This window comes from Xiphophorus maculatus, chromosome 3 (assembly GCF_002775205.1).
Source record: "Xiphophorus maculatus strain JP 163 A chromosome 3, X_maculatus-5.0-male, whole genome shotgun sequence".
NCBI lineage: Eukaryota > Metazoa > Chordata > Actinopteri > Cyprinodontiformes > Poeciliidae > Xiphophorus > Xiphophorus maculatus.
In genome coordinates, this window is record NC_036445.1 from 18,386,735 (window position 1) to 18,637,886 (window position 251,152).

The 251,152-nt window shown below is 38.7% G+C and overlaps 12 protein-coding genes and 1 long non-coding RNA gene across 21 annotated transcripts in view; 12 read left to right on the forward strand and 1 right to left on the reverse strand.

The window, feature by feature from the left end:
• LOC102234724 overlaps window positions 1-3,362 on the forward strand; it is a 9,442-nt gene extending 6,080 nt beyond the window's left edge. Inside the window, exon 6 of the mRNA XM_005810292.2 lies at window positions 1-3,362. This exon is cut by the window's left edge and continues 1,388 nt beyond it. The gene's annotated coding sequence lies outside the window, so the exon portion shown is untranslated.
• A 7,826-nt stretch (window positions 3,363-11,188) lies between these two features.
• Window positions 11,189-19,231, forward strand: prpf3 (pre-mRNA processing factor 3). 2 transcript variants are annotated; one of them, XM_023331571.1, is made up of 17 exons: window positions 11,189-11,365; window positions 11,742-11,895; window positions 12,715-12,845; window positions 13,025-13,192; window positions 13,283-13,360; window positions 13,500-13,735; window positions 13,832-13,950; window positions 15,253-15,440; window positions 15,560-15,726; window positions 15,861-15,943; window positions 16,148-16,291; window positions 16,421-16,520; window positions 16,618-16,731; window positions 16,807-16,925; window positions 18,082-18,159; window positions 18,252-18,307; window positions 18,418-19,231. In XM_023331571.1, exons 2-17 carry the CDS (start codon window positions 11,751-11,753, stop codon window positions 18,565-18,567), a joined length of 2,076 nt encoding a protein of 691 aa, XP_023187339.1. In that variant the 5' UTR covers window positions 11,189-11,365; window positions 11,742-11,750; the 3' UTR covers window positions 18,568-19,231. The 2 variants fall into 2 exon arrangements, with proteins under 2 accessions (XP_023187339.1, XP_023187340.1); XM_023331572.1 differs by having other exon boundaries at window positions 13,028-13,192.
• Window positions 19,232-19,754: 523 nt separating this feature from the next.
• Window positions 19,755-41,291, forward strand: rprd2 (regulation of nuclear pre-mRNA domain containing 2). 3 transcript variants are annotated; one of them, XM_023330520.1, is made up of 11 exons: window positions 19,755-19,954; window positions 27,645-27,774; window positions 27,912-28,093; window positions 30,474-30,556; window positions 30,654-30,780; window positions 32,861-33,036; window positions 33,783-34,068; window positions 34,299-34,301; window positions 34,419-34,550; window positions 35,646-35,813; window positions 35,903-41,291. In XM_023330520.1, exons 1-11 carry the CDS (start codon window positions 19,759-19,761, stop codon window positions 37,819-37,821), a joined length of 3,402 nt encoding a protein of 1,133 aa, XP_023186288.1. In that variant the 5' UTR covers window positions 19,755-19,758; the 3' UTR covers window positions 37,822-41,291. The 3 variants fall into 3 exon arrangements, with proteins under 3 accessions (XP_023186288.1, XP_023186286.1, XP_014328500.1); XM_023330518.1 differs by having other exon boundaries at window positions 33,783-34,080; window positions 34,299-34,550; XM_014473014.2 differs by having other exon boundaries at window positions 34,299-34,550.
• A 1,331-nt stretch (window positions 41,292-42,622) lies between these two features.
• Window positions 42,623-58,577, forward strand: tars2 (threonyl-tRNA synthetase 2, mitochondrial). The gene is made up of 18 exons (XM_014473015.2): window positions 42,623-42,811; window positions 45,574-45,755; window positions 45,831-45,945; window positions 46,752-46,873; window positions 47,681-47,789; window positions 48,940-49,004; window positions 49,089-49,167; window positions 49,684-49,830; window positions 49,920-50,018; window positions 51,572-51,741; window positions 52,838-53,000; window positions 53,447-53,584; window positions 54,938-55,015; window positions 56,032-56,132; window positions 56,596-56,697; window positions 57,848-57,920; window positions 58,056-58,170; window positions 58,319-58,577. Exons 1-18 carry the CDS (start codon window positions 42,740-42,742, stop codon window positions 58,459-58,461), a joined length of 2,073 nt encoding a protein of 690 aa, XP_014328501.1. The 5' UTR covers window positions 42,623-42,739; the 3' UTR covers window positions 58,462-58,577.
• Window positions 58,578-80,739: 22,162 nt separating this feature from the next.
• Window positions 80,740-126,786, forward strand: adamtsl4 (ADAMTS like 4). The gene is made up of 17 exons (XM_005810295.3): window positions 80,740-81,068; window positions 83,588-83,654; window positions 86,871-87,433; window positions 89,357-90,014; window positions 105,086-105,188; window positions 114,931-115,070; window positions 116,129-116,333; window positions 116,722-116,906; window positions 118,185-118,344; window positions 118,804-119,064; window positions 119,217-119,346; window positions 119,906-120,110; window positions 121,002-121,175; window positions 121,258-121,437; window positions 122,543-122,722; window positions 123,755-123,902; window positions 123,978-126,786. The coding sequence occupies exons 1-17, from the start codon at window positions 81,046-81,048 to the stop codon at window positions 124,106-124,108; spliced, it is 3,513 nt and encodes a 1,170-aa protein (XP_005810352.2). The 5' UTR covers window positions 80,740-81,045; the 3' UTR covers window positions 124,109-126,786.
• A 3,878-nt stretch (window positions 126,787-130,664) lies between these two features.
• On the forward strand, window positions 130,665-162,034 carry LOC106699975 (CUGBP Elav-like family member 3). Its single transcript, XM_023331121.1, has 15 exons — window positions 130,665-131,229; window positions 131,454-131,484; window positions 131,896-132,149; window positions 134,991-135,073; window positions 152,225-152,273; window positions 152,677-152,805; window positions 152,913-152,992; window positions 153,840-153,995; window positions 154,373-154,517; window positions 155,598-155,744; window positions 155,833-155,898; window positions 156,975-157,079; window positions 157,201-157,344; window positions 157,536-157,699; window positions 157,979-162,034. Exons 3-14 carry the CDS (start codon window positions 132,005-132,007, stop codon window positions 157,661-157,663), a joined length of 1,377 nt encoding a protein of 458 aa, XP_023186889.1. The 5' UTR covers window positions 130,665-131,229; window positions 131,454-131,484; window positions 131,896-132,004; the 3' UTR covers window positions 157,664-157,699; window positions 157,979-162,034.
• Window positions 162,035-163,942: 1,908 nt separating this feature from the next.
• On the reverse strand, window positions 163,943-165,575 carry LOC111608100. The gene is made up of 2 exons (XR_002752530.1): window positions 164,879-165,575; window positions 163,943-164,787 (listed from the first exon to the last, which is right to left on the reverse strand). It is a non-coding gene; the product is annotated as an uncharacterized LOC111608100 (long non-coding RNA).
• On the forward strand, window positions 164,781-183,845 carry cers2 (ceramide synthase 2). Of its 2 annotated transcripts, XM_023330728.1 has the most exons (12): window positions 164,781-164,870; window positions 165,609-165,702; window positions 173,512-173,728; window positions 174,971-175,088; window positions 175,171-175,289; window positions 177,271-177,328; window positions 177,555-177,605; window positions 178,354-178,446; window positions 179,717-179,845; window positions 180,495-180,601; window positions 180,837-180,990; window positions 182,267-183,845. In XM_023330728.1, the coding sequence occupies exons 3-12, from the start codon at window positions 173,556-173,558 to the stop codon at window positions 182,417-182,419; spliced, it is 1,155 nt and encodes a 384-aa protein (XP_023186496.1). In that variant the 5' UTR covers window positions 164,781-164,870; window positions 165,609-165,702; window positions 173,512-173,555; the 3' UTR covers window positions 182,420-183,845. The 2 variants fall into 2 exon arrangements, with proteins under 2 accessions (XP_023186496.1, XP_005810337.1); XM_005810280.3 differs by lacking the exon at window positions 165,609-165,702.
• A 1,124-nt stretch (window positions 183,846-184,969) lies between these two features.
• Window positions 184,970-204,360, forward strand: LOC102231883 (aryl hydrocarbon receptor nuclear translocator). 3 transcript variants are annotated; one of them, XM_023330974.1, is made up of 20 exons: window positions 184,970-185,257; window positions 185,836-185,926; window positions 186,018-186,056; window positions 187,652-187,702; window positions 190,616-190,829; window positions 192,498-192,711; window positions 192,789-192,891; window positions 192,978-193,043; window positions 193,154-193,239; window positions 193,335-193,411; window positions 194,420-194,554; window positions 194,628-194,702; window positions 196,112-196,263; window positions 196,491-196,607; window positions 197,592-197,685; window positions 199,064-199,245; window positions 200,602-200,788; window positions 201,588-201,765; window positions 202,447-202,586; window positions 202,683-204,360. In XM_023330974.1, exons 1-20 carry the CDS (start codon window positions 185,221-185,223, stop codon window positions 202,764-202,766), a joined length of 2,322 nt encoding a protein of 773 aa, XP_023186742.1. In that variant the 5' UTR covers window positions 184,970-185,220; the 3' UTR covers window positions 202,767-204,360. The 3 variants fall into 3 exon arrangements, with proteins under 3 accessions (XP_023186742.1, XP_023186743.1, XP_005810338.1); XM_023330975.1 differs by having other exon boundaries at window positions 201,591-201,765; XM_005810281.3 differs by lacking the exon at window positions 196,491-196,607.
• A 619-nt stretch (window positions 204,361-204,979) lies between these two features.
• On the forward strand, window positions 204,980-206,004 carry LOC111608094 (cortexin-2-like). Its single transcript, XM_023330643.1, has 2 exons — window positions 204,980-204,983; window positions 205,823-206,004. The coding sequence occupies exons 1-2, from the start codon at window positions 204,980-204,982 to the stop codon at window positions 206,002-206,004; spliced, it is 186 nt and encodes a 61-aa protein (XP_023186411.1).
• A 502-nt stretch (window positions 206,005-206,506) lies between these two features.
• On the forward strand, window positions 206,507-221,162 carry setdb1 (SET domain bifurcated 1). 2 transcript variants are annotated; one of them, XM_023331451.1, is made up of 25 exons: window positions 206,507-206,599; window positions 208,392-208,595; window positions 208,671-208,840; window positions 208,938-208,972; window positions 209,883-210,009; window positions 210,092-210,271; window positions 210,378-210,579; window positions 211,060-211,133; window positions 211,223-211,413; window positions 211,559-211,691; window positions 212,049-212,298; window positions 212,966-213,079; window positions 215,396-215,699; window positions 215,790-216,051; window positions 217,263-217,353; window positions 217,455-217,571; window positions 217,695-217,864; window positions 217,952-218,167; window positions 218,256-218,426; window positions 219,325-219,455; window positions 219,597-219,613; window positions 219,731-219,849; window positions 219,928-220,190; window positions 220,270-220,358; window positions 220,861-221,162. In XM_023331451.1, the coding sequence occupies exons 1-25, from the start codon at window positions 206,583-206,585 to the stop codon at window positions 220,976-220,978; spliced, it is 3,765 nt and encodes a 1,254-aa protein (XP_023187219.1). In that variant the 5' UTR covers window positions 206,507-206,582; the 3' UTR covers window positions 220,979-221,162. The 2 variants fall into 2 exon arrangements, with proteins under 2 accessions (XP_023187219.1, XP_023187220.1); XM_023331452.1 differs by having other exon boundaries at window positions 211,562-211,691.
• A 258-nt stretch (window positions 221,163-221,420) lies between these two features.
• On the forward strand, window positions 221,421-229,371 carry rec8 (REC8 meiotic recombination protein). Its single transcript, XM_023330225.1, has 17 exons — window positions 221,421-221,545; window positions 222,669-222,737; window positions 223,885-224,027; window positions 224,107-224,182; window positions 224,259-224,379; window positions 224,461-224,548; window positions 224,730-224,797; window positions 224,874-224,952; window positions 225,033-225,111; window positions 225,184-225,358; window positions 226,556-226,754; window positions 226,916-227,097; window positions 227,224-227,266; window positions 227,801-227,885; window positions 227,963-228,043; window positions 228,128-228,237; window positions 228,923-229,371. Exons 1-17 carry the CDS (start codon window positions 221,490-221,492, stop codon window positions 229,024-229,026), a joined length of 1,758 nt encoding a protein of 585 aa, XP_023185993.1. The 5' UTR covers window positions 221,421-221,489; the 3' UTR covers window positions 229,027-229,371.
• Window positions 229,372-229,506: 135 nt separating this feature from the next.
• On the forward strand, window positions 229,507-240,981 carry LOC111608028 (dual specificity protein kinase CLK2-like). Of its 2 annotated transcripts, none has more exons than XM_023330227.1 (11): window positions 229,507-230,023; window positions 231,977-232,064; window positions 232,142-232,208; window positions 232,299-232,415; window positions 232,488-232,654; window positions 234,345-234,439; window positions 236,610-236,739; window positions 236,813-236,895; window positions 237,467-237,546; window positions 237,625-237,715; window positions 240,013-240,981. In XM_023330227.1, the coding sequence occupies exons 1-11, from the start codon at window positions 229,958-229,960 to the stop codon at window positions 240,193-240,195; spliced, it is 1,167 nt and encodes a 388-aa protein (XP_023185995.1). In that variant the 5' UTR covers window positions 229,507-229,957; the 3' UTR covers window positions 240,196-240,981. The 2 variants fall into 2 exon arrangements, with proteins under 2 accessions (XP_023185995.1, XP_023185994.1); XM_023330226.1 differs by having other exon boundaries at window positions 229,508-230,023; window positions 231,974-232,064.
• Window positions 240,982-251,152: the final 10,171 nt, after the last annotated feature.

Consider the following 251,152-nt stretch of genomic DNA (forward strand, 5'->3'; position numbering starts at 1 on the left):
CAAAAGAAACACAAAGACATTCATAAAATGCTGGATGGACTGACCACTGTGGAAAGATGCTCAACATTATGTAATTTTAAGAAACACTTACTGAATGCTGAAACAAACAACTATTTATTGATATTTTAACAGTTGAATTGGTTTTATCAATACATTCTGGCACTACTGACCCTTTAAGAGCATTCAGAATTTTGATGTGGCCCAAAATCAAAATGAGTTAAACAACTCTGGTGTAAAGTGTTCCTGCTTGGAGTAACTATGTGGTATGGAAAAGGTTTAAGTGAATGGCAGTATACTTTTATGCCTATTTTAGTAGGAAAAACGCTTCCTTTGTTCAATTCCCACAGGAAGTTTCACACAGGAAGATCACTGGCGGCGGAGCGCCTCCCACCTCCATCGCCTCTATGAGTAATCATTGGATTTTGTGTGAATAACCAACAAATCCAAATGACTAAAGGCTCACAAAATAGCGTGTAGATACCCCGCTGTGGTGCTTTTGAGGCTGGACTTGTTTTACAACTGTAGAAGTCCAGGCCCAACTATCCCAAATTTATACTAGATCAAGATTTAATGAGAGTTATCCACCAATGGTAAGATAACCGTTAACAGAAGCTCACTTAAAAATATCCAAACTATCCCTTTGAACTTTTTTTTTTAAATACACAGTATGGAATATAATGTGTTTCAGATATATATTAAAAAGAACTATTGATAAAGTAATATTCTTAATTTTATATTAATCCAAACATGCACTAAAAGAGGTTATAATTAAAAAACTAGAATACACCTAAACATCAGGAATACAGGTGCAAAGATGGTCAATGGAGATTGGAACGAGTTTCAAGAGCAATTAAGAGAATAACTTCATAGCATGAAAGCAAACAATATATTCAGAGATAGCTGTTTTCGCACAACTTTATCTTAAACTTGAAACTTTACAAACTTTGGAGTCTGATGTCAGTATTTAAAATAAAACCCTAGAATGCTATGATTCCAATCAGAGCATTTAACAGAGTGAGCTAATATTTGTGTTATGACAGGAAGTCCTGTTTGATTTTACAACTAACTGTAGATAGGATAGGAGAAAAATAAGTGTGAAGTGAGTAAAGCCAAGTCCTGTGGCTTTTAAGGTGAAAAATACAGCACTGACTAATTAATATGCTGTATATGTGGTGTGTTGGAGTCAGTGAAGATGGTGGAAAACAAACATCTAACATCCCACGAATGTATTCCAAAATGTTTGAACTCTTCACATCCAGAGGAGCGACGCCGTAGCAACGACCCGTCTCGCTGTGAATCAGGCGCTGCCGCCCAGTGTCTGTCTGCAAACCGACCGGCGATCAGGGTCAAGAAAGACTTTTTTCTTTTTTTCTTTTTAATGACCAGCCTGAGAGAAGCAAACAGAAAAGACAGCAACCACTCAGACATAAGACTCTAGTTCCATTGTTAATTTATTCACATTTCAATCAGACACTGCAGCTATTTATTATTGTTTATATTTATTTATTGGGCAGCTGATTACCGCCTGCTGTGCATTCGCATAGTTTGGCCCAGTTTCCTTTTCGAGGGTTTTCGATACTTTTGACATTTCATGTGTTTTTTACTACTATCATGAGGAGAAAAAAGGAGGCAGATAAAATATTTTGACTGGACTAATGGACTACTGTGCCTTTTTGCCAATGTGTTTGAAAAAGATCTTGGTGCTTTCAGTGCATTTTGATTGTTTGCATTTCACAAAACCAATAACACATTCAATCAAGGAAAGCCAACATGTAGTCTGTACATTTTAAAAATGCACCAATGCATCAAAACCAACAACATAGTAGACAACTAAACCAACAGCGTCCAGATCCGATATCCTGATATCTGTTTGTCCTCACTGCCCACATCTCAAGCTGATATGGTGTGTGTATGTGTTCAGGTAATTTGGTGAGAAACCAGTAATGTAAAAACAAAAACAAGGGTTTACTTGATTTCTTTTATCTTCAAACACAAAAATATTTCTAGTAAGGTACGTAATTCTGTGACTATCCATCACCGTGACTGTAGGAGGCGCTGTCTTAGCCGTAGGCTAACAAAATTTTTCACAAATGGCAATGAACAAAAACATAGAAAATTAACACTTTTTTTATGTATTTGGATGAGGATTTTTAAGAAATTATGTAATATTTAATTTTATGTTAAAAACGCTCATCCCTGCCATTTATGGGCAATGGTGTCACAAAGATCCTTGCTATCACATTGATGTTTGGAAAAAAAAAAAAAAATTGCCATTGTTTTTTTTTATATATATATAAATACAAAAATGTTTCTGTCAAGGGTTCCACAAAAAAAAGACTTGTATTTCCCTTTTTTAGTTTGTATTTTATCTTGAAATCAGATAGCCACCTCTTTTTGTTGTATTTTATTACTAATTTGTGGTTGAAGAAATCTGGTTTTAAGGCTTCCACAGACCGAATATGCACACTGTCAGCAGTGGCTATAAATTTTGTTGTGTATGATTGAGCATAATCTTTATTTAACGCTCTTTTTGGGCTCTAATCAGCGATGGAGCTAATTGAACTGCTGGTGCTCTTAAAAGAAAAATATATATATATATATAAATTAGCTAGAAAATCTTTATTTGTACTACATGCTTCATAGGACCCCCTTATTTATTTTTAAATTAAAAAATAAGCTAACATTCATATAAATATTAAGCTATCTTTATCATTGTGATCGAATCAACTTGTATTAAAAAAAAGAAGCATATAAATATTGAAATTATTTGTAATTTTTTTTTGTAATTAATTCACTAATTTTGTACCGAGGGAGGTGACACCTCTTAAAACACCTACATGTAAACACAGAGCCCGCCTGGCAGACATCATGTTACTGCCCATGTTTTTGGAGCAACGAGCACACAAACCCTCCGTCACAGATCCAGACTCTGGATCAGAGCCTAAGGGCGGGGGGGTTGTCTTCCACCTCACTCTTGTTTACTGTTGAAGTATGATAGAGAAACCAATTGCACTTATTTGTTAACCTGCTTTTTTTTTTTTGGCTTTCTCGGATGTATGTTTTGGGGGTTTATTTTTACTGTTGCATCCACTGCTGATTAGTCAGGAATAACAATGTTTTGTTTATTTTAGCTGCCTTTCTCTCATTATACGCTGACTGTAAATGCGTCCCTTCCCCCATTCGGCTGCACTGCTCTGCCCTTGCCATCTCTGCTACATCCCCCTCAATCCTGTTAGTATCTTCCTCTCAAACGAAGCTATTTCTTTCTTTCACTTTCATCTTTTTTCTGATATTATCCTCCTGACTACTTTGTTTTCCAGCAATGACACAAGACAGAAATCTTTTAATAAACGACACATTTTTGAAAGTGAAGATGCATTCTGGATTTTTTTTTTTCCTCTGTTTTCTATGACAGAAAAAAGTTATATTTTCTTTCCATATTTGCTGCTTGGCTTTGTTCATTATGATGCCGTGATACGAGTCAGACTTGACGTGTTTTGAAAGGCAGCTCTCACTAAACAGATGTGACTCAGTGGGGTGCAGATTTAGAGACTGTATATTTTGAAGTGCATGTGAGCTTGAAGGGTGGGGGGTTGAAGGAAGGAGGGTGTATGGTGTGAGACTACTGACTCTAATCTGACTGAAAGTAGTAGGGGGCTGGCTGATCCTCCAACCAGCTGCTACTGCTGAGCCCAAACATTACTGCCGTGTATTTGTGTGCAAATTTAGGTTAGGAGATCCTAATTAGTAACAACCTCCTAGAAATAGAAGAAGAGTCTGGCATGGGGGGTGTCTCAAGTGCATCCAGGGGTATCATGAATGAAAGGGGCGGGAAAAAAGTAGATTCACTTGATCTGAATATTCAAAGGGTTGGGAGTCCAAAGTAGATCTGATATATTGCTTATAGTTATCAAAATCTACACAAGTTTTTTGTGTGAAAAATTAACTTTTCCACATATGACATTTATCAAGTATTCATGTAAAAATAGATTACATGAGGTCACACTTCTTATTAAATATATTCAATCTGATTAACCTGAAAGGAAGTTCAGCTGAGATAAAAGGGTTTGTTGATTTTTGCTAATTTTCATAATTTAGCTAAAGCCATAGTTCTCATAAAGGCTACTAAGGGAAAAAAAAAGTTTATCAAGTTAACAATAAAGGTAAAGCTGATAAGAAATTTCTTTAAAAATCAATGAAAATAGGAGATAGAAACTGATCAGACACTGAGAAAACCCTGAAATGATCTCTGAAGAAGCTGCAGAAACTTCTGGTTGGCACCGGAGCTGCTGGATGTGTTACTAAATCACTAAATAACACATCCAGTTTTGGCTTAAAGAAACTGCTATGGTCTGATAAATCCAACTTGAACTTTGGGACTCAACTCCCAAAAGATACGTTTATCACAAATCCAACACATCGGCAAAAGAACACTGTACCCAAAGTGAAATATGGTGGAAGCAGAATCATGGGCAAGGATTAATTTTTTTAAATGGAACGAGTGTTTCTGTAAAGGTGGGTGAAATCAGGATCCAAACACAGATCTGTTTTTAAGGTCTCAGCTATAAAGGGTGATTATTTTTCAGCTGCACAGCAAGGTAAATCATACACAACAATCTATTTAACATTTTATTCACCAAAAGAAATGAAATGTTACAAATGGTAAAATGAGAGTCTAGAACTAAATCTGACAGAATAAGTGTGACCTGACAGACTTGGAGAACTGCCACAAGCAGACAAATAAAAAGTAGCAACAAACATAAGAAAAAAAAAGTCACTAATATTTTTTTGGATCACTAACACCTTTGAGTTTAGCACACAATTGCTACACAGGCAATTTTGATGGGAAAAATAATTGCAATGAGAAATTTTCATCAGTAAATAGATTTACACAAATAATATAATTCGTGAAAAGTTTCTTATATGATATTGTGCTCCTAAAGGTTTTATACAACTTTATCAGCTACGCTTCTAAATGTGGACTAATTCAGAGAATCTATAATGACTGGAGAAATTTTGAACTTGACATTTTCAGAACGCCTTACATGTTCATTATTTTAATAATATTTAATTAAAATTCAGTAAAATATGAAGAAATATTTGGAAAATTATGATTTATCTCATAACGGCCATTAAAAAAAAAACAGTGAAACATTGTAATTTCCTCTTTATGCTGGAGTGTTGCGTGGTTGAATTTAATAGGGTGGGGTTTGGCTCTTTGGTCAAGCAGGATGAGACCAGCAGCAGTGCATACACGACATTCTTACACGTGAACATACAAGCACCACACATCACATTCAGCTCAGGCGTGCACTGCTTTCTGACACAGTGACTGGCTAATTTCACGATGGGCCTGTCTCTGACACACTGATTGTGCTGCGCTACAAAACCAGAGACGGCCCACCTCCTCTCCCTCTCTCTCAGCCCCCCCTTGTATCCATGCAGTTTTTAGCAGAGGAGCAGTTGCCCTGCTTCTCCCCAACACAGCAACACACCCCTTTTTCTTCTCTGAAGCATGGAAACCAGGGGCAAGAAGACAGGGATGTGCTGGGGGTCAGTCAAGGACATTGACATTGCTGCAGCTTAATTAAAACAATAATGGCTTTTTGTTGTGTTTTAAAAGCTTACATTGAAAACTAACTCACCTTGAGCAAGCTATGTTGTATTAATTTTTCCATTTTTTAAAAATTCCTTTGTATGAGTAAGCAACAAGACTAAACAGGAATTGGTAAAACACCATTAATGCTCTTAGTAGTTTTCACTTCTCTGAGTATCCAACAAGCATGTGTGGGATTATTTGAGCATGTGTGTTCGGGCATCAATAGGATTTCACATAATGAACTTACTGCATCTCTTATCCGCTGTTGTGGAGGTTTTATTTGTGGGTCTGCGTCCCGTTGTTGAGCTTAACAAGTTGAGGGTGTCTGCGGCCGCACTTGCTGCGACCGTGAGGATGTCTAATGACACAATAAGGTGCTTAATCATTTATCCCAAACTCCCCTCCCTTCATAATTCAGTCTCTGTGCTCTGATAAAACCCTCTGAGCTAAAGACACACAGTGATTTTGCAGTAAAACACACGGACACGCACACCCCCACAAGCACTTACTCACCCTAAGCCCACAGGGGAGTTTTAGTCCAGACTTGTCACAAAACAGCCTTGACGCAGATTTAAAATGCACAGTGGCAAACCCTGAAATGGAAATCAGAGCCACCTCGAAGTCATTTCTGCCCTTCCGGAGACCTCATCACTGACAGAGCTCACCGTGTTGAAGGGAACGCTTTCACCCACCATCTGTAACCCTCCATCACCATGACGCCACCTATTCGGTAAAGACGGAGACATCGGGGCCTCACTTTCAAGGACTCACGTGTTTCTCATGACATTGTGTGCAATATTTGGGACAAGGAAGAGCTAAAAGGCAACAACATCCTCATCAGTTTCTTAAGGACTGGATGTTTTAGTGCTCATGGTGACGCCATGTCGCATGACAGGGGAGCAGGTTGGACGTCAAAAAATGCACAAGGTGCATGTAAATAGTGTTAGGAATGATTTTAATAAAAGCTAGACTGCATCAGTGAGTGATTTGGGTGGAAACGCTCCAGCCAAGGTGTGGAGTTCAGACAGCAAAGTCCCCTGCGACTGAATCATCCGAGCTGATTTACAACCCCTGTCATTTGTAATGGAATAAAACTGGGTCAGTATGAAGGAATTACACTGGAAACCTTTATACAAGATGACGAACATTCTCAACAAAGTCACACACACATTGGAATACATATAAGAACAGATGAGTATTGTGGAACAACACAACAAGTTGTATGTTATAAACCCAGGTCATCAGATCTGACCTTTGAACTACAAGGTCTGCTCTTTTCCAAGGTTCTCTAAGATGTCCTTGATGGACGTTTTAGATCAGCTGAAACAATCTCTGATCCAAATGGTTCCTTGAGTCCCCAATGCATCAAGGTTGTTTTGACTCTAGAGTGTTACACTGTCAAACATTTGAAGGTGGTGCTGCCTTCAAAATGCGATTTAAGTCAACAAGAAAATTGTTTTGGTTTTAACTCAGAAATTAAAGTTCATGAAGTTGATTTAACAACCAGAGGCAAGTTGTCCACACATTGTTTTTTAAGTTCATTAATCTTGAATTGTGATCTTTAACTTAGTGCTGCAATTTAAACCAAATAATTATGTCACAGTATGCATTAAAAAAAAACTGCCCTCACCTCCAGCACACATTTCTCTATTATTTTTACTCACAATGTCAAGTTAAAGTAACAACTTGTTTTACTTACGAGTAATTTAAATTGTTGTTTCAAATTGCATAAACTGAAAATAAATGTTATTAAACATCACAATGACCTCTGCTCTAAAACATCTAGTGTGAACAGGACATTATCCTCAAGCTTTGCAAGCTGTTAGTTGCATTCAAATAAACATTTGCCTTAATAACACAGAAGAGTCCGATAAATGTAACACACTTCCATCTCACTCAAGGTGCAACATAGGATACAAAAACATGCCACTAAGCACGTTGGGAAATAGTTCCCACTCCTGTCTTTTTCTTCTTTCAGTTTTTTAAGTGCTAACCTAAAAACTCTGGCTTATTCAACTCTTTGAGATATGACAAAAATAATAAAAAGTTAACACAACTGTACGTTTATCTTTCACAAACTCACATATTCAGGTTCAAAATCTAAAACTCGCTAAATGTATTTGACTTGAAGAGTAGAAGATAGTAGACACAACTAAAAGCGGCTCAAATGTTTCACAGTGTATGCTTAGAAAGGTGTTGAATCTGTGAGTTAGTCTCAATGCTGTTAAATTAATACATGACCACGTAACCTTATGTTAAACTCTGAAACTGAGCTCACTGTTTTTTTTAACAGAATTATATTGGAGGGTGTTACATTTTTTGATATGAGTAGCCACATATTTCCCGAAACTTTGCTTGTGATCGACTGATCAGCACTTTGAAATGGTTCCTTCTCTGGACGCCGGAGAGAAAAATAAAGGTTTTCCCCACCCAAATTAGTTGTGATAAAACGTTTGCTTCGTGCAACATATTCTTTGCCACGTTTGCCTAATTTTCCTGAAGAAGACCCTGTAAAGTTTATGTATTTTTTCTCCACACCTCCAAAGCACTCACTGACTTTCTTCAAGTGTTTTGTTTACATTTGCATGCAGTATTGTTCCGAAATGATCCAAGTGAGCAATCACCAAGACATCTAATAAACAGAACTGTTCTAATAAAACCGTCCTATAAAAGCAGCCTACCGAGCCTGGGGAGAAAGAACTGCTGTTTGAGCTTGAGGCTGACAGAAGTGAGGGAACACCAGAGCAGAAACTGAAGTTGGTTCTGAGAAAACTAAGAGCCTGTCTGAGCCCTGAAAGTAAACATTTTATTCCCCTGTTCTATTGCGACGATGGCGATGTGAGAACAGGGATGTGGCCAGCTGGTTTGGAAACTTTGAATCTTTCCTTTGTCTTCTCCCTAACATTTTCCTTCAAATTTCTTTTGCAAGGCGTTAGAACTCAGAATATCAGTCTGCAAAAACCCTTTCTCAAGCTCCTCAGAGAGCAGTGCACTTCTGGTAACACTGAAACATTGAATCAGCTTATAAAATATTTCACTTTGTTCAGTTTTCTGTCCTTTTTCGGAAAGCATCCATTTACATGTAGTAGATGCCTCCTTTTGTGATATTTGTTTTGTTTTCTTACTGTAATTAATTGGTCGTGTAAAGAACAATTGTAACACTAGGTTAGGTAAATTTTATTTTTATTGTAAGTCTTTTAATTGTGATAATTATAAAGAGCCTCTACTCCTTAATGTGCATGTAGAAAATCATTCACAGGGGAGGAAGCTTAACAGATAATTACAATAAAATTATTTATCGTTTCATAATTAATGACACACAAAAAATGTGAAAATCGCTGCTGTGTTATCCAGCAATAAACATGGGATATATTTACGCCATCCTCATCACATAACTGCATGATGCTGCAGTTCAGTTGTCGCGCTGTGTTTGCCAGTTTGGAAAGGAGCCTGTGTGTTTTTGTTTTCCTGTTGCACAGAAATATCTGTGGTATTGTCATATTATGTGCTGAGGGGTCATTACATAATAGAGTTGGCAGGAGAGTCAGGGGCTTAAGGGGGTTCAGCACATGTGATGAGCCACAGAACGGCTCAGGTTGATCACCGGTGGCGGTGAGGGAGTCTGTTTGCCGTATTTACTGACTCACAAATCATTTGATTACAACTGATCACAATATTGCTTTGCAAATTATGTGGTTGTTTAAAGAGGTTGAAGGAAAATAGGTAGACAAAGAGCTACTGAAAAACGTTAGGATATGATTTTCTGAAAGGTTATTTTTTGTTACCCATTTCAGCCTCTAAAGAGAAGGTTCCTCCAAGTTATTGCAGTGTCCATTTTATGCACAATGCATGAAGGAACTATTTACAGCTTTTCATTTTTTTCACATTTTGGTATGTTACAGCTTTTTGTTTCTTCTGGTCTACCCAGCTCTAGGGTGCGTTTCTGCCCGTCTCTACATTGAAAGGCCGATTAGTGGAGAACAATAGCACTGACTGACCTTGTAGAAGTTTCCAGTATTTCCACAAGTGAATGGTGAAGCTCAGGGATCAACAGATTCTTGTTCCCCTCTCTTACCAACACCCTTCTCCCCTAAATACTCAGTTTTAACGAGCAACCAGATTAAAGGAGGGTCCTGATTGTTCCAAGCTTCTTGCATTTCCAATTAATGGAGACGCCACTGCTTTTTAAGACAGTGCTTCCAGATTTGTCTTGTATTCCTTCCCAGATTTGTGCTATATGGTGTTGGTGTCATTGCTTGGTGGTCTGATAATCACAGTTAAAATTGAGATCTTCTGTAGATAAGTGTGATCCATATGGAAGCATAGGTAAATTTAAAATATGCTATAGTCTGGTTGTTTATTTGTGGATGCATGGGCGAGGCAGGTAAGCAGATAAGCAGGTATGCGGTGAACTCGAGAGGGTGTTGCCCCAATGAAGGAGCATTTAGACAAGTGTGTAAGGATCATGGACTTTTACAGTGTAAATAGAAATTTGTCATCTTAACAACTAAAACAAGGCCAAACTTGAATATGGTGTGTGTCTCTGTGCAGTTTTGTCCGGACTGCCACACGCTGCACTAAGTGGATACGGCCTGTAGGAGGAGGGGATAGACGGGTGTAGCCTCAGGCTTACCACCACTGATTCATACTCACGCTACTACAAGTGCAGTGTGCTGACCCACATCACGCAAAGAAAGCCAAAAGGAAGGGGTGGGTACTCAGTGAAGGGAGATCATATGATAATCCCATGTTTTTCAAACCAGTTTTCTGGGTGCACCAGTCAGGCAATATTTAACCTGAGACTAACTGCACTTGCAATTATAGAAATATCTAGTTTTACCTAATAAAACTCAATCTAACTTATCATATAGAACACACAGCAACAAAAAAGCCTCCCAAAACAGACAAACCTTCAGTGTAATTTCAAAGCATTTAATTTAATTTATTTCACCTAACATTTGAGCTCACTCAAAATATACCAGTGAGACAAGGTGCAGACAGAGAGGACAAACTTAGTTTTAGTCTTTAATTTATGCATAAATCAATAAAAAAATAATAGGAGAGAGTTATACTCCAATTTAATTTCATTGCATACTTTTAACGATATGTTGCATATTAAAGTTGTATTTTAAAGGATAAACAACAATGTTAACCTTCATAATTAAGCAACTGGACATTTTTAAGTTTATTTCTATATGTTTTTATGTTTTTTGCAAACTACACGCTTAAAATGCGTGAGGAAAGTCGACAGTTTCTTGTACAGTGGACAAGCAGTGAAACCAACATCTTGGAGAGACATCTCAGCAGAAAGTGGCACAGAAGAACAAGTTTGGATGTACATGTTATGTTACATTGTCAGAATTATGATGAAGAAAGACAACCACTGATTCAAAATTTAACTTGAGTTGAACTAAAACTAAATTTAGTTTAATTAGAAATCACTCGAAAAGTAAAGGTTATCACATAATATTTCGCTATCTTAGACTATACTCTCCTTCAGTGACATTCTGCTCCACACTCCATACCAGTCGGTGGCGGTAATGCATCAATTTCATTGTTTCCCAACCGCCAAAAAACATCAAAGAAGAAGTTTGAATTTCCTGTTCCGGGTCCTCTAACAGAAACGTCGCGTGAACGGCGCGGCTAAACAGAAAGTTTTGGATGAAAACGTGAACATTTGAGCTTTTTCAGCATCTAAAACCTGCTCGTCTTGGCCGGAATTGTACAGCAAACGTGTACTCGGGGATTGACCTTCAAATTCAAGAGGTTTGAAAGCTTTATTAAGGAAAAGTACATCTATGTTGGTGGCCCATATACAGTAGTGAGCTAACGCCTATTAGCATGTTACTGGGGAGTTTCGGATGTGATTGATCTTAGCTAGTTTGTTGCTCCATGTTAGCAAAGCTAGCCATGTACTGAAACATAATATTTAACGAATAACTGAAAGACGTAGACTTTGCTCAACATGTGTGTTTTTAGGTCACTTGTGCGACTCTCAGAGTGCTTGAGCTTATGCAACGTCCTGTTTGGCACATTCAGATCCTAAGAGAAAATCTGTTAAATATAAGCTTGCCGCAAATTAAAAGCTGGTTATTGAGCTGAAGGCAGCTTTGAAACATTACCGAATTGTTATGTCTCGCAGTATTGGAGGATGTCTCTGCCAAAGCGAGAGGTGGAGGAGCTGCGACCCTGGGTGGAGCGCACCGTGAAGAAGGTGCTGGGTTTCTCAGAGCCCACTGTGGTCACCGCAGCTTTACACTGCGTTGGGAAGGGGCTGGATAAAAAGAAGACCACAGGTAACTAACAGTCAAACTTTTTTTTTTAAATTGAGCGATTTCTGCTCCCTTTCCAGTTTTTTTTTTTTTTTTTTTTTTTTTGCTATCTGCGGGATATTTAAAACAGCAGTGTGTAACTTTTATTAAAAGAAAATGTTTTTTTCTTATTACATATTTATTAAAACTGTAACTATGTTGTAACAATATGGTAAGAGACAGATAATCCTCCTCTGCCTTCTCCCTATCACCTGAACAAATACACTGCTTTGTCAGAAACAACCATTCAGAGCCAGGAGGAGGGTCTTAGTGCTGTCAGTCACTCTTGTGTACATGCTGCTCACAGCTTCCCTCTACTACACTACAGTTGGTTCACCACAACAAAAACTGACATGAAAGCTAAGGGTAGTTAGCATAGCCATCAGTGGCAGCAGATAAACTGGCAGCATACACAAGGTTGATTGACAGCACTAAGACATTCCTCCTGTCTCTGATTGGTTGTTTTTGACAGGGAGCGCTGTATTTCTTCGGACGGTAGCTCAGGGAGGCAGTGGGAGTGCTTGATTATTATTTTTTTTTAATTATTATTATTATTATCTGTCTCATACTGTCAGGACATGGTGGCAGTTTTAACAAATATGTAAAAAAAAACCAAAAGAATTAAAAGTTACATACTGTAGCTTTACATATAGCTTTAGGTCAAGCTGTCACTATCAGACCTAAACATGACATAAATAAAAGCAGTAGGTTCAAATAATTCCAGTGTTTGCGATAACATGTTACTGTGACTATTAAATCGCCCTTGAATTTGTGTTAATTATTTAAACACTTGTTTGCCCTTAGACCAGCTGCGTCCGATCCTCGATGACTCTGCAGGAGGTTTTGTGGAACGTCTGTTTGAAGCTCTCGAGGAAAGCCGCAACAGCCGTGGCGGCAAAGGAGCGAGTGAAAAACACCGCAAGAGAGAACTTAAGGTAACAAGAGACTGGTGCTCTGACCTTTCGACAAGGTCAGAGCAACTTATGACAGGTGCTCTGAGTCTGTATAAGAATTTATATAGACTCCATTAAAATTATACAGTATCACTTAGTGACAAAGTACAACAACTGAAAAAACTTGTGTGTTTGCTTGTGATTTGGCTGTTTGGACTAAGGAGGTTTTTGGAGAGGAGTCAGACACAGGAGCAGTGCAAGTTGCTCCAGATGCAGGAGATGGAACAACAGCCAAGAGGAAGCGAGTCCCACGCTTTCAGGAGGTGGAAGAGCCCGAGGTGATTCCAGGACCTCCATCTGAAAGCCCTGGTATGCTCACCAAAATGCAGGTAAAATAAATTATTGTGCATCTCACATGTACTGTATGTCTTTAGTTAGTCAAGTTTTAAGAACTGTCCTACTTTCTGCTTCTCAAACAGATCAAGCAGATGATGGAAGCAGCCACTAAGCAGATAGAAGAAAGGAAGAAACAGCTGAGCTTTACTTCGCCTGCAACAGTAAGTCTTTATTCAAACCCTCAGATACTAGACCAAAAACAAATAAACATTTGACATTTTTATAATATCCAGCCATTCATCACACTAAACTACTGGCCCATTTTCTGACATCGCTTGTTGTCTGTTCTCACAATCACAGGGTGATGGATCACGGCTTCTTGGTGCTGCTGCTGGTGGAGCCTCGTCTATTGCCCCCTCTCAGGCTGCCAGCTTTATGAACGATGCCATAGAGAAAGCCCGCAAAGCAGCTGAGCTTCAGGCCCGGATCCAGTCCCAGTTGGCTCAGAAGCCTGGTATCCTCAACACTTTTGTGAACACGGGGCCTCCAAACCTAGTCGCTCTTGCTAATCTGCACGCCATGGGAATTGCACCACCGTTAGTAACAACTTGGAAAAACAATTTTGCACAAGAAAATCTGGGGTTTAATGCGGTTATAGCTAAAAATGTCCTTTTATATGTGTGAAATTACAGGAAAGTTGATATTAAAGAAGTGAACAAACCAACGCCTCTGATCCTGGACGACAAGGGCAGAACTGTTGATGCGACAGGCAAAGAGATTGAACTCACACATCGTATGCCCACACTCAAAGGTATCGCATTTCTTTCAGGTTGTCGTCAACTTTAAAACAAAAAATATTTAAAATTCAAATGGATTATATATTTTTGGATTATTCTGAACAGTTGTTTTATTTCTCAAAAATAATGAATTAAATGTGAAATGTTTTTGCTACATGGTGGTTGAATAGGTCACACTACCTGTGGTTACTGTTCAGTAGAATGAAGAATAAAGAAATTCAGATAGATATTACCAGAAAAAATGGAAAGAGTTGGCTTCATTTCTAGGTTTGCCTTAGATATTATGTCAGAAAAAAAGTGCTGGGAGACACTGTAGATATTTGTTAGTCAGTATAGCCAGGGAAGAGCTGCTGTGTAATTTTATCTTTAAGAGCAGGTGTGATTAGGGGTGTAACAGTACCTGTGTTCATACTGATTAGCCACAGCTTTATTGGTTTGGTACAGATATGTACCAAATATACTGCACTGCATATACCTGAACAAATGCAGAATGTTTGTGTTATTCCCTGGAGTTCCTAAAAACAAGATCATGTAAACCTTTTTTTCTAATTCTCGAATGTCTGCAAAGACTTATTTAAGAAATTATAAACAACATTGACTGTGTTCAAATGGTTTTATTTTTGTCTTTCATTAATAGCAAAAACTCAGTCCAAAACTCCATTTGGTTCAATAGTGGCCACTTTGTGTTTTTGTCTTAGCTAAAGAGAACTGAAAATACTTTTTTATGTACCATTAACACTGCTAGTTGTCAAAAATATCAACATTAAAAAAAATATTTAACTTAAAAATGTCTTTTTCTAAGAAAACAACATTTAACTCTAATTGAAGGAAAACTTATGCAGTCTTTGAAGTTTGTTTCCTAAAGTTTTTGCTGTAATGGAATCAAGATGGTAAATATTTGGAAGTATAAAAATCCATTAAGCAGCAACATAAGTTTACTGTCCATATTTTGAACATTGTCTGAAATACAGCATCTCTCAAAAGTTTACACACCACTGTTACACAAAGAAATTAAATATTGATAAATTATTTAAAAACATACACAATGTTTACACAATGCAAGTAACCAGAAACAAATATCAAAGTAAGAAAATATACAATACAAATCTGAATTAAACCGCTTCAACTATTTTGCACTATGTGAACTAAATACTAGGTTAAACCTCCTTTTTGCCCTCTTAAGTTCACAATGGTAACTCTGAAATTAAATAAAATTCTTCTGTCCAGGGAAGTTTTTTTTTCTGATATTTTATTATTTATTCATCTTTCTCTCATAATTCCAACTAATTAAAATTGTTTTCTTTTTTTCTGTGCAGCCAACATACGAGCTGTAAAGAGGGAGCAGTTTCGCCAGCAGCTGAAGGAGAAGCCTGGGGACGACATAGAGTCCACGTCCTACTTTGACCAGCGGGTTCTCATAACTCCAGCCCAGCGGACTCGCAGGGGCTTCAAATTCCACGAACCGGGTCGCTTTGAGAAGATTGCTCAGAGAGTTAGAACCAAGGTAGAAGAAAGCTCTCCAAATGTAGATGCATATTCTGTTTAGTTAAATGGTTTGCAGCTTTCATGTTCTTTTGTGTGTGTGCGCTTGCTTGTGTGTGTGTGATTGTTTAACCCAATCAGGCTCAGCTGGAGAGGCTCCAGAATGAGATTGCCCAGGCTGCAAAGAAAACAGGAATCCAAGCTTCCACCAAATTGGCATTGATTGCTCCGAAAAAAGAGATTGGAGAAGGAGATGTGCCTAATATTGAGTGGTGGGATTCGTATATATTAAGCACCTACATGCCCATGTAAGGAAATGAATAAGGCTGTTCAGCCAAAGCTCAGTTATTTAATAATGCTGTATGACATTTGCAGAAAAAATAATAATGTTTAAAAGTGACTGACCTTTATCATGCTTTCTTTTTCTCTCTCTGTTGAAAAGAAATCCGGAATCAAAATTTGAAGAGTTTGACCTTTTTGGTGTGACAAACCTAGTAGAACATCCTGCCCAAATTAGTCCTCCAGGTAAGGTGTGGGTTAAATGCATTTTATAATTTCTTGATACTCTACTATAGTTCTCCATTAAACTGTTTCAAGTAATTTAAGATCAGGTTTCAGTCAATACTCGGTCACACTCCTCTTCTCATTGGACTTTATTCAGTTCAGCTCATTTCAGTTCAATTCCATCATTAGTAGTTTTTATATTTTATTTCTGTTTTTTTTTTCTAGTTGACACAGACAAGCCAGTAACTTTAGGTGTGTATCTAACAAAGAGAGAACAGAAGAAACTGAGAAGACAAACACGGAGGGAAGCACAAAAAGAAGTGCAGGAAAAGGTCCGTCTGGGTCTGATGCCTCCACCAGAACCAAAAGGTACACAAACACAAATATGGTCATAAATAGTTGCTGGGTTGGACCAAGCAGAACAATATTCTGCTAGAATTTTGTGGTTTTAACATGATACAATTTTACATTTGCTAATGTTTGTTTCTATTGATTTAGTACGTATCTCCAACCTGATGAGAGTCTTGGGGACGGAGGCTGTTCAGGATCCTACAAAAGTAGAAGCCCATGTGAGAGCGCAGATGGCCAAGAGACAAAAGTTTGTAGCATGGTTATTAATATCTTGGCATTTCTTTGACATTTAAAACTGAAGGACTTTCGTATAAATCAAGTTTTAATTTGTTGTCTAATTACAGAGCTCATGAAGAGGCCAATGCAGCTCGCAAGCTGACAGCAGAGCAGAGAAAAGAAAAGAAGGTGAAGAAGTTAAAAGAAGATCTAACTAATGGCGTTCACGCTACAGTATACAGGTAAGCAAACAGGACACGAGTCACTTGAGATATGCAGAAATACTTCTTATAATTATAAAAAATTTTCTCGTTTAGGATTCGTAACTTGCAAAATCCGGCAAAGAAATTTAAGGTGGAGGCCAATGCAAACCAGCTATACCTGACGGGCACCGTGGTTCTGCACAGAGACGTCAATATAGTTGTGGTGGAGGGAGGTAAGAAATGATACAGAATCAAAATGCTAGTAAGAGTTGGAAGGCTTTTATAAAACCAGTGCATTTAAAGTTTTGTTTTAATGGTTTATGGTCAATGTGGTTGGCCAAAATGAGTTGTTTCTGCCTGGGGATCAGGAAAATTGACGTTGAAGAAATTGGCATATTAGTGGCTGGCTCTTTACCCAACTCTTAATATGACACTTTTTAATTTATTTCCACATGCATAAAAAATTTTTTTTTTGTTTGTTTTTTGTTTCACATGTAACTGGTTTAAATTCATTATGACAATATTTTATTTTTTACCATATAGGTAAAATATATTCTTTCAAAATCAAGTTGAGATATTTCCTTTTATATATATATATATATATATATATATATATACAATTGTCCATAATAATTATGAATAGATTTTTATTTGAAATCTAGCAAATTCCTGGGGTCTCAATTGGATAAAAACAGAACAAGATTTTGTAATTACTCACCAAATTACAAAATTCTTTCTTTCAAAAAGCTTGCCATATTTAGCCAAGTGTAATAAATAAATTAAAAACGGATGTCGGGGCAGCAACATTTGCTTTTGAGTAACTGTCTCTGGTTAGATGTGGCTCATCCAATAGAATGCAAAAATGCATCGTTATTTAAAGATAAATACTGTGTGCCCAACATTTTCTATTGTAGAAAGATTTTAATTTGAGCTGTTTGCACAGAATGGGCAGAAACTAGATCTGCAAAGCTAGGAGAGATTGCACATCTAGATTCGTAGCTAGAATTGGAGTAAATGGTTCCATTGACACAGTGGGGCTGGACGAAAAAAGGTATTTAATATTTTTAAGTATTTATTTGTAAGAAATGTTGAAAACATTGAATATATTTACATTCAAGTTGAACTTTCACATAAAATGTGAATATTTAGAATTTGTGGTTTTAACATTATACAGTTTTACATTTGCTTTATGTTTACAGTTAAATGCTATTAGATTTACCCAAACAATGAGAGCGCAGCAAACTCTTTCTGTTTGAACTTATGCCGTTACTTTTTATACCATCTAATGCTTTTCTTATATAATTCTGTAAATAGTCTGCTGGCCTTTAAACTATTAGATTTTCATGTTTCACTTAAAATGTTGATTTTTTTTTTTTCTTAACATTTTAGGCCCTAAAGCCCAGAAAAAGTTTAAGAGGCTGATGATGCACAGAATCAAATGGGAGGAACACAACAGCAAAAGAGATGGTAAGACTGGTTTTAGGCTTGTTTTTTTATGTTCTACCTGTAATACCTTATTTTAATAGTTAACTTTTTCCATCCGGCCCTTTATTTATTAGATCCAGATGGCGATGACGATACAAGAAGAAACAACAAATGTTGGCTGATTTGGGAGGTCAGTGTTCTGCATCGTGCATCTTCATGTTCAATTATGCTCTTTTTTGTATTTTTATTTTTTATTTTTTTATTAGTCTCATGAAAGTATCTTTTCTCCTGGCTCCACAGGGAACGGCTAAGGAGCGGAGTTTTGGTGAGATGAAGTTCAAGCAGTGCCCCACTGAGAACATGGCTCGAGAGCACTTCAAGAAACACGGCACAGAACACTACTGGGACTTAGCGCTGAGCCAGAGTGTGTTGGAAGGCTCAGACGATTGAAGCAAACCTGCGTAGCGCTTTGATACTGTCAGTGACTCGAACCATCAGTAAGCCCGCAGATCCCTCACGGCCAGCCGCCCCCTTCTGCTGGCTCCTGGACAGACATCGGCTTTATTAAGAGACTTGAATATCGAAAAGGAGCAACAACAAACTGTGCGAGTGTGGTTATTTTTGTTGTTTTTTTAAGAGAGAGAGAGGGAGAGAATGGAACAGATCCAGATGTGTATAGAGAAGTGTGTGTGTATAGGTCTGCATCAGTGTTGATTTCTTTGATGGCTTAGGCTTTTCTGTCTAAATTGTATTTTTTGTAGACAGATTGCGTAGTTTGGTGTAATAACTCCATAGGCATAATGTGGTGAGATCCGTTTCTCACGACTGCTAATTTTGTGATGAAATCAAGTTGCCCATTGTAAAAATCTGTTTGATTGGAAACATTTGAGGGACCCCTCCATTAGAAACAATTTGCACAATTTTGTGCTAACGCTCAAAAAAACACACTAGATAAATATCTTTACCACATAAGGTTCACAAACTTTTTACTGAAAGGCGGGTGTCTAAATGCATTTATGCAATTTTTGCTTGAGGAATGCATTTTTGGCTCTGTTGTAGCTACACGTATCTCTAACAGTGCAGTATCTGCCTTAAATAAACAAAATACAAACACTTTTGTTTTTTTATTGTGTGTTTTTTTTAATTAAACATTGTTTTCTAACCAGAGCTCTCTATGCTAACTTTGCATTAACTAGTCCCATTTTAAAGTTTCCTCCCTACAGCTCTTCATCTTTACCCCAATTTGCTGCATCCTCCAACTATGGACAGTTCTAGATGGGGACTAGTCCTGAGGAGATGATAAATAAATGAGTTTCTTATTGTGATATGTGCAGAAACTTTATGGTTCATTGGATTAATTTAACATTTTACTTTAACAATTAAAAAGAAAGGTGTTGCAAATTCTACAATGTTTTTAGATGGTATCAGTTTTTATCAGTGGTCTGCAAGCTGTAGCCCTAGGAAAAGCAAGTGACTCTTAAGTTCTGTGCTCCACTTAATATATTACACAAAAATACTGCTTTTTTTTAAATTATTTTGAGCCCCCATGAAAAAAACACTGCCCCACCTTCCCTCTGTCCCCCTGGTAAATTTGGTCTAGCACCGCCACTGCCCCCATCATCAGCAGACAGATCGGGGAAGATGGCGGCCGGTTCAGGCGCTGCAAGCGGGCAGGGAGCACGCAGCTCCACTGGTTCTCTGGAAGCCTCACTGGACCGCCGCTTTCAAGGAGTTTCCAATACTATGGAGTCGATACAGAGCCTCTCGACGTGGTGCATTGAAAACAAGAAACACCACGGCCTCATTGTTCGCTACTGGATGAAGTGGCTCAAGAAATGTGAGTAGCTGCGCCGCTAGCTAGCATACCTCAAGCTAATTCAAAAGCTTGATTTTTGGCTTTTCTACGTATAGTCTGCAAAACTCGTCAATATATTTGGCTAATTTATGCAGTGCTTTGCGTTGTATCGCAAAAGTTGTTACTTTCTCAGTTTTTTTTACTTTTAAACGAGCGATTTATTTTCAGAAGTATTCGCAGGTGATGCTACTTAAAATTAGCTGCTAATGGTGGCATAGCTAACGTGTCGCTGATGGCAGTGTTTACTGATGGGCCTTTCTGGGAAACACGGGCTGGTTGTGCAAAACAAATTAAGTTGGGATGTGTTGATCTTGATTCACTCGTAGCTGGTTTCTTTAACTGGGTCACTTTTTGCACAGGTTCGGTTGCATCTTAATAGCTGGTCGTGTGGCGTGTTTTGATGAGATGTTTACTGTTTATTTTATGAGCACAATTGAATGAACTTGTTTTTCTGTAGTTTTTAGCATATTGACAAAGTCGCAGCTCGTTAGTCTGCAGGTGTAATGTGCAATGTATATTTAACTGTTGCACAGTGCATTAGTCGAGCAAGTGCGTCTGCCTTGTACTGCGATTGATTTGATGAATGCATGACTTAATAATGGCTGTGGAAGGTCCTCCTGTAGCAGTCTGTAATACAGCAAATCTGAAGCAGCCTCTGACTGAAGACAGTCTCATGAAGATGTTTAAGGTTGTTCATAATTTTCTTGATTTTATGAGCAAGTCCTTCTTTTGCATAACCACCTTCAGTTTTTCAGGACCTCACCAGCCGTCTTTATCAGGTTGTTGAGCCAGTTTAAGTCCGTCACAACAGAGTTCTAGTAGAGCTGCAGCATTTTGCTGCAAACACTGAAGGAGCTTCCTCAAGAAGTACAGTTTGCTCTGTCTCTACCTGTGCACAGCTTTCACTGTTGCTTCACTTCACTAAGGGTTCCTCCAGATACTAAAAAGTATAAAGCGGTCGGTACTTCAAGAGACATGTCTTGCATATTTTTAAAATTATTGATCCTTCAAATGTTCCAAGCAAACTAAACAAGAAAACTCAACAAACTGATAGGCTTTAATTTCACATTTAATTTTTGGTGCCTCATTTAATAAAAACATTCCAGCTGATCTGAAGTATTGATGCTAATTTTTAGCTTCTGCTAAATTTGGTGTTCATGGTTTTAGAATAACGTAACTCATTTATGTTTAAGTACATGAATATGCATTTAAAGCTGAAACCAGAAGTTTACATGTGTAAGAAAAAGATGCACATGTGCACAGGGTTTCACAGTGATCAGAAAATGATGAGATGGCAATATCAGTTGTTATGTTTATTTGTTTTTTCTGTTATCTGTACTTCTTGCACTCTGATCTTTAGCGTTTTCATCCATGCTATTTGTGTCTGGTGTGAGCATCTGCTACCGTGAGACTCTGTAACTTGTTAAATATTACATTAGCATAACATTTACAAGTTCAAAACATTTGTTGGAACATTTTAGCTTATAAATATTTCACTCCAAACAGTCCTTTGCATTATAAATAGGTATCGTGTAGCCTACAAAAGATAACATATTGTCTAGCCTCTCTTTTTCTTAGCGTTTCTAACAGTTTCTTTTCTCTCTATTCAATCTACATGTAAAACTCCGACTTTGACTTTTATTATTGTGGTTTTCAGAAGATAGAAATAATTTTGGTTGTTCTTACCTAAGTTGGTCAACTTTAGGAGTTGACTACTGTGAAGCAAAATAAACATATTTTCAGTTATAGCAATCTGTCTCTTTTTTGTACTTCTACATATCTAAATCCAAAAATGGCTGCAAATACATGTGCATGTTACTTTATTCTTATTTTATTTTCTCTAAAGTTTTGTATTTCTACTTTGTGTTCAGAGGCTGAGTGCTTGTAAACCAAAGTCAAATTTCTTGTATATGCTCATGATCTTGGCCAGAAAAAACAGATTCTGAGGCAAAGTGGGATTTAACAATAATATTTATTGATTAGATGTTTTTTTCCCCTGAATTACCTGGAACGAAATGCAGGAATGTTTGTGGTATTTAACCACAGACAATTTTGCTGCTGTAATTTCATTCTGACCCAGACCCAATTCAGTCTAGAATGTGTTTTCCTGTCATTTTTTTATTTTATATATTTTTTTTAATATCTTTTTTTAACCCTGGGTTCCCAAATTTTACTATTTTGATGCAGGTATTCTTTTTCGGTGTTGGGAGTCATTCTGTAAAACTGAAGAAATTGGTTTACTTCATGCTGGATTACATTTTTTTTGCTGGTAATAAATCGTAAACTCTTGAATATGAGTTTTAGTCTTAGTGGTGCTGATGTTGGTGAAAGCCGAATTAAGTGTACTGGGTTTCGCAGATCTTTTTCTTCATCATTACTGAGCTGAAGTTTTTCATTTAGATTTTTTTTCTAAAATAAATTTGGGACAGAAAAACCCAAGTTGCTGGAAGTCTGTTGATTCATTATTTAAATTCCCTCAGGAATAGTCTTGTATTTACTCCAAAAACTAGAGGTTGTTGGCAATGTCATTTGATTTATATTTTCTCCAAGTATCCCTGATTGTGGTTTGTGTACAAAACGCAGTCTGTCTTCAGGTGGTAAAGCAACTTTTGTTCTTTAAAGTCATATCCTGAACATTTATTGATGCTTTTGAGGCCAGTCTTCCAGGTCTTTTATGGACACAAACTCCTAAATTTAGAAATGCAGTCTGTTAAAGAACAGTATTGATGGAAAGATTAAGTTTATTACTGTAACTTGTTCCGCACAGAGTGCTTTGTAAAACTATAATACAAGTATAAAATTCACATAAATGATTTAATCGAAGCTAAAAAGAGAAGTTAAATAATACAGTGTGACTATAAGGACGGCTAAAACATTGACTAAGGCTTTTAAAAGAGAAAATATTTATTTCATCATATCCTTAAACCCATATCACAGTAGAGAATATTATGAGGCAAAAATATTTAGAAGAAATTCAGAAATTAATAATTATCTGATTAGTTATAACTAGTGACTATAAAACTTTGAGATGTTGCTTGAAGTTGCTGTTTTTTGCTCCTTTGTTGGCAGTTTATTTTGGATATGTTAAATATTCATGCATGTTTTTGTAAACTCAGCTTTAGATGGAAATGGTGTAAAGATTGATGCCAGAATCTGAGTAGTAATATGAATTGTTTAAAATCTTCTGAGTAAGATAACCAATTAAATACCTAAAAATTAAGCAGTATATTTTTTAATAAACACGTCATGTTCTGTTGGGGGAAGACACGGAGCACGTGGTGTTAACTATTCTTAATTTAAGCGTGTAAAAACAAGGGAGTGCAGCGATATGTTTAAGATTTTGTCATGGTATTTTGGAGGAAAAAAATGTATCCAAGCTCTTTTTAGGTGAAAGACCAGAGTAAAATCTCTGAGAGAGTCAACACATCGTTTTTATACTGAGGACAAAGAATCATAAACTCCAGAAACAGTCTGCAGAAAACGCCTCCAGGACAGCTGGAGTTGGGTTTTAGCTCAGACAGGTTCATTTGGTTCAGTCATTAGTATTCAGATAAAAACACATTAGATGACCATCAACATATTAGTCTGAAGACCCTATTATATTTTCTGTAAGACTGACTGGAGTTTTCCAGATAAAAATGTGTATTATGTAAATATGAAAAGGCTATTTATATTAGCTGTATTTTGGGGGATTTGTAGGATCACTGTTTTGAATCTGACTTTTTATTAGTTGATCCAAGTTCACAACAGGTTGGGTTTTTAAATCTTAAGTAAAGATGATACATGTTGATTCTAAATATTGGCAGTTTGTGTGGTGGAAACCTCAATTTGCCTCATTTCTTAAATGTTTTCCTTGAAAATATTGGCATTGTAATTTTTTAGGCACATTTTCTAAAAGCTTGGTTAAAGTGGGGGCCTTTGAAAGTACATCCCAGCTTATTTACAGTAATCTTCAATGGAGAAATCAGGAGTAGGAGTGTGGTATGATACTGGGTTAAAGAGAAATAAGACATGATTTCAGCAAAATGTGGGAAAACAAATAAACCCAATTTTTGTTCACATAGACCGACTAAAGCTTTAACAAACAGTTTTTCAGCATCTGTAATGATGTACAGTTATTCAGTTCAAAGTTGACTGGAGTGTATATATTGACATTGAATATTTTCAGCTAATTCTAAGATGCCAAAAAACATAGAAAGAAATTAAAAGTTTCATTCATTCATTTGTATCTGTTTTTGAGTAATCTGTTCATGTGAAATTATCAGGTTTATGTTTAATCAGTATTTTGAACCAGAGGTGATGAAACATTAAAAATAAAATAATTTCTTCATGTTGATTTGTTTTAGGATCCTTGTTGGTTAATTGTTTAGTGGTGATTTTTGTTCAGATTGTGTCTTTACAGCAGCTTCTTTTTTCTGTGGAAGGTCAAAATACCTGACTTGAGTACAGAGGAGACTTGTCTTCAGTGGTTTTCTAACAAAGTGTTTTCAGCCAGGTGTACAAGCCGACATTATCAGTACAATGAGGAAACACAGGAACTTTATTTTTAAACAGGAGTCACAATTATGGATCTAAAAAAAATAGCTAATCTTTAAATATTTGCCTTAATATCTGAGGCTCATGATAATGCTTAATCCTGTGTCAGGAGATGTAATCACAAGCTGGACTATTTTGTTTTTTTTTAATGCTCTGACTGTGTTCTTTCAGCAAATAATATTCTTCAGTTAACAATTAATCAGTTACTAAATTAGTTGACAATTATTTCAATAATCGATTCATCACGATTAATCTGATTAATTGTTTCAACCCTAATGGCAAGATTTTTATAAGCCTTTCCATTTAAAATGGCTGATAAAAACAGTTTAATTTTTAAACTATTAGAAATGGTTTTAAAAAGGCTAAGATCAATGTTTGTTTTCACAAAAGATTTACAGAATAATAAATATAAGTATAAGTAATCGACAGTAATTGGTGTTGATTAATTCAGTCCATATTCCAGTGTTGACATTTGTTTAAACTTAAAGCAGTTATAATGCTTAAAGGTTTCATAAATTGCATGATATACATATATATATGTATTTTTTTTTCAGTAAATTTTGTTTGCTGCAGAATGATGTGGTTCAGTTTTGACCCGTTTTTTGTGTTCTAGAGCAGTGGCCCCCAACCTTTTTAGTACCGCAGACCGGTCAAGACTTCGAAAATTGCTGCGGGTGGCGCGCAACAAGACTTTGCACATTTGCTATGGGGGACAGGTGGGGCGGACGCGCAAGACTGCGCTGCGGACCGGGGGGGTTGTGCGCTGAGACGGAAGTATTTAGTTATCTTTTCTGCTGCCCGGTACCAATCGGTCCGCGGCCCGGGGGTTGGGGACCACTGTTATAGAGCATAAAATTCAGTCTCGGCGTCTTTACCACAACAGTAAAAGCTCTTTAATGTAAAGATCTTTTCTGCTACAGCTTCATTCGGCTGCATCGGGTTCTTTAGATCTTTTCAATTTGCTTATAGCTACAGTTTTCGGGCCTGGACTTGCACATAAAAGATCTGGAGCATTATTTAAGATGATGTGGTCTTGTTGTACACATCCTAATTTGATGTTCAAGGGCTATTAGTATCTTTGCTGTACACATAACTGCATTAATTGACTTAATCCCCTTGATTAAGCTTTTAGAAAACGTTTAACCTGTCCATAGTTTGAAAGTTTAACATTAAATGATACAAATCTTCACAATAGATGATGCTAGGGCTGCAAAATATCAGCAAAACAAGTTATTGCTGCTCTGTTGCTGAATATTTTCATGCTGCTATTGATTACAGTTGTTCTATATTTTCTTTTTTTTTCCATTGAAAGTACATCCAACAAGCTAAAAGTCTTATTTTCTTGCAGTAATTATGTGCATGTCATTTAAAGTACAACTCATTTCCAGGTTTTGCATTCCTGCACTCTTTTACAATTGGAACATGTTACACAAATAGATATTGACATTGCAATTGACATTCGATTGTTTGTGCAGCTTTATGTAAATCTGTGAATATTCACGGAGGAATCTGACCCCTTTAATTATTTAGTCACAAACATTACATTTATGGAAAGAACCTCGTCAAAGTCCAAAAAGGAATACATTTTTAATTTAAAGCACTTAAATTTCAGAGCTTATGGCATTTAAATTGATGGATTTTCATCATTTCAAGATAAAAATGACTCGGAGCCTTAGAAAAATCCCTCCTGTGTTTCAGTGTAGCTGTGGATTTAAATAGATTTGCTTTTTACTTGAAATCAAACGATGTTCAGGGACTGAAGTCTAGTTTGACTCTGCAAACCCTCGCTTGTGAAATTATCATATTCTTACTGGGGATCCTTGGATTTACTTCTGTCATTTTGTTCATGTTTGGCTACACTCACACACAGTACAAATGTGACACATTCAAGTTGTGTGTTTTTTGTGTGTGTGCGTTTGTTTTTTCATTATCAACTTTATCATGGCAGTCAATTCTGAAGTTTCCATCCCAAAATCTGATGCATATCTGATCGTTTTCAAAGCATCTGCAGTCAGAACAGTTATGTCTCATTTGTGTCGTGAGACATGCATAATTCTGCACCAGAAGAAACCAGACATAGAAAATGGCTGAAGCAATCATCCAATTCCTTAATCCTTAGCTTTCTTTGTCTTATGATCTTGTTACAATAGTGTCAACTCCCTTTGATTAGTAGTAAAAAGAACCATGCAAAAAAAATAAAATAAATAAATTTGCAAATGTAGCCTTAGATTAACTAGTGATCTGATGAGTTGAGATCAAAGATGTCCACCATCTCTGCCAATTAGAAGATGAATGGACATTGTTATGAGTATCAGTCTTTGGTGGGTTACTGGATATTTTTATTTGGTGTTGGATTAATTTACTTTGCAGTTTAAAAAATGAAAACATGGTAAAGAAGAAAGTATAAATCCACTTGAGATGGTAAACTTGACCACCTCGAAAAATAATAGAACAGCATATCATGCACCTTTACTACGAGGACATTGGGTGAATCGTGCAAAAAATATGTGCGGTGTTGGGTAAAATAATTCTTTAAAATGTGTGCTCTGCGTTGCTGAATAACCAACAGAGTTTGCTTGTCTGAACTGTGTGTGTATTTATGTTGCAACAAATATGTTTCCTGCAATTTTTGTTGTCACAAAATCAGCAACCAAATATTTTATTGTGCAACTGGAATTGATTTAATGTAGTTTAAAAGCAAATAAATTTGTTACATTAAAGAAGATGATGATACCTCACTATATTTTTGTAATTTTTTTTTTTTTAGTCTTGGATATTTTCTAAAGCATGCATGTTGTATTTATTGAAAACTAGTTTAAAGTGTGAATGCCAAGAATGTTTTGCTTCTAAACGGCTATTCTCTTTTATTTTTAGTTATTTAACCTTTATTTTACAGGATAAAAACTCACTGAGATTAAAAATCTGTTTCAAAGGAGACCAAGAAGCAGCAACAAACACAACACAGAAAAATTCACCAGGCTGGCAAAATTTGTAATTAGTTGGGTAGTTGCATGGATGAGGATGCATCATAGAGCTAAACAAAATTAAATAATAACAAATATCAAGCATAGCTGGATAAAGCTGCAGCTATTTTTGTCCTTCTCTCTTTTAACCTCTCTATTCATTTCTTTTGTAGCCGACCACAGTCATCGCTTGAATCTTTTCTATCTTGCCAACGATGTGATCCAAAACTGCAAAAGAAAGAACGCCATTGTGTTTCGTTCGGCGTTCTCCGATGTACTTCCCAATGCTGCCCTCCTCGTCAAGTGAGTAGCTTCGTTGTGTTTACTCAGCGCTTTGTCTGAGCTAAACCTGCGTATTGTTTTAGTAGTTTGGTCTGTGACAAAGAAAATGCACCAACCCTGGTATTCATTGAGACAATGTGTGTGTTTTTCTCTGTTAGAGATGGAAAAGTCCGCAAATCGGTTGAAAGGATCTTTTCCATTTGGGAGGAGAGGAATGTGTATCCCGAGGAAGTGATTGCACAGTTCAAAGCCAGCCTACACAAAAAGGATAAAGAGCGAGAAAAGCAGAAGGAAAAAGAGAAAGAAAAGCAGAAAGAAAAGGAGACTCCATCAAATAATGGTCAGCTTTCATTTTAAATCTTTAGTGTTGATCAAATCCAGATGATCCTAAGAGGTGCTTGAAATGTTATAAACACTATTTGAATTCAGAAATCTGTATTTTCTTCATTTTTCTAGTGAAGCTTTACTTGTCGTCCTGATTAAAAATGTTTTTGAACATTTAAAAAAAATCTAAATCAGTGAATGAAACTGGTTTCATTTAGTGATGTTGCTTAGCACAATGATGAACAGCATAATTAATTTGTTGATCCGTATGGACTGAATCAGAATCTATTAGTTCAGATCTTTTATAAATGGTAAAAAGGCCCAAATGTAACATAAATTCAATCTTTATTAGAGCTAAACTCAGTTTCAAAGTTGTTGTATCAAAACAAAGAAAGTTTATACACATATAAACAATGGATGGATAAAGTTTGAGGGGGAAATTTTTTTTTGTGGACTACCTTTTATTTATTCATAAGCTATGTAGATTATATTTTTACTTGTAAGAATAATTTGCTTAAAAACAACATATGTACTTCAAGATTAGATTGTTTTCCCTGTAAAACATGGTCATGTCTCATGGCGAAGCTCTGCTGTGTGGTTCAGGCTGGTTTAGCAACAGCAAGGAAAGCATAAATTCTGAACTATAGACACAAATTGTAAGGAAAAATGGTCACACAGGTTTTTGTAAACTGATCATAGATGTAAAGTCACACACAAATGTATGCAGTGGAGACTATCTGAAATATTCAGAAGAAATGCAGCTTGGAAAGCTGATGCAATGCTACATAACGCAATGCAATGACTAGCGTTCACAAATCAGCCTATCGAGGCACGCCATTCATTTTCCTTTCTGCTGATTGGCTGTTCCTGTGGTTATTAGCTTCTACAGTAGCGATAGGATGGTGTTAGCTGCAAATATTAATGCATGCATGCATATTAAGGGTATATTTGGTGCTTAGACTATTAAAATGGACAGTGATTAACATTTTTAGTGAAAATCCCAAGAATTTGTGGATTTTAGCTATTCTTACGCTGGTGATCCGTATCCCCAGTGACTACTGGGAGCAGTGACGTGCGGTGAGTTTCATAGCTGGTGAGGAACTGACTTAATCAATGCATTATATTACACAGCTTATATTTACAATAGACCCCCTGTAAGTTATTGTTTACATCGGGAAATTTCGAGCATGCGGACAACGTTGGAGGGCAAAAAGACAATTTTTCGACATGCATAGCCGCACTGCCGCCTTAGAATAATTCCATTAACTCAATCAAACTTGGGCATGTAGATATTATTAATTTCATGCTGTGCTCCGCAGCAAAGGGAAAAACTGTTGAAGTACAACTCAAAGCCACTTCTTTCTAGCTCTCTGTATCAGCGCAGCTACACGCAGACTCGTTGCCATAGCAACTGACAACAACGCCACAAAAAAAATCACTCCAATATTTCCCACACAAAGAGCAGAACATTCATTCAGTCTGTTACAGTAACATGGTTTTAGGCTTAATGTTTATTTTGTGATTATTAATAAGTGATTGCTGTGATAAGAGGAGAAAACTGTAAATATATCGCTGCACTTGACTTTACTGTATGGCTAGCTCGCTGTTACTGTCTCTTACTCTGCAGTTGTGGAGCCACAATGTCTGGGTTCATGAGCGCCCCCTGTCATGAGGCAAGAGAACTGCCTGCCTCACCTCGAATCTGTTCTCTGCTGTTTCTGATCGCTCCTCAGCACACAAAACACGTTACACACAGTTGGTAGCAAAAAACACTGTACATTATACACATATGCTAAATTATGGAAAATCAGTTCATATATTAAATGTTTTTGACCATTTTATTGGCGATGTACAGACAGGAGGAACATGCTCTCATAGAGTGGCAGCCAGTGCAGTTAGCGAGAGGTTGCGCAATCCCAGGTGAGGCTCAGCTTCCGCGCATTTGAATAGGAAAATGCGAAAATGCTGCGATTTTGGAGAAAAATTAATCAGAGTTGAGCTAAATGAAAAATAGTTACTATATATTTAAAACCACAGGGTGAAAATAGCAATATAAATTATTTTATCATTATTTATTATTTTTCCATGATGACATACACGTCTGACCGCATGTCACTGACTGGGAGTTACTTGTGGATATGATATACAGTATAAAGTTTACAAAGACTTGCGTTAGTTTTTATTGCAAAGGGATGTTGAGGATAAGCTGGATCATTATACTCTGAAAATTCTTCTGTTTTTTTTTTCTTTTAAGTTTTTTTTCTTCCTGTCACCTCTTTGAATCACATTTATGCCGAAAAATAAACAGATAGAGGTTCACAAATGTCCCAGCACCACTCTTAATTAAAATGGTTTAAATTTTTTTTCTGTGTTTTAATGTTGTTTCTGTTCTTCAGCTCCCACCAGCACCAAAGCCGTCAGCACTAAAACTCCACCTAATAAAGCTGCGCTGAAGTCCAAGATTGTTGCAGAGTTTACAGTAAGCCTCCTTTCATTGTTGCTCTTTTGAAATAGTGCTACTAAAATTTGCCTAAAACAAAATTGACCTGCGTCTTTTAATCTTTGCTCTTTTCTAGCCCCACTTCCTTATCGAGCAGCTGTCGAGACACAAGCAGGCTGCTGCTGAAGAGCAGGTCAGAGAGAAGCAGCTAGAGACGCTCAGGGTGGATGTCCTCAACACCGAGGCCTTCAAAAGGCTTAAAGGTCAGGTGTTTCCCAGATAATTTTCCTAAAATCACAAACCTCCTTTTTCTAGCGTCATCCTCAGTCTGGAAAGTTGACATCAAAAGGCTTTGAAGACATTAGTATATTAACGACATGTGAAGATGATTTAAAAGTTTATCAATAGGGTTGATCTTATTGTATTTAACCGCCAAATATATTCCAATACGGATGAAATTAGTTTATTTTTTGTGACTCAACTAAAACTGAGGGAAAATCTTGCAGAAGAGACAGTATGCCACTCTTTTATAATTTTTGTATAATGGAAGACACAAGAAGGATATACTAATACAGCATAAGTTTGATACTCAGGTTTTCCCTCAGAAAACTTGCTACGCCTGGTGCTCAGGGCGTTAGGGCAGTCATTCAGCCGGCTGCCATGTTTTTTAGTTACATTTTTTTTTAAATTGACAGGTTATTTGAAAATATCACTTGTAGTTATGTGTTATTGGAAGACTGGAAGATTAAACCCTAAACACCAACTACAAAGTCTTAAAAAAGGCAATAATAAAAAAACTAAAATAAATAAACAATACTAAGCCTGGTGGCCCGCCAGGCTTATAATACACTGTGGGAAACCCTGGACACTATACAGTGAACCCTCGTTTTTCGTGGGGGTTACGTTCGAAAAAGAACCCGTGATAGGCGAAATCCGTGAAGTAACCTTTTTTTTTTTTTACAATTATTATACGACAAAATACTCCATAATACATTGAAACCAAAGAATAATACTTTTTTACAGGCCCAAGCATTTGTTTAACTAATAAAAGTACTGTATAAATGTTTTTTTTTGTTTGTTTGTTTTTTACAAATAACTACTGTACTGTAAAATAATAATTTTAATCATCAATACGAACTGAAGACTTCAAATTGCGGAGATCAGCACCGCGACTCGAGACATTGGATTAGAACGGGAGAAAATGAAAAATGATTATAAAAAAAAAAAGTACAGTAGGACAAATAGTGACTCACGTGTATTTCATTGCTCTTCTGACTGAACCGCTGCATCCTGACTCCGCTCTGTAGTGTTTTTTCTTCCAAAGCCCGCGGTGCAGGTGTGTTTTTTCAAGTGAGGAACATAGTTATCGGTAGTTGTTGTCACTCTTTTTTCTTCTGGGCAAAAAGATTCTTAAATTTGGCAAGCTGTTTTACATACGTGTATATATTAAACCGCAACATTATTGAAGAAGCTGAGAGACTGTTTAGCCAATCAGAATGCAGAACATAATGCACAATGCAAATCCGTGAAGCAGCGAGACCGTGAAAGGTGAGCCGCGATATAGCGAGGGTTCACTGTATTGGACAAAAATGAAGTGAAAGTACTCCAGTGAAAACTTTTGGGGTGGAAAAAGTGGTCTTCTAGTGGAGGGGTGTGTGCATTCTTGTAGTGAATTACAAACATGTTTAAGCAGTCAGTCAAATTGCAGTCAGCTCTCAGCCTATGACCTTGGAGTTTGATAATATTCAGAGGAGGAGCATAAACCGCGCACACACACGCATTTTTTAGAAAACCAGGTCTCATACGCTAGCAACTATCTTAATTGATAATATCAATACTTCTATATGCTAATAAGTGTCTGAATAATGATAAAAACAAAACTATCTGGGGCAGAGCGAGAGGTTATATCACCATGTTTTTCTAACATGATGATGTTAGAAAAATGTTAATGGATGTGCAGTGAGTGAAACGGAGAAGAACCTTGTCCAACAAAACACACATTCAGATAAACTGACAACAAGAGAAGTAGTGTTGTTTTTTCAAGTGAGCACCTTTATGTAGTAACTTAGAAAAACTATATATAAAAAACTATATAAGAAATACTGCCACCCATAGGGGGAGGTGACTTAAACTTAAACCCAGTGTTTCTGACTGTTTTGCAGGAAATTTGCAATAAACTCACAGTTTTGCATTAGTGCACAAATAATTTCCTTCATCCTTTCGTAAAACACTTCATTCCTCTTCAGCAGTTCACTCTTAACAAAAATACATCACTTCATTCCGTTTGAGATATTTAAAAATTCAAATAACTTTATTCTGTTTTTTCAATTTTTCCCTTTTTAGACAAAGCAGGAGGAAATAATTTTGCTAAGGACTTTGAAGATGGTAGTCTGAAATTGCAGGAGTTTGTCAGCTTCCTGGAAAAAGAGCTGAAAACTGGACCTCCCCTGCTTGAAGCATTGGGAAATGCAGATATCTTCTATGAGATGCAATACAAGGAGGTCAAGATTGTGGCAAATGTAAGTGTGTTGTGTGTTTAAAATACAATGATAAAGATGCTTGTATTTGCATTTTCAAGCTATTTTTAGAACTTTGACAGATACATTTACATGCTAACCTTAGGGAAAGTATGACACAATTGCATTCAAATAAGAGAAAGTGTTTTTTAACAGAATGAGAAAGCTTTTCCATAATATTCCAAATGTTTAAGCGAGTCTTTGTTCATGAATGATTAGCTTAAACAGCTTTAACACAGAGTTGCATGGAGCAAAATTAAGTTTAATACAAGTGGGATTGGAGAGTATGCCTGACATATGATGTAAGCATTTTATATCAGTTGATATTGATAATTATTTGCTAGTTTTTTTGCTTTAAATATCTTAAATTCTGCCAAACTGGCAACAAGACCTTTTCTGTTTCATCCACAGTTTTTCACACCACTACATTGTTTATTTTTACGCAGTTATGAAACACAGTGGCAAAACCTTAAACTGCTGCTGCGCAAGTTACTTAACAAGTTGTTGCTAGGTAACCATAAGTTACTCAAATAGCTGTTGCTAGGTAACCAGAGAGTGAGTGAGTGAGTGAGTTGGTTGATGCCACTCACCTTGCTTAGCTGGCCATGAGAGGTTTAATATGAAATATTTTAAATATTGAAAATTCTGTCAGATGTATTATCTATTGATATTGATCACCTGTCTCTCACAATATATATTGTTATTAATTTATTGTCCATTCATTTGTTGAATCCCCCTCTTCTCTTCAGGCGTATAATGCCTTTGCCAACCGAGTAAACAGCCTCAAAAAGAAACTGGATTCTCTCAAGGCATCACTCTCCGGCCCTGAGGACTCACCCATCCCCTCTCCCTCTGAAGACGCTCCTTCACCCACTGGCTCCGACTCACCCTTTCTGGACATGGAGAAGGCCAGGGCCAAGGTGGATCCGGAGCTGGACGGCAAGGCCATGGACGAAGGAGAGCTCCAAAATGACAACAGAGACATGGAAGACATGGACATGTCGGATGAGGAGGCATGCGCTGGTGCTGCGCAGGGTGAGCTGTGTCGTAGGTGCACTATTCTCAAATTATTGTGCAGAAGTCAAGGAGTCATATTTTTTTAAAGTGCTTCAGCTCAATAAGTATATGCTCCACAATAAATAAATAGAAAAAGTTGTTGAAAAGGAAGCCTGAAAAAATTGCATTTTTCAAAGCATAAAGTTCTTCTACAATGCAGCATTGTATTAAGTTGGGACACTTTTATTTATTTATTTTTCCTTTGCCAGATGGTAAGTCAGACCAGCCATCAGGCGCTGTTTCCAAGACAAAGTCGGACGCTGCGTCAAAACCTCCAAGCATGCCAACAAAACCACCTAAGCCCAGCCCTTCTGTTGTTACCACGGCAGCCCCAGTGACTCCGACATCTGCTAAAGCTACGACAACCCCAACCACGCCCCTGGGAGTGAACCTGGCCAAAGTGGACCTGGGGAAGATCAGCTCCATTCTCAGCTCGCTCACGTCTGCCATGAAGAACACAGGTGGGTTTGGAGTTGGTCATGGTCTCTATAATTAGAGAAAAACTAAATTCACGATTGATGACCGAGAAATGTTCTTCATATATTTTTTTTAATTTGCAGGTTTTTAGGAGTGATGGTTTTCCTGCTTTTAATTAGCTAGGCATACAAACTGACTGCCTGGACATGCAGAGCTGCAGGCCGGTTACAGGAACACTTCTCACCGTCTTCTTTATAATGCTGTAATGTGTTAAAATCTAATAGTTAGCTATTTTTAGCTAAAAATGTACAACAAAAATCCTAGTAGAGTTGTAGATGTACATTCACTGGCCACTTTATTAGGTTTGAAACGATTATACAGTGATTTTAATCCTGCAAATAATTCAGGAATTACAAGATTAGCAACATTTATGCTTTAAAGCGAAAGTCTAAAGTTTTACTTTTTGCTGTTTTGTGTTAAAGGAAAAACTTGTGATTTACGTACTAGAACAGTGGTAGTTTTATCATAAATAATGAATAATCAAATTTTACCTTTCTTGACCTTTGGTATTTGATCACAAATCAGAGCCAGTCTAATAAAAATTGGCATATTTTGCTCTTTGAATAATTATAATTTAGCATGTGGTTATTGTCACAGTTACTTAGCATGTTAAAATGTTCAGCTTTGGTCTCCCCTGCTACTATACTACCACCGCAGTTCACCAGGACATCAACAACCAGAAACAGTGAATGTTTTCATTCTAATGTTCATCCAGTTTACAGGATTTCTAATTTCGAGACAAATCTGTGATGTATTTTCAGGATTTCTGAAAAATAGCGTTTTATATATATATATATACATATATATATTCAGTCATTCATGTGGAGAGTAAATTAATTTTACTAACAACTCCCTTTTGTTTGAAAATGTCTGCCTTCTCTGAAGCCTTCTGTGAAGGATACTAGATGTGATTAGACAAGTTTGAAAATTTACCTTGAAAATGCTTGAAAAGTTCTTGAATTTTAGTGTGGGGAAAAGTGTATGAGCCCTCGGACCATTAAAAAAATGGATAACTGCCCGCTTTGGTTTATATTTACTGTGGTTTTGATTTGTCTGTTCTGTCCTTGCCGTTCTCCTAGCACCTACTCCGTCTCCTCGGCCGTCTCCTGGGACACCCACCACCCCCACCGCCCAATCAGCGGCCTCCAAAGGGACGCCGCCAAGTCCTGCTTTGGCCAGCATCCTGTCACGTGTTGACATCACCCCTGAAGGGATACTAAACGCTCTGTCTAAAACCAACACACCAGGTTGCACACACTTCTCTCTTTAATTACTGCTGAATATTACTACACAGTTTATGTCACTTCTATTTTTTATTTTAATCATCTCAAAACAGGTTTGTCATCTCTCCTTCAAAGTGTGACTAATACCTCCACCGCTCCCTCCAACCGAACCTCCCCAGACTCTTCCAGTGTCAAAACCCCGATAACCCCAACCACCCCGAAGACAAAACCCGCTCTGGGGAACAGTGTCAAACAAGACGAACCTGGAAGAGCCAGAGACTGGGAGAAGGAGCGCCAGCTCTCTCCTCCACCTCCTCCTCCACCCCCTCCTCGTACCTCAGCTCCTTCTTCCTCTCCCCCCAGCCTAGAATCGAAGATCAACAGTTTCCTGCAGGGTAATCCAGGCTTCAGCCTGGCGCTGGGCGACGCGAGTCCCGATGGCGTCGACGGCACCCCGGTGAGGGACGAGGCAGCTGGCACGCCGACGCAGGACGAGATCATGGACACACCTGGAGGCGTGCCAGAATCTTTGGGCTCCTCTGGAAGCCATAACCTCTCACCCACAGCCTACCGCAATGATCCCTGGGATGCTGCAGTCACCCCAACCGGAAGCAGCAACAACGGAGACTTTCTTGGCTCCTCCTCTTCAAGATTCGGTGCAGGAAAAAGGAGCGGCATGAAGTTAAACAACGAAGACATAATGAGGAAGCAGGTGTCGTCTTCTTCTGCTGGTGACTTGAAGGGTCGGAACAGTAGAGCCTTGGCAGGGCGGAGACTCTCTGCTGGCTCTCGGAAAGCGAGCACCGGTTCCGACGATGCGGGTCTGGGTGGAAAAAAGGACAGTGGGAAAGAGAGGCTAGCAGACGCAAAGGAAGGTCAGTACCATCGCATCGAGACACTGGTGTCACCCCACACCGAAGGAGCACCAATCCAAACTCTGGGGTATTCAAACCGACCATCAGCCGGAGAGCGCATCAAGACAGTTGAGAGCATCCGCTTGATTGGTCGAGGCTCTCGGCGAGGGGGAGGAGCCGGGAGTCGGCCAGGGGCTTCAATGTGGTACGAAGAGGAAGAATACTTGGAGGGTCAGCCTCCATCACCCCAAGTTTTACCCCCTCCTCTCAACATGGGTCAGGGAGGCGCTGAAGACATGAACCCCTCCATTCTACCTCCTCCTTTTCCTCCTCCTCCACCACACCACATCCCACATCTTCACCCTCCTCCATCTCTTCCTCTCCCTCCTCAGCCTCCGTTCCCAATGCCGTACCACCCTGAAAACATGCAGACTCCTCCTCCATCGATGCTCCAACCTCATCTTCATCCCTCCGCCTCCTTTTTCGCCTCTGTTCCCCCAATCCCTCGGCTGCCTCCACCTCCTTCCATGCACCGCCTCTCGCCTCCGCCGCCTCACCTTTCTTTGCCCCACTCCGTCATGGTGGGGGGGATCCTGGTCCCTGTGGACCACAGCTTGCCTCTTCCTCCATCACTAAGACCCAAAGGTGCAGAGCACAGCAGAATGGGGCCCAGAGGAAGGAAGGTGACCCCTCCACCACTCATGTCATCGTTGCTAGGCGACCCCCCTAAACTACCCCGTCCTGGCACAGTTAAAGAGCCTTTAATCCCTCGCCATACCCCCCCTCTCCACCGCCCAGGTGCGCCTGGCGTTCCTCCGCCTTTACTCGGCCGAGTGAAGGAGCCTTTGATTTTACCTCACCCCTCCCCAACATCCTCCACGCCCTCTCCCTCCACGCCTAATTCTCCTGCAGGAGACTCCTCTCTCTCCAAACCCCCACCCAGCCCTCCAGCTGCACCCCACAACCCAGGCTCCAACCCCGTCCCCCTCCTCAACTTACCCACGTCCAGACCCCCGATCCTCGCCACTCCCATGCAGCAGAGACCCCCGATGCGAGGCCGCAGCCTGTCTCAAGACCACCCCATGGGTGGGTTTCATGGAGGGAAGCGAGCCGGACCCCCATTCGGCGGCGGTCCCTTCCATGCGCAGAAGAGGCCTTACCTTCCCCCGCGCTACTGAAGCAGTCGACTATGACAAGCTGAATGAGAAGAGCAAGCCACACGTCTAACAGTGCAGAGTGTGTTAGCCCTGCTGGTATGAGCCCAGATATCTTTACTCTGTTACTTAGCTTGAAGGAAACTTACTTTAGGTTGTGTGTAAATAGCTGATCAAGTCTTGATGCTTCGGCTTTAGTGGCCACTCACTTTATCCTGTACTCAAAGGTTGTCAGTGACATAGTTCAGAGTGTTGTATAACCTGCTTTCTTCCATTTCTCCACACATTAGATGCTTTACCTTGAATGGCGTAACTACAAGAATAAAACAGATAGTTCAAGCAGAAATTAAACAATACTTTTCTTTCTCTGTGATTCTGGGGTTACTTCACCTGAGATGTCAGAAGAAAGACATAAGAGGAGCCTAAAATTAATAACTTGGCATTTTAAGATGTCTGTGCGTTACCTCACTTTGCTTTACACACAAAGATTACTTCTCATACCAGCCAACTTGGTTTGAAGCTTGGCATAAAGATGAGGATAAAATCTCTCTGAAGATGAAGAAAATTATTCCCAAATGTATAGAAGAAAATAAGCCATCTAGAGCATTTACTCTTATGCAGACTTGTTGCTTGGTTCTGTTATAACTCTTTATGCTGAGCTGAATGAGTACCCCGATATATCTGGCTTCATTTAAAAAGAACAAGTTCTCAGTATTTCAGTGAGATTTATCACATTTTCTAAAATGTTTAGACATGTTCCCCGGAAATTAAAGCAAACCGATTCCAAACTAATCTCCTCTTGGAAATACAAGAGTATACAGCATTCTCCACACTTAGCAGCACTTCTGATAAAGATGTGTAGAAATCTTAACTGTTATGTCACTGTAGCTGCGAAATTTAACTGAAATTTGAAGGAAAATTACCTGTATGTCAGCAAATATACTTATATTTTGCTTTTTAATCCATGACTTGAAGTTTCCTTGAGCTATAATTTTGATTTGACACTCTTCAAAATGGGGAACACAAGAGAACATCCTACGTAAGCTCTTACCTGCAGTCGGAAAAATAATTGTAACTTTTAAAATTGGAATGGTGAAAAGGACCCAAGCCAGCCTTGCCAGCATACCCAGTAAGGAGCATGGTAAGGGAGATGGCTTACTGTTTGGAAACGACAACAATAGTGTCATGGCGTCTCCATGGCAACTCATTTCAAGGCTTTCTACACATCTTAAGCAGCAGTACCAATAATTGTGGTGAGAGCTGTACACTGAGAATTTGAAACCGTTTTTTTCATTTGACGTGGCGTTTGTTGTCGCAGGTGAATTTAACGCTTGTTCTGATTTCCAGAGTACCTACTGTAAATATTCTTCTTCTCTTGCTAAACCTTTTTGCATCTATCTATTCCTCCCTACTGTACATTTCTAAACTTGTAAATATAAAGAGTGACTGAGTTGATTTACCTTTTTTTTTTTCTTCAAACTTATTTCTAAAAATGTCTCAAGTGATTGTTTTATTTCCCGTCTTCACTGTGATCAAGGCCTTTGGATAAGCTTTTAACCTTGATTTTTTTTTTTCTTGCAATGTTTTGCGTAACTTTCTTGCTCTCTCCTTTTGAAATCACTGCTCTGAAGAAGTGTTGGGATAATTTAGCATTTTCTTTCACAGACATAACGTGTGTTCTGTTCAAGTTTCATTTATGAACGCTGAATAGCAGAAAGGGATAGTTTTTACTTGAATAAAATCAAGAGTTTAAATTGAAAAGGGGGGTATTTTTAATTGGTTGCAACCTATTCCTTGAATTAAATCATTTTATCTTTTGGGCTGTATTTCCTCCCACTTTTCAGGAAGCACCGCTTTGCATAAACTGCATACAGATGGATGCAACATTTTGGGCAGCCCAGGAAAAGATATTTTAAAATAAATGCATCTTTTTGTAGCCTAATCCTATACTGTCAATTTAACCAAAAAAAAATCTAAATTTAATTTGAGTACATTTATTCAGTATAACATTTTTAACACTTTTAAACTATTTTCACAAGAGAATATGCAAACAATAAAGGGGCACACATACTTGTAACCATGCTGTCAATACCTTCTAATGGGACAGAGATTTATGCTAACATTTATCCTGCATGTTTTAATGTTTTCCCAGGTTTAACACACCAGAATCAAATGTTCATTATCAGGCCTCAGCAGAACTTTGTGGAGATAGTTGTGTTGGAGCAGAGACTCGTTTAAAACTGTCAGGACACCCACCATCCACCATCTTCTGATCTAAGCACATGGTTCTGTTAAAGTCCTGGTAGAGTTTAGTTAAATCCATGTTTGGCTATGACTGAAAAAGGCATCTCTAATGGTTGCTATGGTTATTTGGACCCCAAAATACTAGTTCCCTTACAGTGAGCTTTTGGTTACTTGTCTTTTATCTCTGGTACCATCCGGCTTGCCGTACAAGACAAATATGGATCCAAGTCCAGCAGCTAAAACAAATGAACCCCCTGCATCTTATTTATGCCCCAAAATACAGAAACATATGGTATTGAATTCATTTACACTCTGATTTAGTAAAAAGTGTAAAGAACAAATAAAGTGCTTCAGTTAGATTTAATTAAAAATAGTTCTTTGGTATACCAGCATTTTGGCAAAAGTGAGTTTATCCAGTAAAAGAACAACTATTTAAACATCTCAAAGAATGACTTTTTAAAAATTAAAGTCTGTTATTCTAAATGTTTCAGTATAAGATTATGCTACATCAGTTAAAGCTGAATTTGTTTTAAAGCTGCTTGCCCTTTCATTTTTTTTGCAACTCTCCAGGATATACATTTGCAATGAATTTTCTGGTTATCAGTATAAAAGTGGAGTTGTGTATGGGAAGGAAGAAATATTTGAAACAATCAGCATCTAAACCTTTTCATTTAATTTTCCTGCTTCAAGCTCCTGTGCTTTTTTTCCCCAGAGCATTTCTGCACCTCTCAGCTCAACTTCGAAAGCTAGTGGGAAAGGGGGGCAGCAATTGTTTCCAAGATGTGATCATTCTTTTGCCCACCTGAAAGGTGCAGATTGTTTTCCTCCAAGCCCCATAACTCCTTTGTCAAATCTGTTGTTTCCTCTGTTTGCAGATTAAGTTTAAATAATGCTTCACATTCTGCATGACGTTGGTGATAATCAAGTTTTAAAATGTATCTCAGTGTTATCATAGTTTTCACCATGCCCGTCTTGTCACCTCTGCAGTTAACGCTAACGATGAGGTTAGTTTGCGGAGATTACACTACATGGAGAGTTATTAGCGAGGTTAATTCTTAAACATCTGCAAGCAAACACCAAACATGTGGAACTTTTTTTTTTGTGTGTGTTTATAAATGTATTTTTCTTTCACAAGAAATATTAATTTGAAAAGTTGAGTTTGAAAATGACTGAATATGTACCGAAGCTGATGGTCTGTATATATTTGACACGTTTCACTGCTGTTCTCATCAATGATGCTATATCACTGGTCTTTGAGTGTCCAGTCCTTTCTCTTGTGATGAACATGCACACATTCTGCAGCAGCTGTTAACGAGAATACAAGTCTACCTCTCAAGGAAAACATGCACTTTTTATAGAAGATTATAGCCTTAAGATCTAGAAAATCTGTTCCTATTTTAAGTCCAATTGTAATGGTTTCACTTAATATGTCAGCACATTTTGCTGGACAAGCGTAGCAACCGTTTTATTTTCATAAGCTCCTATTACTTTTATCTCATCTGCCATGCAGTTTCCTGTTTACAAACATAAATATGATGATATCCAAAACTATTTTTACCTTTAGTTGCCCCAAAGTTTGCCAATTTACAGTCACAAACCTTGCATTACCTATTGCAATGTTTTATGACCCAGATGGAATTTTACTCATTTACAAAACACCATCAACCTAATGTTAAGCAGGAAAGAACTTTTTCATCTCCAAATCTATTGTTGGCAATTATCTATAGTTAAAACGTGTCATATTTTAATCTACCGTTTTTGGCATTTGTAAGCATTGATTTTTAATTATTTTGGATTTCCAGCTGGAAGCTCATGAAGATGCTGAACACATACATTACCCCTATTGAGTTAGACTATAGTAAATGACTTAGTTTGTCAGTGGATTAATGATGGGAATTGTTAGACACCGAAATAATGGCAAATATATGATATGCTGAAAGGTGTGATATTATCACGATCGACTCTGCTCTTATAATGCCCTAGCGCCTTCGTGTGGCAGATTGGTGGTACTCCATCTTGAAGCGTCGTCTTGATCAGTAAGGTTTTAATGAGATCAATCAAAATGTTAAATTAAAAGTACAGCATCTACAATCATTGAAATTAGTTTTTCAATTTAGAAGAGCATTGTATTTCAGTGCATCTGTAAATAAGGTCGTTGCTCGCACATTCTCGAACTTAAATATTAAATGTGATAATTTTTTGTAACTGAAGGATTAAAATGTGTTGCGAATGTCTGATGACTGAAGGAATGCTTACGTTAAGGGGAAAATGTTTGAAAAAATCTATCTGGCTGTTAACTAGATGAATAAATGTATTTAAAACCAGAGAAGGCACAAAAACTGCCCCTTTCCACCTTGTTTATCGCCCGTATACAGCAGAATGTCTACTGCGAAATCTTAAAGAGTTTCTGACGTAAATTGATTACTAATAACTTCAATTTGAACTACTAATTAGTCGTTTTTCAGTGTATCGCGCCCTGCATCCTCCCTTCCTTTTTCTCCGTCCAGTGCAAGCGCGCTCTGGCTTTTGGCCGCGAACGCGCACGCTGCTCCCGAATCTGCGTCACTGAACGTGACCTCAACGAACGTCACCGCCGCTCTGCCTACTTTCGTGTGTTTCCTGTGTTATGGCCGCTTGCATAGGGAGGAAGAGAGATGAGGCATGCTTGTAAATAAACTTTTGGGCAGGTGCGTTCAGGATGGCGGTGACGCAGCTGCTTATGCTGCTCGCGAGTAGGTCGACACTCCACTCACGAAGGAGGTACAGCAAGGTGCGGAAACTTGTAGCAATTGGAAGCTAACTGAGGCTAACGTTAGCATGCAGGGCAGTGTGTTTACTGTGTGTCGTCATGTCATGAGCTGAAACTGATGTCCATTCATTATGTGTGTAAACAAATTCTGTTTTATACATCTATTATCAACCTTTTATTATTGACTAAACGGTTTGCTTTAGCTGATAGTTATATTAAATTAAATGTCCTTTGGGGGAAAAGAGCAATTTAATAGGAATATTTTTGATGTAACCAAATTTCTCTTTGCTTTTTTATTAATATTACCCCTTGTTCAGCTACCCCAAAATTAAAACCATACCATGTGTCAATATTGTCATTAGTTACAAAATGTTTGCATAATACTTGGACTTTTCTGGGATTGTGAGTGTTCTCATTTAGCTACATTCCCCAACAGATAATGATAATATTTATAGCACAAGAACATACATTAAAGTTGTCAATGGAATGAAGTTATGCATTTATTGCAAAGAGAGTGTGCCTTTAATGTCCCACAACAACTAAATTCAAGTATTTTAGCTGGATTAATGCAAATGGTGATGCTGCTGAAATAGCCACCAGTACTTTTTCAAAAGTCAGTTCAAAAGAACCTTATTAGTCCCAAAGAAAGATCAAATGTTGTTTTAACTCATACTATTGAAATTTCTTAAAAGGGTAGTAGATGCTGATGGCAGGAAGGATCTCCTGTAGGAGTCAGTATTACTTTTTCACATATGAAAAAGCCTCTGGCTAAAGACAGTCTGTTGTTGTAAAGCAGTCTCATGAAGAGGATGCACTGGGTTGTCTGTAATCTTCTTCATTTTATAAAGAAATCTCATTTGTACATTATTCTTCAGATGTACTAGAGGAGTCTAGAACAGATTACAGATTTGCAGAAGATCTGCAGCATTTTGCTCCAAACACTGAAAAACATAAACTTCCTCAAGAAATAGAGCTTGCTCTGTCCTTTCTTGTAGATGCTTCTCTTTTGCATCTCTAGTTCAGTCTGTTGTCCAGCTGGACACTGAGGTAATTATATTCCTCGGCCACTTCTGCTATTTCCCCCATGATGGACATAGAGTTTACTCTAACCCTGTTTCTCTTGAAATCTACAATCATCTTTGTTCACATTAGAGATGAGTTGATTGTTTCCACACCATGACACAAAGTGGTCCACCAGATCTCTGTACTCCGCTTCTTGTCCATTTCTGATACATCTGACGACTGCAGAGTAATCTGAGTATTTCTGCAGATGACAGGACTCTGTTTCGTCCTGGAAGTCTGAAGTGTACAGAGTGAATCTAAATGGTGAGAGTACAGTTCCCTGTGGTGCGCCTGTGCTGCTGATCACTAGTCTAGACACATACTCCTTCAACATGATTGTTGAGGTCTCCACTTGTCTTCTGGAGTTTCTGACTAAGCAAATCAGACTGGATTGTGTTAAAAGCATTGGAGAAATCAAACATGTTTTTGCTTAAAACATGAGTGTTTTCTGGTTCACTGTTATTCACTCCAGTTTCTGAAATTGTTCTGGATATTCTCCTCCCCACATCTTTTTTAAATTTACATACCAGGATCTTGTAGCTTGCTTGAACAACATACCTTTTGAGTACAGAGTTTCTACACAGTCTGGATGACTGTGTAAATTGATTTATGGGTTTTTTTTCTAGCTTTAGAGCAATAGAGGAAAAATATTGTTTTTAAAAACATTTCTTACTTCCATCCATCTTATTATGTTCTGTCATTATTCCATGTGTTTCTTTGTTCCTTTCTTTCTTCCTTCCTGTTATTCAACAGTTTTTTTCCCCTCCAGTTATTTCTTTCTGTTGTTCATTTGTTCATTCCTTCTTCCTTTTACTATTCCCAATATTTCCTCCTTAATTCTGTCCTTTTCTGATTTCATTCCATCTTTTGGTTATTTCTGTCTTCCATTCTATTCCTCCTCCATTTGTTTCCTTGTGAATTATCTTCTATGTTTTTTCTTTCTGTCCGTCTCTCAATTCCATTCTTCTTCCCTTCCTTTTTAAACCATTCTTCCCTTTTGTTCCTTTTTTTTTTTTACCACTTTTACATCTGATGGATGTCCAATGTTTAAAACCCAACCTCTGCAGAAATATCTGCCGAATATTCAGAACATTCTTTAGTATATTTAAGAAAATGGATTAAAGTAATAAAAGTTCCAGAAATTCAATTCTAGAACCTTGAAATAAAAAATGTGTTGCATTCCTGTGATGGCCTTACGTTATTGGTTAGAAATAAAGTTTGAATTTCACATTTTTGCCACTAGAGGAAGCCTGAGGACCACCAGATATATGAGAACCACAGCTTTGAATCATCATCATGACTGCATGTTCATTTTATTTGGCAGGGAGTAACAAATGAAATAACATTATAACTTATTATTCTCCAAACCCTTGACCCTTATAAAATACTCAGCTAAGAGTTGAACAGTAATTTTAACATATCGTCACCTTCCTACTATATTGGTAAGCCCTTTTGGCAAAACAATTGCCACCTCTTTCGTTCCAAAATATGCTTTAAGCACAAAAGAGTCACTTTTGTCAAAAAAAAAAGTGACTTGCGCCATTACTTTAGGAAGGTGAAAATATGAGTTCCTGTTAGAAAAACATTGCTTTAGGATAAGATTTACAACTGAAGTGATGAAATGCTGTTAATTTTAATGACTGTTACTCATTCCCTGACTTTCTTCATGTTTCACGATGTGCCTTCTTACTCTTTTTAATATTTCCATTTTTTCTCTGCAGTTCCGGTTGTCTCCAGCCCTGTCTGAGCGCCTGCGAGTCTTTGAGTCTCTCAGGGAACAAAGAGACAAGAACAGGAGACAAAAAGTTAGAGAAAGCCCTCTCTCTGTCCGCCTAACTAATGGACAGACGGTGAAGGGAACAGCTGGAGTAACCACACCGCATTATGTTGCACAGAGTCTGAGGTAAATACACAAGAGAGGCAGAAATGTTTTCGAGGTGTTGCATGATTGCAGATGTAAATCCTTGTTTTATTTCAGGGTGAAAGGAGTCCTGGTGTGTAAAGTGAATGGGGAGCTGTGGGAGCTGGGACGACCTCTAGAGGCAGACTGTGAACTACAGCTTCTGGGGTTTGACTCGGCTGAAGGGAGACAGGTATGTACGACAGAGTATTAGGGACAGACAAAGAGTAGAGTCAATAGTACCACAATAAAGTCATTATACTGGTAGAACAAAGATGCAATATTCCCAAAAGAAAGTCATAAAAGTACTAGAAAAACTTCATTTTAATGAGAGCAAAGCTTTGATAAAACATGACCAGTTCAGTCCATGTGGCTCATTCTTTGAAACAGTCGTTTCAAAATCTTCCTACTGATAATAATTTGATGCTGATGCATTTAAAGATTAATATATTCTATTGGTAAAACTGATGCCAAAGTATAACTTCACAAGATAATTTTTTGTGTTGGACTGTAAAATTTCTACTTTATTCTCCTAAGATTACAACTTTACTCTCAATATCATGACTTTTTTCTGAAAATGTTATGAATTTATCCTTGTATTGTTATGACTTTTTTGCTTGTGTTATTACCAATTTATTCTTGTAACGCTGACTTTATTCTCATAATATTATAACTCTATTCTCATATTATTTCAACTTACTGTCATACTTCTTTATTCTCGAAGTACTCTCGAGGAAACATACCTGTTCCCTTGATTATCTGTGAGATCAATATTTAATCTACAGCTCATTAATTTTTCTTCACCTTTTTTACTGACTGGTTTGGTTTCCCAGAAGGTAAATTTTTTTCTGTGAACTTTGAACGCCTTACAAGTAAGGGAAAAAAATCAGATATTGCAGTAGATGTAAACTTTTTTTTAATGTAAACCTTAGGGACACCTTCTATTTTTTAAAACTCTCTGAGTCTTTGAGCCGAATAAACTCAGCAACTAATTTACAGGCAGCATGGAGGACAGGAGCGTGTGTCCTTGGCGGTGTGTTGGAGGGGGTGTTTGGTGCAGAGGTGTGCAGGGAAGGAGCGTCGGAGCTCGGACTTTTTTGCGACCATAACCCAAGCAGCAGGTGAGACTTGTCCTTCGTAAACATGAGCTTTTTTTCAGCTTCAGTCGCTGAGCTCGGCAAGTTGGAAGATATTTTTAGTTTCATTTTCTCTGAAGCACTTTATGCTGTGGTTTTTCTTATTTGTGCGTTATGTCTATTTTATCTGTATTTGCTGTAATGTTGAAAATGCCATTACACACTCGGCGTTCTTGTGTAGTCTTGAAAACTTTGGAAAGTTATGGAATCTGAATTGATCATTTTCCAAGTCTGCATAAATATAGGAAAAATAAAATGTATGGGGGGAACTTTATTTCTAAACTGTAATTCTATTATCTCTAAGGTAAAAAATATTATGGAAAACAGTTGATTTCTATGAAAAGGATAAACTTTTTGAGGGTTTTTTTTGTACGCCCATCAAACCTTGATCTTCTATTAAACCTAATGCTCATTTTAGTTTCTTAGGCACTACCCACTAAACTCATGGCCCCTAAAAGTCAGAAAAATGATAGTTTGCCGTTTTTTTGTTTTTGCATATGTGAAGTGAAGGTATTTCTGTTAGGAAACTTTCAGATGAAGGATATGTATTGAAGTCCTGTCTAGATTTTCTAGAGAATTCATGCAATCCTAATATATACAGATGCCAAAAAAGTGAAATTACCCTTTATTTTCCTTTAGTTTCATGTTTGTGTTTCATGATTTCTTTGAGAATAAAGATGGAGAAGCTGACCTAGATTAATATTTTAGTACTCAAGGTCATAAAGTATTGAAAAAATTGAGTCTGGGAAAGTATGGAAGCTTTAAGTTTTAATTTGTTCATTTCTTCCTCAGTTCTTTGTCGCTGAGTGATGTGGAGGCAAAATGTAAGGAGGCTGCAGCCCTCAAACTTCCTTTAATCGGACTGGACATGAACACCGCAGAGCTTCATGAACTGTTTCAGGTCAGTAATTATTGCTGTATGTCTCATAATGTTCTTATGCGGCACCTTATCATTTATGCTGCAATTAAATATGTTGTACATCAGGCACAAACAGTTAGGTCCTCCCTTGTTTTAATTTTTCCTCCTGCCATCTAACACTGTAAATCCTTTAAATAGCTGCACACAACCTGTATCTTAAAAAGTCCAAGACTTAATTAAAATTTTTAGACTCTGGAAAGTCCCAATTACTAATCGATTGTTTCATACCGGAACCTAAATTACATATAGATACATCTTAAATTCATAACTTTTTTCCATGTTTTGAGTTGAGAGATGCAGCACTCCAAGCTGCTCTGTAGGAACTCTTTTACTGATTAATAGTTTTTTGCAGGTAGGTACACAAATACGTTTGATGTTTCTGCCTTGTCAGGAGAATCTGCAGTGGAAATTGTTGGGTATCTGATGAATTGCTGGTTACAAATTAAAGGAGTAGAGAAAGCAGTAATAGTAGTTCATCCAGTGTTTGGTTTAAAGAAAATCTGTTGGAGTGCAATCACAGAAAAAGTTCAAATCACCAAGAGCCACTAAAGGCAACGGAAACTGACAAAATGGCTTGATGGAGAATTCACAGGCTTGATTAAATTGATACAAACGTGGTGTTTCAGTAAACATCAGGTTTCAGCTCAGATGCAAGTCTGTAAATTTCCCTCCATGCACTTCTTTCATCAGGAAATGGAGACTTTTTCCAGATTGTTTTGCACAGATTACAAGCTAAAGCAAGAACAGAAACGCTTGAGGTCAGACATGTTTTAGCATCCGCAACAATCCAATTTAATTAAATACTTTAAAACGACTTGTTTTGTTTAGTTTGGCTCTACAGTTACATGTTGCTGTGCTGATCAGCTAAAAGGAGGAATGCTTTTCATATTCCAGAAAACCGAATTTAATCAAGACTTAAGAACTCAGGAAAAAAAATGGAAGCCTGCAGTAATATTTCATTTCTTAAAGTATCCTTTTTTAATCATTCTCTGGTTATTGTCATGGTGATACTCAGGCTTGTAGCCTCATATTTAGTTCTAATAGTTTATTTCTGAGTTTAATAACTTTGACACTTGTTTTATTATGCGTCTGTGCTTTTTAATAGTGCAGTGTGTGTGTGTGTGTGTTATAGGACAGTAAACTGCGGATGCAGCTTGTTGAGGAGCAGATTAACGACCCCACGGTCACAGTCTACAGGCATGTGTTCATATTGACTTGCTTTCTATTTGTTTATTTTGTAACAACAAAATGTGACCTGCTGTTATCCTGTGTGTCATTCAGATGTGGGGACAGGTTAGCGGTGTGTGACGGGCCTCTCCTCCCACACACCGGTTTCCTCAAGGTCTTTAAGATGCTGCAGGTGCGTAGCTGTTTCTGTCTTCTGCTTGTTGATTTTTCTTTGCTCAGCTTCTCTGTAATTTCATGCATTTGCCTTTTTATAATTCTAGCATCGAGATGGATAACTAGTCTCTAGAAAGCCAAACACTTTTTTTGTTCTTTTATACCTTTGGTCTTTTCTTTATGCTTCAAACAAGATGATTGAGAATTTTTGATCCCACTATAATCAGATGATTCCATCATACTCTCATGTGGCTTTTTTCCTGAATAAATCAGAATTTTTTCCAAATTTTTCTGATCTGTGGCTCTGGTTCTGTGCTGGTCTGTCACTGGGCAGACGGGAATTCCACAACAGCATGAGGCTGGAAATATTGGTGACAGGATGTTGTGTTTGCCAGAGGCCGTATTCCTGTTCCAAGCGCTAACACAATGCTTTCCATCAGATAAATATCACATTCTTCCCTTTTTTTGCCAGCCTGTCACTTTCGTTTCCTCTGTTGCCATCTGTTTATTCGCTCATTATTTTCTCTCATCCCAGCTGTCCTCCATCACGGTGTCCAACCAGACAGACTCCAGTGGCTTAACGCGTCTGCTAGGTGTGGCGTTTCCAGGAGAGAAGGACAGGGAGGAGTGGGAGAGGGAGCAGGAAGAGGCGCGGAGGAGAGACCACCGGCGGATAGGAACAGTGAGATGAGAGATACATTATAGAAGTGAAACTAAGTGGTAAAATCAGGCTTCCTCTCATCGGTAAATAGATTTTATGTTTTTGTTCAGGACCAGGAGTTGTTCTTCTTCAACGACGTGAGCCCAGGCAGCTGCTTCTTCCTGCCTAAAGGAGCCCACATCTACAACACACTCACTGACTTTATTAAGGTGCTCTACGTTTTATAAACATTTAAACTACTTCTAGCCCCTTTATAGACTCATTATGTTAGGCAGATACAGTAGAGTCAAAAATGCAAAATTTTATGCTTCAGATAGTTGGAAAAAGACTAGTTCTTTATTGTAATTTATTTCAGGTGGAGTTAATTTTATGCCAAACATTTAGAGTCGACAGACAACAAATAAGTTTCATATATGGCGTTACTGGAGTAACAGTAAGTAAATAAAATCATCAAATCTGTGATGTTTTAAATAAATTATATTTTTAAACTAAACTAATATTTTGAACAACTTTTCAAATTAACATGAATGACTGGAATCAAATATGGTGAATATACCGAATCAACAGATTATCTTAATTTTTTATACAAAGCTTTTGGACTAAGGTAGACTATGTCAAATTTTTTAGATTGAGGTTTGTAATCCATTGTCAAGATAATTTATTTAAAAAATCCAGGACTTTGGTCTCAAATGTAATAATAGAATAGAATTCAACTTTATTGTCATTGCACTGTCACAAGTACAAGCAACGAGATGTAGTTTGCATCTAGTCTAGTTGCAAACTACATAATCTAATCTTTTAAAAAAATATTGATCCAAGTTGGTAGATTTTTAGTAAGTGGAGATAAAATATTATGAACTCTAAAATAATAGATGTCAGTCAAAATGTCAAAGGGACACAAATTGCTTTATTTAGTTTTGAGACTTCAGGCTTAAAATACATCACCTGGACAAATTTTAGCCATTTTGCATAAACACAAGTTAAGCAACAATAATTTAGCAAAAATACAAAAAAGTCAGAAATTTAAAGTTATTACATGACCATGTTAACTTGTTTTTTTGTCATTTGTGCAGATTTTACATTTAAACCATAATGGTCTTATAAAGGTCTTTAAAACCTTAATTTTAACCTTTTCACTTAAAGAAAACCCAGAAATGCAGAAGGTTTACTGTTTTCATAAAGTTAAATAAACTAAAGATGTCTTAAAAGAGTAGATCTCCATACATAAAAACGTTTTACACATACATAGATTTGTAACATCTGGCTCAATATTCTGGCATGTGTTATAAAACCAAAAACAAACTTTGTTATGGAACAGAGCACATTGTCTGAGGAAATGTTTGTCCATCTCTAAGACGGATTGAAGCGTTAATTTCTTTTCTAGACACATTAGAAATTAGATCTGAAGCTGCAGCAATACCTGGTCACTTTAGCTGAGCTGCATATTTGGACTGCTGATAAAAATGACCCTTTTAATGCGGTTTAGCTGAATCCAAATACAAAACACGCCTTGGTGTGATTGCAGTAAAGTTGGATGAGAATCAGTAGCTGAAGGTTTTTCATTCGTTCCTCTTGGTAATGACAGTTTCTTCTGCGAACTGAATTCTCCCATTAATGTGCTCAGTTTATGACCCTGAAGATTTATGAGTGTGTGTCCGTGGTCAGGATGTTAGTCTTGGTTTAATCATGACGCTATTGTGACAGTTTGACCCGCTCCTTTGCTCATTGTTGCACATATCCTTCTCTCTCCGACCCCTCACAGAGCGAGTACCGAAGGCGAGGCTTCACCGAGGTCGTGACCCCGACTCTTTACAGCACTGCTTTATGGGAGCGCTCGGGCCACTGGGAGCACTACAGCGAGAACATGTTCACCGTGACCTCGGAGGGCGCTCAGACCTTCGCTCTGAAGCCCATGAACTGTCCTGCACACTGGTAAAAGCAAAAACACACACATACATAACACACAGCACTCCTTCAGCGACAGACTGCGGCATCCTAAATGCAGGATGACTGTGGCTCTTTGGTAGAGTAGTCGTCTTGCGATCGGAAGGTTGTAGGTTCGATTCCAGCTTCCTCCTGCCACATGTTGATGTGCCTCTGGGCAAGGCACTTAACCCCAAATTGCCTACCGATCTACGTATCGGTGTATATGTGTGTTTGTGAGTGCGACTGAGTGAATATGACACTAGTAAAGCGCTTTGAGTGGTCAAAATGACTGGAAAAGCGCTAAATAAGTTCAGTCCATTAACCATTTACAAAGGAGCAGATCCTTCCTCCCAGCAGCTCTCGGACTTTATAACCATCACGGCTTATTGTGATGTTAACATCCATGCTGCTCTTTACTCATTTTTAAATACCATTTCCGCTGTTATTCCAAATCTGTTTTTGTGCACAGGTATACAATACACAATATTTTGATCATGATATTAGTGTTTCATATCCATTGATATTGATAATTATTGATTAGGTTTTTGCTTTAATTACCTGATTTACTTCCAAACTTGTGATGTTTCCTGTTTTACCCAGTTTTCTCTCAACACCGTAATTGTTTATTTACTAGCAGTTATGAGTGGCAAAACTTGAAACTGCTGCTTACTCAAGCGGGTTGTTGCTAAGTAACCAAAGAATGAGTGAGTTGCTAGGTAACCAAAGAGTGAGCGAGTTAGTTTATTCCACCAACCTTGCTTAGGTTGAGTTGCTTTCCTCTGCCTACATCTCCCAGAATGCTGTGCGTTTCTGGATTGGAGATCAGTGGAATTATTGAACATTCTATTAAACTATTATCTGTTTATCGATCACGAGTGTATTGCAATATATATTGTTATTGCTTTATTGTCCATTCCTAATATGTAGTATTATTTTCGTTGATGTTAATCTTGTTTTATATATTGCTTTTAACACTTTAAGAACTTTTTGTGTGAGCCTTTACATCAAGTTGCTGCTTTTGCACCTGAATTTCTGTTTATATCATACTTATTTTTGCATTTGGACGTTTCCATGGTAACCGACTCTGCTCTGTTGGGTTTAGTCTCATGTTTGAGCATCGGGTTCGCTCGTGGCGGGAGCTTCCTCTGCGCTGGGCCGACTTCGGGGCTCTGCATCGTAATGAGCTGTCTGGAGCTCTGGGAGGGCTGACTCGCGTCCGGAGGTTCTGCCAGGACGACGCACACATTTTTTGCACACCGGACCAGGTAGAACATGTTGGGTTTTTTTGTCCATTTAAGCCACATTATATCTCTGGAGGTGCTTCAATTAAATTTAAACTGTAAAGGAGACACATGTGGCATGGTAATTAGATGGGCTGTACAAGTAACTCCTGAGGCATTCCAGGAAGCCTCCGCCTGGATGAATGTGACCCTTTGTCCCGTTCAAACATAATACCTTCACATGTGTGGCGCTGCAGCTGTACAGTCATCCTGATCCGCTGCATCCAGACCTGGATCTCTCCCATCATATCCGCTCTCCAGGTCTCTGGTTGCGGCCCGGTAATTCAGAGATCACATGATAATCACTGGCCTCTGAAATGCTAATTCAATCTTAGATGCACTCTTCCTATCTGGTTCTGTTGATTGTTGCATACTTCCCTGTCCTCTTGTTGCCCCCTCCCTCACACCACCGTTTCGCTCTTTCTCTGCAGCTGGAACAGGAGATTGTGGCTTGTTTGGACTTTGTTCGGAGCGTCTATCAAGTGTTTGGGTTTTCCTTCCACTGCTTGCTGTCCACACGTCCCACTCCGTGCCTGGGGGAGCCTGAACAGTGGAACCACGCCGAACAGGCAAGCACACACTTTCCCTAAAGAAAACCCTGATAGGGTGTTTCCACCAAACTGGTTCAAGTGCTTCACCAGTTCTGAACTCTGAGCCACGTCCTAGTTTTATTTTTAATGTTTTACGCAGCTAGTTTTTAATTTCTTCTCAGGATTGCGGTTCAAGGTTTCAGTTCACCACACAGATCACATCATTAATCCCAGTTTTCATGCAAACAGATACCCTAATATCAACAACTTCACTTATTAATGGAATGTGATTCTAAAGGCGCTGGAAGAAGCTAAATGCAGTCCTTGGAGACGGATTTAATAGCAGTGTTTGATAACATGAAAGAGAATAGGCAGTGGGTTTAAAACCCTTGTTGGAAATGGATGTTTATAAATTCAGTGGACAACAGCAGGTGTAAGTTCAGCTTTGGTCACTGACCTCCTGAAACTCCTCAAATAAAGCAAAGGAAGATGGAAGAAGAACTCATGTTATACCTGTGCTAACTCTTACCACTGAATCTGTTCTAACAACTTTATGGTTCTGAATTAGGTAGCTCATAACAAAACCAACTTTAGAGTTTAAAGAAGACCTATTATAGATAATTCACATTTTGCATGTTTTTCTACTTCCATTTGGGTCTTTGCTGATTCTAAGACCGAGATGTTTTTGGCAATGCGCTAATATTTTTTGCTGTCTGGAATATAAGCAGTTTCAAAAATAATTGCTAAGAGACAAGCCATAGGCATTGCCCCGTTACCTAGCAACCCCAGCTTAACCCAGTCGACATCTAGAAGCCCAAACTGAGCTCTAGCATATTTGGTCAGCTGGTTTTACTGCTGCATGTTATGTACAATGGCTACTGGAAAATACAAGTGTTTGTTTTGTAACTGGCCATATATAAACCACTTTATGAATTCTTGTTGATTGTGCAGGAGGCTCCATTTCTGCTTTTTAAACATGTACAGTCATATAAACGGGCATCTGTTTGCAGCCATTTTCATGTGTAAGTGTAAAAGTTGAATTAGGGAGAATGGCCAGCAGCAGCTTATTTGGATTTAAAGTGACAAGAAGAACTAAAATTTAATGAGACATGTAATCAACATGTTTTATATTTCCCAAAGACCTATCTCAATCTGTTCAAGGAAGCATAAAACTTCCTGCTCAAGATATTTTGATTGGCTGTCGGGTCTCCATGAGCCCAACAGCAGCTGCTGTGTTTCTTTCTTCTGCTCCAACTCAACGTTGGTCCCAAAAAAGAGCAAGAGCTTTCATCCATGGAAAAACCAAGAACTAGTGCACAACCAGTTCATAGTTGTTCATTTGTTCATTGTAACTTAACATCAGTGTTGTCTCGTGTGTTTTTGTCTGAGCAGCAGCTGGAGAAGAGTCTGCAGCAGTTTGCCGAACGTTGGGAGCTGAACCCCGGAGACGGAGCTTTCTACGGACCAAAGGTCAGCAGGGAGGGGCGGTGAGAAAGGTGCAAACATTTACTGGCGGCAGCTACAACTATTGATCCACTGATCAGAATCTTTCTTAGCCAATGCAGATTTAAGAAGTATAACGGGTTGTGCAGTTTTGCAACTCAGAGGTGCATTGATGAAACATGGAAAAACTTTCCAGACTCAATTAGAGAAAAAAATATCTAAATGGAAGATACCACTTTGCAGAACTCATACACAGCACCTGAAATTAAGCACTTTATTCCTAGTTAGGGTTAATTTCAAGTTTACGGAGTTTAGAACCAACTTTTACTTAGAAACTAATGTTTTTATCTGTAAGTATACCCCTAAATCTTCAGGGTAAGAGCTTTGTGGGCTTTTAAACATATACATACAGTAGTTGTTCTTTTCTGTTAACTTTAATTGTCTGTGACAGATTTTAAAACACTTTTGCCTCAAGCCTTGTGTTACTGCTTTATTGTTATATTTTCACCATTTTCTGTTCAGTGTGGAGCTGACTTTCCCTTTACATCTCCACAGATTGGAGTTGTGCAGAGAAAATGTGAGATCTAAATGATCCACGTCACAGCAGTAAAATCTAAATTAAGATTTTTTCTTCATTGGCTTCTGAGTTTTACGTATAAATTTAGACATTGTTAAAATGTAATGTGCTCTGTTTTCTTTTGGGACTGTATTTATCTTTGTGCAACTGATGAACAAGTCGCAGGAGGATGTTGGTTTTAGGCAGACATGTCCAGGCTGAGAGCAGGAGAAAGGCCAGGTCATTTATGAGGTACATGCACACAGAGTCCTGTGCTTTTCTAACTCACATTCCTCACATCTGTGAAGCTGGGCCACGTTGGCCACAATTGGGTACTGCAGCTTCTCCCAGAAACCAGTTTGTAACCAGTTCAGTCCACAAAAATGTACTTGGGCTGCCGCTAGTGTCTAAGAGCCCTAGAATCAGATTTGTTGAAAAGCAGAAGTGAAGTCCGGACATTAAGAAACGGTGCTCTGTTTCATCTCAGATTGACATCCAGATTAAAGATGCAATTGGCCGACAACACCAGTGTGCCACAATCCAGCTCGACTTCCAGCTGCCCATCAGATTCAACCTTCAGTACGTCGGGTGAGTCGGTGCAGATCTGCTGCCTTTGGCCCTCGCTTTCTAAAACATTCCTACATCTGTGCTGGTTTAAACCTCCAGGGTTCTTCCATCTACTTGTCATTTTTCTAAACTCGCATTTTTGTGCGTAAAGTCTTGTAATGTCCAGGTTAAAATGGCAGAAGTTAAGAAAAGCCTAATTTAGTCGTGAATAATTGGGTGTTGATTAAATTTTTTGTCTCTAGAAAGGATACTGCTTCTGATCTCGCTTTGCTTCATGTTAATCAATCATCAATTATACTGCAGCACAGATATTTGTTGTGATTTATTTTATTTTTTGTGAGGAGAAAAAGGAGTAAAAACATAAAAGCTGATAGATTTGTTGTGGTTGCCTCAGCATATATTGACTCTTTAAAAAGAAAAATCATTAAATTGCCCTCCCCATTGATTTGCACTGTGACCTAATCATCGTTTAAACGTTTCTCAGACGAGACGGACAGCTGCACAGACCAGTGATGATCCACAGGGCTGTACTGGGGTCACTGGAGAGAATGATCGCTATACTGGCTGAAAACTTTGGAGGCAAATGGTGAGGTCATGATAACAAAACCACGGCATTTACAGCTACAACTCATTACATTAGCATATTCTAAATAAGTTGATAGTTAATGGTGTCTCTGTTTTATTTTGATGATAAGGACTGAAATCTACAGTTGTGACTTGGCCACAGCAGTTTTTTATTTTGGGGTTCCTTTACACCAGCGCTGTTTAATCGTCTTTAATCTAACTCTACTTTGTTTACCTAGACAAACCTCTAGTTTGTTTACCTAGTTTGGTTCGTTTGCATGTGAATGCACAACCGAACTCTGACGCGGACCAAAAAAGCAAACTCTGGTTCGCCTACAAACCCAGGTCTCAGTTTGGTGGAAATGAACTCTGGTGCAGTTTGAATGCCTATGTGAATGCCAGACACACTAGAGAGCTATTTAAAAGCCATAGCACAGGGCATTGTGGGTAAATGCAGCCAAAACAATTGTTCATGTCTAGCATTAGCGGCAGAAATGGCTCATGGTCTTTTGCCAAAGACAAATTGCACAGCAGCTAAAATGTGATGTTACTCTGGTTTTGTTTACATTTCATGAAGAAGGAAGTTGCGCTCACGTCTTCTTCAGAAGTTTTTGTTTTGTTTCCTTCAGTGGTTGTTGGTGCAGCGCCACCATAGGTCAGGGGGAGAACAGTTTTTTCAAAGGTTTGGTTCATTTGACACAGAGTGAAACTGAACCAGTTGAAAATGTAAGAAATGTTGCCATTTTGCTCCCTATCAAACAAAGTCTGCTGAACTATCAGCTATGAAAAACACCTAATCCTTTTCTAATTGGTTTTGTAATATTTTAATTTTCCAAGAAACTGAATTTTGGTTATTCTCATGTCGTAATCATTCAAATTAAAAAGTAATAAATAGTTTAAATATACCCTATGGGTACTTTGGATCTATCTAAGATACAAGTTTCATTTCTGGAATAAAATTGCTAAATTACCATTATGTTGCAAGTAAGCTAAGTTTGCTTCAGTGTGCTTCACTGAAAAATATTAACCAAAAAACATTTTAAAAAAAAGTGTCACAAAAAAGCTTTAAAATATGAGAAATGAAAGAAATATTAGAATGACAAGATGTAAAGAGGTAAAAGATGACCTTCTAATCTGAGATCTTCTCACGTTTCTCTTTGTGTCCAAACTAGGCCGCTGTGGTTGTCTCCGTCTCAGATCATGGTGATTCCTGTAGGGGGCAACAGTGAGTCATATTCTAGACAGGTCAGTCTTTGGTGGACAACTGCCAACAAAGTCCTCTTTGTCTAATCTTTTTTTATTTCAGTGTGATAAATCAGGAAATATGTGAAACTTTTAAGAGATAAAATCTTTAGAGGAAAACTTCTCGGTTGTCTAAAGGTGGTCGCGACGTTCCACGAAGCTGGCTTCATGGTGGATTTCAACAACGATCCAGGAGCGACCTTAAATAAGAAGATTCGCTCCGCTCAGCTGGCCCAGTACAACTACATATTTGGTAAAGATGAATAATGAAAGCAGCAACTTGGAGCTGCTTGTATAAATGTTTTTCCCCCCTGATGCTCCATCTCCTGCTTCTTCCTCCCTTATATCAATGTTAACATATTTCAGCGGCTTTATTTTTTTCCTCTCTCGTTTTTTTGCAGTGGTGGGTGATAAGGAGCGTGAGAGTGGAGCAGTAAACGTGAGGAGCAGAGGGGGTAAACAGTTGGGCAGCAGACAAACAGAGGAGGTCCTGAGGTCCCTCATACATCTACGAGACACCAGGAGCAACCAAGATGAGCTTTAACACCGGCTCATTTCCTGGATTAAATCATGGCTTCATTCTCTGTTTTGTTACTTTATTCTTTTTTTTTTTTTATGAATGTGAATGCTATCAGTTCTAATAAAAGTACATTAACATTACTTGTTTATGCTCTTAGCGCTGTCCTTTACTGGAATTTGATGATAAATCTGTGCCCAAAAAAGTACAGAGTGGAGTTTTAAGGCTATTTAAAGATTATCGGTCTAACATCTGCATCACTGGGCTGCGGATGCAATTTGTTCCCTAAAAGCCATTAAATATGCAAACGTTCCGCTTGTGTAAGTTTATCATGAGAGCAGAAAACCAGACATACCTTTAAAAGAGTTGGGAAGAGAGGAGGCAATTTGACTAAAATAGGAAAGGTGGACGTGGTGTCAGGCCCGCGTGTTTTTATGTGTGTTTGGTGGAAACGGATAAGTCAAGGTAAAGGTCAAAGGGATTGGACGCTTTTCCTCCTCTTTAATTGAAAGAGGGCAACAGGATGGAAAAGACATCAGTCACAACAGTGACACTGAGGCAAAGAGGGAAATGATCGCTAAAAAAAAAGTACTTGGGGGAATTTCTAAAGAAATCGGATTAAAACCATTTAAAAAATGGCTATTGTAGGTTAACATATTTTTAATCCTACAAAACAGAATATTTGTTTGACTGGCTCATTCAAATATTGTCAATAATGCACTGCTGAAGTCAACAGCAGTGCTGCTCTGCAAACGTGCTGATATTTCCTCACCAGACATGTTGGGCATCTTATTTCTGCTCATCAAATCATATTTGTTTCCTATTAAAATTAAATGAAAAGTTTAAAAGCAATCAGCTAGAGTTATTAATCATTTTACAGGGTTTGAGTCAAGATTCGAGGAGAAACTTTTGACCAAATGATGGACATGATCTAATCTTAAAGGGCATGTTTTCATTAGCAGTAAGCAGAACATTGTGATTAACATAAATGCTTGAAAACATCAGTCTGTGGACATTAAATCTAGAGAAAGTTTCTCTTTAAAAATATTCTAATTTGCTGAATATGGCTGTAGTCAGTCAGAAGTGTCTTATTTTCCATCTTTTTGCATAACATATGTTGGTGTCTATCAGGGCAACTCTTCTGTAGCTGAAGCTCAACGAGCTGCAAAAAGTGATGCAGTTTAACAAAAAGGGGAAAAAACATTAAAATCGTATTATTTAAGTATGTATGAAATGTGTCAAATATTTTTTTACACTAGAGGTTCTATTTTTGTCAGTCCTGCAGAATTATTTTTGATTGCACCTTATTTCACAGAGAGGAATAAATATGTTTATTTTTTTAATGTTTTTTTTTGCAAGAAAATCACTTTTGTTGCACCCAGAGTTGCTCTTTGTCCCTGATTCTTTTCATTCATTTCAAGGTGTTGAGGGGTTCGTTTTGGTGGCCACAGGATCGGGTTTCTGCTCTTGATGATGTGGTTCTGTTGGCTTCATCAGTTCATGATCTCCAGCTTTCACCAGAGTGGTTCACAGCCCAGTGTGAAACAACAAGAATCTCCACAAAAGAGCCGTAAAACGGGCAGAGTTCCTTCTCTGGGTCAGAGACGAGGTTCTACCCAAAGTTTTGGAGTTGCAGTCCCTTGGGTTTTCTTCCTGGCCTAGTAAAAACCAACCCTTTATTCTGTGCTTCGCTTCGATGGTCTGAACCCTCGACTGTTGAGAAACGATTGCTTCCTGGAGGCGTGGGCTGTGTTGAGGCTTTAAATTTTACCTGATTGCTAACGTTTGCCCGTGACGTATATTCAGTGCTATGAAGCTTACCGGAAATTGCCTGCTCTGTGCCCAACCATCCACCTCTGTGAAGAGAGAAGAGCCAATCTGAACGACGCTAATGTTAACGCTAATTCAATATTCAGAAGTGTGACCAACACTTCCGAATACTTCCACTTGAACGGATTCCTTCACTTCCTCTGCTGCCGTTGCTAAAACTACAGGAAGACTACAATTCTAAAACGGGATTGAAAATCGACATCATTCACAATTTCCCCTTCTGTTCATTGACTGGCCTGGTTGAAATTGTACCAGAGAAATTCAGATTAATGGGAGAAAGCTCAGTCTGACAGTGAAGCGAGAAGGCCCCAAAGTGGCTGGGAAACTGGGTTTCTCTGCTTATGCTGCTTCTATCATGACCCAAAGATGGATGGATGAAATCTCAAAGACAATCCTAACAGTTATGTATGACAGACAAATAGTTTCAGGCATTTCAAACATAAAACAGTGATTTCTCTAGAAAAAAAGCCAGCACATAGGGCAATAAAAGTTAGTTTTTGCTCCAGATCTCTCAGTTTGTCATCATGTTTTACAGCTGTGAGTCTCTCAGTCTGCTGTGGTTTGTCCAAATTGTCGTGATAAGTTCAGCCACCAGCCAACATTGCACAGTAGTTGCGTAGTGATGACATGGACCATTTAACTCCAGTAAAAACTCCTCAAAGCTTTACTCGAGATAACAATTGCAGCCGGCCTTTTTTCTCCACCCGCCTCTCTGCTGTGTCCGCCCTCCACCCATATAATCTGTCATGTGTATGTGAAGCATATACACATACAAGGCAGTCTTTCATTCATTTAGAGGAGTCACTCAGAGTTCATAGAAAATTATTTTTAGCTGAAGGGGTTTACCATAAACTGCATGATGTCAGACTGGAAATAAAAGGGGGGAAATTATTTTAGCCGCAGCTAAAGGTCAGAAAAGTGACTTTATTCACGATGAATTAAAGAAATGGCTAGTTGTTTGTTTTTTCACAAAGCAGCAGAAGATTTAAAGCAAAACCTGTGAAAGCTTCAAATCGTCACATTTGAACAACTTGAACCAGCTGATATTTGTATTTTTTTTCATAAAGGAGAAACTGACTTAATGTTTAATATTCCATCCAAACCTAATGATTTTTTTTTTTTTAATCTTATTACCCAGATGAAGAAATAAAAATATATTTTTTAGTAAAAGTCTGTAGGATTGCTATACTTTTTTATTTAGCTTCCAAACTCTGATTTCCAGATTTCTCCATCAGTTCTTAGAACCCAAATTCGACAGGTCACTTTAAATATGGATGATATTTCTGCATCCGTAACCTACAAACACTAAAATCTAGAAGAAAGAAGGAAGGATTTAAGGAAGTGTGGATGAACAGATTGACGGGATTAAAAGAACATAGCATGGCTGGACAGATGGGTGTGCTCCTTTAAAACCAACATAAAAACTAATCTTCTTGGTGTGTTTTTTGCCTGGGGTCTTGCATTGATTTTGCATGCTACCTTAGAGGTAGTAAGACAAAAACAATAATTTGAACATCAAGACTTGATTGATAGTTGAAACTGTGGTTCAGGAGTGGATTTTTGTTTTAACTTTGAAATATTGCACATTTCCAGTTGAAGAGATTAAGAGTTTTATGCTTTTTGAATCAAAACTGGCTATTTATTGTAGCTGAAAACTATTGTAATAAGTTATTAATTCCTTTCTCTTCAGACACCAACACCTTGATGCTTAAGGTCAGGTATGTCCAAAGTGTGGCCTCTGGACTGATTTCAAGAATAACACAAATTATCCCCCAGCAGCAAATGTAGTTTACACAAATTGAGCCTTTTTTAGTTTTAATTAAAGCAAAATTATAACTGATCATTTGAAATCTCCGTACAGTGAAACATGTTACATACAATACTGAGGAGTCACCCATTAATAACCACTCTTTTTGAGTTTCTGACTAAAAAAGCAGATTTTGGTTCAACCAAATCTGCTTTTAATGAATTTTATCAGTTTATTAAGCTTGCATAAAAACAGCAAAGAGAATGTTCTTATTTTTTTCTTTAAAAAAAAATAATCAAACCCCAAATAATTTGCTAATTTGATGTGTTTTTAATTAAAGCAATTAAGCGAATTAAAGAAAAATATTTTTAAGTTTTACTTTAGATCGGCACAGTTTCACACAAAAAAATCTGATAATCTTAGTGGCTTAATTGTAATTTTGCATGTTTAGTTTATTGTTGAGCAGGTAGAAATATTTTTTGCTTAAATTTTTTTGTGACGTTTTCGCTTGAGAATGCTTTTGACTTGAGGATTTTGCTCCATGGGGGGGGCAAGTTAGATCTCCACTGAGTTAGATTGTCCCAGAGTAATATCAAAGTGGATTCAGTTTCATGTGAACAATGTGGCTAAAAGATTTTGGGTCTTTTTTTTTCTGCAAAGATTACTGACCAAGGCTGCAAAAGTGTGGTTGGAGTGAGAATTTAATCCTGGAAAATCTCTTTGGGGTTTCTTTGATATCGCTGCAAGTCCCTTCTTCCTGGTGGGAGGCAGGGTGACGGCGACCCAGGCGGAAGGCAGAGCCCAGTGGGTCGGTCAGAGGAAGATAAACAGGCTGCACTGTATTGTTCTCCCTGGTATCACAGAGAAGCTGTCAGCCTGAGTGATTGAAGGCTGGACTTCCCAAAATAGGAGCTCCAAGGCCGGGCTCCTCTCTCCCACCCACCCTGTTATAAATAACCTGGTTGTGTGTTGGTGTGCATTTTATAACTGTGTGCAAATCAAGGGACAAGACAAAAAAGAAAGAAAAAAAAAAGGAGAGTGTGTGAGCAGAGGCAAAGAGAGATTTGATCACTGCCCGGGTGGCCTTAGAGAGCGAAGCCACTGAAAACAATAACAGGAGGTTTTTAAAGCTGAGAGTCAAACAGGGACAGAGAGGCAGAGCACACAACCCCCCACTGACCTCTTCACACACACACACACACACACGCACACACACACACACACACACACACACACACACACACACACACACACACACACACACACACACACGCGCACACACACGCACACACACACACACACACACACACACACGCACACACACGCACACACACCATCTCTGATCAGACTGTGTAGGGGTCTGCAATACACTCCGTCTTGCTCAATTTCTAACCATCTATGTTGTAATGGGCTCATACACTGCAAAAACTCAAAATCTTACCCAGTATTTTTTTTGTCAAGTTTCTACTGTAAATATCTTAGAAAACTTTCGATACGGAAAAATGACCTTAAAAGTAACTTCTTGGCAAGATATAGGAGCTTGTTTTAAGATAATAATTCCTTAATTTTGATTTTTAAAAAGTGCGGTTTTTTTCAGTTGTAACAGTGGATTATTTCCATTGGCAGAAATAATCTGCCAATGGCACTAGCATTTTTTCATCAATATTAACAAATTATTAACATAAAACAAGCTCCTTTATCTTGAAAAGTTACTTTTAGTTGTCTTATTTCAAGATTTCTAAGATATCAGCACTAAAAACTAGAATAAAAATACTTGGTAAGATTTTGGGTGTACTATTACTTTTTTCAATAATAGTGTCTCTGTCAAGACAGTGTAAAAAAAAAAACTCCATTAGTGCATAAATACCTTCAAATGCAAACCAGGTAAGTGAGAGTTGTAACTTATTTTTTTATTTTTTAGTTGTAACTTAAAAGTGATTTGTAACTTATTTTTGTCTTTTTTCAAGTTTTCTAATATATTTCCACTAGAAACTCAATAAAACATATATGGTAAGATTTTGCTTTTTGCAGTGTATACGACTACTGCTAATAAGGGTGAGGGTATTTTCACACCTGATGAACTGGTAGACTTGGTTTGATTGGGACCAAAATTCCAGTATTTGTTACATTGCATGTTTGCTTGTTCTGCATGTTTCCTAACAAGTGTCCTAGAGGTAAATGTTCTTCATTCATCGTTGCTTCGATGCCACACACAGAAGCTCTGGAAGGATTTAGATGGAGATGTTTTAAGTGTTTCCAGAGTCGAGCAGCTATCAGTCAGAGATATTTAGTTGTAAATGGAAGTCAGCCCCAGAAGAACTGCCAGATCGGCTTTCTTCTTTGACTGGATATACCAAAAACTTCAGGCCACCCACACTGCCTTTCTTTTCCAGGAACTTATCTGGGCCCAGTATCTCTGCCCAGCTCAGAACCAACTCCCGTCTTTACACTGGGGGAACATTCTGGCTCTGCTGCTGCTCCTATAAACCGGCTCACCCACCGGATCCTTTGTCTCTGCATGCTTTCCACTTAGATTTATATTAGCAATGGATGTTTCTGCAAACTCACGCTGAGCCGGGAAAGTCACACTCGCAGAGAGACTCAGATGGCTCCCAGCTAAGCACACTGGTGTACAGTCTCCTCCTGGCATCGGATTCCTCTGAGGTATGCCTGCTATGCTCAGCACCGCAGCTGACCCCGTTCCCCATCCCGCCCGCATCTGAGCGGGACGCCTGGAGGGAGCGGACTCCGACGAGCAGCCTCTGTGTGAAAGAGGCTTTCGGTTTATTGTTTCTGCAAACCTGTCGAAACGCTCCTGGGAAAGAGGGGGTCTATGGTTTCAGGAGGAGGTCAAGGGCCGTGTTGACTCTCAGGTCACTTTTGTAAGTGAGAAGAATAAGTTGTTCTCACTCCAGATCTGCAAATATTTACTATCATCATCCCTCATGCAGCTGCAACACAGCAAAAAAAAATTGCAAAGCTTACCAAATATTTTTGGTTCTAACTAACTTACAAGTAACTTTTCAGCAAGATGTAGGAGCTTTTAAGTCCTTATTATTGATGAAAAACTATTGCTTCCATTCTCAGATTATTTCCCATGTTATAAGTGAAATAATCTCCTAGTAGAACTTTAACTTTTTCATAAATATTACCGAGTTAATTACTTAAACAAGCCCTATATCTTTCTGAAAAGCTACTTGTAAGTTAGTTTTGTCTTACTTCAAGACATTTCCACTAGAATCTAGACCAAAAATAGTTGGTAAGATTTGTGTTTTTTGCAGTGAAATCACTGTAAATCTTTATTTCACAGAGGAACGAGGAGAAGAAATGTTTCTGCAGCAGGTTTTTTTTAAAGACTCTTTTTTTTTAGCTCACGTGGAAGACATCTTAGCGTTGCTTGTTTTGGTCAGATCTTCAGAGCTCTAGGAGCAGTAAAAGAAAAGCTGCCAGGAGACCTGTGGGTTGGACTGAAACACGTCCAGCATGTAAGAAAAGCCACCGGAGGAGAAATATTTTAGCTTTTCTAACTAAAATCAAATAGGATCATCTTGTTTCCTCAATATAATCAATATTGATTAAAATGAATCCATCTATTGTGCGCCTTTTTGCAAAAACGCAATGCATTTCATAGATTATAATGCATGTTTGATTCCAGTTTGCCATGAAGAAACTGGATGAATTTTAGGAGTGAGAGGAGAAGATGACCTCTGACGCTGACCTTACTTTACCTTTGGGATTTGTTTATCTGGCGTAAATTTCACCTGCAGAGGAAGGCAGTTTAAGTCATGATAGATGAGACTTCAGAGCATATTTAAAAAAGATGTTCATCATTATTCCTGGTTGTTTCAGAGCTGTTATCCATTTGGATGTAAGTGTCCATTTCCTGCTGGAAAATGTTTTAGTTTTGTGACGCATTAGCAAAATATCTGTATTCTTTATGCATTCATATTCTGAAGGAAAAGTTTCTGATTGTTGAGATCATATTGTGTAAAATTAACTGAGCAGTTTTTATTACATATTAATGAAGATCCATTGATTAACTAGAATATAATCTAAAAAGTTAATGTGCATCTCTATTTCAAGTTTTTGTTTCAGTTTTTTTAATGATTATGGCTTAAAACTAATGAAGATTCAAACATCAGTCTCTCAAAAAAGGATTTTAACACAAACATATTATATTAGTGCCTCCACAACCACAAGCATATAAAGAAGAGTTGTGTGGAAGGAAAAACTGTGGTGGAAGGAGCAAAAGGAACAATGAAAAGGGAAGAGGATCTTGAAATAAAATCCATATAAGAGAGAGATTTGTGGAGCCATTTCATCTGCTGGTGTTGGTCCACTGTGTTTTATCAAGTCCAAAGTCTGCATAGCTTTTCTTCTTCCAGTTTACACTAGCCTGTGTGTTTATGTGAGGATCCACAAGTAAAAGTGAGTTTGCAGACTCAGTTTGAGCTCCTCAAGGCCCCTTTACAATTTGCAAATTAACAATGAGCAAAAATTGAACCGTCAAACTGACAAGTTGGAAAACGAATGCATTCCTCAACAAAAAGTGTTTCACTCACATCTCATCTCCAATCTTCAGACGTCCAGCACAAAAGCGACGTCTCTGGAGACGTCTCTTGTGTTCAGAGTTCCTCTAAAAGACGGCTGTCAGCTGCTTCGGGCCCCAAATTCCAAACTTCACCTGGGATTATTTGCTAATTCAATTAAATGCTAATTTGTGTGGGAATATGCATTATTCAGCACGCAGTGCAATGACAGGGGCCTCTCTGTCAGTCCAGCGTCTCTGTTGTGTAGTGACACGGGCCCCTCGACGCCACAGTAGGTTTGAGTTCTGCACATTTCTGCCCAGGCTCTTTCACAGCTTTCTTAAAGCTCACAATTATTTCCTTTGACCATTTTGAACGTTTTCTGTCTAATACTGAGTAAGCTCTCTGACCTCTCTGACCTGTTACCCAGAATCAAACCATAAACCTTTCGGAAAGAGGTCAACTTGCTTCATCCCCTGTGCCGCCGCCACGCCTAGATAAATAACTTGTGTTTTTCTCTCCACTTGTCAGGAACAAGGAAATTATCCGTAGAGATTAAATCTGTTGTTTGAAGGTAGAGACTTTATCTCATGGCTTATTGTAGTCTGGATGCAAAAATGTGCTGTTTCATGAATCAAATTGATTACATTTTAGATTCAATGCGAAAAACAATATCCTCCACGCAGCTATTACATGAAAATAATGTTCTCACACAGGTAAGAAGGAGGTGTTTTGGATGTGTTGAAATCAAATCTCTTATGGTTTCGTGTTCATGCTGGTGTGTCCTCTTCCTTCAGTCAGTAAAAGGAAGATCTTCCATTTTTGCTTCCACTAAACCATCCACTCTCCTGATAACTGGTTAAGATTACTGGCAATATGGGTGATTTAATCTTTGCTTCAGCTTGCATGAGTGAGCACCTCCATCTTCCCTCCACTAATAATTCAATAAGCAAAGCTCAATCAGCATGCAACAGAGAGATGGAAAAAGCTTTTTTCTCTCTCTCTTGTGCTTGTGTTCCCTCCAAACGCCCCCTTCTAATGCCACCCTGGGCGCCCGGCCATGCTGCCCACATCTAAAACCACCCCTGACTGCACACTGCAAGTTGATCGGGTGGACAGATAGATCCACATTTCAGCTTTTCCTTGAGGGAAAACAGATGTCAGACCCAACGTACAAAAGACAAGAATGAACATCCAAGTGATTATCAGTCGAAATCGGAGCCTGATATCTCTGATTGCCATACTGTTTGCGTGAATGTGCAATTCTGGAATTTTAGTCAGATGTGGGCTACCATCAGAGGGATAAAGCTCTGGTTATCTCATCAGGAAAATACCAGACTTTATTCTGCTTCATAGATGAGAAGGAGACCTGATCTGTCTCCAATTAGAAATGTAAGTGGAGAATCAGGCAACAATGACCCTGGACTGTAGAGCAGCGGAAATCTGGTTTCTAAAAACAAACCCGTTGGTCTGTGAAAACACTGAAAGTTGTTTAAGTCTATTTAAAAAGGACTTAAAACAAATTACACATTTAAGCCATTATTGCATTTTAGAAAACAGTTTTCTGTGCATGATTTTTATAGCATTATTAATAAACATTAAACTATACTAATGTAATCACTGCAAAAACACAAAATCTTACCAAGTATTTGAATCTAGTTTATAGTGAAAATATCTTGGTACACTAGAAATAAGACAAAGCTAATTTACAAGTAACTTGGCAGCAAGATATAGCAGCTTCTTTTAAATAAATAATTCCTTAATATTGATGAAAAAGCCCTAGTTCCACTGGCAGATTATTTCATTTATTACATGGAGAAAATGTCTTGTTATAAGTGAAATAATCTGCCAAAGGAGGTAGTAGTTTTTCATCAATATTAAGAAATATTCACTTACATCAAGCCCTTAAATCTTACTTAAAGGTTACTTGTAGCCTTTAAGTATTTCAAGTGTACTATGATATTTTCACTAGAAACTAAACTAAAATATTTGGGAAGATTTTGTGTTTTTGCACTGATGCATGTGTTGAAGTAAGCCTGAAGTCTTTTATTTTTGCAAATTAAATTTGTCTGGAGTTGGAGTCTCACTTAAGTCCTCATCTCTCACAGACTACGGTATGGATAACTGAAGGGTTTTGTGTCTGACGGGATAGTCAACAGTACAGGAGCACCACAGGGTACTGCACTCTCACCAGTCATTTTCACTTTGAACCTTAAGACTTCTAACATAAACCAAATTGGTTCTCTAATACAAAGGCTCCTGTTTCTGCTCCAATTAGAATTAAAAAAAATTATTCTGGAGTGGTGTTAGCTAGTTCAGGTCAGTGGATACTCAACACACAATGATGACAACTCACTGTGGACAAAAACAATAGAACATTTGATCATATTACAACTCCTAGAGTTTTTATCTGGTGCTTTTTGTTCCTCTTTCTTAATGGGCAACTGTGTGTATGTATATAAGGTCCATATTTAAAACTGTCACCAAGTCACAAATACTCTGATGGTTCTGCAGTTGTCATGTGTGTCAAAAATGGTCAAAAGACCACAAGAACCATTCATCTCATCCTGGATATACAGTACAGACCAAAAGTTTGGACACACCTTTCTAATTCAATGGGTTTTCTTTATTTTCATTACTATTTATAAGGCAAGAAGTCCCACTTATTAACCTGACAGGGCACACCTATGAAGGGAAAACCATTTCAGGTGACGACCTCTTGAAGCTCATCAAGAAAATGCAGAGTGTGTGCAAAGCAGTAATCACAGCAAAAGGTTGCTACTTTGAAGAAACTAGAATATAAGGGGTATTTTCAGTTGTTTTACACCTTTTTGTTTAGTGCATATTTCCACATGTGTTATTCATAGTTTTGATGCCTTCAGTGTGAATCTGCAATGTCAATAGTCATGAAAATAAAGGAAACTCATTGAATTAAAAGGTGTGTCCAAACTTTTGGTCTGTACTGTATATTTAATAATAAAGCAGATTATTGTAGATTTGGGGAGAAACAGGAATTTTCCTAACAATGATTTTCCATCATGGGGGATGAATATGTACCTCAGTTTTCACCTGGATGAGAGATTGGAAGCTTACACCAAATATGTGTTTTACTCTTTGGTTGTCTTCTTTATAAAACAGTAATTCAGCCATATTTGACCACAGTCTGTCGTCAGTGTCCTCTTAAATTGGTGAATGAACAGGGCATGGATTCAACGAGGTCACTTAGCCGAGATGCAGTGATGCAACACTCAGCGGTCTAAAACCAATCAGCCATAAACATACCAAACGCTCATCCAGCAGCGTCACTCTCACACATTCTCCTGTGCCAAGCATAACTGAGCCGTGCCAAGCCATACCATATGGGTTCATTTCACGCAAACATGAGTCTAATTTGTTTGTTATTGTTTGGAGGATGTATGTGACCTCCTGGCAACGGAGAGTGGGCAACAATTGGTCTTTGTGTGAGTAATTGGAACAAGGTTCCACCAGCAGTTTTGTCAGCCAATTAAAACCGAGCTGAACTTGTTCTTGTCTTCTTAGTTATGACTGTATCTCCTCTTTAAGGGCGCTCCACCCATTGCCTCTTGTTGTCCCCGTCTGGTTTCACTTCAGAAGTGTCTGAACTGCGGTTCTGTTGAGACCTTTTGACTCTACACAACACTGCACATGGAGGCCGTGAGAGGATGGTTTCGTGGTGTGGGGAATCAGCTGTGAAAAAGCCTATTGTTTTCACATGTATGCATCAGCTTTTGCATACGACAGCCGGACTAAACCACCAATTGTTCATATCAAGAAAAAGAGTTTTGTTTTGATATGACGGGAATTTCATTTCACAGAATGCAGTGAAACAAAGGTAAATGTTTTCCCCAAAGTTTTATGAAATATGATGGACTTGATGCAGCAAGATGAGACTAAATATAAATTCAGATTTATCTCTAATTGCAAACACACGCAACCAGAACACATCAAAAATGCTCTGGCTCATCAGTTGATTATTAATCCATTAATTAATGAACACAGAAAAAAAGTTGCTAATGAGGTGATTACATTATTATCTAAGGACCTAATATATACATTTTCTATCTAGTGATTTTATAAAAACTTAACATCTACACCAGCTCTGTAAAAAAAGAGCTGTAATGTCTATGCTGCACCAGTAGGAGGCAATAATGCAGACATTACCTGTGTAAATCTTTAAAACAAGAAGATCCTGAGTGGCTAAAGCTGTTCAAGGCTAAAGTTTTTCATTAGCAGATCTACACAGGTAGAGTTTACAACAATCTCCATTTTGTATCCATCCATTTTCTTCCACTTATCAGGGGTCGGGTTGCGGGAGTAGCAGCTTCAGAAGGTAGGCCCAGACTTCCCTCTCCCCAGCCACTTGTTCCAGCTCTTCCGGGGGAATCCCAAGGCATTCCCAGGCCAGCTGAGAAACACAGTTCCTGGGTCTTCCCCGGGGCCTCCTCCCGGACCTCACCGGGAAGGCGTCCAGGAGGCATCCTCTGTAACCAAAAATTTTCCAAAACATTCATGTTAGTATGAAGAAGGCTTCATGCTGCACTTGATTTTTGTCGGAGGTCGGGGCTTGGCACAGAACAATGAGGTTGAAAAAACTGGGATTAATCCATTCAAACACAAAAGCAGCAGTATGTCATTATGGCACTAACATGACACAATAGTGTATAACTACAACTTTCACCATTTTCTGTACGCTGGCAGCCATATTGGATCCTGGTTGGTGAGCTCCGATTTCCACCGATCAGCCAGATCTTGTTGTTTTTCCAACTGGGAACTGGGAAAATCCAATCTCTGAGTCCAAATAGAAGTTACCATCAAGGTAACCACAGTGGAATCGCGCTTTTTTCAGGATTCACCTGTTTGTGGATTTTTCTGTAGAATGTTACTCCGAGTTATTTACAAAAACTCCATCAATTTGCAGATTTGTTCATAGAGCTCATCTAAAATATTGAAAGAAATTCCAGCTAGGGAAAATGAAATATCTTTACCAGTTGACAATATTGGCTAGCATCTACAAAGCTGACAATCCAGAAAACAATACATCGGCCATGTAGTCAAAGCCTCAAACTTAGTTGCACATTTTTCTACTTTAAAGTTTAGAGTTCTCTCAAACTTCTGTAATTCATCCCAATATACCTTATTAGCTATCAAGTGAAAAGGCTCAAATCCAGTTACTAGCAATCAAACTTAATCAATCAATTTAAAGGGAATACAAAAGAGATTCAGAATTTAAATCCAGTTTCTTGCCATTCAGTTCAGCACAGTCAGATTAACAGAGTGTGGTCTGTCTGAGAAGGATTCATAAAGAATAAGAATAAGTGAATTAACTCAAGGTGCCCTGTCCCTGACATAATGATCCCTTGGTCTAATAAGAAGTTGCATATCATTTTCCTTTTTTGGTGACCCGAGCCACATAGTACCACAGTTTTTAGGTTCAAATCCCAGTAGAGGTCTTGCTGAGTGGAGATTGCACATTCTCCCATGCATGTGAGAGTTTTCTCTGGGTGCTCCGGCTTCCTCTCGCTGTCCAAAAACAAACAAAAACAGGTTGATTGACCTCTCCAAATGGCTGCTATGATTGTGTGTGGTCTATAATTGTCACCCATTTAGATACAGTCACAAGCCAGTGGGGCAACCATGCAAGGTCTGAGAGTGCTTAAAAAAGGGTGGGTGTAAGGACAGCTGTGACAGCGACATCCCTACTGTTCTCGAGTTTTATTGAGTGTATGTTCATGTTCACGCCGTTTCTCTAACTGGCCTCCCAGCCACATTCACAGCAGACAGTAAATATGTAGACTGATTTCTCCTCTGGCTCTCTGCAGTGCTTTTAGATCGCACACTTTGCTTTGATCCGTACCTTGGCACAGAACTGGTGGAATGGGGCAAATATTGACTCCATCTGATCCAGACAAATCAGCTCCCTCTCACAGAGCGTTTTCTCTTTTAGTCTCCATTTACACATGCTCTGTTCCCCTCTAATCTGCCATTACCTCCTTCTCATTCCCTTTCATCCTGCTCTGTGGCTGCCTTTCTTTGCGCCTCCTTTGTGTCCCCGTCTGTCATTCTCTCTCTTTCACTCTCCCTCGACCAGGACTTCTCAGGCTGCAAGTGCTTTTAGGTCAGGCATCTTTTCTCCCCTCCTAGCTGCTTTCACCAGATATTTTTGTGGAAATAAGGTGAAAACGTCGCCTAGATTCAGTTTGTTTTCACCAGCTTGCCCTGTTCGGCCTGCGGTTTGTGCCAACATACCTTCATGTAAAGTTCGCATGTGCTGAAGTCGGCTTAGAGAGACGGAGGGAGCAGAATAAAGGAGAGCTTTAAAAATAACTTTGAGCTTTCTCAACGTTTGATCTGCTTTCAAGTCGTCGGTTTTGTTGGCACATCATGTTAAGATGAGATTTTGCTGCACTCCCACTTCAATTTGAGCTATGGTTGCAGATAAAACAAAAGCTGAAATCTTTACAGAAAAAGCCTAAGTCGCAATGAGCCCAACGAACACAAATTATGTTCCAGATTTTTAATAAAAGCTTCTAAAAATGGAAAATGGCTTGCACTTTCATACACTATATCAAGTCAGAGGACGCCAAAGCACTTTATATCACAATCAGTCATTTACTAATTCTTGCATATACAGCTCTGGAAACAATTAAGAGACCACGTAGAATTATCAGTCTCTCTGATTTGACTTTTTATAGGTATATGTTTGAGTAAAATGAACATTATTATTTTACTCCATGAATTACTGACAACATGTCTCTGAAATTCTAAGCAAATATTTTGTATTTATTTGCAGAAAATGAGAAATGGTCAAAATAATGAAAAAGACGCAGTACTTTCAGACCTCAAATAATACAAAGAAAACAAGTTGGTATTCATTTAGAAACAACAATATTAATGTTTTAACTCAGGAAGAGTTCAGAAATCAATATTTGTTGGAATAACCAGGAGGTTTTCAATGGGGTTCAGTTTAGTGGGCTCTTCATTTTTTCCATAGCTGTATTCATACAATGATGATGGTAATCTGCCCTATTACAGACTAAGATAATGAAAGCTACCATTCAGTCAGTGCCACCAGTTCCTATGACCACCAAAGAGCCCTGACGTACAAAATCGCCTAAAAAATCTTTCTGACAGCTGCATCTGATCCAGAACGCTGCTGCTTGCATTCTCACTAAAACTACGTAGAATAGAGCACATCACCCCAGTCCTTATACTGGCTCCCTGTAGTTCAGAAAGTAAACTTTAAAATACATTATAATTCTGTTGTTGTTAGATCAATCTTCCAGATCACTCAGGTCTCCCGGTTCTAGATTACTCTGAATCTCCAGAACCAGGACCAAACATGGAGAAGCAGCATTCAGTCTTTATGCTCTACTAATTTGGAACAAACTGCAAAAATACTGAAACACTAAATTCAGGGATAAAAACTCATTGGTTAGAGTTGCCTTTGATTATTAATAACTGGAAATTAATAAATTATTGCCTGTATTTCAACTTTTCATCACTTTCTTTTATTTTGACACAGCAAAATATAATGTTGCCGATGTTTTGTCTTGTCATCTTAAGCACTTTGAAATGCCTTTTTGCTGAAATGAGTTTTCCTAACGTGTCAGGACAACTGCACAAAAACACTAAAGGTGGAACAACAGACCAATCCTCCATGGTAGAGTGCTGCGTCATTGCAAATACAGTGTAACTAGAAGGGGGCCTAAAACTCAGCCTTGTGGTATCCCACAGTAGAAGGATACACAAGCCAAGAGTTTAACAGGGAAAATTCACTCTGCCAAGTTGGATCTGATCCAATCCAGGACTCTGTCACTTCAATCGGGTGTTTTGTGATCAGGAGCAGGACTGCCGTGTCCCTTGATCTTCAAAGTTTTTCTTGAACTTTAAGGGGCACATCAGAGACTCTCAGCTGGTGTGAGGAACCATGCAGGCCGCATTAACTTCACCAGTGAAAGAGTTGTGGTCCTCTGTTGTCTGGGCCTATAGGGATGTGTGGTGTGTATTTTCTAAAAGCAGGGTGTGTGTATACATGCAAGAAGCTATTTTTTAAGTTGATTTATCACTCCCACTGGGAGCTGTGACTCTGATCTGCAGTGCTATTACTCAGATCAGCAGGCCGAGACAAACAACAAATCTGCTGCTACATATAGACCTCCCCTAGGACCTGAAATGGCTGTATTTGTGTTGTGCTGAGTGGTTGAGATGGACATGATGCTAATTAGGTTCTTGCGGGTGGTGGTGCGTGTCTATCAGCAGGCCAGAACGTAAGTCATTGAGTCTCAGAGATGAAGGGAAAGAAGAAAGTGGAGAAGATGGAGATAGAGAAGGAAGAGGGAGAGAGGAAGGCTGCACTGGGTTAAAATGGTCATGGACCACCAGTGACCATGGCAATGACCTCTGGCTAATTGTAGCTACTGATAGACATGGTGCTCAGAAGCCCAAAACCCCCATTTCACTAATCTGACACACCAGGAGCTGCAGAGGATGTGTCCGTGTGTTTTATCCTGTGGACTCAGCCCTCATCTTTCTCGTTACGCCTTCAGCATTTTTTATTTTAGTATTTTTTTACAGATCAAATCTTAAAGCCTTCTGTGCATTGTGGGTTATTCTTCAGTTGTTGGCTTTGAAGTCACTAATCTCCATCACCATCTCTGTTTTCATATTGTAGGAAAGGAGTCCAAAAAAAGCAGCTGGCCCGGCTCAGGGACATCTCATGCTTGGGGTTTGTTGATATATGTTCGACCATTCCTCCAAGCATGCTCCACAGCAGCAGGGAGGGAACTCTTAATGGAAATAGTTAACCAATGCTGAGAGTGATGTGATGCTGCCCGAAGAGTCTGGACTGGAACCATACCGGGTTTATTTTTTTTTAATCTTAGTACTTTAGTCTGTTGCTTTTATTTAATGACTTTATTCAATGTCTTAGCAGTTTAGCAGTTATATCTGCTAAGAGCTTAGCAGTTATATCTGCTAAGCTCAGAATAGTTCATACCCCAGGCAGATTAAGATTTATGGGAATTTTTAAATTTACCTAGCATGTTTCCTTTGACTGAAAAGCAATACAAATATCTGTACATACAAATCTGTTGAAGTAGCTAAAGATTAGAGTGAAGTCAAGGAGGACTTCCAATCTAAAAGACTTGGAGTTCATCACTAAGCAAAGCCTGTCAAAACACCCAGTAATAAAATCTGGTTGGCAATTAAAATAAGCTCTTAATCACTGTAATGGCAATAAAAAAAAAGACCAGTGATTATGGAGAATTATATAAACTAAGTTCAATGTATAATTTTTAAATAAAATGATAGACATTTTTTGTGTAATCTCCTGTAACTTTTATTGAAAAATATGTATTTTTTTTTTACATATTTGTTAAAACTGTCATCCTGTCGTGACAATATGATATGAGACAGATAATCTGTAAAAAGATTGAGCTCCACTACTTCCTCCTTGTGTTACTATTGTAATCTGAACAAATGCACCACAACCAATCAGAGCCAGGAGGAAGTTCTTAGCGCTGTCAATCATCCTCGTGTACATGTTCTTCAATGTGCTACTGGTGGAGAAACAGCTTACCATTACAAGAAAACTATTTATCAACCATCATCGGTGGCCATGCTAACTAGCCTTAGCATTCACAACAGGTTCTACTAGCTGCAGCATAGCAGAGAGGAAGAGGAGGGACTAGCATGATTGACAGCAATAAGACCCTCCTCCTGGCTATAGTTGGCACTGGAAACACTGAGAGAAGGCAGAGGAGCTAAAAATCTTTTACAGATCATCTGTCTCATACCAACTGTTATGACATGTGCAAACATATGCCGCTGTACTTATCATTAGAGAAAGTGTGAGGAGCTCGGTCTTCTGGAGGAGCTTGAAGTAGAGCCGCTGCTTTTCCGCATCAAAAGGAGTCAGTTGAGGTGATTCAGGCATCTGATCTGGATCGTTCCTGGCCGCCTCCCTTTTTGGAGGTTTTTCAGGCACATCCCACTGGAAGGAGACCCAAGAAAAGACCCAGAAACCTGCTGGAGGGATTATTTATCCCATCTGGCCTGGGAATGCCTTGGGACACCCCAAACAAGATGGAGGATGTCACTAAGGAAAGGGATTTCTGGGGTTCGCTCCTGGATATGTTGTCCCAAATCTCAAATAAGTGGACAGATGTTGACAGTGACCTCTATCTGTTTATAAGAGATATTGAGGACTCTTTGCTGATTTTAAAAAGTTATTATCCATGTTAGGATCTTTTCCACATGTTGCACATACTGATTAGAAATCAGCACTTTCCCCAGTGCTAAGGCATATCCTTTTACATTCATATCATAAATTGGAGCACAATTAGTAGAATGGTTGTGTTGTGCCCTGAAGAAGACCTCTAGCCTGTGATTAAACATGTACTTCCATACATATGTTCAGTAGGAACATGCTGTTCTCTGTGATCTGTCATTTTTTGTATACTCTGACTCTTCTCCCTCCTGGAGCAAACATAGACCAAAGGAAAACCACTTCACAAACATTTACGGTGCATTTTTAGTAAATATTTGTCGCTAAACTTCAGAATTAGCTCATAAATTAACCTGATTCTGTGAGTTTGAGTCTGAATCAATCTGTAATTTTGGGATTGCATTTGGGAATATGACACTTTTGAAATTGTGCTTCAGATGCTTGTTTATTTTGCCAAATCATGCCTAATTAGATGTAAGCTGTATCCTAACTTTTAAAGCTCCTTCCCTTCCTGCCGTTATTTGTTTCTCTTCTGTTTTGCTGTCTTCTCACGCACCGCTTTGTGTCTGATTGACTGAAAACTCCTCCTCTCACGGTGTTAAATCATGCGAGCTCTCCAGCATTTTCTTTACTTAAAGGGCCAACAGTGACGTTTGTTTTGTTTTTATTAATGTGCCATCCAGCTCTGCTGCAGCACAAACAGACTTAAAAGATTAAAGACACAATAACGAAAACCAGATTCGGACAAATATGCGACACATAAATTTTATAAAATACTTCAGATATTCCATTTTCATGAGAGCAAGGAATAGATTTTCTGGCTTGTTTATGAAAAATCACCACATGAAAAATAAAGCAACTTTGTTATTCTACAACGTATAATATGCACCAGATTTTTCTCCAGTTAGAAAGTGTGCAAAGTCCCATTTACATCCACAAACTTCACTATTTTTTTATTCCATTTTTGTGGTGGACCAACTCAAAGTCATAAATAAATGTACAGATCTTCCTATCAAGTCACTTCCCTGCTCTTTCTGAAGAAAAGCATCCCCACAGCTTCTCAGTGGGGATGATGTACCTAAGGAGATGTGCTGTATTAATTTTCAAACTCTGGACATTTCCCATCTATATGTGAAAGCTTAACATTGGTCCCATCTACCCAGAGCACCTTTAGTCTGTCCCCACATGGCTTGTGGTAAACTGAGAACAGGACTTTATTTACCTTTCTTCCATGAAGATCAGATTTTTGGAGTGCATGATTGTCACATAGATAGAGTCTCCCACCTGAGCGGCGGATCTCTGCAGCTCCTCTAGAGTTAGCATGGCTTGCCTAATCATTTCCCTGCTGTATTTAAACTGAGATTACCTTACACACAGCTGGTCATACTTTGGTAATTAGGTGACTTCCAATGGTGATTGGTTCTTATATAAAGCTCTGGAAAACATTAAGAGACTCCATGGCACTGAACCCCATTGAAAACCTCCTGGTTATTCCACCAAATATTGATTTCTGAACTCTTCCTGAGTTAAAACATCAGTATTGTTGTTTCTAAATTAATATGAACTTGTTTTCTTTGCATTATTTGAGGTCTGAAAGACACTGCACCTTTTCCGTAATAAAATGGTTTCTAGTTAAATTATATTAGTTTGAAACATCAACCAGTTCCTGAGACTTTGAGTAAAGCCTTTAAGGCTCAGCTGTCAATCTTCTCATCTCCACCCATTTTACTCTCCTCCCCTTCGCTGCCTGTTCTGTGTTTCAAAAAGCCAGTTACTGTAAATCTCCCCGCATCTCTATCTTCACACAGAGTAAACAAGTTGGCTCACATCTGGTTCAGACCAAAGCCGAGAGGAGTTCCCAGCCCGCAAACACACACATCTACATGTACACACTCATAATGCAGTCTCAGAAGTGGCTTCTCTCCTGGGTGCCCTTATCTCGGCTCCAAATTGCTGGAGCATGTCTGCTTTCTGGGGTTCAAACGGGATTAAACAGCAAAGAAAGGAAAAAAAACCACACAAGCTAATTTGTATCGTGTAAAAGAATGTTCTGTTGAGCCAACAGATATATTTCATTCATTTACTGTAAAATAAAAATGATGAGTATTCATGTATCTGGTGATGTTCAGCTCGTAATCCTTTGTACTTGTCCCAGAGAGAGTCTTGGCTGCAGCTGCTGCCAGAATATTGTTTGTTTCTGATGGAAAGTGGATCATTCCTCCTGATCGGTGTGACCAGCACAATGGCTCATTATGATGATGGGCTGTGTAACGAGAAAGCAGCTGTGAGAGTTAGAAAGCTTTGCAAAACTATTCAAACCCCTTGAACTTTTTTTTATTTTTCTCACATTTTGTCACAGTCCACCCACAGATTTTGGTGCAGTTTATCAAGATTTTTGGATAAACAAACACAAATCGGTGCATAATTCAGAAAAAAAGTGGCATATATTCATATTCAGCCTCCCAATCCAAAACTTTACAGATCTATGTTTCACTGCAGTGAGTGTGTCCTGTTTATTTTTAGTTTGTATTAATCATCCCAGTGTTCATTATTATTATTACAGAGCTTCTTGTTAGCTCCCTGATTTTCTACTTTCTACCTAATCCTGATCCCAGTAATCATCTCCTCTGGCTCCTTTGTTTCAGTCACTCCTTACTTTTTCTTTAAACAATCTTTATTGAAATTTGCCAAAGTATTGGAAAGCATAACCTAATTATAAAAAACACGTCAAAATCTTACACTGTTATAATAGCTGAAAGGAGCAAAAATAAGAGTACATTTAGCTAAGTGTCTTCTATTTAGCTTCACCTATCTTCCCAACAACTCAGACAAGCTTCCTTAATCCTTACAGAAGCAAAGCACCCCATATCATGCTACCACCACCACCGTGTCCCATGAAATAAGAAGTTTTCCACCACATAAGGTGTTTTATAGCTCATTTAACATGAACTCCTTCTTTCATATGTCTGTGTTTTTTCCTACTTGTCTTGTGGCAAGTTGTCTGTTGTCATGGTGACAGATTCCCCTGTCACCTTGACAACAGGCCTGCCTGCTTCTTTGACTTATTCTCTCATTACCTTCAGGTTTGGGTCCATAGCTGTATTTTGGTAGTTTTGCAGCTGTGACAAACTTTTCACATTTTTAGATGATGAATTGAACCGAGTTCCACAAGACATCCGGTATTGTTTCATAATATAACTCTACTTTAAACTTTTCCACAACTTTACTCTTGACCTTCATGATGCTTTTTGTTCACTATTGTTTTCTAACAAAACTCTGACACAACACTCCACTTACTAATTTTATTTAGACGCATCATAGTAAAGGGAGCTGAATACCAATACACTCTGCACTTTTCAGATTTCTCTTTGTAAAAAAGAAATAATAATAGACGGGATGAATTTTTATTTGCACTTCACAATAATGCACTATTATCTGTTGTTTCATCACATTAAATCTCAATAAAATACATGTATCCAAATAGAGATGGGTTTTTATGGTATCGTTTATCATTTATTGCGATAAATGTCTTATTTTGATAACAATTTTGATTTATCGTTGTCACCATAGATGCCAATTAAACTGTCCTTTTTGTCAAAATGTTGATAGTTTTCTATTTTCTCCACTGTTTGTTCAATGAAAGCAACAATAAATCCCAATAAATTTTAAATTACATTTACCATCTCTAGTTAAGGGATACAAATCACACTTCTTCACTTGACTGGTGTCCTAAAGAAACACATTACAAACGTAAAATCGTATTTGTGTTTGTAGGACTATAATGGCTGCGACACACAGTCATACAGTTACTAAAAAAAAGTTACACGTGTATCGTTTTAAAATCCATATCGCCCACCCCTACGTATGTCCAAGAGGTATGAATACTTCTGCAAGGCGTTGCATGGTCACTCTGTCAAGACGCAGTTTGAGAGTGAGTGTATGGAAGTGGGAGAGAGTGCAGGGAGAGTTGTGTAATCTGTCCAAGCGTCACTAGTTTTATAAAGATCCGCAAAAAATTGTAGATTGAACTGGATCAGCAGAGAAAGAGAGAGAGAGAAAAAAAGAGAGAGAGAGAGCTCAACCCTTCCCACTCGGTAGAAATCACGGGGAGTGACTGTGACAGAGGGAAGGGGACAGAAAGTCTGAGAGCAGAAGAAACCCTGACTGGAACTTCATCACATGTCCTCCAGGACCGAACCGGACCTTTAATCTGGACACCCAGTCGATAACCTGTGGGTCAGAAGAGAGACCGCTGGAGTATGCAGTTCAGTTCCCTGTTCAGGTAAAACTTGGACTTCTCCAGCTGTTGCTGCTGCTGCTGCTCACTCCGACACATGTTTGCATCCTTTAAAGCTGATCGTGGTGGAGGTGTTTTCAAAACTTTTATATTCTGGCTTTTGGTTTTACGCACGACGCCTACATGTTGCGCACAGGGCGCAGAGTCGCATAGGTCTTTACCCACAGGCGCGTACTTTTTAGGCAGGAGCTCCCTGTTTCTCCTCAGGGCGGATTTTTTTTGTCCCTGAGGTTTCCCTCTGATGTAAATCTTTCCCCCCCTCTCTCTCTCTCTTTGCTCGGGGTTTATTCTACAATGTGCCACTGTAGCGGCCGTGCGGGGAAACGTGGAGCCCGGTAGGGGGTCATTACTTCGGCCTGAGCGGCTCTGTTGTGTGGCTGCCGGGCTCTGTGCGGGACCTCTGTGAGGGTTTTTTTCCGGGGGTAATTGTGTGGTGTGGGGAAGTTTCCAGAGACCGCGGCGGTGCACCACATTGGGAAGAAAGGACCGATTACTTTGCCTACATGTGGCTTGCGGACTGCTGATTGCGGCCATGGTTCGGCTCTCCCTCGCTTGGTGAGCGCTGCAGCGTCTATCTAAACCCAGTTGTTTGGGGTTCATTTTCTGACTACCGTCCAGTTCGTCTAGCTGCACTGCACTTGTCTCGATGTTTTGGAGCTTGTTAAATCATTATAGGTTGCCTTCTGACTGAAACAAGTGTATGTATATGAAATTATCCTACTTTTATAGCTAAATTAAAACCCTAAAAGCTGTTTTTGTCACTCATACCCCAAAATTTGAGCCCATATGAAGTTGCTGTGCCTTGCAAAAGTATTCATAACTCTAGTAGAAATGTAGCAGCTCTGCAAAGGCATCATATGTAAAGTTATAGAGAAATCAGGGTTTGTTTATAAAACAATATCCCAAGCTTTAAACAGCTGATGTAATCACCATTCCCATTGTGAGACAAGGTGGTGGCAGTATCATGTTGTGTAGATGTGTTTCTTCAGCAGGTCAGGATAGCTGAGGTTCAGATGGAGCTAAATACGGAAACACCCTGGAAGGAATAAGCTTGTGAGAGGCTGAGAAAGACTTTAGACTGGGGCAACTTAAAGCTGCAATGGGAATGCTTAGAACATCATTCAAGGATTAGAGTGGCCCAGTCAAAGCCCAGATCTAAATCTAATTGAGAATCTGTGGCAAGACTTGCTCACATATGATGTCTGTGTCTAATTATACAAAAATTAGAAGCATAACACACAAGTGTTAAACATACCCAGACATGGCCCTACACCTAAACTGACAGGCTAATCACTGCAACCCAGTTAAATCTTGACCAGTTGCCTTAATTCAGCTTTCTGTTTCATATTTTTGTTGTTTTGCAAAAAAGATTCTGAGATATTCTGCACCATTTGTGTGTGTTTTTCTTCTGCACTTTGACGTCTCCTCAAAACATGAGTTTATTTGTATTATGCGTGCTATTTCAAGGAGGTATTTAAAAGTATCATTTGCACTTTAGATATTAACTGTTGAAATCCTCATTTTAGGAAGGTTGTGTGCAGCTATTTAAACTTTTTTGCAATACCATCTTATTGCAAAAATAAACCTGAAAAATGTATAAACCACAACTTTTTTTGAAAAAGATGCTGCAAAATCTGTCATTTTTATTCTGCAAGAATCACAAGTCAAATTGTGCAATTTGTCGCAAGCCATGTGGGAGGAGACAGCAACATCTGGAATAATGTGCTCTGGTCAGATGAGACCAAATAAGAGTTTTTAACCTAAATGCAAACTGCTATGTTTCCATGGTGAAGCATGGTGATGGTCGCATCATGGTGCGGAGTGTGCTTTCCTTCAGCAGGAAGGAGGAGGCTTGTTTGAGTTTCTTCCCCTTCGCTGATACGATCTACTTCATGTTGATCTATCACAAGGGATGAGAATAGTTTTGCAAGGCGCTGTAACCCTCCAGAAAGAGTAAAAACCTTGCTGCTCAAAATGAATTTTACAGACTGATTGCACCACTGAGCTATGAGTGTGGTTGCTGAGGGGGTGCGCGTGCGTGTGTGTCTGTTAAACCACATCCTCAGGGTGTGTGCAGTCCCTGGGAGAGGCATTCCAAAGAAAAACTTGCTTGCTGTTTAAACTCCGTTTGTTTGTTAACGCCTCCTTGGATTTCCCAGATTGATGTCGGGATGTTTGCCCGTGAACTTCCAGAGAGAAAAAGAAACTCTTGTCCACCGCTCCATCAGCCCACTCGCCACCTGTAGAGGGAAACAAAGTGGCATAATTGGTTTCCACAGTAAACACAGGTCACTGGAACATGCGATAACATGAGACGTTCCCTGTACATAAACATCCTCAGACGAACGCTGAGAGGGAATAAAGAAAGCTTCTGTGAGCTTCACCGTGATTTCGCGTTTATGTCATGGAACAACTCTGGGCCTCATGAAGGTCCTTATTCAGCCTGCTGTTGTTTTAAATCCTGTGCATGTCTGCCTCATCTCTCACCCTCTTTTCTCCCCCAGGCTCTGCGTGCTGTGGGGCTTTGTGGTGGTCACGACCTCATTGACCATCAGGTCTGCCAAGAGGAAGGTGAGTCATTAGGTCATCCAGTTGGGTCAGCAAAAAAAACAAAAAAACCCAACTTTGTCACAACAGTGAGGTGAAAAGGGGACAAGAGTCAAAAGACAGATTTGGATTTTTCCAGTGGGCATAAAGTATTATTCCAAAAACACTGAGAAAACAAGAGTATAATATAAAAAATGCAATTAAAAATGCTTTATTTGCAGTAATCTGCAGCCTTTAAGTGCACGTCTTTAAAGGCTACAGCGACTTTTGGATCATATTGTGATATACAGAAAGAGTTTCGAGGTAAAATGAACATTTAAAGTGATTTGAGCTGTTAGGGAAGCCATAGAAACTGTAAAAACTGAGTTTTTATGGTGCTCCCCAAATCCAAACATGCAAACTCCAGCCCTCCTTGTTTTGAGTCGGAGTGACCACCGTGTTCATTCATAAGTTTACTCTGAGTAAATGACTTTAAAATCGATGTAGCACTTTCAGTGCGTCACAAAATAATTTTTACCCCTTCAATGTTTCTGTCACATTAAATCCACAATCCAAAACATTTTTTATTGGAATTTTTTTATGTGCGAGATCAACAGAAAGCAGTGCAAAATTAAGAGTGAAAAGAAACGGGCACATTGTGTCTTTTTCTCTGCAATTAAAAGTGTTGTGTTGATTTGCAAATTAAGTCAATATGTCTTTACCAGAGCCTGAAACCTTTGCTCTTTCTTCTTTGGAAAACATCTCAAACTGAACTGACTGGATAGAGAGCACCACTGATTTTCAAGTCTTGCCAAATTAGAGTTGGGTCTGTACTTTGACTGGACCATAAATATGCTTTGGTCTAAACCAAAGCGTATCTCTGTCTGTCTCTATGCCCAAGGGTGTTGTCCCGCTGGAAGGAGAAACGAAAGTTTCAGTTTTGGTTTTATTTGAACAGAGCGCCTTCTTCCATAAATTTACTGCAAACAAGACTGCTCCACATGGATTAGATGATTTGTTAATGGGTAGAACAGTGATCTAGACTCTACTAATTAGTTGACTTTTGCAGACCTTTTGTTGTGCTGCTTTTCATGTATGTGTATCAAAATCACTTTTTAGATTTTTATTTGTAAAGAAAATGTAAAAACCAAGTCTCATTTTTTGTCTACTTCATAATCATACAACGTTGTTGTGGTCTTTCACAATAACGTTTGTGTTTGTAATATAACAGATAGTGTGGAAGTTCAAAAGGTTTTAGCGTTCAAAAGTTCAAAAATATATACTTTCAAAAGGTTTGTAACGTATATATTTTAGTTGTTTTATTTGTGACAAGCTGAGTAAATGAAGATGTGAATTTAAAGGGTTACTGTTTGCTTCCTTGCTCTGTGTCCTGAAATAAGTAGAGATTTGAATTGATGGTGCATAAATAAACAGAACTGAAACAAATTAAACTTGAATTAAATTTCCACCTTATATTAAAGCAGCATTTGTACACCACAGATAGACAGAAAAACTTTTTTAGCTTACTTATTATTACATTTATGGTCACTTTAAAGGTTTTTCGCAAATATCTGCACGGATTTTCAGTTTCAACTTTGCTTAGTCTCCATCCACCAGATCCCTGCACACCTGCAGCCAGATCTGTGAAGTTAAAATTACATTCTCACAACTGAGAAGAAGAAAGTCGGCAGGTTTTTAATGCGCCAGAGTCCATCAGGTCTGCTTGTACAGTGCGGCAGGAGTTTAACCAGTAGCTCCAGAGGTCAGCGGTGGCTGCTGCAGGGGTCACTGCTTGCAGCTCATTAATACTTCCAGTTATGTGGCAGCTGTGTGTTTGATGGCACTCATTAACGACAGAGCAGCACACACATTCAACCCCAGCAAGCAAACCTCCATCACCCTTTCTCCTTGCTTTTCTCCCAGCCTCCCACCGTTTCCACCCCAGACAAAAACTCTTATTAATGTGGTGGGAAATTTTTGCCGCCTACACCTGTCCCCACTCACCCGTCCGCAAACATTTAAGCAAAGCATATTTACCTGCACGTTTCCGCCCATGTACGCGCACGCATTTAAGCACTTGTAAATAAAAGGCGGAGGGAAGCGGGGCACAGATTGGTGCCTGCTCAATGGCAACTTTTGTTCAGCTTGCATGTTTGCCTCGCTGCCAACCAGGCCAGCAGCTCAGTTATGAAATGAGAGGAGAAACATTTATCTAAAACCACAGAGGAGAACATCAAAGACACCAGCTGGCTCGCACATACAGGCACTCACACTTACATGTACACAAACACAGCGCCGGGTCAGCCGTGGTCTTGTTGGTCCTGCTGTGGGTGACTTTAGCGAACACAAACTGCTGTGGATTTATCTGACGGCTCTTAAACTGCTGCTGGCAGGTGGCTAAGACGCTTTTAAGCCCAAGCGATGAAGAGTTCAGGATTTACAGTTTGGACTCAGAGGAAGGAAAATCTTGGGATCATTGGTAAACTGTGAAGAGGTTTTTTCCATTGGGGATTATTTCCTCTTAAATAGTGCCAAACTTTTCAGTTTTTAGTACTTTTTAAGGTTTATTTTTAAGGCCATCTGCTGAGATGTAGGGCACTTTGAAAATGAGGTTATTTTGTAATGTAATGCTAACCTTTACCGATACTCTGTTTTATAAGCTTTTTTTTAAAAAGCAGCTGGTTATAAATTGTTTCCTTAGTCGTGTTGTTGTTGAATACTACATGTGGACAAACCTCAAATTAAATTTGTTCATTGTGCACATTTAATAAGAGTTGATGAAGCAATGGAAAAACCAACAAAAATCAAAATAAAACAATTAAAAACATTGCTACAAAAACAAAATGGTGGTTAAATTAATGTATGAGTAAAGGGTTTGAGCTACAAAAAAATGTTTTATGTGTCATAATGTGTACTATTTGAATACAAATTCATACCAGGCTTTTCAGATTTTTGATAAACAATAAAGAAATAAATGCATTGTTTTACCTTTTGCAGTTATTTGACATTTCATGTTGGCTTATTGCTTGAAAGCCGCTATGCATTGCACATGCACTTGCCTACTAAGATGGCGTGGATCACGTCTGATTCAGACTTGTGGGAACTATTAAATATTTCTGCACAGCATTGCTTTCTGAATTCATCATAAAGTGGAGATTCAGTAGATGTGCTACATGATTGAAAGGTTGAGCTGATTTAACTGTTTGTAAGTTGTAAGACATTCATCAAAATTTGATGTTTCGTTGTGTTTCCGTCTCTCAGGAGGCAGGTCGAAGGTCCAGGCAGGTTTTTGAGGCGGAGCCTGTTGACGGCGTGTGGTCTGGGTGGGGAGAGTGGTCAGAATGCTCTCAAACCTGTGGAGTGGGTGTGTCTCACAGGACCAGGAAGTGCTTACCCCCTCCTCCACGTCCGCAGACCGCTCCTCTCTCCTTTGCTCCACCAAACTGGGCAGGTTATTATCCCGGGAGTGTCAGAGGACCTGCTATATCACCTGGAAATTCTTACTATCCCTCTCATTACCCCGGGCAACACCCATCTTATCACTCCCCATCAGTCTCCAGGAGTCATAACCCTGGATTGCCGCTATATAGAAACACAGGAGGAGAAGGGCCTCCTGTTCAAAGCAATCAGTCGCCGCCCTTTTATCATCCTGAAGTGTCCCCCTCTGGTCAAGAGCCTGCTTACCGACCCCCCTATCACATGAACTCACAGCGGTACAACCAGCAGCCCGCACGCACCTTCAGGAGGCCGACCAATCCAGGAGCAGCGGGAGGCGGGAACAGGCGCTCCATCCCCACCAGTCGGGAAGGTTTGCCTCCGAGGAGGTGAGTGAGACCGGAGATTTGAAATAATCCAACATTCCTGAAAGCTGTGATTTTCTTTTGTTTTTCCTTTTTCTTTTCCACTTGTGACCTAACTCACCATTACTGATTAGTGTGATGCCTGTAAGCAGAAATAAGGTCAAAGGGTGAAAAAACTCCCTGAAGCAAATGAACTCTGGAACCTTTGACGGTTTTGCCGAATGAGATTTCAGCAGCTGAAAGACCTTTTATGCTTGTTTTCTGTGACAAACACGAGAAAAACGAGGCTTTGTTTCTCAAGTCTCATGTCAGGACTTTTTAAGATCAGGTGTTTAGTAACAAAATTAAAGTAACGCTTAGAGCAATTTTAATTCGAAACAGATCAACCAATTAGTCTGACAGTCATGTTTTTGGACTGTAAAAGCCAGAGTACCAAAACATGCAGACTTCATTCAGGAATACCTGAATGATTCAAACCCACAACCTTCTTGCTGCAAGGCATCAGTGATAACCACTGTTCCACCGTGCAGCCCTGCATTTCAGTCATTGATTTAAAACTATAATGCTGCTCCAGCCTCTTGAAAATCAGCAATTCACTGTTGATGAGCAGGAAATCGTTTTGAAAGACAGTTTGAGTTGTTACTTGGTAACTTGTTTTCTTTTATTGGTAGCTTTAAGTTAAAATCAATGCTGAATAAATATTAAGGACTTGATGTTTTTATTTTGTTTCCAATTAGACTTTTTTGTAATATTTGAAAGTGGCTTTGATCAAAATTACTTGAGGTTTTCTAGAGGTTTTTAATGTTTGGGCTTTGGGCTACATTTTTAACTCTTTCTAGTCCAGCAGCTGATTTTCCTCTTAACTTTGACCTATGAATTCTTTAGGCATAAAAGAGTTTTTTAAAATGACTTTCTCTTCACTTTCCTAGTTTATTATTAACAAATGCTGCAGCTTATGTTGTGATTAGTCAGTTATAGGAAAGGATAGAGAATACATGTTAATATAATCATAAGGTTTACTTAAGTTATCAAAATGAAATGTCCTTGCACAAAGATTTATGCATTTCAAGTTTGTGTTTCTGTTCATTTTAATTTTTATGGTTAGAAGTTGTTAAGATTTCTGTATTCATAGATATTAGTGGAAAGTTGAGTGGAAGGAAAAAGTGTGGTTGGAGAAGCTGAACAATTTTCATTCACTGTAAGCCAGAATTATTAAAAGTAATTGAAAAATATGTTTGAAATATACTAGCGTGTCCTTTTTTTTTTGTTTGTTTTTTACAAAATTACGGAAACAACAATTTGTTGAAATCAGTGATGGTTAAAAATTTATTCTGTAAATTAGCGATCTCTATATGTATTTTTGTTCTATCATAAAATACTCTGAAACAGACATTTTCTATGCTAACCCTGAAACTTGCAGTACTAATCGTTCCACTGGTTTAGTGGAAATCTTGTTTTCTTCATCCCCCTGAGATTCATGGAAAAAGACACAAAAAGGAAGTGAGTTTTGCTTAGCTGGCTGTAGCAACAGTGGTTTGTTTGGGACAAACAGTAGCCGCCCCATTGTTCCCAGACAAAGAGAAGATTTGTATCTCATCACAAAATACAAGATCGAAGTGATCTGTGGGATTAATTTCCCAGGGTGCAGTGTGTTGTTGGGGATGCACTGAGGTTTCGATTGTTTTCACAGTGGAGGGTTTTGTAATGCAGGATGGAGTTGTGCCCATGTCTGCCTCTGGTATATGCGCTGTAATTACATCATTATATCTGTTTTTTATCATTTACACAGGCGCTGCATCCCTCTGCCCTCTCACTACATCCCACTGGTTGCATGTTGTTTATATTCTGCTCATCCCGTCTAACTGTTTTCTCTCTGACTTTGACTTCATAATTTCTTCCTGAATAACCCCCTGGTGAGTTTTTCCCTCTTTTAAATTTGTTTTGCAGGGCTTCCAGCGTCCGTCCGGGTCAGTTTGGGTACGGGAAGGTTCCCTTCTCCCTACCTCTGCATCGAACCAACCGCCAAGCTCGGCACACTGCTAACGGCACCGACGAAGCCCCCGGGCTGACCGTCACTAACGATGACACCCAGACAGAGGAGGAGGCAGGGAGGGAGGTCGACAGAGAGGCAGAGACAGCAGAGGAGGAGAATGGAGAGCAGAAGATCAGCGAAGCTCCTGAGGAGGAACCCATTCCAACAGGAAGACCACGCCAACACGCAGGCCGGACGTCTCATTCTGAGCACAGGAGGAACAGAGTCCCACCCCAACACTCCTCGCGCTCCTTACCCGTCCTCGTTAATCGCCAGCGTTTTGACTGGAACTCCGTCACCGCTCCTCCTCCTCCTCAGTCTCACCCTCGCTCTCCGGGCAGCTCTTCTCTTTTCACCTCTCCTCTCCACCGCCCCAACCTGGCTCACACAGAGAGGGAACCCCACCCGGGCTTCGGGCCCCAAGCCCCACCCGCCGGCAGCATCTTCCCCTTACAGCACCCGCACACGTCTTCCCACCTGGGAGCGGAGGCCAACAGGCACGGTGGAGGCGACGCTCCTCGGCTGCTCAGGTGCTCAGGGCCGGAGAAGGAGTACCGCAGGTGCTTCTCACAGGTAGGTCTGGCTGATTCCTTACAGCTTAAAAGCTTCAGAAAAGAAACGCTCCTGTGATTTTCTATTCACAGTATCTTTTTTCCTTTATTGAATAAATGTTCTCAAGCTAAATTATGGGCTTTTTCAAACATTTTATTAGCAATGTTGCAAAAAAAAAAAAAAAAAAGATTTTTTTTTACAAATCTTTACTCAGCAGCAGTTTTTTATTTGAGTTTTGCAGGTAGTTGTCCAGGGCGGCATGTGCTTCAGAAAGGGGGCACAAAAGAACCAGATAACAGAATTTGACTTACCTTCAATTCAGTTGGTCTATATATTACCAATTCACAACAAATGTTGTCTCTAGAAACTACACAAAGAATTGCTACTGATTCTTGTTATCAAATTGTACAGTATGCTCAATTAATTATTAAAAGTAAATTAACACATTTCTATTTGAGGAAACCCAGCAAACTGCATCGAATCATTGAATTACAGCATTCACTGCAAGTCGACATGTAGCGACAATCGCTTGCGTTGTGTCGTTGACTTTACGGCAATCCCTCATACTGAGCGTGCATGCAGCAAAAGTGGAGAGAAAAAACTCCCCTTTGACAGGAAGAACCCTCCAGCAGAACCAGAGTGAGCTGACACGACTGACGGGGGTTTGAGAAGACATCTCTTCCAGCTGGGAAAAAGGGCGATTAAGTTATTTACTTTCTGTTGAACTGCACTGCATATCAGCTTAAATCTCAGATAATTTCTTGCATTTTAATTGGTTGGGGAGGCAGACAGGAGGAAAGGTTCACCCAGGGTGTCATTCATGTGAGAAACGCCACTGTGCCAAGAAATGTGAGGACACAAGACAGAAACCTCAATCTGGATTCTGAGTCCAAAACAGTGAGTCACTGATAATCCAATTTCTGTGTTGTGCATGGAACTGAACTTTATTAACCAAGGAGTACCATGCCTGGAGGATCTTCACAGATTTTCATACAGTTTGTTGTCTTTGTTACCATTTCTTAACCGTATTTTATATATTTTTTGTACAAAGGGCAGTGTTGTTCACAATGTAGGAGATAAATATGTTTAATGTCTAGTTATCTTGGTGTTATTTCATATTTCTGCTTAAACTGTTTTATTATTTTGGGGCAGCGGCCTCATGTTAGAAAAGACCACCAAGACGGAGTATAATATAGAATATGTTGAGACTTTTATTGTCCAGAGAGTGAAAAAATGTGTCTTCGGTTCACACTAAACAACCCATTTAGGACCTAAGCCAGGACTTTTCTTAGGGAAGAGAAGAAATATATCCTCTCTATTTGACATTTTTTAGGGCCCCCAAAAAGCTGTGGCACAGGTTCAGTACTGATTGTTTACAGATGGAACAAGTAGGATTTCAAAGAAAATCAACCCATAGAGGGAAAAAGAAACAGTAAGGAACAGTCATTTCTCAAACATCACAACAAGGACCTTTTACATGTAATACAAAATAACCGAGTGGATTTATTTTAGTAGCGCGTGCTGTCTTAGCTGAATTTCAGAGGCACTTTCTTTATTTACTGCATTGATTTGAAAGCTGGCTGCTGGTTTTCTGCTGATTACTCAGTATAACAGAGAGCAAATCAACTTTCCAACATTTTTCACTCCTTCTATTTCATAAAATGCAGTAAGTTGTTTATTCACATTTTCTGGGGCTCCATCCAAATGGGATTTTTGTGTTTCTTTTAACAATCTCTCACCTCGTCAAAATTGGAAGCAGATTTCTGTCTGATGGGCTTTTAACTAATTTCTTTGTGTATGAAATTGTCCAGATTGATGTTGAACCATCTGTTTCCAGCTGATTAGACGGGAATATATGAGGTGTTATAATCTAATAATGCATCCTGTAAAAACAGACCAAACTCGTGCTACAGCTCCTGTTTTTGTCCTACATGTGTTACTGCAGTGGAAGTCCATCCATCCATCCATCCATCCATCCATCCATCCATCCATCCATCCATCCATCCATCCATCCATCCATCCATCCATCCATCCATCCATCCATCCATCCATCCATCCATCCATCCATCCGTCCGTTTGTCCGTACCAGATGTAGTTTGTGTTGAGTACTATCAGTTCCTTTCATCAGTGTTTCAAAGCTGTTTAAAGCAAACTGTTTCCTTTAAAGTTGTCCTCCATTAAAGACACAAATGCAGATAGTGAGACTAAAGATATTTTAATTGACTTTCAACTGACTCAAACTTTCATTTCCAGCTGGTGCTGTTCGCTTTCCAAAGTGGCTGAAAAAACTGTTCACCTCCTTACCTGTGGTGGCGCTGCACCAACAACCACTGAGGAAAACAACACATAAACCCCAGAAAATGTAAACAAAAATGTAGTTGCGTCAGATTTTAGCAGTTCTAGGATTTTTTTCTTTGTCCCTGGTAAAAGACCATGAGAAGTTTCTCCCATTAGCGCTAGACTCACATGTTTGTTTTGGCTTTATTTATCCAGAATGCTTTGGGGTATAGTTCGCTTTCTGCTTTTAGAGCGATCTCTGGTCCGCTTGTATTCACATATGCATTCAAACCGCAGCAGAGTTCACTTAAACCGAACCAAGACCGAGGTTTGTAGGTGGACACAGTTCACATTTCTGGTCCACATCAGATTTATTCACGTCTCCACAATCGGACCAAATTTTCTACGAAGTAGGATTGAAGTGATTAATCAGAATAATTGTGATGAATCGATTATTGAAATAATCATGAACTTATTTATTAGTTGATTAATTGTCGACTAGCATATACAGACTCAAAAAAGGCAGATTTTCTGACACATTCAGAGCAATAATCAAGCCACAACTGTTCAAAATATATATACATTTTACATGTAAGATAATAACACCATTGTCTCTTAATATGTTTTACCCAAAACTCCTCAAGAGGAGCATAAAAGATCTTCCAGCTGCTGAAATCTCATTCGGAAAAACCATCAAAGGTTCCAGAGTTCATTTGATTCAGGGAGTTTTTTTCACCCTGTGACTTTATTTCTGCTTACAGTTCAAATTCATTAAAGGGATGCTTTATGATTCCACTTTACGCAATAAAATGTGTATTTTCTTATTTAAAAATTTAATTGAATTATTTGTTTATTTGCATTTTTTCTGTATTTCTAAGAGGTAAAATGGAAATCTGCAGAATGGGTCAAAATTTTCTTATCCAATTAATTGATAATTAAAATAATAATCAGTTACAGCCCCAGATTAAAGTGTACTTAACAGGGCTGGTTTGGGATTTTTGAAGGTTGCCACTCTAAATAAATTGCGTCTCTGTCTAATAAAGATTAATTTTCTGCATGATGGATGAGCAGGTATCCCACCAGAAAGAGACACGGGATCCATATCAGAGGGACAAAAATACCCAGAGCGACATGTGAGTGGGTTATTTTTTCCACTGGCTGCAGATCTGCTTTAAGTGAGAGCGCAAGGAGAGAAGATAACATTGGTTTTTAAACACACCGACACACTTTCACAATTTCTCTCTCACGCACCATATCTGCAGCTTTCTCTCATCAAGTGGAAGTAGATACTTGAAGTGGGAGCCAGGTTGGCACTTCAGAGCTCTTAGCTTTTCCCTGCAAAGATAATTTGGCATCCGCTCTTGCCATCATTTAACCCTCCTCTTGTTCTTTCGGTCTTTCTCTCTGCGTCCTGCCCTGGTCGTCTTGCCCCCACTTTAAGGCAGTTTCGTGTTTTGGCAGAGTGTTTCCCCCTGTGTGTGCCAGCAGGGCTAATAGCAGTCCTGTGACGGCCGATCCTGACTCATTGGGTTACATATTTACCCTACATTAGCCTCTGCGTTAGCTCTATCTACCCCTGCAGCACGGCTCTTGAATTTTTATCTCTGTCAAATAGGTTTTAAGTGCTGATTGCAGGACTTTGCCCAGGCTTGTATGTGTTCAATGTCTGTGTGTATGTGAGTAATTTAGGGGGTGAGCTAGACCGAAAGTGACACATCCCTTTATCTGTTAGGTGTGTTTGTCATAACATGGCGTGCCTGAGGCCCATCACAAGTATGATTGTGTGTTGGTGTGTTTTTTGTGCTGTTGCATTGGGGAACTAAGAGAGGAACAGAGGAAATGAGAAGGGCAAAAGGTGAACATGTGTGTGTTTGAATGAGTCTAAGCGCAGGGTGGTAGAGGAAGTGGCGCAGTTAGGCTGCAGTGAATGAGAGCTCTGTTTTTAGAAAAGCTGCCCTGGATCTGTTGCAGAATGGATGAAGGGATGAAGAAATGGAGCTGGGGGCTGGTCGGTATGAGTCCTTGGGAGTGTGCGCCTGGGCGAAGAAAAAGTATTTGGTGGGGATTTCATAAGTTACATTAAGGATGGTTGGCGGTGAAATCAGACAGAGTGGGATGACGAGTTTGTTTTGATGAAAAGACGTGTGTGAAGAGCGTAACAGGAGAAGAAGTTATCCTGTCAGAGGAAGAAAAAGGTGGAATTTGAGAAGATTCTGTCTGGCATATTTAAAAGTGGAGACAGCAGCTTGAAGCCTTTCCTTTCTGAAGTCTTTCACACTGTGTTGGTGACTATACGCGCTCCTCCTCTTCCTCCCCAGAGTAAATATTTATTCAGAGTCAGTAACAGTAAATGCCTCTGCATGATCGAGCAAACGTTGCGTTCAGGATGACCTAATAAGACGGATACCATCAGGGGCAAATGTGTAACTTTAACCTGCACTAGAAAGACATTCCTGAAGGTTTACCGGACTCAATTCTTCATCTTCACCTCATTTTAAGAATGACAAGAAACTGGAGTGTGTTAGCAGATTTCAAGCAGAAAAACAAATGGTGCCTTATCAGGACGATTCACCTTCTCCTGGTCTTGTCTCTGTTTTGCCTTTTGATAGTTTTTTCCTTTAGAAAAGTCATTTTACATACCCAACTTTAGTAGTTACTGTTATACTCTTTGTTCTCATAGCTGAATTACATCCAATTTAAGGATTTAAGGGCTCAGGGATTCATACTATATTTTCTGACCTATTAGCTAAACCAGCACAAGATGCCTCTGGTCTCCACAGAGGACTATGAGAAACTGCTGCAGAAAATGGCAGATTTATCGACTCAAAGTGAATGTCAAAGCAAATTGAAATGACACGACATTACCAGTGATTCACAGTAAGAGAACTGACAGACAGCCAAGAAACAAAACTGAAGTTATTGTTCTTGGACCAAAAGAGTCAGCACACATCTTTAGCTTCTACATCTAAAAATGAGTGACCTGGCTGGGTGCAGTGATGGACTCAGACTTGAACCTCCAGACACACATAAAGACGATTACAAAGTCAGCCTTTAATCAGCTGAAGAACATCTCTAAGGCAGAAAATGAAGTAAATCTGGTCAGTAATTTTAAAAATTCTCTTTTGGCCCAGCTAACTACAAAATGTTTTTCCTCAGTCTTGAGATTTTGAGGTCTTAGATCCAACACTGTAAAACATTTGAGCCACATTTAGTTGTGTCTACTATCTTCTACTCTTTAACTCAAATAAATTTAGTGAGTTTTAGATTTTGAACCTAAATGTTTGAGTCTGTGAAAAATAAACTTACAGTAATAAGTTGTGTTAACTTTTTATTATTTTTGTCAGACCTCCAAGAGTTGAATAAACTACAGTTTTTAGGTTAGCACTTAAAAAACTGAAAGAAGAAAAAGACAGGAGTGGGAACTATTTCCCAGAATGCATAGCGGCATGTTTGTGTCCTGTGTGTCACTGCGAGTGAGAGGAAAGTGTGTTACATTAATCTGACTCTTCTGTGTTATGAAGGCAAATGTTTATTTTAATGCAACTGGCAGTTTACAAAGATGGAGGATAATGTCCTGTTCACACTAAATGTTTTTGAGCAGAGTTCATTGTGATGTTTAATAATATTCATTATCAGATCAGAAATTTTGTTCATGCAATTTGAAACAAGAATTTAAATAATTTTAAAGTATATTTATAAAAATAAGTAGTTGTTATAACTTGATAATGTGAGTGAAAATAAGGCAGAAATGCAGTTTTTTTCTTGCATATTAGGAAATAATTATTTTATATAAATTGCAGCATTAAGTGAAAACTCACAGTACAAGATTAATGAGCAACAACTTATCTCTTGTTGTTAAATCGACTTCATGAACTTTAAAACTGAGTTAAAACCAAAACAATTTTCTTGTTGACTTAAATTGCATTTTCAAGGCAGCAGGTGAACTTTGATTTTCAAGTTAAACCACTTTCAAGTGATTCAAGGAGGCTCCAAAATCTCTGTTATATGACAAAATCACGAGTTTTTCTACATCAAATTAGGAAATGTGCATCAACTTGCTAAATTATTCTGTAATTTTCCCATAAACATGTATTTTGAGTAGAGGAGGAACAGCAGAGGGGCTGTGTGCATGAATGGGGGCAAAATATACACAAATAGTGATGGATTTGTGGGCCTTAGGAGACATGCACAGAAAGTGGTGGAGGCTGTAGGGGGTACGCCTCAGATCTCGTTAAGTGAATGTTCTCTCGCCGTCATCTTGGCTTGAGCTGAACTCGACATGACACCGCCTGGACCAAAACGAGGTTTTAATAAGGGGAAGGTGAGCATGCTCAGCGGTCAAGGAAGAGGTTCTGTTGGATTCATAACACAGCATTGTGCACTGGAAAGCAACAAGGCAGCTGTTTTATCTAAATTGGATTATAAATGAGATTGAAATAAAATTGATGTGAAGTTTTAGAAGAAATGCAAACATCGAATGTTAAAATGTTAACATTAAAAGAGGAGCATAATGGTAGATGTGATTGAATAATTTGCACGCCTTTCACTTTTTCACATTGTCTTGTTACAACCACAAATACAGCTGATTTTTGTGGATTTTCTTTGATAAACCAACAACAAATTGTGCAGAATCGTGATGTGGAAAAATACTTTTTTTCTTGTTGCTTCACTCAATAAAAATCAGAAAAATGTGCCGTATTCATACTAATTTTGCCTTATTTAAAATTTAGTGCATAGAAACTGCTACGTTGTCCTCCTAACTTCTCCCCCAAAATCTTCAAATTCGGAAAGCTGCAACCAAAGAGTGATTAGAAGCAGACTGAAAACATTAACCAATAACTAATGATTTCCTGTTTAAGTCATCTACTAATCTACTTTTGCTTCATTTCAAATCCATCTCCTCCCCTTTGATTTGTGGAGGCTGTTTTGGCTCTAAACGTCCAAAAAGGAAAACTGTAGGCGCTGTTTAGATCGGATCATAACAGTAACCAATTTCATGCTGATCAGTTTCTGTGCCAAGCCTCAGAGGAGGGTACACTGTTCGCATCTTCTGTCTGTCTTGGGGATAGGATTACATAAACGAGCATAAATCAGGGAAAATTTGATGTAATTTGGGTCTGGATCTGGATCCCTAATCTTAAAATTGCAAAATAAGGCTCCAGGTTTATGGGAAACGCAGCTCTTGGACTGCACCTATGCTTGTTTCTCTTTCGACTTTAAAGCAGACAGGATTTCTGATCTCACCGTCTCAGTCGAGACCTGCAGAGTTTGTGTTGTAACCAAGCTGGGAGACACATTTGCGTGTCTTCAGGCTTCCTCAGTGAGTCAGGTGATCGCGCCTGATCACAGTCTATCATTACACTCAGGAAATGTATGATTAGGACTACCGGGCACACTCCTCATAACCAACCATAATGTTGTTTTCACCAGGTGACAAACAGATATGTTAGACTCAAACCGCACGCACTAATTTGAAACTTACTGCTGCTTTATTTGCTTTAATGCTTTAACAAGCAGAGGTAGAGGCACTTCTCTAAGAAAACCAGGTGCAGCTTGATCGGTCTGTTTATATGAGCTCTTGTGCGCTTGAGTTTCCCGCAAATATTTCTTTCATGTGACTTGTCATCCATTTATGCCTGGTTTGTGTCGCCTGTCACCTGTTTTAAAGACTTTCTGCTTTATTTCAATAAGAAAGTTAACCTAATTAGCTCCAAATTATATGTTTTTGTATTTCCCACCTGAAAGAAATTACGCACAATTAAATAGATAAAACCTATTAATTGACAGTCACTGGAGAGCCTATAAGATTAAAGAAATATTTATGGTTTTTGCTTTACTTCATATACGTTCATTCAGAAAGATAAGATTGCTACAACTTTCACAGCTGTAAACATCAGCCTTATCTCTGAATCTCAACGAATGGAAACAAGTGCAAGGAGAGATTAATCTTGTTGATTTTCTCTTGACTGATGTAAAAAATAGTCCAGCGGGAGACAGTATGATATATATCTGCTTAATTTGTCAGCCAGGGTGGAGCTCCTGATCTGTTTCCCCATGTTGATTCTCTGAGCTTCCCTTGGTTTAACATCTGGACCAGGAAGAAAGTTCTGGGATTAAAATCACGACTTTATCTCCCTGATGTATAACTTGTTGGGGTTTCGTTTTATAAATTATGTATCTGATCATATATTCTGAAAAGCTCTTTGGTCAACTGCAAGCTCTTTGTGGATTTTGCCGTGACAAACTAAATCAAGTAGAGATTTACTGATTTCGAAATAGCGCATATAATGCATATAAGTGAGTTTAACATGTATGCAAATAAGCTAAATTGATTTGGTGTTGAATATGCATCAACAGGCACAAGTGGTATTGACTCATGACCTTAGCTGCGTAAAGATGAATTTGTAACACTAGTCTTCCTGGGGTTATTCTTTTAGAAAGTCACAACTTTCTTAAAATATACCAGCTTTACAAATTCGAAACAATGAGAAATGCTTTCAAAGTAAAGAAAAAACAAATATTTGAGGCGCCATCTTAACAGTTTTTCTGGTTGATAGAAATAATTAGGACCAAAGTGTATCTGTTAGCTGAAACTAGGCAGAGCATGTTTTTACTAACAATGTAATTAAGAGTTGCTAACCTGAAAAGTGTTTAAATCAGATTGTGGTTTATTTAAATATTACGATAAAAAAATTCTTCTTCACTTTTTCTGCTTCCCATATATCACAATTTATTTAATCTCCTGTATTTCATCCATTTCTGACATTTTACTATGGGTTTTGTTATTCGCCATATGTATTGGATCCCTCAGTTTGTTTGGATTTTAGGCACCAAGGAAAAAATAAAAAAACAAGTGAAACGAGAGAAAACTTCCACACATTTCACTGAAAATCAACTTCTAACGCAGGAAAACTGGATTATTCCAAAGTTTTGGTTGGCCTTAGAGAAAAATGTAGTCTAAGCAGTGGTGGGACCAAATGTAGGACTTTTATTAGTGATTAAAATCAGCTGATTTGACATTTTTGTATTAAGCAGGAAAATATTTATACACGTTTAATATGTGATTTTATTGCATTTTCACAGACTTCCTTGAGCATTTAAAAAATTCTAGACTTTTTTCCATCTCCTGTGAACAACAATGACATTTCCTTCCACTTCCTTTCTCTTCTGATTGTTTACATGTTGATCGATGTGTCATTTATCTTCTCAAGAAGTCCTGACATCCTGTTCGGGTCGAGGCTGAAGGCTGGGTGGTTCCTCTGGAGATTACAGACACCGGGCCGCCGGTTCAAGATTAGCCAGACAGAATGCTAAAAACTGACTTTGTATTAAAATATCCTGGATTTTTGTGCTTGCAAGCAGAGATTAGTGCTGTCGCCTGATGATTTATGACTCCAGGGACCTGCGGTCAGTTGTTTTGTCTGCAGAAATCCTTGAGGAATGATCAGCCAGCCTTAACCTGTATGTGGTGCTGAGGTGATGTAACCAGATGTGGACGGCTTCGGTTTGTGAAGAACCAAGCAGGGTCACAGCAGCGTGTCCCTGCTTTTCTTCAAAAGCCGTCACACTACTGTCTGTTTTTCTTTTTACTTGGTATTTGTATTTCACATCGGAGTGCTGTGTGTCTTCAGGAGCCTTTGTGTTTATATGTGTGCTGCATGTGGGGATGTATTTGTGCAACCTAGGCCAGTTCATATCCCCCCTCTTCTTCACAGGCTGGGGTATATCGCAGACTCCCCGTCAGTAAAAACCGTCTTTAACATTCACTCTCTCACCAGCTGCTTTCACGTTCCTTTCACCTGCTCTCCGTTGCCCTACACGTTAATTCATTCACCTCCAGTCGCCGCAGAAACAGACAGTTTTACACTTTTTACCTCATCTCTTGTTACTTTTGATCTATTCTGCTCTGAGGCTATGAAATACGGCTCTTGTCTGCTGGAATATAGGGTTCTCCCTGCTTCCCAACTGAACAGCTGATATCTAGTGGTTTCTATTTGTCTAGTTTTACCAGAAAACATTCATCATACTGTCTTCTTGACCTTTTATAGTATTTGTCAAACTTAAACTGGGAAACAATCTTTGTCTGAGTAAGTTGAAACTTCCTGCTTCTCATAATTTTATTCGTTTGCGTTCTGCTAAGGCTCAATTTATGATCTTTAAGTTTATTTGACAATAAACTCAGAGGGTTCTCATAAGGTTTTGCCTAAATCAAACCCAATATTTCTAACTTAAGTTTTCTGGAGAGTTGCTACAGTTAAACGTGTCTGAGCTGTAATTATCTGAGATTTATCTTATAAACTCCAACTGGGACAGATGTGGAGGAGGTACAGCCTCCCTCTTCTACATGTTGTGGATAGTTGAGGGAAAAAATTAAAGTAGGTCTTCCAAACCATTTTTCTTGCCTTGCATATTGACATAAAGCAAGATGCTCTGGTTGCACTTGCTGGTGCCATTAAAGACAATTATATGTTCCTGATCCAAACTCAATCTGATGTTGTCCACTGTCTTTTGCAAAAACACAAAATCTTACCAGGTTTTCTGGTTTAGTTTCTACTGCACATGTCTTAGGTTTGCCTTATTTCAAATGTACTGACTTACAAGTAGCTTTTCAGCAAGATATAATAGCTTGTTTTAAGTCAATAATTCCTTAATATTGATGAAAAAGTACTAGTTATAATAATTTGTCAGAGAGTAGGACTAATATCTTTTTGTTTGTTAAGGTCTGTCTTATCTCAGACATACTGATACAGATCTGGGAAAAATGAAGAGCCCACTGCACTGAACCTCATTGAAAACCTCCTGGTTATTCCACCAAATATTGCTTTCTGAACTCTTCCTGAGTTAAAATATTAGTATTGTTATTTAAAAATGAATATGAACTTGTTTTCTTTGCATTATCTGAGGTCTGAAAGCACTGCATCTTTTCCGTTATTTTGACCATTTCTCATTTTCTACAAATAAATACTAAATTTTTGCTTGGAATTTCGGAGACATGTTGTCAGTAGTTCATAAAATAAAAGAACAATGTTCATTTTACTCAAGCTTATACCTATAAAAAGTAAAATCAGAGAAACTGTTAATTTTAAGTGGTCTCTTAAGAGTTGTATTTGCACTAGAAAGTGGACACAAAATTCTTAGTAAGACTTTATGTTTTAGCCATGTTGACTAAACTTACATTTTTGCCTGCGTCCCACAAACTCCACAAAAACCACAGCACAATGTGAAAATAAATATAGCCAGCTTGTGGTCTCAGTGGTGTCTTAAAGAGGTCATCCCTGGCAAATTAAAAAGGTACTTTGCTCATCAGTATGCAGGCAGAGTCACGAGAGTTCCCCTAACTCTTCTGAGCATTCCCAAAACGTCTGTGGTGCATTGTGATGGTTCATCATGCATATCTAGGTTCAGAGTGCAGCCAGGACTAGCAGCAGTAGTATCTTCTTTATTATGGGATGTTTGTGTACACCTGCACATATTGGTCCTCAAACAGTTTGAAACAGAATGACGGTGCTTCAAATAACGTCTTGCAACATCTGATGATGATGTTGGTCCCCGAGCTACTAAAATTAGCAATCATTCGTGTAGGGCCATGTTCAAGCTGCTTGTGCACACAGATATGTGTTGCGCTCCCCAAGCTGGAGACAAATGCAAACACCTCCAAATTGCTCAGATAAAGGAGGATTATGAAGGACAATCAGCAGATCATGTGATTTATAGTAAACCATAACAAAAGTGGTCACAGTCTTCAGAGCCTTGATGTGATCAACTCAGGTTACTAAAAAAGAAAGACTTTGAATTGGTTTTACTTTGGTTAAAGGAAACAGTTTATGGATAATGGATGTGAACCAAAACCTGAAGAAAGGGATTCAATATGTAATTCCTGCAGTGGAATATACTTTTTTTTTTTTATGGATTTCTGTTCGTAGGTTAAGATTTATTTTTAAAGATAAGTTTGCCTAATATTAAAAAAAAAACATTTCTGGAGAGTTTGTGTCATACTCTCACTTTGACAAGCTTCAATAAATCTTTCTGAAGTGCTCAGAGGACCTTGTTCAGTGTGGCTATAAATACAGATCACTTTCTTTAACACTGTGAACCGAACCATTTGGTTTGTGGAAGCGGTGCTCGCCTTGAGGGGCCCCGCTATCTGCCTCAGTAAGTACCTTTACCCTGCACCCCACTCCTCTCTGTCTGTTCATGCTCTCCTTAGCATAAATAAAGACCCCCCTCACCCTTTACTCCCAGCATACATGTCTTTGCAATAACACAGATTCTCCTGCAGTACCATGACACTGAAGTGAATCTGTTTATACTCTCCCTTCACCGTCCCTCCTTCGTCCCTCCATTCTCGCCATTAGCCTCCTGATGTTTTTGCACACCCTAAACTCTTCTGGGGGTGGGGGTCTATTCAAACTATTGCACTTCTGTCATCATCTGCATGACTGCACACACTTGAGTCTTCTTGCATTCCTCCTTTTCTTTTACATTGATTCTGTGCCTATTGTGGAGGCTGTTTTTCAGGTTTTCAACACGCCGCAGCATTGCACAGCTGCATGCCTGTTTAAAGCTTTTGTTTCTTTATTGTGTTTGCTGCTGCAAGCACTCAAACTTGCCATGAGACACTATCCAGCATTAAATGTGTCTCTGCATGTTTATGTCCTGCAGAAATATTTACAAGCATCACAAACCACATTTACCGCTTGCACCATGGCAGATTTACACGATTCTTTGATACATCAGGTCACATACATGTGCTGACCCTGAAGGATCCGGGTTCACTTCTGGCTTTAGTCAGACTCGCTTTGTTAACTGAGCTGTAACACATATCCTGCACAGAAATCAGTCTATTTCTGCAGAATTAGTCTCTCGCAGACCTTTCTATGTAAAGTTTCTGGAGTTCATTTCACACATTGGAAGAACAGCTGACGGTATGAGACACATATATTCCTCCAGACAAACACTCCTGTGAGAGGGATGAATCCAGCACACCGAGTGTCAGCGAGTACACATTCTAGTGTTTTACCCACGAGAGTTTTTTTGGCTACACTTTGTAGCTGGTTCACATGGGAACTGTGGACCCGTTTCGTCTGTGAATGATCATGTATGTAGAGACTCGATAATTCTCTTTCTCTTGTCCCTGCACGACGGATAGCTTAGAAATTTCCAGCTGTTTGCGACAGCTGTGTGAGTTAAGAGGTGTGGGGCAAGAAAAAAAGGGAACAAATCAAAGACGGAGAGGAGTTAAAGACAAGAAGATTTCATAGTTGACAGAGATTAGAGGTGCAAAGAAATCTGAGATGTTTGTGTGCGATATGCCAATGTGTGTGTGTCTGCGTTGAAGCCAACGATTTTGGCTTCCCACGATACTACCTGAATATGTCTTCACTGGTGAAATATTCAAAACTTTCGCTTAATACCACATCAAAGTTCTGTAAGAAAGTCTCCTTGTATGCCTGGGCGATATGGTTGGAATAACATATTACAATATAAGCATTTCATATGTAAATGTTTAGCAATATTTATTGATTAGTTTTTTATTTTAAATATCTGAAATACTACCAAACTGTTGACGTGACTTTCCTATTTTATCTGCAGTTTCCTTTTGAGTTGTTGTGCGAATCTTTTCCATTCACTCTGGCCCGATTTTTTATTATTTTTAAGCAGTCATGAGGCACAGTGGTGAAACCTGAAACTGCTGCTGCGCAAGGTACTCAACAGGTCGTTGCTAGGTAACCACAAGTCACTCAGCAAGTCATTGCTAAGTAACCAGTGAGTGAGATAGTTAATGCCACTAGCCTTTCTTTACTGGCCATGAAAGCTTGAAATTATTGAACTTTGTATTGGATATACTTTCTATTTATATTGATCACGTATCTATGGTGATATATATTATTTATTTATTGCCCAGCCTTTTCTGTTTTGAAGAAAAATGTATGGCAATTGTTCATGATAAATGTTCTAAGCTACCTTGTGTGGTTTGACGATAGAAAAGCTTAATGAGCATTTTTTAGAGCTCCAGTGTATTCAGCGTCTCACTGGGCAGATGGGATTAAACCCAAATTACTATCATGGCATCATCTTGGTGCAACGACAAACGTGACGCACCATATCTTGTTCTTGTTGCAAACAGTGATGTATTTCTATTCCCCAATCAATTTACTGGATTGTGTTGCGCCAGTGGCACACTGTAGCTGTACCTTACTCTTGTTGTGTGGACCTACAGCTTAAGGGGGCCCAGCAACGGTGTGGTATGGGTCGCTTTTACAAAGGAAACTGACAGAGTAGCGTATGGAACCGCACCAGCCTGCACAGTACCGCTAAGTGGAAACGAGGAATTACAGTCCGGCAGATTCGTGTCAGCCTAATTTTTCAGCTGTTGTTTATGAGCAGGTATCCTGAAACTCGACGGCTCCATGAGGACTTCTTGAATGTGCGCCGGCTTCTCATGCACACACACGCAAGCCCCTGCACGCGCTCACACAGTCATTCCCTCCCAGCAGATTTATGGGAGCAGCCGTTCCAAGAAAATCTATCACTTCCATATGTTGTGAATGCGCTCGCTGCTGGCCAAAGCAGCATGCAGGCTGCATGTGTGTAAAATCATGGTGTGTTTGTGCCTACCTCCAAGGCCTCCAGTTAATTCTCCAGTTTCATTATTAGATGTTTTTTCCTTGCCACTCGATCCGCTCCACCACGACTTCTCTGGAGACCAGTAGAGAAACGGCCTTTTCTTTGGTAGCTACGCATACTGGTTCAGTGTGTGGCACTAAATTATTTGACTTCCCCCTCCTCTCTGTCTTTGTGTTTTGACCCTCCAGGTGTGTGGAGGAGGTGCGTTGGACTCCAGAGCAGAGCAGTGCACGGCCTTTAACAACCAGGAGTTCATGGGTCGCCTCTACAACTGGGAGCCTTTCACTGAAGGTGAGCACCGAGTTAACACACTCGCACAGTTGTTAAAGAGTTTCCCTGCTTTAATTCGGTAAGAGGTTTATAGGGAGAATTAACTGGCACCGCAAGGGAGAGAGTAAAATGTAAGCTTGAGGGGGTTCAAATTTCTCTCTAATGAATGTGAGTTGGAATTCATCCTCTCATGCCCAGCCCCTCCGGCATCCCCCACTTCTCCACGCAGCATCGACAGCAAAGGGAGTAGACAAGAAAAGCAAATGATTGGAGCTCAACCTACTTCTGTTCTTTGCACAAAATACTTTGCTTCTTTTCTTTTTCCTTTTGTTTGTCCAACATCTCTCCCTCTCTGCCCGCTTCTCCTGCCAAACGTCTCCTCCCTGCTCTGATGGAGGACGCAGATTCCTGCAGCGTGAGATAAAGAGCACGAGAGCAGTGATGAGATGTGTGTGTCACACGACTAGTGCAAGCAAAATTGGGGCAACTTAGAAGTTGCTCGGTTTTGGTTTTACAAGCAGTCTGTTAAAAGAAGTACTGCCTGAACCTTTGGATGCTTTGTGACTTTGTAGCCGCAGACAGGGGGATTTTAGGTGAAAGGCCAACACAAGATGCTTTTTTTTTGTTTTCATGAAAATAGTCTCTCTAAACTGTGGCACACATTTCTCTGCAGCACCCTTTATCCTGATAACCCTAAATAAGGTCAAGCAACTGGTTTGTTTCAGATGTTAATAATTATTAAGTAGAGTTTTTTGTATTAAATATCCAATGTACTGCCAATCTAGTGACATGACCATATGAGACACAGGTGCAAAACATGAAACTGCTCCGACATACTAAGGCCTACTGTGTGTATTCTGTGGACCGTGCAGTATCTGAACACTCTGTCCGACAATGGTTGATATTTTATAGTTAAGCCTACATTTCTCATGTCAAATTCCTTTATTTCCCACATTCTGAATGAATACCAACAAGTTTGATGAGCTTGTTGTCACAGAGAGCAGCAGACACGCTACACGTCCTTATTGTGACTGGTTGCGTTGAATCTCGGCATTATCATCTCAGTGTCTCATACAAAACACTTCCATGTGTACGCTGTCCTACCGAGCAGCTTCCTGTGCGAGTCAGTGCATCAAATACGCCTTTCGTAAAAATTTACATTTGTGTGCAAGAGTCTGGGGAACCTCTGCATTACTTCAAAAAGTGAATTATGCCAAAGTATGTTGGGTCAACCTGAAACTGCTGCTGCGCACGTTACTCAACAGGTTGTTGCTAGGTAACCAAAGAGAGAGTGAGTGAGTTGATGCCACCAACCTTTGCTTAGCTGTTGGTCAGAGGTTGAGTGGCAGAACTCGTTCCTCTGCCTACATCCCCCAGAATGCTGTGCGGTTCCAAATCAGAGTTCAGCTATTATTAAATATTCTATCAGTCGTATTTTCTATTGATTCTGATAACATGTCTACCGCAATATACAGCTCTGGAAAAAATTAAGAGACCACTGCATTGAACTCCATTGAAAACCTCATGGTTATTCCACCAGATGTTGATTTCTGAACTCTTCTTTAGTTAAAACATTAGCATTGTTGTAACTAAATGAATAAGAGCTTGTTTTCTTTGCATTACTTGAGATCTGAAATAAATAAATACAAAATTTTTCCTTGGAATTTTGGAGACATGTCAGTAATTCATAGAATAAAAGAACAAAGTTCATTTTACTCAAAAAGTAAAATCAGAAAAACTGATAATTTTAAGTGGTCTCTTAAGTTTTTCCAGAGTTGTATATTTTTATAATGTTATCACAATCACTGGGTTGAGACATGGTGGTAGCAGAATCATGCTGTGAGATGCTTGGCTTCAGTACAAACAAGGAAGAGAAAATAGGTGGAGCCTATTCGAGACTTCCAAAGCAGAACAAGCCTAAAAAATGGCCTAATCAAAGCCCAGACCTAAATTCAATAACAAATCTATTTCAAAGCTTGAAAGTTGATGTCTATGGATTCCAACCAGTCTGAGTTAGAAGAATATGCAGCGTTGAAATATGCAGAGCTCCCATATGAGGGTATCTGTGTCATGGTGTTGGTTTAGTTCTTTTTTAGCAGCAAAGATGGTCAGAGGAGATAAAAAAGATGGATTGAGTAAACACAACACAACTGTGTGTAAAAAACTTTGCAAGAGTCAAAGTGGGTCCTGATTCAGATTTCCATACATGTCTTTTTTTATTATTATTTTTTTGCAATGCTGGAGGAAAAGAAACAAGAGACAGAGAAATTTTTTTATAGATATTTCAGGAATTTTAGGGGAAAAAAACGAAGAGTGAATAGAAAGATTATAAGAAATGCAGGAGGGGGAGGGGAGAGTAAAACACAGCTGTGAGATGATCTCAGTTGTGTTTGTCATTAGGCTTATAAAGCATGTGCATGATCTCCTGTGTATTTACATCATGGGCGTACTGGCGAGGGCGTTCTGCATGTGGATAGCTGTGTGAACCTGGGATAAAATGTGGGAAAATAGTTTGCACGTGTGTGTTTGTGTGTCGGTCGTTTGGGATTTTACTGTATCAGTAAAGCCGAAGCTGTGAACACACAAACACCGTAAGAGCAGAGACTCAGAAGCTCAGCTTTTACATACACAGCTTCGGTTTTGGTTCTGCTCTGTCATAACATAAAACACATTCACCAATCTACCCTGAAATAAACGCATTGCACGAAATTGAAACCAGATATCCAGTAGAGTGTGTAAGAAAAACATGATTTTCTGCTAAAAAGTGGAACCCGATGCTGCTTAAATACTTACAGTTGAAGAGCTGCAGTCAATATTTTTTGTAAGCAGTGGATCAGAATCAAAATGACCCAATTAAGTCCTCCCTCTCTGTGTTTTATTAAGTGTCAGCCACGTATCTTAGTTTTCCATCTTGCAGGACTGCTGCATATCAGGCTCATGGCTCCCTCCAGTCTCATTCCAGGCTGCAGAAAGAAACTGTTTTCATGGAAAAAAGCAGCAATAAATGCTCTCTACACTACCTGTTCCTCACACTAACAAAGTTAGCATTTTACCAGATGTGTGCCTGTTTGTTTATTGTTGTTTTTTAGCATTAAAATAAGCTGAATGATTCACATATTCTACATTCCAGGTTTTGTATTGTCATCCTGGTGCGTACATATGGTTTGCCAGCTGAACTCCAGCTAATGAATGCCCCCGGCTACTGCGGAGTCATTTGACGCAGGACTGAATGCAGATTGTACTATTTCCCATTTTAAACAAAGGCCAGATGTTACTTTAGGTTTTTTGTCCAGGAAGAGTGGAAGATTTAGACTTTAAAGGCAGATATTTCCTCAGGCAAGCAGGAATGACAATGGAAAGCGTCAACTCCCAGTAGCTCTGTGCCAGAAGGTTTTGGCACAGAGATCCATGTCACTGGATGTCAGAGTCATTTTGGCAGAATGAGTGTTTGATGCTCTGTGTAAATCTGGTCATGGCAAATGCATGATTGTAATAAATAGCAAGTAATCTGGCAATGATCTGGTGGCTCAATAAGAATAAATAAATCTGTTTTATTCCCTGCACTAGTTCAACAGTCTGACAATAAATGTTGTAAGAACATCGCTGTGATCCAAAACCAACTTTTATTGTCAGTTTTGCTGAACAAATTACTCTTTTCCCTTATTAAAAACTGAATAGAAGTGTAAAGGTACTCCTCATTTTTTATGTTTTGTCAGACCATGTGTTCCCTTAAAATAGTCTTGATTCAGAACTTGACTTTTTTTTTACTTTGACTCCTTTTATACTCACTTTCTGTCAATGACCAAATTTTGCTACAAAAAAATGTGTTTTGCTTGTTAAACCAAGTAACTTTGAGATACTAACCGTTCATCTGAGTGTAGAAAAGGAAAAGAAAGGTTCAAATTTAAATTAGATCTTAAATCAGTTCAATATTATTAACTGAGGACATTGAAAAGCAACATCTGACAAACCAGAATATAAAATCCATATTAGCCTATTTTGAAAAATAGGACTTAGATAATTATGGTACTAGACCAACCATTTATTTCTTGAACCTGGGTACTGTGGAATAGTCGTGAGTGGTCAGTATCTTACTTTCTGCAGACAGACGCTTTGTTTAAGTGATAAAAACAAATCTTACCAAAGGAAAGCTAACAGTTAGTCAGACTGATTAGCGCCTGTAAAACCACTTAAACTCAAACATTTCATGTTGGTGTGAGCCATTTCAAACACAATATGCTAATCTAATCAATAATCTAATATAACTGTAGATCACATGAGTTAGAGTTGCTTAATTTGGTTAAAATTAGCCTTCTTGAGTGAAAATGTCTACCTGCTAAAAACTTTGAGGAAACATCTGTATGTGACAGCTAAGGCACTAACTACTGGTAACTACTCCACAGAACCTCCTTCAAAAATCTGAATTGTCCCTTTAAAGCCTGCTGGAACAAAAAGATGACTGAGCAGCGGTTGGGAAAGATGGCAAGCTCTAATATTGAGGCGTTTTTTGTAACGTATTACTATGAGAGTCTTTGAATAAAACAAGCCATCAAGTATGTTTAGTGGATCTACTGGATAAAGAGCTGGCAGCGTCACTGGATTTGAGCATGGAACGATTTTTTTACTGTCTCCAAAGTAAATCGTGTTTAGCTTGTGAAGACTGGCCCGAGCCCAAACCTTTCACATCGAGCCTCCCGTCGTCAGTCTGACGAGGTAGATTGAGTGTTTTATAGTTGGTGCTGACTGGATCTTTACATTAGTGCACTAAATCTACTTAGAAATGGCATCCCTGATTAATATTCCCTCATTCTTTAGGGCTTTTGTCACCACTGCTTGCCCAGGTGTTGTTTTACTTTGACATCACCTCTTTTTCCAGTCCCTGTCCCATCTCTGGACACCCATCCTCCTCTCTTCCTGTCCAGCTGCCTCGCTCTTTCTCTCTTTCTGCTGGAGTTTGTTTAGATGGACTGGTAGCGGGGAAGTACACTTAGACAACATGTATTTCACCTTCTGCACACTAAACTGAGAGAGGGACAGAAGGATGGTGGAAAATCAGAGGAAACGAGGGAAGACGAGACGAGTTACAGACGAAGCTTGAGGAAAAAAGTTAAATGAGAATAGAAGTTGAGATTTGGTTAAGCATGATTTGAAGAGATGGAGATTGTGAGAGACAACCTTACTCATTTTGCAGCAGCTTCGGGTTTAAAGGTCTACAACTATTTCAGATGGATGGAGGGAACAAGCATCAGCTATCCCTCTTTCCTGTATCTTTTCTGTACTTCAGAGGATACAAAGCCAATCGCCTCTGTTTACAAAGTCCAGATGTCATTAGAGTAATGATCAGAATAAAAACATCTCCGTAAATGAACCAGAGCAGCGGTGGTGTCTGTAACGACATCCTTCATGACGCCAGCGTTTGATTTGTTTTAATCATGTCTCAAGATGTGTGAGACTAGGAGAGATGCACTGCAGGTGTCAGAAAGACGAAACCATCAGAGTCCTTCACTTGATCATGTCCAGTTCAGAATCTAAAACCTGAACTGGATAATTTATTATTCAAAATTAAACTTATGAAACCACAAAATGTGAGTGTTTTTGTTTTCTGTTATTTGTCATGTGTCAGACCACCTTAAAAACTATATGACAAGTTTCTCTAATTCTTAGGTTAATAGTTGCGACATAATCTTTGGCGACTGTGGCTCAGTTGGTCTCGCATTCGGTAGGTTGAAGGTTAGATTCCAGCTTCTTCCTATCGCATGTTGATCAGCTCTTCACCCCAAGTTGCCTGCTGATAAATGTGTGTGTTTGTGAGTGCAACTGGGTTTCTGAATTTCATCTATTTACCAACACTGAATATATTTTGGAAGTGGCATTGTTTTTGCTTCACAGATGTCTCCAGGGAGTTTGAGATTTTATTTTTTGTTTATATTTTGGTATGAAATTGTTGTCATTCCAGCCCCGGTTGTACATTTGAATCGTTTCACTCGTAATCCTGTCACTGCGCTGTTTAAGTACCTTAAACGAAATGTTTACATGTGCTGAATCAACACTTCCTTTTCAGAGTGTGTTTACAAGCCACCTGATGGTCCTGTTACAGCCCATGTTTTTTTTATGAAGTAGTGTGATTATGAACATCCGATCCAGGTACATTGCCTCTGTGCATGACCTCCTTCCCACTTCCACTTAGTCTAAACACACTTCTTAATTAACTTAATAGTCTGAGGCTGGAAAAGCTGTTGACCCAGCTTTAAGTCAAGGATTCATCTGTGCTGTGGGTCGTAACTTTTGTGTTTCTGGTAATGAGTAACAGCAGGACTCATCTTTATGCCAATAGATTTTTTCTGGAAAACCGTCCAGATCTTGTTTAGTAATGAACGGTGTCCTTTGCAAAAAAATAAAACAATAAAATACTGAATGAAATCCTGTTTGACTTACTCCTGCAGTTAAAGCATTTCTATCCCTATTCATGACTCTAGTTGTGCATAAACTCACTCCTGCTAAAATGGTTGGTTTGTGAGGTGAAGCAGTTGTTTTCCAACCCTGGTCCTGAAGGCACACTGCCCTGAATGTTTTAGGTGTCTCTTTGCTTCAGCGCACCTAATTTCAGTCGATAACTGATTTACAGGATTTTTGCATGAGTCAGGTGAGTTAAAGCAGGGAAACGTCTAAAACACGCAGGGCACTTTTAGGGCTGGGTTGAAAAACAGCCTGTAAAACAAATATCTTAAAATGTGTGGAATTTTTCTTATGACATATTTATAGTTCAACTGGAAACCATGTAAAAGAATTTAAAGTTGTAGTAGCTCGACTGCGTACATTTTGAAGCACACTTTGCTTCAGTTTCATCATTTAGTGTGTCCACTTTACCTCGCAGCAGTTCTGGTCATATTGTAAGGACATCTCTTGAAGGATTTGTTCCGGATTTCGTTAAAGCCGTCCTAGCTTTACTTTTCCTTTGCCTAATAAATCTTGTTGTTGTTTTGGATAAGTGACTGGACTCACCGAAAGATAAAATCACTCTATCTTTCATCTTCATGCTCAACCCTACGTATGAATTGCAACAGGATGCTTCACTGTCGGCATAACTCACAGAGGCATTAATCTTTTCTTCACCGGTGAAATGTTTTTCCAGATGACTGAAGGGGGCATCTTCAGAGAAAACAACTTTACCATATTCTGGACTCTGCAGTCCAATCCTGGTGTTTTCTGTAGCATTACTGTCTCTCTTTTGTGTTTTATTTGGAAAAAAGTTTATTCTTTGTTACCCAGTTAGCCTCTTAGCCTCACTGTCTGTGCAGAAACGGTCACAACTGCCAATTTTGGTCAAGCTCTGCACTGGTGGCAAACCAGTCCCTCAGCTGAATCTTTTTTGGGTGACATTCATGACACTTCCTGGATTTTCTGTTGTGCCCTCTTCACAGCCGTTCAACCGAGTGACATCCGCTCTGTCCTCGTTAAAAGTTTCCCCTGAGCACATCAAAATTATCTCAGCATTTCCTCTTGTTCCATTGCTTAGTCACACTCCAAATTAGGTCTTAGATGTACTATTACTAATACCCGATTTGATCACTGTCCATGGCAACCTGTTCCCATAAAAACGAAAGCCGTAAAGTTTCCTTTAAGTCTCAAAACATTTAGGCTGTAGTATTACACTGGTATTACACCTTTGCAAAGTCTTCTGCTGATTTAAGAAATATCAAGAAGTTAGGAGATTGTGTGGAAGCACATGGAGATCCTTCAACCTTACAAGGTGAAAGCCGAGGTCAGGTATTTGCCCTTTACACTTTGCTCCCAGCTAACTCTTTTGAACGTCTGACTTTAAAGAAGATGGAAACTTTAACCGCCTTGTGGCTGATGACTATTCAGGATGGCAGGCGTTCTGTTTTCATGGTGAAGCTCTCTCAAAGACATTACAAACTTATTACAGAGGTGATTTTATGTGTCTGAAGTAAGAACAGTTTTCCAACAAGTGGTTTCCAGAGCTGCTTTGAATGATGCTCTTTGCAAACTTTGCAAACTGATGTTGGGATAGTGTTTGCATTTGTGTCGTTGTTTGTAAGAAATATACCCCAAAACAGTCAGAGGTCACACTCAGAAGCAGAGACGCGCCTTCCTCCCACCGCTAGCTTAATCTATGACTCGTGACTCATGCAGCGAGTTTGCGTCTGGAGCAGTATTTCTTGCAACATAATCACAGCTCTGTCCACACACACATCTGCTCTCCCTGCATGAGGACTTTAGCACCCGTTACACTCCCTGATATCTTCCCTTAAAGAAAATAGCCATCATTTTTAGCCACTCGCTGCCCTTTCCTGTCCGTTCTTTAATGTCCTTTTTGAAGAAATATTTCCACATCTTCTATGAAAACTGGGACAAGACGTGTGGCATTCATCACACGTGTTTGTCGTAAATGCTTTGGGGAACATAGAACCAGATCTGTCACAGCGTAAAAAATATCTCCATATTATTTGCTTGCATTGCTTCTTTCCCTGTGGGGTCCTCCATACTCACAGTCAACCTTCTCTCTTGTCACTGAAGGGCTTTTATTTCCTCCCTAACCTTGAGCTGTGCTCCGTTCTTTGATTCCTGCCTCCTTCCCTTTTCTTTGAGCCCCCTCTGCTTTCAGCTGAACTCATAAATCCACCCTTATGTTTACAACTCTCCTGTGAATATGTATGTTTCTGCTGGGGAGCAGCGTAGCGCCGGGAGTCAGTGATCAATATCTGGCTTTCTGAAGGTTATATGGTCAACTCTCACTTTCCTGGCTTGCAGTCGAAGGCATTTATGACTCTAATGGAGTTTTTCTACATTGTCTTGTCTGAGAAGAATATAAAAAGAAAAAGTAATAACACTCTGTAAAAACGTCTTACCAAGTATTTTTATTCTAGTTTCCAGTTCAAATATCTTAGTACACTTGAAATAAGACAAAACGAACTTACAAGAAACTTTTCGGTAAGAAATGGGAGCTTTTGTACATCAAAAATTCCTGTATATTGCAAAACAAGTACAAGTTCCACAAGCAGATTATTTCACTTATAACAAGACATTTTTCCCATAAGTGAAAAAAATTTGCCAGTGGAACTAATACTTTTTATTACTAGTTTATATTATTAAGAATATGAAGAAATTATTACCTTAAAATAAGCTCCTGTATGTTGCTGAAAAGTTACTTGTACATCAGATTTGTTTTACTTCAAGAGCACTAAGATGCTAGAAACTAGAGCAAAAGTACTTGGTAACATTCTGTGTTTTTGCAGTGTTCCTCTTGAACGTCTCCACATTTCGTAACCTTGAATCCACAAACTTCAATTAGATTTATTCTGATTTCTTTTGATAGATCAGCACAAAGTAGTTGATCATTGTAAAATAAATGGAAAGTGCAACATAATTTTTACATTTCTCATTCTTGCCCCAAAACAAAAGTCTATCACTGCAAATACAAATGTGTTTCTACCAGGTTTTTTGTTCCTCTTCGGTTTTTCAGAATACTTAGTTCAGATTTACTTTGGGGATTTGTTAAGCTTGATAGGCAGTGTCAGTTTTTTAACTCACAAAGCAGTTGACTGTACTGGATTTTATTTATGGGTATCAGGATAAAAGGGGCTCAGTAGAAATACTGCCCAAATCCACACCACGTTTATGCTTTTATTAGTAAAAAAAAACATTGAAATACAAATCCAGTCAAACTTATGATCATAACACTACAAAACATTAATAAGTTCCTTGAATGTAAAATGTGGTGATATCTGCTTGTGTGTTGCAGCTGGTTTGGAGAAGCAGTGTGAGCTGACCTGCAGACCTGTCGGTTATCGGTTTTATGTTCGCCTGGCGGAGCGCGTCAGAGACGGCACCCCCTGCTTCAACACTAGTGCCAACGACGTGTGTGTGGAGGGACAATGTCTGGTGAGTTAATTCCGTTGTTTGTGCGTGGAAGATTGTTTTTCAGGTGTCGGAACGTGATACCCAACTGTCTCGCCGTGGTTGCAGTAAACCAGAACCTGGCTGTCCTAAAATGTCTGCCTCACATCTGGATGCTGGTTTAAGCCTGCCATTCAGATTCAAACAGCCCTCTTCAAGGGCCTCTTTTCTCTGTGTCTTCTCTCTCATTTACGCTCCCACTCTCTGATTTCACCCTCATTCCACTTCTCTGCATCTGGCAGGAATCTTGCAAGTGTCAATTACCAATTTACACAACTAACAGTGCAATAAACACTAAAATCGAATGTGATTTGTTAAAGGTTATCTATTGTACTTTATTGAACAGGTTGAATAGGAATATGGGCTATAGAAAACATGTCCATTGCTTTTTTTTGCACAAAATCATTGTTATTTTAGTCTGGTCCATTCTGCCTATTTTGAGCTTCTTTCAGAATGAGATGTTTTAGTTCCTCAAGTCACTTTAAATCCAAATAAGTTGCTGCTGACCATGCACCACCCAACTCCACATTTACACTCGCATGTGAAAATGGCTGGAAACAGATGCGCAATTATACAACCGCATATCTTTGAAAAGCAGTAGTAGGGCCTCCTGCACAACCAACGAGAATACAACATGTGGTTTCTGGATGGTAAGTTAACAATGAAACAGATTTTACCAGCCGTTTTACAACTCATTCAGCAGTAAAACCAGCGACCAAACGTGCTGGAGCTCCACTTAGGTTGCTAGGTAACAGGGCTGGGTTTGGCTGGGGTTGCTAAGTAAAAGCACAGTGCCCAACAAATGTGATTTAACAGTCATGAGGCTTTTAAAACAGGTAATTTTCTAGGTACCGAAAAACACTCAAATTAACCAGTTGCCACAAAAACGACTTGGTGGTTTTTTAAGCACCACTTTTACAAGCAGTTGAGACCCAAGTGGGAGTATGCAAAAGTGGAAAATTTTGCATATTAGGTCCCCCTTTCACAAGCATTTCCTCCAGTGTCACTTGTCTGAAACTATTTTCCCCACTGTCTTCCACCAGACTGAAGGTTGTGATGGCATTCTGGGTTCCAGTGCTGTGATCGACAAGTGCGGAGTGTGCGGCGGGCGGGACCGCTCCTGTCGAAAGGTAACTGGAAGCTTACCAAATGGCACCGTTCCCCTTGGCTACCACAAGATCGTGGACATCCCGCCGGGAGCCACATTCATTACCATCACGGAGAGACGAGCGAGCCCCAACTACCTGGGTGAGATCTAACAGACAAACAAATTCCTACACACACTCACCCCTGTGCGTCTTGAGATTTCATTCCCCAGACTGGCTGCAGATCCAGTTATAAGTGAAGTGTTGGCGGGCAAAGTGCAGCTTTGGCCTGCGATCATGTGTGTGCTGGCTTCATTTAAGAGTTTGTGGTATTGCAGATTTAGGCCAAGTACAGCTTGTATTGCTGGAGTTGTAAGGAATCAGTGAAGTGTGTGTATGTTTGTCTCTGCCGCCTCCTGTTTGTCTGTCTGGGAGTGTGTTTGAACAGAGGAAGGGGCTTCTAGGACTTGGCCAGGCTTCACTGGGCTCTAAATGCAAAAAGTAAATTTTCTCCTGAATCTATCTGCCATTTCCCGCGTCTTTTCCCCCAGCGATAAGGAGCGGCACCGGGGCGTCCGTGGTGAACGGGGGCTGGGCTGTTGACGCTCCAGGAGATTACCAGGCAGGTGGGACTACTTTTACCTACACCCAACCCAGAGCACAGGCGGAGGGGGAGGAAGAGAAAGGCGAGTCCCTGAGGGCGCGGGGACCCACCACAACACAGCTGCAGCTTTATGTAAGCACTGAAGCACAGGAAGGCATTTATTTCAACCCTGCAAATAAACACAGAGCAGGCCACTGCTGTGACAGGAGCTCAAGAAGACTGAAAGCTTCTGAAATAAAATTTTGCTGATATTAGTGCCCTGGAGAAACAATTCTAGCAATCTTATCCAGAAGAGGAGGATTCAAAACCACAACGTTTGTATCTTTATATGATTAAACTAATTCATGACCCCAATAAGAACTTTACTATCAAATACTCAAAACTTTTTTAAAATAAACTTTACAAATAAAAATTGTGTTTATGTGCAATTTTCCTTCGAAAGATGTTTTTGAAGTGGGGTTCTTCAGAGGTATAAACAGCTGTCAGTATTTTACCTTCATACAACATTAATCATCTTAACAACAGAACAGAGATCTTAGACATCTTAACCTTAAATGTTTAATAGAGGAGCGCTGTTGTGGGAATTTTATGGAGGCAGAGTTTCAGAAAGAGCAGGAGTTTTTAGAGAAACAGGCCCAATTTCAAAGCGTTAAATCACAAAGTCAAATTTCTTTTAAGTCATATTTGGTATATATAACATTTTTGTAACAATTGAGGGTAACAGTTACTTGACTGTGCAATAAATGGCACTATTTGCCTGAAAAATACATAATACCGTCCCTTTAAGTAAGAAAATAAGGTGAAAAGATGCAGATTACATACAGATGAAGGTTTGTGGATGCAGCAGGATGGAGTTGATTCCCTTAGAGAAAGAACTAAGCACACAGAACAGAAGTCATAGTATATTTGACCAGGCATGCAGTTTTTTGCTCTTTTTTTGCTCGGTAATAAATAATAGTAGAGGTAGATGACTAAAAATGGAGGAAGAAGGGTAATTAAAGTGATTTAGGGGCTACTGCTCCTGAGATATAGCATTAAAAAGATCGTGTGATGCTCATCTGCTGAGGGTCCGGACAGCCAAGTTTTAGCATTACGACAGCTTACAGGCAGCTACATTAAGGCTTACCCTAGAACCACATCATACTGCCCAGGGCTCAATATTAACAGCCTCACCCAGAGATTTCAATAAACTCCAGAGCTCGTTTCATTCCAATAGCTTTATTTATTCACATCAAAGTCTGCTGCCAAATATGTCAGATGAAGTTGCTTTACAGTTTCTGCTGATTAAATCTATAATTAGAGTAACTGTTGAAGTGGAGCTACAGGGTTTGCAGCATCACGTTGAAATCCTGGGCAGGGCATCGCTGACACACACGTTTCTGTGTTTGCCATGTTTGTTCTCATATCCAGATAATTTACCAGAAGGATAACCCCGGCGTCGACTACGAGTTTTACATCCCGGTGGAGAACAAAGATGGAGACAAGGAGAGGCTGCCGGAGAACGAGACGCCCAGAGAGTCACCCAGGGAGAGAGCGAGGGAGCGGGAGCCAGTGAGGGCCCCGCTTCGCGGTAAGACGAACTGCTTTTAACTTATATACTCTTCTTTTCAGTAACTGAGACACAGTTTAAATCTAACAGAGCATCATAGGGAGTCATTTTTTCCAAATTACTCAAGGCAGCGTCGCTGTAAGCTCTGATTGATGCCTCTTTGGATTAGGACGGGCGAGGCTGTGGGCCGTGTGGGTGGGATTCTAGTCCCAGGGTGTTTTCATGTATCTGTTTGCCCTTGACCCAGATGTGAGGCTATCAGCCCAACATGTTTGCCATCATGAGACCCTGACCTCATCGTGATTTCATTATCCACTGACTCACGTCGCCTTCCTCTTATTCTACATATTTCAGCGTGTTTAGCTTTTTTCCTCAAACACTTTATCTCTCACATTTCTTTCCCTCTATATATCTACTTTCTAACTTCTCCTCCACGTTTCCTGCCATTCCTTATTTATCTTTGTTTATCTTTTCTCCAAGGTTCCCTCACAGTGTCAGCAGAAAACCCTCCTCCTGTGTCGGATCCTTCTTTCCACTCCTTGTCGTCCTCCTCGGCCTCGTCGCCTGCCTTCCCTCCTCCGTCCTTTGATCGCTGGTCACCTGACAGGACGCGCCCTCGGGGATCCGCGCCCAATAGAAATGCTCGGATCCCCCCTCGGACTGACCTGCCGCCGGACACCCAGCTGCCGTTTGTGTGGAAGAGAGGCACCCTCACCGAGTGCTCTGCGACTTGTGGCAGAGGTAGATAATCTCATTTACAGTTTACACACATCTGCCTGGTTCTTTATAATTATTTGGATTATACAATGTCTCCCTCCTCAGGTTGTTGTATGCAAGTGCAAGAGCAATTAAGAATAAATCCTGATTTATTCTTATTCTTTCTCTCTGAGCAGGTTCTCAGCACAGAGAGGTAATATGTGTGAACCGACACACAGAGGAAGAAGTTGCAGAGGGGAACTGTGACTCTGCAGCCAAACCTACTGCACAGGAGGAGTCCTGTAACACACAACCCTGCCCTCCTTTGTAAGCAAAATTAAGATTTTTAAAATATTATTTAGAGTTAGATTGTTGCTCTATGTCAGGCGCGTCAAACTCATTTTCATTTTGGGACACAACAAGATTAAAAAGGACTGGTCTGATGAGTATTTCTTAAAATTAAATAATATTTAACATCTTTTCACATTAATGTAACTTGGCATGATGCAGACAAAACTGCTTTGATTTGATTTCTAAAATAATATTTAAGCACACAACTGTTTGGTTCTGTTTATGCAGCCCTGTAGTATTTAGAGGGCCACATAAACAGTTATGGTGGCTGTGTCTCGAGTTTGATACTTTTTCTGTATATAGTGCTTTGCAAAATTATTCACAATTTTATTTCACATTTTATTATGTTACAACCACAGACTTCAATGTATTTATTGTCATTTTATGATAAACGCTTTTAAAACAATCTTCTCACAAGTTATGCAGACTAAAATAAAATATGTAAAAATAAGTGTTCTTCATACAAAAGTTGTAATTTCTCCAAGTTAAAGGTATAATGTTCAGACATTTCCTGTGTGTGTTGTGTGTTTGTTAGCTGGGAGGCCAGTGCATGGTCGGAGTGCAGCGTGTCCTGTGGGCCGGGTGTGCAGCAGAGGCAGCTGCAGTGCAGGCAGAGCTTTGGGTCTCGCTCCACCATGGTCCACCCTCAGCGCTGCGCCCACCTCACCCAACCTGACTCCACGCAGGTCTGCCAGCTCCGCCTCTGCTCCCACTGGGAGGTCAGCACCAACTGGAGCACGGTGGGTCAACAAAAGCAAAGCTTTGATTTCACTTTAATGTCACCTGTAGGGCTGCGCAGTAAATCAATAACAACATACACTGTATATCGCGATAGATACGTGATCAAAGTCAACAGATAATGCGCCTGATAAAATTTCAATAATTTTACTGAACTCCGATCCAGAACCGTGCAGCATTCTGGGGGATGTAGGCAGAGGAAAGAGTTTAGCCGCTCAGCCTCTCACATCCAGCCAAACAAAATGAGTGGCATCAACTCTTTGGTTATTTAGCAACAACATGTTGAGTAACTTGCGGTTACTTAGCAACAACTTGTTTAGTAACTTGTGGTTACTTAGCAACAACTTGTTGAGCAACTTGCCCACAGCAGCAATTCAAGGTTTCACTAAAGAGCCCTGCTTAATTATTTGATTAAATAAAGAGTCATAATTCTGCTACGATTGTACTATTTAATTATTTTATTACATAATGTGTTATAATTGTACATTTATAAACCAATATGCTATGTTGTTAATGTTATATTAAGTCTGTGTAACTGTTTTTGTAATAAATGGGTTTTTTTTATGATATGGACCCCAGGATGAGTAGCCATTGTCACGGCAATGGCTAACAGGGGTACAAATAAACTAACAAACTAACTAACAAATCCACCATGCATCATATCTGCTTAAAAATAAACAATGTGGAGTGAAGACTGGATAAATCAGGACAAAAAACTAATCAGTAGTTATCGACATTAACTGATATGAAACATTTATATTGTGACATAGCCGTAATGTCACGGTATCGCACCATAAATCAAGGCAGGCTCTTAGTAGAGAACAGAGCTGAATGGCACCATAATGACTCATTGGATCAATCCAAGTGAACTCAAAGTGTGATTTCTTCATCAGTGCTCTGTGGACTGTGGCATGGGAAGAAGAACACGCAGCGTGCGCTGCCTCAGCGATCAGGGCAGCGTTGTGAACGACAACGAGTGCAACTCTCGGCTCCGCCCAGATGGAAGCGAGGAGTGCAACATGGGACCCTGCGTCACCAACTGGTACTTCACCGAGTGGTCCAACACTGTGAGTAGCACACAGAGAAATGGAGGAACACGTACGCTCGCCGCTGTAACCTTCAACATTGTCTCCCACTCTGTGGCCTCAGTGTTCAGCGCAGTGCGGCCCTGGGGTGCAGAAGAGAGAAGTGGTGTGTCTCACCCGGGGAGGGGTGAGAGATGGAGGAGGAGGGGGCGACTGTGTTGCCGAAAAACCAGCAGAACTGAAGGCCTGTAATAAGGGGCCTTGTGTGCCAGTGAAGATGTGGTACAGCAGCCCCTGGACAGAGGTAGGATGGATGGACCGCTATGTTTGTGTCAAACATTTCTATATATTTCTATATATTTCTAATGCTCTTCAATCAAAAATTCTAATGCATGTATAAAAGGATACATAGCAATTTGTAACACTGTGAGACATTAAATCATTAAATTTATTAGTGGATTTAGTCATAGTCAGGTGACACAGATGACAGCATCAATGTGAAAACCTGTTGTATTGATGAAAACTGCAAAATGATGCTGAATCAAAAAAATGGAACGTAATATTCTTCATGTAAAACAGGAGCAGTGAATCTGACTGCCATCTATGTGGTCAAATGTGACTGGAAACCCAAACGTATGTAAATAGAAAATGTTTGAAATCTCAGCATGTAACACCGAATACATTATTGCTTCACAGATGTTTGCGAAACACATTGATATAGCACAATATTCATCTTCGGCAGTTTTTCTCATTTTGGACTTTGAAGAATGCTGATATATGTTATAAAGGACAAAAATCAATGTCAATTTTTACAAGAACCCCAACAAATCTGATAAATTGCATATTCAGCAACAAATAAGGATAAAAAAAATAATAAAAATGTCCTGTCGTGTTAGGGATGAAGTGAAATGATCAGTTTCCTTGGGAAATATTTCTAAACTTCACATCCTCCAGGCCAAAGCAGAGAGGAAACATCTGGTTTGTTTTAGGTGTTTGTTATAAACAGTGGGATTATCCTGATGTATTTATCATTTGTTTTGTAGCAAAATGTATTGTTACTTGGTCAGAGATGCTGAAAGTCTAGATTTTCACCTCACTTAAAACATTTTGTGCCTCATGGTGTGAAAAATGCAACTTAAAGGGATTCTGAACAATTAAATAAAAAACTCGTAAAAATTTGCCTCCTTTAGCTCTCAGCGTTGAAAACTGAACTCATGATGCTAAGTTTCTATTTTATAAGAATGTACGTTTTAAATTGAAACTGTTTGCATTCACCATTTTGTTAACTGGTGAAATAAAGATTAATAATTGTGATTTTGTTAACATTTTATGTTTCTCAGTTGTTGGAGGAAAACAGAATTGTACTCTATTATCTCTTTAATATTTGACTAACGTGTAATGTTCCTCAGTGTAATGTCCATTGCGGGGATGGAAGCCAGCGACGGGAAATCATTTGTGTTCAGAAGTTGGGCAATGACTTTACCATCGTGCCGTCTACTGAGTGCGCACATCTGGAGAAGCCTGCAGCTGTCCAGGAGTGCAGCATGGCGGAGTGTCGGCCTCAGTGGTTCACCACAGAATGGAGCGCGGTAAGACACGAGCAAAACATGTTTTAGATTTATTTATAGATGGTTTTGTTTTGTTTTGCCAGTGCAGACATCACTGGAGTAAAAGATGAGACGTGACCCTACAATGAGAAGATGTTAGTTGTTAATGGTTCTTGTAAAATGGCTGAATATAAAGACTTCTTTACTGTGACTAGCGAAGGGACTGGGACTAATTGTATCCCTGGTTCTTTTTCTCTATTTCATATTTTCACTGTATTTATGTTTTGCCACTCTGCTGCTACAAGACCAACACAAGTTAATCATAGTTGTGTAGAGAAATGTAAATAATGGTAAAAAAAAACTAAACTTTTTGGGGGTATGCACATCATGAAACTAAAATTTAATTGTCTGCAAAATACCTCCGTTTCAGTTGGATTGGATACAAAACGTTTTGAATATCACTTTTCTATCTTGCCTCAAATGTTTTCAGGACTGCAGATTGACTTTGACTAGGCCATTCTACCACTATGACAGTGTTAGATCTATACCTTCTAACTATTGTAACTATTCTAACTATTGTAGCTCCAACTGTATTTAGGTCAGTTTTTTTCTAGGATTGTCCTGTATTTAGCTCCATCCATTTCCCTGTTATTTTGATCAGCTCCCCTATTCCTGCTGAAGAAATGCATCCCTGCAGCATGATGCTGCCACCACCATGTGTTACAGTAAGAATGGAGTTGACAGGTTGATATGTAGTGTTAGTTTTCCTCCACCTTTTTTGCTCAGCCTCATTTTGGTCTGAATGGCTTTGTTCTTCCATAAAGGCAAGATTTGTGAAGTACATTACCTTTTGTTGGTTGCACAATATTTTATTTAGGGATATTAAAATAAAGAAGATTGAATACAAATAGATCAGTAAATCAGAAATTTACTTGTAAAACTTTTTGAGTTTTCTCAACTTGATTGTTATATGTGCTGCTTTGTGGGTTTGTAATAAAATGAGGAACCTTATTATTCCTCATATATTGATAGTCTATGATTTTCACTCTGCATGTGTGTGTTTTTTGTTGTCAGTGTTCTCGTTCATGTGGAAAAGGCTTACAGGTGAGAGAGGTTCGCTGTCTAAAACCAGACAAAGAGCACAGCCTAGCATGCGATCCCAGTACCAAACCTGAGCAGGAACAGATCTGCAACACCATACCCTGCGGCCCGCAAGTTGCAGGTGAGTGACTCATGCAGTCATGCATCTTCTGGTCTTTATCCGCTCTAACCTGTCCCTAATTCTCTCCGTTTGCAGATAAAAACTGTCGGGACAGGCGTGATAATTGCCTAATGGTGGTGCAAGCCAGAATGTGCGTCTACTCTTACTACAAGATGGCGTGCTGCGCCTCCTGCACACAGAGCGCCCTGCGTGCCAAGAGGCATTGAGCAGCCAGTTCACAGGAGGAGGGGGTAAAGGTCAAGACAAGTGATCACTCTTGAAGGATGAGTCTGCAGGAATGTACAGCCCAGGGTTGACGTGGCATCCACAAAACAGTTAGCTATTTCCTCCTGACTTTTTCAGGTAAAACACTGTGAAAACAGATAATTCCTTCTACTAGTACTCAGTCACATGTGACAAACTGTGACCTCCTTCCTCTGAGCTATCTTGACTTCTATCTGCAGTAAATGATGCACCATTGGTGCTTGCTGTAATTTACACTAATTTCTGACTGTCAGGTTGTAGTGGAACAGTCTCACTGAGGACATAGACGCTTCAGCAGCTAACTTTACCTTTTTTTAACATCCTTCCCAATTCACAACATGGCAAATGTAAATAAAATATTATAATATTATTGGATTTACTGTTCAGAATCTTGTGCTGCAGTATAAATGCAGTAGATCTGTTAGAGTAGCAGCTATGAAACTGCTTCCCGCAAAGCTAGAAGGATTTTACTTTACATGTTGAAGCTCTTTTATCCTGTTTGCCAAAAAATACTTCTTAAAGTGTCCTTCTATTCAGTACTTGGACAGTTCGAACCAAAGGGGTGGGGTAAGCATGACAGTAAGTGACCAAATACAAGGCAATGGAAAGGTGGATGGGAGTCTCCATGTATACAATGGATAATTCACACAGATGTTATGACAGAGCAGGTTCTTGTGTTTTTGTGGGGGGGAGGGTTGTTATTTACTGTGACACATCGTGCCATTTTCCCTGATTAATAATTGAGTTGTCTTCTAGCAATGTCTAAAACTCTTGAAAAAAATCTGATCTAAATAATTAATTTACTAAAATCCAAACAGAATGATTCCCCTCAACATACTTTGCTTAAATTGTGAGTTTCTCTGCTTCCAAAAGGAACCCAATGGCTTTCAAAAACAGCCTATATGTGAGGACTGATGTTTGCAGTTTATTTCTTTCTCTTTTTTTTAAACAAATCTGAAGATCTGTCAAGAACTTTCAATTATTCATATCAAGTCTGATGAAAGGACTTATCTAACAATTACTTATTCCACTTATTTGTATTTTATATTTCCAAACAATGACATCAACAAACAATGACTGAGCTACATCAGCTATAAGAGAAGAAAAAAGAAGTAACTTCTTAAAACATCTGGGGCAGAATGTGTTCTGCAACATAAATCACTCCATACAGATTGATTGAGTTACTTTCTAAGGTAAGGTTAGTTTTTGATAATGCATAAAACCCTTTCTGACAGCATCAAATGCACAATTTTCTTTGGACTGTGAGCTGCTTTGCAACATCTTCGTACCTTCTGAACTTTCGTTACATTAAAACCAGAAATATCAAAGCATTTTACCAGGATTTTATGTGCTAGACCAAGCAGGACATAATTGTGAAATAGTATCTCTGACCAGGTTTCACCTTTTTGTTAAAGAAAATGCATGGCCACAGCAGAATCCTTCCACCACCATGCTTCACAGTGTGGATGGGATGTTCAAGGGTGTGAATTGTTAGTTTTTCTCCAATGCTTATACTTTTATGACCTCACCCTGCTTTAAAAATGTCCATATAGCTTAATATTTGACCTGTCTCCATGGCGCAGTTTATTCACTATTGTTCTCTAATGAACTACTGTTCATTAGAGAACAGAATCCAGCTGTTCTGTTTAACAGAACAGCTGGATTTATATTAAATTAAATTACTCCTAAATTGTCTTCTAAAATGAGTTCTAGGGGAATCAGAGCAAAGAGGTTTTCGGATTTGTATTTACAAAGGAATTTATTCCCTCCATGTCACAATTATGTACCACTTTGTGTTGCTCTATCACACAAAATCTCAATAAAAATACTGTGACTTTGGTTGTAATGTGACAAAACTCTGCAAGTTGCTGTATAATATGTTATTCTACAACTTGTTGCTGTAAACCTCTGCATCTCATCACCTTCTTTGGAGAGGATGATGAATTCAGAATCTCAGTGAGGCTTAAAAAGCTGCGTTTTTTCATGCAATAGTCTTTTAAGCACTCTCACTATAAGACATGGATCAAATTATTTTTTATGCTTTTCAATATTTTGCACATCAAAGATGCAAACTCTGTATATAAGTGCGAGTACCTTCTTTCCCTTTCCTTTACCTCCCACGCCTCCCAACGTGACACAAACTCACGCCCCATCAAACAAGAGAAATCTGTATATTTGTCAGATATGTTTTAATGTCTGTAATTATTTTTAAACATTTAACCTTTAATGTTAGTTATCTGGCATGCCGTTGCGCTCCTCATATACCCATATCTAACTAATAAATAAGTGACATAATGGTGTGCCTCAATTATGACTGAGCTGCGTGTGTGTGGGCGTGTGTGTGTGTACGGCTGTGGCTTTGAATGTGTTATTCTTGCCTTTAATCCTTTGTAGTATAAATTACATTTTATATATGTACAACCACAAAAAATTATAGTTATTTATCTATGATCTGAAGAAAGTGTAATTTATTTTCTGTCCTAAGGAGCTGTAGGATTTTTTTTTCTGCTTACATCAGAGTTTTTCAGGATGTTTTTATTGCTATGCAGACATTTTTTATCATTCAAAATCATAAAACAGTGTGGGAAATGTATATGTCGAAGTTTCATTTTAAATAAAACTGATATAACAGAAAAATAAAGAGGTGTGTGACAATTATTCCTGTGCTGTGAAGGAGGAGTACCTCTTTTGTCCAAATGGTGGCACCATTGAGTGTAAATTACTCCCATTTTGCCTACAGACTGGTTGCTTATTTTCAATATTCTAGTAAAATTGTTAAATGTGCAAAAATATATTGTCTATCAACTTTCAAACAACGTTCCCATTTCTCTTTCCCTTCCTTCTCTCAGTTGAGAAGAAAAACACATTTCGCTTTGATGAAAATTATTTTTGCAACTGTTTGTACCTTAAATTCCTTTATATTACAAAGAATCAAATGGCATATTAATTACGCAAAAGTTGTTCTAATATTTTTGAAAACAGCATTTAAAATAAATGCCTCTTGAACACTCCTGTAAAAAAATATTTGCCCCATTGCAGATTATTTTGACTGTTTTTTACTTTTTTTAATTATACTTAAATATTTCAGATAAATTAGACTAGTTTTTAAAATCACACAAAGATAACCTGAGTAAAAACAAAATGCAGTTTTCAAATCATGATTTCATTCATTAACAGAGAAAAGTATTCAAACTGACCTGATTCTAGGTTGGCTTGGATGGCAGTGAGTCTTTTAATGAGTCTTTTTCTCTGAGGTGGGGAAATGTTGCCCCACTCTTCTTTGCAGAATTAATTTAATCCAGAAACTTTGGAGGGTTTTCAAGCATTAACAGCTAATTTAATTTTCTGTCACAGGATCTCAAATATAAAACCGGCCCCTCCAAACCCTTTATTTTTTGGATTGCTGATCTGTTGCATAACCCAAATGCAACTGAGCATAGGTTTGTCAATGCTCCTTCAGAGAGCAGGATCAATCCTTTCATTAATTGCTGGAAGCAGCAAAGTAGCTCCGTACCATCACACTGCCACCACCATGCCTGGCAGCTTCACTTAATGCGAGGTGCAAACACAATATTTTACCAACATTGTTGGGGATTGTCAAGTTGCTTTCTGTCAAATGTGAAGCAAAGAAAGATCTCCCAAAAGTAGGAGATCTTTCAGCCTACTCTATGCGGTCGTATAGGTTATTTTTAAGGGATTTATTTTATGTTTCATGTCTGTAATCAGTCCTAAGTTTATATTTTTCCTGACAGGGTAAGAATGCTTTGAATACTCTTTTTCCTCATAATTATGTAAATAGTTTTGTATCCTTGACTGACATTAAAACTAATTTGATAATCAAGTCAAAATACAAATAAACTTTGTAAAGGAGCAGCTTATTTGCATGACTTTTGATTATAATCAAATTGTTTTCAACATGCCTCAGATTTTACAATTCCTTTAAGCATACAAATAATTTCTGGTTATAATGTTTCCCATAAATCTCCTGTGGGACTCTTGGTTAGTTTTAAATCCTGCAGTCTGAATTTTGCCAAAAGGAAGAATAAAAAAGAAGAAGAAGCTGTTTTTGTATTCCTCCCCTGGCTTTGTGTCACAGACTTGCGTGAGTTGTCATTTCCTGTTTCTCATCATGCAGGGAGGCTTAACAGGTCTGGTTGCGTGCAGTCTGCTGCCGGTGCAAGCCGCCGCGGTCCTCTGGGCTCAGCGGGCGTACAGCACCCTGCCCTGCTGGGCGATGGGTTCATGGGAACCCCCTTGTGATGGGATTTATACATGAAAGGCTGCATGTGTAGAGTTAGGGCTATATGTTGGAGGACACAGGCTCACAGAGGGAAGGCCAGCAGATGGTGACCTTTAGCAATACATTAACATGAACCTAGTGAACCCTTCGCAAGCCTCCTTCTCTCTCTCTTTCTCTCTAGCTATCTCTCTGTCTCTCTTTCTCCCCACTCTGGGTGCACACACACACATCGAAGATAGGAAAGCTGGATGTGCTGTTGGTTTGTCTTCTGAAAAAGCTGGGTTGCAAGATTCAAGAAACTGAAATAGGGAATGTTTCAAATTGCAGATTTGCTAGGTTCTAGAGTAATGGTTTTTAAAAATTGTCTCTTATACAGAGCTTTGTGTAAAAAAAAAAAAAAAAAAAAAATGATGGGATGAAATTTAAACTTTTGAGTATTTGTGACTAACGCATATAGTTGCTCTGTTTAGACTTGTTTTGTTAATAAATATTGTATATGTTTATCATCATTTCAAAGTTTTACTTACATTTTGTAAATATTTTATAGATTTGAACGGTAACACTTGCTGATATTTTGAGAAAATGCAGGAACAGAGGTTGAATTATGTAATTCAGAGCATATCAACTCTTGCAGTCTTCTTGCAGTGTTATTCTTTATTCAGTTTTCTTTGTACTTAATTGTGTATGATGAAGATGATTTCATTCGCTCTGTCAGTGTTCACAACATCCATCTGCACCTTTATCTGTTTATTGGCTTTTACCATCAATAAACATGTTTAAGCGTAACCACTGCAAATGTGGAGCAGAGTTTTCATTATTAAGAAACATAATTGAAGTCTCAATTAGAATAATTCCTTATCTTGAAGGATGGCTGGCAGCCCTGCAGTACATAAAGCACTCTCAATGTCTGCTTTTTTTTTTTTTGTACCCAAAGTGCAGCGCGTAAAGTAGGCCAACTCCGTCCCCGAGCTATCTCTCTACCCTCTGTCACACTCTTCGCTCAGTGAGGGTGTGAACGTGATTTCGGGGCTCGGGCGTGAACAGCTGTGGAGCAGTCGTGACTGCGTGATCGTTGTCGGCGGCGCGCTGAGGCGGCGTTTCAGCACCAAGGCCAGGGCTCGCGGCGAGAACAATAGGCGGCTCGCGCGCCGTGGTGCCCAGGGACCGTCCTCCAAGTTCATCCCAGCAAATAGCCGCTAAAGTCTGAGAAACTGAAAAAATCTTTAAAATGTTGCAAATATATTAAGTGCACGCGGCTTATTACTAAGCTCAGTAAGCCAAATAAAAAGTTTGACACGGATTCGCTATCTACAGTGTTTATTTCAAGTAAACATCTGTTGATGGTCTCAAAAGTAAGATCAATAAAGACAATTAGGTTGGAGGAAAAAAGCAGTGAGAGGACTGTAAAACAAAGACAATTTAAGAGCAAGTACTTCATATCTCAACATCTGTCTCCAAGGCATACTGCCTTGCATATTTTAGATCAGCGGACTCAAACTACATTCTTTGTGATCATCTACAAGTTGGCTTTTAGATGTCTCCCTTGGCCTAAATAGTTTGATTAAATGTTGAAACTGCCTCACGAGAATGCAGTGAAGTTCTACTAATGAGCTAATATGGAGCCAGGTGTGCCGAAGCAGGGAAACATATAAAAGTCGCAAGACACCACCTCTTCAGGACTGAAGGTTGAGACCCCTGTTTGAGATGCTATGCTGATTTACCACACCTGATTCAGATGATTGTAGTTCAGCAAAAACATGTTAATCAGCCATCAATTTGGAAACTCTGGTTTAGTACAGCCGGAGATATGCACCTCCTGAATCAGACATGTTGGAAGCATCTTTCCTGGATTTAGGAGAAGGACTGGACTTTAGCTAGTGTTATGTTCAAATAGTTTAACTAATATGGTACACTTGAATACCACTCTGCGTTTCAAAAATCCAAGTAATTGCTTTTTAGTTTATTGCTCCTGTAAGGTTAAAATAAATAACCATTTAAACACCAGTATGATGTAAGCCAATTACAAATTAAGCTAACGATGGTAGGTATCTTTCACACATCGAGTAACTTTGGAATGATAAAGCATCTGGTGATGATTTACTGGTGTAAACTAAAAATCTGATAAGGCTCGGACCAGCCACGTGATTTATCAACAGGATATTCAACAACTCTTAAGATTCCCGCGTGTTTTCAACGTAAACGTGTTTATTGACGGTCCCTTGATGTTACGTCACAAGCTAGCCATGAAGGGGGCGGGGCCTAGAGAGAGCGGAGGGACACCGGCATCAGTAGGACGTGAGAAGATACCCAACCGTTGGACAGGAAATAAGGTCGAGGTAACTGTCCGCTCATCGTGGTGGGAACAATACCGTCACGGCTGAAAGAGGTCGTAACGTGAGGCCAGCCGCGTTCAAACAGTCGTGAGTTAGTCTAAATTTTTAAAAGCCAGCTCGGTTGCAAAACAGGAATTAAAAGTGACAACCATAGCTGGCGTCGTCCACTTTTTGGTGACATTTTCACTCCGCCGGTGAGAAGCTGTCAGCTGCCAGGGCTTTCCTCCTTCCCCCTCCAGGAGCACATTTTGTATTGTTTTGTTTGTTTACTTATTTATTTTAAAAACACAACACGTACACAGTCGAGCCAGTTGTAGTAGTATCTGTATAAGCCAAGGAGGAGGAGGAGGGAGATCGCGGCTGGGTACAAAGAGCGGCGAGCACCCAGAGAGGAGGCTGGCGGACGGGACGGAGCGGAGCGGAGCGGCGAGGACAACAGCGGGGACCCGACCGAGAGCATCTCTGAGTAATTTCTGATCTACGCGAGCTCCACGAGTGATTTTAATTAGCGGTAAGCGCTTCCATGCGTGCAGTCCCTACGTTTCCATGTGTTGTTTTGTTCTGGGGTCTGTATGTATATTCGTGTGTACATTGAGAGTGGATCGGACAAAGAGCAGCGGAGCCCCATGACATCCGTGTGTGTGCACTAACCTACAGCTGCCTAAACAAAGAAACTGCTCCAGTGCAACGATTTCCATCCATTCTCATTCCGTTTCTCTGTTTTTCCATCAACAGGAATCCCCAACACCGTTTATCGACCAAAAAGGTAATTTCCCCCCTCACAGATACTTTTTTATATATATATATATTTAATTGCAGGGAAAGGTGCCATTATTGTTTTGTTGATTGGCTAATTAACATTTGCATAATTGTTTTCCCAGAAGGTACTGGAGCCCTTTGTCATCAAACAGGGCAATAAATACTCAAAATGACGGCTCAAATGCCTTTATTTTTGGTAATTGGGGAGCAGATTTATATCTTTATTAAATTATGCATTTTCACCAACAAATATGTTCATAGAAAACATGATGATGCTATTTTAAATACAATAAATGGCTTATTAAAAATATTGTAATAAATGTTACAGTTTTGCAGCTCTTTTTTTTTTTTTTTACTAAAAATTCACATTTCTAAATAAATTTTTTTAAAAAATGTTTTTCTCTTCCTTTTCAATCAGGACTTGTCCAGCAACAGCTGGTCCTCTCCATAAATACCTGCTCCTGATCTGTTCACACCCCCCCACCACCACCCTCAGGTCCTGCAGCCATCACCTCCACTTTGTACCGATGAAGGAGGCCGACGCCATCAAGTTGTTTGTGGGGCAGATTCCTCGGAATCTGGAGGAGAAGGACCTCAAGCCCATTTTTGAGCAATTTGGCAAGATCTACGAACTGACTGTGATTAAGGATAAATACACCGGGATGCACAAAGGTAGGTCTCACCCACTTACTGTAAACAGTAAGCAGAGAGACAGACAAAATGACACGAGTAAGAAAGAAGCAGGGGGATGGATAGGTAGTGCTGAATAGATAGACAGTGTGACAGTGAGGGAGTTGGATGGGTGGATTTTTCTGAGGCAGCTGTCAGATGTATCCATGGAAACTGTCACAGCACCTCGTGGATTCGTCTCCTGTTATCGCCGCGGTGTGAAATCATGAAGACAGTCAGGAAACCTCACTTAGTGCACAGAGTTACGGATGAACAACTATTGTAAAATTTATCATTATCGTGGAAAAAAACAGATGTTAGAAATTCATAGATATTGTGACATCGTTAAACTCTAATTGATGAAGTCTGCAAACCCTGAAAACTGGTAGGATGGTTGAGATTAATAGTTCAGCTGTTTTCCTGAATAGGAGAATAATTTAAAAGAATACATTTTTAAACATGATTTGAGGCAATTGTCATGTTGTGGAATTGACAAGGATGATTAAGTATGAATTTTGAAAACCATTTTTTCATCACTTTTATTGGAATCACAACAAATGCCTCAAATATTTGTGATACAATCTGAAATTGATATCTCTCATCCCTACATGGGGCTATCCTGAATTAACTGGACATGGCTACTTGAGATGCACTGATCTGGCTTTTCTTAGCCAATACCAATTTAAAATTTTCTTTCAGGGTGGACGTTCAGATTTAAATATTTGATTAATTTATGTTTGTTCTTTTATAAGAACTAGAACATAAAAAGAATACCAATTTCTCTTCAAGAAAATATTCTATATAGCCTCACTGCTTCTAGCGGTCATTAATTAATATAAAATATAGTTTAGCAGTAGGGGCAACTTCCTAAGGCCAGTCACTGGAAAATTAAATTATGCTGTTTTAAAACAGAGTTTGAGTCGACCTTTTAGCATGATTTAATATCCTACTAGTGATTAACGCAGTAACATTATTAACTGAAGACATCAGTCTCTCTTTGTATTCTCGAGAGATTTAGTGTGGAATGCCAGCATTTCCAAATCCAGCTCGTTTCATGACAGATAGAGGCTGAAATCTCAACATACTAAAGGAGAGCAACTTTCCTATAATATGTACAGGGTTCGTTTTATCTGCTGAAGTCATCCTTTGAAACTCCAACGAAACATAATCAAAAGTGGATTCCAATTACAGTCCATTCTGGTCCTTTTTGTGCCCTTTAAAGTCAAGTATTAATCAACCCCAAAAAATAATGGTAAAGGAGAGAAATAGCCTGCACCTGCCAAAGTCTAGCTTGCTTCATAAATGACACAGTTTCCTTTGAAATGGCTTCTTTTTTTCTTGTTTTTACCTTATTTTTAAACACCTCTCTGATATTAAAAATAGGTAACTTTGAGCCTCCTTCTCGCAGTAACAACTTCCACACTGAAGAGTGTTAGATCTGGTACCACTTAAATTGAGCGCACATACTGATCAAAAAAGATTGAATTTATTAGTTTCCAACTGGTCAGTCACTGGTTAGGCTAAAAACAAATCTCCCAATTCCGGCCATCAGCCAATTTCTCGTTGCATCTCTATGTAATGCCATCTCTCTCTCACACACAAACACACAGTCTTGCACAAACAGTGACCAGGGGTTCTTTCGGTTACATGAACCAGATTAGGCTGTGTGCTCCAATCAGTGTAATGGGACTGTAAGCCTGGGTGACACAAGGGAAAGAATTTGTTGTTTCGAGAATCCCCACAGCCACAGTAAGCCCCTCTTAAACGCAATGAGATGGACGAGAAGATTCATGTGTGTCTTTGTGTGTGCGTGGCACGTGTGCCAGTGCATCTTAATTATTCTGTTTTTTGTCCTCTTTTGTTTTGTTGAATCACAATGAATTCACACAGATTTACACTCCGTGTGAATTAAACTCTTTAATCTGATTCTATGTCAGAGTGGATGCTAACCTGCTGCTAATCTTGTTGTCTGACGTGCTGGTGACAGGTGTAGTAAACAGCTCTCCCCAGCCAGCTCTACTATCCACCCCCCCTCACACTCAGACACAGGTACAGCATACAGGAGTACAGACGAGTGATAGCAAACTATGCGTAGTGGTTGATAGAGGGCAGGACGCTGGCATAGCTACACACGTCTGTGCTGTTGTCATGTGCTCTGACTCGTGCCGTGGAGTCCTTGCAAAAAATATCCTCACTATTAAGCTGTACGTTTACATTTTTATTTTCTTGCAAAACATCAATGAGTCAGAAAATTCAACCAGTTAAGCCTGTCACAATAAGCAATAAACCAATTAGTCGCATGAAAAATTAAATCAAGTTTGATTATTTCTATTTTTGCGCAATTGTTTGTGTTTCACATGTCTCTCTCTATTTCTATCAAACACTGGATGACAAAAAGCTTCAGCCTATTGCAATGGTCTCAACTAGCCCATTTGTTTTGGATGGCAGTTTCATTTATTTGTTTGTTCCAGGTTTTTTGTTGACTTATTTTGGATATATTTATATATATTTTGGAAATCTCTACCAGTTCCAGTGTTAAATATCTGTTAGAAATTAAAGTTTATTGATCTTTGAGAGGGCAAGTTTGTATTTTTATGTCATTACCATTATATTACTCTAAAATAGCCTCAAATCAACATTGTTTATCTTAATAACGCATGGTTAAATTTATCCCATAAAGTGATGTACCTAGCAATAGTAAAAGAAAAATATCAATTGTTTGCTGGAGGATGATGCAGAAAAAGACCCACTTGCTGACCTTTTGTACCAATAACCCTGCTCCCCCTCCCACCCTTTTGCCCCTCGCCCTCTTTTTCCCTGTGTTTGCCTCCTTCTTTCTGACAGGATGCGCGTTTCTGACGTATTGCGCACGAGAGTCGGCCCTGAAAGCCCAGAGCGCTCTCCATGAGCAGAAAACACTACCAGGGGTACGTGCTCAAAAACAAACAGCCATAAACACACACTTCCCATGACACTAGGCACCGCTTACTTATGCAACAATACACACAACCTTGCATATATGTATTAGAGATCCCACGCCCTCACCTAAATACATAGACATTTAGCATGCAGGCAAATACACACTGGGGTGTGTGTGTGTGTGTGTGTGTTTGGAGGTTCAGCTCCCATTAGTAACACAGTGACATAACCCAGCAGGCGTCTTGCTGCTAAGGACAAACATTCACCCTCTCGCTGGAGACATATAGGGTACTCCACGAGCATTATCATCTCCATTTCTCTGTCTTTCGCTGTCACTCCATCTCACCGTCGTTCCCTCCGTCAGCCTCCGGTGATAGCTGCCGTCTAGAGAGTGTGTAATTAATGTGACCATTCCCCTTTGTCTTATCCCAGGCTCCCTACAGTCTCTCTGTTGAGGGATTGTGAGCAATGACTGTGCAGGGGTAGGACACTGTTCATTATGGAGGGGGCACTGTGCAAGAAGAGCGTCTGTCTCATAGGCTGTAGCTCTCTATCTTTAGCTTTTCCCTTCTTTTTTTTTTCCTCTGACCTGGTTTCCAGGTGTGTTGTTTGAGATATTTAGATCAGGCATTTTATGGCTGGTATAATTACATGTGTCTTTGATGTGTGACTGATTCCAATATTTTATTCTTTGGACTGCAACACATAAGAGAACAAAAATGTTGAATCCATCAGAAAAAAATGAAATAATTAATACGTTTTCCGGGTTTGTCGACTCAAAATAGAGAAACTCTTGAGTTTTGATACATTTCATGAATTGGAAATACAGTATATGATTTGTGCTACAGTGTATATAAACAACAATTTATTGGACAGATCAAAGGAACATTAATCTATGTCAGCGTCTTGACAATTTACTGATGCATCTTCTACGTTTTTACACAAAGGATTATAAGCAAAATTGACTACTAGAGAGCGAGATATAAAAACGCAAGTAATTTAGAAAAAAACGCCACTTTGTCTTATCTTAGTTCGGATTCACAGCAATTACAACAGAATAGCCAGTATGCCTCAGCCGTTACTGCAAGTCTCTCCATCTCTTTTTCTCTGTGTTGCCTTGCAGCCGATCACAGTTTCAGTTCCTGCACCTTCTCCGCAAGCTGGAGTGTTGATAAGATCTATGTGAGAAAATAGTTGACGAAGAGCCTGAAGAGAAAACGTGGGGGAAGGGAAATGTTCTCGCACATATGAGCACAAATCCCTGCATACATACATATTTAGCACCATCACGCATGCTCTTTCATGTAGCTGGAGAACACATACACACTCACCTGTACTAGCAGCGTGTTCATAATGACATTAATCCAATTAGAGGCTGCTAAGACGTTTGACCTCTCTGCATTTAGAACACCTCTCTGCAGTCTGTTGTTTGGTTCCTATTTTTTCCCGTGCCGCCCTTTGTTTTTGGAGTTAACTCTACTGTGTTTTATCTCCTCCTTTTCTGCTTGTGACATCAGTGCGAGTTGTATGGAGACAAATTTCACAGACTGAAAGTTGCAGCATATTTCCAGATAAACTGAAGGAATTGTTCTGAACACAAAGATGAATGATTTGCAGGGTGGATACTTACTAAAGAGACTGAAGAGCCAGGATCTAACAATCACAAAGCCCACTACCTTTTGTGCTAAAAATGGGTGTGGCTATCATGTGTTGGATTTTTAGTAACCCTAAACTATTAATGAGAAAACCTTCTTTTAAATGTCCTCAGTTTGTCCAACCTTTTGAGGTTTATCTGAAAATGGTAGCATTTTACATTCAAATCAGGTGCATATAACAATGTGAAAAAATATTTGACTAAGATACTATTGTGGCGCTTACAGCTCATCAAATAACTCTTACATAGTTTGCTTACTCAAACCATACACACAGTATGTCATAGTTATTCAGTTATTTACATTCTGTTTGGCCTTACTGTTTCGGCTCAGTCAGAGTGTGACATTTCTTTTAAAGCTAGATTTGTATATAGACGCACCTATTTACGATTTCCATCTTTTGTGCTTCCTCTACCTCCATTCTGAAACATGAATAATGCTAAATGATGACTCTAAAATGATGCTAAAATTACGAGCTTCTTCCATTAGTAAAAGCACTTACACTGAAGAGTGGTATTAGTTCAACCTTGTTGTGCTTGAATATGATTATTCCTCTTAAGAAACCAATAATCATACGAGTCCAATCACTCGCTTTTTGTTTGTACATCCTTTCTTTGAGACAGATTTGAATTCTGTTTACCTTAACCTATTCTGAGGTTTTATTCTGCTTTAAGTTTCCACCAAATGTGTCTTTTTTTTCTTCTTCCTTGTTCTCCTTGGCTCCACCTGCCCGCCTCTGTTGCTTTCTCTGACAGGATTTGGAAATGACTTTCACTTTCTTTCACACTTCTGGACATTGTCCTATTCTTTTCTTTTCCTGTGACATGCCTTTCCTTTACTGTCCCCCAACCCTCAATATCCTTTGCCTCATTCCATTATATCTCCTTTTTCTTTTCTCAAATCCCCTCTGTCCCATGTTCAGCTCCTCCCCTCCTGTCTTCCAGTCTCCGTGCTTCAGTAGGATATTACAGGATGTTCTCCCTACTTCCCCCAATCCATTCATTTCATGGTACTCCTACTCATGTCCCTCCCCTACCCACCTCTTTTCCCTTCCCCGCTGTCTTCTGCTCATATTTTTCCTCTCGCTGCACACTCGCAGTTTCTGCTCAGATTCTCATTTCACAGTCATTTATGGTAACCCTTCTTTAGTCGTCCTCTCTACACCAGTCTTGCTCAGTATTTCTCCTCTCCTCTCCCCCACAGTTCGTCTAGCCCTCATCTCATTTCCCTTCCTCTTGATTAGTTGACCCCTTTGACCGTTTCCATCTCCTCCCCCTTTCTGCTCGTCCTCCCCTGCTCTGTTTGTACGGCTCTTAGATGAGTTTCCTGCAAACTTTTCTCCATTTCCAGATTCAGCTTAAATCTGTGCAACATCAGGCTCATCAGGAATGTTTAATGGAAGAGAAGCATCCCTCCTGTATAGATGTGTTTTTGTCTTGTACAGTAATCACAAAGCAATTAAAAGGTGCTTGATACAATGTTTTCCAGTTTACCTATGTAAATTAAATAATGTACAACAGTTAAAGCAATGCATTAGGAAACAAAAGAGGAATGCTCTGTCTCAGATTTCCTCGCCAGCCTCTGCAGAGCAGGAGATTTTCCGATTGGAAACAGCGAAAAAATACAGAGGGATTGAGAGTGAGATGAACAGATGGCCTTATCAGGGAGTCCTGCGCCTTTTGTTTAGCTTGGACTCAGAAGGAGGAAAGAGGAAGCACATCATGGGAAGAGCAACAGTTACACAATATTTGTTAAAGTACAAGAAATTAATATAAGTTTTTAAATGAAGTTACATTGTAGCTTGCAGATGTTTGGTTAGAAGTGGTCCAGAGTTTTCCTCTGGGAGGTGTTTACATAAGCTCACGAAAAGCCATTGGCATTAATACTGGATGCATAAAAGTTACTCCCAGGAATGTTTCTTTGGCTTAACATGTTGATGTTTAATTTAAAACCAATAGTACATTGCCAGCGGCTCATCAAATCTCCCTAAAAGGAATGAGACATTATTATTATTATTATGTGTGGCAATTGGTTGTTTATAAAGTGTAATAGCATTTTCTGTCCGAAAATCACAAGTGTACACATGGAAAGTTGTCTAAGAGCTACTTGAACCGTGAACATTTGGAACTAACGCTGTGTTTTTACGAAAATGGTCTCATATCCACTGTTGAGTATGGGGATGGATCTGTGATGCTGTGGGATTGTCTCTTTCCGAAGGCCCTAGAAACCTTGAGTTGTCAGTGGTTAAAAGCTATGTCTGGTTCAGGGCTTCAACTAACGATTATGAAAGTTCTAGATTATTCTATCAACTATTCTGACGATTAATCGATTAATTAGATTTTTTTTTAATTGGCACATTCTGGAGATTTTTCATTTATTTCTTTGTTATACAATATTAGAAATGCATTAAGAGATGCAAATAAACTAATAATTTTAAATATATATATATTATTGGTTGAAAGGCAATAACTCCGAATTCGTTTCGTGAATGCTTGATCATTTGTAACAAAAAATTCAAGGGCAGACAAAAAAACCTTGTAACTTCAACATGCTCAACCCTTTCTGCTTTACTTTACATCAATATGGTGTAGGGCTTATGTATTGACAATTTTTTGGATTAACTCATTAATAATGGAATAACTAAAAGTGCGTTATACATTTTTTTTCTTTATAAAGAATTTGAACTGAGTGAAGTTCTAGGTTGAACACATTTACAAACAAAGGTGTTTTTTTATCTTAAATACAAAATGTATATATTATACAGTTTTGGCTTCATTACTGCTCTAAATATGTTGTTCTGCCCTAGTCTGATTTTTGCACACTGTTAGTTTGAAGAGTTGCTGGCAATATGCAAGGTCAGAGGTCAAGGTTTGGTGGAGGGGTGGGGTGTGTTGCAGAGGCTGCTGTCAGAGCAGTAAAGCATTCCTTCGAGGCGATCATGACATCCGCTGTAAATATAAGGTCCTCTGCTGCAGTGCATTAGACAGAACGGCAGCCACTGCTTTTCTGTTCTGTTTTACGTTTCTAAAACAGAACATAAAAGTGTCTTAATTTGTCTTTAAAAGGATTTTATATATTTACTCCTGTCAAAGACAGTCCAGGGCATTGAGGCATGAGATCTGTATATATGCAAAGCTGGTAGAAACAGGCTCAGCAAAGTAAATGAGGCCAAATGTGCCGTGTTTACTCAGAGGCGCTGAAAACAGTAGGAATCTCCTTCAGTTTCTCAGTTTTGTTCCACCTTGTGTTGGCCTGTCACTTAAAATCCAGATATAACTGCACATTGAAGTTTGTGGTGGTAATTTTACAAAAAGTCAATATTCATAAAACCAATTTATGAATATTTTTTGCAAGGCCGTTTGCTCACTTTGTCAAAAATATGTGTTTAACCACATTTGTCATCATTCAAATGGTTTCTGAATACAGTATTGATCCATAAGAGACTCCTTACATCTCTTTCAATCCATCTATCCCTCTTTTCGTTCCTCCCTCCTGTCCTGGTTAGGTTTTAACCTCATATTTCCCTACACTCTTTATCCCTCCATCCCTCCATGGCTTACTGTTGCTGTATTTCCCCACATATCTTTCCTCTTATCTGTTCTTTTGTTCTCTGCTGTTGATATCTCTCTTTCCCCATTTAATCTGCAGCCTCTTTGTGTTTATCTCTGCCTTCATCTTCTGTGCTACTTCACATACGACTGTTTCTACACACACACGCACACGCCTACACGCTTATACACAGCGACACACACACACATCTGTTTAATCGCACTGGCATCCGCAGATCTGAGTGTAGGTGAAATTAAAGTGTGATAAGCAGCTTACCAGGTGTGTGTTGTCATGCTTTACTGCTCTCCAGGCAGCATTTTGCTCCCTGTTTTTTGATTAGAGCCAAAACAGCGCATACACACACACCACACACATGGAAATACACACCTTGTGTTTCCCATGACATTCTTGGTGCTTCTAAATGATTAAAAAGGTAGCAGTGCCAAAAGACAAGCAGTTAGCAATAAGAGATACAGCAGAGGATCAATACTCTTATTAAAAAATAATAGTTTGTAGTTTTTTCATATTGATTGAACACATACAGCCCTGATGGCGTGCTGGAGCTGATAAATTGAATTACCGTAGTTTCACGGTTACAGCTGTAAACATGACGGGAGCTGTTTTATTCTCCCTTTATTGAGCTCGTGTTCTCTCCGAAGGAGGACGCATGAATTTATGGATGTCCCTGGCCAAAAAGGCCGAACGTTTTATGCATGCATCATGAACGGGGGCAGAAACGGCAGCTCAGAATTACTGTTGCTCCTTCTTTCACTTCTGTTACATCACTTTGCACAGACAGTGGGATAAAATGTAATTACAAGCTGTAGCACTTAGTATTGGTGTATTTTCGGTGCTCTAAGCCTGCGACAATAGGTGGCATGTTTGCATGTGTCCATCATCACGTATGTGTGATAAATGTTTATCAGATCCGCTTAGGGTTTGTTCGTGTGGTGTGTGATCAGTGTTTGAGTTTCTACGTGGAATCTGAGAAGCCTGCCAGACAACCTCCCTGTGGGGCAAAGCTATGATGAGCAATTATCCACTAGGGCGAGTTTGTAGGCTAATTTTGCATATTTATGTGGTCAGCAACACTGTTTACTATTCCCCTTCGCTGCTTACTGCTGCATTTTCAATTTAGAGCAGACCCCAGTTTTCTTTCTCTCTTTCCCTCTCTCTGTCTTTATATTCTCTCCATCTCTTCTTCCACTGCCTCTATCTCTCTCCTTCTGATGGGGTTTGTGATGTGTATCGCTCCCCCCATCCCTCAGGCTGCTTCTCTATTTTTATCCTCACTGTGTGTGGGACGGGATGGCAGTAAAGGGACAGGTGTAGATTTGGCTCTGTGTGTGTGCGTGTGGGGGTGTGTTCAGGCGTGGGGGGGTGTGTGTGTGCGTGTGTGTGAAAGAAAGTAGACAGGGGGAGGAGTCGTACCGAGGGGGGTTTGAAGTGCCGAGGGTATTTGTTTTAAGGCAAATGTCCGTTTGTCTGCGATCGGGCTTAAATAGCAATGTGGACGTGCTTTCTATCAATCTTTTGTTTGAGGATATGCAGAACTCTATCACATTTTCTTACAAATATACACTTCAATTTTTATTATTGGGAATTTAGGTAATAAACCAGTACAAAGTAGCACATAAATGTCAAATGGAATTTAAAGGATACATGGTTTACGAATACAATTCTTCACTGGAGTTGGGCATTTATGGTATCGCTTATTATTTATCGTAATACATTTCTTATCATAAGAAGTTTGAATTATGGTTACGATAATTTACAAGTTATGGTGTTTAAAAAACAAAATACAAGATATAACTCAAAGTATTTGTCTTTTATTAACCATTTCCATTTTACAATAAAAAAGGCCACTAACATTCACTGCATTGTTAAAAAGCTGATTTAGACACAGCCATCCAATAAATTTGGCTAAATACAGGAAGCATTTTCAAAGAAAACATGAGGCATGTCCCGATTTTTTGCTATAAATACATTTAAAAAAATGTATACCAAGAAAGTTAAAACCTACTAACGTGAGAATGTAGGACTTTTTATATCCATTTTCAGTTAAGCAAATGTTAAAGGCACCTTTATTACTTTGCATTGACTTTGTTTGATCAATTAAAGTATTGTGAGTAAAGTATTGTGAGATTAATTTATTGTTGAGCAGGAAAATAAAAATTCTTCATGAAAAAAAATGCACTTCTTACAAAACACAAAAAATTTTGGTCACTGCTGAATACTTTCAACCTGACAATTTTAGATAAACCCAGTAGAGCTGCAGCTGTGGTTCTGCGTAGTAATTCTTTAAGAGGGCTGAATTTAATTGCATGCCACACTTTTCAGATTTTCATTTGTTACAAACATTTGAAAACCTTATATTACATTCCTTCCATTCTGAAATTAGGTGCCACTTTGTGTTCGTCTGTCACATAAAATCCTATTAACATACATTGAATGTTGGGGGTTCATCATGACAAAATGTGATATGGATGGTTTAGCAGAACACTGTACGTGTGTGGGTGCATATGTGGGTACATTTATGCATGCAACATGCGGAGAGAAAAAGCGCCTGCCTCATATTTCACCACAAAATTGAGGCAGAATCTAATCATAGCCTCATAAAAGCCTGACCCTGGAGAGAGCCTGCCTCTTTAAGGCCTCCGACACACGCGCACACACACGCACACCCCTGATGCAGATCAAGGTCAGTGATTATACCAGAAAATGGTCCAAATGAGCCAGCAAATAAGAAAACAGAAACACACACCTATAGGAAAATGTAAGCGATTAGCTGATTTGATAATTATGTTTGTTTGGACACATGACTAGCAGGTTGCCCTGAATGTTCTCTGCCAAAACTGTGTGTCTCATAAACCAAGCTCTAAAGTAGCCTTAAACTGAACTGTGTCCATTTCCAACACCATCTGTTTTACAAATGCAGCCAGCTTCTGCAGGCTCTGTTTTCCATGTACACACAGAGAAAAAAAATGCTGCTCAGTTGCAATTAACGTTAATCATTTTGTTTTATTTTTGACACTTTGTGGAATAGTGAAAACACAGAGAGCGTAGTTTGTGTTTTTCAGATGTTGGATTTGGTTGTGTAAAATAACAAATATCTCACACAGAGCTACTGCTGAAAGTGAAAAGCAGCCTCCTTTATCTGTGCATTTTTTTATGTTTATGAGGAACTAAATTAACATTAGTAAACTCGACCAGTACACTCTCTTTGATATTTGCATAGAGATGAGGCTTTGATCACTAGGCATAGGCTGGTATGAGGTTCTCAAAATAAAACAACCTTAAGGTTTCATCTAATCAGAAAACCATTCACACAGAAATTGGTGTAATTTTTTTTGTTCAGAACAGAAGAGCAATAATCATTCCAACCAATGATGATGATTGATATTGGTAGCATTTGACTGAGATACATAGTCATTAGATAAACTTAGCAAGCACTCTGCTTTTTATTCAATGAAAAAAGTAAACCAAGATGATATTCTGCTTTCTGTTCAAGCAATCATCTGCATAAAAAACATACTGCATCCTGCTCGGCAACTGTAGTCCTAAAAAATATGACAATTAATTTGGAAATTTAATGAAATTGAAAAATTTTATTAGGAAAAATGTAAGTTTTCCAAAATTATTTCTTTTTATTTTTAAATAAATTTTTTTTATTATTATTTTGTTGGGTTTTTTTTAAACGCCACTCTTTCAGTTTTCTCAACCAAAAATATTTCTGAACAACCACCACTCTCTTTCTTATAAGGCGTAGTAGACTCTTTTTTTTTTTTTAAACCAGCTGACCAGCAGGACACAGCAACATGTGGGGAGGGGCAGTTCTGTTTTATTCTAATTGCTGATTACGAGTATAAACTTTACCACTTTCTCAGAAAAATGTCAAAGATAATGTCCATGGTACAAACCGTCTTCAGGTTATATGGCCCATATTTCATTATGTGGACATATAGAACAGATCCATACGAGGCGCCTGAATGAATGTGTGAATTTGCATGAATGAAATGGGGACTAGGAGACGTAGAGGAGGGCCCTGAAGAGGTTCTTTATGAATAGGGACGTACAGACAGGGAGGGGGCAGGGTGAGACGAGGGCGGAGTAGAGGAGGTCGGGGCAGAAAGAAGGAGGAAACGGGACAAAAGTTTTCAGTAATGAGTGTGGAGGAAGGGACAGGCGGGTGGTGCAATAGAAGAAAGGCTTTTCTCTGAATGCTGGAAGGGGTGGGAGGGAGTCAGGCGGACTTCTGTCAATTTAAAGAGAGACATCTGTCAAAGGGGAGTGTATGCCTACAAGTCTGAGCGTGTGTGTGATTAGGCAGAGAAATGGGATGCCAGGACTGTATCTGCACCTGGGATGTGACTCTTATCAAACCATAACTGGCTGTCTAAACACTGAGCTCTTTCACCCTGACCACAGAGGAATGAAGCATTTTACAAACTCATTAAACTTGTTAGGACTTCCCCTGCTTGGATGATTAGTAACCATCCAGTTTTTCCATGTAATATTTCTCATTGTATTGACTGTCTTATAATTTTTTTAGATTGATTAAGAGCAGTAATAAACTCTCATATATATTTCATGATGGGGTGTGGAAAAGTATGTTTTTCAGATGTTATTATTTACCCCATTTTATAAAAACTGTATCCATTTTCATTCCATCTTGCAAATATCACATTTGCCATTAAATTAATAAGAAACTTTGTATTTATTCCTAAAATTTTACTTGATTTTGTTTTTCTACTTTTAATGCCTACTTAAGCAAGAAGGCATTTATCCTGTAATCTGCTATGATTAGGGAAGAAAATGGCACAATGTAATATATAAAAGTTTTCAGTCCACTTGAGGTTGCACTGATCTCATTTTATGACACAAATACATATTTCTATGTACCCATTCATGAAATGTTAGAGTTAAAAACCAGTGTGTTTAAATGTGACCATGTAAGAGCATAAATCCATGCGGATATCAGTCTTTTATTTTCTGGATTCCCGCCTACACCATAACTATCCGAGCTTTCATAAATGTGTCAGGCTCCGGATTGAACGTAATCTCAGTGAATGTGAGATTTCTGCAGCCATGAATCTGTATGGCTTTGAACGGCCTTTTTAATTCACCAGCTCATTTCCCAAAGGACTTACACTCCCGAAAATAGAAAGAAGGTCCAAGTGCATAGGTCTAACAGTTATCCGCTATAGTGCTGTTGGATTATGTTGAACTAAATCCACAGGATCAAATTTCAGTGAGTGCTCCGCTGCTGCATGCTGAATGTTCTCGTTGGGCTTGACAAAAACAACGTAATATTCTGTGGATCAACACGGTGGCTAGCGCTGCTTTATGCATGGTTTGATGTTATTATTGTGCAGGCAAATGAGGAGAAAAACACAGTGAGAGGAAAGGGAATATGTCGCTGCTCCAGCAGAGAGACTGGTGAAGGGTTTCTGCCAGATAACTTACTGAAAGGAGGAGATGGAGGGCAGACCTCTCAGGTGTGAAGAAAGGAATTAGAGACAGTAGAAGGGGGAGGGGGACGGGGCACCAGGAGCCTGTATTATGGTTGCAGACCTGCGTCACTAGGCAACGGAGTCGAGCCAGATGCCAGGTTGCTAGGAAACCTGAGGGATGCAAAGCCTAACGTGGTTCTAAATAGTGGATGATAGCATGGAGGGGTGGAGCTGTGCTTCTGTTCCACCTTAACGCTCACTCCCTGTTTCTCACATTTTAATGTTTTCTTGTCGCTCTAAATGAGAGGGACAAATTCAGTTTGATCATCATAACAGGATATTACATAAATATTGTTTTCTTACTGTACAGACATGTTAACTTTTCATAGAGTTTGACTCGCGCAGTGCAAACTATGACCCTGGTCTATATTTTGTATAGTGTCCAGTTCTGGTAGTTGTTCTATGTTATATACTTGTTTTGTTGGATGAAGTAGAGATCTTCAAATTGAAATATGTGTGATTGGATCTAAAGGTCTTTATAGCTAAATATGATTTGGACAAATTGTAGTGTGTGTTGCGATAAAATCTTTTTGTAATTTGGAGCTATATACCTTCAGGTCTGTGCTAAATGGTTTTGTTTTCTGATGAACATTTTAAGCCCATTAAAGCCAGAATATTCAGCGATTACTGTGAAACAAAAATAATATATTTGCAGTGTCACAACAGTCCTTTTTTTTTTTCTTTCTACAAATATAGAAAAATGGCTGCAAATACATGCACACACAGTTTCTTTATCCTTATGTTGTTTCCTCTAAAGTTTATATATTTATACTTTGTTTGTACCCTGTGAACTCCTAAAAACCAAAGGCAAATTCTTTCTTTGTGCTCAAAATGTCAGCCAATAAAGCTGATCCTGATTCTATAGAAATAAACTGGATTGAAATCAGTTATATGAAACATATGATTTTTTTTTTTTAGCTGAAATCAATATACTTGTATATTATTCAATAATTCTGTAGTTATTGAATAATTTTGATTAAAATGCTGATTGTGTGCTTGAGCTGCTAATTATTTGGTTCTGCTACAGCTGTAAGTGTGCAGACGCAGTCTAAATAAAAGCTGCATTTATGTTTCAAGATATGCTGGATTCAAACTGTTATGTATCGTTTCTCAGCATAGCTGGGTAATAAATGTAACTGATATAGGGAAGAAGCCTTTTTGATTAGGGGAATATTTTAGTTTTGAAGCACTTATATATATTTTTTGTGGGCCTCTGTAATTAAGGATAAACTTAAAAACGGTCAATTTTTTTTAGTTTTTTCTCTTAGTTTTATCATCATTACAACACGCTGTTGGTGAGTTTCTAAGAATAATTAGACAAACATTGAAGATTTAAAAAAAGAGATGTTCCAGGAAAAGAAAGCTGAGATACTGCCGTCAAAAGCAGAATATGGAGGATTATGAATCTCGATGCGGACAGCAAGGAACCAAGGAGTCAAGGAGAGGCAGAAATAATGCGAGATTGTGAAGTGGGGATAAAAATAGTTTTCATTCCTTGGGCATTTTGGAAAATGGACTTCTGAAATTGTTAGGTTGAAGCGTCCCGAGGGAGAGTAAAAGGGGAATGAGGAGGTGTGAACATATGCGTTCACAGAGGATTCAAGAGAGCATTTCACATGGATGCATACTCGCATGAATGCATGTTGTCTTGTTGTTTTTTTAAGTGTTGAATGAATAATTTCTTCCTGTTGTGCAGAAATACTTTTGATGGCAAAAGAGAAGCAAATACAAAATGAAGCTGTAGCTTTGATTTATGTCTGTACAGTTTCTTTCTCCTACCACTTCCCCCCTCATCACAGTGGATGGTTTGTTCCACTGATTTTGCGTGGGTGGGGGAGGGGGCAAAATACGATTTGATTGGATAATCCAAGGATTTAATATCCTCTAATCCTGGTACAATCCTCTCCGCATTACTGCAGGGAGTAAGATTAACTGTAAGTGTGTAGTATGTGTTTGTTTCAGTGTGAGCAAAAGGTCGGGTGCTGTGAGACACTGGAAAGGCGTACCGTAAAACTGTTTCGGTGTGTGTGTGTGTGTTTGTGTTTGCATCGATAAGTGACATGCACTGTGTGTCTATAGTATTTCTGTTGTCACCACAGTGTGTAAATGGGCTTGTGTTTGCATGCAGGCTTTGGTCAGAAGTGCATGAGTGGAAGCCGGGCTTTCACTGAGTGTGTGTGTGCTCATGCAGCATCACATATATGCCCTCATGCATCGCCTCACATGCAAGTTCACTTTCCTCAGAGGCACAGGAACTTGGAAAGCTTCTTAGTATGCAGCAGGATAGGTCAAACTGCACTCCGGCGCGAGTCCTGGCTCCTCTTTACATGTACACGTTTGCAGATGGCTGCTGTTAATTAAGTCTTATTTGGAACGTGAGTAATTAGAGGATAATTTGACATGAAAGGAGTGTGCGGCTGTTCTTGTGTAAAGGAGAGAGACAAAGACAAACTGGAGTACAGTTTGACTGCCTAACCAGACTCAAGGGAATTTTAATCAGCACAGTATAGATTTGCCACATACTTATTTCCATATCTGGCCTCTGACACCTTCTTCATTATTCTCTTCAATGTACATTTCTTTCTTCTCTAACATTTTTACTCATACTTGGTGCTCATATTCCTGGTTTTCATGCTAGTATCCAGAGAGTAAATTCATTGTAGAGACAATTTAGAAGGCAGTACAAAGCCACTAAAGCATCCTCTGGCACCAATTCTTTGTTTACCCAAAGAGCACAGCAGTCGCCCTTGGCAACCAGCATCCTTGTTTACCTACTCAGTGTGCCGTCATACGATTGCCATGACAACAAGCTGGTTGCCATGCGAATTTTCCGATCCCATTGTGATGTCTCTGAAGAGGCAGTCTGCACGTCTCACCTGCTGCTTCTCTTCATGTCTTTAGTTTCTCCTGCTCATTTTTTTCAAGCAAGTTAATCACTGAAACGCATATTATATACTTAAGATTGTAATGTCACAACGCTCATATACAGAACCTTGCAAAAGTATTAATTCCCCCCACTCAACCCTTAAGCAATTTGTCATGTTACAACCACACACTTCAGTGTATTTTGTTGGGAATTTCTGTGATAAACCTGCACAACGTTGCACATAATAGTGAAGTGGGAAAAAAATATATACACTGCTTTCAGAATGTTTTGCAAGTAAAAATTTGAAAAATGTGGCTTGCATTGAAATTCAGCTTTCTTTTATACTGTCAGTAAAATCCAGTATAATCAATTGCCTTCAAAAATCACCAACTTAGTAAATGGAGCCCACTTGTGTATAATTTAATTTTAGTTGTAATCAAATTTTTCTGTGAATTTCTCTGAGGTTTGTTAGGGGACATTCAGAAACAAACACCAACAGGAAGGACAGGGAGGGAGTTGTGGAGAAGGTTGAAGCAGAGTTGATTAGAAAGCCGTATCTCAATGTTTGATGGTGGCAGAATTATGCTGTAGGAATGCTTTTTAGGAAAGGGGATCTGCATATCTGTGTATATACACTAATCAGTACGCTGTGATTCCACTGGAAGTGGCGGGGGTTTTCTGTTTAGCCCATTTTATGTGCACAAGGACAAGGCTTAATGGAGGAAGAAATTGAAGAGGTGATGGATTGATCCAAGGTTAGAGAGAAGGTAGGTGGACACAAATCTTGCAACTATCAGACCTCTCTACAAAGGAAGCCCAAATCAATGTACAAGACAGGACTGATCAATGAGCAGATGGATGGCAACTTGGATGGACAGCAATAACATTAGGACCAGAATAGGATGAATGGATGAATTTCTCCAGTAAAGGTGCTAGAGTTAAAAAAATATATATCTATGATTCACTCCTAATTTGTGAGTGTGTCTTATGAAGAGATGTGAGGAGGTGTGTTTTCATCTGCGTGCGATGATGTCGTGGCGTGTGTGTGTGCGTGCGGTGGGTGGATGTGTGTGTGTGGGATGGCCTTGCCCTAGATCGATAGTTTTGTGGTGACAGCTAAGAGCTGATTAATCAAATGCATGGATCTGTCTTTCTCTGCTCTGCCCTCTCCTCAATTACCAGCATCATTACATTGCCTTAACACCCCACTGGGACGCCGAGCCATTCTTCCTCCTTCTCATCCCTTCCCTCTACACCTTCCGTCCTTTTCTTCCGGTCCACACATTCGCTCAAACTCCAGCAAGATTTATAAGAATTCAAATAAAAAGAAGTTAGGTCATCCCTCCAGGAGAGTCGACTCCACAGTTCTTTGTTGAGTCCTGTCTCTCCTCCGCTCTTCCTCTGGATCTACCTTGTTTCTTCCTCGTTCCATGTCTCTCCTCTTTTTGCCACCATCATTCTGCAGCTCTGCTCCTCCAGCCCATCCCTCTTTCCCCTACCTATGACTAAGCACTGTGTGTACGGAGTTTTTGTAGGTTTTTTTCTGTCTTTTTGTTTGTGTTAGCCAAAGGTACAGACGATATGAATGGGAGGGATGTTTGCAACGTGGGTTTGGGATAATGCATCAGCACTCTTGGCAGGGGATCTTGGTAGTCGTGAGATTTTTTTAGACAGAGCGAGTCACGACTGAATCACGCCCCGTCCGCCTGCCTGCTCCTCTTTCTCTTTCTATTCTTTTTGAATCCTCTCTCAGGGGCAGGCTCTGCTTTCATCCCTCCACTCTCAGCCTTTCGCTTTCGCACTTTCCATGTAATACTTTTTTTTCCATTTACTCCCCGGGGTTCCTTTTAGCCTTCCACCTGCCCTTTCTAGCGGTCGATGTGAGTTGGGGTCCCCCAGGCTTCTCCCTCTGAGTTGTTTTTTTTTCTATCCTTTTATTTTCAGTTGACTGTGCCCGTTCCCTTTACACACTTGTCATTTCACTGAACAACATTATCTCCCCCTCTCTCCCACGCCTGCACCGTCTCATTTCTCCTCTTGCCTGTGTCTCTGCCTTCTCTTGTCCCTCATCTAATCCCTACTTTTTAGGTAATCCAGATCAGCTTGCCTGCATTCTTAATCTTGCCACTTCTCAATCCCCCGGTCTGTGAGTGTGTGTATGTGGGACAAATCAAAGACTGTTTATGTTTGAGTCTTGAAGCAAATGTCACCTGCTAACTAGAGAAGCACCAGTCCAGTCGGCCAATTGACCTATTTTCTCTCGATCCAAAGATCAAATACTGGAAAAAAAATTTTTTAAGTTAATTTATTAAACATATCAAAACTAATAACTCCAACCATTTTCAATCCAGATGAGTATCACCGAACAGCATCTACTTCAAAGCACCCTTTATACTTGAATAAAAGCCACATAAAGGTCAGGAACATATTTTTGATGCATAAATGAGGATAATCTTGTTACAATTCTTAAAATGAAAAAATGCTCTTTCTGAATTAGAGTTGTCAGGTCAATCCAGAAAGAAAACTGGGAATCTATGTCGGTCATGAAAAGGTTGATTCCTACTTAACTATCCATAATCTTGATACTTGAGTAACAAAACACATGAATAGACCCTGACTGCTGTCATTACCTTAATTAGAATTTTTCTTTATTAGAAATGAAAGAATTATTTTAAACTTCTGAAAGTGTTCATTAGGGTTGAAATTTTACAGTAGTTTTTTTTTTTTTATCTCACCTAAAAATCATCTGAGAACAGGTTTTCTTTAAAAAAAAATACAAATTTCTTAAAGAATATATCTCTATAGACTGCATTTTTACTGAGGTTGAAATTATGTCATTACAAAAATTGGATTTGGATGTTTTCTTTTCTTGGATAAGGTCTGACTAGTAATTGGCAGATCAAATAGTAAAAGCATATTTTTCCTAGTAATTAAATGCATCAAAAAGAAGAACCCCCTCTGTTTAAAACACATCAACTAATAGCATGTCTTCTGAAGGAGTTTAATAAATAAAAAACAGATGAAAGTTAGTGACATAAATGGAAATAGCCTTGTAATTCCTACATTTCCTGTTAGATTTAAAATGACTGACTTTATTCAAGAACATATAACAGAGTTTTTTCTGATTAATGTGTTTTTATAAAAGTTTAAATCACAGCTGTGCAGGTCAGATCTCAAAATAGACTGGAAATCAGTATTGGTGAAGAAAAGCTTTTAGAGTGCATCTCTACTCCTAACCTAACTATGGTACACAAATAACTTTAAAAAATTGGTCTGCCCTATCTTTTGTAATATTAAGGCACATCATTTCATTTTAAATTTAAGTCTGATGCTTAAGGTCTCAAGTTTTGCCTCTGTTGATAGTTTTCAAGATGTTCCTAATTTAGTGACAACTTTTTTGAGTATTGAACTTCTCACCAAAAACCTACCATCATGAATCAATCATTGGAGGAAATTTATTGATTAAAGGATAGCATACATCTCACCAGACAGTTAAATATCTTTCATGGAGTGGAATTGAGTGTGACTGAAAGGCATTTAATGTTGACCTGTTTGCTGATGTTTTCTTTTGTCCTTTAGATGAATCGGCCGATCCAAGTTAAACCAGCTGACAGTGAAGGCCGAGGAGGTGAGTCGTCTTTCTCCTTTTTGTGAAGACATTTTCAAAATGTCTTCCCTATCTATAAACTCAGCCATCTCAATGAGTCTGTTGTATATTTTATTTGTTGTCAGTTTTGAGGCGAGTTTAAAATATTAACCTCAGATAATCTTTAATAGATGTTAGAAGGTTTCATGCTGGGCAGGATTTTACTAAATACCCGTACTTTTACACAGACATTCACACTAGCGCCTCACTTTTCCAATTACCAGTCTCAGTGGTCAACACTGCTCCCTGGTGGACGAAAATAGTATATTTCCCTCTATAGCTTCAACCTTCATGTTATAAGAAGATATGTTACCAGTTTGGGGGTAAATAAATTGATTTTATGTCTTTTTGTTTTCCTTTCTCCTGCACATCCCTGGTGTCTCAGAGGACAGGAAGTTGTTTGTGGGCATGCTGGGAAAGCAGCAGAGTGATGAGGATGTCAGAAGGCTGTTTGAGCCCTTTGGCAGCATAGAGGAGTGCACTGTTTTGAGAGGACCAGATGGCACAAGCAAAGGTAAATTGCATGAGGTTGAACTGCTCAAGAAAAATACAGTACAAACAACTTTATTTGCTGTAGCATTGATTACTAATCTGATAACTGTGTTTGTTTTTGTTGTGCAGGGTGCGCCTTTGTGAAATTCCAGGGTCATGCCGAAGCCCAAGCTGCAATCAGCAGCCTGCATGGGAGCCGCACAATGCCTGTAAGCTCCATGCATACAATGACTAATGATTTAAAAACATAAAGACATTCAACATTCATATCTAAACGATTAATTTGAGTAAAGGTTTGGATTCTGTCCTTGAAAAAGTTTTAATACCCTTTTAAAATGTTGATACATTAAACTTTGTTGTATTTTACGTATTTTTAAGTGACACATTTATTGAAAGCAGCACATAATTGTGATCTGGATGAATTTCCACAGATTAGATTGATTTTACAGAAAATGCAATGGCAATTGCCATTGCAATTACAGCTGCAACTCTTTATGAGGAATGTCTCAATTAGCTTTGCACAGCTGGAAACAAAATGTTTTTCTTTACAAAGTAACTCAAACTCAGTCAGGTTGGATGGAAATAATCTGTAAATCAAGCCACAGATGCCCATAACAAGTTTTTACCTTCAGTTGGCGTGTACTTGCTGAAGAAATATCACAACAGCATGATGTTGCCACCACCATGTTTCACAGAGGTGAACTTTATCCCTGACCTCTCTGGTGGGAGGCGTTCATAGGACAGCTGCGTTTAAACTGAGATAAAATTATATACATAGAGACTATTTTCTAAGTGAAAACAATAGGTTTTTATATAGCAATTTAGAATAAAAAGGGCTGGTAACATATACTTGGTACATTTTCCACATTTTTATTTGTAAATATTCTTGAGCACCATGTGAGAACCATGATGTTTACTTCAGTGTTACATCAGCCACCACAAGTTAATCTGTCACATAAAATTCACTACAACACACTGAAGATTTCAGTGGTCCAATGAGAAAATGTGAATGAATACTTTTAGAGAGCACTGTAAACTGTATCTCTCCGTATACAGGGAGCGTCGTCCAGTCTGGTGGTAAAGTTTGCTGACACGGAGAAGGAGCGGGGGCTGAGGAGGATGCAGCAGGTGGCCTCCCAACTCGGCATCTTCAGCCCCATGACCCTCAACTTTCCTGCCTACAATGCCTACACGCAGGCGGTCAACGCACAGGCAAGCACAGACACACAAAAGCCAACTGTACGGCTCTCACATTTGCTACACACCAAGTTTGCAAGGGCAGTGCTGTGCTTATGAAAGGATGTAATAAGTTTGAAGAGGCTATCAGTGGTCTAATTGGAGCTAATGTTATTACATAGACAACAGAACATACGTCATCTGGCATTAGCCTTCCCGCAACACACAACCATTAACCCACTGACTTGGGACATAATGGCCTTGTAATTAGATCTCTATTCATCTGTTCCTCCATCACTCCCTCTCCTTGGCCCTTCCTCCCATTTTTCATCTTCTTTTCTCTCTCTTTCTCTTTTTCCCATATCAATTTAACCCCCTTGCTCTCCTCCATCCTCTTTCTCCCTCGTCTATAGCTTGTCCAACAGCAGGCCCTGGTTGCCCAGTCAGCGTACTTGTCTCCTGTCGCAACAGTTGCTGCTGTACAGATGCAGCAGATGGCGGCACTCAATGCCAACGGAATCATCGCAACACCCATTACACCTATCACACCGTCCTCGGGTAATTCTCCTCATGCACACTCTTCATACTCCATAAATACCTGAAATTAAGGTTGAGAGACTGCAGTTTGTTTTTATTAAGCCAAACTATAAAGAAACATTTAGATTATGGATTGGAGGGTGTGAACTCTTCACCCTATTACAAGGAAAGTCAGTGTTGCTGCATGTAAAGATTTAAAGTCTCCAATCTTTCCATCCTGCAGAGGTTCAGCAGAATAGATATCCTTGAAATCCTTAAAAATTCTTGAATTTCAGCTAGGTGTTTTGAAGGTTTGGAAAGTGCTTGATTTTAAATTCCTTGAAAGTGCTTTATACTTAAACTTCACAATTTTGTAGTAAAGTTGCTTGATTCAAAGCATAAATTTGTAAAATTACATTTACAGATGAAATCAGATATTTTCATAGACCTAATAACAATATAACTTTTTTTCTCACTGTCTGAAGATAAATCAGATGAAATTTCTCTTGTCTAGACATTTTCCTAAATTATTTCTATTTGCTAAAAGCCAGAAAACTTAGCAACAACATTTTTTTGAGATTTTTTTTTACTTTGTATATTGTGTTTAAGCATTTAATTTAAGCAGGAAGGTCATTTACCTTGACACAGTTTTTGATTGTTTTAATGTAACAAGTATTTATTATTCCTTATATCTCAATGATTTATTTATCATCTTATATTTTATACACTGAACAAAGTTAGTGAAATTGAGGGATTTTTTTGTTAAATTTGTGTTTTGGGCTCAGATCAGTCAGGTGCAAAAATGTGTGAGAGACATTTTAAAACATACAATTTTGCTATATTCTAGTTTACCTTGTCCCTGCTGTAGAATATTGAATACCATCACGTTATTAATAACAGTGATAAATGATAGATAATAGTGAATTAAAACATCATTTTTTTTGTTCAGTTGTATTGTTTTTATCTCCAAAGTGTGGTGTTGGAATGTTTGGAAACTTGAAAATGCTTGAAATGAAATGAATTTTGCTATGGGAAAAGTGGACAAACCCTGTAAATATCAAAACATTGTACATGTTCTTCTTAACTAGGAAGTAATTGTTCTGGTGTAATCTATATCTGCAGGTACAAACACTCCACCAACTATCGCAGCAACACCTGTGTCAGCTATCCCGCCAGCATTAGGAGTGAATGGTTACAGCAGCGTGCCAGCTCCCACCAATGGACAGCAAACAGAAACACTGTACACCAATGGAGTTCACCCATACCAAGGTAGCTTAATAAAGGAAGAATATAGAACTGTAGATTATCATGTTAGTTGGATTCTTAATCTCTGCTGCTCTTATTGTTTTTATTCCAGCCCAGAGCCCAGCTGCAGCTTTGGACCCTCTTCAGCAAGCCTACGCAGGCATGCAGCACTACACAGGTTTGCATTAGCATAGATTTGTAAAATTCTTTCTCAAAACACTTTATAAAGGGATAACGGCCAATTACACACAATCCAATTAATTAATTCAACCCAATTGATCCCAAATTCATTATTTCAGGTCAGTTTACCTCAAAGTCTTTGCATTCAAACTGAACCATCCTAATTCAATTCTTTTTATAGCAGCTCTTTTCATTCAGTTTGGTTAATTCCTTATTTATTTCATTCAATCAGATTGAGTCCAAATTCATCTCATTCAATACAGTTTAGGGCTGAGTGGTAAATCGATTTGATAATTGATTTTGCCGACAGGACAAACAATCATGCATGCTCACACTCATACCTAAGGTTCAAGTTTAGAAACACCAATTAACCAATTATAAATGCATATTTTTGGACTGTGGGAAGAAACCAATAACCTGGAGAGATGCATGGATGTGTTGTTTCCAGGTACTCTGACTCAAAATGGGTTTATTGGTTATCCTAAATTGCCTTTTTGTATGACTGTGTTCATGTATGAGTGCTTCTCCTGTCCTATCTGTATTGCCCTGTGATGAACAGAGCAAACCCATCCTATCGCCCAGTAACCACTGGAGATAGGCACCAACTCCTGTGACCTTACAAGGATAAGCATGTGTAGACAATGGATGGATGGATATTACACATACATTTGGGAATCTAGTCATGCACATGTAGTAATGTACCCATCTGCTCAAAGCGATGGTTCATACAGGAGATTAAATGAAGAACATTCAAGCAATGTCTCCTTAGTCTGGCTGTCAAGGGTGAAACATCTTCAAGGGTAATTGATTTTATGATTTATCTGAGTTCACAAAGACTCGGTTTATAGATGATGTTTATAACCAGGGATTGCAGCGATGATGCAATGTGTGCAAACCAGATTGGGATCAACAGTGTCTTTGTTCTGTAGACTTGCTCCGCTCTGTAGTTAATAGATTTCACCTTCAACAGGGAACCCCTCAGTTCAAAGGAAATGTCTCTATTGGGCACTCTCATGTTGCCACCTGTTGTTATTACCCAATAAGACGTTAATGCCCCTGTCTCTCTTCCAATAGCGGCGTATCCTGCTGCCTACGGATTGGTTGGGCAGCCGTTTCCCCAGCAGCCGACACTGGTTGCTCAGCAACACCAGCAGCCCCAGCAACAGCAGCAAAGAGAAGGTGATGTGACTTCCTGTCTTGCTGGGGCCACACCCCTTTTGATAGTGAGCGTGTTTAGGGTTGTTTTCTGAAAGCGTGGGGTAATTTATGAGTCTTCGTCCTACGTGTGTGTCTGTGTCAGGTCCAGAGGGGTGTAACATCTTCATCTACCACCTGCCACAGGAGTTCAGTGACTCTGAGATGCTGCAGATGTTCCTGCCCTTTGGCAATGTCATATCGGCTAAAGTGTTCGTGGACCGAGCTACCAACCAGAGCAAATGTTTTGGTGAGACACACACAGGGTGGGGGAGCAGGGAGGGAAGGGGGAGAGCATGCTTACTAGAGCGAGGGAAGGACAAGTGAAAAAAACACAAAGGATGGCCTTCTGGAGGATAAGATACTGTCAATGTCTGCATCTAAACTAAGGTGAGAGAAAATAATAGATCTACCATGAATGTTATTTATCTCTTTTTTTAGGATTTGTGAGTTTTGACAACCCTGCCAGCGCTCAGGCTGCTATCCAGGCGATGAATGGCTTTCAGATTGGCATGAAAAGACTCAAAGTGCAGCTCAAAAGGCCCAAAGATGCCAACCGCCCATACTGAGTGACAGCGGAGAGAAGAACGAACAAATACGGAGAGGTGAGGTGGTGGTGAGGCAATAAAAGGTGAAATAAGATGACCTGCAGTATACTTCAGGAACATAATAATGACAGTACAAAGCTAACTGTTGATAAATTTTTAAAAGGAAAAAAGCTTGACATTGCAGTAAATTTGCATTGGGTTACTCCTGAAAGCACCCTGTGTCAAGAAACGTGAAAATAATGAGATATTGTTTTCCTTTTTTTATTTTCTTTCACAATCTTATTTCTTCCCTGCTGTTTTGATCTTTTCCCGAAACGGCAACTTACCTCACCCAAGATCCTCCCGTCCAATCATATTTCACGAGGACCCCATCGCTATGGCAATGGTTGCCTAGTGACCGATAAAGCCCTGATCCCCCCTTCCTCTCGCATTGTTGTAAGTTGATTGGTTGGCCTGTGTTTGGGTTGCTGTGGCGATTTTATTGCCTGTGTTGGTTCTGTCACCTCGAGCAACCAGCCATGCGTTGACCTGCATGTCCTGTTGCTGTAGTGATCACAGACTGTGTTTGGTGCATTGTGACTTTATTTTGTATTGACCTGTGCACATACTGATCAATAACTATCTATAGCCAGGACTGCACTCAACTGATTCAACTGATCTGATTGGATATTTGATACACTTAATCACTTTATAGTAATCTATCTGAGAAATTCTGTAGCAAAGCTTGTTATTTTTTTTGCAGCTTTGTTTTTGATCAGTTTCTGTAGTGTTCTGTTTGGTGTCATTATTATTATTTGAACAAATGGTTTGGGTAAAATAGTGAGCGTGGACATCTATGTGTGCATATGTTTCTGTGTTACACTGTTAGCGTGTAATGCAGGACTGAATAATCTTCGTTGCATTGCCTTCTGCATTGAGGTGTCCATAGTTTTCCATAACAAACTGGTGGAGACAAGCACAGCAACAACACAGGGAACAAGAATTATGCTTTGATGGGGGAAAAATACATGTATTAGGAAGTTGCAGCATAAAATGGCAGGCCGTGATGGACAAGAGGACATGACATGTTTATGGTATGCAAAACTCCAAAATGTGGCTGCAAACGGATCCAACGCATGGGATATATATAAACAAGAAGAATTAGATTAAGTTATCTTTTTGATGGCTGTAGCGCTCTGTTTTCATGGGCGAGCATGCATTTTGTTGAGCTGTACTCTGATAGGCTGAGTTCATAATCTTGGATTGTGACTTTTTTACACTGTGATGCTGCACTTTAGTTTTCTTACTCCTCCATTTTTCTCTGAGACTTCTTTACATCTTTTATCACTGCTCCTGCTCTTTTTCTGTCTCTCTTGTCGTCTTCTTCTTCTCCACATTTTTCTCTCCTTCAAGTGTTGATCTGCTTCTTTCATCTCAACCTCCTTATACTATTCCTTCTGACTTGTGTTTTGGGGTGAAGGGTATGATGGTGTCATGGTGGAAGAACAAGTGCCTCTTGCTCATTGGAGAACAGCCTTCAAATATAGGAATTCTGGGAGAGTTTTTTAAAATTTATTTAAGACTTAAAAACTTCAGCATGGCTGCTGTCAGATCAGAGTGTGGAGGCATCAAAAGGATTTTCACTTTTATTTTTTTTCAACTTTGTGTAACCTGCTATGCCTTGCAAAAGTAATCACACACTCAGACATCTTACACAATTTACCACATTGCAACCCAAAACACAATGTAGTGTTTACTTATGAAGAGGAAGCAAAACAAAACATAGTTTCTAAAAAAAAAAATCTTTAGAAATAAAAATTTTAAAAGTGGGATTTTCAATTATATCGAACTGCTTTTAACTCTAATACCACTAAAACAAACCCGATGCTTTGTTCCAATTAGTTAATTGTGTCCACCTGTCTGTAATTTAATTCTCCTGTAAATCCAGATGTTTTGTGGAGAGAATGTTTTAATCCATGATCTAAAAATTGCATAGCTGCAATGGTTAAAACGAACACTGGTATGGTTTGTAATAAAGAAACTAACACTGTACATCATCCTAAGCAATCACTAGGACAGCGTCATGCCTTAGCAGGGGCAAGGAAGCTGGTCAGTGTTTATTGGAAGATGGATGAAGCTAATTAAAGGTCAATCCTGGGGGAAAAAAACAGATAAAGGCAACAAAAGACTAGAGACTTGGCAAATGCAGTCCAAGTTATGATGGTTTAAATCAGTTCCTATTCATGTGTTTGGCTGACCAAACAAAGTCCAGACCTAGTGCAAATCTGGTGGAGACATACAGTACTTCTAAATTATTGCAGAGTATGGCTTATGTCTAATGTATATAAGTATAAATATAGCGATGCTCACCACACTTTTTCAAATGTTTTTTTATGAAAAATAACACAAATGTTCACTATTTGGTGCTGATCTGCCACATGACATCCTAGTAAAAAATAAGGTTTGTGGCTGTAACGTCAGAAAATGTGACAATCAAATTAATCAAACTAAATTTTCTTTGTACAATTAAATAACAAGGCAGTTCAAAGTGTTTTAATACATGAAAACTCAAAAATCAACAATTGAAACATTACATTTTACCAAGCGCTGTCATTACCTATCAAAGCATTGGTTAGTATTTCACTTATGAAGGAACTCAGTGTTTCGACTGTTTTACAATGTTCCGTGGGTGTTAGTATTTTTGCAAGGCATTATATATTTAATGATTTAAAGACTTCTATAAATGAATATATAGACAATGAAAATAATTAAAGCATTAAAACCTGCAGTTAGAGCATTTTTCTAATTATATTGTCACCCAGAATTTCTATACTGCTAATGCCAGAGAGTGATGCATGTTGTTGGTAGTGTTTGCTTGCCATGATCCGGGGCACCTAAGTGCAGCAGATGCTGAAAACACATAAATGCGAGTTCCCAGAGTTTCAAGAGCGCACACACAAACATACACACACATGCTTTTCTTACAGACACATAGTTGAGGTCATACTAGGATGCATACCAGTGACTTACTGTAATTAGCTGCATGATCTGACCAGACACGGTATGTGTATATGTAAAAGCACCGTGATTTACTACTGTTGACATCTGCCAATGATGCTCTGAGACTGAAATTTTAAAAAGCTAGGAGCGTCCAAAGGTACAAAGGGGAGCAGCAAGTCTGTCTGTAGCTCCAGTGATTCCCAGACAGGAGTCTTGTTGGATGGATGGGGCATGTTTGACAAAATGTGAAGCTCAGAAACCCACGCAGAGCTCCAGTTTTCCTACAAATTTTAACAAAATCTTTAATTTTTTTTTCTCTATTCCTCTCTTCTCATTCATTTACCACTCCCTCTACCCTCCAACTCCTCTCACAGGCGACCTCTCAGAGTCCAACTGAAGGTGAAGTCCCAGGGTTCATTGTGCTTTCAGACTGTCTTCTACCTGTGAGCGTCTGCAGAGAGCTGCCACACAAACACACACTGACGTACACAGAGATACCCTTAATTGTGAACCTCAAAGCTGAAATGTATATAAAATGCACAAGACAAACACATGCCTGCTGACACTCACTCACACAGTTAACACAAATTAGGTATCCGTACAGCCGGAAGCTTGGTTTGACCAGTCTGTATGGAAAAGGGTATTTAGTACAACTAAGAGAACTCAGACCACATGAGTAGGAAAGGCACTGATAAAAAAAAAACAATGATATATCACTTCAATAGACTTTAACATGTCTATTCCATGTCTATTACGTGACAAATATAGAGGGATTGTTGTTTCATAATAAAAAAGAAAGAAAATACAAAAAAAGACGGCTAAATGAGTAGGTTAGAAAGACTTTGGAAAGGATCCTTATGAGCTGTATATAGTTTAGTTTACAAAGAGCAGCATTTAAAAAAAACAAGAAAACATGCAAAAAAGAATAATACTTTAGATAAAACACTGAACAGAACACTACAACATAACTATTATTATCATTATTATTCTTATTAATACAACTAGTAACATCATCATTCTTCATGAGAAAGCTATTACATTCCAAATTGTAAAATGGGGAAATCACAAACCTATTTTAAATTTCTACTTAGATTTTAGGTGAAACACAGGGGAGGGTGCGGGGTTGCACTTTTATTCGGGAGGTTTTAATAATTGAGCTATTTTTTATTTATTTATTTACTAATTTAACAATTATTTGTTTATCGGGAGAAAATGTTTGAGTGGCAATGCAATATTTTGGTTTTAGGATTTTCTAGAGAAAAACTTTTGAGAGCCTGTTTCTGTCAGACTCTTACAATCGAGTAATTATAATGTATCTATTAACTATTACAGCAATTATATTTATTTCTTATTTATTGAATCCTGTTTTTTGATCCACTCTTTTTAAGTTTAAATAAAAGGTATCATACTAAATGGCCTGCTGTCATTCGTGTCTGTTTGTGTTTCTGGCAAAATCATGGGGGGAAATTTTTCAGCTGTAGGTGACGTTTATGACCAGAAGGGGGCGTATCTGGAGTGCACTAATTAAGAGGTTTGCATCTAATCTTCTGAACTCATTTATAACAAACTGTTTATCAGCAAAATTACACACTGCACTTGCTTTGTCTCTGAGAACACTATTGAAGTTGATTACCCAGTAGTTTCTAACCAAGATATAGACTACTGTTTATTTCTCTGGATAAGCTTATCTCAGTCTGCCTCAGTTTAAAAAACAAAGACCTGAATAACAGGGTGCAAGCCAAATGATGTTATTATAACTGAAAGCTGCAGATGAATTAAGTTGCATCATCCCAGTGCACACAATTTTTAATCTATTTTTGATGCATATGTTTAGGAAGATATAAACACTGCAAAAAGAATAAAAGATCTCTGAATCAATGGGACACTAGAATAAGACCAGTTGTAGTCTGCAAGGAAAGCATTTTCTCAATTCATACCATCAATGACCAGTTCATATTTACAGCTGTGTGCCAAGTCCGAAGTAGAAATCAAACAAGAATGACTGTTTTATCTGTTTCCTTGTAAAAACAGAAAAGAAATAACAGCATAATACAACAATCTAAGGAACATCAAGCTGCTCAGATATGATGCAACAGCAGCTTAACGTAGCTTGTCCTACTGAACATAATGTGTCTATCTGGGAAAGCTGTTTTACAAGCTGCAGGGTATGTAGACCTTATGTCACTCTGCACTTTGAACAACCCTTCATGTGCTTCAATTTTAGGTCACAGGGAAAAGAGCTTTAGCTGGTAAAAGGAGCAGCTAAAGCTGAAATGTTCTTGATCTGTAATGGCAAACATTTAAATGGGTGTCACAGCATAATTCTGTAAAATCACTTAAATAAAAGTGGACAACTGGTTATTGAAAATAAATGTTATTTATGATGTAATCAAATCAATTTCTAACTTATTTCATCCTCTGTTGGTCATGTTTGAAGTAGTTAGTAAAACAAACAAAAAAAGGAAACAGTTTTGTGTATGTGTATGCATATACAGTATATATATCTATATAGATATATATATCTATAGATATATATATATATAAGTGTGGCATGAACAAAACTGAAGGTCCTAAGGAATTATTAAAGGAATGTTTAATGAATTAATACAAATTCATTGACTTTTAATACAGAAATGTACATTATAATTTTGTTTTTTTAACTATGTCTGCTTATTTAACTGTAAATGTTCATTCTTTGAGCAATTTTGCTCAAGGAAGTGTGTTGTCTGACACATTTCTGCCAACAAAATTCATTGTATTGATTTGTTCAAACCATGACAATAAATAAAGTTCTTTACCTAGAAATTGCAAAAACATTTCACGTTATGCTACTTATGAAAAGCAAAAGAGAATGGCATATTTTTAATTATTTTATAATCAAATAAGCTAATTTAAAAGATGAATAAGGAAATGTCTTATGATAACAATAGCATATAAAATGTTTTATTTAAACAATAAAATCAACCTCTTTATTTAAAATAAAATCCAATTAAAAAACACAAGCAAGGCTTTGAATCTTTCAACTGATGGTGATATATTTAATAATGGTATCAAAACTAAGAGAAGAAACATTCACAAAAAATGAAAAAATAGATCAATAATAAAAATACTAAAATGGATGTACATTATGTATATATAATAGTTATGGAATACAAAGAAATATTTTGATTATAATTATTATTGACTCAAAATAATAGCTAAAGGTTCATTTAAAAATGGACTTAAAATCTAACGTATTTTTCGACAACTCTATAAAATGATGCGTCTTATGTTATTAGAAAGTGTTAAAATATTTCGGGAACAAATGAAGGAAACTGAACATAAAAAGGGCAAACTGTTTAATAAATGCACAGAGAAATCTCAAACAAAAGATGCGTAAAGGATCTATATTTAACTCGCAATGAAATTTAATTTAAAAGTTGACTCAAGAATGAAAATCTTGTTTAAAATCTCTGGAAACAAGATACTAAAGTAAAAATATGTCTCTTCAGTGTATTTATAAAAGTTATGCGGTTTAACAGTATACAATAGTAAAATTATTTTATTAGAAAATTATTTATAGCGTAGTGATTAAAAACCCCGAAATACAGTAAAATGGCCATGGCTTGGAACCAGTGAGTAACTGGTACAGAAGTCAAACTTTCCTCGGTGTGGCAACAAAACGCGGACATGTCAGCCAAGCGTTCCCTCGTGCTCGGACGTCATCTGCGTCCCTCCCTCCGTCCCCGTTATCCCTCTCTCACTCCTCCCTCCGTTTGCCCGGATCCCAGTCCCTTCTCTCTCCAGCAGGCCGGGCCGTACGCCCACGCACACTCTGCCGACCGCACGCGAGAGCAGGGGGATGAAATTAGCGGGGACACGACGAGGGACAGAACAGCCTCTGGACGTTTGCTGGGAGAAAATCCGACCACTCTCATCGGAGCTCCTCGCGTATCTCCCAGTATGAAAGCTGGTTTCTAGATTTTCCCCAATCCGCAAAGAGAGAGAGAGAGAGAGAGAGAGAGAGAGAGAGAAAAAAATAAACAAATAACTGATTTCTATACTCCATGAAAACATGAAAAGACCAGCTCAAATCTTGAGCGGTTGCACCTTTCTGAGCTCAACCAGCCGGCTGGACACACGCCGTTAGGACCGTTAGGTTCACAGCCGGACAACCGCAACCCGGACTACGGAGGAGGAGAGGAAAGAAACTGCATTTATTTCCCGAGAAGGCCGAATTTTACTGTACTCAAATAAACAAAACGCCAAAGTAAGTACCGTTTCATTTTCATGTCGGCAAAGCAGTTAGCTGTTCGTTTGTGTGTTGCGCTGCGGCAGACTACGTTCTGCGTCCTGTTTCTGCTTAGACGTCATTACGCATTCATGTTGGAATCCGTTAATGCGACATAGCAGAACAGTTTTGTTTCATTTATTATAATTTAAAAAAGACGTGGGAATAAATGTGTAAATGTGTTTGGAAAGGAGCCGTAAAGTTTCTAAGCGTTGCTGTTTAATGTAAGGAAATGATGACGCTTGGCTCAGTGTTTGATCTATGCTAACAAAGTTTGCCAACCAGACGAGATTATCTCAGCTAACACACACATAGGTGGAATTTAGTAAAAGAGCTTGTACTGTTGTTGACTTTTACATGTAGGAGTTTTTATATCACACGTAATGATTAAATGGACTTTGACTGGGACATATTTTCCAGCGTCACAGTTTTGAACAACAAAGTAGCCACCGTAAAGCTTGCTGCCCAGACTTTTCTGAAAACGCAACAAAGTCCACTTTTGATATAGTTTGTCACTTGTAGCAAAATGTTTCGTTGCAGTTTTTTTTTCTTTTAGTGCTTTGCATTGAAAGAAAATAAGATCTTGATTCCCTTTGGAAAAACAAGGTTGGACTCGCAAATGACTTTGATGACATCACATAAGGCGGCTAATCACTAATCAGATCTCTTTTTTTGTGCTTGTATTGTTTTTTTTAAACCATTTCCATCCTTCAATAGGCCTGGCCTGATGTGAGATTATCACTGTATGACGCTGACTACTGCTGTTTAATTGGTATCTTAAGTCAGAGCTCCGATGTGAGAATGAGAACATGTGAGTAAAGCACCTCTAGTCTAATAGCTTGTAGTTTTGCTAACTACTCTTTGCAATACAGACAGATGATGTATTTGTCTTCATTTTATGCATACAAACACAAAATAAACATATTTAATAAATATACTTTACAGCATATTGCCACGTGCCACTGGTTTAATTGTCAATAAATAGTTTACTTGCAACTCTTAGTATAGATTACTCTGCTGTAAAAGTAAAACCTTCCCCATTACCATATAGTCAATACACCAATTATTTTATATGTAGTGTAATTACGCTGCTAAATGGCAAATGTTAATATAATTTAACAATATTTTCACAGTTATTATAAATACATTTGAAGAGTAGAAATAATAGTTAAATCATCAAAAACAACAATCTCAACTAATACTGTCAGTTTTGGGTGTTGTTATTGTATAACATAAAAATTTTCCCACAGCTATAAACAACATCGATGTACATAGGATGCAACATTTTTACAATATGCATGTCATCCAACGGGATGGAAAAAATCAAGTTGGAATATAAATAGATATGTGTCAGTGAAAGTTCCTAAAGCGATCGTTGTCTTTATCTGGTTTAGCTTCTCCATCCACAGCAGCATCAGTCAAGACTTTGGAGTCTAAAGAGCTTCCAAATAAAATGTTCGTCCAATGCTTCACAATCAGTGGAAATCTGTAAATGTAGCTTGTCTGCTATGTTGTCCAACAATGCTGGCTGATCTGCTCAGTTCTTGTGCCTCCTGTGATGTAATTGACCCAAATAAACATTAGCAGGAGGTGGTTTTTGGTCTATTGCTAGGAAACCTTCCATTTTGCTAAATCCTGCTGTGAACATTCTGACTGTATTGCCCAGTTGTGTTTTATTTTCTGGAGGTGACAGTCAGTTCTCCCACTCACCCTTTCATAGCAACGCTATCTCAGTTCATATCTCACAGTGGAAGCAGGAAGTAACCCAACCCTTACTGGTTTGATTAGGACTCCTAATCCATTGCTTTTCAATAGAGCCAAGAAGCCCAAATGGGAATCAAAGCCAAAGCAAAAGTTGCTTTTTCATTTTGCAATGAGAAAATTAAGGTATGACTGAAGAAAATGTGGATTAATAGCAACCCGACACTCAACAATAATTTTCAATCGGACATTTTTAAACACTAATAAAATAAATTCACAGTTCTCTTAATCCCTACAAGAGAAATTAGTGTGTGCAGGTAGCACCTATAATCACAAAAACTAGCACACCAAGAATACAGTACCATAAAACACAATGGTACTTGTGGTATTTATAAATGCACATGGTCAGCAGGAGGTGTTGTGCTGACTTGTTGCAGCAGGAGTGAAGGCTCTCTTGCACTTTTGTTCTACAACACAGACAGAGGTATTATTACTATTGTGAATGATTCTCTGAGCTGTCAGAGAATACTTTTACGCATCTTCTTCAAATCTTAATCAAAACTTGTGTTGCATTTTACCACTCCTACAACGCCTGTTTATGTTGGATTACATCAATAGGTGATGGACCAACTTATTACCTTTTTGGTTTGTAAAGGCCTTTTTCTCTGACCCACTTTGAGTCACGTATAAATCACATAGAGGCGAGGGACAAGTGCTTTGATGCATGTGTAAGAATCATTTTTGTAACTCGTCCATTTGTTGTATTTCATTGACGGAAAATCAGAATGGGAACGGCAGACCTGGAGAACCGCAGGAGTCTAAAATAGTCTACGTTTCCTTAAATGAGCTTCAGCAGTTGGCGATTCATTCATGGAACCTAATTTGCTTAGTCCTAATATGAGACAATGTGTTTGTAAATGATTCATTCTGACAAAAATTCTGCGTTGAAGTCAAGATCAGTCAGTCGAGTTAAATCACATGTGTCAAACTCAAGGCCCAGGGGCCAAATCTGGCCCCCCGTAGCTTTTTATATGGCCCTTTAGCTTCCAATTTACATCAGTTAGTTTGCAAAATTCACACAAAATCAACAAATCCCCACATTTTTTTCTGATTTTTACTGCAATTTTTTCTTGAAATTGGTCAAAAACATTGGCATTTAAGTGACTGCTGCCTCAGCCTTACCTGATCTAAAGTTATAGTCCATGACTGATAATCGTCATGGACGATTGACTTTTTATCAATCGTCCATGACGATTGATAAAAAGTGACTTTTAACACCATACATTAGCGCAGATATCATAAAAATTCTTTAATATTTCTAAAGTAGCACCAGAAAATCTGTGATTTTAATTCCAAAAAACCCCCAAAACACACAAAAACAATACAAAATCCTGGATGGGCTGATCAGTATGAAAAGACGTTCAATATTATTTAATTTTAAGAAACGCTTATTGAATACTGCTAAATATCAATAACAGCTATTTATTGATATTTTAACAATTTAGTGGGTTTTATCAATACATTCTGGCCCTTAAAGTACATTCAGATTTTTGATGCGGCCCAAAATGAAAATGAATTTGGCAAACCTGAGTTAAATACTTTAACCTGAGACCTAAAAAAGCAACTTGAACATTAATCTGTCTGTGATTGCGTCTTCCTTTTTGACTGTTTTCAGTGAGTAATCGGTGCTTTAGTAGAACTTGGTGGAATTTGGTCTCCGCTGAATGAGCAAAACTAATCACAAAAAGGTAAATGTAATCATGGCCTTTCATCCACTGAGGTGAATCATTCCAGCATGACAGTGCCTCCTGAACGGACCCTTTCACAGCAGCACGCTGACTGATTGACCTCCAACATTAATAATTCATGAGAGTCACAGATCAGTGTCACTAAAACCTGACTTTTTTGTGATGCTTACCCACAACACAGCAGAGAAGGTAACAAAAATGAAACAACTCAATAAACTGCCTGCTTTGGGATGATGAAACACAGATTGCCACTTACATACTGAGATTACCTTTTGATGGAATTTTTCTAAGAGAAATAATCTCCATGTTTTTCGAGTTACTTTCCCAAAGAATTCCTAAAATGTGGGGGATGTGTGTTGATCATTTATCCTTGCTGGAAATTGCTTAAAGCATGACCTGAGTTAGGGCTAACAAACCATGTGCAGCAGAGAGCATGCCCTTTACTCCGCCTGTTACTCAAATGCATTTTGCTTCATAGAAATACTAAATATTCACATTTTAAAAGCTTTGAAATGACAGTTTGTACCTTGACTGTATAGGTGATACTGCAATCGTTAAACTAAAATCTCAATTTCAATCTGCACAGACATCACTACATGCTTTAAAAACAAACCAATCACAATCTCATGGGCTATAAAATTATCCTAATATTTATAGTCATTGCAAGTTAATGACCTGTGCTGTTATTTATGGTTCCCATTTATGAAGCAACTAGGTTCTATGCAGCTTTTATTTATTTATTTATTTATTTATTACATCTAGTTTCATTAAGTTCAGTTTATTGATATTTAGCATCTGTTTGCACCTGAACAGTTCTATCTAATTTATGTAAAAGAACTTGTATTTTTCACTAAACACCCTCATTATGTGTACTGTATATGTAGTGGCTTTTTAAATCGGCTTTAAACACAGGAGAGCAGCAGGAGCCAATACAGGGTTCAGTTTAATGCCAGTGAAAATCTGACAGGAACTCAAACCATCTTCATGTCAACCTGACTGTGAGCAACATGGTGATTGTAGATCATTAAGGATTTAATATCACCTATATAGTAGAGAAGTTGTTCTCTCCATTGCTGTTTGATGTTTGTGCACAAATGCATCAGTTTGTAAAATAGCTTTTGTGTTACAAACTTATCTGAGTGGTTCTGGATGGTCAGGTTGAGGTGGTCTGAGGCTGAGCGGACTTTGAGTCTTTAATATTTCAACATGTTTATTCAACAAAAGTTAGCTCTCGCTGGTAACTTATTAAAATCTGACTAGAAATGTAGACTGTAATGGTCTATCATACAGCATATTGTTACTGATACAGCTGTAAATGTACTTAGGGGATTTGTGATATAAAAGCTCTGGGTTGGTTTTACTTAGAAAGTATTAGATGCTTAGTTTCTCTGCATGAGAAGACATAGTATTCATCTTTTTAAAATATATTATTTCAAGAACAAAAACAGGAAATGCATTGTAATTTATAGATGTATTCTGACATGTTACCTCAGTGACACAGCTTTGCACTAAATATTTAAAGTTTTGACATACCTATGACTCACTAAAGATCCATATGTGAAGGATTAAACCAGCACAAAAAGAGTTAAATTAAAATTAATCACATTTACTGTATATAAACATTTATCTTTGGGATATTTTCTGACAGCAAAAAGCTCGAAGTGATCAGAGGTGTTACCTCAACAACAGCTCTTATAAAGCGACTACCCTGACCAAATCACACAATAACCCTTCCTCTCAAATCTGCTCAGCTCTTCTCTCTTCAGCTGCAGGTGTAAGGTCTGTAACCCACTGCTTGAAGGAACTAACCCTCTACCTGGATTCACAAACATCCCTGTTCAACAAATAGTTACTTATCATGAAACACTGGAATAACGTAACATTTGCTTAAAATGTCAAAATTAAAACGTGAACCTGACTACAAAGTATCGTTTCATTCACATTTATAACAACTTTCATTCAGGCTAATTATATTTATATAACTATATTTGAAGATTATTAAAAGTCTGCTATTTTAGAACACCTTTGAAACACAGTATTTTTTTTGTCAGCATATCGTCAGTACATTACTGGAAACGGAAATACATTAAGGTACATCTGGCTGTAAATTTTTGTTTTTCCATTACAGGCGTAACAATAATGTGTTGTGCTGGCCTGATAAGTGATTTCACAACCCATATTGGTATATTAAGTGACATGTGGTTATGTAATAGAAATTAGTGAGAACTGATCATGCTTCTTGAAGGAGTGTCCCGTTTCTCTGTAGAGCATTTGAACCACTTCCTGAATCCAGTACCAGGGGAAGGAGGAGGGCTAATGGTGGGCATAAACCCAGGAAATGGCATTCAGCTGAATGACACTGGACATCTCTGCTGTAATCTGTTTAGTTATTGGCAATTTATTGGTTCATGTTTTTGTTGTGCTCTCTTGAAAGCTTGTCTTGCATCAATCTCCTAGTTCCTGTGTTGTTCTGTTATTGGACTGTTAACCCTGATGGTGTTGGTCTCTCTCATGAATCTGTCTGCTGTATATTCCTCTAATGGTTGCCTAATGCTGTGGTTTGTATGATTCAGCCTCCAAAGTGAGCATCCTAAATGTGGTTGGATGTGAGTTGTACAACACAGCTGGTATGGTAGTAGTGAGTCACAGTCAGAGCACAGTGTTAGTCTTATGACTTATAGTTCCCCTGACCTGCTCAGCTGAATGCCTTCCAATACTTATTTGACTGTAAAGCACCAGATGATTTTCGGAACCAGTGGGAGTGAGTGGGGACGGAGTGGAGTGAATCCTCTGTTTGGTGCCAGCGTGTTTACATTCTCTAAATATTCCTGGACTTTGTACCACGCTCCCCTCGGATCTGTTTAGGTTCTTCTAACTTTTGTTTGATGCTCTTTATCAGAATAAGCATTATAGGCGTATAAACCCCAGGATTCAGGAATATCTGGAATGTCATTCAGCCAGCTTGATGTGAAATCACTGTTTACAGTCACTGAAAGCTTGCAATGTATAGTGTGGAAGAGAAGGTCTGTCTGACAGAGAGAGGGAGAACGCCTTGCTCCCTCCCCCACTGGAGGCATTCTTTACTTTTATTGGACCTTTGAAATGGTCAGAGTCTGGTCATGTGATCTGTTAGACCAATGGCATAAGGATTTTGGGAAGCCGTGGGGGGAGAACTGCTTAAACATGCTGAATTCACTGGATGACCTAAACAAGCAACCCTAAAAATATTCTCCTGGCGTCTGCAAAATGCTAAAATGTTGCAATGCTTCCGGACGGTGTGACTTTTTAAACATTTTTCTTGGCTTCATTGTATATTTGTCAACTTTTCTTGCTCACTTTGTGGCGTGTTTGTCCAGCTTGTTACATTTAATTGTGTCCAACTCACTTTGTAGGAGTTTTGTAGTCTTTCGTCTCTATCACTTCCACACATCAAACAGCCTTTGGACCGCTGATTTTTACTTGTCTTATTTAGGTTCGACTGCGAGAAACCTTTTTCTGTGGCTATATTTGCACACAAATGCATTATGCATGACCATCAAAAGTCGGATGTTGAATCTCTGAAGTGGAAGAACTGGCAAAATAATAGGGAAAAATCTACCAGCCTCCCCATTCTCCACCAACTGTGCTGAAGGGAGACAAAGAGAAGAAAAAAGGGGGGTAGCGCAGCGTTTTTGCAACAGGATAGAGGGATTGTGATGACTGACATGACTCTATGTGGAAAACAACACTCACTCACCTTCTACAGCAGTAGCCAGATCAGAAGAATCAGCTTTATTATTATTATTATTATATGTATGTAAATTGAGAAACGAATTAATTTAGCTAAAAGTCAAAAACATTCAGATATGTTGATATTGCATTTATGTGTTTTGTGTCTTTACATAGTCAACGTTTCTTTTCTGCTATCCATTAATGCATTTTTATTCCCTATTTTAAATATGTCAAACTGAAGGCCCGGGAGCCAAATCTGGCCCTCTGTAGTTTTTATATGGCCCTCTAGACTCCAAAGGGATGCATAAATAGAACCATGAAGATAACAGTTGTGTGCTCAAATATTATTTTATCAATTACATCAAAGCAGTTTTATATATTTTGCATAATTTTGAGATTATTGCAAATTTTCTGCAAAAAGGGTTGAAAATATTGGAGTTATGCGGCTGCTTACTTTCTTACTACTGCTACACTGCTGCCTCAGCCTTACTTGATATCAAGTTATAGTCTGTGTTTAAAGTGGAGAGTAACAAAAAGTCATATTTACCATCATCCTTAAGTGCAAAATTTATTTTAAATGACTAAATTAGATCCACAAAATCAGCCATTTTCACTGCAAAAAATAAAAACGATATTGAAATCCTGGAAGGACCGATGATTGTGAAAACATTACTTCATTTTAAGAGGTACTTATCGAAGGCAGAGACAGCTCTTTATTAATATTTTAACAGTTTGTTGATGGGTTTTATCAACACATTCAGGCACAATCGGCCCTTTGAGAACATTCCTGATCTTGACATGGCCCCTAAAAGAAAACTAGTTTGACACTCCTGCCCTATCAATAACATTATGTGTGTTATTGGGCGTGTTATGACAATAAGAGCAGTAGAAATGTTTCTGCCTCTCTGAGCCAAAGGGGGAATCCTCCTTGATTACTGGCAGCAGCAGCAGGGTGGGGATGGGAGTGGAAGCCAGGCGGTTACACGGCTTTGGCATTTGCAGCTGCAGGAGTGGGAGTTGCTGTAGCTCTGTAAGGGGACTCCGCTGACAGAGTGCGTAACGGTGCCCCCACTCGCTCTGCTCTTATAGATGAGTTATGACTCACATCCCACAGATGTATCTTCTCCCTTTACAGCCAGCCTTTTACTCTCTGCCACTCCCTGAACATAGCAGCAAAAGTACTCATCATAACGTCAGAGAAAGAAGCAGCGATCATAGATGACTCCATTTACGAGTTCATCGTGGAGGTGTGAAGGAAAAACATTCGCTCATCCCTTAGGTGGATCTTCAAAGGTTGATGGCGAGCCGCCTGTGCTCCGTTATATGCATTAGGAAATATGTACATGCTCCATCAAATAAAACCAACATTAAACCACTGTATTTTCACCATTTGTTTCTGAATGACGATTTTACTTGTCATTTACTACATGTCTCTAAGCTTAATTGATTTATATTTGCAGGCTGATAAAGCTGTAAGGGTGGTGCCGAGTCCTGGTGCGTCAGGATGCTGGTGGAGCTGAGCGAGTGGTTCTGGCAAGAGCGGCTGTGGTTTCCGGAGGGTCTGGGCTGGGCTGACCTGGAGGATCGGGATGGACGAGTTTACGCAAAGGGCCGTGATTTATGGGTGGCACTTCCCATTGCGCTGGTATTCCTCATTATCCGGCAAATCTTTGAAAGGTCGGTCCGTTTTTCACTCTGTCCTGTGGCCTACCTGTGACCCTCAGCTGTGTTTAATTTAAACATTTACTTTCTCCGTGTTCACACATTTATCCCTGTCTTCCTCTTTTGTTGTTCTTTTACCTTCTACCTTCTCCTTGCTTTGTCCTTGACTTTCTTGGTCGATTATCTCTTCTTCCATCTACAACATAAAACAGTATTTATATCCCACGCAGTCATATATTTCACTTGCTTATGCTTGTCAAGTCACTATTAATTATTATTTTCATTATATTTATCTTTTGTTACCTTCCCTCTCACCTTCTCTAACGTTGGGAAATGTGATAAGAGAAACAGAAAAGAAGACAGTTTTGCATAAACATTTGCATAAACCTACAGTGACAAAAAAGCTGCTGCTCACAGTTGCTCATAAATGTGCATTGTTTTTCATTATAAAACATACTTTTTTGTCAGACATCCCCTAGTTCCCAACTACTAGATTATTTTTTCCAGCTCCATTTACATAGATCCCAATATTTCATAAGTAACATGAATTAAAACTTATTTAGAATAAAAATGAAGACAAGCAAAAACAGCATTTATTTTTATTAGCTAGTTATTCTTTTTATGCCTTTCTAGATTCCTGCACAGTCTGAAAAATATGATCTTATTGTTTAAAAGTTGGATCCAGTCAGCCTTTTGTTAATCCTTAATAACCTTCTTCTTGTGGTTTCAGGTTCTATATATAACTTTTCTATTTATATATTAAAAATTTGCTGTTTTGAGACTTATGTACATATTAGGGGAGAAAACACATTGTCATTGACCCTTGAGGACCTTTAACATTAAAATGAAAACGTGTTTCAAATGAAACAGTTTTCTTTTTCAATTCTTTTTTGGAAAAGCTATGCTAAATATTTTTTACTTTTGATTTTGATCTTTAGGCTCCTCTAGCTTGAGCTTAGAAAAGGGTAAAAATCCTCATTGTTTGTTAGATAAAGCATTAGCTTTTATCTGTGAGGTGTGGAAGATAATCTTTTCTACTTCCGTCTTTTGTTATGTTGCCAGATATTTATTGAATGTAGTTAATTAGTTTCCAGAAATACTGTGTAAACATCCTGTACCTCCAGTACACATCCTGTATAGTACCGCACTTTCATTTTGTCATCTGTGGGTTAGGGTTCAATTTTAGATTGATTTTCATTCATTTTACCTATTTCTTCTAAAAATGTCCTTCCTTTTTAATCCCTTGTTCAATCCCAGGACAGTGGCGACACCTCTGGCCTCTCTACTCGGTGTGAAAGAGACGGTTCGGCTCAAAGCGCCTCACATCCCCTCCCTCGAGTCCTACTACTTTAGAGTGACCAAAAACCCAACACAGGTAACGCTCATGACACTGAGAGCGCTGTAGGATGTAAAGTACCGGAAAATGCCAAAAATCAAACCTTTTTTTATTGGTTCAGTCTTCAGTAGCAAGCCTTTGCAAACAGACGGGTTATTCAGAAAGACAAGTGCAGCGGTGGTTCAGACGGAGGAGGAACCAGGACCGACCAAGTTTGCTCAAGAAGTTCCGAGAAGCCAGGTAAAAACACGCGCATGCTCTTTTCTAGATACATCACTGTTCTTAAGTGTCTATTTGGATTTAGGGCTGATAAAAAGTAAGCATTTGATAAATACTTCCAAAAACTTTTTTCACATCTAATGTGACATATCTCCTATGCAATTCAGGTGCATAACCTGGTTGCAGAGGTGTGTTCAACCTCAGACTAACACTATATTGAAGCAACTTTTGATTCATATCCAGCATTCAACATACTAAAATTCACAAGTGAGGTCAACTGTTGAGGAAATGAAGTTCTTATTTGTATTCTTTAGCTAAGCTGTAGTTAGCAGGAGCAAAATTGTACAAAGGTATCTGTCAAGATAAAAGTTGTAAGAATTCATTTTTTTTTATTTAATGATGCCACATTTTTATGTGGCACAAAAACAAAAAAACTGAACTAAATATAAACGTCCTTTTATAAGCCAGAGTTGGCAAATATTACTAAATCATGATGTGATTGGCTGATAACCTCCTGGCAAAGAAAACTGAATCCTGTTTTTAAATCACAAAGTGCTAAAACAAATGATTTGTTTAAGGATGCCAGTTTATTGAGGTTTTTATTTGTTAAATATTCTAATTGCTCTTAATATGTGTACTATTAAAGGTGGAGGAAACTCAGAGGTGATTGATCAGAGTTTCTATGACCTGACATTTTAATAACAGTAGGTAAACTTTGGAGCCCAGCTGTGTGACATGAAGCAGGTTAAAACAACCATTGACCTTAAGCTAACCCACTGCATATACAAACAAATTTCTGGTTTTAAAAATGAATCCTCTATTTTTAACTTACACTCAGAACCGTGCCAGTCTGCCTTTCTGGCCCGGTTCTCCACAAGCATTTCCAGCTATAAACATGTCTACTACACGGCCTCAGCTGTGTCAGGGACTCTGTCATCGCTTTAGCTGTATTTGTGTTTGCATGTGAGTTATATCCAAGCTGCGGACGATTCGTCTGGTTTTGTGCAGGCGGGGGCACGTGACTGGATGTTTGTCCCTGCCTGGTTATGGTGTGTCTTTCACTGTGTTGGTTGCAACATAAGGACATTATTTCTTTTCAATCAACCCATTGTGTGCGTGCGGACAACAGGGTTTCTGTCTTTCCTGCTTCCCCTCAGCTGATGTGTCCCCTCACTCTCACTGTCCTTTTCTCACTGTGCTTCTGCTGCTCTCTTGCTGCTCCAGCTTTCTGTCTGAAGCCTTTTCACCACACCTGTGTGATTGAGCAAAGGGAGCTGTGACCTCGCTCCATCTCTGAAGCAGGATGTTAACAGCTCCCTCTTTTGTCTGGTATTTCTGCCGTTTGATCAACATTTGTCCAGCTTTGTTTTTTTGTGAGTCATTGTTGAACATCAATGATGTATTTCATCAGATTTTTCCCATGTGTGTAAACTAAGGATGAATTCACACAGCCCTGTTTAGTTCGTTTAAATCAAACTCTGATGCAAACAGGTTTTGGCTCGAAGAAAGTGAACTCTGGTGAGGTTTTGAAAGCATATGTGGATGCAAGCAGACTGGAGGCCACTTCAAAAGCAGGACTCAAACTATAGCGCATTGCATTCTGGGTAAATACAGTCAAAACAAACTCTAGCTTGCTCCAGCAGGAGAAATGACTCGTGTTTTTTTTTTTTACTAAAACAAAGTTAAATCCTTCAATGACTAAAATCTGATGCCACTTTATTTTTGTTTTATATTTTTGCAAAGAAAGATGTTGCTCTCATGTCTTCTTTTTGTGTTGTTCTCTTCAGTGGTTCTTTGTGCAGCGCCCCCACAGGCGAGCAGGTGAACAGGTTTTCCAAACCATTTGATTTGGGAAAACGAACCGCACCAGCTGAGAATGTGACAAAAGTTGCAGTTTTGGTGTGAAAACACCTTAATTATGCATTTCCTGACAGATGAGTTACTAAACATCTTTTTCTCGACTGACTGAAGAGAAAGTGTGTATGTGTTTGTTCTCTTGCAGTTGGAGATTTACCTTTTACCTTCTTGCTTTCATTGCTGGCCTGGCCTCCCTCATCGATGTGAGTACTGCCTCTTCTATTCATACAAACTCACACACAGTCTCATCCATCATATGCTCCCGTTGCTGTAACTTGTATATTTCTGTAGCTGCCTGCTCTTTTTGCTCCGATAACTTTGCCTCTCTGTAGAGACGAAGCCCTGACTCATCCCGGTGCTGAGTCAGTGGATATAAATACACCTGCTGATTTCTGCTGTCTCATTATCCCGTCCCGTTTCTCCTTCCAGAAACCTTGGCTGTATGACACGAAGGAGATGTGGCAAGGCTTTCCTGTGCTGGTGCGTCTCTGGGAGGGATGAGAATAACAAATGCATCAGATTACTGACTCAAACTATCCAGCATAAATACAAAATAGCCATTAAATGATTGTGTAGTGATGAATTATAGTCATAAACTGGGAATAAAGGTAAAATATTGAGATTATTTTGGAAATAATTTGCTCCTTACAGATTTCGTCTGTAGATTATGTTGTTTTTTTTGTGACACGTATATGTTTTGGATCATTAAACAAATGTCACTGTCACACCAGAATAGCCTGAAAAAACACAGAAACTATTTTCAGTTGATGATTTGATTTATTAAGGGAATAAAACAATCCAAACTACAACCTGTTACCATGTTAAACGGTAAATGCATCTTTAATCTAATAACTTTCCAGGAGCTGCTTGCAACGAGGAAACGTTTGTTAGATCGTTCTGAAGATATTTAGTCCTACTTTCATGTACTTTCATTCACTATTTAAGCATTTAAAAATACAGATGACTGTAGAACACATTTTCTGATTCATCATTGGGATAATTATCTATTATTACATTTAATTTTAGATGAAATTTCTGCCTCTGTTAAGGGACCTGAAAGCAAATTGTTTCCTTACATCTGTTAAAATCCTTAGAAAAAAGTATATTTGAATTAGAAAGTAGTTAAAAAAGGGCTAATGCATTCCTTGTTATCTGTAATCTAATTCTTACCGTCTGAATTTATATTAGCCCATGAATTTTAGGTATTAAAGACATCTCTCTTGTTCAGACTCTGCTGCCATCTCAGTATTGGTACTACATGATCGAGCTGGGGTTCTACGGCTCTCTGCTCTTCAGCGTGGCTTCTGACGTCAAACGTAAAGTAAGTGTATTTATTTCAGCAGCAGTTTTCTCTTCTGAGAACAAATGAAGTACACTGCAAGAAACTGTCTACTTGCACAGGGTTTCCCAAACATTTCAGCACTGGATCCATAAAGTAAGAGTGGCACAAACATGCGACCCGAACTATTTGTCAAATAAACAAGATTTCCATTTGAAATCTGGAGATGATCTCAAGATTCTGGTTTTGGTGATTTGCAACCCTCTGTGGAGTCCAGACACCAACAAATACTTAAAGTTAGAATTAATGTTGCAGGTTCTTGTAGCATAACTTGTAATATTCGTTTTCTTTTTGTGTGCTGCTATTACATTATGTTCAGAGAAAACCTCTGTAACCTTTGAATGATCTGAGCTGTGACACATCTGTGGACTGTGGGTGGACATTAGACTGTTGTGACACGTGTGTTTTTCTGTGTTTTTGCTGGACTATGCTCTGCCTGCTCAGCTGTGCAGAGCAGAGAAAAAAGTCTTGCAAAAGAGGCACAGCGTGTTCCTCTAACACCACACGTCTAACCGGGGCTCTGAAACCTTCGGCTCTGACATTTCAGTGGCTATTTAAACCCTTCTTAAAGTAGAGACTTTTAATAAGTCTGGCTAAAAACAGCAAAGAACCAATTCATGTTGTTAAATGTAGATATAACAGTTAGCAGTTTATGTTTTTTATTTCATGGAATAATTTCATTGGATTTCCACAACAGACTGACAGCAATAGCACCAGCAATATATGTTAAGATCTATTATTATTGACTTTAGGTCGGAAACTGTGTGCTTTTTTGTTTACATCATTTTTCACAACTATTAATATCCCATAGCATTAAGATTTTTGCTAGACTTTAATACTTTTATTTATTTTAGATTAAAAAATAGATATAAAATGATGTATTAAAAATGGCAGTAAATTTAATCTATTAGATTAAATAGATTAATCTATTTTATAATTTTTTTTTTATTTTAATTAATTAATTAAAATCCTAAAATTATTTTATTTACTAAAACAATAATTTTTAGTAAAATCACTATTTCACTAAAATGAATAATTTGTCCCTTTTCATAAGGTCATGTAACATTTGTGACTCTGAGAGTTTTATTCAATAGTGCTTTGTGTTGTAAAAGGCTGCAGATCCCTGGTCTAGTCTGAGATAATCTTAAACAGGATTTAGCTCTAAACCCAACAACTTTTTAACATGCAACACACATTTAAATGTTTCCTCCTCTCATGACCCGAGCGAATCATTTCCCTGCTTTCCCTTTAGGACTTTAAAGAGCAGATAGTTCATCACGTAGCGACAATCCTCCTCATCAGCTTCTCCTGGTGTGTGAACTACATCCGTGCTGGAACTCTAATCATGCTGGTTCACGACTCCTCCGATTACTTCCTCGAGGTAAATGGCTCTCACTGGATTATTTTTGAATGTCAGACAACATTTTACCTCCAGTGTTTCATCACTACCCCATGGCTTAATTTTCAATATGATAAAGGTCTGCACCGACTGGAAACACGTAGATTTATTTGATCATTTTCCAGGTTAAACAAAGTCTTGAATTTTAACAATGAAAATAAAAAAAAATACCTTTATAAATGCCTTCATTTCATAGTGATGGATACTACAATCTAGAAGTTTATGAGATTTTCTTTTTAAAGATTGAGGATAGCCCATAATATCAGATTAGAAGTGAACCACAGCATCGTGTTGTTGCTTTGTGAACAAAGAAGTAGTAAAACCTGACTAGTAAATGTTTTCTACTTAAATGCCCATAATGTTGTACAAACACACAGAAAAATGTAGAAATGTGAAAATTTGGAACCCTGATAATAGACAGGAACCACATCTAATATACTAAAATCTTATGCGCTAATTTTATTTATGTGCCACTTCCACCCAGAGGATTATTTGATGCAAAGAAGCCGACACTGCCACCTGGTGTTTGAAAACATGCAATTAAGTTTTATTTGCTTTTAAAGAGATTAGCAATAATCATTTGTCTCATTTGTATCCGTTTGTTTGTAAATCATTCTTTTTCCTTTGACAGTCTGCTAAGATGTTCAACTATGCTGGGTGGAGAAACGCCTGTAACTACATCTTCATCGTTTTTGCTGCAGTATTTATCGTCACACGCCTCATTTTTTTCCCCATCTGGTACAAACACACACACACTTACACACATTTTTGATCTTTAGTATAAGTGCAGAGCACCTCTCTTAGATTAATGTAGACTTTGGGTTTATTCAAAAACAGTATTTAATAGATAAAAATGAGACAACATTAAGACTGAAAAGTAAAAGACTGAAAAGTAAAAGACATTTTAATCAGCTGAATGTTGTTTTCCTCTGTGCCTCATTCCCTCCTCCCTGATCCTCTCTGTGTGTTTCAGGATCATTTACTGGACCTGGGTTTACCCAGTGACCATCTACCCGCCTTTCTTCGGCTACTACTTTTTCAACGGCCTGCTTATGGTTCTGCAGTGTCTCCATATCTTCTGGGCTGTTCTCATCGTCCGCATAGCAATCCGCTTCCTGACCAACAACGTAAGGAAAACATATATGTAGATACGCAGCTTTTATTTTGTAAAAATATTCAGATTTACTGTACTTCCTGTTTATGGAAATGTAAGAAACGGTAAATGCAGGGAGAAAAAGAAAGATGTAATTATTGTGATGTTGATTATTGTGAAATAGTTTCTGAAATTTGGAGTGCACACTATCAGTGTAAGAAACATTTTCATTAAACTGCTGCTTGCTTTACTGTGCACTATGTGAAGCTGCTGTATGATTGGAATATGCAGAATTCACTTATTCAGGTTAGGACATTAGCTTCTCTGTTTTGCCTTGCAGTTCTGTTCAAATGCTGCTTTCAAGGCTGATGCACTTCTAAGATGGAGGTGGTCAGATTAGGATCACAAGATAGAGCCACCATAGAGGAAGAGGCTGAACACAGAGTGCTGCTGTCACTTCTCTCTTATTGCAGCACGGCTTGACTGAGTAAAAGTGCACAGTGACATAGCAGAAGGCCTGTCACTGTTAGAGGAGCAGCCTTTTGCACTTGGATACAGTAGACAAACCCAAATATATCATCAGTTCCGGTTCATTGCAAAGCTAGGTTTCTTATTAACTTGTGTTGTTCCATATTTCACACTATATAGATATATATAAAAGTTTATTTTAGACAAATTTGTCTAGTTTTTTTGAATTTATTGTGGAATTTCTTCCTAATAAAAAAGGAATGTGGACAAGTAAATGAAAATAGAAGAAATGTAAGACTAAAAACACATCTAGAGCTGATAAATAGGACCTGAAAGTCATATTTAATGTCTTTGCAGGATGGAAAGAGCTGATATGTATCATACATCGGCTGTCCATTTACTGCATGACAAGAATCGGTTTTACAATAAATGCCATCTCAATGCACTTTACAATGCAAACAAATCCAGTTTATGTCCAAGAATGTAGAGAGAAATAATGAAATCAGATCCTGTGGCATATTTAGTATTGTTAAAGTCCAAAGATATTTTCCTAAATACCACAAAATGTTTACTCTATTTACTATCTACTGTTTGAAACTGACTAGGAAGCCTGCAAAACTGCCAACAAAACTGTGAAATGCAGATAAAGGCAGACTAAGAAATAAAAAGACATGTCAATAAACATCCTAACTGACTGGGTTTTAATGACAAGATTTTACTGATGTAATTAGCAAATATATTCTTTAAATACAGATGCGACAGAACTGTTTTGTTTTTTGAGACTAAGTTCAGCTTTCAGACTGTCCTAAACAGTCTCTCATGTCTGTTTTTCTTATTCCCAGGAAAAAGTGGACGATGATCGGAGCGACAAAGACGAAACAGACGAATCAGAGGAAGAGGAAGAAGAGGCAGGGAATAAAAAGCACGGAAAGAAAAATGGGCCCATGCAGAACGGCCACACAGTCCACAACAACAACCACAGCAAGAAAGAGTGAAACATGTGAGAGCAGGAAAGAAAGGACTCGTGAAAAAAGGACAACAAAGAAGACGAGATGGCATTCCCTAAAACTAGGAGATTCAACACTGTTACTTTAACACAGACATACACATGCTCAGTCAAACTTTTAGAGAACACAAGTATCAAGATTGACACTACACTAAGAGGCACTGCTTTTGCTTTGTCACCACAGGAAAAAGGAAATCACGTATCCTCATCTTTGTTAGATGTTTGTCCAACAAACCTGTCAGTGAGACAGGAGAGAACATGAAGAGGTTCCAGGTGTGGAGGAGAAACAGGAAGGTGCTGCTGCTGCTTCTACTTTAGCTTTCATGTTTTAACGGTGTGCCTTAGAGCCAGCTGGTAGCTGCCAAAAAGCCATTTTATGGCTTTCTGCTTTAAAACTGTGCTGCTTTATTACGTATGTCTTTGTTTTTTGTCTTTTGTTTGTGCTTTGTTTTGCGATCACAAAGAGATCAAAACAAAGTGAGAACTACTATTAGGAACGTGAGATACTGGGGCATTTCTTTGTCTATGCAACAACATTTCTGTTAGGTATTATCATGTCTTTGCACAAAGATATGAAGGAATATTTTGCAGTCAGTGCAGCCTTGTGCCATTTTTGAAGTTCTCTGGTTTCTGTTCAGTCTTTGTCCAACAAAGCTCAGTTTGTACGTGACGTACAAACGTGACGTTTTGTAAGTGACGTCTCACCGCTTACTTCTTAAGAAAACTTAAAGCAATAGACCGAAATGAGCGCTCAGTTCAGCTCATGATTGAGCAATCACAGCTGAGTGTGTTTCAGACTCAGAACAGACCGTGATGATGCCACCCACTGAAAACTGATGACTCAGCATATTCTTCCTGAGGAGAGGTTTCTCCGTGGAAGTAGTGGGATTTTCCAGAGTTAACTTTAATAGGACAGATTTCTTCAGCTCACTGCCTGACCTCTGAGGTTACATTCATTAACCTGCAGGAAATGAAAAGTGTCGATCTAAATTAATGATTATGATTCTGTTTGAAAAGGTTTACAGTTATGTTCTTTAATGTTTTTAGAAATAAATTTGTTTTGTTTCTTTTTAAAGAAAAAGTTCTAGAAAGAAGTATCTCATCTGTGTCGTCACGCATTCATATATTTGTATGTCAAGTGCCTTATTTGTAATGAACGAGGAATTCTCCTGTCTTCATGTTCTCTCCTTCATATCTAAGCCCCAAACACATCCTCCTCCCACTACTGCATCCACCATTTCTCTTCATTAAACACGACTCTCATTCCACTACTACTAACCCCGACCAACCAGCAAACATGATGCAGAAAAATGTCTGTGGCCTGATTACAGTGTTATATTTTTTATTTTGTACTTTTCTTTTGTTTAATGACGCCTAAATGTTGTTAATAATGATAAAAAAGTATGAATCACAAAGAAAATGCTCCAGAGTCATCTGTGTCTAAATTGTGTCTCTAAAGAATCTACACACAACACACTGACACAAAATTGAAATAACATTTAAAAGAACGTTTTAGCAACATTACACTTTAATTTATTTTTGGCAATCTAGTGTTTTAAAATTGAGTAGAGACATACAATGCTAACTGCATTTATTGGCATCCCTGTAACTCACAAACATTATCCCAAAGCCTTTGGAAGATAAATGGACCCAGAGCATCACAGATCCTCCACCATACCTTACAGCTTGAGGTGCTTTTTAACGTATTCATTCTTTGTATCACGCCAGATCAACTTAAAGTGGTTGTTGCAGAAAGGTTCAAACTTTAAACCACTTTTACTTTTTAAACGTTTGTCATTTTGCAACACAGATTTTCCTTGTTTTAACTCCTGAATGGAAATGTTGCTCTGGATTGTATTTATTTATTTATTTTTAATTTTGTAGAAAACATTGATCGTTTTTCTTCCTCGCTACAGTTATATTTTGCTTTGGTTTGCCACATAAAATCGAAATAAATAAACTGAAGTTGCTACAAAAAAAGTTCAAGGAGAGTACTACAAGACAGCAACTTCATGCATATTTTCACCTACGGGTAGAATAACTAATTAGAAAGACTGTTATTGGACTAACATGCTATGTTGCTTTTTTTTTTTTTTTTTTTTTTACCTTAACCTGCAAATTCACCAAAACATGTAAATTAATTTTAATTTGTATTTTTAATGATGAAAGTGTTCTTGGGTGTTTTGAAAGGCGTTGTCAAATAAAAAGCGTTATTATTATAATTATTAAAACACGGCTGGTACAGAAAATAGTGTCACTAGCGCCCCCTTCATTTCCGGAATGCAATGGTCCCATTTCCATATAAGGTATGAGACTGACAGTAGTCCGTCCCCGCCCCTTTCTGTTTGTTGCAGCGAGGTGTAGTTGGCTTGTACAGAGGGACTGGAGAAGAAAATTTGGGCTTCCCAATCTTTACGTCACTAGTGGCTTTCTAAGTGGTGTCCAATGAGAAGCGTGAAAAACAAATACGTTATTCGTATCCATCTGACTAGCGTCCAATAGGAATCGGAGAAAGAAATGCCGTTTGAGACGCCATCTTACATAGAAAGGGGGGTTTAAACGGGTTGAAAACAGGAAAACGGGGGTAGTGACAGGGATTAATTATCACTTTGGAATCGTGTGTGAAAATTTCCCGTAGCTTTGAAGTACCATCAGTCATGGCTCTGGGTCTTTTTAAGGAAAAGTGAGAGAAATCCGCACTGGTCGGCCCGAAGTCAGCTTAGTCAGTGGGGGAGAGAGGGCGGAGAGTTAGATGATTTTTTTTTCCGCTGTAAAAGAAGTTATTTGTTTATGTTGTTCAACGCGGATATGTCCTCTTCAAATCCAGGTAAGGAGAAGTCAAAGTCAAGTTGACAACTAAGCTACAGGACCCTGCAGTTGTTAATCCATTTTGAGGTATTTCTATCAGTACTTCTTATGTAAACACTTATCTAAAGATAGCGTGACAGCAAATGCTAAGTTAGCTTAGCATAGAGGCTAATGCTAAGGTAAGCCTAGCTGATCGTTGCACAAGAAGTTGGCAGCTTACTGGCTTCTAGTGCCTTTAATTAAAATGCCTGTCGCGTAGTTTAAATAGATTTAAATTGAATATGTTTGCACGGCTAGCATATTGGAGACAATAAAATAAATCTATTTTGACTTAGCTGCTCTCAGTTAACTCGCTCCAGATGTTATGTATTTCTAATGTTATTTGTAGCTGTCGAGCTAGTCATGTGTCGTGATATCTCTGCTATCAAACGGTCTTAATCAAGAGTAAGTTCTCGTTGATTTGGGGGTTCATTTCAGAGTCTTTTAAGCGTGTGGTCCTATTGGGGGTTCAGTCTCATTTTCAGCGGTGTAAGCATAAAAGGAAATCACCTGTCATCTCCGCTACATTGAGTCTGTCCGTCGCTGTGTTATTAATAGACCTAGCAGACCATAGTCTGGGTATGGGAGCAAGTGGGACCCAGAACGGCGGTGCTGGTGGACCGAAGGGGACCAACAAAAGACGGGCAGCGTAAGTCCTTCACTAGAAATGTCCTGTAGCTGCTCTCCTCATTCTTCTGAGGACCAACCATAAATATACCATCTTATACTTCACATTACAGGCAGGACTTTGATGACGATGACGGAAGCAAGATGATAAGGTATTTATCTGTCAGTTTTTTGTCAAGTCGTTTTCAGTCATTAACTGTGGACCAGAATCAGGCCTGAGCCGGCTCAGCTCCACTTGATCACAATCTAGATAACTGGAGACTATGAGATGCATTCCAGGAAGACAGATGAGATTGTGATTGATTTCATATTACTAGTGAAGAGATTTCGAAACTGTGCAGTAAAACACCAAATATATACGCTTCCTTAATTATCTAATAAGAGTTTTGTGCCAGATTTCTTGTTGCTGGTTTTGTAAAGCTTTGACGTGCCAGGCGGTTGTAAGACCTTCAAATAGTGTGGTTTTTTTTCTGGCTTAATGAGTAGTCGTTAATTAGTTTTTAGATCAGATAAAAGAAAAGAACAAGCTGTATTGTTCTGTAGTGGAGAAATTCACATGTGCCAGTAGCAAAGTGTCAAGCAAGGTGAGACGTGTAGATTCACAGAAAATTAAAAAAAAAAAAAAAAAAAAATACACTGGGACTAACATGCAGTTGCAGTAAGGCACACATTTACAGCTTATAAAAATACAGTGCAGTTATTAGAAATAGCATATTTTAATGCAAAACATGTGCAGCTGAGTAGGATAATTAAGTGAAAGTTTTACTAAAATGTATAACAAAGAGAAAATGATCAAATTGGCATTGTAAAATGTAGGTAGTATCTTAATTTAGTGATTAGCATGCTTAACATTATTAAGCATAAATAGCAGTTTTGGTGAGAATGTTAACCCTTTGGTTTCTGGACAGTTTGCCTCTCTATTTAATATCTATGAATTACAATTTCATCCATTCCTACTCCAGTTTTATACCTGTAAATAAATAATTTGTCCTGATGTAGTTAAACTATGGCAAATCCATTTGTTTTTGGTTGTGGTTAAGTAACTTTATTGATCAAAGAGATTAAAAAATGCTTCACATCTAATTTAATATTGTCTGAAAACACTCTTTAATTTCTTCTTTGTGAAAATATAATAGATTATGAATCTATGTCTATTAACTCTCTCTACCCTCTTAATATGATTTGCTGATTTTTATATTCTATATGAATACATTGGAGCACAATAGTTAAGTATCTATGTGCAAAACATTTTTGAACTGATTGAAAATAGAGTTCAGTTGGGATGAAATTGAGCTTTGAAAGAACAAATTTATCAGGAAGTGTTCCCTCCCAGGCAGCAAATGTAAATTATCTAACCTCCAATGCTGCATGAATGCCTCCTTTAATAGGCATGGATTAAATAGATGATTTTGACAATATGAGCGACTAGCTGTTCACATATTTAGGTGCTGTATATTTCTGTTGCTTTACAAGTTTTTGTGGCACAAAAGTAAGAGCTTTGCAATTTTAATATAAACATGGCTGCTACACAGACTGATGAGAATTAGTTCATGACCTTGGTTGCACCTCTTAAAGTGGTTGTTTGTCCACTGATGACATTTATGCAGATGGGTTTTTTCCATCTAGCCTAGAAAATGTCAAGGACACAGAACATGTGCCAGTCAGATTTGGCTTGGTGAAATGAAAATGTTCATGTTTGAATATCCTGAGCTGCTGTGTTAACAGTGTTTTCTTTCTGCTTTGTCAGATTTGATGATGAAACAGGAGGCTCCAGCAATGAAAAAGAGCGCTTTGCCAGGTACGGTGCTAAATCGGGAGAGCAGGATGTGATTGGAGGCTGTTTATGGGATTCAATAAAAACAGCCATTACCCCCACTCTCTTTCCTACTTTAAGTTTTTGTTTTTTTCCTCATTTTGTTATGTGTGTTGCACCTCTCTTTTTTTTTTATTTCGGTAGTAACTTCTGGGCCAGTGCTTTAGTAGGCTGGTTTTATTTCCAGGTTTCTGGAAGAAGATCAGAGTTTTGCAGATAAGAAATAACTAGCCAGGTATGGCATGTAGCACCGAGGAAGATTCCCTCTCCCGCTTGTATCCATATTTATATGGAATGCAATGATCAGATACTATCCTGTCCTGCAGGGATCCCAGCACATTGTCATTTTGACAGCAAATTTGACAAAATTAACAGTACTTTTTTTTTGTCTCTCTGCGTTTGTTTTGGTGCTTGTCAGAAAGGCAGCCGGTCGTCTCTCGCAGCCTGTCCTTGTGTTATGTGTCACTAACCACACTGCTCAGTCTGGGTCGTCTTTCACTCTGGTAATCCCTTTGGCTTGAGCAACTGTTCTTTGTCCCTTTTGTCTCCCTCCCTCTCAGGACGACTGAAGGGTCTTTCTCTTTCTGCACTTGCTCTCTTTTGTCACACAATCTGGCTTCCAAAGGCCAGACATTCTCTCTCTCTCACTTACAAATCTTCCACCGCACTCATTTATTGGGGCCTGCCATGCAAAGCAATGGCAGGAACCTATTACTATTGTCGGAGAGAAGCGTCTCTTTAATCTTTATTTTTCTTCCGTAACCGTTAATGCGGCTCGTACCGCTGGGTGCACACCTACAAATGAGGTATCAAAACGTGCAGAAAATTCACGCCATTGGAGCTATTACTTCTGGTGGGATTTGGGCTTAACGTGGCGACATAATTCGCAAAAAACTACAAAAAAAACCCCATTATAACTCAATGGGAAAAATCCTAGAAATACCCTATTTTTGAGGATTTGCTGTGTCGTCACAAATTCACCTAGAAATGCCATTCAAATTTCATTTTGTAGATACGTCTGTGATCTCTTCGAAAGTGAAGACGGCTCGTCGATACCAGTTACGGTTTGTCCACAATTTGCCTCTAAGCGACCCAAACTTTCTCATTTTTGCTGAAATTACAGTGACAGCCGATCTCGGTTCAGATCTGGGCACAACATTTCTTTCTCTCATCACTGTAAATGCTCTGAGTGAGGTACAGATATGAATCTCGGGACTATCGCAGAAGACACATTGAACTGTCATACGCTCGAAACGCTTTTCGAATATGTATTACGGTTCCCGAACAAGAAGGATTTGTTTCCAATGCTTTTTTTCAGTAAAGTGTGTTTGCTCAAACACACTTGTGTGTTTGAGAGCTCACAGCTCAGAGCTCACACCTGCTGAGACCATTATTTGCCATAGCAACGGATCTCAAGAGGCTATTGGCTGCTGATTTGGACTACGAATACGCATCACTGTAGTTCTATCTATCCTCAGTTGAAACAGATCAGGACTGAGAACTGGCCTTTAGAACTACTGCTGCTATGGGCTGTATATAACTGATTTAACTCAGTAACTGTTACACATGGGATTAGTTTTACACTTTAAAATGGAGCATAATAATAATTTCAAAATAAAAGCCTTGAATAGTTTTACATCAGGTAATTGCTGTTTTTGGCTTTATTTGACGTTTTCATCCAAAGCACTGTTACACATGGGATTACTTTGGAACTTTAAAATGGAGAATATTAATAATTTCAAAATAAAAGCCTTGAATATTTTTACATCAGGTAATTGCTTTTTTTGGCCGTATATGACTTTTTCATCCAAAGCAATGTTACACATGGGATTAGTTTGGAACTTTAAAATGGAGAATAATAATTTCAAAATAAAAGCCTTGAATATTTTTACATCAGGTAATTGCTGTTTTTGGCTTTATTTGACGTTTTCATCCAAAGCACTGTTACACATGGGATTACTTTGGAACTTTAAAATGGAGAATAATAATAATTTCAAAATAAAAGCCTTGAATATTTTTACATCAGGTAATTGCTGTTTTTGGCCGTATATGACTTTTTCATCCAAAGCAATGTTACACATGGGATTAGTTTGGAACTTTAAAATGGAGCATAATAATAATTTCAAAATAAAAGCCTTGAATATTTTTACATCAGGTAATTGCTCTTTTTGGCTTTATTTGACTTTTTCATCCAAAGCACTGTTACACGTGGTATTAGTTTGGCCCTTTGAAATGAAGCATTCTGAAAATTTCAAAATAAAAGCCTTGAATAATTTTACATGACGTAATTGCTCTTTTTGGCTTTATTTGACTTTTTCATCCAAAGCACTGTTACACGTGGTATTAGTTTGGCCCTTTGAAATGAAGCATACTGAAAATTTCAAAATAAAAGCCTTGAATATTTTTACATCAGCTACTTGTGTTTTGAGCATTATATAACTATTTTAACCCAAGGACTATTACGCATGGGATTAGTTTGGCCCTTTGAAATGAAGTTTAACAAAACTTCCAAAATAAAAGCCTCGACAACATTTTAAATCGTACCGAACGGTGCACGTCCGCCTCGCTTAACGTTCTTGCGGTTCTCCGCGTGCCACTGCTTACGTCGTGGCGTTCTTTGGCGTCGACGCCGATTTGTGGCGCGACGACGCCGGGCCCGAACCCCACGGCCGCGCCTTGGCAGGCCCCGGCTAAATTTCTTCCGAAATTTTCTAGTTTTATTATATTTTTACGCGTCCATGACTTCTCTTACATTCTTTCATTCCCAGCTCCTCTTCTTAGTTTCCACGGTTATGTTGCAACTCCAAACTGCTCCACGTTGCCCATTTCCTCGTCTGTTTTCCCCATTTCAATCACTGCTTTTCTCTCCATTCCTACCAACCCATTTCCTTGCTCCAGGGAGAATCACAGTGAGATTGAGAGGCGGAGGCGGAACAAGATGTCTGCCTACATCGGAGAACTGTCGGACATGGTTCCCTCATGCAGCGCGTTGGCACGGAAACCAGACAAGCTGACCATCCTGCGAATGGCAGTCTCTCACATGAAGTCTCTCAGAGGAAACGCCAATACTAATGCCGACGGGTCATACAAACCTTCTTTTCTCAGCGATCAGGTATGAAAATGGAAGCTGTGAAACATTGCATGCTTGGTCGACTTGTGTTCAAGCCACTAACCAACCACACGGTGTATATATACATCGGTTGTCACATGCAAATGTTTTTTACTGTTTAGTTGTAAAGCGTCATTTAATTAAGACAAAATCAACCCTACGAAGAACACAATTTCTTTTCTAGTCACATCACAAAATATTTTCACTATTGCTACTTGTTTATTATTAAAGGTTGTTTTTCTAATGTGCATGATTTCCTCAAATTTCCTCTTTTATTGCAGATTTTATGATCAGATCCTTAGCCATCCATTGAAGCTGTATAAATAGCATGCAAACTGTTCATTTAGAGTTTAAACAGGGTCACTTTTAATTCAGTGAGGTTTCCTGCAGAACAGCTTCATCCACTGATGCATGCACCTGCAGAGCAGCCTATCCCACCTCTATCATTCCAGACAGAGGAAAGGCAAGCCAGACACAGAGAAGTGTCTAAGTAAGCTTAGGTTGCAGTAGAAATCTCCCAAGTTGCTCATCTTTCATTATGTTTTCAATGCCAGCTGCTCAACTTGATATCTGTGGCTCTTCTAATTTTATCTCCACTCGGTTTTTCTGTGGACTTTTTAAAAACATTTTAGTTATATTCTTGATTACACTCTACTTACAACCTGAGCCATTCAAGACGCAGATATCACAGGTTGGCTGCAGTTCACTCGCTGAGATCAGTCGATACAGTATAAAGGAAGACTGAAAGTAATACTGAAAAAGCTACTTGTTAATATTTTCACATCGTGGTCAGTTGTTATATATTCCATAGAGGTTTGAACTCCAGTTTTTTTCCCCTTTCCCCTGTTGACTAAACAAAACAGAATTTATTTTTTAAAATTGTGTTGGGCGTCCAGAAAATATTTAAGGTAAACAAAGAAAAGGTTTTTGCTGCCTTGTGACTTTTCAAGACTTTTTTAACATTATAGCTCTCAGCATAAGCTAGTATGAGATTATCAAGACATAATCTTAAATAATAGTTGTACCGTTTTACAGTATCATGATATTAGTAGTTATTTAACATGATTTAACTGCAATTTCTATTTATAAAAGAAACACAAGTACTAATACTGCTGCAAAAACAACTTATCTGTCATTAAAGTTCTAATAATGTTATGTTAATGTTAGCTGTATTTAAACATGTTTATTGTGCAGAGTATTCTCCTCCTCATAGTTTCCCAGCTGTATGTCACCTTAATAAGAATAACACTGTTTTTCACAACTCAAAATATTCCCAAACATCCAAACGTATTTTCGTGTGAGCAAAGGTATCCATATGACAGCCTCGGCTTAAGTAGATGACTGATGGTGTGCAGCAGCAGGTGTGGGTGGGGCGCTAACTGTGCTGCTTTATGCTCCAGAAAACTCTGGTTACTCCTGTTATTTTTCTGGTATCACACTGAAAAGAGTTAAATCATAGGAATGGAATGGTTTACAGTTTTCTTCAACTTAGAACTGACCCATGCTCAGGTGAAAACAAGCACATGTTGATCCCGTGGAAGCAGCACACGATCATAAATAATCTAGATTGATGTAGATTATAGGCTAACTTTGTTTGCTTTTGTAATATTTTCAACTTCCTCGACTTCTACGTGCTATTAATTAATTTATTATTTTTTTTGTTTTCCACAGGAACTTAAGCACCTCATTTTGGAAGCAGCGGACGGCTTCCTGTTCGTGGTGTCATGCGAGACGGGCCGTGTTGTTTACGTCTCGGACTCGGTCACACCTGTACTTAACCAGTCGCAGTCTGAATGGCTGGGATCTTCTCTTTATGATCAGCTCCACCCAGACGACACAGAAAAGCTCAGGGAGCAGCTCTCCACTTCGGAGAACAACAACACGGGTATTGTAAGATGTAAAAAGCCTTTTCAAGGTGAAAAAATAAAAATGTTAACTTTTCAGCTTCCTGTGCTTTTAAAGGGAGGATGTTGGACCTGAAGACAGGAACTGTGAAAAAGGAGAGTCAGCAGTCATCAGCTAGAATGACAATGGGGGCGCGCCGATCATTCATCTGCAGAATGAGGTTAGACTTGCACATTATAAATAAATCAAATGACTTTTTGTGCAAAGCTTGATGCTTGGATATGTTCTACAATGGTCTTTGTGCAGGTGTGGAACATGCCCAGTGGAACCAATGTCTATGAACAGGCTCAGCTTTCTCAGGAGTAGGAACAGGTGAGCAGACACTCACATTTCTGTTTGAATTAGTGCAGATTGGGTCCATGATAACAGAAAACTGAACTTCAGTTGTAAATAGGCTTTTTGTGTTTCTTGCTTCACACCAGGAATGGTTTAGGAACACCCAAGGAAGGGGAACCCCAGTACGTTGTGGTCCACTGTACAGGATACGTTAAATCCTGGCCCCCCGCGGGTAAATCAAGCAAATATTGATTTGCTTGTGATAAATGTCACAATATTTAATAGTGGATTTAATTTGTTCTGTTTTGGTTGTTATTTGTATTTCAGGTGTATCATTAACAGATGATGAAGCAGACAACAATCAGGGGAGTCGCTACTGTCTAGTTGCCATTGGGAGATTACAGGTATGAAACAACATAGATGGCTATAAACTTTTCTCTCAAAGGTAATTTTAAAGGCAATATGTTACATGACAGATTAAATTAAAAATATTTCAGACGGATTAAGAATAAAGTTAATGTAATTGTTTTGAAATATATTAATTTTACGTTATTGAAGCTTTCATAAAATAAATCATGAACAATTATTAATGTTCCTAAAGTCTGAGAACATTTAGTTTTTTTTAACAAAGATTTGTAATGAAATAACCTCATGAAACTAAACAAGCAGAACTGAAAATGTATCTTGCTTATAGACATTGTTTTTTTGGTTTTTTTCTTGAAGCAATAATATAGTATGAAACTTTGTCGTAGAGATGTCCCAAGCAGAAATTTGTTCTAAACAGCTTTAAAATGCTATAAAATAATAAACAAATCTCCTTCTGGATCATTATTTCTTGTGCTTCTCAGCAGCAGATATGCTGCAGATCAGAAAGATCTGAGACGATTTTTCTGCAGCAACAAGTCGTAAACTTGGCTGTTTGATGCAGTCACTCTTTGCAAGCCATTTTATGTTTGGCTTGCAAAGAGAGGCATGTTTATGTCTATGTTTAAGACCTTTACAAGCTTTTGAAATCACACAATTGTTTCTTTTATTAGTCGGGATAACAAATAGCATACACTAACATTTACAGGATAAGCTAATCTGTGATTTCTGTTGCTGGATGAGCTTTCGGTTGCATAAAACAGTAGAAACAGTAAATAATTATAATGCCATGAAGAACATGGTTTGGGCATTTTATTTATAACTATATAGCTGGTTCTTTAGAAACTCCTACGCTGGTATTTAGACATTGGGGGGAAAATCCTAATTTGCTAGATCAACAAAGCAATTTTTCCAAGAAAATTAGCAAAGTTATTACGGCAGGTAGAGAAAGTTGGGCTTAGAGACTCTGATATGGATCAGGAAATCCCTGCTTTGTTGTCCTGGGTTGCTGTGTTCTGCTTTTCATTGCCTCTCCCCGTTTTCTGCAGGTCACCTGTTGCCCTGGTGAAACAGACCTAAACAGCATCAGCGTTCCTGTAGAGTTCATCTCCCGCCACAACTGCCAGGGCATGTTCACCTTCGTAGATCATCGCTGCTTGACCTCGATCGGCTACCAGCCCCAGGTAAACCATCACCTCCATTAAAATATCTTCAACTTTATTTTAAACCAATTAAAGTTTTGTTTCTGTATCGCAGGAATTACTGGGGAAGAATATTCTAGATTTTTCACACCCTGAAGACCAGGGTTTGCTGAGAGACAGTTTTGACCAGGTACTAAAAATATCTTGCATTTTGATCTCACTTCATTTTTTAAAAATTCTTGTTCCTGTTACTACATTTGTGCCTTTTAAGAGTAATATACTTTAAGAGTATATACTTTAAGAGTATTGTAATAATACCTATTGTAATACATTTTAAATATATACTGTTGCAATTTGGTAAACTTGTGCAAATTGGAAAACAAATTTTTCTCCTTTCACATAAACTTGAACTTCCCATTTTGGTTTTTCTTACTGACGAGCATATCAGATGCTCGTCTTATGAGACGTTTCCCTTTAATCGTGGTCAGCATGTCTCTGTGTTCATCGAGGAAGCTGGAAAAATTACAGATTGCGTAAATATACTGGTGCAATTCAATTAATTAGAATACCTTTGAAAAGTTTAAGTAATTCAGCCCAAGAAGTGACTCTCGTACACACAGTGATATATTTCAAGCATTTTTCAGTTAGTTTTTAAATATGGATTTCATTCATTACAAGTCTCCAGCTTCCCAGAACATTTGAATAATCCATAAGACCAATAAAAAAAAAAAAAAGAAAAGGGGATTTTCTTTAATACAGACATGATGAAGTCATGGGGAAGAATGCTGATTAGGCTACTGTGTCACTAAGCCCTCCCAAAAGGAGGAAAAGCCACAGAGACTGTTGGAGAAGAGTCTTTAAGTACAAGCAAATGGAAAGTTGCATGGAAGAAAAAAAGTGTTTTCCTTAATAAGGACTACAGTTGTAGGAACTTTGAATCTTGGATAACTCGTCTAAAACACGAGTCAAACTCGAGTGCCGGGGGCCAAATCCAGCCCACCGTAAGTTTTTATGTGGTCCTCTAGACTCTAAAGGAGCCACATAAACAGAACCTTCATAAGATGTGTGCTTAAATATTACTTTATCAAGCAAATCAAATCTGTTTACAGTCAAATTACATCAATTTGAAAAGATTTTCAGTCTTATGTAGTTTCTACAGGAACAGTTATTTATTAATATTTGAATTGCTGGTTAATGAGTTTTATCAATGTATTCTGCCAAAACCGGACCTTTGAGGGTGTTCATGATCATGATGTGGACTAAAATATAAAGGATTCACATTTCTTTCTTAAACATCGTTTTCGGTTTTTTATTTATTTATTTCAAGAAACAAAATCTTGGATTTTAATTGGCTGTACTCATGAAACTGAAATGAATGCTTTACATATGTCACTGTGTAAGTATTGCATCTTCAGGAAGTTCTTTTTTTGGATTGAGTTAATGACATTTACTTTTCAGCAGATTTCTAATTTGCATTTAAAAATGAAAATTCTTGAAATAAAACTAAAACATAAAAATTATTTCTTACAAATGAGCGTTTTTTAATGATTCTGCTGTTGGATGGGTTGACGGTTTGGTACTGTGGGTTTGCGTCCTCAGGTGGTTAAGCTGAAAGGCCAGGTTCTGTCGGTCATGTTTCGGTTCCGGGCCAAAACGAGAGACTGGATGCTGATGAGAACGAGCTCCTTCACCTTCCAGAACCCCTTTTCAGAGGAGATCGAGTACATCATCTGTACCAATGTCAATGTCAAGTGAGTAACGCGCGCTGCCAGATTACTTAACTGAATAGATAGTGAAAAAGTGGAAGTTATGAAATGTTGGCTGTTGTGAAATGTTGGCTTTGTTTGGATGCGTATCGATTTCCCTCAGTCCCCAGTTCCTCCTAAGCTTCAAACTCAACGTCTTGATAAAAACCAAACTCTGATCATTCTCTCCCAACACTTCTGCTCTTCATCCAACAATGATTGTTGGGCATCAGAAACTCAACCCAGGACCCTCTCACTCTCATCTCCTCCCCCGGGGCTCCAATGCCCCTGGCTCAGAGCAGCCCAAACGGCCATCCTGTTGTGCTCAGCCCAGGCCCGATGGCCGCCAGGTGAGATCGGGCCTGAAGAGCCTTTCCTCCCACCTTAAGGGAGCGCGAGGGGCGGCTGCTTTCTGGGAGTCTGTAGCTGTCTGTACCAGGCTAAAGTTCTTCTAATTTTTGGGTTCTCATTTTCCGTTCTGGGTGACTCTTCCTCCCTTCCTTCATTTGTATTGAGCTTTAATAACTGCATTTAAAAAAAAAAAAAGAAGAAGCATGTCTTATCAAGCTTTACATGTAGTTCTCAGACGAACCTTTTATAGAAGTGGTGTAGCATCTCAGTTAGGGCTGGGCAATAAATTGATTTCATTGATTAATCAAATTTTTTGCTTTTTTGAAGATTTAATTTTTGGAAAATCTGGATTTTCTTTTTCACCAATCCACTTATATGGTGTCCATAATTCAGAGTGATGTCAGCACACCCAAGGTTGGCCATCTTGTTTGACAAGTGTCTTTTTTTTATAGCTAAGTTTAAGTTCAAGTCAACTCTTTGGCAAAATATAAGACTCAGGCTAGTTTTTTTTTAAATGAGAATAAAGTCATAATGTTACAAGAACAGTCGTATCATAAGAAAGTTGAAATATTACGAGAATAAAGTTGTAATTTTGAGAACTCCAACACAAAAAGTAACCTAAAATTAGTTATCCAAGCTTTCTTCTTAAAACAACTATTTTCTTGTAATTTTAGGGCATTCTTCTGATAAAATAGCATCTTTATTCTGCTAATATTATGACTATATTCCTTTGCATAACTCACAGAAGGGATGATTGAAACAAGATTTTATTTTTAAGCCATATCGCCCAGCCCTAACCTCAGTTATAAATGTGTTTAACAGACTTTCTCTTCACCTCTCCTGTGATTGTTTATGATTACCGGTGGCGGGTTGCGGTGTTTGGGGATTTCTCACTCATCAGTGAAGGGAAGGAAAAAAAAACAAATGAGTTAATTCCCGGTGGACAGCAATCAGAAGTCCTTTTTTTGTGTTTGTTTTTTCAGACAGCTACAACAGCAGCAGCAGCAGGCCGATCTGGAGGGAGGGGCAACAAGAGATGGGATGTATGAGGCGGGACCAATCAATATCCAGCAACAGGTACGGAGCACTGACGGCTACAATTCTCAATCAGTTTCCGCAAGATATCACCAATATCCCCTTTCAACACAGGGTGGGTTTCATTAATAACGTCTCAAATTGCCTGATGAAACTTCACCTTAAATGTGCTGTTTCTGAAAGGAGACCTATTACACAAAATTCACATTTCGCTTGTGTTTTTATACGTTCTTTTGGGTCTTTCCAAAAACGGCCAAAGCTCTAAAAAGAAAAAAGAAAAGCAGGGTTTTTTTTTTGTGTGTAATAAGTTGATGTTTTTTGGAGTCTGGAAAGTGAGCCATTTCAAAAACCTCCTGTATGCAGAGTCACAACCGGATCACTGCGCCAGAGCAGCATGTAATGGTCAGCTTGATTTTCTGCTTTTTGCGACATTCGATAACTGCTGGAAAAGACAAATGTTTTGCTGTTGACTTACCATCCAAAAACCACTTGCTTCAAACTTGTTGGTTGGGTAGGAGGCTCTGCTTCTGCTTTTCAAAGATGTACAGATGTATAACTGCGCATCTGTTTGCAGCCATTTTCACTGTGAGAGTGTAAACGTTGAGTTGGGACCATCAACAGCTTATTTGGATTTAAAGTGATAAGATGCCCTAAAACAACTGAAAGGAGCTCAAAACAGAGAACAATGTTTGCAAAGGCTGTTTAGACCTGAACATCTAGTGAATGTTGTCACCGTGTTTGAGTAAGAGTCATGGAAAAACACTGTGCTCTATAAAGTAACCCTGTCACAACTCTGATGATTCGGCAAACTGATAACTGGTTCTGGACTCTGATACGGCCGCCTCTTGTAGTCACTCTGAGCAAGCAGATTTGCGCAGCCACAGACTATTAAACGAAAATGTAACACTCATTTTACAAAAAAATCCTAGGATATTTAAAACAAACACATTTACCTTGAAGAGTGCAACTTTTATTTTTGTATTTTTCTAACTACAAATTGACATGTGCAGTGTTGTTCTTGTGGAGTGTTACAGCAATATTAACGGAGAAATTTTGTCACCTTTCAAAACTATGAACATTGCATGCAAATTTTAGACAAGAATCCAGAACTAACTATCTTTGTCACAGTCTGAATTCCTGTTATCATTTAACAAGTCTAAAATTTGCTTTGGTCGATGCAGCGGGATGATTGGTTCAATATTTCTTAGTCTGCTAGATTTAGACCAGAGATTTAAGATTTATTACCAAATAAATTTAGATTGTTTATTCAAAATAAATTAATAACCTTAATAGAAAAATTGCAATTTAATGTGTCATTTAAATATTTGTCCCCATAAATAGTCACATTTTGATTCAATCTAACAGATCACAATTTTTATCTGCCGTTTTAAGCCCATATTGGAACTTTTTGTTGTTTCAGATGCCGGTGCAGCCAGTGGTAGCGGTGGGGCCGGACCACAGCAAAACCATAGAGAAGCAGGAGATCTATCCGCCCATCTTCCCAGGGTCAGATCAGACCAAGGGCATGCCAACCAACTCGACGCCTTCCACTCAGATTTACACCAACAACTTTTCTGCTGGTCGCTCCAATGACTCATACAGGTGGGTGTCTTTTGTATAAACAAGCGTGTCTGCATGTTTGCGTGCACATTTTGTTCTCAACCTCCAGAAAATTAATTGCTTGCTTTTTGCCCAATGGGAGCTTTGCAAATGACCTGGTGTCTGAAAACGCATTATTTCCTGTGAATGTGCTGTGGAAAGATTTATTAGACTGATATGTTTTTAACCTGCCAGAGAGTTTTCATGTCTGGACCTTTGCACATATAAGAGTGAACTAGGCTTGGCTCTTTGTTTGAAATTGGTTCATTTGTAAGGAAAGCTGTCAGTTCTGCCAGTGTGCCTTTGCTCATAGTTATTGATTTAGTGGAGGTTCTTACCCAAAGCAACTTAAAAATGAGAAATAATATGTAGCAGACACCTTCTATCAGAAGACAGCAGAACAGGTTAAGAAGAACAGCAGCACAGTGACAAACAGAGCAAATATAGCGACACAAAGAAACGGAATAAAGAATAAAAATACTGTACATTAAGGGCAAAATTTCAACATTAAAACTGTATGGTTATAAAAAAATGGTGTACTTCAGTCCAGAGGAATGTGAAAGTGAGCTTAATTTAAAAATGTACGAACGGTTCATATCTATTTGAGCGTTAAGACAAATCATTTACAAATGCGAGGTAGCTATTGTGTTAGAAGTGTTGGTTTTAAGGATGAAATAAGACGGAAAAACAACAAAATCAGTTCAAACTAAGACGGATGATAAAAATTACAGCTTCACCAACTAGTTTATGAGGCTGATTTCCAAACATGAATTTCTTATAAAGTTTGTACGGTCCATTATTTCTCTTTGCACCCCTAAAAATGCAAACACTATTTCCCAGAATGTTTTTCATAAGATTCTTTCAAGCTAACAAATGTCCCAGCTCTGTCTAACTTTGTAATTCAGCAAGAAAAACTCTGATTTCTTATTTAATCAGAAATAGGAAATCAGGTGTAGCTAAATCTGGTTTAAGCTAAATCATTGTAGCTAAACCTTTCTGTGGTAATTAGTTATTTTTATGGGTAGCAGAGGCAACGTCACACTGTGTGAGAGAGGTGTTTCTGCGATGCAACTCTGTAGAGAGGACACTCCAGCTTTTTTATCTCTGTTGGCATAAGTAACGATGAACATCTTTGGGTCTGTTGGCTTCATGCATGTGAAGTCAATGGAGAGTTGGCGGCTTCTAAACAGCTATCATTTTCTATCCTCCCCAATGATAGCTGTACCGATATTGTAAGAACTTCCACTGTCAATATACCTCATAAAACATAAGTAAGCACATTATTTTAGATGATGATTATTTTTATGTTTCAGGGAAGCCAGGTGCCAGGGTTCTCAATCCTGCTTATTGTCTTTGCAGACCAGTCGCTATGCCGCCACAGATGACACAGCCGGCGCACTCAGCACCGCAGATGCTGCCTCACATGTCTCGCCAAAATGGCGCCCCGCAGTCTGTTACCACATCAAGCACTAACAGCCCCTTCCATGGACCGTCAGGAGGATGGCCTGCACCCGGACCTGCAGCCAGACCGCAGTTCAGTAACCAGGTAACCCAGCAGCTTTCTGTTCCTCCTTGTTTTGTTCCATAACTTTAGTCTTTAATTGTTTTTTTGTATTTATTTTTCTTGTTGGTCCTTGAACCGGGATTCATACAAGGGCTTGAAATTCCTGAAAATTCTTGAATTTCAGTTGGTTGTTTTCAAGGCTTGGAAAGTGCTTGATTTCTGTATTTAAGTCCTTAAAGTGCTTCATATTCAAACTACACAGTTTAGCAATGAAGTCCAATCTAACGTTTAACACCCTAAAATTGGAAAGCATTTTTTACCAAAGTAAACCAGATATTTTCATATACCTAATAAAAAGACAGACATTTCTTTCTTTCTCACTGTGTGAAGTTAAATCAGACTAAACTTTTCTTATTTCAGGTTAAATCTATTCGATAAATGCCAGAAAACTTTGCAATAACGTATTTTATTTTGAATATTGATTCGTGTAATTTAAATAACAGTTTGCTTATATTTTATATGTTAAACATTATTGGAATTGGGGGAACTTTTTTGTTTTCATACCAGTCAGGTGTATAGTGTGTGAGACATTTCAAAACATGTAATTTTTTGTGCTTTAGTTTTTCTTGTTCCTGATATAGAATGTAAGATATTTTCACAATACATTATTAATAACAGTAATAAGTCACATTATAGTGAATTGAAACTGTCTTCTTTAGGTCATTTGTTTTTATCTCCAATGTGTGGTTCTGGATAAGTTTGAAATCTTACCTTAAATGTTTGAAATGTTTGTTTGTGGGAACCCCGTTGACCAAAGCCGGCCCGTTTCTGCTCTAACCAGCAGGTTGCTCCGCAGGCAGCAAAGACGATGTCTCAGCAGTTTCCTCCAATCGGAGGATTCGGAGGCGGCTCTTCTAACACCTTCAGCCAGATGCCCACCGGTGCCGCTCCCACCCCCACCAACGGCACAAACTATCCTCAGATGAACCCTCGCACCAGCCTCAACACCAACGGCTACGGTAGGTCGTAGAAACTAGTGGCAACTTATGAGAGCAACCAAATTAGACTGCACAATACCTGCAAATAAAAGGTCTTTTGCTGCTTTCGACTATTTCAATTATAAAACACCCCAAATCTAATGGCTTCTGACTTTTCTGCCTAGGCCTGTCACAATTACAAATTTTGTGGGGTGATAAATTCTTAAAAATTACTTTTATTAATGACAATATTGTCATTTTATGAACATTTTCAAGTGATATCATAATAGCATAATCATACAATTTTACCCTCCTTAAGAAGAGAAAAAACAATTAACACTGAAACTGGAAGGTGTTTTAAATATCCAAAATAAAAAAAGCATAAATGAAATGGAAATTTTCTCATAATATAATGGATTATGAAATCAGTAAACAAAATTTCCCTTCAAAAAATATAAATCATTAGGCTCATACAGAGAAAACAGGCCAAACTACCAGTTAGGACTTTAGGAAGTATTGAGCTCATTTCAATTTATCATGTGATTAATTGATTTATTTCTAATTGCATCAGGTTTCTTTCTTTACTCTTCCATCCTCCTCAATTTGAGTTTTACCAGTAACGTTATTCTGGTGCATAAATGGAGCTGGTTTTGGTAATATTTCATGTTTAGTGCATAAGTGTGTGATGCTCTCGAGTCTCACCAGTCTGTGCTCTGCTTTTAGACACTTCCCAGTCTGGAGGCCAGTTTCCACCTCGAGTGACGGAGGGGGTGTGGCCTCAGTGGCCGGGCCAGCAGCAGCATCCTCAGAACAACAGAGAGCAGCATCCTCACGCTCAGGGAAACCAGCAGGACATATTTCCTGTGAGTAATGAGAACTTGCTCTATATTACAAACCTCCCTCTTTTCTGCTGTCTCCAGAAATAATGTCGTTCTTCTGTTTTATTTGTTTGGTTTTAGGATGTGTTGTCTATGCTAGACCAGCCTGCCGCCTTTAACAGTGACGACTTTGAAATCGCCATCTACCCGCCGTACAACGAGTGACCAGCGCTACGCCTCTCTTCTTCCTCCCCCGGGTGAATTTTTCCTTCACATCTTCTGCTCCTGAACTCTTCCTCCTCCTCACAGTGGCAGTCTTTCCTTTCTTTCTGTGGCCTCGCTGTAAGTCAGGTAAAGAGGAAGGGATATTTTACTGCACCTAAATTAAGTAGAAAGTGAAAGAATAACATTATAAAAAAACAGAGAGATTATTTTCACAATATTCCAATCATTGTAAGAGATTGCTGCAGCTAGCACTACCCAAAGCTCCATACCGGTGTTGTAGATATGTGATATTAGTATTTTTGAATAGAAAGATATAAGACGCACAATCGCACCACCACATGTGGATGGACTGCACAAAAAAAGAAAAAGAAAACACACTCTGCCACTCTTTGAAAACACACACGCAGATAAAATGGCCTTTTATTGCAACATGTCAGTGGTTTTTCTCAGGATTACTAGAATATTTTCCTATTTTACTCCTTAGCAGGTATACTAAGTATTTCAGAGAATGATTTAAAACCTTGGAAAATAGCAGTAATATATATGTTCATTTAATTAGATTTTTTTTATTATTCATTATGAATCCACAGCATGTATTTGCATGATTTACAGCGTTAAATATTCTGCAGATCTCTATGTAATTTAACGTATACATGGCTGACTTCACCTATAAAAGTTTCTTTACCCATTGAGTTACTTTGACAACACATGTGGACGGCACCATATCTTTTATTCAGTCTCTCTGCTGGCTTTTTATTTTACATTTTTTCATTGCTGATGCACGACTACAGCCCCCATGTGTGCGAGTTTGTAAGATTTATGCATAATTAACAAAAGGTTGTTGGGTATCTGCCTTGTGTCATTTACCATACATTTGGGGGCTTTTTATACTCCTTTTGTAAAAGAAATGTATATGTATAAAAAAAATAATCAGCAGCAATAATTGACAGACAGGATTCATGTATTTTTAAAGCCATTTTTACCTTTCTTTTTAATGTTTTAAAATGCAGAGATGTGATTGTAATCTTCGGATTTTAATTATGCTTCTTGAGTATTTTATTGAGCTATTCGTCGCTTCTCTCGCGTTGCTGTTTTACGGTTAGATCAGGGTATTCAAGCAAGTGGACCTACATGTGAGAATGTACAAACAGGTTATTTTGTTTCTGCCTCAGTGTTTTTCTCTTTTTTTTTCCATGATGTTTGGGTGAGGACTCAACTTTTGCCAACAGGATGTGTTTTGGACAGCTTTCACAGTGGAGCAACGCGAGATAAGCATCTTTCACTTTTAAAATGTTGAATTTGAGGTTAAGTGTTTTATTCTTCCTTGTCTGTGTGTAACATCCACACACTTGTAAAAGCAGACTATGTAATTGCAGTGTAGATAATTGAGTGTTTTCTGAGCTTCCAAAGGATGGCATGTTGGTGATTTGTGTTCGTTCTTTGATGGTTTTTGTGTTCAAAGCAACTGATTACTCTGTATACAGGTTTATTTTTCACTCTTAGAAACACAAATATATAAATATACTGTATATGTTTATGAAATTTTAAGAGAAATATTTGTTGTTTTTTGTATTAAATTGTTATATTGTCAAGACTGAAGGGCTTGGTGGTTTTTGTTCTTTTTGAGCACCACATTTTCACAAAATGTTTTATAATGGAAAGTTTGTATATATTTAGAGAGATGGAGATATAGCACAATTCATATAAAAATAAAAGGAAAACTGCACTTAAAAACTTCATTAAGAATAATATGAATATGCAATTGTTGCATAATCAAATTCAAACCAAGTAAATGGCTACGACATAGGGTTGGTCAATAAATCAGTAATCTATATTGTGATAGACGTGATGGTTCTGGTCCAATATTCAATATATAGAATATTCACTGAACTCTGATGCAGAACCGCACAGCATTCTGGGAGATGTAGGCAGAGGAAAGGCTTTAGTGGCTCAACTCTTACAGCGACTTAAGCAATGTGTTTTTCATCACCTAACTTGGTCTTTGGTTGCCTAGCAACAACTTGTTAAATCACTTGCTGTCTCCTCATGACTTAAAAATAAAAAAGAATAATGGCGCAAAATGAAAACTGGATAAAATGGGAAAGGCCATGCCACCAGTTTGGAAATATTTCAGATATTTCCGTCATTGCAAAAATCCCACACAAAAAGTATTAGAAATTCATGCAGAAAACAGTTAGCAATGCGACAGTAGTATGGGTCAGTTTCTATCTTAATTTTTTACCACTTAGGGCTAACAACAGACAAATGTAATATTTTTAGACACTCATGAACACTTAAATCTCATTTAATATGCAGCATATATACCTGAGTCATGTTTAACTCGAATGCTTCCCATCCGTTTGTCCTATTCTACTGTATTTGGTTTTATTTGACTATACTCACCTCACTTTTAGCCTGTGCATTCATTAGGTAACCTGCACCGTTTGTTTTTTTTTTTTTTTAACTCAGGATCAGTTTCTGAGCCCTCTTAACTAGATTACAGCAAAAGCATCATATCCTCTTTCTTCTCTAACCTTTTTTCCTTCTTTGTCATTTCACTTCCTACTTTTTTAGAACATTTTTGTCATGGAATAATTTTAAGTGTTGTTGATTGGAGCAGAACTGTGTGTGAACTGTTTCATATTCATTTTAAGCACACTGGCATGACTTCAGAGCGTGCACACCACAGTAAAAGCTTATATTTTCAGGCAATTCAAAGGCAGATGTAACGAATTTCCTGAATTTTTCTGTTCTACACAGATACATGAGAGTTCTAGTCACCGGAATGACCTGTTTGTTACCAAACTCCCTATTAACTATTCAAGGAGGCCACAGGTGCCAAACAGACGCCTGTGTTTGGCTCATTGGAGGAAAAAAGGTGAAACAGCAGAACAGAACTGGGCAATAAAAATACATCAGCTTAGGTTAAATAATAGTGATAAACAAAGCAGAGGTGGAATGGTGGTAAACTTTTCAGGATCTTTTTTTTCTGGATTCAGATGAGATGTAGAAACACATTTTTGGATTTTGTGCATTTGTGAACATGGACCCTTCAGTCGGTCCTCTGAGAGGATTTGAAGTGGATGTGGATCTTGGTTTCGCCCTCTTCTTTTTCTTCCTTCTTTGCTTCTTTTTGCTCGTGACCATTGTTCGCTGTGCTCACCTGGTGCTGGACCCTTACAGCGCTGTTTCTGTGTCTACATACATGGAGGAGCAAGAGGACGAACCAGAGGAATGATGGAGACCAAAGAACAGTTGAGACTCCTCATGTGGAATCAGGCGTTGGTGACTTACTCTGTGTGCCTGTGAGGTTTTATTTTGGATGCAACTAATGGTTATTCTGAATCTTCCAATGAAGTGTGTGCTACGAAGAAGGTTAACGATCTTTTAAGAGGTATTATTGGAAAGTGGCAAACATTTGCATAAAAAGGATTCTTAGAAAGCACCATATTTCCTAAAATAATCTGGATTTTCTAAGCAAAACTAGTCAGTAAATATGCAAAGATATTCAGAAAATGCAAAATAAAAAGTAGATGCTGATATTTAACAAAGTAAGTTTCATTAGATGATAATAGCTATTAAGACAGCAGCTGTGGAAGAAAATCCGCAAAGATTAAGGATAAACGTATTCTTTTAATTTTAACAAATTAAAATTCTTTAAATTTTTTTGACTGGAAGTGATATCATTTGGAGCGCTTTTTTTTTGACAAGCAGCACCGCCCACCTCGGGTGCCCCGGCAACCACAGCATGCGCTACTCTTTGTAGCCAATCCTTCGCGTTAGCAACAAGCTAGTTTAAAATTTGCAATCGACAGGATGGAAAGCTGTGATGGGTGAGTGTTTTTAATTAGCCTTTCATTAGTTGTTTGAGTTCAGTGTGTGTCACGTTTGTGAGAACAGTTGCAAACTATAGAATAATATTTGTTTTGCAGGCAGCCGCCGCATCCTGTACCAAATATAAACACATTTCATTGCTCATGCTAGGCTAACCAGCTAGCATGCTCTTGAATCTTGGTTGCTGCTAAATAAAACACTTAGAAGTTGTGATTTCTTGAATTGATACGCTGACTTAAATAACTTTATTTTGCAAGTCTGCACATTTTGTACATTATAAACAAAATAGTCGCAATATATTACTAGTGTGTTTGTTTCTACTGTAGTTCTCAGATGTTTACTAAGAAGATAATCACATTGCCTAATCAGTCAAAGCTGTTTTGCGTTTGTTTCTTGACTTTCTGACTAAACCTTCTACAGTTTCTATGAATGAGCGAGTTACAAACACCTACCGTTCATAGACGGGCTGCCGATCAGCAGGAAGAAAACCTTTTTGTTTATCTGCTTGACCAAACTGAGCATGGGATCTGCTGCAGCCTTTACTGCTAATGGTCGCATTATTTTGCATGGACTTATTATTATTTTTTACTTGATTTTATCTGGAGGATATCCAGGGGGAAACTCAGAAAGGGAAAATTCCTGTAAGATCTTCCCGCAGTTAAATGCTCTCTAGAAAAATACGGAGTGTAAATCGAGTGTTTTTATGGGTACTTATGAATACGCAAAAAAAAAAAAAAAGTTTGTATTTCATATTTTTACACTCGGCTGTTATACTTTTCAAAGCTGATTTTGCGGCAAAGATTGACTGAGGCGCTATTATTTAATCTTTTTTTTACAGATGGGTGCATTTATGCTCCAACAAATAATGCTAAAATATTCCATGTCATGTTTACATAGCAACCTATAATAAATTTTTATCCCATCTATCCATCTATATGTCTATTGAAGTCTCTATAAAGATGTAGGAAGTATAAACTCTGTGATATTGTTATTCTTGTATTGCTTTTAGTAATAGTGTTTTAAAGTAAAAATATATAACTCAAAACTTCAACAGCATTCTGAGATCTTCCTAAAATACAACAATTAAGCTGTTGCTCCCTTACAACATGTATGTTGTGTTTTCTAATATTGCATTCAGTGTGTTTATTATCTCACTCAGATTTGGATGAATAAGCAGGTTCAGTCATTTAAAATGGTAGATTTCCTAATAAAATTATATTATTAAGCAATATTTTGATAGTAACGTGATTGTGCTTGATATAGTCACCAATCTGACCTCTATTTCTTACGCTGATTAAATTTTTTAAGTCATATTCAAGCTGTGTTATACACATGAATTCAACCATTTATCAAGCATTTTATTTGTTGTTTAATTTTAGAGTTTTAAAAAATTGTGCATTTCAAGATATAGTTCAGGCATTTTATAAGTACATTTTTTACCCTATTTTCATTATTTTCATTCTTAATCCCATACGTTCCACTTGACTCTGAAGAATTATGACAGATTAACTGTGAGCAACATTTATTAGAGGCACATGATCCCATTTCTTTGCATTAGACTATTAAAGATGATATAAATTTCTCCCGACTGCCAGCTCAATTTTGCGCCAGACTTTCCTGGGAACAAAATCGTCACCATCACTTCCCAGAATCATAATTTGTTATGGTTCTGGAAACCATAACACCTCTCTCGGTCATTCAAAAATCATATAAGTAAGTGTTGAGTCTGTCTGCTGATGGATGAAAGACATAAAGTGCGTTGCTCATCTGCTGGTTGTGTCCCCTCCTCAGAATGGAGGTTGACGACTGGGACCCCAGTCTGGAGGACGAGTTGGGAGTTTCACTGGATGACCTGAAGAAATGGATTGAGGAGGCTGTGGAGCAGAACGAGGCTGTGAAGAAGAAAAAAGCCCAGTTGATAGAGCTCGAGGAATGGGTGGAACAGAAAGAGAAAGAAGAGGCGAAAACAGAGAAACTTCTCAACGATGCAAACCAGTATGGAAGATGTTGCTTTTTTGGGTCAAGTGGTGTTTTTTGCCATGTGCTCATTTTGTCTCTCTGATTCTTCAGGTCCGTATTGGAGTGTGAGAAGCTGGTGAGGGCAGCGTATGAAAACAACGGCCTCGTCTACCGAGAGAGCAGCTCAGAGGATGAAGGAGGTGGCGGAGGAGGAGGGCACCCCTCTGAAGTCATCGAGATTGATGATGATGACGACGATGACGTCATAGCTGTAGGATGTTGTAAGTTGCAGTTTTCTGCAGAGTTGCTGTCAGTGCTGCAGTAGCTGAAAATGCTAACATGCTTATTTTATCTCTCACTTCTGTTCTCCACCATCAGTGGTTCCTCCAAAGACGCCATCTAAGGACCCAACAGTGAGAGCAGTCAGCCGCCGCTTTTCCTCTTCTGATGACCAAGTGTCGATGACGAATGATTAATTAAATTATCTGTAAAACACAATCTTCGGCCGTGAAATTAATATTTCCACCTCCAAAAATAATTGTACACATAACATCGTTTTCTGAAAGGTTTTCATCCACATCAACTCTCACAATCTGGTCCTGAGTGTTGTATTAAATATGCCAAACCTATAGGGGCAGCGTAGCGCTAAGCTAAAACTTGTCAACCAATCAGATTCCTTCAAAACAACCAAAACTTCCTGTTAGGAATTAAACTTGGTGCCAGAAGGTTTGTGTGGGCTGATAAACGATAAATGTTTGAAAATGTACATATTTCTAAGAACAAGGCATTTTGTCAACAGGATATTTATCCATTTTACCTCTAATATAGTTTTACATAAATTTTAAAAAACTTGTTTTTATGAATGAAATAAAAAAAAGTAGAATAATTTATATTAATTAAAATAAATATTTATAACAAAGGATTATGTGTATATTTTTATAGAGTACAACATTTTAAAATATAATTCTAAAATATGTCTTTACTACAAGTGTTGTGTGAATTGGTAACATAATTTTGAAAAATTAATAAATGGAAAATGTAACAAATAATAGAAGAAAAATATGCACTTGAGTTACAAGGACGTAAACAAAAATAATAATCTCCTGCACCATTCCATATAACAATTAAGGCACCAATGGTAAATAATACTCAGCCGTAAACATTAACCAAGGCTCACAAAGAAATGAAGAAGAAATTAGCTCACTGTGATCATCCTCATCCTGTTTTCCACTGCATGAATTGTCTTATAATGTTCCACTAAAACCTGAAGTCCGCATTGTTTCCAGCTGTTCTGACATCTGCTGCCTGCTCTTTCATCACCAGTTAAATGAAGCCTCTGCAGTTCTGCAGAAAACCACCCAGCAGGTCCAGAAGTTGGTCCAAATAGTCGCCAAGCCTTCCTCTGTTTCTCCATTGATACGAACAGCAGTGCAATCTGTAGTTCAGCCAGGTGAGCACACGTAAACCTTCTTGCTTTGTGGAGCTGTTATTGATACTAATGTGGGGATTTTTTTATTTATTTTATCTTCCAGGAGTTCAGGGCCCGACACCAGCAATATTTGTATCACAAGCTCCGTCTCATCAGACGATGACGCAGACGCAGCCAAACCCCAACATAAAAGAAGACGAGCTCAAAGTGGGGATGAACATCCTGGGAAAGAAACGCACCAAGACATGGCATAAAGGCAACCTGGTGGCAATTAACCCTGTTGGTGTGTTTCTTTTAAACTCATTATAAGCATCACCTGTAACACAATGTTTTACATAACTTTTGCTTTTTGCTCTGTTGGATTGTTTTGATAATCTCTTTGTTTCCAGGAAATGGTATATTTAAGTACAAGGTGAGGTTTGATAAAGGCAAGAGTCTGCTGTCTGGAAATCATGTGGCGTTTGACTACAACCCCACCCTGGAGAGCCTGTACGTCGGGGCTCGTGTCGTCGCTAAGTACAAAGACGGAAACTTGGTGTGGCTGTACGCTGGAATCGTAGCAGAGATGCCGAACAACAAGAACCGCATGAGGTATAAATTTTATTTATTGTCATATCACACAGATTAAGAAGAATTTATAGGTTTACATTGGCAAGAAGTTGGTAATTATTCTGATCCTGTATGTCCGGTTGTTATTTACAATGATCTCTTGCTATTCTTATTATGCTTTTATGCTTATTATGCCTCGATTTTTTTTGTCTTCTTCTGAGTTCATTTGTAACCATTTTATCTATATAAAATTATTTATTTGTTGGCTCCTTAGCACAGTATATTGAACAGGCACATTAATATTCTAACATGGTTTTAATTACAAAGTTTTCTACAATTAGTCCTTTATAAGCAGAAAATTGGTGTTAACAAATTATGTATGCACATGTTTTCTCTGTCCTACTGATTGCTTGTTTTCTTGCTTGTAAAAACCTGCTTGAAATAAATAAATCAAATAAAAAATGTGGACATTTCCAAAAGTTATAATTTTAAGTTCAGTAACATACAACATTTGTGTTTTAGGTTTCTGATCTTCTTTGACGACGGCTACGCTTCATATGTGATCCTTCCTGAACTGTATCCGGTTTGCAGACCATGTAGGATTTAACTTCTGTCTTTGATAAAACATTAAAATAACATGCAGGAAAAGAGATATATGAAGAAGTTTTTCTGTTTCTTTGTGTAGTAAAACGAACTTGGGAAGACATAGAGGATGCATCTTGTCGGGACTTCATCGAGGAGTACATCTCCGCCTATCCCAGCAGGCCGATGGTGCTCCTAAAGGTTGGCCAGATAATCAAGACAGAGTGGGAGGGGACCTGGTGGAAGAGCAAAGTGGAGGAAGTGGACAGCAGCTTGGTCAAAATCCTCTTTCTGGTTCGTACGAGCCACTCATCCAAATTCAAATACCATTTTTCAGAGCTTCCAGGTCAACAGTTGCATTAATATTTCTTACAAAGATGTGGCACTTTAATCTTGGAGAGTGTTTTAAAACAATTTCCTGTGTTGTCTTGGTGTTGAGAAGGACGATAAGAGGAGCGAATGGATTTACAGAGGATCCACCAGGTTGGAGCCCATGTTCAATCTGAAATTGGCTTCAGCAAACACACAAGAAAAGAAGCTAGCTGGCCACCAGAGGACAAGGCCAAACATGGGTAACTGGACACAGACTAGCATTCACACAGATTTGCAACATTAAAACCTTGTATTGAACCTTGTCAAAGCCTGACTTAATCAGAAAATCCCCCTGGTTCTGTCAGCCAGAACTGGTTGGGTTTGAGCCTTTTTTATTAGGACTATCATAAAGTTTAAAGCATTAATGATCTATTTAGTGACTATAACTTTGTTTTGTTTTGTTTTTTAACAAATAGTCTTCTAAAACTGTAATTAATAATAGTTTAAATAGTATTTTGATCAATAATTACTACAAGAAAGTTGGCTCTTTAATGGAGAATTTCCCTCTGTCTGTCACTACTTCTACACTGTCTGTTGCTACTTTCTCCAATCTTTAGGAGCATTAAGGAGTAAAGGCCCAGTCGTTCAGTACACTGGCGTCGAACACGTCGGAGCTTCTCCTGCCAAACCCCCTCAAACGACACAGAGTCAGCCGCCAGCGACGACACTGATCCAGCAGCTTCAGCAGCGCCCGCAGCCCCAGCTCATCCAGCAGGTCCAGCCATCCCTGCAAACCCAGCAGCCACAAACTCAACAAACCCAGCAAACCCCTCAGCCCTCACCGGCTGCCCAGCTTCAACGCATTGAGTAAGTATTAGAGCTGACACGCTTAATTGCATTATTGAAATATTGTGTGGATTATATAGATTTTTTAAAAATGTCCATTCGCTGAAAGAACAACTCAGAGCAGTAATTAACCTAAAACTATACCAAAACATTTTGCATTTAAAATAAAAAAAAATTATTTTGGCTGTAAATATGTTCTACCCAAAATTCCTCCAGTGGCATTAGGCTTTACCTAATTAAAATTATGTAAAAAAAAAAAAAAATCACATTTTTAATCAGTCCAAAAAACAATCACTATATCAGTCCTACACTACATTGAAGTTAGGTTAAACAGGAATAGCTGAGCTTTTCACACGTTGATGTTAAAATTATTGTTTTCACTGAAGCATCAAATGACGTAGCATACACTATAGAAATGCTTTTCTATTGCATTTTAGGCAATAAGACATTTACTTTCAAATTTAAAGAAGGAATTATTTGTTTTTTTGCATCTTTTAATGTTTGTATGAAAGCCTGTAATAAGAACAGGTAAGTAATGATCATCATCCAGATGTTAGTTTCTAGGATATTTCACTTCCTGTCAGGGTATAACGATTACAGCTTCCTGGGAAGCTAACCTACGCCTTAATGCTCGAGTTGTCAAGAATAAACAATAAATTTTTTTTCCCTTTTGTTTTATCACCTCAAGAAATAAACATCAGATGGCAAAGAAGAGCACGTCTAATTTCATCCCTGGTGTCGGCGGGACGCATGCCTCCAAGATCTTGCAGGCTGCGTCTGCTAATGCCAGCAACCTCTTAGTGTAAGTTCACAGTTTTACACAATTAAATTCAGTAAACACAACCAAGAAAGTAACTAATAAAGCTACTCAGATTCTGTTCTTGATAGAAAATTAGCACTACATAGTGTATTTTTTTTATTTTCAATGCAGACACAATGTTTGGTAAAGCTCCATTTTTGTACTGCTGTCATCCTGTGCTTAAGTCTGTCATACTAACAAAATTTGGTGGATGATAAATTGTTCCAGAAGTGCTATTACAATAAACGATAACATTGTTCTTTTGAGGCACTTTTCAAGTAATATAATTGTAATAATCCAGGAATACATTCTCAGCCTTAAAGTTTTATTAACATTTAGCACTGGAACGAGGAAAATGTTTTAAATATCCAAAATAAATAATCAGAACAACAGAAACAACAAATAAAATGAATTAAGTCTCTGCAAACAAAATTGTCCCATCAAAAAAAAAAAAAAAAGGTTTTGTTGAGACCAAAGCACCAGACTGAAGACTTTTGTCAAACAGCTTTTGGTAGAAAAAGAGAGAAAAGATAAAAACGATAAATCATGCAAGTGGAAATTATTGAGCTAATTTTAATTTATCATGCAATTATTTGATGTATTGCTTATTGTGACTCAAAGACCGACTCTTAACTAGCAGAGCAGGAGTTTAAATTAGATAAATTAGCTAATCAACCATCTGTGTTCAGCGGAGAGCTTTTTAACAATCGCAAAATAAATATCAAGCCTGAAAACCTAATATCTTAACGGACTGAATGTTTTGATTTCAACGTAATCTCTGATCGGCTTGAGCAGCTCAGGCGGTTGCCAAGGCAACGGTTGTTTTACCTTTGTTTACCTGTGGCGCATTACAGCCTCTGTAATTTCTGAACGTTCAATAAACGACAAAACTGGACTAATTACCTCCTTCGTTTGCGAGTATACATCATTTACAACATACATCAAATAGGACAAATATATTTTATTAAGTATTTAACAAATGGCTCCTACCGCCATAATTGTGTGAGATTAAATTAATTGTCTTATATATTTAAAAAAAAGAACAAAAAACTATTTTGGTGTTCTCTGGCATATTGCTTTGAGCTCAGACCTTTATTGGTTTTTCCTCTATCAAACATGCTATTTATTTTCGTCTCTTATTTAGTGGAAATATTGAGACTTTCTCTAAAATGACAAGCTTTTTCAACCTGCTTTGCGACATTGAAATAAATTCCAGTCCAACATCTGGTTTGAGGTGATTCATCTGGAACCTGTTGGAGGAAAAATATCCCAACTTCAGAAGATGTGCTTTAACCTAACAGAGCTTTGTGGTTCCTCCTGTTATTCTGTAGTTTCTCAAATTAAGGTAACCAAAAAAAAAAAAGTTCAGATCTACCATAACTGACTGACACCTGCTGGCCTCAGGTTTGCAACCAGCTTCTGACAGAGAAACCAGTAACCTCCTCCCAGTGTCAGAATCTCACTGAGGAAGAAACTGGGTTAGGCTTTCTATCACTTTAATATGTCTGCTATAACTAATGTGTATTTGCATAAGTCAATAGAGTTTAATTTACAATTTTTATATGTTCGTAAGATGTGGTGAGAGAAGAAGTAGATCTTAGTCTCAAAAGGTTTGGGCACCCCTGCACAAGAGGATCAATAAATATAAGTGCATTTGAAAATATGATTGAATTCAGGTGTGCAGCTTAGTGACATAAATCTCACTTCTTTAAGTCAGTGGAGTCCTGAAGAAACCTGTTTCAAATGGGAATGTTTGTCAAGAGAAATGTTTGTGTTTGCAGCACCATGCATTCATAGCCATAAAGTTACCTAAAAAAGAAGCAAAAAAAGTTTTTTAATCATAATTTTTATAATTACCACAATATTAAAACAATGTGTTGTAATAAAATTGTAAGTCCATCTCGCCCAATGGCCATTTTAATGTTTTGACCATTTTAGTTTTATATCTCGTTTCCATTAGTATGAGATATAAAATCCGTTATGATGAAAAACCTTCTGGTTTTGAAAAGATGTTGCTCCTGAGTTTATTTCCTGTCTCTGACAATTTAACGCTTCCATACAAAAGTTTCCTGCAAGAACATAAAAACTTTTTATTTTTAAGATGAGACTTACAGTATTCTTACATACTGTAAGTCTCAATGACCTCAGGAAAGGACGAAACAACTCCGTTCTGTATTTTCATTGATTTAAGTGTTTTAAATATCTTTGCGTAGCATTTTTGCTTGCAATTGTTTTATTTATGAAGAAACAGTTTTAACTTTCAAAGTTAGCTGAATCAAATTCAGTTTTTTGTCAGTTTTTAATGTTTTAAATCCACAGTGGAAAAGTGCAGAGCACCCCGAGTACACCCACGTCCTCCTTCACACCTCTGTATCAGAGACAGACGTCCGCCCTGGTGTCTCCTCCTTCCATCGTCACGCATGCCATGGCCACCATCCCTCAGCAGCCGTCCTACAGAGCCCCGACGGACCGCATCTTCTACCTGGCTCACACCTGTCAGCCTGCGTGTCTGAACCGCGTTCGACCAGCAAAATCAGACCTGCACAGAGGAAAGAACCCCCTCCTCACTCCGCTGCTCTACGATTTCAGACGCATGACGGGACGACGCAAAGTCAACCGTAAAGTACGCGCAATCTTTCAAGTCGTATAAAAATTCTGCTTGTGTGAATGAATTTAGTCTTAAAACGACATTTTCTTTATGTTCGACCTTCAGATGTCCTTCCATGTTATCTACAAGGCTCCGTGTGGACTTTGTCTGCGTAACATGGGGGAGATCCAGTACTACCTCTTCCAGACCCGCTGTGACTTTATATTCTTAGAGATGTTCTGTCTCGACCCGTATGTCTTGGTGGACCGGCCTTTCCAGCCACAAAGGCCCTTCTATTACATTCCAGACATCACTAGTGGGAAGGAGGACATCCCTCTGTCCTGCGTCAATGAGATTGATACCACTCCACCACCTAATGTAAAATACAGTAAGGATCAAAACCATTTTCTACCAAATGAGGGATTATTTCATATTTTTATTCAGTTTTATTCTTCCTTTGGTCAGTCGTTCACATTCCTAAATCTTTCTTTCAGCCTAATTTTTCCCTGTGCAATTTATTTAACATGGACACATTTTCTCCAAAATCTTCAGTATGAAAATATTCAGCTTCAATAACGACTAATTTATTTTCAGGCATTTCACTCATCTTCCCAAGTGTGTAATGGAAATCTTTAAATAAAATATTAGTAAAAGAAAAAGAAGTTTTTCTAAGTACTAAGAAGAAATATGTCAGCTTCTTAAATTGGGAAAATAATCTAATTTACTTTGGTGCATCCAAGATATATCATTAGGTGCAATGGTATACCATAACTCATTTTCATTTTGGGCCATATCAAAAATCCGAATGTTTTTAAAGGGCCAGACTGTATTAAAACCATTCAATTGCTGAAATATCAATAAATAGCTGTTTCAGCATTCAATAAGTGTTTCTTAAAATTAAATAATATTGAAAATCTTTTCAAACTGATCAGTCCAACCAGGATTGTTTTAGTTTTTTGCAATCAAAATCAAAATGCAATCAAGATTTTCTGGTGTTAATTTAGAAATATTTGTAAGGAATTTTTATGATATTTGCTAAAGTATGATGTTAAATGTGACTTTTTATTAATCGCCGTATTGATCACTGACTATGACTTGACATCAAGTGAGGCTGAGGCAGCAGTCACTTAAACTCAAAGTTTTGGCAGGTTTTGAGAAAAAATTTCAGTAAACTAAAAAAAAAAAAATGTGCGGATCTGTTGACTTTGTGTGAATTTTTCAGATTTGTGAAAAACTGGAGGGACTTATTGATGTAATTTTGAGTCTGAAGGGCCACATTAAAATCTCTGGTGGGCCAGATTTGGTCCCGGGGCCTTGAGTTTAACAAATGTGACCAAAAATGATAAATGTTTTAAGATAAATTAAGAAAATCAAGTTTCTCTTGTTTTTCTCTCTCTCTCTCTCTTTTTTTTTTTTTTTTTTACGTGAGAGCAAAGTTTAGCAAGTCGATCACAATCTGTGTCAAAATTAAAATACAGCAAATTAAAAATGATTGCTAACTTGTGCTTTCAGCTGTATTTTGCTGCTGAATACAATTTGTTTTGTGATAATGTCACACCTGATAGCTGTGCCTGACTCATTCTCTCCTCTCTCTACAAGGCAAGGAGCGAATCCCTGAAGACGGAGTATTTATTAACACCAGTTCAGACTTCCTGGTCGGCTGTGAATGTACCGACGGCTGTAAAGACAAGTCAGTGGAGATAATCGCCTTTATTTCAATTTGTCTGCTGCAGATAAAACCCTGAAAATTTGTCATGGGATCTTGGTATTTCTTCTTCTTTTTAATTACAGATCCAAATGTTCCTGCCACCAGCTGACCCTGCAGGCTTCAGGCTGCACACCTGGGGGACAGATCAACCAGAGCGCTGGATATTCATACAAACGATTAGAGGAGTGCTTACCTACAGGGTCAGACATTTTCACATGCATAATTCACTCATGTCTTTCATTAACACACAGGGAAATAATAACTGAAAAGTAATTTTGTCCTCATGTTTAATGTGAAATTCTTTCTTCCTGCTCTTCTCTTAGGATCTATGAGTGCAACAAAAGGTGTAAATGTTGTTCTCAGATGTGCACCAACCGGCTGGTGCAGCACGGCCTGCAGGTCCGTCTGCAGCTCTTTAAGACACAGAACAAAGGCTGGGGCATTCGCTGTCTGGATGATATAGCTAAGGGATCATTTGTGTGCATTTATGCTGGTGAGAAACACGATTAGGACTGATGGGAAGACAGACACAATCAGGCTGCCATTGATGCATTGTCTTTCTTTTCTTCTATTTTACCAGGTAAAATCCTGACTGATGATTTCGCTGACAAAGAAGGTCTAGAGATGGGTGACGAGTATTTTGCTAACCTGGACCACATCGAGAGCGTGGAGAACTTCAAGGAAGGCTATGAGAGCGAGGCGCACTGCTCCGACAGCGAGGGCAGCGGCGTGGACGTGTCCAGAATGAAAATCCAGCCGTCCGCTTTAGTCTCCAGCAGCGCTGCGAGAAAAAAAGGTGAGTCCTAACCCAAACACATGATGTCTCGGCTGCTTTTGTTTACAACATGCAGCCATTTTATCATGCATGTTTCCTCGTCCCGCAGCTCAGAGCTCCAGCTCTTCAGATGACAGCAATGACGAAGAGGAGAAAGATTCGAAGAGTGAAGATGAAAGCGACAGCTCAGACGACACTTTTGTGAAGGACAACTACTACACCCCTAGCTCTGTGTGGAGGAGTTACACGACTCGTGGTCAGGCCAAGGGCAACAAAGAAGGTACTGCAGATCCATCGCTAATGATCAAACTCAGCAATCGGGGTGCAATATACTGCTCTGAAAACAATGAAGAGCCCACTGCAGTGAACCTCATTGAAAACTTCATGATTATTCCACCAAATATTGATTTCTGAACTCTTCCTGAGTTACAACATCAGTATTGTTGTTTCTAAATGAACACGAACTTGTTTTCTTTGCATTATTTGAGGCCTGAAAGCCTCAAATAATCTTTTTTGTTATTTTGACCACTTATCATTTTCTGCAAATAAAAACTAAAGTTTTGCTTGTAACTTCAGAGACATGTTGTCAGTAGTTCATAGAAAAAAGGAATAATGTTCATTTCACTCAAATATATACCTATAAAAAGTAAAATCAAAGAAACTGATCATTTTAAGTGGTCTCTTAAATATTTCCAGAGTTTTATATGTAAATGATTTCAATATTTTTATTTTCTTTATGGTAACACTATGTGCCCACCACACATTTGTCCTTTGCACGCTAAATATAAATTCTGTTTTTTAAATAAAAACTTACATTTTAGGAAAACCCTTATTGCTCACCATGTTAGTCTAATTTAGAGGAAATCAACACATATTACTGAGACCTGATGATCTCACCGTGAGCAAATTGCTTTAATATTGCTAGTAGGTAATGTCTAAAATGTGGGCCGTTTTCTCTTGTCTTTTATTGACTCGCCTGCGTTTGGTGCTTAAGGGTAATTAAAAAAGTAAATTTGGTAGAACAACTTAATTTATCACGCTTTGATAAACAGTTGTAGTATGCCAACAGCATGCTAGCTAATGTTAAAACAGCGAGATGAATGCGGGTAGCCATGCTTTGTCTTATTACTGCCTGATTGTTTTGCTAAATAAAGTTAATTCTTGCTCTCCTGCTGCAGGGAGTCAGGACAGTAAAGATGGACTGAGTGTCTCAGCCAAAGGTCAGGATGATGAGAAGCCGCCCTCTATGCCAGAGGAGACGGGGAAAAGCAAAGTGGCTTCCTGGTTAACAAGCCAGGGTCTGAAGAAGGTCAGTAAAATAACACAAATAATATTAAGCCAAGAGATTATTTTACATCCTGATGTGTCCAGGTGCCACATGAAACAAATTCTGAATATATATTTTATTTTGGGTGATTTTTGATTCAATACTCTGTTCTCTCTCCAACAGGAAACTGGAGACAAGAGGTGTGCTGAAATTCTCAAACTCTCCTTAAATTTAATAGGATTTTTTCATTTAAACTTTGATGTTACACAAAATTTTCCAACCTTGTGGCCTGCTCATAGAATATTCCTATTCTGCAGTCAAATAAAGACAGAGCAATCAAAGAAACAGGACGTCATGACTCTATCGGACAGCGACGATGTTCAAACCATTAGCTCCGGATCTGAAGACAACAAAGAGAGGGAGAAAGCCACTCCGGGTAAACGCAGTTAAAAAGCAAACACCAAATCTTTACTCTACATGTTTCGTGACTTTCCCACACTCTTCTTCGCTGGAGCTTCTGTATCTGGCGTGACCAAGAAGCAGGTGGCAGTGAAATCCACGCGAGGCATCGCCCTGAAGAACAGCCACAGTTTGATGGTGAAACCGCCTGGGGGAGGAGTCGGGCCCAGCGCTCAGGGGAGCAAACCCGGCCACCAGGGGCAGCCTGGAGGAGGGGCAGAAAACGCTCCCAAAAACACCCGGCTGTTCTTTGACGGCGAAGAGTCCTGCTACATCATCGATGCCAAGTTGGAGGGAAATCTGGGACGTTACCTCAATGTAAGAAAATGTTCTTTGTCATTTAAAAACAGCTTTCTGTGATTCAAATTGACTTGCTCTTCTGTTACTTGCATTACAGCACAGCTGCAGTCCTAACCTGTTCGTCCAGAACGTGTTTGTCGACACACACGACTTGAGATTCCCCTGGGTGGCGTTCTTCGCCAGCAAGTGAGTGAGAAATGGGTTCATTTCATCATAGTGGGGATTTACAGTTTAAACATGGTCTGTAAGCCCTATTGTGACATACTAATGAGGGAGTGTCGGAAAGAGTAGGAGGTTCTTAAAGAGACAGAGGCCAATTTTATGGATATGGCTGTGAAGCAAAATCAGAGTAATTTTAATTTATCTTTGATATATAAAGAATTTTAAAAACAACTGGAGGTAAGAAAGTTTTAAGCTTTAAACATTTCCTCTAGAAAAAAATCTGGAAGCAACCAATTGTTGTAAAACTGCAAAAGTTCCCAGGTCAAGATTTCATAGACGGTCGAACAGATAAAACATTTTGTAATGGTTGCTTCAGTTACAAGTCTAAATATTATAGATCAGAAATGCCTAATACTTGTTTTTTTTTTTTTTTGTTTTTAAAACTCATTTGCACCTTCGTTCTTCTTCATATTGTTATATTATCTGGTAAGGTTCCCTTCTGTCTCTCCCGCTGTGTTGCGTTCAGGCGGATTCGGGCCGGGACAGAACTGACCTGGGATTATAACTACGAGGTGGGAAGCGTTGAAGGCAAAGAGCTGCTGTGCTGCTGCGGATCCACAGAGTGCCGTGGACGGCTGCTGTGATCCACCCGGACTTACCCCAACATCCCCCTCAACGCTGAACCCCGTTTATTTTATGTTTTATTAAGTTCTAGGAATTTTATAACATCTCCTTCTTTTCGTGTGTTTATTTTTTTTACCAGCATGTGACTCTTAATGTCGTCCATTAAATGTTTTCTTTACCTCCGAATAAAAGTTTCTTCAGTGACCGGGGCTCCTGCCTTGTTACTCGTGTATTACTGCGTGAATTATAAGTTATTTTGTGTTTTCTGAAAAATCTCTTACTGACCAAAACAGCTAAATATGTTTTATTTCTGCTCGATGTGACTCAAACTTGCAGAAGTCCAGCTTCCCTCAAAACGATCCGTTTCTTTCAATTTATCCAACCGGGCAGAGAGTTCGTCCAATCAGCTCAACTCAATCTAAAAAACCCCCCAACAAAATAGATCATTTGTCTTTAACATAAAACTCAGAGCAGAAGCTGCTGACTTTCATCAGTTTTGGAGGTTCTTTGGTTTACTCGAACATTTTTAACATGTTTTACTACCCGGCTGTTTTAAACCGTCGCTCAGGATGTTTCTCTACAATCTGGTGAGTGAAATCGTTTAAATCCTTCAACAGTCCAGTGATTGCATTTTCAATCCGAACTCGTAATATGTACCTGCATGTTTCCACTAAATCTGATTCTTAGAGAGTTTTTAAAAATGTATTATTGAGGTCGATGTGTTGCATTGCTACTTAGAAAAAATTGATAAAACCTGGTGAACTCTTTTAGATTAAAACTAAGTTAATATCTGTCATTACAAAAGAAAACTGGCTATTTAAAGAACAATTTTGTACAAAGTGACAAAATCATGAAGTACTCAATACATTATTTCTTTCATAAATTTAAAATATGTCTACGCTTTTTAAATTTAAACCTGTAACCTGTTCGATTTAAACACAAAATGGCTACACAGAGTTGACAAGGTCTTTTATTTTTGTCCTAAATAAAAAGAAGTCAGAGTCCAGGTGCACCTTAAAAAGCTCACAAACAAAAACAGCGCCTCTGAAGTTTAAAACAAAAGCGTTGCAGTGTTTGATGTGTCCTTCACCAAATGTAAGATTTCTGAAGATTAAAGAGAGTAGATTTAAAAAAAAAACTCAGATTGATTCCCACAGGTGCTCCTCAAATGTGAACATTTTATTTTTTTGAAGGTTTTTGACCAGTTTTGATTATAACTTTTGACTTAAAGAAGGTATAGCTCCTTAAATGAGTGGAAATCAAGATATTAGAGCCACAAATTTAGTTCCTTAAATATGTAAAGATTTTATTTTCATAGAAATGCCGGTGAATAATGACAGGATGCTGTAGAAATCAAAATAATTTTATGAGTCAGAAATGAGGATTAAAATTTAAAAACAAAAATTGACCTTTTTTTTACGTTTTTTTCCCCAAATTCTCTCAAACTAAATGGTTTCATGTATCAATAGAAAAAAAAAATTCTGATCATTTTCCAGGCTAAACATATTTAACATTACATTAATCTGTGATCAAATATTTTTTAGTAAATGAAAGATAGCTTGTTATAATAAAGACCTTATAAGTTGTTCCTTTTTAGTGGGATTGTAATTGGGATCAGCTTCAAATGCTGATCCGTTTGTGAAGCTGATTTGACAATTATCTCTGTCTTCTGGTTTTAATTCAGCAGTAAATGAATTATTTACATTTCAGGCTGGTTGCCACAAAAGGCATCAAAGTTCCTCGCAGGGATTTCCTGAGAGTCAACGTGAAAAGGACTTGGTAAGTTGTTTTTTTCCCCAACTATAGTTGCTTTATTCAGTGCATGACGGTTTTATTTGTTCCACCATCTATGCAAAAGGTGAAGCGCAGGGATAAAATGGAAAACAGTTAAAAGTTTCATTAAGACAAGAAACAGAAAAATACTACCACTGAAAAATTTAAATGACTGAAATATAATAAAGCAATCAAATCTTTTGATTTCGTGTGGGAGATGCATATTTTTTGCTGCAGCGAACATGCAGCGAACATGCTTCCCCATGAAAAGTTTTAACTGAAAGGAGTTTTTTGTGGCGTTTATTCCAGAGTTTAGGAGATTGATGTGTTTTCCTGGTGTTGGTCAGGACTCTGACAGCATCACTTTGAATGAGCTGTAACTTCCTGATTTGGTTTTACAGAGACCTGTACAGACAACAAGATTCTAACCAAGTAAAAATGAACATTTAATTGTATTTTTTTAGCCACATTGCAAAAAATAATTAAAGCCACACTTACCCCTTCCATGCACAGCGGTCGCTGCAGTGGACAGCTATCTGAAAGCGTTTTTCTTGTGCTTCTTGTGGACTTTTATGTTATAAATGCACACAGACCACTGAAATGGACACTAGTGCATCATACAATACATGGTCAACTATTGGCCAACCACTGCAAGTGCAAAAAAACATTTAAGTCCAATTGGCAGACAGACGAAAAAGCATCCTGACCAACCCAGACCCTACTTCTACTGTAGACGCCTCTTGCAGGTAAAAGTAACCCCTAAAGAACATTACTACTGATGTATTTCCCAAATATCAACTTTGTATTTGGAGAAAATTACAACTGATCACCTAGAAAAAAAATCCTAGAATTTTATTTATTTATTTTTTACAACATTTTTTTCCCATCTTTTCTTTATGCCTTAAGAAAATCAAAAACACTTTGGAAAAAAAAATCCTGACATAAAGGATCATAATTCATGCATGAAAGGGTCATGTGGCAACAAATAAATCTAAAGTTGCATTAAAAAGCAGCGTTTGGAGAACAGAGCCTTGAGGAATCCCACAATCGATTTTCAGTCACATTTATAATTAAGGCGACACAACGTCGTCTGGGTTTCTCAAACCAACCAACCAAATGACTGATGATGTTAACTAAGCTGTTGCCTTGGCAGCGATGACATCATGAACTACGTGCTGGAGCAGGTCGCCCCGCCTCAACCCGGCCTGCCGCGACCCCGCTTCTCCCTCTACCTCTCCTCACAGCTGCAGTACGGCGTCATCCTGGTCTACCACCGGCAGTGCACCATCTTTCTGGGTAAGAAAAACTATAAAAGGTTAAAAAGTTCTGGGGAAAAACCAGTGATGGAGCTCATGGCAAACTTGTTCCCTTTCAGAGGAACTCCAGTCCATTCTGGGCCAGCTGTTGAAACAAAGAAGCTCAGGGAAAACGGATCTTTCCGGCCAAAGCAAGTATGAACATTTGCTATGGTAAAATAAAATCACATTTCTTCTTCTTCTGCTTTAAGTCCTGTTTTATTCATTCAAGGTCAGCTGCAGTTCTGCCTGATGCCCTGTTTCTCATGGAGGACACAGAAGGAGCTCCGGATCCTTTATTTGGAGCGATGCTCCTCCAGGACATGATGCCCAGCCCGACGCAGCTGATGCAGGTACCGACTGACGGGAAGCAAGCGCCGAGCCGATGCATATCGCTCAGGATAACGGACGTTTTTTTCTGCCTTCTGCGTCAGATGAATTGGGAAACTCTGCGAGAATCCTCTCCTGAGCTTCATGAACGGAGCAGCTCAGCTACATCTTCTTCCCCACATCCGGAAAATGGTAGGATTGTTCCTTATGTGCTGCAACTACATTATGTGGTGGTGGGAGTGTCATGGTTTGGTCATAGTGTCAGACAGGAAACGTTCCTCAACTTCCATCATCTCATTTTTCCCTGCTGTCTTCGCCGGATTCTGCATCAGCCATGTTTAGGTAAACGATGGGTTGTGTTCTTTTTCCTCAGGCATCTCCGCTTCCCCAGAATCCATCACTCTGAGCGAGCCGGTACCCGCTGCTGCCCCCGCCGCAGAGGTTCGCCTGCTGGCTGAAAAACGATAAAAACGCTCTCAGTCTGAGTCTCACGGCCTTTTTTTCCCCTCTCATCTAGTTTGATGAGGAAGACTTCACTGATTATCTTCCAGAAACTGTTGATTTACTCCTGGACCAACTGGATCACTTTCAAGAAGGTTTGAGGAAGATCTTGTTTCTCAGCTGTAGTGTAAGTTACCAGCTGCTTATCAGTTCTCTGATGCTGTGTTGTCAGCAGGAGGTTTGGAGCCAACACAAGAAGAGATGAGAGAGGAGGAGAGAGAGAAGACGAAGGAAATGACTCCGTCCATCACAGAGTAACGCCTCCCTCCTCGCGTACAAACGCAAATGAGAAGAAACAAAATCCGACTGACTGTTTAATCTTTCAGCCTGCAGCCGCCCACCGTCTCCAGCGAGGGCCCTGAGCTGCTGCCTCTGGAGGAGCCGGGCCCCTCTGAGGAAACCCCCTTAATGCCCAGAGACCAGGTCACCCCAGTGTCAGCGCCCGGCGTCCCCTCACCGCCGTCTGCAGCGCGGCGACGACACAGGAGCCCCGAGTTAGAGGTACGTTCTCTCTTTTTGTTCTTCTAAAAAACTGTAGTTTTTACTCAATCATAATTGTATAATTAAATACATCTTTATATGTTTTAATAAAGATTACCTACTATGCAAAAGTCACATTTTTGTGCTTCCATTTTGGTTTCTATAAACAGCCCAAGTTCTTAAAATAAAACAAAGAATTTTGGGGGGAATAAGTTAAAGTTTGTTCTGAATGTAATGTCACAAATCTGCAATCGCTGCCCATCACCTAGAGACCTAAGCTGAGCTCCAGAACGTCTGATCAGCCAGTTTTACCTCTGTATGTGCTGTACAATGGCTGTTGGAAAAGACAAGTGGTTTGTTGTCGACTTACTGTGCAGAAACCACTTGCTGCATTCTTGCTAGTTGTGCAGGAGGCTCCACTTCTGCTTTTCAAAGATGTACAGCTGTATAATTGCTCATCTGTTTGCAGCTATTTCCACCTGTGAGTGTAAACGTTGAGTTGGGGGCGTGGCCAGCAGCAGCTTACTTGGATTTAAAGTGACAAGACGCCGTAAATCGTCTCATTCTGAAAGGAACTCGATATAGACAGAACTGATCAGACTAAAATCTCATTATCTAAGAATGATTTTGTGCACAATATGTAGTGAACATGTTTTGTATAGACCATAGATCTGCTGTAACCTGTTGAAGGAAGCATAATAGGTCACCTTCAAATCAGTCAGTTTTAGAGGCTGGTTTTGTTCCAAAGGAGTTAAATTTAAAGTGACAGTACCAACAATCACTCCCCTTCCCTTACAGATCTGCTTATTTCAGAGTCTTTACGCCTTGTCCAATTAATACCCCTGATACTTAGCAAGTCATGATTAAAAATTACACAAATTGTTTTCATTAGTTAAATTGTTCTTTTTCGCTTTGATCATCATAGAGTGGGATCCAACATTTTTTAGAGCAAGAAAATGGGTAAAAACATTATCTAGGATGTATTGTTTGTCTTATTCTAAATAGAGCATCTCATATTAAATGAGCAATTTCTGTTGTCTCATTAAAACATTATCCTATGGTTGAGCAGGGCACACAAAAACATTTCACGACATTATTTTACAGTTTTTACATGCTTTATCGTTGCTTCTACACTATAAATCCTCTCTTGCAGCCATCTTCCCATCATCAATCGCCCGGTTTTTTAAACGTTATGTCCCGTTCCGCTCATCCCGCCAGGAGGTCCAACCGGAGGTGAAAAGGAGGAGGAGGAGGAGGAGGCAGCTGGTGTTCTTCGATCCGGAGACGCAGCTCTCGGAGACGGAGCAGCAGCAGCAGATTGAGGAGCCTCTGACTGAGACCAGAGCGCTGGTCGTCGCCCCGCCTCCTTCTCACCGGGTCATTCCTGCCGCCGAGCTGCTCAGCAATCCCTGCTGCTGTCAGTGAAGCCATTTTCCACTTCATAAAATCCAACACTTACTGACTAAATGAGTCTCTGTGTGCAGCACCGACTTCCTGTGAATGGAAGCTTTAATGAAGGTACTGAGCGTAGCTTTTTCCTGCATTGCCGCTCTGACCCACACACTTTCATAACTACAGTTTTGCCTGAGGAGATTCTGTCTCTGTGGAGACGGGCGGCGGTCATAACGCCGCTGTCGGGGCCTGACCTGCAGGTCGGGGACAGGGGGCCCGAGTCCACCGACTCGGAGCGCGAGCGAGAACGGGAGGCGATGCAGGAGGCGGCAGCAGAGGAGCAGAGAGCCGATGAGATTTCCACAGAGGTGTGGCCAGGTGTTTCTGCTTCTACGAACAAACTAACGTGAATATTTGAGGGATTTTAAGTGTGTGTGTGTGTGTGTGTGTGTGTGTGTGTGTGTGTGTGTGTGTGTGCTTCTGTGTGAATGTAGGTCCAGAGAGGAATGGAGGAATCTGAGATGATGAGAATTTCAGGTAATACAGTACTTATGGTTTTTTTCTTCACTTTTCTTCACTATTCAGTAATAAATAGTTATTGAAATGACATTTCAATAAGTTATTTTAACTTATTTTTATGGTGACTGAAAACAGATGAAAACACATTTGATTTTACTATAAAAAATTAATAATTAAAAACTCATCATTAAAAACATTAATAGATTTTTTTCCTTCAACTTCCTGACGTCCCCTTATCACCTCCCGGTCGTCCCCCAAAGGGCCACGGCCCTCACTTTGATAAACACTATTCTCAGATTCAACTTTGTAAACTTTTTTTTTTTTTTTACATTTATTCTAGTTTTCCTTGTCAGAATTATATATACATATGACGATCTCAAACATTTAAGTGTGATGAAGGAATCTGTCTCTGGGAAAATATTTTTCGCAGCTCTGTGGAAGTTAAGTTCAGGTTAAAGGTCATGACTGACACTTTCCAGGCTTGTGGTTGTCAGGGCATGAAAACTGAAGGTCTCGTGGTGTGTGTGTGGGCGTGTGTGTGTGTGAGTGCAGCTCACGACGCTCCGTCTCTTGAGGGATCGGACCAGCGGGAGGCGTCTCGAGACATTTCTCCTCTGTACACGTCTGAGAGAGAAGGGTGGGTGACGAGGAAACCTGTGTGTCTCTGTTGGTGGGGTCTCGCATTAAGACGCGTCCTCCTGTGTGTGTCTCCAGGTCCACCGTCTCCACGGCGCTGCAGGACATCCCAGAGGCGGTGGACGAGAGGATTGAAGAGTTGCCAGTAGAATCCCCTCGGTGTGCTTCTCTGGACTATTAAACTCAGCTCACTGGGTCTTTATTTACATTTTACATTTTATTTTTGTGTCTCCGTCTTCCCAGGTTGCTGCCGGAGTTGGTGGACTTTGAAAACGAGCCGGTGCTTTTTCAGTCGGTTTTACCGTCTGGAGCCAACCGCAGAACAGTCAGCTGCATTTTTCAGAGGCTGCTGGGTAACGAGTCGCCATTTCCACTCATATCTCTTACGTTGAAGCTGGGATTATTTTGCAACTTCTCTGATCAATATGTGGCCTCTGGTAACTGCGCATGTCTGAACCACACCTGTTATTTGTGGTTAAGTGCAAAAAGGTTTTTGATATGATTCTGATTTCTCTACACTCCAAAAACACAAAATCTTACCAAGTTTTTGGCCTAGTTTCTAGTGCAGATATCTCAGCACAATGTCTTGTTATAGGTAAAATTATGTGCCAGTGGAAGTAGTATTTTTCCATCAATAATAAGGAATTACTGACTTAAAATAAGCTCATATTTATTGCTGAAAGGTTGCTTGTAAGTTAATTGTGTCTTATTTCAAGTACACTGAGATTTTTCCACCAGAAATACTTGGTAAGGTTTTGTGTTTTTGCAGTGTAAGCCAAATGCAGTTCAGGTCACATAAAGGAATTTGTCGCATTTGTTGTTGACTTGTAACTATTTACATACATTTTCTTTTCCAGGATTGAAAACTGACATTTATGCAACAAAAACTTTGATGATTCTTTTTCAAAATAAGAGATTTGTAAACTAATCTGCAGGTTCTTTTCATATCCACACAGGGTGAAAATTACATTACCTAAAAGAATACAAACCAGACGACACCAGAAACCTAAACCTGAAATGTTATCATTTTGTTTGCAGAGAATTTATCGTCCAACAGGATTTCTGCTGAGCAGGAAGAGCCGTATGGAGACATCGTGATCCTCCCCGGATCCAGATATGAAGAACTGGATCTGCCGTCATAATCTGCAGAATCTCAGCTGAGACTCTGAGGATTTCTGAATTCACTATTTCACCCAATAATTCTGTCTTCAACCACTGTGTAGTTTTAAAAGTTGCATGATTTCCAATGTATCCCTGTATTATGTATTACTAGAATGAGTTTTGTGGTTTTAAAGTTCTTTTTTTATTTAGCAAAAGAAGATTGACATCAGTTTTCTGTGTTCCTGGTGGTTCTCGCAGGTTTTATGAATACTAAATTTGATTTTATTGTTCCAGTTTTCATATTTGAAATCAAAGCTCCCTGGTTCTGTGTTCCTTTCAACAATAAAATGTATTTCTGTTGAATTTGCGCTGATTATTCTACATGCTGGAGGGTTTGTGGGGGAGCAGGCCGCGGGGCAGACGAGCCGAGCGACACTTGATCTTCCTCTGCCTCTTCATACATCTTAATTCTCCTCTGCGGACCCTGAGAGGCGGCCGGCGGGGGGGCTGTGACCAGTTTATTATTAGCATCTGTCTCCACTCGCCTTCGCCGTTTCTGTCGTCTCATTTCTGTCCGTCACTTTCCGTCTTTGTCTGTACTTTTGCTTTCTTCTGTTTTTCGTGTGATTGGGTTTTATTTATACGTTTTTTAAAATAAGTTCTTCCTGAGTTTCTGTCTTTCCTTGTTGGCTTTTCTGTCAAGTTTGTGTCTTTCCTTCACTTCAGGTTTCTGCTGACAGCACTGGAGGCTATTTTTTACTTTCTTAGGTCTAGATTCTCTGCTTGTTTTCTTAAAGCCACTTATTTCATATTCATGGTGCTATCTTCAGTTATTTTTCTCTACGTAGCCCCTAAAGCTTATCAGCTGCCGCTTTATCTGCTTCTCCTCTTCACCTTAAAGGAACATCCCTCTATCTTCTTCTCTTCCTCTTGAACTTGACCTTGCTAGTATCTGATCTGCACCTCTGTGTGATGGGAAACAAGGAGCTGTTTTCTCTCTTGAAGGGCTTTCTGGACTGCATTTGTCTCCGCCTGTCAGTGAGTACCATGGATTTATTTTACTTTTCTAATCTATCGGTCTCTCTTCTTCATTTGTATGATGTTAGTTTTACCTCAAACCAACAACAACAGACAGAATTTAGTTCATTTATCCACAAATTCCCCAGCTTGTGTTTATGTGGGTCAGTGTGACTTTTGTGTGCGTGTTTTTTGGCGTGTTTCCAGCGCTGAGTATCTCCTTTGCTTGCATGCTTAGCTTCTGATATTAATACCAGCCTCAGAATGGGGATCGAAATAGATGCTAGCCTAATCCAAAGAGACCAGAAGTCTCTTATTAGCCTCTTTTAGTCATTGCTAACATTTCTGGGATCAACTTCGCAATAATTGACAGTTTGGATTTTCAGAGGTATGGGGCTATTTGTGAGATTTTTCTAAACGTAGGACAAAAAGTCGGGACATTTGTGTTTAGTTGCCATATTTGTAGGAGAAATGCATTTGTAAATCGAAAACTTGCCAAATCTTCTCTGCCAGTGCCAAACTACTTAAAACAACAGGATCTGTCAACATTTAAAAAGGAGAAAGTTTAACAAAAATTTATCATAATGTGATTTGTCACATCACAAAAAATGAACAATTTGGTTGGGATGTATTCACTTGTGTGATCCACTGTACGGCAACAAATCATTTGGATGTTATAGCTCAGCAGCTTTAGATTTTCACATAAGTGAGTTAAATCTCAAAAACAAGATAAACAACATGAAGACCAAGGATATTTCAGAGATGAAATTGTTTAATAAGTAACCAAGTATTTATTTTATTTACACAAAATGCTTCAGTCATCTAAATCACGTGTCAAACTCGAGGCCCGTGGGCCAAATCCGACCCGCCACAGCTTTTTATGTGGCCCTCTAAATTATAAACTAAACACTAAGTGTGCTTAAATATTATTTTATCAATCAAATCAATTCATTTTTTTTATCTGTTTAATCCAAATTATATCAATCAGTCCCTTCAGTTTCTTGCAAATTATTGTGGAAATTCACTGAAAATGAACAAATTCCTGCACTTTTTTGCACTAATATTTATTGCAATTTTTTTTCCAAAAATGTCAAAAACTTTCTTGCTTGTGCTAAACAGCTGCCTCAGCCTAAATTTATGTCAGATTATAGTCCATGATCTACAGCGAGTAATAAAAGTCGCAATTACCAACATAAATTTGTGCAAATATCGCAAATATTTCCAAATTAGCACCAAAAACACACAAAATCACAAAACAATCATGAAATCCTGGAAGGATTGAAAAGATGTTCAATAATATTATTTAATTTTAAGAATTGATTGATATTTTATCAATACATTCTGTCACAACCGGCCCTTTAAGAGCATTCATGATCTTAATTTGGCCCAAAACGAAAATGAGTTTGACACCCCTGATCTAAATGTGTCTGAAAGGGCTTTACACAAACATCACATCAATTTAAAAAAGATGAGACGAGAGTTGTGGCTATAATGAACAGAGCAGAAACTTTGAGCTTTGTTCAGAAACTAAACAATTAATAGTACAAAACAACGGGAATATAAAATACTACTTTTACGAAGGAATTATATTTAGTGAACAGACATCTCTGGTGCTGATTCCAGAATCCTTATTCCAGTTTGTTGCACGGTGTTGAAAGTATCACATTTGGTTTGTTTTGTTTTGTTTTTCCTCAAAACAAAACGAAAATTTGAAAAACTCCTCAGATGAAAAACAAAATGGGATTTCAAATTTTGATCTCAGTACAATATCCTGCATTTAAAATATTTCAGTGCTTTTCAAACAGGAGTGAAGATTTTAGTATAAACAAAAGAAAAACCCTATAATGCTATAAACTGATCTCCATGCTTTGAATTCGCTGGATGTTAAATGGAGACCTTCAACTTTATCTCCTGAAGTTGGATCGGTCTGTTTTTAGTGAAAGCAGGATGATTTCTTGACTTTGTTCACAGCAGAGAAGCATCAACATTGAAGCTGAAAATGAGCGGGACTCTAAAAATGGCCACCTGATCTACGACAGCGGGGACATCCTGGAGGACAGATGTAGGTCCAGAACATCTGGCAGAGCGGGTTGCAGTTGGAATCCAACAACACAGATTAATCTGACCTCTGTTTTCCAGATGAGGTGCTTGACACGCTGGGAGAGGGAACCTTCGGGAAAGTGGTGCAGTGTCTGGATCACAGCAGGTAGCTCCTCCTCCGATTAAACGCATAACTGGGTTCAGTGTGTGAGAGTTTATGGGTATTAGTTACGAAGTAACGTGTTGAAACACACAGAGGAGGAAGACCAGTAGCTCTGAAGATCATCAAGAACTTGGAGAAATACAGAGAAGCAGCCAAGCTGGAGATAAACGTTCTGGAGAAAATCCGGGCCAAAGACCCTGAGAACAAGCAGTGAGTTTAACGCTCAGCGTGTTATTAATGTTACAATTCAACGTATTTCATGTTTGTTTGTGTCCCTTCCAGTAACTGCGTTCAGATGCTCGACTGGTTTAACTTCTGCGGCCATGTGTGCATCTCATTTGAGCTGCTGTCCCTCAGCACCTTCGACTTTTTGAAATCAAACAACTTCCTGCCGTACCCCATTAACCAGATCCGACACATGGCGAGCCAGATCTGCCACGCTGTCAGCTGTGAGTGCAACACAAACCCCTGCAGCCACTCTCTCCCCCCGTTACCTGTTTCATCAATAAGAAAGTAGGGAGATGTTTCACAGTGGGGTTGTAAAAGAAATAAAATAATTTTTAAAAAGATGTTTGATGGAGTATACAAAAGAAGATGATGCGAAGGTTTCTGGTTTAAATCTGCAGGCCTGATTAAGGATACAACCAAAGAAAAACTTTTAATTTGTAAGTGCGGAAACATTTAGTTGTTGTTGTTCCAAGTCCACAACTATTTATATAAACCTCTAATTAAGCTAAGCCACCAGAAGGAGATTGTAGGGATTTTTTCCCCCTCCATAGTGGGGTTTTGTAGGGTAGTTATAAACAGTCAGTGTCTTACCTGACATAGATAGCAGTAAAAACAACTTCCCAAAAAATATTTACATAAATAAATGAGTTAATCAATCAGTTCAAGTAGCATAGCATGACATCACACTAAAATATTGTAAAACTGATTAATCTTTAGTAAAAGATTTAAAAATTAAGATGCATCTAATTAAGTAGATGCATATAGCGGCATCATGATGTGTAGATCACTCTTTTGTTTTACAAATGTTATAAAGCTTACAAACAATGGATTTAAACTGATTTAAATTTACATTTGATACTACAGATGCATCTGAAAAATATATTTTTTCCCCAGTTAGTGAACGGATCATACTAAATGAAAATAAGTCACACTGACAGCAATGCTGTTCTACAATAAAGTTGCTGGTGAGTGAAAAAGATATAAAGGAAGAAGGTTTCAGTTTCAGAGAGGTGCTTAAAAAAGTAATGAGAGGAAGCACAGATAAGTATTAACATATTAAGACATGGAGCAAGAGAGAGCATAAACTTCAGGAAATAACAGGAAGGCTGAATGTATTACAGTAAATTTATATGATTCACTCCTGAGTAAGTTGTTAGTCTTTTTATTCAGGTATAAATTAAACAAATACCTCTGGAGGTGCTTTTATTGAATTAAATAGTAATTATTATTATTATTATTATTATTTATTTGTTACTTTGGTGATACAGATGTTTAACAACAATCTCCTTTTCTGTACTATGTAAAGATAAAATGACAAGATAATATTTAATTCCAACATATGACTATAATATCAGAACAACTGGAGAACTAACTGGCAGAATAAGGTAGCTTTAAATTACTTTTTACTTTTTATAAATAAACAAAAAAAAGTAAAAACAATGTATCGTTTTTGATTATGTAAATGATCGGTGCAATATTTGTAACTCCTCTAACTCCAAATCAAGTGTTTTATACCCACTGTAATGCCAGTTTAACCAAGATGAATGTATATTATTATTATTATAAAAAATACCATTTATTCTCTTCAATTAATCTGACAGGTTGCCGTCGATCAGCATTTCTCAATTCCAGTCCTCAAGCCCCCCCTGCCCTGCATGTTTTAGGTGTTTCCCTTCTGTTACACACCTGGATTGAATCTATGGGTGATTAACAGGCTTTTGCAGCACTTGATGGTCATGCAATCATTTGAATCAGCTGTTCTGGAATAGAGGCACATCTAAAACATGCAGAGCAGGGGGGCCTGAGGACTGGAATTGAGAATCACTGCCGTAGATTAAGACGTCACCACTGGGGGGCGCTCGTTTCTGACATATGCAATAATCTTCTGTCCTGGCTCGCTCTCGTCCACAGTTCTCCATGACAACAAGCTGACTCACACCGACCTGAAGCCTGAGAACATCCTCTTCATCAACTCCAACTACTCCCTCGTCTACAACGCTGAAAAGGTGACAGTCGGCCCGCATCCTTTAAGGAGGCCGCATGGCGACAAAGCAGGGATTACCAGTGGCAGAACAACCTCAGAGTTTCCTTTGTGTTTTCTTATTTAAATGCAAATTTATCCCAGCAGCAGAACCATGAGCCACCCACAGGACGTCTCCTTTTAGCTACAGGTTTATCCGTCAAGACTGCAGGCTGTATTCGCTGCACATTGAGCAACATGTGGCATTTGAAGATAATATATGGTAGAAAAAAATGTATATTAAAGTTGAAAAACGACAACCCTGATAGTGCAGCTCTAATTTTTTTTATAGCATTTCACATCTTTACACAGGATTCAGAAAGAGGGAACTTTAACCATTTCTCTTTGCACATCTTTTCAGTTTTGGATCCTCTCTTTTGCAAATCTGATAAAAATTCCTGAGATGGATAGAGGAAAGTTAATTTTGTGTCTGGTGGGTTTTTTTTTTCCCATTTTTTTCTACGAAGAGTTTTTGCGGCGCTAGTGGCTCGTATTTTTTGTACAGTAGGCAGACAGGAAGGAGGGAAGACATGCGGCAAAGACCGCTGGGACCGGGAGCCGAACCCGCGACGTCCGCGTCGAGGACCAAGGCCTCCTTACGTGAGGGGCGCCAACCCCCTGCGCCACCACAGCACGCCCCGTGTCTGGTGGTTTTGATTTAGTTTTATGTTTTGGATTTGATCCTGATGAAAAACATAAATATAACCCATTCTTTCGTCTTATTAATTAAACCAATCTGCTGTTTTAAAGAATTCATGATGTTCTCTAAGAAGATTCCACTTGCCTTTGGAAGGCATATTGGCCCAAAGCATGACACATCCTCCTCTGCACTTGACAGTGTGCATGTGGTGCTTTTCCAAACCCATCTGAATTTGTCTGTTGTTGAAAAGTTTTGCTTCGCATTTTTCCAGATGAAGCTTCAGTACTATGATGGCCCCATTGTCGAGTCTTACTCCAGCTGGTTAATGTCTGGTTGGTGTGTTCCCCATTACGGCTGCCGTCCCACTGCAGAGCTGATGCTCAGATCCAGTTTTTTCTGAAATCACATCTCCAGCGTTTGCAGTTCAAAACTGACCCGCATTCCAAAAAACATGGAAGAAAGTTACTTTCATGTTACCCCATTTGTTAAGTTAATGTAATAACTCACAGAACCATTGCAACTGTCGTCCATCTTGCCAACATTTCCCGCCAGCCCAGTTAAGACAAATAAGTGACATTAAAGTTGGATCAAAACTGCTTTGGTTGTTCCCCCGGGAATCACATCGGAAAAGATTGGATAAAAGTCAGATTCAGGAGCACATATCGTCACTTTCCTAAATCATTTTTGCCAGAAGTTTTCTTTTTATTTTTGACAAAAAAGGACATAGGCCATTATTTTAGAAAGGTGACAATATGGAAGTGGCTCAAATCTGACACACAAAAAAAATCAAATTTGAAAAATCAAATCACTTATCCTCCCAAAAAAATCTGATTTAGGTCCCATTTGCTTGCAGTAAATATGGGCAGCAACGTGAATGGGCGGTGAATGTGCTGTAGTTGATGTCATTTTGTGCTTGTTCAGCCGCCAGTTTCTCTGAAAAATCTTTATGTATTTGGTTGTTGCCTGTTGTCCCGTCCAGTTAATGCTGGATGCTTTTTTTTTTGCCATATTTGTTAAAAAGGCTTGGACTTCAAGGTTTGACCACGGGATTATTGATTTACAGTTTGCCGTCTTGCCAACCACCACGGTCTCTTTACAGATTGAAAATGTTATTGGTGGTGGAGGAATCAATGGATGCAGTATGCTGCCAATCAAGTCCCCTGCGCCTGAACACATAAACTATAAAACATGCAGCCCGGATGAAAATAACACACAAACAAGTAGAGTTAAAGTAATACCTACATTGTTCTGTTTCATAAGTTGTTCGTTCATCAAAGCAGGCAAGTTACCGCCTACAAAAATCTTAGATATGTACAAAACACAAAAAGACCGGAATTATCCTGAGGCTAGAAAACGTTTTTGACTTCTTTAATTAAATGTCTCAAGTGTTCCCAAACATTTCCGCTCTGGTTTAACTGTAATTTGATCAACTGAAGCATGAACATATGACTCAAAAATAAGAAATGAGATACAAACTGAACCTTTTCTCACCTGTCTCTGTGTGTCTTCTGAGTAGAAATGTTGTGAACGGAGGATAAGAGACACAACGGTGCGGCTGGTCGACTTCGGCAGCGCCACCTTTGAACAAGAACACCACTCTCTGGTCGTCTCCACTCGTCACTACCGAGCCCCAGAGGTCATACTGGGTAGGCTGGACTCTTCACTCGTAAAGCTGTCAGTGATGTTTGGACGGTGGTGAAACTCTCTCGTCTCCCACAGAGCTGGGTTGGAGTCACCCGTGTGACGTTTGGAGCATCGGCTGCATCCTGTTCGAATACTATGAAGGCTTCACACTCTTCCAGGTCAGTGCGCCGGAAATCTGAAACTCTGGTCAGCCATGTTGTTTTGTTGTTTTTGTTGTGAGTGACTGAGGGTCATTGCGCGTAGCAGAAACCCTGTAAATTCTAGACACTAACAGGTACCATAGAATTGCACAAAAATCCGTGAGGGACGGCGGAGTCCCTGCTCAAAATTCCGTGAAAGAGGTTTACGGAGCCTTGTGCCAGAAGCCCATTAAAATGCATCTACATCATTTTAAACTGTGTGAGCATGAATGGGAATAAAAATAGCAATAGGTATTTTGTTCCATATAACACAGTAAGTAGAAGTGTAACAGGTAAATCTTTTATGGATGCAAACTCGACTAAAAACCCACCTGTTTAGGATTGTATTTGAAACATAATCAATTACCAATTTATTGATGGAACCTGACTGAATGTCGTGTTTTGACTGTTGATTCTACGTTGCATTGTGTTTCTGTGTTTGATATGATGGAAAGCACTTTGAAATGCCTTGCTGCTGAAATGTGCTATACAAATAAAATTTGATTGATTGATTGATTGTGGGATTTAACTCCTCCGCTTTTCGTCGCAGACTCATGACAATAAAGAGCATCTGGCGATGATGGAGAGAATCCAGGGACCAATTCCTCTGAGAATGATTCAGTGGAGCAGGTTTAAACCTACCGACCCTTAAAGCTTTAAAACCCAATCTGAAACATCTGGCTGAATTTTATTTATTCTTCTCCACAGGAAGCGCAGGTATTTCCATCATGGTCATCTCGACTGGAATGAAAACTCCAAGGCCGGACGCTACGTTAAATCTAAGTGTAAACCACTGAGGGTAAGCTGAAGGACTGCAAACATCTGGAATGAATAATTTGCCATATCCCTGGCTATTTTCCTAAAACATTCACAGAAAATGCAGCTTAGGAAGCTGAAATACTGAAGCCTAATGCTACTTGACACAATATTGACTTGTTGCAATTCACGGTTGTTTGCAGCCCTGTAAATAAAAAATAAAATTAAGAAATAAGGAAAAGAGAGTTTCCCTTAATTATCTGTAACTCTTAGATACCAAACAGAGAATGGTGATTTTCACTTAGACAACACTTTATTAGTTCTTGGAAGAATGAGAACAGCAAGCAGACATGCTCAGTGTCTGCTTATAGAGTCTGCTTCAGCACACCGAGCCACTTTTAGCCTCACTTCTAATAAATTAATTTCTTTAAAGCCATAAAAGCCTTTGTAAAATGACCCAGCTCAACTGCTATATAGCTATAAAGTATATCTATTTTACAGTTAACGAACCAGAGTTGTATTTCTATTTTGCGGTTTTAGATCCATACAAATTTGTGTTTTTCAACAAGCAGATTAATTTGACTTCTTTAAAGCATCTGCTTTTGAATGAAAACCTTGCTATTTTTATATAAGGCATATTTTATTCATCTATGTCTATGTTCACTTCAGTCCAGAGCCTGATGTTTTTTTTATCATCAAAATCACAATCAACTGAAATTCAAACTGTTATGTCTTTTTCTATTCATCTTATTTTGATGTCATGCAGATATTGAACCAAACCACAGAAAATTTGCTTCTACTATAACTTCCAGTTAAAGAACAGTGCTCAGTTCTACCATCTTTGACCAAAATTAGCAAGAGTGGAGGCCCCAAGAGCCGCATGCGTCTCTAGAGTCGCAGGTTATAGACCCCTGAACTAGATGGAGTCACTACCTACTTATATTCGTCTTATCACTGAGTTTTCTCACAGTGATAAGTCACTGTCTGGGAACCAGGATTTCTGGCTCAACATTGTAGCTCTTAATTGGGATGATCTAACCTTGAACGTAGAGGAGCGCTCCATCCTTATCTGTACCTCTCAGCATCTGTGAGCCCTCCTCCCTAAGGTCCAGCAGGGTGAAAATACAATGAGCCTCGCATAAATGCAACTACTGCTGCACCAGGAAGTGCATATAAGAAGTTATTTTCTAAAATGCCAGGAACAGGTTCCTAACTCCTGCAAAAATTGGGTGTCCACTGCAAATGCTGAAGAAGGTCTATGATGCAAAATTCACATTTTGCACGTTGTTGTACTCAACTCTCAACTGCGTCTACGAATAGCCCAAATGTTTTTTTTTTTAAGAAAGCACCCAGCCACTTTTTTGGCAATAAGTAAGACTTCTTTCGGTATCTGGAAAATGAGCCATTTCAAAAACCTCCAGGATATTTAGCCCATAGGTATAAATTTAAGCTGTGAGACTCTCTTCAGCCTACCGGCATCGTGAATTACCACGCCTCCGCCTCAGCCAACCAGCACCAGATTGTCGCTCCACTCCAGCCAATCACCACGCAAGAGCTCCTTCAAAAGGCCAAACAACCACCTGCTTCAGCCGCGCTTTGACTCACCTCCTCCCCGTCTCCACCCTCATCCTCCCGGGCATCTTCCAGACTCCCTCCAGGCTCCTTCCTCTCCAGGGTCCACTCCACCACCAGTGTCCGGGCCCGGGAGATGACTACCCTGAGCTTTGCCCCGAGCCGATCATCCAAGCTCACGGCGATTCTCAGCACGCACGTCTTCTGCCGGTGTCCGAGCGCCAAAGCACTTTGGGTCAATAAAACTTTCTAACTGCTGCTTTTCTCTGTGTGAGTCTCTATAGATTGAATTAACAACACAAATCAGCAGGCACCGCCCCTCACCTACCAACTAAACTGACATGATGATCGAGCCCGTTACCTAGCAACCACAGCCAAGCCCAACCCCGTCACCTACCAACCCAAGTGGAACTCCAGCATGTTTGGTCAGCCGGTTTTACTGCTGTGCAATGGCTGCTGGAAAATATAAGTGTTTTGTTGTTGACTTACCGTTCAGAAACCACTTACTGCATTCATGTTGGTTGCATAGGAGGCTCTTCTTCTGCTTTTCAAAGATGTACGATTGTATAATTGTGCATCTCATTAGATGCACAATGAGATGCAGCTAATGAGATGCAAAAAGAATAAAGTTGTGCAAAAAATATAATGAATATACTTTGTATAGTCCATAGACCTATCCTAACCTGTTCACTGAAAATTAATAGGTCACCTGTAACCTTATTTCTCCCTTTAAATAACAATCTTCTACGTTGTTCCGTTGATTTCCAGAACTACCTGTTATCACACGGGAGAGAGCACCACCAGTTTTTTGATCTCCTGGAGCGGATGCTGGAGTACGACCCGGTGAAACGGATCTCTCTCCCCGCCGCTCTGAACCATCCCTTCTTCCTGCCGCCCAGTCAGTCTGCACGGACTCAGGCCTGGAGGAACAGCTGGGACAACAGCAAATGACCCTTAAGAGCTTTTTAACGCTTCATGGACCACATGGATGTGTTTACAGGTTTACAACAAATTGTTCTTAACACTGTATTCATATTGTAAAAGAGAGTAATTGAGGGCTCACAGATTAGGCAGAAGATTAATTTATTTACAAATGAAGAGGTGGATGTTGTGCTGAGGAACGTTTAAATTGGAGTGAGGCTGAGCTGGATTGCATCAACTCAACATTGAAGGTTTGAAGCTCTGGTAAATATCTGAACAAAGCCTTCTTTATTCCAAAGAATACAAATCCTCTTTATTAGATTTATACTCAAACAAACTGTGAAGGAAGCTTTTAGCTTTACGGATCCTGTTCTTCTTTTACTTTGCCTTATTTGTTCCATGTTGCATCATAAAAGTTTAAACAGTTTTTCTGTTATTTAGATGAGATCCAGTGTCAAACACTATAAAAATGGACATAAATTAGATAAACTGCTTAGAGAAATTGAGCTATTTAACAAAAGGGGATTGGTTATAAAGAGGTTTGCTTTCATGCACTTAAATGGAGTTAAATCAGGGAGAAATAGGAGCAGTCTTCAGCTCACATGTGGGAAGAAAAGGAAGTATAAAATGACAAAATATCACGAAGTGTGTGACTATATTTACATTTTAAAGCAAGAAAATGCAAAACCTTAAATGTATGTTTACATTCTGTCATCTGACAATAATAACGTCTGTGTTTTTTTTATTATAAATTTTGTATGAACTGACATTTGTGATCGAATAATAAATGAGTCTCCTGACTCGATGATGAATCCACTTCAGTTCAGTTTTGTGTTGTTCAATTCAGTCCTGTCCATTCAGTTTTGTTCACTTTAAGTTATCTCAAGTCATTTTTGGCCAAATTCAGTTCAGTTGGTCATCCAGTCTAGTGAGTCAGTACCTAGCTAGCTAGCTAGCTTTTTTGCATATGGGTAAGTGCAAATTTATCGCCAGTTGGCTGGATGAAATTAATGCATTTTCTGTGGATATATCACATTCATTATGGTATTAAACAGTCTTAAATTTGAGTTGGTGAAACGGGTAACACCAACGCAAATCGACGTATCACCAGCAGAAACTCCCTGATGGCCCATTACCGGCTGTGCGATAATCATAGACAGCTTATAAGTCGTGATTAAGAGAGAGAGAAGTCATAATTATGAGATATAAGCTTTTTTTTCATTCCATAAAATCCTGTATTGCATAAAAAGGTTTAAATTAAAAAAAAAATTCAGTGCCAATTTTTAAAATCTGATTAATTGTCAGAATAATCGATATTTTAATTGATCTATAACTGAAGTAATAGTAGTCGCTTACAGTCCAGTCCTGTCCCAGAGACAATAGAGGACAAGAGTTTACACATATCGGTTAATTTTTTTATTTATTTATTTTTTGTATTATTTTGCATGTCCTGAGCCACATGTTGCATTGGCAGAGTATGAGCTCTTGTAAAGGCCGCCGCCTCCAGCAGGTTGATTGAGTGCAGCTCGGCAGAGAGAACGCTCACAAGGCTGAGCAGTGGCTGCCAGCTTCCCTCTGCAGCCTTGGCAGACTGACTGAGAGCTGAAACTGAGGAGTGTTTGTGCAAATAAATGATGTGTCTGTTCATAATTATGTTCTTTGGTAAGCTAAGCATGGTTTCAGAAAGTTCATGGACATGAACTGATGTTAAACAGAAGAGAGATTTTTTTAAAGTCATGTGGTGCAGACAAGAGGAGGCTAGAAAACAGTATAGGTAAGTTGTATCTTCAAGAAATAAATACATAAAACAACATGCAGTTTTTGTGGTTTTGGTTTTTCTTTTTGTTTGTGAGATTTCCATAAATAAACAGGAAACATTTTTTGTTTGAATAACAGATTCCCTCTTAGGAGTGTAGGGTGATTTTTAGACACAAATAATTTAAATTAGACTTTAAAAAGTGCTAAAGAAATATTGACTAACTCATTTAATTTACCTGTAAATGCTCATGTTTATTGCATTAGATGAATGACAACTGAGTGAGTGATCCCACACACCTCAGGCACATGTTAGGTCACATGCAGGTCATGGTAATTCACTGTGACATGAGTGGGTTAGGCTTCCTTTGAAATCCTTATTGGGCTTTGACCTCAGTGGCGTCCCTGACCTCTGTGGTTATACGTGTATGATCACACCTCAGGTTCTGGGGATGTACATTTTTTTAGACAGCTGCAATACTGTACAGAAACTCACCTCTCTTTCTAGAAAAAATAACTTCTTCTATTTGGTTTGTACTTCATTCCTACCTGCTTTTGTTCCATCCTACTTTCCTTCTTGCTCTCCATCTCTCCCACTTTCCTGTCTGTAGTCTTCCTTTCCTTGGACTTTGATTTAGAATAAGGATAAACATACAAGAGGAAGGATATTCTTTTTTAAAAAGCACAAAATCCATCCTAATGCCAAGTAAATCAGATATAAAAACACATTAATGGTACCTTCACTGTCATTCTTTGTGGAAATTCAATTTAATTCAGTGGAAATTTTGAAGGGAAAAAAAATGGATAGTGGGTTAAATCTCGCAACTGTTATTATATCTGTGTTTAAAAACATGGATTGGTTCTTTTTCATTTCTAGCCAAAGTTATTAAGTGTCATTTTAGAAGGTCCAAAGAGCCACAAGTTGCAGACGCCTGCACTACAACAACCTATGAGAACTACCTTTAACATTTTTACTAAATCTCCAAAGGTACAAAATAATATCTGATGATTAAGACTTAATTTTAAAGGATTCAGTTTGTTTCTGATGTATTTACCAATAGCGATGGGATGCAATGGGTCCTGATGGAGGCGTGTGGGTGTGTGTGTGTGTGTGTGTCAGTACTAGAACTACTTAAAGGATTCTGCAATGGATCAGCATGAAGCACGTGATGCAGCATCCACACACACGTTCTCATGCATGAGGAACTATGCTTTCATCACCAATAAATGATTAACTATGGGTGACACACAAACACATTGTTTTCTTAATTAAACCTGATCTGACAACATTTAAAGCAGGAAAACTAGACTCCTTGGTCGCTATTTTCTCTTTTTGTCTTCAACCCATGCTGAGAGGAAGTGCCTGTCCTCTCTTCTTGCTCCTTAAACTCATCCCAGGTCTGTTTCTGCACACAAGCTCATGGGGACGTGGCTGAGTGTTGATCCGGTTAAAGCATTAGCCTCTGTGGGCAGAAATGGGAAGAAATCTCATCAGTGAAAAGGAAAAGAATATGAGAGTTGAAGTGAGTTAATTTGCTGCAAGCCAACTGGAGTACTCCTGAAGAGCAGAAAATCTACTGTGAAAACACATTTAAGGACATAAAACACAAGAAGGCAGAAGGCGGCTCTCTTCAATCCTTTTATTATTTTAACTCAACATATGTTAAACCACATTATAAATGATTAAATGTACTGTTTCTATGAGTTTAAAACCCCAAAACAGAGTTTCTGGGGGTTTCTTTATGTAGAATTTTTTTTTATCAATCACATATACAATCAAATAGTTGAGTTTATTCTCTTGGACTAAATTATTGCTGCATACTTTTGTGTTTCACAATCATGAAAAGTGCCGTGAATTATTGGGAAAATGCATCAGTAAAGAAGGAAAGAGTCACACACTCCTTTGATGGAGTTCTGTTTTTATTACATCTATTAGTGATGTTTATTGATGTTTATTACATCTAATAAACATCAAAACATTTCCTCTCTACCAGCTGAGTAATTGTGTCTTTGCTGTGACTTTTATTTCACATCTGAATCTAATTTAAAACCTTTCTGATTACTTTAAAGGCTCTCTACAGTCAGACCTCTTCTTACTGGATGGGTTTTGCTTTTCATCTGGAAACCAATCACTTCCTCCTGTCTCCTTTAAAACTTAATGTGCTTAAGTCGTGAATACTTCTTCTTCCCTGGTTTTGGTCCAAAACATTCAAACAGTCCTTGTTACGGTCACTGACCTCTAGGGGCTCTCTTCATGAGAGAGCTCTTTCTTTGTGTTTCAGATTTACCTGGCTGCTACAGGTGCTACAGGTGTTGGAGCTCGTCAGCCACCCAATAAAGAGCTTCAACCGGAGATGTCAGATCCCTTTTTCCGTGGGCCTTGATCTGATGTGATCTTGTCAGTGAGTTGATTGTTTGTGGAGACTTTGGATGGTTTTGCTGTGAGCATTCTTGTGAAGCATCAAGTGTTTAACTAAAGTTTTGTTTCTCTTCACAGTGGAAGCTGGTAGGGGTTCTCTGCCATTTTGTTTAACTGTTTTCTCCTGTTTTTTGGTTAGTCAGGGAGTTCAGGTATTGCGCTTTCTTTTTTAGTTCTCTTCTAGAAAGTGTTTCTATTTTACAATTAAGAGTGGGATGTTATGTTTGTTGTTTTGGCCTTGGGGACCCTGAAGTGTAAAGCTTCCCTGTGCTTGTTGTCTACTGTGAGTGACATTTTACTTGAACTGTAAATGAAACTATATTTTTGGTACTGACACCAACTGTTTAGGTTGCCTTCTTTTTGTGTTACACCCAGTGCCAGACTTGACCCTTACTGGTCTTGTGGGGGGTTGTAACAGTCCTAAATATAGTAGTGTAGTATAAACCATGGGCGTAGGTTTGGGTATGGACAGTCGTGACATGTCACGACCAATATTCAAGGGATATAAAATAGTCCCGACCAATTTTTGCCATATAAATAAAAAAAAAAAAAACATATGTATTTTTTTAACAAAAACAAAATAAATAAACGAAAATCTACATTGATTAGTTTAATATTTCAATATACTACGCAGTGGTAGCATTCATTTTAAATGCTGGTGAGTTGGTGAGTAAGTTGTAAGGTCCCACCAAAACTTAGACCAAACCTACGCCCTTGGTATAAACACAAAATCGTGATGGAGTTGTTGATGGAGAGTATGATTTTAGTGTCCCATCTATTTTCATTGAAATATATTGTTTCTAAATAACTTTATTCGTGCCTTTGATCGTTTGTTCTTGTGGTTAAATTGGCATTTGAAATAAAGTCTTACTCTCTTACCTTGGTTGCTGTAAGAAAAGCCAAGATCTTACTTTAATTTTAACACAAAGACACTAAAGCAACTGAATGAAAAATAACATTAAATGCTAAATGTTTAGCAATGATATTGTCCAATATTGTGTTGCCAAACATAATCACAGTTTCTTAAAAAAATGTTTTATCACAACTTCTGAATTGTATTTGCTGTAGTGAAAGTTTCAGACTGGGCTCAGCACAGAGCGCTTTCAAATCTGATTCTTTCAGGAACATTTCTGTGAGTTTATTCCTCTGATTGGACAAACACCTGCTGTAATCTTCAGCTTCAAACTCTTTAACAAGCTGAAATCTTTACTGTCACTGTCTGCATTGATGGATAAATCTGGTTGTGAATTCAAAATGTCGTCATTCTTCAGCAACTTTCAGGTACATTTTTGTTTCCTTTCTTTCCCTTTTGTAAATCACTCAACTTACAATGTCATAAGCAAAAAGGAAACGTGTATTGTCTTTTTAATGGATTCTAACTCAACTTTGATTAATTTACATCGTTTCTTTCATGAAATAGTTTCTCTTTCAGACTCAGCCGTATTTGGTCACACTTTTCCCAGCTTTGTCTTCTCCTTCTGTCTACATAAACAAGTAGTCTGTTGTTTTATGAGGATTTGGGGAGATTTAAGATGCTGTGGTTTATCTGGTGGATTTCCTGCTCTGTCACCTGTCAGCATCCTGATATCCAGACCTAATCCTGAGAGGAATATGGAAATAGGTCTGAAGTCAGGCCAGTAATGTACGTGTGGGTCACTCAACATGACATCGCCTGTAAATCTTCCTCACAGACACGTGAGTCATTGGGTTCATTCTCTGCCACGGCTAACGAGATTCCCCTCGTTAAGTCCTCTAATCTACACTGAAGAGCTGGAGGCGGCGAGGTGCGGAGTGAGTCTCTATCAGGTAATGAGGGAAGCAGGGAAGGAATTTGTTTTCTCCCTTGAGGACCCAGACCCACGTCTCCCCAGGAGCTCTCTGTCCAGATAGGTTTTCTTTAAACAGGGCTGGCCTCAGGTTGAGGTTCTCCAGGAAAAGCATCTCTCCATCTGCAAGGGTAAGAAATCTCTACGTAGTGTTTTAAGATGTCTGGATAAACAACCTCATCAATATCCTGTGGAGTAAATGGAGTGACATTTGTCACTTTTTGTCCTTGTGTGTGGTTTGGCTTTCTGATTTAGCAACTTCCCAGACGTCTTGCTGATGATAAACGCTTCATATGTGTGTGTAAGCGGGGCGTGGGAGGCCTACACCTGAGCATCTGAGCCTTGTCTGACTCCTTGTCCTTGTCCTTGGTAGGTCTCAGCCTGAGTTATTGCTGAGACACATCAGACTGCCAGACTAATACAACATGAGCGAAGGAGAAAGCCATTACACTTCCACACGTCAGCTGTCGAGGAAATAGGGGTGTGGTCGATCCCTCTCCGCCAGCCAAACCGCATCATGGAGTCCGTGGCGAGACTGAAGAAGTCGCTGAGGTCGCCCATGAGGAGGCTGACCAGCTGTGTGGCGGGGCCGAAGGAAAAAAGGTTGTGTGCGAGACCCAGAGGGAAGAAGGGCAGGGACAAGAGACGGTGCAACATACTGGGGAAGATTCCTCCATTAAAGGCCTCCAAACTCAAAGACCCTTCAATGATTCGGTCATACCAGGCCGACCTGGAGAAACAAAGGCAAGTCAACACAGTTAGAAACAATGAAGGAAGTACTTGCACTTTCTTTGAAAAATATTGATACCTTTGACATTATTCACATTTTCTGAATAACTTGTGACGGCAACAAACTTGATGAGGTTGTTTTACTTGGAGTGGTTCATTCTGATAAAGTGGAAGACAAATGTTACAATCCCAGTTCCAATGAAGTTGGGATGTTGTGTAAAAGATAAATGAAAACGGAATACAATGATTTGCAAATCCTTTTCAACCTAAGAAAAGATGTTTAATGTTCAAACGGAAATCTTTGTTTTTTTGCAAATCTTAACTTATTTGGATTTTGTTGCCAGCAACACATTCTAAAAAGTTGGGACCGATTCACTGAAATTGGGGTTATACATAAGTGTAAAATTTTTTTTAACTAAAAAATAAGAAAATTGTCATTTTATTTACATCTCGATCCATTCAAAAGTCACTCAATTAGTAAATTTAATCCATCTGTGTGTAATTTAATCTCAGTTTAAATCCAGCTGTGAAGATCTGTGAAGTTTCTTGGAGAACAAAAAGCAACACGAAGACCAAATGACAAAGACATTCATATCTTTCACATTTTTACACTTCCATTTGGGTGTAAAGTTCTTCTAAAAAATAGTCCGAACTCTCAAAAAAACACTCAGCAGTTTTTTGAAAACAAGTTTATGTTTGTGGTGTCTGAAAAATAAACAGTTTCAAAAACCTCCTGATTATTAAGTCACAATCAACGGGCACTGCACCGTTACCTAGCAACCACAGCCAGGCCCAGCCCATCGCCTAGCAACCTAAGCAGAAATCCAGAAAATTTAAACTGATTTTTTTTTTTTTTTACTATACTCTGCTGTAAACTACAGTGAACATATCCATGCAACAATCAAATTAAACTATTAACTTTTTTTTTTTAGACAGATTCAGAAACTTTGGTTTACAAATGGTAAAAAGAAAAAGATAGAAAAACCCAACAATAACATTGATTAAATATTCAGACATGTATTGTTCGACTAGCTGTGTTTACATCATGTCATTTTAACTCATGTCCCCTATGCAGCGACTGAAGTGATGCCTTAGCTGAACTGTCTGAAATATTTCCGCTGTGTTTCCTGTTTGTACAGGAAGCTGCGGGAGGCCATGAACACTCAGAAGAACGCACAGAGGGCAGCTATGAGAGCTCACTTCAGGAGAAAATATCGACTCTCACAGGTGTGTGAGGAAAACAAGACACATAACTCATCGTAATTCAGCTGCAAACTCTCTTGGGTTAGAGGTGGACTTTTTGTGTAGATTAAAACCAATGTGCGGTGTTATGGAACATGTTCTGTTGGATGCATAATAAATTTGGTAATGGAATGCTTTCAGAAAGCCACATTTTTTCTCAATCCCTTTAGTTAAATCTGACAAAAAATAACAAATATCAAAGTAAAGAGCTGATGCATCCCTCAGCGTCTGGTATTCGTTTTAACTTTAGACTAGATACAGATGGATATGGAATCAGCTCCACTAAAAACAGGAAGCATTCTTGTGGTTTTTTTGACAGTATGCGAAGAGACGTTGGTGTTGATATTTATGACATAGACTTTGAACGGAAGAGTGGAAACTGAGAATCAGCCTGAAGACTCCATCGACTGATTACCGTCACAGAATTAACTGCTTTCTTAGCTACTGGTGTTAGAAGAACCAAGAGAATCTTCATCTATTTAGTACTTAATTAAGCTTTTAGCCACCTTTGATCACTTCAGTTAAATGTTTTAAAAAATATGTGGTCTCAGACTCAATTTAAGACTGAAAATGCATATTATTTATCTGCATTTACATAAATTACACTGAGATTTCAGTTCTTGTTCCTGTCACCTTTTTGTGGCCTTCAGCCCTTTTTCCTGTTTTGTTTTGCCAACACGATTCAGAGCCCTGAGGACACAAACCACCTGAGGTCTGTTGGCGGCAAAGTATCGCTCCCCCCTGAGCTGTCGAAGATGATTCATCCTGAAACCAGAACCAAGGACGACAGCTTCAACCTGCTTAGCGCCTTCCAAGGCCTCGGCATCAGCGGGGCGGTGTTTACGGGAGGGAAACCCAGCAGGACGTCAACGCCAACTCACGGAGACTCTTGTAGGGTCATGTAATCAGCGTTGTGTAGATTAACAGAAAGAGGTGGAGTGTGTGATGGTGTAAATTATGATTTTTTTAAATGAAATTAGAGGCATAATTTTATCTCAGCTGCTGACAAAATGACCGAATGCGACTGTGTTGGTTAGAAAATATACATATTAAACACAATTCAATAAAAGAATATTCAGTAGCAGAATAACTTTAATACCGAAACTGCAAATAAATGGAAATAATGGAAACATTTACTTTAGGGATTGCATCTATCGATCATAATTTAACATAACATATATAATAATTATTTTATATATTATAACATTGATAATAATTACTAATATTATTATTAATAAATAGAAATAAAACACTACAACAGAAAAGTTACAGTATCAGGCTTCAATTTCTAATGTATGTACTATTTGGAAGATGGGTCAGTTTTACCTGAATCGCTAAGGGTCTTTTAGCTCTGACATTAACATGTAACATGTTTACTGAGTTAATGCTCAGTAAACATTAACATGTCAGAGCTAAAAGACCCTTTAAAAAGTCTTTTCATTGTCAGTGGATTTTGCATGAATCCTTTTAGCTGCTGCTTTTAAAATGGATGGAAACTTTGTGGCCTTGAATATTCTCCTAGTTGGAGCGTTATGAATGGTGCGCATGGATAAATCTTTCTTTTCTGTACTTTAAACTCTGCTACAGTACGAAACAAATAATGCTGATTCAAAATCTGTATATATTGCTTATATATTTTATACAATGTATATTTCACATGACCACCACATAATGTTTTGTACTCAATATAGTGGAATCTTGTTTGATGCATCATGAATAACAAGTTCATCTCGATTATCTTGACCTGTGGCTTTGGGATGTTTTAACCACTGCAACTTTTCTAGCTTCCTGTAAGGGTTAGCTGCGCTCTCCTACTAGTGCTAGCTAGCACATAAACAGAAACAAGCAACTATTTGATAACAGATGTTATTTTATTATTATAAACAATATGTTGTTTTATTAGTCTAATTACTCAGTAGGAAAGGTAGGCAGCAGCCTGGCTAATGATGCTGCTCAGTAAACATTATAGATCCAATTGGTGATCTATACACAAGTAAGGAACCTCAGGGATATAATTGTATAAAATGTAAATAGTTTTTTTCAACTTTATGTTGTTTCATCATTTTTTTTTCATTGACTTACTGTAAATATGTAAAGTGCTGTAAAACGTACTTACACCTGTCAGATTTTTATTTTGCCATTTTGTCAAGCTTAAATGTTTGAAATCATCAGAAAAAATTTAAATATTAGGAAAAAGAAAACCAGAGTATTTATAAAGCACATTTTTAAAGTCCAAACTGACCTGACCATTTGTGAAACAACCACTCTTGACGAGTCTTTTCCATCACGACGGAGACATTTTGACCCACTTTTCTTTGGAGAATTGTTTTATTCTGTCACAATTTCTGGTCACACAGGCTCTTTATCTGCCAAGCCAAAACTGTATTTGTTGAGACCTTCAGAGGTGAACCTACTGGTGTGCTTTGGGTCATGGTCCTAGTCAAAGGTCATGAGCTGGTGGCTGGATGTTCTCCTTCAAGCATTTTCTCCTGCTTTGTTAGTTTTACCAGATTTAAAGCGACGCACATCTTTTGGAAACTTCTACGCTTGTTTTTTTTCTCGGTTCACTTTTTCTGTAGATCTTGAGGCTCTTCAAGATGTTTTTGGAAAATATGAGTTAACTTTTGGATGCCATTTTCTTGGTAAATGAGGAATAATAACATGAAATCAGTCAGTAAGCTCTGCAGTGCTTTAGATTGTGTTCTTGGTCATTTGTTGATGATTTCTTGGAGTAATTTTGGTCAGCTGGTCACTCCTGGGAAGGTTTAGCGCTGTTCCATGTTTTCTTTATTTGCAGATAACTTTTTAACCCTTTCCAGGCTGAGAATTTCTTTAGATTGGGGCCTGATAATTTTTTATTTTCTTTAGGTCTTGTAGTCATCAGTCATTAAAAGATTTTTGGGGGATGTGCTGTGGTGGTGCAGAGGTTAAGCACAACCCACATAAGGAGGCCTTAGTACTCGACGCTGCTGTCGCAGGTTCGATTCCCGGCCTGGTGACCTTTGCCGCATGTCTT

What these genes read in the sequence shown, in the direction of transcription:
- cers2 (XM_023330728.1), top strand. Translation starts at nt 173,556, where the DNA reads ATGCTGGTGGAGCTGAGCGAGTGGTTCTGGCAAGAGCGGCTGTGGTTT. An exon ending in TGACCAAAAACCCAACACAG is followed by an intron (nt 175,089 to 175,170) that starts GTAACGCTCATG and finishes TTATTGGTTCAG; the next exon opens with TCTTCAGTAGCAAGCCTTTG. An exon ending in CCTCCGATTACTTCCTCGAG is followed by an intron (nt 179,846 to 180,494) that starts GTAAATGGCTCT and finishes TTCCTTTGACAG; the next exon opens with TCTGCTAAGATGTTCAACTA.
- LOC102231883 (XM_023330974.1), top strand. Translation starts at nt 185,221, where the DNA reads ATGTTGTTCAACGCGGATATGTCCTCTTCAAATCCAG. An exon ending in CCAGGCCCGATGGCCGCCAG is followed by an intron (nt 196,608 to 197,591) that starts GTGAGATCGGGC and finishes TTGTTTTTTCAG; the next exon opens with ACAGCTACAACAGCAGCAGC. An exon ending in CCTCAACACCAACGGCTACG is followed by an intron (nt 201,766 to 202,446) that starts GTAGGTCGTAGA and finishes CTCTGCTTTTAG; the next exon opens with ACACTTCCCAGTCTGGAGGC.
- adamtsl4 (XM_005810295.3), top strand. Translation starts at nt 81,046, where the DNA reads ATGCAGTTCAGTTCCCTGTTCAG. An exon ending in TCACCGAGTGGTCCAACACT is followed by an intron (nt 121,176 to 121,257) that starts GTGAGTAGCACA and finishes CTGTGGCCTCAG; the next exon opens with TGTTCAGCGCAGTGCGGCCC. An exon ending in ACAGCAGCCCCTGGACAGAG is followed by an intron (nt 121,438 to 122,542) that starts GTAGGATGGATG and finishes AATGTTCCTCAG; the next exon opens with TGTAATGTCCATTGCGGGGA.
- tars2 (XM_014473015.2), top strand. Translation starts at nt 42,740, where the DNA reads ATGGCGGTGACGCAGCTGCTTATGCTGCTCGCGAGTAGGTCGACACTC. An exon ending in TATGTTGCACAGAGTCTGAG is followed by an intron (nt 45,756 to 45,830) that starts GTAAATACACAA and finishes GTTTTATTTCAG; the next exon opens with GGTGAAAGGAGTCCTGGTGT. An exon ending in GACCATAACCCAAGCAGCAG is followed by an intron (nt 46,874 to 47,680) that starts GTGAGACTTGTC and finishes TTTCTTCCTCAG; the next exon opens with TTCTTTGTCGCTGAGTGATG.
- prpf3 (XM_023331571.1), top strand. Translation starts at nt 11,751, where the DNA reads ATGTCTCTGCCAAAGCGAGAGGTGGAGGAGCTGCGACCCTGGGTGGAG. An exon ending in TCGTATGCCCACACTCAAAG is followed by an intron (nt 13,951 to 15,252) that starts GTATCGCATTTC and finishes TTTTCTGTGCAG; the next exon opens with CCAACATACGAGCTGTAAAG. An exon ending in ACACAACAGCAAAAGAGATG is followed by an intron (nt 18,160 to 18,251) that starts GTAAGACTGGTT and finishes TTTATTTATTAG; the next exon opens with ATCCAGATGGCGATGACGAT.
- rec8 (XM_023330225.1), top strand. Translation starts at nt 221,490, where the DNA reads ATGTTTTACTACCCGGCTGTTTTAAACCGTCGCTCAGGATGTTTCTCT. An exon ending in GCTCAGCAATCCCTGCTGCT is followed by an intron (nt 226,755 to 226,915) that starts GTCAGTGAAGCC and finishes TCATAACTACAG; the next exon opens with TTTTGCCTGAGGAGATTCTG. An exon ending in TACACGTCTGAGAGAGAAGG is followed by an intron (nt 227,886 to 227,962) that starts GTGGGTGACGAG and finishes GTGTGTCTCCAG; the next exon opens with GTCCACCGTCTCCACGGCGC.
- LOC106699975 (XM_023331121.1), top strand. Translation starts at nt 132,005, where the DNA reads ATGAAGGAGGCCGACGCCATCAAGTTGTTTGTGGGGCAGATTCCTCGG. An exon ending in TGACAGTGAAGGCCGAGGAG is followed by an intron (nt 152,274 to 152,676) that starts GTGAGTCGTCTT and finishes CTGGTGTCTCAG; the next exon opens with AGGACAGGAAGTTGTTTGTG. An exon ending in ACCTATCACACCGTCCTCGG is followed by an intron (nt 154,518 to 155,597) that starts GTAATTCTCCTC and finishes CTATATCTGCAG; the next exon opens with GTACAAACACTCCACCAACT.
- rprd2 (XM_023330518.1), top strand. Translation starts at nt 19,759, where the DNA reads ATGGCGGCCGGTTCAGGCGCTGCAAGCGGGCAGGGAGCACGCAGCTCC. An exon ending in GATGAAGTGGCTCAAGAAAT is followed by an intron (nt 19,955 to 27,644) that starts GTGAGTAGCTGC and finishes TTTCTTTTGTAG; the next exon opens with CCGACCACAGTCATCGCTTG. An exon ending in TGCGCAGGGTGAGCTGTGTC is followed by an intron (nt 34,081 to 34,298) that starts GTAGGTGCACTA and finishes TTCCTTTGCCAG; the next exon opens with ATGGTAAGTCAGACCAGCCA.
- LOC111608028 (XM_023330226.1), top strand. Translation starts at nt 229,958, where the DNA reads ATGGGAAACAAGGAGCTGTTTTCTCTCTTGAAGGGCTTTCTGGACTGC. An exon ending in GGACATCCTGGAGGACAGAT is followed by an intron (nt 232,065 to 232,141) that starts GTAGGTCCAGAA and finishes TCTGTTTTCCAG; the next exon opens with ATGAGGTGCTTGACACGCTG. An exon ending in CTAAGTGTAAACCACTGAGG is followed by an intron (nt 237,716 to 240,012) that starts GTAAGCTGAAGG and finishes GTTGATTTCCAG; the next exon opens with AACTACCTGTTATCACACGG.
- setdb1 (XM_023331451.1), top strand. An exon ending in CGCCATCTAAGGACCCAACA is followed by an intron (nt 208,973 to 209,882) that starts GTGAGAGCAGTC and finishes TTTCATCACCAG; the next exon opens with TTAAATGAAGCCTCTGCAGT. An exon ending in GAGGAGTGCTTACCTACAGG is followed by an intron (nt 217,572 to 217,694) that starts GTCAGACATTTT and finishes CTCTTCTCTTAG; the next exon opens with GATCTATGAGTGCAACAAAA.